This window comes from Anolis sagrei, chromosome 2 (assembly GCF_037176765.1).
Source record: "Anolis sagrei isolate rAnoSag1 chromosome 2, rAnoSag1.mat, whole genome shotgun sequence".
Classification (NCBI taxonomy): domain Eukaryota; kingdom Metazoa; phylum Chordata; class Lepidosauria; order Squamata; family Dactyloidae; genus Anolis; species Anolis sagrei.
In genome coordinates this window covers 178550525-178763743 of record NC_090022.1, presented here as the reverse complement: position 1 = coordinate 178763743, position 213219 = coordinate 178550525, and the positions used below count along the sequence as shown (strand labels likewise).

At 42.6% G+C, this 213219-nt stretch overlaps 2 protein-coding genes across 3 annotated transcripts; both read left to right on the top strand.

The window, feature by feature from the left end:
• The first annotated feature begins 15284 nt into the window (after nt 1-15284).
• KCND1 (potassium voltage-gated channel subfamily D member 1) lies at nt 15285-125207 on the top strand. Its single transcript, XM_060763133.2, has 7 exons — nt 15285-15493; nt 19021-20806; nt 97109-97271; nt 97403-97486; nt 101188-101283; nt 110408-110655; nt 123654-125207. Exons 2-7 carry the CDS (start codon nt 19692-19694, stop codon nt 123871-123873), a joined length of 1926 nt encoding a protein of 641 aa, XP_060619116.1. The 5' UTR covers nt 15285-15493; nt 19021-19691; the 3' UTR covers nt 123874-125207.
• A 15488-nt stretch (nt 125208-140695) lies between these two features.
• Nucleotides 140696-197446, top strand: OTUD5 (OTU deubiquitinase 5). Of its 2 annotated transcripts, none has more exons than XM_060763135.2 (9): nt 140696-141886; nt 158332-158422; nt 188894-188958; nt 189428-189584; nt 189711-189859; nt 191581-191766; nt 191941-192151; nt 193595-193708; nt 195259-197446. In XM_060763135.2, the coding sequence occupies exons 1-9, from the start codon at nt 141290-141292 to the stop codon at nt 195378-195380; spliced, it is 1692 nt and encodes a 563-aa protein (XP_060619118.2). In that variant the 5' UTR covers nt 140696-141289; the 3' UTR covers nt 195381-197446. The 2 variants fall into 2 exon arrangements, with proteins under 2 accessions (XP_060619118.2, XP_060619117.2); XM_060763134.2 differs by having other exon boundaries at nt 140697-141886; nt 158329-158422.
• The last annotated feature ends 15773 nt before the right edge of the window (nt 197447-213219 follow it).

Here is a 213219-nt window from a genome sequence, read left to right as displayed (position 1 = left end):
TTTTACTCTATTGTTATTATTTTTATTACATTTAATTTTTATTCTATTATTATTGGAAGGATACATAAGCACATTTACATTGAAGAAGGTTAGAATAATGGTTTAATGAGAGCTGGACAGTTTTATCTTAAATTAGTTTCCTGTAAATATTCAGAAACATTGAACCTACTGATGCCTCAATTAATGTAATTTTATTGGTATCTATTTTTATTATGAAACTAGCTGTACCCGCCATGCTTTGCTGTGGCCAACCTTCCCTCTTTCTCTTGTCCTTTCCCTCCTTCCTTCACTCCCTCTTTCCTTCCTTCCCGTCTTTCCTTGTCGTCTTTACTTTCTTCTCTATCTCTTTCCTTCCTTCCCCCTTTTTCTTTCTCTTCTGCTACCTTCTTTCCTTCTCTCCCTCTTTCTCTACATCTTCCCCCCTTCCTTCGCTCCCTCTTTCCTTCCTTCTTTCCCATTTTTCTTTCCTTCTCTCCTTCCTTCCTTCTCTTTTTTTTTGTAATTATCTTTATTGAAAGACAGATTTTTTTCCATTTTGTGCAGAGAAACAATAGTGCAAATAGTGATGCAAAAAAGAAAAGAAAAGAAAGGAGATGATAGATGAAAGGCAAGTAATCAGGTACAAAAAGAAAAACAAATAGTGATAATAATAATAAAATAATAATAATAATAATAATAATAATAATAATAATAATAAATAGTGCTAAAAAAACCCACAAAAAACAAAAACAAAAACAAAAACACAGATTAGGAGCAGATTGTTATAGCTCCTTTGTTGACTTCCTGAGTATCTTTCTGGTGGTTTTTCCTCTTCTTTCTTTCTTTTCTCCTTATTCAGTCTTGTTTTCTCTTCCCTTCATGTTATTGTGTGTCCATTTCTCTGTGTTAGGTAGTTTGTTACCTTTGTCCAGTTGGTCTCTTTTATTGGGGTCCCTTTACTTTTTGCGATTAAATATGTTAATCTGTCCATGTTTTTGATATCTATCACTTTTTCTAACCAATCACTAATTTCCGGTATGTCTTCTTTTTTCCATAGTTTCGCGTAACAAATTCTAGCTGCTGTATTTAATAGAAAGAGGATTTTATCAGTATTCTTCTCTATTTCTTGGTCTATTATTCCTAATAGGAATATTTCTGGGTCAAATGGGATTCTTATACTTAGTATTTCCTGTAGTGTCTTCTGTATTTTTCTCCAGTATATCTTGGCCTTGGTACACGACCACCACATATGACCTTCCTTCCTTCTCTAACTTTCCTTCCTTCCCCCTTTTTCTTTCCCTCCCTCTTTCTCTCCTTTCTTCCTTCTCTATCTTCTGCCTTCCTTCCTTCCTTCCTTCCTTCCTTCTCCATTTCCTTCTTTCTTTCCCTTCCTCCCTCTTTCTTTTCTTTCTTTCTTTCTTTCTTTCTTTCTTTTCTCCTCTTCCCTCCCTCTTTCTTCCCTTTTTTCTGTATTGTCATTTAGCTTTTCATCATTTAGCTTTTGGGGGCTTTTAAAGTCCCTTCTGTTGTGTTTTTCAGTGTTTTTATGAGTGAAGGACATACATTGGGTTGTTAGGTGTCTTGTGTCCAAATTTGGTGTCAATTCCCCTAGTGGCTCTTGAGTTCTGTTAATCCCACAAATGAAAATTACATTTTATTTATATAGATTTACCAGTAGCTGCTGCATTTCACACCCTCGGCTTATACTCAAGTCAAACCGTTTTCCCAGGTTTTTTGTGGTAAAATTAGGTTTCTCGGCTTATATTTGGGTCGGCGTATACTTGAGTATATATGGTACTAAATCTGGATTGCTTTTTGTGTGACTTGCGCTGTTGTAGCTCACACATCCTTTTTGAGCCATGCAGTGCCTTTCTGGATGCATGGCTTCTCTCTGTTGCACTTCCACACAGGATATTTGCTAAACTGAGTGGAGCAGTGGGGAATTGGTGTCCCTAACAATGTTGTTGGTTTCTAATGATCACTAGACTCAGTGTGCATGGCCAGGGATTATGGAAGTTGAAGTCTAGCAACATGTGGAGATCTTGAGGTGTCCATGTTTCCTCAGACCAAGAGATCTAGGGGGAAAGGGGCACAATATTTGCACTAGAAACTGAAATTTTGGAGTATAAGGAGCTAGTCTTGCCTGGGACACAAAATAGCCTGTCACCAGCAGGAGATAGATGTAGTTATTCCAGACCATATATGGTTCCATATCTAAAGAGCTGGGCATGTTTAGCCTGCAGAAGAGAAGGCTGAGAGGAGACATAATGAGGGCCATGTATAAATACGGGAGGGGAAGTCATAGGGAGGAGGGATCAAGCTTGTTTTCTGCTGCCCTTGACACTACAATGTGGAACATGTCAGAAATATTAAAAATTAACTGCGTATTTTTTATTACAAAAGTGTGAATCAAGCACTGAAAGAGTTAGTAGGCTGAAGCCTGTTAAGAGTTGGTGAGCAAAAGCTGGCATCGCCCTGAGGAGAGTGAGTAGGCCAAAGCCTGTTAGTGTTATTTTACCTCAGTGAGGGAACACCTCAGTCAGTGTGAGGTAAATCTCTGTATGAGAGAAGCCTCATGTGTAAAGCTCCAATGTATAAAGACTGCTGTGTGTATAAAGCTACTATGTATTTCTTCATTTGTGTTATAGAAACATTGTTATTGTAAATTAATTAGTTTTTAATTAGTTTTTTCTTTTAGTCATTACATGTAGCCCGCCCATTGTCACTGTGATTGTGTTTATTGTAATTTTATATTGCTATGCATTTACATGTGTTATGTAATTATGATGTTGTTTATTGTCTGCGTTTTCGGTTTTATTTGCTGTAATTTGTTATTTGGGCTTGGCTCCAGCTGGAGGTCAGCTGTGACCAGCAGTGCTGTGGAGTTTGAAGAGGCACGAATGGAGGGCGAAAGAGAGAAACGTGCCAAGAGGAAGGCGCATCAAGCCAATCCTGACTGGGACTGCCTTTCACTTGGAAACCAATGCCCTGACTGTGGGAGAAGATCCAGATCAAGAATTGGGCTCCACAGTCACCTGCGGACCCACCGACAGAACACCGACCTTGAAGGACCATCATCCTTGGACTACGAGGAATCGCCTAAGCAAGTAAGTAAGTTGTTATTATTATTATTAAATAGTGCAACTATATTGTTTTACTACAAAGAAAGTGATGTATAACTATTAATATGTATAAATATATGAGGGGAAGTCATAGGGAGGAGGGAACAAGCTTGTTTTCTGCTGCCCTGGAGACTAGCAATGGCTTCAAACAACAGGAAAGGAGATTCCACCTGAACATTAGGGAGAACTTCCTAATAGTGAGAACTGTTCAGTAGTGGAACTCTCTGTCCTGGAATGTGGTGGAGACTCTTTTTTTGGAGGCTTTTAAGCAGAGGTTGGATGGCCATCTGTCAGGGGTGCTTTGAATGTGATTTCCCTGCTTCTTGGCAGGGAGTTGGACTGAATGGCCCATGAGGTCTCTTCCAACTCTATGATTCTGTGATTCTATAATTCTGTATCCTCCTTCTAAACCCCAGACCTGAGAAATTCAGCGACAGGAACTCCCTAATGACCCTCAATTCTCTCTGTTCCAGCATGGGGGAAATCACACAGTCCTACCTATCAAGATTAGTTCAAGCCAGAATCGTGGAGAGTGTGAGAGCATTTGAATATTTAGTGGGTTAAAAACTGGCATGTTAATTGGCGTTGTTACTATTTATTAACATTCTTTCTAAAGTATACCATCTGTGCCTTGGATCCTGCTGGCAATCTAAAGCCTTTGAAACCATATCTCCTAACTTAGGAGTTTGGCAATGTTGTTTTTCATCCTTTCCTCTCTCTCCCTCTCTTTTCCTTTGGATCTATCTGTCCAGCATAATCCAATGTCATTCCCCTTCTTCCCTTGTGCCAAGATTTCACCTCTCTTCTTGAAATGCTACAGGTACAAACAGGCCATTAGCCTTTCCTAATGGACTTTGACCATTGGGGCTCAACAGACATTTCCACAGGAAATAGATTTGCCCAGTTTCCTTACACTCAGGTTGGCTGTTATGTGGGGTGACAAGGAAATAATAATATAATATACGTTATTTATATTCAGCTCTATCAGCCTCAGGGTATTCAGAGCGGATTACAGAATACATATATGGCAAACATTCAATGCCGTTATACAATTAACAACAGAGACAGACAGTACATAGAGGCAAAGGCTTCCCTCTTTTTCATCTCCGGCATCTGGAGACTGTGCTGAACTCCGGACATGGGGAGGTGCTATTGTTCCATTTTCCACGCCGAGAAGCCTTCCTGATCGAATTGCTGGCATGTCTTCATGGGCCAAAGCATTACCTAGTGGTCTACTCACATTACTGTTTACGAACTGCGAGGTAGACAGAAGCTAAGGCTGACAGCGGGAGCTCACCCCGACCCCTGGCTTTGAACTGCCAACCTTCTGGTCAGCAAGATTTTCTGCAGCTGGTGGTTTGACCCACTGTGCTGCCATGGCCCTGAGGTATGTTATGTGCACAGAGGCGGCCCTAGGTAATTTTCAATGGTAAGCAAAGAGTATTTTGGCACTCCCCCCCCCCCCCCAACCAAGCACTGATTATATTTTCTGTTCATCATGGGAGTTCTGTGTGCCATATTTGGTTCAATTCCATCATTGGTGGAGTTCAGAATGCTCTTTGATTGTAGGTGAACTATACATCCCAGTAACTACAACTTGCATATGTCAAGGTCTATTTTCCCACAAGAGCGCCTCAAGAGCGCCCCTGGGCAAAATCAACTATACTGCAAGTGCTTACTTTGCGTAATGGGTTGAGTCGCCCCTATATGTGCGGCAACAAGGAAATGCATGTGAAGGAGCCATATGTACAGCAAAACAGGTGCAACATCCCCTATGTGAGCTTCCTTCCTTCCTTCCTTCCTTCCTTCCTTCCTTCCTTCCTTCCTTCCTTCCTTTCTTTCTTTCTTTCTTGGCATTAAGGCTGATGCTCATCCTTTGTTCCATTCCATATTTGCACAAAAATGCAAAACACAGGTAAGCTAGAGGAATAAATACAGAAGTCTTGAGTCTTTGCACCCCCAAAAACATTTTTCAAATCCTCCATGTTGCATCTTCTATATAAATAAGAATGTAATGTTCGTTTGTGGGATTAACAGAACTCAAAAACAACTGGGAGAATTGACACCAAATTTGGCCACAAGACACCTACTAACCCAAGGAGTGACCATCACTCAAAAAAATTGATTTTGTCATTTGGGAGTTGTAGTTGCTGGGATTTATAGTTCATCTTTTATTATTATTATTGTATTGTCCGTGTTTTATTTTTAATTGCTTGTATTGTTGTTATTACTGTTTGTATTGTTGTATTTGGACTCGGCCTCATGTAAGCCGCAACGAGTCCTTTGGGGAGATGGTAGAGGGGTACAAATAAAGTGTTGTTGTTATTATTATTATTATTATTATTATTATCTACAATCAAAGAGCATTCTGAACTCCACCAACAATGGAATTGAACTAAATGTGGCACACAGGACTCCCATGACCAACAGAGAACACTAGAAGGTTTTGGTGGGCATTGACCTTGACTTTGGGAGTTGTAGTTCACCTACATCCAGAAAGCACTGTGGACTCAAACAATGACGGATCTGGACCAAACTTGGCAAGAATACTCAGTATGCCCAAATATGAACACGGATGGAGTTTGGGGGGAATAAACATTGACATTTGGGAGTTGTAGTTACTAGGATTTACAGTTCACCTACAATCAAAGAACCCCACAAACTGTTTACCCACAAGCATAGAGAAATTACATATATTAGAAATGCTTTCTCATTACTTTATTTTCCAGGTCGCCAAACTGGGTCACAGCAACATGTGGCAGGGGATGGCTAGTTGTATAATAATCCCTTCAAAACTGTCCCCTCCAAGATAATTTAAAAAAAGTCTTGCCACTTCTTTGAAGTCAACTTTGAAAAATCACACATGGATAAATGATGGCAGAAGATTGTAATTATACTTAAAGAAAATATATTCTGTACCTAAAAGAAACGTTGGTGAAATTACACTGTAACAAAAATTGGAAAAAAAATTCTGGTCATGGCTTAAAAGCATTATTCCTGTTTAATTGTGTGTTGCTTACGTTGAAAGTAGTCGTTATACTCCAGAAACTTTGTTTTTGTGGCTGCCACAAACTATGTTGAAGTGTTTGAGACTCAATGAGATATTCATTGAAAAACTATAGCAAAATGTGCTGCAGGTTGTCTGGTAAAAACAAAGTTTTGACAGTTTAATTAACCTTTTCCATGTTTTTAAGACAGAACTAATTATAAAATGATATTGATAACCCAGGAACAAAAATCATGTTACATCGTGTTATATACCCTCCCAACCAACTGGGAATAAGGAATCAACTTCAGCCTCATTCCTTGGCCCCTATCTCCTTTTCAATTATTTAGATTGGAATATGGACAGATAAAACATAGAAGAATAAGGACATTTGAGCAGCTTATCTGACAAGAACACATCACTGTGTTCAATTAAATGTGTCCCTTCAAAACCTCACCATTTGCAAAGGGATGTTCCAGTGTTAGTTTAAAAGGAAATACTGGTGACCAGGTAGAATCAAAGTGTTCTGGATGTCCTAGTCCCTCTCCTTGGCCCATGTCTTGAAATGCAACTTTTATTTACATGGACAGGGAGTGAAAAGGGAACAATTTTCCTGCCAAACTTTTTAATTTTATGTAGCTGCTTTGCATCTGTCAAAGGCATCAAGGTTGTTGTTGTTGACTTTAAAAGCAGCATTTCTTCATGCTTGTAAGTTTCACCGTGATGCCGAAATTTTAGTCTATGTTGTCGGCGAGTTCAGAAAACCTGATTGCAGCAGGAATAACACTTTCAAGCCGGGGACAGGGGCTCCATCCTCTCTTTTTTGGGCAACTGTCGTCCTGCAATGTGTGATGTTCATTGGTGGTGATACGTATTGATTGGTTTTGTTTGCAGAGAGCTATTTCTGTCAGAAGGCCCTCAGAGAAACATGCATCAAATCAAAAACATCAGGCCAGTAAAGCAGCACTTTAAACTCACACCCAAAAAAATCCCCCAAAACCCACCACATTTCGATGAGCATGAAATGGTCAGAGTGACACAAATAATTGTAATTGCTCCTTGCTATCCAATGCTAATTCATACTGTCTGTTCTGGTCGTAATGACTCTGGGACAAGGATGCATATTTGGTAGCTTTATTGATCGTGCCAGTTCAAACTGGGGGCAAAGAAGCAGCAGGTTTAAATCTTCAGAGAAAGACAGAGTGAGCAAGAGAGTGAGTGAGTGAGAGAGAGAAGAGGGGAGAGCCAGCATGGTGCAGTGGTTTGAATTTTGGACTATGGCCCCCTCTAAACTGCCATATAATCCAGATTATCACATCAGATAATCCACATTATCTGCTTTGAACTAGATTATATGAGTCTACACTCATATAATCCAGTTCAAAGCAGGTTGTTAACTGGGGCTCCTTACAGGGAGCGGTCAACCCTCCTGTTCAAGGAACTCCACTGGCTGCCATTCATCTACCGGACCGTGCAGGTTCTTACCTTCAAAGCCCTGAATGGTTTAGGACCCGCCTACCTGCGTGACCGCATCTCTGTGTACGAACCCACACAATCTCTTCGTTCATCTGGAGAGGCCCTGCTCTCGATCCCACCAGCATCGCAGGCGGTGGGGACGAGAGAGAGGGCCTTTTTGGTGGTGGCCCCTCAACTCTGGAACTCACTCCCTAAGGACATCAGGCAGGCTCCAACCCTGGCAGTCTTTAATAGGAGCTTGAAGACGTGGTTGTTCCAGTGTGCCTTCCCGGAATAATGATCCCATAGCACTTTGTCCCTCCAAAGCACTTTATATTTTTCGGTCTGCTTGTATGTCTTCCACAAACGCCACTATCACCTTTTCGTCCATACCTCAGCACTATTTCCAATTTTAATTGTGTACATTTGGCCTTCCCATAGTTTTTAATTGTATGTTGTCTTATTGATAATGTTATATGTTTATCATCTATGTTTTATTTTAATTGCTTGTATTGTTGTGATTATTGCTTGTATTGTTGTGTTTGGGCTCAGCCTAATGTAAGCCGCACCAAGTCCCTTGGGGAGATGGTAGCGGGGTACAAATAAAGTATTATTATTATTATTATTATTATTATTATTAGTAGTAGTAGTAGTACACTGCCATATAATCCAGTTCAATGCCAATAATCTGGATTTTATATGGCAGTGTAGAAGGGGCCTGAGTCTACACTGCTATATAATCTAGTTCAAAGAAGATAATCTAGATTTTATATGGCAGTGTAGATGGAGCCAAGGGTCTGGATTCCCACTTGGTCATGGAAATCCACTGGGTAAGTCACATTCTCTCAACCTCAGAGGGAGGCAATAGCAAACTTCTTCTAAACAAGGAAATCCTGTGACGGGCTTGCCTTAGGCTTGCCATAGGTTGAAAACAACTTGAAGGCACAAAAGAATGGCCTTCAAGTCATGTTCAACTTCTTACAGAATGAGAGAGAGAGAGAGAGAGAAAAGAAGAAGAGAGAGGGAGGAAGGGAGAGAGGAGAACTGGCATGGCGCTGTGGTTTGAATCTTGGACAGGTAGCACTCTCTCAGTTTCAGAAGAAAGAAGTGGCAAGCCTTTTATGAACAAATCTTCCCAAGAAAACCCTGTAAAATGTTTGCCTTTAGAGTCGCCGTGGGTTGAAAATGGCCTGAAAACACAAAACAATAACTAGATATTATTATTATTATCCAGCTTTTTTTCTCCATGAGACGTGTAGATAGATAGATAGAGAGATAGATAGATAGACTCTCTTACACACAGAGAGAAAATAAGAGAGAAGGAAGGAGAGAGGAAAGTGGTTTGAATCTTGGACTATGGCCCCTTCTACACTCCCACATAAAATCCAGATGATCTGCTTTGAACTAGATTATATGGCAGTGTGGATTCATATAATCCAGTTCAAAGAAGATAATGTGAATTACAAGGCAGTGTAGAAGAGGCCTAAGGCTCTGGAGACCAGGGTTTGAATTCCAACTTGGGCTGGATCTACATTGCTTTATATTCCAGGATCTGATCTCAGATTATCTGCTTTGAAATGGATTTTATGAGTCGATACTGCCAGATAATCAAAGATAAGAAGATAGTCTGGGGTTAGATCCTGGGTTTTAGGGTAATATAGATCCAGTCCTGGTCTCTCAGCCTCAAGCCCCTTCTACACTGCCATATAATCTAGATTATCAAAGCAGATAATCCACATTATCTGTTTTGAACTGGTTTATATGACTCTACACTGCCATTTAATACTGTTCAAAGCAGATAGTCTGGATTTTATATGGCAATGTGAAAGGCGCCTCAGAGGAAGGCAATGGCAATCCATTTAGGAACAAATCTTGTGATAGTCTTTGCCTTAGGGTCACCAAAGATGGGAAAGAACGAGGGGCATAACTGCAAGTAGATAGATGTACACAAGATAGAGGGGTCCCCAAACTAAAGCCCGTGGGCTGGATACGGCCCTCTAATGTCATTTATCTGGCCCCTGCCCTAAACTTTAGACTTAGGTTTGACCTAAGTCTGAAATTACTTGAAGGCACACATCAACAATCCTAATTAACTTGACTATTTAACTTGACTTGACTATTTCATCATCCAAAAGTAGGCCCACACTTCCCATTGAAAGATAAGTTTATGTTGGTGAAAATCTGAAAAATTGTTCTTCATTTTAAATACGGTTTTGTCTTTCATTTATTTATTTTTTTGCGTTATAAATAAGATATGTATAGAATCAGTTAATTTTTTACCCAAACTATAGTTCGGTCCCCCAACAGTCTGAAGAACCATGAACTGGCCCTCCATTTAAAAGTTTAAAGATCTCTGAGATAGACACTTGGTCATGAGAATCCCTTGGGTGATGTTGGGCAAGTCACACTTTCAGAGGAAAGCAAAGGCAAATCTCTTCTGATCAAGCCTTGCTAAGGAAATCTTGTGATTGGCACGAATTGGATTGCCATGGGTCTGAAAAGACTTGAAAGCGCAAAACAAAAACTAGGTATGTGTAGAGTGATAGACAATTAAGAGATATGCAGACACACAAATGCACATGCTCTTACACAGACACATGCATGCATACAGCTCTCCTGACCCCTTAGGGCAGTGACCCCTTATGGAGCCCCCAGTGGCACAGTGGGTTAAACTCCTGTGCCAGCAGGACTGAAGACCGACAGGTTGCAGTATCGAATCCGGGGAGACTGTGGATGAGCTTCCTCTGTCAGCTCCAGCTCCTCATGCAGGGACATGAGAGAAGCATCCCACAAGGATGATAAAACATCAAAACATCTGGGTGTCCCCTGGGCAACGTCCTTGCAGACGGCCAATTCTCTCACACCAGAAGCGACTTGCAGTTTCTCAAGTCACTCCAGACATGACAAAAAAAGCGGGGGGGGGGGCAGTGACGTCCCAACTTTTTAAGCCTTTGGCCAGTTCACGGTTCTTCAGCCTGTTGGGGGGCCAGACTGTAGTTTGAAAAAACATGAATGCATTCCTATTTGTAGTGCAAAACCCCCACAAAAGAACAATATAATATATAAAATGAACATTTTTAACCAACATAAACGTGCCAGTCTTTCAGTGGGAAGTGTGGGCCTAGTTTTGGCTGCTGAAAGAGTCAAGTTAATTAGGACTGTTGTTGTGTGACTTCCAAGTCGTTTCAGACAGCGGCATATGCTGCCTGTGTCTGGTGGAGTCTCCTTCTCTGGAGGGTTTTCAACAGAGGTGGCATGGCCATCTGTCAGGAGGGCCTTGATTGTGACAGGAGGGCTTATACAGTAATTGCTGCTTGGGTCTCACCTTTATTTCCCAAGGGAGGAACTGGGCAATTGGGGAACCTTCCTTTTGCAAAAAATTAAAGAAAACATTGTAGGGGAAGAGAGAGCGAGAGAGAAGGGGACACTGGGACTGGGTGCTCAAGGCCGGAGTCACCCAAGGAAAAGGTGACACTTATAGTCTGGACCCCCAACAGGCTGAGGGATCATGAACTGGCCCTCAGCTTAAAAAGTTTGGACACCCCTGCTCTAAGGTGTCAGGAGAACTGTATGCATGCATGTGTGTTTGTGTGTCTGCATATCTCTTATTTGTTTTTCACTCTACACATACCTAGTTGTCATTTTCTGCCTTCAAGTCATTTCCAACCCATGGCAACCCTAAGGTGAACCAATAAGTCACCCTCTATCTTTCTCTCCTTCTGATGAGCCTGCCATTTTTGGGGCGCTAATCCCCAAAAAGGAACGAACTAACAAAGAGAGGAAAGAAGTCAAGAAAGGTAGGGAGGGAGGATGGAAGGAAGAGAGTCAAGGAGGAGAAGAAAGAAGGAAAGAAGCAAGCGAGGGAAGCAAGAAGGCCTAGAGAGAGAGGGCTGATGGAAATCTGAACCGGGGGCTACAATTGGCCCCTGGGCCGGACTAACAACAACAACAACAACAACAACAACAACAGGATTTATTTGCATTCCGCCCTATCTCCCCAGGGGACTCAGGGCAGATTCCAGCATATATAGATGGCCATCCAGCATCTGTTTGGAAGCTTTTAAGCAGAGGCTGGATGGCCATCTGTCAGGAGTGATTTGAATGCAATATTCCTGCTTCTTGGCAGGGGGTTGGACTGGATGGCCCATGAGGTCTCTTCCAACTCTTTGATTCTATGATTCTAGACACAAGCCAGGCCTGTAGCCCGGGGGGGGGGGGGGGGGTAGGGGTTCAACCCCCCCCCCCAATTTTTTTCAGATTAAAAAAACTAATTTTTTGGCTATTTTTGGCCTTACTACGCTCCATGCAGTCATGCCGGCCACATGACCTTGGAGGTGTCTACGGACAATGCTGGCTCTTCGGCTTAGAAATGGAGATGAGCACCACACCCCAGAGTCAGACATGACTGGACTTAATGTTAGGGGACTACCTTTACCTTTACCTTTAACCTTGCATACCTTATATCTTATACATTTTATGGAGCAATAAGGGTCTTTGGACTGTATTAAAAATGTTGTTGTGTTATCGAACTACTCTTCAAGATTTGCTAAAAAATGTTTCAACCCACCCCGATTTTTTTTTCTGGTTACGGCCCTGAAACATTCAGTGCCTCAAAACAATGAAACACAGACATACAGTTAAAGTTAAAGGCTTCCCCTTTCATCTTCGGTTCTGGGGGGTGGTGCTCATCTCCATTTCTAAGCCAAAGAGCAGGTGTTGTCTCTAGACACCTCCTACCTCATGTGGCCGGCATGACTGCATGGAGTATCCTTTACCTTCCCGCCAAGTCAGTGCTTATTGATCTACACCAGTGGTTCTCAACCTGGGGGTCGGGACCCCTGGAGGGGTCACGAGGGAATGTCAGAGGGGTCACTAAAGACCACCAGAAAACACAGTATTTTCTGTTGGTCATGGGATTTCTATGTGGGAAGTTTGGCCCAATTCTGTCGTTGGTGGGGTTCAGAATGCTCTTTGATTGTAAGTGAACTACAAATCCCAGCAACTACAACTCCCAAAATGTCAAGGACTATTTTCCCCAAACTCCACCAGTGTTCACATTTGGACATGTTGAGTATTCGTGCCAAGTTTGGTCCAGATCCATCATCGTTTGAGTCTACAGTGCTCTCTGGATGTAGGTGAACTACAACTCCAAAACTCAAGGTCAATGCCCACCAAACCTTTCCAATATTTTCCGTTTGCCATGGGAGTTCTGTGTGCCAAGTTTGGTTCAATTCCATTGTTGGAAGAGTTCAGAATGCTCTTTGATTGCAGGTGAACTACAAATCCCAGCAACCACAACTCCCAAATTACTAAATCAACCTCCATCCCACTAGTATTCAAATTTGGACGTATCAGGTATTTGTGCCAAATTTGGTCTAGTGAATGAAAATACATCCTGCGTATCAGATATTTACATTACGATTGATAACAGCAGCAAAATGACAGTTATGAAGTAGGAAGGAAAATAATTTTATGGTTGGGGGTCACCACAACATAAGGAATTGTATTAAGGGGTCGTAGCATGAAAAAGGTTGAGAACCCCTGATCTACACACATTTGCATGTTTTTGAACGGCTAGGTTGTCAGGAGCTGGGGCTAACAAGCGGAGCTCACCCTGTCCCATGGATTCAAACTGCCAACCTTCCAATCAGCAAGCTCAGCAGCTCAGCGGTTTAACCTGTTGTGCCACCATGGCCCTATTTGGATGTCAAGAAGACTGAGAAAAACCATCCTAGGTGCTTTCTATGCTATCCTTCTATCCCAGCATCCGATCCCAGACTATCTGTTTATCCCAGATTGTATGGCAGTGAGGACTCATATGATCCAGTTCCAATCTGGAATCAGATCCTGGGATAGAAGGACAGAGTAGCAGGGGCCCTAGCGTCTTTTCTAGAGAGGCAGGCAGTGGGATTAAACCAAACTTGGCAGAGGCAGCTCTGGAAAAGGAGAGAGAGCTGGAGAAGGAAGGAAGGAAGGAAGGAAGGAAGGAAGGAAGGAAGGAAGGAAGGCTGCAGGCGTGGGAGGGGGGCGTAGGGAGAGCAAGAGGCTCAGGGCCCTGTCACCCAGCCATAGAACCCAGAATAGCAAGGCAGAATATCTGCTTTGAACTGAGTCCACACTGCCATATAGTCCAGTTCAATGTGGATTTTATGCAACTGTGTACAAGGGGCCCAGAATTGCCCCTCTTCCTTCCTAATCCAGAGTGGAACCTGATGAGCCTTTCCTTCATTGCACATTACACATTCTACCTGAGCAGAAAAACTGATGACAAAAAAGGGAAAGAAACCATAACTCAAGAAAAAAATAAAAGAAACCAAGGTTAAGTGGTGGGAAGCCTCTTTCCTGGTCGGGAAAAGACCTCGGCATTGCCAAGCTCAATGGTGGTGCCTTTCTCTTTTTTCTCCATCCACACGCCCCTCTGACCTCTTCCTGTGCTTTCTCCTTCTCTTTCCCCTTCTCTTCTTCTCCTCATTCTCTTCCTTCTCTTTCTCCCCCTTAGAATCATAGAATCATAGAATCACAGAGTTGGAAGAGACCTCATGGGCCATCCAGTCCAACCCCCTGCCAAGAAGCAGGAATATTGCATTCAAATCACCCCTGACAGATGGCCATCCAGCCTCTGCTTAAAAGCTTCCAAAGAAGGAGCCTCCACCACACTCCGGGGCAGAGAGTTCCACTGCTGAACGGCTCTCACAGTCAGGAAGTTCTTCCTCGTGTTCAGATGGAATCTCCTCTCTTGTAGTTTGAAGCCATTGTTCCGCCTCCTAGTCTCCAAGGAAGCAGAAAACAAGCTTGCTCCCTCCTCTCTGTGGCTTCCTCTCACATATTCTCTTTCTCTTCCTTCTCCTCCTTCTCCTTCTTTACCTTCTCCTCCTTCTCTTCCCTTTTCTTCTCCTTCTACTTCTCTTCCTTCTCCTCCTCTTCCTTCTCCTCCTCCTCCTTTTCCATTTCCTTCTTTACCTTCTCATCCTTTTTCTTCTCCTTCTACTTCTCTTCCTTCTCCTCTTCCTCCTCCTCCTTCTCCTTTTCCATTTCCTTCTTTACCTTCTCTGCCTTCTCTTCCTTTTTCTTCTCCTTCTACTTCTCTTCCTCCTACCTCTTCTCTTCTTCTCCTTCTTTCCCTTCTCTTCCTTCTCCTTCTCTTCCTCCTCCTTCTCTTCCTCCTCCTTCTTTCCCTTCTCTTACCCTTCTTCTCCTTGTACTTCTCTTCCTTCTCCTCCTTCTGCTTCTTCCCCTTCTCTACCTCCTCCTCCTTTTTCTTTTCCTTCTCCTCTTTCTTCCCCTTCTCTTCCCTCTTCCCCTTCTCCTCTTCCTTCTCCTTCTTCTCCTTCTCTTCCTTCTCCTTTCCTTTCCCTGCCCCTTCCTTCTTCTTCTCATTCTCTTCCTTCTCCTTCTTCTTGGAGGTGCTTTGCAACCTTTTGAACCAGCAATCCGTCGTCGTCCTCCTCCTCGTGCCAATCCGCCCTTTCCCTGCAGCTCTCCTCGCTCCCGTCTCCCTTCTTTCCTTCCTCCCTTCCATCCTCCCTTCCTGGGCTCTCCTGTTGAACGGCTCCTTCTCGCCTTCGGTCTCTGCGATGCAGCCTCTGCCGGCTGCCAACTCCTCTCCGGGAGCCCTCCTCCCTCCCTCCCTCCCTCCCTCCCTCCCGAATGCAGTTTGCACGCGCGACACAGGCAAAGAGAGAGAGAGAGGCGCACACACACACACACGGGAGGGAGGAGGGAGGGAGGGAGGGCGAGCCTGGCAGCGCGGCAGAGGGGCGAGCCGGAGGGAGCCATGAGGAGCATCATCGCCGTCGCTGCTGCTGCTCCCGCCGCCGCTGGGGTCCACGGGTGTCACAGCAGCAACAGCAGCAGCTGCCGCCCCTCCGCCGTCCCACCCGGAGCCCCGCCACGCCGAGCCCTCCTGCCCCTCCGCGGCTCTTCCCCGCACCGATCCCCCTGCATCCCGCGGGTAAGAGCACCGCCATCCGCTTTCCCTGCCACAAACCACATTGCACCCCCCGCCATCCCTTCCTCCGCCTCCTCCTCCTCCTTTCCCCTTCCCTTCCTTTACCTGGTGGAGCTCACGCCTTCCAATCCCTGACTGAGTCCCCGTGGGGCATCCTTTCCCCATAGACGTGCCCTTTCCACCTATTAACTTCCTTCTTTCTTTTGAAAACACCCTTTCCTTCTCTGCCTTCCTCTTGCTTCTTTCCATCCCTGGCTTGGGGTAGGTGGGTGTTGGGTTGCTGTGAGTTTTTCATGGTCCCGTAGCATTGTCTCCTGACATTTCGCCCACATCGATGGCAGGCATCCTCTGAGTTTGTGAGGTCTGTTGGAAACTAGGCAAGTGAGAATGTATTGTTGAAGGTTTTCATGGCCGGAATCACTGGGTTTTTGTAGGTTTTTGGGGCTGTATGGCCATGGTCCCATAGCATTCTCTCCTGACATTTCGCCCACATCGATGGCAGGCATCCCCTGCGTTTGTGAGGTCTGTTGGAAACTAGGCAAGTGAGAATGTATTGTCAAAAGGTTTTCATGGCCGGAATCACTGGGTTGTTGTAGGTTTTCTGGGCTGAATGTCCATGGTCCTGTAGCATTCTCTCCTGACGTTTTGCCTGCATCTATGGCAGGCAACCTTTGGGGATGCCTGCCATAGATGTAGGTGAAACGTCAGGAGAGAATGCTTCGGGAACATGGTCATAACAACAACCTAGACAAGTGAGGTTTATATATTTGTGGAAAGGTGTCCAGGGTGGGAGAAAGAACTCTTGTTTGTTTGACGCAAATGCAAATGTTGCAATTGGCCACCTTGGTTAGCATTGAATGGCCTTGCAGCTTCAAAGCCTGGCTGCTTCTTCATTCCACAGACATGTAAACCCCACTTGCCTAGTTTCCAATGGTCCTCACAACCTCTGGGGATGCCTGCCATAGATGCAGGTGAAACGTCAGGAGAAAATGCTTCTAGAACATGGCCATACAGCCCTAAAAACCTACAACAACTTAGGCAAGTGAGGTTTATGTATCTGTGGAACGGTGTCCAGGGTGGGAGAAAGAACTCTTGTTTGTTTGAGGCAAGTGCGAATGTTGCAATTGGCCAACTTGATTAGCACTGAATGGCCTTGCAGCTTCAAAGCCTCGCTTCTTTATTCCACAGACATAAAAAACCTCATTTTCCTAGTTTCCAACAGACCTCACAACCTCTGAAGATTGCCATAGATGTGGGTGAAACGTCAGGAGAGAATGCTTTGGGAACATGGCCACACAGCCTGAAAAACTCACAACAACCCACAACCTCAGAGGATGCCTGCCATAGATGCGGGCAAAACGTCAGGAGAGAATGCTTCTGGAATATGGTCATACAGCCCAGAAAAATCACAACAACCCATTGATTCCGGCCATGAAAGCCTTCAACAATACATAGATGGGTGTTGCTTTGTTATTGTTGTTGTTGTTAAAACCCCATTGTTTCTGCCCCGCCAGTGTCTGGAGGTGCATTTCTCTCCCCTCCCCCTCCCACTTCATCTGAAGGTTTTCCCAATCTTGGGGAGGAGGAAGGGTGAATGGGAAAGTTTCTGGCTCCTTGGCAAGAGATCTGTCTCCCTTTCCCCCCACTACTTCCTTTCTTTTGGGGCTTTTCTTGCAGGAGGGGGAAAGCTCCCTCTTTCCAGGCGCCCTTAAAACAACAAGCTTTGCCCAATTTAGGACTTTCCGCCCCTTGCAGGTGGAAATGGATCACTGCCATCTCTTCCATCGACCCATGGCAATCCTATCCCTGGCTTCTCTTGGCAAGATTGATTCGGAACACGTTTGCCGAGGCTGAGAGAGTGCGACCTCATCTCTTATCCCCCCACCTTTACATGTTCCTTATGGCTCCTTCCTATATAAAGCAAGTCCTTTTTGCTTTTCCAGCAGTCTGCAGCTCCATAAAGCCTAGCCAGAGCAAACCTTTATTGAGAGACTGGGTTGCTGTGTGTTTTCCAGGCTGTATGGCCATGTTGTAATTTTAATCAATATGTATTTTAACTCGTTATTATATGATGTTTTTAGATGGTATTATTAGCATTGAATCCTTGCTGTAAGCCGGTCTGAGTCCCTCTACAGAGGTTGAGAAGATCGGGATATAAAAGTTTTAAATAAATAAATAAATGTTCCAGAAGCATTCTCTCCTGATGTTTCACCCACATCTAAGGCAGGCATCCCCACAACCTCTGAGGATACTTGACATAGATGTGGGCAAAACGTCAGGGGAGAATGCTTCTGGAACATAGCCTGGAAAACTCACAGTAAGCCAATGATGTTTCACCCACATCTATAACAGGCATCCTCAAAGGTTGGAGGTCTGTTGGAAACTAGGCAAATGGGGTTTATATATCTGTGGAATGTCCAGGGTGAGAGAAAGGACTCTGGCCTGCTTGGGGCAAGTGTGAATGTTGCAATCGACCACCTTGTTTAGCATTTAATTGCCTTGTAGCTTCAAAGCCTGGCTGATTGCTGCTGGGGAATACTTTGTTGGAAGGTGTTAGCTGGCCCTGATAGATTCTGGTCCGGAATTCCCCTGCTTTTTTAGTGTTTTTTATTTACTGTCCTGATTTTAGAGGGTTAAAAAAAAAAAACACCTCTAACAACTACCATATCAGACTACACAGAGAAGCCATTGAAACACTTTAAGCAGAAAGGAAGAAACCATGAAAATGAACAAAATCTGGCTACCAGTATTTAAAAACTTTAAAATCAGGACAGTAAATAATGAGAAACACTTAAAGGGGGGGGGGGGGAGGGAATTCCAGACAAGAATCAATCAGGCCCAGTTAACACCTCCCAACAAAGGATTCCTCCCACCCTGGACATTCTATGGATAGAAGCCCCACTTGCCTAGTTTCCAACAGACCTCACAACCTCTGAGGATGCTTGCCATAGATGTGGGCAAAACGTCAGGGGAGAATGCTTCTGGAACATAGCCATACAGCCTGGAAAACCCACAGTAACCCAATGATTCTGGCCATAAAAGCCTTCGGTGACTTAATTAAGAGAGTGGATTCCCAGTTGCCCTTCCGAACCCTGGTTCATCTTTGCAGAAATCTTGGGTCCCACTATTCTTTAGCTGAATAAAATCCCACATTTTCTGCTTTGAACTGGATTATCTGGCAGTGTAGACTCAGATAACCCAGTTCAGATATTGTGGAATATTTTGCCTTGATATTCTGGGTTATATGGCTGTGTGGAAGGGCCCTTGGTCTCTGTTTCCTTCCAGAAATGGGACAAGGGACTCCTTGTGTCCCGAAGCGGTGTTCCTTGACTGTAATGCTTCTCTGATGATGTTGTTGTTTTGAATACTGTTTCTAATGTTCCGCTGTAAAAACCTGGCTAGTTTATAACTTCGGAACTGACGCATTTCTTCTGACAATTGCAGCCTTTTTGCACACTGTTGTCTCGTCTCTCATCGTGTTGCCTTTCTCTTTTCTGTCTCTCCCTCCCTTCTCCCTTCCATCGCTACAGCAATGTGTGATCCTCCCCTGTCAAAGTGACCAGATTGACTGAGTCCTCTTTCTTCCCTTGCCCCATTGCATCTTCCCACCCATGTTCTCTCTCCTTCTCTCTCTCCCACTGGGAAGGACGGATCTGAGGAAAAAGAACAGCCAAGGAATACAACAGGAGATTGCTGAAGATCTCCAGAGAGGACCTTCGACTCCTTTTCATGTTACACAGATCTACCTGAACTAATTCGCCTGGCAATGAAGTGTGGTGTGCTACTTGCATCTGCTTTATCTTCTTTTGATCTCTGCCCACAACCTCTGGTATTTTCAGAGCAAAATCTTAATGAACTTGAATAAAGATGTGGATGTTTTTCGGCTGGGAATCCTCTAGCTACATCTGAGCTGGCTAACCTTCCCTTGAAAAGAGTGTGGATATTATTGTATGGGAAGTGATCAAAGCAGCACCCTTCTTTGTTGGGATAACACTCTCATATGCCTGCAGCAAAACTAGCTTGTATAGCCATGCCTTTGCTAGGGCCCTCCGATCCGCTGATTCTTGGCCGCAACTGAGCAAAGTCGCAACTTGCCGATAGTCTTCCAAAGCATCCTTCTTTGGACAGTCCCTGTGCCAGTTGGGTTTTGATGGTGACGACCTCTTTGTGAAAGTTTTCTTCTCTCCTAGCTCTGTGCAAGATGGCTGCAGGAGTGGCAGCATGGCTGCCGTTTGCTCGAGCAGCGGCCGTGGGCTGGCTCCCACTGGCCAAGAAGCCCATGCCCAAGCCTCCTCCCGACAAGAAACGCCGTACCGATGAAATTTTGGTGGTCAATGTCAGTGGGAAGCGCTTCCAGACTTGGAAGAATACTTTGGACCGTTACCCCGATACCTTGCTAGGCAGCTCGGAGAAGGAATTCTTCTACGATGAAGACAGCACAGAGTACTTCTTCGATCGCGACCCAGAGATGTTCCGCCACATCCTCAACTTTTACCGCACGGGCCGGCTCCACTACCCCCGCCATGAGTGCATCCAGGCCTTCGATGAAGAGCTATCCTTCTACGGCATCATTCCAGAGCTCATTGGTGACTGCTGCTTGGAGGAGTACCGGGACCGCAAAAAAGAGAATGCGGAACGTCTTGCGGAGGATGAAGAGGCCGAGATTGCCACCGACACAGGTTTGCCGCCAGACAGCACTTTCCGCCAACGGCTCTGGAGAGCATTCGAGAACCCCCACACCAGCACCATGGCTCTGGTCTTCTATTATGTGACTGGATTCTTCATTGCTGTGTCGGTCATTGCCAACGTGGTGGAGACCATCCCATGCCGGCCGCCTCCTGGGAAGAAGAGGAACCAGCCTTGTGGAGAACGTTTCCCCAATGCTTTCTTCTGCATGGACACCGCCTGTGTCCTCATCTTTACCTTCGAGTATCTCATGCGGCTCTTTGCAGCCCCGAGCCGATTCAAGTTCATGAAGAGTGTGATGAGCATCATTGATGTGGTGGCCATCATGCCATACTACATTGGGCTTGTGATGCCGGAAAATGAAAACGTTAGCGGGGCCTTTGTGACACTGAGGGTCTTCCGGGTCTTCCGTATCTTCAAGTTCTCCCGGCATTCGCAAGGACTGAGGATCCTGGGCTACACCCTCAAGAGCTGTGCCTCGGAGTTGGGCTTCCTCCTCTTCTCGCTCACCATGGCCATCATCATCTTTGCCACTGTAATGTTCTATGCTGAGAAGGGCACTGCAGAGACCAACTTCACCAGCATCCCCGCTGCCTTCTGGTACACAATTGTCACCATGACCACGCTTGGGTGAGTTGTGCACATTCACAACATGCTCCTATGAGGTTGGGCCTCTTCTCCTAATATTATCACTTGAGTCTCCTTTGCGCTACTCCCTAGATAACTTTCCCTTAAAGAAAATGAATTCCATATTTTCTGATTTAACATAATATTTTCCCCACCCCACTGGCACCTTTGTTTCATCCATATTGAAAGTACACTGTGGCTGACATGCCCCATATAATGGTTAATGAGGGTATAAGAGTTTCTATAGCGGTGTAAGGTAGGGATGGGGACTCTGCGACCCTTTAGATCAGTGGTTCTCAACCTAGGGTCCCAAGATGTTTTTGGCCTACAATTCCCAGAAATCCCAGCCAGTTTATCAGCTGTTAGGATTTTTGGGAGTTGAAGGCCAAAACATCTGGGGACCCCAGGTTGAGAACCACTGCTTTAGATATTTGGGGTTTCAACAACCAGAAGGCCTACCCAGATGCAATGGATTGTGGTAGTTGTAGTCCACAAAACATCTAGGGAGGCATCCAGGGAACACTTACTTAGGCGAGCCCTCGTTGGCCGAGTAGGATAGTCTTCCAGGATCAATGTTCTGGTGTGTCCGTAGGTGACTGTGAAGCCCTTCTTGATCTGCATCTTCTCCCGCAGTGAGAGCATTGGTTTCCAGGTGGAAGGCGGTCTCGGTCGGGGTTGGCTTGAAGTTTCTTCCTCTTGGCATGTTTCTCTCTTTTGCCCTCCATTCATGCTTTTTCAAATTCTGCAGCATTGCTGGTCACAGCTGACCTCCAGCTGGAGCACTCAAGGCCAGGGCTTCCCAGTTCTCACTAGGGAACACACTGTTCATGTGTTACATTAGACACTGATTTTCTCTTCTTTGCAACTGAAATCACATGGAGATGGATTGTGATTGTGGGCAAGCCTTGAAACCATACATAGGAAAGTAGGATCATGCTCAACTGGATCTCTCTTCTACTTAGGTTGACTTTAAAGGCAGGTCTCTGGAAAAGTAGCCCTGTTTACTTTATCCCCAGACTCCAAACTTCCATGAAGTGTGGGCAGCAGAATGGCACCACAAAAGTAAAATCCCACAAATCAGGATTTTTCTGAAAGTTTTTTGTAGGATCTTGAAGGAAGGAGGGCAAAACATATGGTGAGCCTTGGGGCGAAGCGGAAAGGCATCACAAAGGAAGGCAGTGAAGATTGGAGTGGGCCATGTTAGTGGCAAGGGAGCAGGAGTTGCAATTACGAAGGGGGAGGTGGAGTCAAAAAGACAGAGTTTTTTGGGAAAGATTAATGGGAAGGAATTGAATGTTTTCCTAGGAAAGGGAAATTGCCTTTTGTCTCTAGTGTGAGTGAGAACTTTACTCTGCACTTCCCAGAGCAACATTTCCACCAGTGCGCTGTTCAAATCTTGTTTTTGGAAAGCATTCTGACATGCTTAGACAGCAAGCATATACTGCGTAATTTTGAAGCACTATGTTCAGCTTTTTGCTCTGGAATGCTGAATTCAAAAATAGTAATTGTGGGATTGTATCATCCTAATACAAACCAAACTTTATGTGTGCATGGATGTACACATATACACATGTCTTATTTTCAGAAATTGTGTTGTCGAAGGCTTTAATGGCCAGAATCACTGTCTTGTTGTAGGTTGTAAGTTTTTCAAGCTGTATGGCCATGTTCTAGAAGCATTCTCTCCTGACGTTTCGCCTGCATCTATGGCAGGCATCCTCACAACCTCTGGGGATGCCTGCCATAGATGCAGGCGAAACGTCAGGAGAGAATGCTTCTAGGACATGGCCATACAGCCCGGAAAACCTACAACAACCTAGGCAAGTGAGGTTTATATGTCTGTGGAATGGTGTCCAGGGTGGGAGAAAGTTTGTTTGAAGCAAATGTGAATGTTGCAATTGGCCATCTTGATTAGCATTGAATGGCCTTGCAGCTTGATTAGCATTGAATGGCCAAAATCACTGGATTGCTGTGAGTTTTCTGGGCTGTATGGCCAGGTTCCAGAAGCATTCTCTTTTTTCACCCACATCTATGGCAGGCATCCTGAGAGATTGTGAGGTTTGTTGGAGACTAGGCAAGTGGGTTTATATATATGCAGAATGCCCAGGGTGGGAGAAAGAACAAAGGATTCCCCCAGGCAGGAAGCAGCCAAGCTTTGAAGCTGCAAGGCTATTCGATGCTAATCAAGGTAATCAATTGCAACATTCTCACTTGCCTCAAACAGACAAGAGTTCTTTCAGCAACTTCAGAAATTGGTTTGTTTTAGAAGATCAAAGGATGGCCTCTCCTTTTGTTTGGATTCTGCTGATGCCATTCATGGCACTGGATTAAGAGTAGAAAAAATGGTATCTCGTCAGATTTCTGCATGATATTTTAGTTAACAGAATATTGTAGGGTTACCCTGGGACTGTCCCCCGCCCATTATTTACTGTGTGATGTTGTTGATAGCACCATCAATTATATTCATTGATTTAATTTGATTTATGTCCTAGAGTCCTCCCTTGAATGTGGACCTTAGGTGTCTCACCACTGATTTAAAATGGCTAGAAATAAAAATACAATCAATTGCATCCTTAAAATAAAATTAAACCACCCAAATCAGTAAAACACAGGGTTAAAACTACTTTAGAAACACAATCTTTAGAAAATACAAAAAAATTGAAAGTATTGCACCCTGCTCTCGAAAGCTTGGCATAAGATAAGTCCTTGTTCCAAAATATTTACATTACTGTATACATGTAGATAGCAGAAAGAAGGGAGTAAAGGGCAAAATAAACAAGTGATTGACACAGGACTGGAAGGATGCGGTGGAAGGCATAGTGTTCCAAGCTTGCAGTCAGTTGTTGTTTCTGTTGTTTTTGAAAGGATCTGTTGGAAGTTTTAGGTCGTGCTACTTGGGATTGTTAGCAACGTTGTGTTTCTCACCTTTTAATAACAACCATTTGTGTCCATCATTTCCACAAGGTCTGAAATATGGATTCCCAGCTGAATCCGGATGTTTTATTGCCAGGGTGTTGTGGAGCTCCGTACTGTGTCAAAAGTTGGCGTGAATTACAATCTATTGGCTCCCATCTGGGAAAGGTCCTTAAAGTGTCCCAAGAGCATGGAAGGCTTTGAGTTCTATTTGTTTCTTACTCTTTCTTCTGGGGATGGTGTGCATGATGGTTTCTCAATTTTAATTCTTCAACAACTCTAGGCAATGCCTAGTCGGATTGAGCACAGCTGGTTCCTCAAAAAGTTCTTCACATTCAAAGGCTCAAAATGTATTATTACAGCTTTTGAAGCTGATGGTTTTCTTCAACAGGCAAAAATGATGATCAAGTTGGCCCAAAATGATCTTTACTGGACACACACAGAGTTTCAGGCTCGGGTTTGGGATGTAAGACCAACCAGCTTGGCTTGGAAGAAACTCAAAACAATCAGATGTGGAAGATGTGTGACAAAAAAGTGAAGGCGTATATAGCACAATTTAGTGTGTCTCGTAATATCTGTAGATGAGAAAGAGATGGAGTCTAAATTCTATAAAGGAAAGTCTGGGGTTGGCATCCTGTCCATCAGGCGCCACAGCACACCACATGGTGGAAAATTTTATTGTCCAGTTTGCTAAGTACCACCAGGTATTGATTTACCAGCCATACCCTCTTGGCTACCATGTTCCTGTATCTGGGTCTGGAGAGCCGACAACTATCCTTCCCCTTTTTCATCCCTTAGCATTGCTCTAACCCAGTGGTTCTCAACCTGAGGTCCCCAGATGTTTTTGACCTACAATTCCCAGAAATCCTAACAGCTGGTAAACTGGCTGGGTTTTCTGGGAGTTGTAGGCCAAAAACATCTGGGGACCCCAAGTTGAGAACCACTGCAGCCAGCTATAACTCGAAAGGGTCCTTGTGCTTTTGTCTCCTCCCTCCACCTTTTCTTCAGCCCAGACCCTCCCTGAATAACAGAAGAATACACCTGGACATAGTGTTGAACCTCCTTGTACAAGTAGGCTTGGTACCAATTTATTTATTTATGTATTTATTTATTTACAGTATTTTTATTCTGCCCTTCTCACCCCGCAGGGGACTCAGGGCGGATTACAATGTACATATACTTGGCAAACATTCAATGCCATAGACACACAACATGTATAGACAGGCACAGAGGCAATTTAACTTTTTTTCCCACGAGGGTATTCTGGCCACCAGGGGAGCTGTTGCTTCACCGTCCATTTGTGACAATGATAAAATACTTCCTCATTCTTTGCAGGCTTGCTTGAGATTTTTATGGCATCATAAATTAGTTAAATTAGCTTCCTCACATAAGCGGTACCTACATTTCCTACTTGACTGATGCGACTGTCTTTCGGGCTGCAAAGGTCGACAGCAAGCTACACAAATTGGTCGGACACTCACTCCAACTTGGGCTGGCTTTGAACTCATGACCTTTCGGTCAGTAGTGATCTTAATGCAGCTGACTCCCAGCCAGCTGCGCCACAGACCCAAAGGCTTCAGGACTGCAGGTTGGGAATCCCAGTAGTGACACAATGTAGTTTGCATGCATTTTGGTAGAAGGTTTAACGGAAAACCTGGGGTCTTGTGCAAATTCCCACTTTGGCTGGTTCTGACTCTACATACTGATGGATGGCTATTCACCTTGCTTGCCCCTCTTCATACTTTTTCCCTGCAATCAATTGCCTAGCAAGTCCTTGTCTTGTTCAATAGCATCTAACCTTGTTTGGACAGCATAGCAGAAGTAGGCCGATTTAAGTAGACTGAGGATCCCATTCCTCACCACAATGGCTAAAGAGGAGACATGATGGGAACTGCAATCTAGTTGATATCCAGAGGGCCACAATTGCTCACCCCTGTTGCATAGTATCAAGCCTGCTCAGACATTTCTCCCTACATGGAATAAAGCCCTGTTTCTTTTATTTATTTATTTTATTTACACCATTTCTACCCCGCCCTTCTCACCCCCGAGGGGGGACTCAGGGCGGCTAACGCAGGCAGCAATTCGATGCCACAATATCAGTAACACAATGTAAAATAATAATACATAGCTGATTAAAAACAGTAACATTAATTATAATCACATAGTCATAAAGTCACATAGCCGTTTCCAATTGTCGTAACAGTCCTGTGGTCCAGGTTCAGTGTCTCATGTGCTGCTGTGCCCACTAGCCAAAGGCCTGGCTCCAAAACCACGATTTTAGTTTTTTCCTAAAAGAAAGGAGGAAAGACGCCGATCTGATCTCATTGGGGTGCAAAATCCACAAGCGGGGGGCCACCAATGAGAAGGTCCATCCACACCTGCATCTTTCAGTCCTCCATAACAGGGTAGGATCATGAGACTCTCCAAATATTGTATGACTGCAACTCCCAAGAGCCCTTGCCGACAGAACCGATGTGGAGGGATGTTGCGAATTGCTGTCCAACAATGAGAAGCACATATAATACTACGATTTTATAATACAAAGTTCTTTGATCTGCCTCCTGCTGTTTTTCAGCATCAGCAGAGCAAATACTCAACCACCCTCTTTGCCTGACCCCATGATTTGGGGTGGAGGCACACAGAACTGTTGGGAAGAAGAGATTTATGGTAGTTGGAATCCAAAACAAACATCAAGGAATGAGAATTGGATTGCAGATACTAGTATTGGCTTCAGAAATCTGGGTTGCTTGCACTAGCCCCATGACGAGATATACTGTTAATTTCTAAGAAAAGAAGTCTAGGGTGCAGCCAGGGCTAGTCCTACCTCAGGCCACAGGGCAGTAGGTTTCCAGAAGCCACTGCTTCTCATATAGTTTATAATCCTAGATACCCAGGTTGGTTGTAGTATTCAGAAGCAAGGGAATTTCACTTTGCACATGCTCGAGTCACCCCTCAAATTATTTTAATGGGAATGAATCCCACTCTTCCAAAGAAGCACTGGGACTGAGCTTTGGCAAGTGCTGAGAATTCATCCCTGCAAGGGAGAAGGCAAGATTTTAGCTGAGTACCAACTGGCCTTGGTGTATGTTCCCTAGCCTGTCTTTGGCCAGGGAATGAATGATCAATTTCGCAGATCGCTGGCGAAATGGGGAAAGCGGGGTGTTATTTATTATCTTACCACTTGGAACTACCAGATCCTGCTTGAGGCGTAGAGGCTGGATGACGGATGAGCTGACAGAGTCGCTGGAGCTAGCTTCCGATCTTCCATGCCCCAGAGGTTCGGCGAAGTCACGGGACAGCCAGAAGTGCTGTGGGTCTATAGGGACATAGGGGGTGTATGTGGAAAGAAGGGGCATGGCGGCGGATGCTTTCCCCCCTTCCCATCAGATGAGTTGGCATTGCTCTGCAGCTGTGTTATCTGCAGACATATTGGTGCCTCTGGAGCGGAGACAAATATCAGGACGGATTGGGGATGCATTTTGGAAAAAAAGGGGTATGGAGGAGATTGGGTCTGCAAATCAGGATTATCAAGAGCTTGTGGAAGAGGAAATTGGGGAGAGGGGGGTGCAGAAAAAACAGGTGGTGTCTGGTTGGGATAGAGAGAAAAGTCATCTTTCTTTTACACATGGCCCTGTCCGCATTTAATGAGGATCCACTGGTTGCTGTAACATTTCCCTAGTGTCAGCAGCTGAGCTAGCAAGAACTCCTCCGAGCATCCTTCCTCATCCTTTCTCTCTCTCTCTGCCTTGGCTCCTGCCAGGGCCACTGCTAGCACTCCAATCCTTGGTATATCCAATCTTTTAATACCCAATTCCTTTTCTCATTTTCTACCAGGCTTAAAAGCTGGGGCATTGGACCCAGGATTCGACTTCTCCTTTCCCCTCCTAAAGCCTAGCAGTTCCCGTTATTGGGAAGCTTAATTACCCGCCTAGTTCCCATCCGCTCAATTAAGTTTTAATAACTTGCCTGTGCGTGTGCCAAGGAGACACCCATTGTCGACAACTGCCTGCCTCCCCCCTTTCCCAGCACTGATGAGCTGCCCATGTAAATACACCCTGAAGCACATTAACAAATGCCAGGCAGTTCTTCTCTCTGTGGATATTTCCTTTCCATGCAAAGGGGTAGAAAGGTGTCTTAGCCAATTTCTCCTCATGGAACGGAGCTGGGAAACTGGGGGTCCTGGGAGTACTATTCTGTAACTACCCCTCTGCACCCAGAATAAAGACTCTTTTATTCCTCACCACAACCTCTATTGGCTGTTCTCCAACTGCCCTCATGCAGTTCTTCCTTTGCTTTCATGCCGGGTGACTCTGGACTGGCCTTTAGCAGTTGGGGGCCTTTTAAGCATCAGACTATTTAAACTGGCTCACTATCACCGCAGCAAACACAGACCTGGCCTAGCAACGTTATATCCTGTCTCTTTGCCTGTTTGAAGCAGCTGCCTCACATCTCTTCCTGTGCCCTTAAGCTTTCCAATGAGACCCGAACTCATATCTTCCAACTATTCCTGATTTCATAGGGACTGTTCCAATTAATCCTATTTCATTCCACTTTTTCCAGCTGCTTTTAAAATGTCTCTCTTGCCTCCTCCCACTTTCTCCCCTTGTTCTCACTTGACTTCTGTTGCAGCAAACTGAGGCTGGATATATACTGTCATATAATGCAGTTTTGGAATGCAGTTTAACTGCATTGAATGGGATTATATGGCAGTGTAGACTCATATAATTCAGCTCAAACTGCCATATTTGGCAGTGTAGATCCAGCCGCAGTTCCAAATGCAAAAATAGCATTCGCTTAATCAACCCAACAGAGAAAATTGCGTGGACTTTTGTCCTTCCCTTTAGATCCAGGCAAAAGCAAACAGCTAGTTTCTTCTTCCTGAAAGTTACCAACAAAAGATTGGCACAAAAGATAAATGCAGATTTCTTTTTAAATCCCAATAATGTATTTTGAGTATTGGAACTGCCAGCCCTTCCATCAAAAATCCTGATGGATCTCTAATTGGGTTGATGTGAGTTTTCCAGACTGTATGGCCATGTTTCAGGAGCATTCTCTCCTGACGTTTCACCCACATCTATGGCAGGCATCCTTAGAGGTTGTGAAACTAGGCAAGTGGGGCTTATATTTGTGGAATGTCCAGGGAGGGGGAATCCTTTGTTGGGAGGTGTTAACTGGGCCTGATTGATTCTTGTCTGGAATTCCACCTTTTTTTAGTGTTGCTCTTTATTTACTGTCCTGATTTTAGAGTTTTTTTTAATACAGGTAGCCAGATTTTGTTCATTTTCATTGTTTCCTCCTTTCTGCTGAAAGTAGCTTCTCTGTATAGTCTGATATGGTAGTTGTTAGAGTGTTATTTTTTTTAAAGAAAACTGAAATCAGGACGGTAAATAAAGAACAACACTAAAAAAAGGGGGGGAAATCCAGATAAGAATCTATCAGGGCCAGCTAACACCTCCCAACAAAGGATCCCCAGCAGCAACCAGCCAGGGTTTGAAGCTACAAGGCAATTAAATGCTAAACAAGGTGGCCAATTGCAACATTCACACTTGCCCCAAGAAGGCCAGAGTTCTTTCTCTCACCCTGGACATTCCACAGATATATAAACCCCATTTGCCTAGTTTCCAACAGACCCCTAACCTTTGAGGATGCCTGCCATAGATGTGGGTGAAACATCAGGAGGGAATGCTTCTGGAACATGGCTAGACAGCCTGGAAAACTCACAGCAGTCCAGTGATTTCGGCCGTGAAAGCCTTTGACAACACATTGATCTCAAATTATCAACAGTCGAGTTGTAGGAGCCTGATAGGGAGTCATTTTGTAGTTGCTATCGTTATACAACTTGGGATCAAAAGTTGCTTCTGATCTACTACTAATCACCCAGAGATGGAATAGTAGATCCAGCTATGTATTCTTCCCATCTCTTTTTTAACGTATAGTCACTGCACTGGCTAAGTCATTATATCATTGTTTTGACTTGCTGCTTGTGAAAGGCAAATAGTGCTGAAAAACTTCACAAGATGAATGTTAACGTTGGATACAATAAATAACTTAAAGCACTTACAAGTGCTACCTGCAGCCAAACAATTGATTGGTTAATTTGAATCAATACATGACACTTATCTACTGTCTGTAGACCTGGCCTTACTTGCTTGCTTGCCAAGCCACTTTGCAGTCAAGTTTTCTTTCTCCCTGATTTTGCCTTGATTCATCTCCACTCATGCCGTGGTATTATATAGAATATGAGGATCACCCAGGACAGTATATGCTGTTCTGTGCTTTAGCTCAGACTTTAAATTTGGTCCTCTGGGAGTTTTGGACTTCAGCTCCTGAAGCCTTCGCTTGGGAATTCTAGAAGCTGAACATCCATAGGACCAGAATTTGGGAAGAAGTGCATTTTGGGATATAGGTCTCAACTATTTAGATGTGTGTATGTGCTTCAAGTCGTCTATCAACTTAGGACATCCCTATGAATATCAGAATTTTCTTAAGCAAGAAATACTATTTTGCTAGTTTATTTCCTCTGAAACCTACCGCGCTCAGTATTCCTTTGTGGTTTCCCATCCAAGTATACTAACCATGGCCAACTATGCTCAGCTTCCAATTTGGATAGGATTTCCATTGTGTTTAGCTGCCAATCCATTCAGCATCTTGGACCCCGTCTCTGGAGAGAGGCAGGGTATATATCTAATAAATACTGTATATACTCGAGTATAAGCCTAATTTTCAGCCCCCTTTTTAGGCTGAAAAAGTCCCCCTTGGTTTATACTCAAGTCAAGGTTATTTATTATTTTCCTCTGTTATTAATTTTATTACATTTAAAATTTCATTCTATTATTATTATTATTATTATTATTATTATTACATTTATTATTTTACTGTATTTATTATTGTTATTACATGTATTATTTTATGATATTATTACTGGTATTATTACATTTCCATTATTATTATTATTATTATTATTATCATTATTATTATTACATTTATTATTTTACTCTCTTTATTATTATTGGAAGGATACGTAAGCACATTTACATTGAAAAAGGTTAGAATATTGGTTTAATCAGAGCTGGCCAGTCTTATGTTAAATTACAGTTTTATGTAAATATTTAATCTGATGCTTCAGTTAATGTAATATTATTGGTATCTATTTTTATTTTGAAATTTACCAGTAGATGCTGCATTTCCTATCCTCGGCTTATACTCAAGTCTATACGTTTTCCCAGTTTTTGTGATAAAATTAGGTGCCTCGGCTTATATTCAGGTCAGCTTATACTCGAGTATATATGGTAAATATCAAATTCAGGTGCCATCTTGCCTTTGGCCTCAAGCAATAAAATACCTTGTACTGTCCCCTTCACCACCATAGGCAGTTTCATTGGGCATCTGCTTTTCAGTTGAGCCCACTGCCTTCTCTGCTAACTATCTTGAACCTTGCATAGTCTTCCGTTGGGCCCATCCAGAGAGTACCTTTACCCCAGTAGTTTTTGTGGTAAATAGGAGGGTAGCCAGATGTTGTTCCCTATGAACCTGGAAGCAATAGCTACAAACGGCAAAAAACTCGGATTTCCAGGTGCAGGAATATCAGCCGAATATCCAGATCTTCGCATGTCTGTATGTCCCTGCAATTGGAAATCATGGGATTTTTTATTTGGCTTTGTTCCCAGGTTTTAAATACTTGTTCCTGATTGGTCGGTCCCTAAAAAGAAGAAGAAACTTGGGTAGAAGGCAAAAACTTTGTTTGTGTGCCAGAAACTTCATGAAATGTGTAGAGGGCACATTTTCTCTGGCCAGGACAAAGTTGTGGTCCCCCTAGTCAATGTTGTACATCTTTTCACAAGAAGAGCAATGAGGAACAACCATGTATGACCCAGGGACAGCAAGCTGGTTTTTTGATGCCACAAGTACACAGCCAAATCTGTCTGGACAGATAGCCAAGCAGCCAGGCTCTAAAATGTGTCAATAATGACAAATTTCTGTTCCTGGCTTTAAAGTGTGTGTTCCTGTTTCATTGTGTAGTGCTAACTTGGACAGAAGTAGTCCTACCCCTTTAACTTTGTTTGTGTGCCAGAAACTTTATGAAACGTGTGGAGGTCACACATAGTATGGAACTTTTGCAGTGATCCACATAACCGAATCTCCGCGTATCTGCATATCTGCATCTTGTGGGTTTTAAGAAACTGCTGGTTTCTGGTGGAAGTCCCATGGCGGCCATCTTGGGAGACTCTAAATCTCAGAACAAAGCATCAAGTTTGGATAACAGAGGTAGAAATCCCAAGATCAAAAGGTCTGTATGTGGACCTCTCCTGAAGTCCCAGGATTTTTTGCTCTTCACAAAAACCCGTGATTTAGTGCTGTCTGGAACCGCCTTAAGTTGTTCAGAACCTCTAGCTCCCAAGTCCTATCAATAATATAAAGCCCAAGGACGGGCTGTATCTTGTGGGACTGCAGCTCCTATCAGCACCAGCCATCAGAGCCATTGATGAGGCTGCAGTCTAGCAATATGTAGATAGAAGGATGTATGGTTCCTTTGCTGTCTTAGAAAGTATGTTTCCAATCACACACACCCATTCATTGACCACCTTTCTTGTCTAGAATCATAGAATCATAGAATCAAAAAGTTGGAAGAGACCTCATGAGCCATCCAGTCCAACCCCCTGCCAAGAAGCAGGAATATTGCATTCAAATCAGCTCTGACAGATGGCCATCCAGCCTCTGTTTAAAAGCTTCCAAAGAAGGAGCCTCCACCACACTCCGGGGCAGAGAGTTCCACTGCTGAACGGCTCTCACAGTCAGGAAGTTCTTCCTCATGTTCAGATGGAATCTCCTCTCTTGTAGTTTGAAGCCATTGTTCCGCGTCCTAGTCTCCAGGGAAGCAGAAAACAAGCTTGCTCCCTCCTCCCGGTGGCTTCCTCTCACATATTTATACATGGCTATCATATCCCCTCTCAGCCTTCTCTTCTCCAGGCTAAACATGCCCAGCTCCTTAAACCACTCCTCATAGGGGTTGTTCTCCAGACCCTTTATCATTTTAGTCGCTCTCCTCTGGACACATTGCAGCTTGTCAATATCTCTCTTGAATTGTGGTGCCCAGAATTGGACACAATATTCCAGGTGTGGTCTAACCAAAGCAGAATAGAGGCGTAGCATTACTTCCCTGGACCTAGACACTATGCTCCTATTGATGCAAACCAAAATCCCATTGGCTTTTTTTGCTGCCACATCACATTGTTGGCTCATGTTTAACTTGTTGTCCACGAGGACTCCAAGATCTTTTTCACACGTACTGCTCTCAAGCCAGGCATTGTCCCCCATTTTGTATCTTTGCATTTTGTTTTTCCTGCCAAAGGGAAGTCTACTTACCTTGCTTTCAGCCCTCTACACACTTTTTCTATCAGCGTCTTAGTTTTTGGGCTTCATGAACCCTACTTCATGTTACATTCATCTTTCTAGTCCTCAGTCTTCTCCCTTGCTCAGCTAGTCTGTGCCAAGGACAAAACCCCTTCATGCGTAGCAATATAAATCAAAGACCGCACCGGGGAGCAGCAGCTTTCTGTATAAATGGGTTTCTTGTCTCAGCGCTAGCAACATCAGCAGAAGCTGGCAGTGGGGAGGCCTTCATTATTGTGCAACTCACTGTTCCTATTCCCCAGCCCTGCCCCATAGCCCTACACCTGAGCCCCAAGACACCCCCCACACCTTGTAATCTGAGGCTTCTTTGAGGAAATGTTTACCTGCTGGGCCATGTTTGTTAACAGTGATTCCAATGCTGGGCTTCCCCCAGTTCAGATGCAGGGGGGTCAGCAATTCTGAGCTTTTATTCTTGTTGCTGAGTAATTTCTCTTTACGGCTTAAGTCACTTAACGTGTAACCAAAGGGAGAGGAACGAAATAAATAAATTTCCAGGCAGTAAAGGAGCGTCCGTAGGAATTGAATTATTTATGGCAGGGCCAGGGAGTGTGGAGAGAAATGACTGCCACTAAAATGGCATTTTGATCAAACACTTACAACGTAAAGGGCTGTCCAAAAGTGAGGAGTCGGTTGGGAACAGGCCAGAATGGGTGGAATGGGATTGAAATACGTGGGTAAAATGGGCGCCCAAGAGTGGAACCAAAGTGGAACATCTGCGGCGAAGCCCAAGGGAGTTAATCGTGATGTAAACTCAAGCATTATACAAATGAAAGCTGGGAAACCTATAGACAGAATGTGATGGCAAACATTATTAAGGAGGAAATAAGGATTGGTAACAGTTTGCTTTTTTGGGAAGGGCAAAATTTCATCCCCTCTTCTCCCCAGTGCTAAGTTAATGGAATGCAAACTATGTTTACAGTTTGAACTTTTTAAATATAATAATAATAATAATTTTAAAAAAACCATTATTTATACCCCGCCACCATCTCCCCAAAGGACTCGGAGCGGCTTACATGAGGCCAAGCCCAACAACACATCAATAAAACAAGAAAGCAATAAATAAAAACAATACAATTAATATAAATCACATATAAACATTAACACACAAGGATTTAAAAACCTATGGCCGGGCCAAATGTAATAGTTGAAAATTAAAAAATTAACCCTTGTCATGAACAAGGTAGGATATATCTGGTAGGAGGGTTTTAAAAGAAGTGAGGGGAGCGCACTAACGAATAGTTAAAGTGCATTCTGAAGACATTTTGCTGGGAATTGTTTCCTTATTCCGGGAAGGCACACTGGAACAGCCACGTTTTCAGGCTCCTCCTAAAGACTGCCAATGTTGGGGCATGCCTGATATCCGTGGGAAGTGAGTTCCAGAGTCAGGGGGCCACCACTGAGAAGGCCCTCTCCCTCGTCCCCACAAATTGCGCCTGCGAGGGAGGCGGGAGCGAGAGCAGGGCCTCTCCAGATGAACGAAGAGATCGTGTGGGTTTGTACGCGAAAATGTGGTCACGCAAGTAGGCGGGTCCCAAATCGTTCAGGGCTTTGTAGGTAAGAACCTGCACCTTGAATTTTTCCGTGTCAGGAGTGACTTAAGAAACTGCAAGTCACTTCTGGTGTGAGATAATTGCCATGGGGATGCTCAAATGTTTCAAGTTTTCCCATTCTCATGGGAGGCTTCTCTCATGTCCTCACATGGGGAGCTGGAGCTGACAGTGGGAGCTCAACCTGCTCTCCCTGAATTTGAACCACTGACCTATTGATCAGCAGTCCTGCTAGCAGAAGGGTTTAACCCATTGTGCCACCAAGGGCTCCACAGTTTGAACTTAGTGTGCAGCTAATGAAGTAAGTTAGGGTCAAACGGAGACATTTTAAAAGCAGTTGAAAAAAAGTGGGATGGCAGATGATTAATGTAGAAAGTCCCCATCAAATTGGGACAAATGGGAAGTATGCAACATCCTTCAAATGTTGTTGGGGTGCAACTCCCATCAGACCTCACCAGTAGGCCTATGGTAAGTGTTCATGCATTTGTAGAGCATATAGTTTACTAGCCCTTGTTAAATCCTTTTCATAGAGACTATTGGTATTAAGGTCTTTAAAAGTCAGACACTAAAGATTTAGCCAATTTAATCTTTTCATCAATCGATTGAGAGCCTGACTTGTCTCTGTTTGGGTTCTTCAGTTTCTTCCATCAGTTCCTCCTGTCAAGCTTTGACCATCATTGGCTCTGCTTATTCCTGAGCTTATTGAGCCAACATTTTTTAAATTCAAAAGCTGGCCATCCAATATTGGCAGAAGCCTACTTTTCCAGCATTTAAAGGCCTGTAGGCTTGAGATGATATATCAAAACTGGAAATTACAGCATCTAAAATCATTTGGAAATAATCAGCTATCCTGCCCTAGAACTAACTGTAGCAATATCAACTGGCACCCTCCCATCTCATCTTCTACCAGGACAAACATAATGGAAGTGTCCAACTTTGGTTTGGAGTCATCCCTAGAACTTGTTATTAGTGCGAGGGCATGCATGAATAATAAAGGATGATAGATATATTAAGTGCATTCTCCTTCGCACTTCTGTCTTCAGCCATGACAGTAACATTTACCTGGTGGAGAAGACTTCCTGATAAACAAATCTAACTGTGCATATCTTACACTTGTTTAATGCAAGTTCTGAATCAAAAGTAATTCAAAATGCCAAGACTGTGTGAGCTTCTGGGTGCTAGAGGCTGCCCCACTTTCCCTCACTGGATGACATTAACCCTGAACCACCTATTTTGTGCAGCATATATTGCACCTTCAAGTCATAGAGGAATGAGGGCTCATAGAGTACTGACTCCTCCATATTTTCTCAGTCTACCCATTTGGTTTTAGTAGAGTTGCCAGAGCAAAAACTGGAGATGATTCCCATGACTTCAACGATTGTGCAGAAGCAAGAGTAATAAGCCAAGTGTTCTAAAATTCTTCTACACAACCATTAAAGGTATAACAGAAACCACCTCAAGTTCTCAATCTGGCAATCCTATTTCAAAGACAGATCAAACATTGACCACTCACTTTGTTGCTCTACGGCAGTGGTTCTCAACCTTCCACATGCCGCGAACCCTTAATACAATTCCTCATGTTGTGGTTGTCAGAGTTTGGCACAGTAGAATCCATCTTGGAAATACATAGAAGCACATTTAAAACACACACATAACTAAATTAATCCTGACAACGGTGACCCCCAACCATAACATTATTTTCGTTGCTACTTCGTAACTGTAATTTTGCTACTGTTATGAATCGTCATGTAAATATCTGATATGCAGGATATATTTTCATTCACTGGACCAAATTAGGCTCAAATACTCAATACGCCCAAATTTGAATACTGGTGAGGTTGGGAAGGGGGATTGATTTTGTCATTTGGGAGTTGTAATTGCTGGGATTTATATTTCAGCTACAATCAAAGAGCATTCTGAACTCCACCAATGATGGGATTGAACCGAACTTGGCACATACAACTCCCATGACCAAGAGAAAATATTGGAAGGGTTTGGCGGGCATTGACCTTGAGTTTTGGAGTTGTAGTTCAACCACATCCAGAGAGCACTGTGGACTCAAACAATGATGGAACTGGACAAACTTGTCATAGATACTCAATAGGTTCAAATGTGAATACTGGTGGGGTTGGGAAGGGGGATTGGTTTTGTCATTTGGGACTTGTAGTTGTTGGGATTTACAGTTCACCTACAATCAAAGAGCATTCTGAACTCCACCAATGATGGGATTGAACCAAACTTGGCACATATAACTCCCATGACCAAGAGAAAATACTGGAAGGGTTTGGCGGGCATTGACCTTGAGTTTTGGAGTTGTAGCTCAACCACATCCAGAGAGCACTGTGGACTCAAACAATGATGGAACTGGACCAAACTTGGCACAGATACTCAATAGGTCCAAATGTGAATACTGGTGGGGTTGGGAAGGGGGACTGATTTTGTCATTTGGGAGTTGTAGTTGCTGGGATTTATATTTCACCTACAAAGAGCATTCTGAAGTCCACCAATGATGGGATTGAACCAAACTTGACACAGATACTCAGTAGGCCCAAATGTGAACACTAGTGGAGTTTGGGAAAAACAGACCTTGATATTAGGGAGTTGTAGTTGCTGGGATTTATAGTTCACCTACAATCAAAGAGCATTCTGAATCCCACCAATGATAGAATTGGGCCAAACATCCCACACAAAACCCCTATGACTAACAGATAATACTGTGTTTTCTTATGGTTTTTGGAGACCCCTCTGATAATCCCTCATGACCCCTCCAGGGGTCCTGACCCCCGGGTTGAGAAACGCTGCTCTAAGTCTAGAAAAAATTATCACCAAGGCTGACATTCATAAGGAGCAGTAGTAAAAGTTCACAACAACATTTTGTGGGTCTTCTGCAAACTTGTGAAATCAAGGCACAAACACAAGTCTGACTTTAGGGACAGATTTGAGTGGTGGCACTATTCTGTTTAGAAATTAATCTCTGACAGAATTTTGTAATTGTGGTGCTGCTGTTGGGAATGAGTGCCCTTGACTTATGATGCCAGCTATTAAGGTCAAGATGAAGAGAGTGCTCTTAGCCGATTGTGAAGGAGCAGGATGGTGGAGGGGGGAATTTGTAATCTCTGAGTGAGCAGGCGTTGTAGGGCTTGTGGTTTGAGAGTGAGGTGAAGGGCAATGGGAGCAGCAGTCCTGGAAGAAAGAGCTGACTTCCTTTTAACTTGGCCTTTGGCTTTCCTGGGGCCTGACCGTATTTGCTGAATCACTGACCCTGTCATCCTTTCAGTGCTGTGTTAGCTGCCAAGTTGTGGAGGTGCCGAGCAGGACTCCGAAGTCCCTCCTAAGCAGACGCCTCCGCTGTGAGACAAACCAATTGTTCATTATGATCCAGTACCCCCGAGGTCTCAAACTGTCTCCCTTGGAGACTTTTCAAGCAGAAATGTTTCCTGATGGTGCCAGGGTAACCTCTGTCCCTTAACATGGTATGGGGCATGTAATTTATCACTGAGCTAGGGTTGTAAAGAGCACGGGATGATGTTCATGCTTGCAGGTATGTGCACACCATTGCCAGTCCTACGTTAGGCAAAATGAGGCAAAATGAGGTGTCTGTCTCAGGCAGAAGATTTGAATTTTCATGAAAGGGCAGCAAATGGTACATTTCCTGCAAGTTGAGTATCCCGTATCCAAAATGCTTGGGACTAGAAGTGTTCCATATTTCAGATTTTGAAATCCGTGTGTATACATAGTGACCTATCTTAGAACCAAGCCCAATTACATTTTACCTTTCATGTATCGCCTTTTATACATAGCTTGAAGGAATCCTGCACACAATATTTCTAATAGTTATGTGCACGAGACAAAATCTGTATACCTTGAACCATCAGAAAACAAAGGTGTCACTGTCTCACCTGCTAATGTGGATAATTTTGGATTTTGAACATATAGGATTTCAAAATTTCAAACACAGGATACTCGTATTATTATGTTCTTATTGTCTGGACATGTTGCGAGCTGCTTGTGAAATTTTCTACTTCACATTTTCTACTTTTGACATTCTGTGTTCCTTGATTTGGGGATCTAGAGCAGGCATTATTTGCCCTTTGGAAAAGTGTTTTGCCTTAGCCTAATACATAGGGCCTAGTCTATAATGAACTAGTTTTAAATAGGATCATCCACATAGAATTCCTCTTATCCTAATGCTGCTATATTAATATAACTATGTTACAGAGACAATCTATGACAGTATTTCTCAACCTGGGGGTCAGGACCCCTGTGGGGATTGCGAGGGGGTGTCAGAGGGGTCGCCAAAGACCATCAGAAAACATAGTATTTTCTGTTGGTCATGGGGGTTCTGTGTGGAAAGTTTGGTCCAATTCTATCATTGGTGGGGCTCAGAATGCTATTTCATTGTGGGTGAACTATAAATCCCAAAAACTACAACTCCCAAATGGCAAGGTCTATTTTCTCCAAACTCTACCAGTGTTCACATTTGGGCATATTGAGTATTTGTGCCAAGTTTGATCTAGATCCATCATTGCTTGAGTCCACAGACTGGATATAGGTGAACTACAACTCCAAAAACTCAAGGTCAATGTCCACCAGACCTTCCCAATATTTTCTCTTGGTCCCGGGAATTCTGTGTGCCATGTTTGATTCAATTCCATCATTGATGGAGTCCAGAAGGCTCTTTGATTTAAGATGAACTATAAATCCCAGCAACTCCAGCATTACCAAATGACAAAATCAATCACCCCCAACCCCACTAGTATTCACATTTTGGGCATATCGGGTATTTGTGCCAAATTTGGTCCAGTGACTGAAAATACATCCTGCATATCAGATATTTACATTACAATTCACAACAGTAGCAAAATTACAGTTATGAAGTAGCAATGAAAATAACATTATGGTTGGGGGTCACTAGAACATGAGGACCTGTACTAAGGGGTCGTGGCATTAGGAAGGTTGAGAACCACTGATCTAAGACATTTAGGTGGGAAAATATGGGCAAGAAATACTCTAAGGTGGTTTTGTCAGTCCCTTCTTCTGAATTATATGGCTGACAGCAACTGATCTTCATTGGTGGCCTCCCTTCCAAGTACTAACCAGGGCTGACCCTGCTAGAGTGAAGCAAAACTCAGGCAAAGTGCTGCTACCTTAAGCACTAAAATAAACATATTTTCACTCCACAGTTGAGCAATTGGTATAGTTGGATTGTGCCAGATATTGAGGCTAGTCAGTGCGGTTTAATTTGGTCAAACCTCATCCTAAACTTATTCCAAAGTTCATGAGGACTTATGCTTACATTAATGGGCACAGGACCTACAGACAGATAATCAGACAAGGATCTAGAAAGGTTGCTTCAGAAACATGTTGGCAAGAGGAAAGAAAACTGATCAGGGAGATTTGACATCAGCTAAAGGCAACAGATTGGTCTTTTTGTGTTATCTGACTCATCAGTGCCTAGTTCTGACATGGGCAAGCTTTCTTACTTGGGGCTTCATGGAGGGCCTGAGCAGGGTGGATGGGCCGGAAAGTGGGGTCTCCCCAAGCCCCCTCTCTGCCCTTTCCTCCCCTTCTTCTTCTCTTTCAGAGGCAGAAATTGAAGGAAAGACAGGAAATGTTTCAATCCCAAAAAGGGTTAGCCTTGTTCAGGATGAGAGGGTGGATAGGAGAGAAAAAGAGTAGCCATTAGACACATGTATTGCCTACTCCTGATATAGAATCCTAGAGAGGGAAGAGACTCCCCAAAGGCCATCCAGTCTAATCCACTGCCATGCAAGAAGGCACAATCAAAGTACTTCCAATAGACAGCATCTGTGGAAAAGCCTTCAGACTCCACCACACTCCCAGGGAGCCTATGCCACTCTCCAACAGCTCTTGCTTTCAGGAAGTTCTTCTCAATCTTTTCAGTTGAATCTCTTTCCCTGCCATTTGAACCCATTGCTCCTTGGTCTCTAGAGCACCAGAAACCCAGTTTCCCCCCTCTTTCCTCCTCAATGGGACACCCTTATAAATCTTGAAACATGGTTTTCATGTTCCCTCTCAACTGGTCTCATCCCCCAGGAAGAAGGAAAAAGAGAAAGAGAGAGGGAAGGAGGGAGGGAGGAAAGAGAGAGGGAAGAAAAGACAAAAGGAAAGGAAGGAGAAAGAGGGAGAGAGGGAAGGAGGGAAGAAAGGAAGGAAGGTCAAAAGGGTGGGAGGGAAGGAGGGAGGGAGAAAGAGGGAGGTGAGGAAGGAGGGAGGAATGAGAGAAGGAAGAAAGGACACAATGGTGAGAGAAAGGAGGGCTGTAGAAAGGAGCCCAAGGGGCCGCATCCAGCCCCTGTGCCTGGGTTTCCCCATACTTGACCTAGTGTCACCTGAGTCTCTCGATGGAAAGCAATGCAAGCTGACCTCAAAGGGGCATTTGAACTTTAGGGAAAGAGAAGTTTAGCCGACACACATTGTCCTCCTTCAAAGCGTGCTACATGCCCTATGAGGAGTGGCTTAAGGACATGGGTATATCTAACTTGGAGAAAAGAAGTTTAAGAGATGACATGATAGCCAGGAAGGAGCAATCTTGTTTTCTGCTACATGGAGCTTTTAAAACAGAGGTTGGTTAGTCATCTGTCAGGGGTGTTTTGATTGTGTATTTCTGACTGGCAAGAGATTGTATTGGATGGCCAATGCAGTCATTTCCATCCCAATGAATTTCTTTTATTCATTATTCGCAGCTATCGTCAGCTTGCTTTCTGTGTACAACTAGACTCACGTGCATAAGTCGAGTGGAAGGACTTGCTCTGTTGGTACCTCTCAGTAGAAAAAATCTCATGAACTGAAGTTTATTGTCTGAAGTTTAATTTCACAACATGACATAAAAAAGCTGAGCTTGCTGAAGGGCTTCTAAGGAGCTGCCTTTGACAAATATGATTTTCCTTGAAAAAGATATTTTTACACCAAAATACCGTGGGATAGTGAATAGTTGATTGCTTTAATAAATATTTTGGGCGCATTCTCGAATTTTATGTTTCAACTGAGCTCGGTGCTGTTGCTCTCCATCATAGACTATTTGTAGTTCATCTGCTCTCTTCTTGGTTGTCTGTGTTCTTGGACTTCCTCTGTGATTATGGTGATCCTATAAAGCAGTGGACTGGCCGAGAAGAACTTGAGGAGAAGTAGGTGATGGGCAAAGAAGGCTGTGAACATTGGCAAGGGAGAAAAGGAGCTGAAGTAAGACATAGGAGGAACTCTGAAAGAACTGGGAATAGTTGCATGCTTTGGAGTGGAGGCATGGAGATAGGAGTACAGTTGGCCCTCCACATTCATTGGGGTTAAGAGTACAGGACCCTCACAAAAGTGGAAAAATTGGGATGAAAAACTTGCTATTACTTACCGAAAAGTAAGTAATAGCAAGTAAGTAATAGCAAGTAAGCAGATCACAGGAGCTGTCTTCATAGACCTGTCAGCAGCTTATGATACTGTAAACCACTGCCTCCTCCTGAGAAAAATGTATAATATCACAAAGGACTACCACCTCACCCACCTCATAGGAAACCTGCTACAAAACAGGAGCTTTTTTGTTGAGCTCAAGGGCCAGAGAAGCAGATGGCGGAAACAGAAGAATGGGGAGCGTGCTTGCTCCATCAATGTTCAACATCTACACAAATGACCAGCCACTGCCAGAAGGGACAGAGAGCTTCATCTATGTTGATGATCGTGCCATTACTGCTCAAGCAGGGAGCTTTGAGATGGTTGAACAGAAGCTCTCTGAAGCTCTAGGTGCTCTTACTGCCTATTACAGGGAAAACTAGCTGATCCCTAATCCATCTAAAACACAGACATGTGCTTTTCATCTCAAGAACAGACAAGCATCCCAAGCTCTGAGGATCACCTGGGAAGGAATCCCACTGGATCATTGCAGCGCACCCAAATACCTGGGAGTCACTCTGGACCGTGCTCTTACCTACAAGAAGCACTGCCTGAAAATCAAGCAAAAAGTGGGTGCTAGAAACAATATCATACAAAAGCTGACTGGCACAACCTGGGGATCACAACCAGACACAGTGAAGACATCTGCCCTTGTGCTATGCTACTCTGCTGCTGAGTATGCATGCCCAGTATGGAACACATCTCACCACGCTAAAACAGTGGATGTGGCCCTTAATGAGACATGCCGCATTATCATGGGGTGTCTGCGCCCTACACCACTGGAGAAACTACACTGCTTAGCCGGTATTGCACCACCTGACATCCGCTGGGAAGTAGCAGCCAATAGTGAAAGGACCAAGGCAGAGACATCTCCAGCTCATATATATATATAGCAGGGTTGGCCAAAGAAATGTGCTGCCTGAGACAAAGTACAAGATGGCATCCCTTTCTATCCCATTAACAACTGGAGTGGTAATTGAATCTCTTGTCAACCCTGGCAATTAGATAATGTTCTCCACCACACCCGATGTAGCCAGTTAATTTGACAGGGTCAGAACTGCTGATACAACATTCACAGCATTCTCCTTGAATAATAATAATAATAATAATAATAATAATAATAATAATGAAGAAAACCAGTTGTGGGGACCAGAATGTATTGACACTATTCTGTTATAACATTTTAATGGCACATTCTTCCTGTAGATTCCTAGATTTATGCTTCAATAAGGTTCTTAGGCCAGAAAGCTGAGGGTCCCGACCCCCAGTAGGATTCCTTTTGCTCAATGTTGGAATCACAAACGTTTTAGCAACAATAAAAGGTTTCTGAATGCCGTCCATTTATGCCAACCTGTAAGCAACAACATGCAGTTTTTACAGCGGACTCTGCAGAATATGATGCAGCTGTACTCCACAAAAAGAAAAACCATCCTGTATAGCAAGCCCTGCAAATGCTGATTTGTTATCAGTAAATTTTGGATTTGTGTATCTATTTTGTATATCTATATAGCTGGGGATACAAAGAAATTTCTCAGCTGGGAAATGGTCACAAGTGGAAAACGTTTCAGAAGCAACATAGGTCCCTTCTACACTACCATATAAAATCCAGATTATCTGCTTTGAACTGGATTATATGGCAGTGCAGACTCATATAATCCAGTTTAAAGATTATTCATATAATCTGAATTACCCGCTTTGATAATCAGGATAATATGGCAGTGTAGAAGGGACCAGAGCCTATAGTTCTTTGGAGCAGAACATTCAAACTGCTGTAACTGTGTGATGTGGATCCCACCCCTGTAGCAACAGTCAGGCGAGTGCCACTGCTGCAACACAGCATTTGTTGCCTTACTTTGCCTAATATAGAGCAAGACCTATACCAAGCACTTCTTAATTTACACAATGCAGAATCAAAATTGCCCCCGATTAAACAAGAAGGCCTTGAGTGTCGGACTTATTTGTTAAAATTGGCCTCTGCTGGCTACACAATTCATTGGCTTTAGAGGATTACTCTGCAGACTTTAAGCCCATTAAGGCCCGCAGCCCTTCCTACTTGCCAAGGCAGGATGGCATGAAAGTGCCTTGCCACTCCACCACTGACTGCGTTCTGGGCAGCCTCTGTGTATCTGACTCATCTTCCTCTCCTTCAACAAAGATGAGGGAAGATGGACTCTTTCCGTGATCCATGTGAAGCAGTGCCTCCACCACAAGGGAGATACACACTGACAAACCAAATCATCTCTCGACATATACACACGCTCACACCCGCCGCCCCAAATCTTAGTTCCTGGTGGCAGATGCTGCCACTACCAATCCAGCAGGGGCTCCACTGAATTCGGCAGCCCCAGCTGAACCACGGGCCCCGACAGCATTGCGTGCGTGCCAGCAACGCTTGTCCAAAGCCGCTCGTTCATGAGCCTTGCCCCCACCCCACCCGATTGGAGGCCCACGGATCCTGTCAATCGAGAACCCTTGGCCCAGCTACCCATTACGCTTTCGCCCCCTGCGCCGTGGCAATCTGCAACACAAGGTTACTGCATCCTCTTTCCACTGGAGCGGAAATGCTGTGAGCTGGTACCTGGGGATTATATGAATATTTCATACCATCCGTATTTATAATCTGTGCCAGCAAAATATATCCCTCTCCAATGCGGAGAGGAGGGATCCGTGGTGTTTATTTTACTGCCCTGGTGTCACTCCCGCTTCCTCTCACCCTTGCAAATGTCTTCTCCTTGACGTCTGCAGAGGCGGAAGGGATCAAGTTAGGTAATGAGTTTCTAATTGCCAATTTGCCTTTGCTTTGATTTTTCCTCCTCGGCCATCCAGAGAGGGAGAGACGAAAGACTGAACAGTATGAAGTTGAAGACTTCTGTCATTCTCAAGGATGGGGCTCGCCTCTGTGTATTGGGTTGCACTGAATCTATCCCAAAACCTTTTCCTCTGCCCAAACTTATAGTGTAAGTAAGCGGTCCAAACAAGAGAAGTGTGCCTTACTCTAGTGTTATTTATGGCATTACAAAAGATCTTGGGATGCAACTCTTGGAACACAAACTGTTCACCGAAATCTTCCCATATGTACTCTTTTGGCTTGTTTGTTCAATCAAAAGCTTCCATTTTCTCAAAATGGAGCAATGTACCAGAACTGCTCCCACATTTTAAGCTTTCCTGTCAGGATTGTTGGCAGGTACCATGTTGCTGCTAGAAGGGCTTCATACTAGAGATCCCAAGGGCTAACGAAGGCTTCCTGGTAAGACTTTTGTCTTGGACCAGGGGTGAGGCAACCTATGGCGCTCCAGATGATGTTTGACTCCAACTCCCATCAGCTCCTGGAACACTCTTTGTGGTGCAGACAGATAATAGAGATTGTAGTCCAACTACACCTCAGGGCTATAGGTTTCCCACCCTTATTGAAGGCTTTCATGGCCGGAGTCACTGGGTTGTTGTAGGTTTTTTTGGGCTATATGGCCATGTTCTAGAGGCATTGTCTCCTGATGTTTCACCTGCATCTATGGCCAGCATCCTCAGAGGTAGTGAGACCTCACTACCTCTGAGGATGCTGGCCATAGATGCAGGCGAAATGTCAGGAAAGAATGCCTCTAGAACAGGGGTCCTCAAACTAAGGCCTGGGGGCCAGATACGGCCCTCCAAGGTCATTTACCTGGCCCTCGCTCAGGGTCAACCTAAATCTGAAACAACTTGAAAGCACACAACAGCCACAACAATCCTATTTCATCAGCCAAAAGCAGGCCCGCACTTCCCACTGAAATACTCATAAGTTTGTATTTGTTAAAATTGTTCATCATTTTAATTATTGTATTGATTTTAAGTGTTTTTTTTTGCACTACAAATAAGATATGTGCAGTGTGCATAAGAATTAATTCATGTTTTTTTCAAATTATAATCCAGCCCTCCAACAGTTTGAGGGACTCTGACCTGGCCTTCTGTTTAAAGAGTTTGAGGGCCCCTGCTCTAGAACATGCCCATATTTCCCACTCTTGTTATGAAATATCAGCTTGTTTAAAACCCCTGCTTTCTCCATCAATATCACAAATCAGTGCCAAGCTCTAATGGCATTTTCAAGGCAAGGTGTAGGTCACTAAAACAACCTTGCAGTCTATATTCTACCCAACATACCTTTCATTAACATCAAATGATTTGAGACCCACAAGTGAATCATAATATGGTCAGTGCTACATCCAGTCTTGGGAAGGGGATCAGGACTTGGACAAAATTCCTTCATTGTCTCCCTCCATTATCACCGAGTGGACACCCTTCCTCCTTGCCTCTGTTACTACTGCCCATCTGTGTTCTATCTTTTTGGATTCAGTTTGCAAAATTTGGAAAAATTACTTTTGTGTCAGAACCCCTTGAGCTTGTAATCACATTTCCAAATCTTGAAATAAGGTGGAGAGGACAGAGGTTACTGCTTATTGTGCAGACTGACATGCAGCAACTCTGCAAGGTAGACTGTGCCCAGAACGCAGGACCTGTGTTTTAGCAGTGAGCTCTCACAGTGCCTTGGACCTTGGCACCTTTAAAAATAAACAGAAATGGAAACGTAATGGGATACAGAAGGGAAGAGAATGAGGATTTCTGCTGTTGACATGTAATGCTGGTTGTCTCCTCACATTTTCCTCCACCCTACAGCCCCTCCAAATAATCATGCATATATACATGCACACAGGAACTATGATTTCTTGGGCTCCCTTGGGGGAAAGGATGACTGTTCAACTAGTTTGTCTGCAGTGCAGATATGCAATGAGAAAAGCGGAGCGAGGGAGGGAAGGACATATGTGGCTATTATCTATTTCTTTCCATTGTATCCCATTTCAAATTGGGACTTGAAAGTGCGTCCTGATTCCCCAAATTGGACAGTTCCAATAATGTTTCAGTTTCTTTCTTTTATGAACTCCTCTAGGTATTTGATCCTCCTTATCCTATGGTATTGGCAAAATCCTTCCTTCCCTTTCCCTCCCTCTTTCTTCCTGCCCTCCTTGTTCTTTCCTTTCCTCTTTCTGTGTTTTTCAAAAGGCCTTGTGCTGCTGAAAATTCAGGTCATGAGGGGGTGTCAGAGGGGTCACCAAAGACCATCCGAAAACTTAGTATTTTCTGTTAGCCATAGGGGTTCTGTGTGGAAAGTTTGGTCCAATTCTATCGGTGGGGTTCAGAATGCTATTTCATTGTGGGTGAACTATAAATCCCAACTGATTTTCTGGAATATAGAGGTGTAGACGCCATGCAGAATTAGGAACCCAGTTAAGTTGCACCAAATCGGCCTTTGAAGCAGGTTTAAAAAACATTCCCATTGACAATAAATAAAGGATGACTTTGAGTGCAGTGTTGAACTGCGTAAGTTTGGAAGAGTTGCTTTTGGGAGCTTCGCTTGTCAAAATGCCCCGGTCAGCCTGAATCTGAATCCGCAAATTCTACATAGGATTGTGCTTTCATGCATCACTTTGATCACATCCTGGGACTCCCATTTTATCATATGTTGGGCCTCTTGCTTTGCAAACCCGACCTGGTGAGTTCGGCACTCATATGATTCATTTTCTTTGCAGTTCAGGTCCTCTACACTGGAGTGTTTGCTGATGCTGCAGAGGCAGGCCATTTGAGTATTTCTAAAGCTACCCAGTCACGTATGTTTTCTCTCACAGCATCTAGTTTGTGATCGCTTCTGCATGGTTTCTTGAAACTTTTTTTTTTCCTGGAACAGAGAGGCACCTTTCTCAGGGTGCATTAAACCCCAACACAGCCAGGTAATTTGGAGACATGAGGGGGAAAGGCCCACAAAATCCCTGTCCCTTTCCCTGATGTAAAAAATCACAGCAAAATAAGTAACTAAGCATTTATTTTCCCTGTTTAAAGCTATTGCCTGAAGCTATTCTGTCCAGTAGTAGAGCTGGTACTTCTGCTCTAAATTGCTCCCTTTGCTCCATGACAGAATCAGGGACAATGCAGTGATTATGCTCATCTACTTATGGAGCATACGTAAGACACTATTATTTGGTTGTCTTTGGTAGATCCATGTCACTATATCACCAAGCAGGGACATTCAAGAACTGGCTTTTCAAGATATCCTTTTGTTTCTGTAGCCAACTTTATTAATCCACTAGCTTGGGGACCCGGCGCTGCCCGGGTTATTAGAGAAAGTGCGTAACGGCGGTTCTGTATGCCAAGTTTGGTCTTTATTGGTCATTGGCGAGGGTCTCAGTGGTCTCAGGAAGTGAGTGAAATGACTGCAAGTCCCATCATCCATTGTCAAATTCTTCCAAACCGCACCAGGATGTAGAGTGGGTCATGCTGGGTCTCTGTGTAAATTGATCCATCATTGTTGGCAGTTGTAATGGTCTTAGGAAGGGAGTGCAGGTATTGCAAGTCCCATCATCCATGGTGCATCCTCCTTCAAACTGCACCAGGATGTAGAGTGTGTCATGGAGACTCAGTGTGCCAAGTTTGGTCTATCGGTAATTGGATGAGGGTTGCAGTGGTCTCAAGAATTGAGCAAAGGTACTGCAAGTCCCATAATCCATGGTCCATCCCCGGCTAAACCGCACCAGGACATAAGATGGGTCATGAGAGGTCTATGTGCCAAGTTTGGTCCTGGTCAGTCATTAGATGAGGTTAACAGTGGTCTCAGAATGTGAGTGATGGTACTGCAAGTCCCAACATCCATGACTCATGCTCCTCCAAACTGCAGTAGGATGTAGAGTGGGTCATGGGGGCTCTGTGTGCCTAGTCTGGTCTGTATTGGTAATGTTCTGACTCAGCCCCTGGCCTTTTCCTTTCCTCTCTTTGTCATCTCGGAATCTTGGAATTGAGGCTGGCCAATCAGAGACCATATGCAAATTTCCTTCTCATGTCCCGTTTCTGTCATGAACTCTTTTCTCCACCAGGGGCTCCTATTGAAGCTGGCCAATCAGAGACCATATGAAAATAGCACCACAGCGGCAGCCAATCAGAACGCTGGCACATACTCCTCCCGCCGCACTTTTGTCCTCCGCATATAAGTTTTGACTTTTATTATATACATAGATTGTTTATTACTTTTTATCCCAATTATTCCTCAAAAGTAATTAGGATCTTTTCCCCCCCACTTACTTAATTTGACCACAAACCTGTAAGATAGGTGAGGGTGAGCAGTAGGCTCTTCCGCATAATAAATGTATTGCATTATGCTTCCACTGAAACTGCCATGGCTACATCCTACGGACTCCTAAGGTTTATAGTTTGATCAGAGACAAACTATAAGGGAATGAAAAAGAACAAAATGCATGGTAATTATGGTTATGTATAATAAATAATAATAATAATAATAATAATAGACACCAAAGAAACTTTTTGGCTGACAAGTTTAAGTAATAACAACAACAACAACAACAACAACAACAACAACAACTAGCCACCCCCTGCCAGGCTTTACTGTGGCCCAGTCTGGTGATCTGGAAAATAAAGTAATGGTTTCTATAATCTATGTAATTTCTTTATGCTTGTGGGTAAACAGTATTTCTTGTTGTTTCTTTGTCAGTGTTGATGTGGAAAGTTTCTGGTTTGCCTACTCTTGAACATGCAATATAATTGTGCTTCTTTAGGGGTCCCTTTCAAATCTATATTATATCTGTGTGTATGTGAATCATATATATCTATCTATATCTATGGCTGAATGGCTCTTTGTCAGGAGGGCTTTTATTACTTTTTCTTGCCCTGATGAAGGGAGTTAGACTGGATTGCCTTAAGTATTTTCTGTTTGTTGTGGGGGTTCTGTGTGGGAAGTTTGCCCGATTCTGTCATTCGTGGGGTTCAAAATGCTCTTTGATTGGAGGTGAACTATAAATCCCAGTAACTACAAATCTCAAATATCAAGGTCTATTTCCCCCAAACTCCATCTGTGTTCATATTTGGGCATATGGAATACCCGTGCCAAGTTTGGTCCAGATCCATCATTGAGTCCACAGTGCTCTCTGGATGTAGGTAAACTATAACTCCCAAACTCAAGGTCAATGCTCATCAAACCCTTCTACTGTTTTCTGTTTGTCTTGGAAGTCCTGTGTGCCAAGTTTAGTTCAGTTCGATCAATGGTGGGGTTCAGAATGCTCTTTGATTGTAGGTGAACTGTAAATCCCAGCAACTATAACTCCCAAATGACAAAATCAATATTTTAGTGATGGTCACTCGTTGGGTTAGTAGGTGTCTTGTGGCCAAATTTGGTGGCAATTTGTCCAGTGGTTTTTGAGTTATATTAATCCCACAAACGGACATTACATTTTTATTTATATAGATTATTATTATTATTATTATTATTATTATTATTTATACCCCGCCATCATCTCCCCAAAGGGGACTCGGAGCAGCTTACATGAGGCCAAGCCCAGCGATACATTACAGCAAAATAAAATATAAACCCCTTCTCTATACTGCAAATCTATATTGCTATGGCACTTGAATTGCAATCATAGCGCTATAATTATTCAGTGTGAAAGCTTTATCTAAGAAATCTATTGTGTGAATGGGCTTTGAACCCAGCGCTCTTTTTTTCTCAACGGACGCTCATAAGCCAGGCTTCCCCAATAATGTGCCCTTTAGCTGTACTCCAGCCCCTGTGGATGGTTATGAAACCTTTACATCTGAAGAGCATTGGGCTGGAGAAAACTGTTTTGCTCAAATTCTGGAGATTTTGTTGGATTCTAGTTTCTATCAAAGCAAAGCAGCCTGACTCATGGTGTGGTATGGAATATATTATAACCAGGAACATCTGGAAAACTATAGATTCCCCAGCTTTTCCAGGTGTTGCATCTCGCTATAAGTTTGTGTGTGTGTGAGGAGTGACTTGAGAAACTGCAAGTCGCTTCTAGTGTGAGAAAATTGGCCATCTGCAAGGATGTTGCCCAGGGGACGCTCAGATCTATTGTTTTACCATCCTTGTGGGAGGCTTCTCTCATGTCCCCCCATGGGGAGCTGGAGCTGATAGAGGGAGCTCATCCACGGATTCGAACCTCCGACTTGTCGGTCTTCAGTCCTGCCGGCACAAGGGTTTAAACCATTGCACCACTGGGGGCTCCTTTCACTATAAGTGACTGGCAACCGTGACCGGTTTTTGTGCTTCGTTTTTGAAGTCTAGTTGCAATTGTGTTGAGCATCAGGGATGAAGTGTTTTATGGCATCAGCAATGTGCTGCAGGGTCAGATGTGGGAAAGAAAGTTTGCTGAGAGGAAGAAAGAGAGAGAGAGAGAGAGAGAGAACCCAGCACTTAAGAGATGGAGCCAAGTCACCACAGTGTTGCATTGTGGTTTGAAATCCAGGCAATGCAAAAGCCCTTAATTTACAAGAGACTCATTTCTTCACTTGCGTCTTCTGTGAAATGCCTTCTTAATAGTATAAACAAATTAAGGAATGAGGCAGAAGCATATTGAGCACTGGCAAATTTAGCTCGGAAAGTAGGAGAAGGGTTGCTTCCCTCTACTGCTAATGAGACAGTTCTGCCCGGATCCGTTCCAAGAACAAAGGTGCAAGTCGGTTCAAGAAAGAACATTTGAACAGCAAGAATATTGGGTTTTCTAAATTGATAAGTATATGTTCTGGAAAAGAGGAGTATGTGCATATATGTATGTGCCTATGTGTATACACACATGTATGTGTACATTTATGTGTACAGGTAGTCCTTGAATTGCAAACAACTTACAAATGACTCATAGTTTAGAACAGGGGTGAGACAACAGGAAGTGAGAGAAACCTACCCATTGGAAGGGAAATTCACTCCTGAAAGGGTTATTATGGGGAAGAGGTGTCTCCATTGAAATTATTATTATTATTATTATTATTATTATTATTATTATACTTTATTTGTACCCCGCTAGCATCTCCTGAAGGACTCGATGTGGCTTACAAAGGCCAAGGCCTCAACACACAATACAACAATACAAACCTAAAGCAAATTAAAAACAGTTAAGCAAACTAAACAACAAGCAATAAACAATACACTAAGACGCAATAAAACTGGGCCGGGCCAGCATGATGGGTACAAGAATTAAAAAGTGCTGGTGTGACAAGTGGGCTATAAGGCTAATAGGGCAAGTGCAGTGTGCAGTGTGCGGCAATCTTAATTTAATAAAGTGCTTATGGGACTTGGTCTTGGAGGTTTCCTATTCGGGGAAGGCACATCAGAAAAGCCAAGTCTTCAAGTTCTTTCTGAAGACTGCCAATGTAGGGGCCTGTCTAAGCTCTTTGGGGAGGGTATTCCAGAGTCGGGGGGCCACCACGGAAAAGGCCCTGTCTCGTGTCCCCACCAACCGCGCTTGCGACGCAGATGGGATCACGAGCAGGGCCTCACCAGATGAGCGAAGAGAACGCGTGGGTTCGTAGACGGAGATGCGATCACGCAGGTAGGCTGGTCCCAAACTGTTCAGGGCATTGTAGGTAAGCACCTGCACCTTGAATTGGGCTCGGTAAGTAAACGGCAGCCAGTGGAGCTCCTTGAACAGGAGGGTTGACCTCTCTCTGTAAGGAGCCCCAGTTAACATCCTGGCTGCTGCCTGTTGGACCAGTTGGAATTTCTGAGTCGTTTTCAAGGGCAGCCCCACGTAGAGTGCATTACAGTAATCCAACCTAGAGGTGACCAAGGCATGGACCACTCCGGCCAGATCAGCCTTTGCAAAATTTTACCACCAATTCACATTTCCACGGCAAGCCAATAACGAGTTATTAGAGAGACAGACATTGAAGTGAAATCTTCTGAACAGGGGCACAGACAGCAAAACAAACACCACAGGGGTAATAATAATAATAATAATAATAATAATTATTATTATTATTATTATTATTATTTATAACCCACCATATCTCCTTGAGATGACTCAGTATACTATTTCTCCCCCTACTTCTCGTTTAAAACCCTCCTACTAGATACATCCCACCTCTGTTCATGTCCAGCATTTATTTTAAAGTTTTAACTACTACATTTGGCCCGGCCATAGGTTTTTAAATCTCTATGTGTTTTGTCTATATGTGAGTTATATTAATTGTATTGTTTATTTGCTTATTGCTTGTTGTTTTTATTGATGAGTTGTTGGGCTTGGCCTCGTGTAAGCCACTCTGAGTCCCTTGGAGAGATGGTGGCGGGGTATAAATAAAGTTTTATTATTATTTATTATTATTTATAACCCTTCCATATACTATCCAAGGCCAAAATACACATACACCTACAGGCATACACACAGGAGTCCCCGGGGTGGTGCAGTGGTTTAATAATAATAATAATAATAATAATAATAATAATAATAATCCTTTATTTATACCCCGCTACCATCTCCCGCAGGACTCGGTGCGCTTACAAGAGGCCGAGCCCAAAATACATCAAAACAAAAAACATAACCACAACAATACAATACAGCAATAAATAACTCATAGCAAAGCAAAAACAATAACAAAATATCACGACACAATTTAAAAACTTGGCAGGGCCAATGTAAAGATTTTTTTTAAAAAAATGCTGGGCATGACCAGGTGAAAAAGGATGGATATTTTGGGGGGTAAGTGGGTGTGCAGACACTTCTAACTCTCTCGTAAAGTGCATTTGGGACATATTGCTTGGGATTCCTTAATCTGGGAAGGCACACTGGAACATCCATGTTTTCAAGCTCCTTCTGAAGACTGCCAATGTTGGGGCATGTCTGATGTCCTTGGGGAGGGAGTTCCAGAGTTGTAGGACCACCACCGAGAAGGCCCTGTCCCTCGTTCCCACCAATTGCACTTGTGATGCAGGTGGGATCGTGAGCAGGGTCTCTCCAGATGAGCAAAGAGATCGCGTGGGTTCGTATACGGAAATGCGGTCATGCTGATCTGCTGAACTTGCTGACCAAAAGGTCACCAGTTCAAATCGAGGGAGCAGGGTGAGCTCCCACTGTTAGCCCCAGCTTTTGCCAACCTAGCAGTTCGAAAACATGCAAATGTGAGTGGATCAATAGGTACCATTCCAGCAGGAAGGTGACAGCACTCCATGCAGTCATACCAGCCGCATGACCTCGGAAGTGTCTATGGACAATGCCAGCTCTTTGGCTTAGAAATGGAGACGAGCACCAACCTCCAGAGTTGGACACGACTGGACTTTACTTTTACCTACACACACATACATATGGCTGGAGTTACACTTAAAAACGTACCTGTTCTGACTTACAGACAAATTCAACTTAAGAACAAACCTACAGGACCTATCTTGTTTGTAACTTGGGGACTGGCAGTATTCCTGGATATAGTTTTGACAGAATGGGATGTTAGCTTTTTCTCTGAATTACAATCTTTCCAAAAGAGAGAGAGAGAGAGATGAAAACTTTTAAGGTGCCCAGTCTTGCTGTGTTGGGCACCTTAAAGGCTAGACAGTTTTCCTTTGGCATCACCTTTTATGGAGCTCTGCCCACTTTCTGAGAAGGGAAAAGTGAGCCATTGCCAAAAGGAGGAGCCTTGTTAGTCTCCCAAGCAGGAGCAAGAAGTGGTCCTGTAGCACTTGAAAGGACAACCAAAGACTTTATAGCAAGGAACAATATCCACAGAGGCTTGTGCCACAATCAAATTGATCTGTCTTTAAAGTATCACCACTCTTCCTTGTTTTTGCTGCAATGGGCCAACACTGCTTTCTCTCTGGAAGTTATTGACATATTGCGCTCAATATAATTTTCTTTTTAGATTGATTTATTAGGATATGTCTTGGTTGTGCTCCAGGTTTCCTAATGGCAGTGTGTTAGTACAGGAAGGAATTTTCCTGAGGGAGGATAAATGAATCCTCCTTCATCTGTTCCCTCATTATATAGTTTGGCTCACTTCTTCAAACCATGCAGCATCGTGGAGCTTGAGAGTTTTCCTTCAGGGAGCTGATTCTTTGGTTATGGCAGTGGCAGTTTGGAATTGTGCAGACCCATTATGTTTTTAGTATTCTGGTGAGATAAAAGTTGTACTCAGTGACCTTCGGTATTTTAATATTCTAAAATTATATGATTCTATAATTAGGATGATACTTTATTTCTTCCAGATGTTGCACACACCTAAATTTTATGCCCCACCACCTTTTTACTGTAGTTGAAAGTGAGCCTGATGAAAAATGGTGATCCAGAGAGTAAAAGTTGGTGCAAAATGGAGGCTAATAGAGCAAAGTATGGTGAACATACTGAAATAATAAACGTATGAGTGTACATTTATTAATTTATTTATTTATTTATTTATTTATTTATTTACTGCACTTGTAGACCGCCGTTCTCAGCCCTAGGGCGACTCACGGCGGTGTACAACATATAAAATCAGGTACAATTTACAACATAAGCAATATCGCAACAACAATAAACAACATCACTATCAATAATACAGTTACACTAAATCATTCGCGACATCTCATCATCGAATCACAATCCAAATCTCGTTATCCATGTTCCGTTCCAATCGTCATTGCCAATTGTTGCAGCACTTACTCAAACGCCTTCTCAAACAACCACGTCTTTAGTCTCTTGCGGAATGTCATAAGGGAGGGTGCCAGTCTGGTGTCCACAGGGAGGGTGTTCCACAGCCGGGGGGCCACCACCGAGAAGGCCCTGTCCCTAGTCCCCGCCAGGCGTGCCTGTGAGGCAGGCGGGATCGAGAGAAGGGCCTCCCCGGACGATCTCAAAGTCCTCGTGGGCTCATAGGCCGAGATGCGGTCAGACAGGTATTTTGGGCCGGAACCATTTAGGGCTTTGTAGGCCAACACCAGCACCTTGAATTGGGCCCGGTAGCAGATCGGCAGCCAGTGGAGCTGGTACAACAAGGGCGTTGTATGCTCCCTGCGTCCCGCTCCTGTTAGTAACATGGCTGCCGCGCGCTGGACTAGCTGGAACTTCCGGGCCATCTTCAAGGGCAGCCCCACGTAGAGAGCGTTGCAGTAGTCAAGGCGGGATGTGACCAGAGCGTGTACTACCATGGCCATAAAGCGTTAATAGCAATGAAGATGTTTAGCCTAAACCTCTGCGGCTTGCTAGGACAGCAACACAATGACAATTTTAAAACTAGAGGTGGAAGACATATAGACTTTCATAGGTAGTTGGATTTCAACTCATGCTGGCATTATCATGATCACAGATGATGGGAGCTGTATCTCAACATCTGGAGGATGCCAGCTTCTGTCTATCAGGCTCAGTTGTAGTTTCTCAACCTTACAGCCTCTGTAAAGGTGCTTCAGGGTCCATAGGACACTATGAAGGTGGTGGTTGTAAGGTGGTTGTTATTATTGTTATTATTATATTTACTAGCCGTCCCCTGCCATGCGTTGCTGTGGCCCAGTCTGGTGATCTGGAAAATAAAGTAATGAGAAAGTGTTTGTTTCTAATATATGTAATTTCTTTATGCTTGTGGGTAAACAGTATTTCTTGTTTCTTTGTTAATGTTGATGTGGAGAGTGTCTGGTTTGCCTACTCTGGAATATGCAACATATCATAGTCTTTCTTTAGGGGTCCCTTTCCAATCAATGATATTATATCTGTGTGTGTGTGTATCATATCTATCTATATCTATGGCAGGATAGCTCTTTGTCAGGAGAACTCATTACGTTCAAATTGTTCTTCATTTAATTATTCTATTGTTTTTAAGTGTTTTTGTACTACAAATAAGATGTGTGCAGTGTTTGTGGACCCCTGGTCTACTATCTAAATAATACATATAAAGATACCATAGACTCTTACTTTACATCCACTTCCTTCTTGTCTACAGTCTTATAGGATCCTCTATATAAATTTTGAGTTTAATTTTACGTTAAGATGTTGAAATTCATTAACAAAGTTATCTAATAGTTCTCCTCTTAATAATACAGTTATCTTGTCCATTATCAGCATATCTGTAATATATTTTTCCCATTCTTCTAAAGGAGGTATCTCTGGGGCAGAGGCGGCCCTAGATAATTTTCAACAGTAAGCAAACAGTATTTTGGCGCCCCCCCCCCCCAAGCAATCATTGATATATATATTTTTTCTGTTTGTCGTGGGAGTTCTGTGTGCCATATTTGGTTCAATTCCATCATTGGTGGAGTTCAGAATGCTCTTTGATTGTAGGTGAAATATACATCCCAGTAACTATACTTGCCGCACTTGCTCCCTTGCCTGGCCCACTTTGGGTCCAGAGGCGTGCCTGAAGACCCCGGCGTGTGCACCAAAAGTCACCTCTTCTCCTGACTTTCTCCTCAGCCATTGGGACCAAGAGAAAGAGAGAGAGAGAGAGGTGGAGATGCCCACCTTTCCTGAAGGTAGGCGCAAAAACAAAGGAGGGAGCGGAGGTGGGAGATACCTCCAGCTGGGGGGGCTCTCTCTCTCTCTCTTTCTCTTGGTCCCAATGACTGAAGAGAAAGTCAGAAGAAGAGGCGACTTTTGGTGCGCACACCGGGGTCTTCAGACATGCCTCCGGACCCAAAGCGGGCCAGGCGCAGTGGCTCCGCCCCTTGGCCCACCCGCGGATTGGGGAGAGGAGAGCGCTGGTGGATCAGGAAAGGGAGCCGGTCATGGGGAAGGGATTGAACGCAGAGAACGATTGAGCGCCGGCTCTGCTCACGCACCCGGTGGCCAGGTGGAGCAGGAACGAGAGGGACTAGGCAAGGCTCAAGGGCCCGGCCCCTTTGAGAAGAGGATCGCCCGGCAGCAAGGCAAGAAAGCCGAGGCTCCCCCCGGACTGCTAGGGCTGTTGTGAGCTGAGGGGGCGCTCCTCAAGTGGCGGTTGAGGGGCATTTACAGAGGCGCCTCTGCGCCCCTGGCAAAAAAAGTGTTCTGCGACCACTTACTTCGCGTAATGGACGAGCCGCCCCTGCTCTGGGGTTTTCCAATATCTGACTTATAGAAGTCACATGTTGCAAATTGACTTCCAAAATGGAGTCTCAGTGTGAATAGTCCCAGATCTGGTCACATGGTCTGCAGGCCATCCCATAACCTGAAACAACATAGAGTTAAGGGAAAACTGCATACCAATACACAACATAGTAAGCTATCACAAATATATATATCAAATAACTAGTATAGGAGGCTTATAGAAGGTTGCTATTTCCAACAAAAGTACAGCATAATTGTGGGTACAATTAGATCGCCATATTCACTGATTCTGTATTCATGCATTCAATAATTTATGATTTGAAAATATTCCCCCATCAATTCCAAAAAAAGCAAAACATTTGGAGATTCTATGTAAGGGATATTGTTTCACTATACCACTGAATATCAGGGGGATTGGGCATTCACAGATTTTGGTACCCACAGGAGGGAAGCTTTGTTCCTGGAGGCAGACATCAGTACAAAGCACCCACTGTATTGACACGTCAATACAATGTTCCTAATAGAGGAGGGTGTCCAGAATGGTAAACGGTCTGGAAGCCTTGCCCTCTGAGCAGCGGCTGAAGAAGCTTGGTATGCTTAGCCTAAGGAAGAGAAGGTGAAAAGGTGACATGAAAGCCATGTTTAAATATTTGAAAGGATATCATTATGAAGATGGAACAAACTTGTCTTTAGCTACTCTGGGGACTGGAACATGGAGCAATTGATTCAGACTGCAGGAAAAGAGATGCCACGTGATGTGGCATCTCTTTATCTGATGTTTTAATTGGTTAAAGTGTTTTACATGTGTGTTTTAATTGTTATCTTGGGCGTGTCCCTTGTAAGCCGCCCCAAGTCCCCTAGGGGAGATGGTTGGCGGGGTAAAAAAATAAAGTTTTTGTTGTTGTTATTATTATTATTATTTTAAACATTAGGAGGAACTTCCTGATTGTAAGAGCTGTTTGTCAATGGAATATGCTGCCTTTTTGGGAAGTTTTTAAATGGAGACTAGATGACATTCTGTCAGGAGTGCTTTGGATGTATGTTATTGATATTGTTATTGCTTATTGCTTATTGTGTATTTTCTATTCTTGAGTTTATTTTAAGTGTTTTGTATTGACTATTTGTTATCACCTTTGTTTATTGATGTGCTGTGGGCTTGGCCTCATGTAAGCCCGAGTCCCTTGGGGAGATGGTAGCGGGGTACAAATAAAGTTGATTGTTATTATTATTATTATTATTATTATTATTATTTCCTACATGTCAGAATGTGGTCTCTTCCAGCTTTGTGATTTTTTCTTCTTTGAACCAAAGTTAATGTAGCTGTGATGACAACTGGGGTGGAGCTAAATGTTAAAGTGCAAAGGCTCATTGCGACAGCCATTTTTTTTTTCGTTTCAGGAGTGACTTGAGAAACTGCAAGTCGCTTCTGGTGTGAGAGAATTGGCCGTCTGCAAGGACGTTGCCCAGGGGACACCTGGATGTTTTACCATCCTGTGGGAGGCTTCTCTCATGTCCCTGCATGAGAAGCTGGAGCTGACAGCTGGGAGCCCACCCCACTCCTTGCATTCAAACTGCCGACTTTTCAGTCAGCAGTCCTGCCGGCACAAGAGTACTAACAGTTTTCATCACCAACACTTTTTTTTAAGAGCCAATGGGTTTGAGTTGCTCATTCAGGATCAAGCCACCTTGAAGTACTTTAAATAATAAGAGGATTGAAGCTGACAACAATATATCAGTGCTGAGGAAATTAATTCCACCCACCTCCCCTTTCCCCAGCAGCTGTGACGAATGCATCCAAACTTAGAGGAAACAGGAAATCTTTCCTTAATCCCCTTTACTTAACCTTAACCTGCAAGCCCTAGTACTTCACCTCTGTGTGCCCAGGATCATCCGTGTGTCATTGTTTGCCAGAAGAAAACCTGCCTGGGCTGCTCTTCTGCTTTCAGAGGCAGCTCAGCATACGAGGATTAGCCAAGGAAGATTTGGGGCTGAAGAGCATGGAGGTGAACAGAGACCGCATTGAAAAAGTTGGCTGGCCTTCTTCCTGAAGAAGTTTGGAATATCCTTAATTAAAGCTGGGCTCACCCTTGCTGGGTCTCTTTCCCTTTGCTCAAATGGCATTGCCGGTTCCCTTTCTCTCACGAGCGTTTGATTTATCCCCGCTCCCATTAAATTAGTAATGTCATTTCTGAGCGTATTTTATTACATAATAGCAGATCACTTTAGTCAGATTAATGATGTTGCTATATAAGCTATTTAGCTTTCTGCAATCTTCCAGCACCAGTTACTGTCCCAAGAGAAGGGGGCCTGCTGCCTCACCAAAGAGCAAAAAGCAATTGTTGAACCTTGGCCAGATCACGCCTCCTTTCAGAAAAAAGTTTTGTATCTGAGACGGAGTGAGATATAACAGTGGCCGGCTTTGGGCCTTTGAGCGTGGCTCTGGTCAAGCAGTTATAGGGTTGAGGATTAAAGAACAGGTAGGGAGTCAGGCTATTTCTCTTGGGAACTGGACAAATCTTACTCCTGTATGGCCATATTCCAGAAGAATTCTCTCCTAACGTTTCACCCACATCTATGGCAGGCATGCTCAAAGGTTGTGAGGTCTGTTGGAAACTAGGCAAGTGGGGTTTATATATCTGAGAAATGTCCAGGGTGGGAGAAAGAACTCTTGTCTGATTGAGGCAAGTGTGAATGTTGCCTTTGACCAGCTTGATTAGGATTGAATGGCTTTGCAGTTTCAAAGCCTGGCTGCTTCCTGCCTGGGGGAATCCTTTTTTGAGAGTTATTAGCTGGCCCTGATTGTTTCCTGTCTGGAATTCCCCTGTTTTCTGAGTGTACCTCTTTATTGACTGTCCTGATTTTAGAGTTTTTTTTAAATACTGGTAGCCAGATTTTGTTCATTCTCATGGTTTCCTCCTTTCTGTTGAAATTGTCCACGTGCTTGTGGATTTCAGTAGCTTCTCTGTGTAGTCCGATGTAGTGGTTGTTAGAGTAGTCCAGCATTACTGTGTTGTCAAATAATATGCTGTGTCCAGGTTGGTTCATCAGGTGCTCTGCTATGGCTGACTTCTCTGGTTGACGTAGTCTGCAGTGCCTTTCATGTTCCTTGATTCGTGTTTGGGCGCTGCTGCGTTTGGTGGTCCCTATGTAGACTTGTGCTCAGTTGTATGGTATTTGGTAGACTCCTGCAAAAACAGGGGCATTCCAGACAGGAAACAATCACGGCCACCTTACACCTCCCAACAAATGATCCCCCAGACAGGAAGCAGCCAGGCTTTAAAGCTGCAAGGCCATTCAACTGCTTTGAGTCCCCCCAGGGGTGAGAAAGGCAGTATATAAATACTGTAAATACATAAATACATAAATAATCAAGGTGGTCAGTTGCAACATTCACACTTGCCTCGATCAGACAAGAGTTCTTTCTCCCACCCTGGATATAAACCCTACTTCCCTAGTTTCCAACAGACCTCACAACCTCTGAGGATGCAGGTGAAATGTCAGGATAGAGTGCTTTTGGAAAATGGCCATACAGTCCAGAAAACTCACAGCAACCCAGGAGTATGAACTAAGATGGACCCAACTGGGCTAAACTCAACATTAGTCTTAGATCCATTGATGTAAATGGGACTTGTTAGTCACAACTAGATCACCTTGAATTCGACTTTACTCTAGATAACATTAATGTTGGAGGCAGTAATGGTGGTGATGGTGATGACAAAAATATTCCAGTTTACTTTCAATGAGCTCAAGAAAGCATCCATATATCTCTTTCTGCATTATCTTCATAACAACCTTGTGAAATCAGTCAACATGAGGATGAATGACTAGCCCTAGATCATTTGGAAAGTTTCATAGCTCAGTTAGGCCTTCAACCTGGATGTGATTTGCGTGTTTGGGCAGAATTTTCAGAAAGGATCTGAAATGCAACTTGTCTCTCATTTGGATCAGTTAAATTCAACAAGTGTGACTTTACCTAACATGGGAATGACTTGTGTTGCTATGGAGGTTTTAAGGAACAGAAGAATCTGAAAAGAAAGACGTGGCAACCTTTATTTAGCTTGACATAGTGGAATACGAAGGTAGTACAGGCAAGAGTACAGGCAAAACTTTGACTCTGAAGGAGCTGGGGTAGGTGACGGCTGACAGGGAGTTCTGGCGTGGGCTGGTCCATGAGGTCACGAAGAGTCGGAAATGACTGAACGAATAAACAACAACAAACAGGCAAAACTGTAGATTTTGGCTTCTCTGTGTTGCCAATGTTTACATCTCAAGTTCTTTCTGTTTCAGATATAGAGGAGGGAAAGATCAGTTTTGGTAAAATGTTATCAAAAATGAACTGAAACTTTTCGCACTTCCTTAATGGGACGACCTCTCTTTCCCTCCGTCTGAAACATAGCGAAATGTACTGCTCTTTCTGCTACAGAAATAGAGGGAACTCTCCCAGGTCCTGAAATAGCTGCCTGTGCTATTTGGAATTATCCAGATAGACTCAGAGCTCATTCAGAGTGGGCCTATATTTGGTGGACGTGGTTTTTGCTTGTGTAATTACCGCTTCTGTTTCCGCGATTGAGATGATGCATTGGCAATTCCAGGATGTTTCAGGCTTTCCTCCCCTCCTCTCCAGAGTCTTTTTGTTCCTATCAGCAGGGTGTGCATGTGTTGCCTAAAAGATACTTTCTGGTCTGCCAGTCTCTTCTTTTCATCCTTTTTTTTACCTCTCTTCTGCATGTTTCAGATTGGATCTGCAGTGCTCTGTGTATAGTTCCTATACACACTCACAAGGAGCAAAGGAAAATGGATGCGGGAAGAGATGCCCCAATCCTCACTATTTGATAAAATTGCTGTAGTGGTGACGGTGGAGGGGGAGGTCATGGAAAGAAGAAAAGGGGTAGGGAAAAGAAATCATCAGGATCCCCTGCTTAGTTGAAAGCTCTAAAGTGTTGTGTGGGCTGTGTGATATTCCACGGCACAGTAATTAATAAGGAAAAGAAGCTTATGCATTTTCACCCTTAAAGAGTTTTTTAAAGGGTGTGTAGATGTAGAAGATGTATCTTGAAAGAGGATGCTGTCAAGGTGATGCATGCCATATGCCAGCAAATATGGAAAACACAAGAATGGCCATCAGACTGGAAAAAAATCCACTTATATCCCCATACCAAAAAAGGGAAATGCGAAAGACTGCTCAAACTTCCATACAGTGGTCCTTATTTCTCATGCCAATAAGGTAATGCTCAAGATCCTGCAAGGAAGACTCCAGCAAGACATGGAGCGAGAGTGGCCAGATGTACAAGCTGGGTTTAGAAAAGGCAGAGGAACAAGAGACCAAATTGCCAATATCCGCTGGATAATGGAGAAAGGCAGGGATTTTCAGAAAAAAAAACATCTATTTCTGTTTTATTGACTATTCTAAAGCCTTTGACTGTGTGGATCATTATTTTGTTGTTGTTGTTGTTCATTTGTTCAATCATGGAGCCCCCAGTGGCGCAGTGGGTTAAAACCCTGTGCCAGCAGGACTGGTCACAGGGGAGAGGCGGATGAGCTCCCTCTATCAGCTCCAGCTCTTCATGTGGGAACATGAGAGAAGCCTCCTACAAGGATGATAAAAACATCAAAAATCATCCAGGCGTCCTCTGGGCAACGTTCTTGCAGACGGCCAATTCTCTCACACCAGAAGTTTCTCAGGTTGCTCCTGATACCACCAAAAAAAAAAAATTCGTTCAGTCGTTTCCGACTCTTTGTGACTTCATGGAACAGTCCACGCCAGAGCTCCCTGTCGGCCGTCACTATCCCCAACTCCTTCAAAGTCAATCCAGTCACTTCAAGGATACCATCCATCCGTCTTGCCCTTGGTCGGCCCCTCTTCCTTTTTCCTTCCATTTTCCCCAGCATAATTATCTTCTCTAAGCTTTCATTTCTTCTCATGATGTGGCCAAAGTACTTCAGCTTTGTCTCTAGTATCCTTCCCTCCAATGAGCAGTCGGGCTTTATTTCTTAAAGTATGGACTGGTTGGATCTTCTCACAGTCCAAATCACTCTCAGAACTTTCCTCCAGCATCACAGTTCAAAAGTATCTATCTTCCTTCGCTCAGCCTTCCCTATGGTCCAGGTCTCACATCCGTAGGTGTCTATAAGGAATACTATTGCTTTGACTATGTGGATCTTTGTTGCCAATGTGATGACTCTACTCTTCACTATTTTATTGAGATTGGCCATTGCTCTCCTCCCAAGAAGTAAGCGTCTCCTGATTTCCTGGCTGCAGTCTGCGTCTGCAGTAATCTTTGCATCTAGAAATACAAAGCCTGTCACTTCCTCCATGTTTTCTCCCTCTATTTCCCAGTTGTCAATCATTCTTGTTGCCATAATCTTGTTTTTTTTTATGTTTAACTGCAACCCAGCTTTTGCACTTTCTTCTTTCACCTTGATTAGAAGGCTCCTCAGCTCCTCCTTGCTTTTGGCGATCAAAGTGGTGTCATCTGCATATCTGAGGTTGTTAATGTTTCTTCCAACAATTTTTACCCCAGATTTGCATTCGTCGAGCCCTGCATATCACATGATGTGTTCTGCATACAAGTTGAATAGGTTGGGTGAGAGTAGTGGCAAGTTCTTGGCATACAAAATCACCTTGTCTGTCTCCTGAGGAATCTGTATAAGGACCAAGTAGCAACAGTAAGAACTGGCCATGGAACAACAGACTGGTTCAAGATTGGGAAAGGTGTATGGCAGGGTTGTATCCTCTCCCCCAACCTATTCAACTTGTATGCAGAACACATCATGCAATGTGCGGGGCTTGACACTGACAAAGAAACAGCAAGAAATAGTGTTACCCACAAGCATAAAAATATATTAGAAACCAACACTTTCTAATTACTTTATTTTCTAGATCACCAGACTGGGCCACAGCAACACGTGGCAGGGGATGGCTAGTCTATATATATATAAATGTAATGTTTGTTTGTGGGATTATCATAACTCAAAACCACTGGACAAATTGACACCAAATTTGGACACAATGCACCTATCAGGCCAACAAGAGACCATCACTCATAAAAAACACTGAAATGCACAGCAGAAGGTACTTAAAGAGCAAAAAAGCAAAAAGATACTCCAGCAAACAAAACACACAATTCTTTTCCAGACTACAGCTCCCAGCATCCTCTAGAGCAGGCCCTTTAGGAGAGGAAGATGATCCAAATGCACTGCTTCCAAGATGAAAGCTTTCTTCTCCTTGGTTCTCTTTGAGAGCATCCCAATTCCTGCATATTTCCAATTTCCTATTCCTGGACTGCAACTCCCAGCAATCCTCCAGATAGATAGATTAGATAGAGATAGGTAGGTAGATAGATTGATCAGGAGGACTTCTAGGAGTTGCGGTCCAAGAATAGGTAGAGAAGGAAGAACGGGGAGAAAGAGGAAGGGGAAGAAGGAGGGGGGGGGGAGGAAGGGAAGAGGAAGAGAAGGAAAGAGAGAATGAAAGAAAAAAAGGGAAGTAAGGAAGGAAAGAGAGAAGGAAGGAGAGAAAGAAAAGAGGAGAGAAAGTGGGAGGGAGTTTGGGCACAACAATGTGTGGTAGGTACAGCTAGTATCTATATAAATAAAAATGTAATGTTCGTTTGTGGGATTAACATAACTCAAAACCCACTGACGCCAAATTTGGACACAAGTCACCTATCAGGCCAACAAGAGACTATTACTGATAAAAACACTGAAAAACACAGCAGAAGAGACTTAAAAAGCCAAAAAACAAAAATTACATCACAATGCATGCGCAACCTCCCCCCCCCCCCACATATATATATATATATATCGCAAACACACATATAAACATACACACATATACACACAATGTCTACACAGACTGGAGCACAGCAACGCATGGCAGGAGATGGTTAGTTTTACATAAATCTGGGTACAGGTTGAACTTGGAAATATTACTTTTTCTTCCTGGTCTAGCACTCTCAAAATACCCTCCAGCTATCTCAGTAAGCATGTTGTGAGAAAAGAGAGATGCAGAGAGACTATTCTTCCTCTGTCATGACATTGGAATCGGAGATCACGCTATGAAACTGGAGGGTGACAGATTCAGGACAATACTTCTGCCCACAATTTGGATGCTCTAAGCCATTGCCTATCAATGCGGAGGTCCTTGGACCAACGCCAGTTCCTGAGCCATCTGCTGCCCATCCCTGGAGAATTTCCAAAGAAGAACAATTCTAGCCAATGGGCATAAATACGGTATTCGTCTTTGGTGATATGGGGAGGGGAGGATTGCTGGTTCCCCACATGCGATACCTTAGGAAGCACTGTTCTATCCCACCCACTGTCATCTCCCTTGCTGAGGGACATGCATTACAAGCGTGTTGGCTTCACACTCCTCTTTTCCATCCACATTGCACTGCATGAGTTGAGGGGGTGTTGTAAAATTGGAAGTACTGAATGTGATATAGATTTCAATTCCTCCAAGGATTCAGATTGCTGGGTTGCTGTGAGTTTTCCACGCTGAATAGCCATGTTCCAGAAGCATTCTCTCCCGACGTTTCACCCACATCTATGGCAGGCATCCTCAGAGGTTGAGGGGGCTGTTGGAAACTAGGCAAGTGAGGTATATATATCTGTGAAATGTCCAGGGTGGAAGAAAGAACTCTTGTCTGCTTGAGGCAGCCATGAATGTTGCAACTGGCCACCTTGATTAGCATTGAATGGCCTTGCAGCTTCAAAGCCTGGCTGCATTTGGAAGATGCACTTGGAAGGTGAAGAAGATGACAGGGGAGAGGGTGAAGTTGTAACATCCTTCTCTTCCCTCTCTCCTTCCTTTGCTCTCTCTTTCATACAGTTCTAATTGTGAGGAGAAATAGTATGTTTGAATGGGCCTACTATCATAACTCCATGATGAAAACTATGGCCTTGAATCTCAGAAGACATAGTGACAGCCATCAATTTCCTTGGCTTTAACAGAGCAGTAAACACATTTGTGGTGGAGGACACTATCATCACTTACCTCATCATCATCATCATCATCATCATCTTAATGACCTTTATTTCTGTTCCACATTCCTCCCCATAGAGACTCAAGACGGCTAACGATAACATGAAAAACCCAATTAAATTTTAAAACAAGGAAGATACAAATATTAAAAAGAAAACAATTTAAAGGGTTGCTGTGAATTTTCCAGGCTGTATGGCCATGTTTTTTGGGCTATATGGCCATGGTCTAGAGGCATTCTCTCCTGACGTTTCGCCTGCATCTATGGCAAGCATCCTCAGAGTTAGTGAGGTCTGTTGGAACTAGGAAAAAAGGGTTTATATATCTGTGGAATGACCAGGGTGGACAAAGGACTCTTGTCTGCTGGAACTAGGTGTGAATGTTTCAAATGACCACCTTGATTAGCATATAATGGCCTGACAGTGCCTGGAGCAAACTTTTGTTGAGAGAAATTTTCATATTTCATTTCCCTGCTGCTGTGTGTTAAATCCAGGACCATAGGCAGAGGCAAAGTGTTTCCTGCTAGCTGCGGGAAACATGTGTGAACACAATGCCCTTGTATGAATACAGAATGTCACAGAGGTGGGTCTGTGGCCTGATCCAACCAAACAAAAGGAGACCCGTGGAGGGCATCTTGTGGAATAGAGTTGGGAGGGTGCAGGTGGGTGCTAGATCCAGAGGAAACTCAGCTCCAGCGCACACTTTGAATAATTCAGAAAAGGAAGAACAAATGTTTTAGCCGAGATGTGTTTTGAACACAAAGCATTACTGCAGTTATTTGAATCCATAATGTGTCTCTGAAATGCAAAACACTTTAGTGCAATAATATCTTTTGCTGTAATGGCATAATTTGAATTGCTCATTAGGTGTAGATTTTCTCAATGTGCTGCCAAACCAAGAGCAAGACAAACAAAAAGCAAACAAGGTAATGTCTGGGATTGGCCATCGTGTTAGTGTGATTGCTTGTTGCGATCCAGTCCCCAAGTCACACATAGCTTGTGAGATATGGTAGTCATTTCCCTGAAATTCACTGATGATCACTTCTCAGTAAAACGGTTTGCCAATGAGGAAAAGGTTATTGATATTCCTCAAATGGCTCTTGTAGCACTTTGAGTCGAACTGAGAAAAAGAAGTTGGCAGCATGGGTTTTCATAGACCAATTTAATCAGGTGCAGATGATCCTGCTGTTGTTTGCCATCGAGTCCAGTTTGACTTACGGCAGTGCTCTGAAGGAGAGTCCGCCAAGAGCCTGGGTCAGCAACAGCTCTGCTCAGGTCTTGCAGACTTATTGCTCTGGCTTCCTTAACTGAGCCAATCCACTTATAGTGTGACCTTCCTCTTTCCTTATTGCCTTCTTTCAGCCTTATTATGCAGAGGCAGTAGGATCATATTTTCCAGTGAGTCATGTTGTCTCATGATAAGTCCTAATGCTGTAGCCTCAGCTTAGGCAAGTTTTCTTCTTGTGAGAGTTCAGGCTTGAGTTCTTTGCTCTAGGACCCATATATTGATCATTTGAGGGCTCCTCCACACAACCCTATATCCCAGAATATTAAGGCAGGAAATCCCACAATATCTGCTTTAAACTGGGTTATCTGATGAGTCCACACTCAGATAATGTGGGATTTCCTGCTTTGATATTCCGGGATATAGGGCTGTGTGGAAGGGCCCTAGGTTATCTGAGTCCACACTCAGATAATGTGGAATTTCTAGCCTTGATATTCTGTGATAAAAGGCTGTGTGGAAGGGTGTTAGGTTATCTGAGTCCACACTCGAATAATGTGGGATTTCCTGCCTTGATATTCCGGGATAAAGGGCTGTGTGGAAGGGCCCTAGGTTATCTGAGTCCACACTCAAATAATGTAGGATATCCTGCCTTGATATTCCGGGATATAGGGCTGTGTGGAAGGACTCTAGGTTATCTGAGTCCACACTCAGATAATGTGGGATTGCCTGTCTTGATATTCTGGGATATAGGGCTGTGTGGAAGGGCCCTAGGTTATCTGAGTCCACACTCAAATAATGTGGGATATCCTGCCTTGATATTCTGGGATAAAGGTCTGTGTGGAAGGGCCCTAGGTTATCTGAGTCCACACTCAGATAATGTGGGATTTCCTGCCTTGATATTCTGGGATAGAGGGCTGTGTGGAAGGGCCTTAAGCTGTCCTCCATAACCACCATGCTCCAGGCACCAAACTTCAGATAAAGTGGTCCTCTTTTTGTCAGATTTTTTCACTGCCCAACTTTCACAGACATAGATGGAAATTGGAAATAGTATGATATGAGTGATTCTGAGTTTGATATGTAATTGCATATCTTTACACCACAGACTTCTGTCTAGTTCCTTCAGAGATGCCTTTCCAAATGTTATCTATCGTCTCATCTATTGATGTCATTCATTTTGATTAACAACTATCCCAAGACACAGAAAAATGTCATTTCATTACTATGTTATTATTAATTATTTTATTTGATGTTATTGTTTTATTTATATGTACTTTTGCTCTATTTTAATTTGTTTGGGCTTGGCCTCATGTTAGCCGCCCCGAGTCCCTTCAGGGAGATAATGGCAGGGTATAAATAAAGATGATGATGATGATGATGATTATTATTATTAGAAACACAACAAGGTGAGTCCACAGCAAACAAGATCACTCTGCTGGCTGTTGTATTGAATCACACGTCGGACACTTCCCAAGTGTCTAGGACTGTGTGATGTATCGGCAAATAATGCATGAAGATTCCAGTAGGGTGGTCTTTTGCAGCTGGCAGATGGTAAATCTTGTCGGTGCTGATTGTGTTTAAGTGCAGGCCAAGGTCTTTAGGCACTGCACCCAGTGTGCCGATCACCACTGGGACCACCTTTACTGGTTTGTGCCAGAGTCTTTGCAGTTCAATCTTTAAATCCTGATATTATGTCAGCTTTTCCAGTTGTTTCTCTTCAATCCTGCTTCGCCTGGGATTGCAACATCAACAATCCACAATCTGTTTTTTAACATGATCGTGATGTCAGGAGTATTGTGCTCCAAAACTCTGTCAGTCTGAATTCGGAAATCCCAGAGTAGTTTGACGTGTTCATTTTCTGTAACTTTCCAGCTTGTGATCCCACCAGTTCTTTGTCACAGGCAGATGGTATTTGTGGCACAAGTTCCAATTAATAATCTGAGCAACGGTATTATGCCTCTGCTTATAGTCTGTCTGCGCGATCTTCTTGCAGCAGCTGAGGATATGATCTATTGTTTCATCTGCTTCCTTGCAGAGTACTATTATTATTATCTGCTTATAGTCTGTCTGTGTGATCTTCTTGCAGCAGCTGAGGATATGATCTATTGTTTCATATGCTTCCTTGCAGATTATTATTATTATTATTATTATTATTATTATTATCATCATCCTATTTCAGTGTCTTCAACTGCAGTTATTATGTTTGTTTTCCTAATATCCAGTTGTAGCTCTGCTTTTGCACTGTCTTCCTTACCTTTTCATCAGTAGTCTTTCCACATCTTTGCTGTTTTCTGCTAATAATAAGGAGTCATCTTATCTTAAATAACAGTTAAAGATTTAAGGTTCCTCTGTATATGTTAGTAAGAGTGAAAATATCCAAGACTGACTAGAGGGTAGTTTTAAATACAAATGGATTTACCGTCTCAGTTTTCTGTGATAGTTGGTTTTCCTTTTATCTTTGACAAGGAAGGGTGGTCCATTGGGATGGTTTTAAAATGAGCTTAATCAGGCTCTCTTAACACTAATTAAGATATAGTTTAAGGGTGGAGAAGTGGATTGGTCTGGGAGGCTATGCATTGCTCTCTGGGACCAAGATAATGGCATATGGAATGCCCTCCCAAGCTCTGTACCTTATTGACATCACCAGTTCATAAAATCATAGAGTTGGAAGAGACCACATAGACCATCTAGATTCTAGTCCAACCGCCTGCCATGCAGGAAAAGCACAATCAGTACCTCTGACAGTTTCTTCCCGACTAGGTGTCGTTTCCTCCTGTGGTCTCCTTTTGCATTGAAAATGCTCCTATTGACTACAATATCATAGATAACATGAACTGCCCTCCCAGCTGAGAACACAATAGGGCATCCTGCTATTGTCACCAATCTGAGATGCATCGTCACAGTAAAGTTCCCCCTACTCACAGTGCTGGCACACCTTCTTCTTGATACGTTTCTCCCTTTCACTCTCCATTCATGCCTCTTCAAATTCTGCAGCACTGCTGGTCACAGCAGACCTCCAGTTAGAGCACTCGAGGGCCAGGGCGTCCCAGTTCTGTGTCTATGGCACAGTTTTTATGGTTGGCTTTAAGCCCATCTATAAATCTCTTTTCCTGTCCACCAACATTAAGTTTCTCGTTCTTGAGTTCGGAGTATAGTAACTGCTTTGGGAGACGGTGATCGGGCATTCAGACAGCATGGAGTTGATGTTGTAGGAGCATTGCTTCAATGCTGGTGGTCTTTGCTATCTCGAGCACTCTGACATTTGTTGTATTTTAAGGCATTGAATGTTTGCCTTTTATGTTGTGAACCACCCTGAGCCTCTATGGAGAGGTAGAGCAGGATAGAAATAAAGTTTTACTTGTCATAGGCTTTCGTGGCTGGAATTACTGGGTTGTTGTAAGTAAGTAAAACTTTGGCTTGTTGTAGGTTTTTCAGGCTATATGGCCATGTTCAGATGGAATCTCCTTTCTTTTAGTTTGAAGACATTGTTCCATATCCTAGTGTCCAGGGAAGCAGAAAACAAGCTTGCTCTCTCCTCCCTGTGACTTTCTCTCACATATTTATACATGGCTATCATATCTCCTCTCAGCCTAAACATGCTCAGCTCTTTAAGCCGCTCTTCATAGGGCATCCTCTCCTGATGTTTCACCTGCATCTATGGCAAGCACTACCTCTGAGGATGCTTGCCATAGATGCAGGTGAAACGTCAGGAGAGAATTCTTCTAGAACATGGCCATATTGCCTGAAAAACCTACAACAACAACAACAACAACAATAACACTTTATTTGTACCCCGCTACCATCTCCCCAAGGGACTCAGTGTGGCTTACATGAGGCCGAGCCCAAACACAACAATACAGGCAATAATCACAACAATACAAGCAATTAAAATAGAACATAAATGATAAACATATAACATTATCAATAAGACAACATACAGTTAAAACTGTGGGAAGGCCAAATGTAAAAATTAAAATTGGAATAGTGCTGAGGCATGGACGAACAGGTGATAGTGGCATTTGTGGGAGACATACGAGCAGACCTAAAAGTATAAAGTGCTTTGGAGGGACAATGTGCTATGGGATCATTATTCCAGGAAGGCACACTGGAACAACCATGTCTTCAAGTTCCTCCTGAAGACTGCCAAAGTTGGGGCCTGCCTGATGTCCTTAGGGAGTGAGTTCCAGAGTCGAGGGGCCACCACCAAAAAGGCCCTCTCTCTCGTCCCCACCAATCGCACCTGCGATGCTGGTGGGATCGAGAGCAGGGCCTCTCCAGATGAACGAAGAGATCGTGTGGGTTCATATACAGAGATGCGGTCACACAGGTAGGCGGGTCCCAAACCGTTCAGGGCTTTGAAGGTAAGAACCTGCACCTTGAATTGGGTCCGGTAAATGAATGGCAGCCAGTGGAGCTCCTTGAACAGGAGGGATGACCGCTCCCTGTAAGGAGCCCCAGTTAACAACCTGGCTGCCACCCATTGGATAATCTGAAATTTCCGTGCCGTCTTCAAGGGCAGCCCCATGTAGAGTGCATTGCAGTAATCCAGTCTAGAGGTGACTAAGGCGTGGACCACCCTGGCCAGATCCGCCTTCCCGAGGTATGGTCGCAGTTGGCACACAAGCCAAAGTTTTACTTCCTTGCTGAATAAGAAAATTGCCTAAGCCGCCCTGAGTTGCCTTCAGGCTGAGAAAGACGGTATATAAATATGGTTAATAAATAATAAATAAATAACTCAGTCTTCTTTGCAAAAAGACCAAGCAGTGGCCATACTGTCTGGGTATCTTGGGAGTCTTTATCCTTTTTTTCAAGCTCTGATGTGCTTTCTGAAGACTCTGTGAGGAATTCGCACCTCCAAAGTAAACAAAGAAAGAGGAAACCCAAAGTGATCTGTGTAGGGGTTCATCATGGTCTGTTGCTCGCTGTTCAGCATTTTGTGTGAAGGACTCGGATGAAGGAGCAGGGAAGAGCCTTATCAAATGCAGAGCCATGGCAAAGCTGGCATTGATTGCCTTACATTGGAGGGGTCAGGATTAGAATCCAGAATGAGTTTGGGGTGGATTGACGAGACAGCCTTGTCATCAAGACGATGAAATTCAGGGCGAGATTAATGTAAAGTGCTGTGAGGAAAGCAAAGCCAAAAGACACGCCGGAGGGTGTGGGGGCGGGAAAAAAGGAGAGACACAGTTGGAAAAGGAAATCAGGCCCAGGGCTCAGAGCTGCCAAAGGAGGGAACTCTTTGACACAGAAGGCCTAACTTTCAATCCCAGAAAGGTGGTATAGAGTTTAAGGTTAAATGTGAATTGATCTGGGTTCAAATCCTCACTGGTGCATGAAGTGACCCTAGGCCAGTAAATATCTCTCAATCTAATCCAGCTCCAAGAGTTATTGTAAGCATAATAAAAATAGGACATAATTGTTTACATTTTCCTTTTAAAGTCTCTCGTCTTCCCTGAGATCATTTAGCCCGACCCTTTGTCTCCCACGCAAATACTAACCAAGTACTGACTCAGATCTCATGCCTTTAACAATCCTTGCAAAATCTCAGATGAAAATTACAGTACACAGGAAATACCTCAATAGTCAATGATACAAATGTTGCATATGTTCCAAATCCAAGATGCAGAATTAGAACCGCGATCAAAGCAAAATAATTTGCACACAAGACCATACAGCCATGGCACCTATGGATGAGGGAGCATCACCGAGGCTTCACTGAATGGAGACCAGGGTTAAACTGCCTGGTTTGCGTGCCTGCGAAGGCAAGTTATGTGGGGAGGGGAGGGGCAGAGATTTTATAAACTCTGTGTCACGATGCCAGGGCTCTGCTGCTACAGAGGCAGAGATGAACTAAACAAACACCCTATGGATGAGGGAGCATCACTGAGGCTTCACTGAATGGAGACCAGGGTTAAACTGCCGGGTTTGTGTGTCTGCGGAGGCAGGTTATGTAGGGAGGGCAGGGCCAGAGATTTTATAAGCTCTGTGTCATGATGCCAGTGCTCTGCCATTACAGAGGCAGAGATGAACTAAATAAACACCCTATGGATGATGCAGTATCACTGAGGCGTCACTGAATGGAGACCAGGGTTAAACTGCCTGGTTTGTGTGTCTGCGGAGGCAGGTTATGTGGGGAGGGCAGGGCCAGAGATTTTATAAGCTCTGTGTCACAATGCCGGGGCTCTGCCGTTACAAAGGCAGAGATGAACTAAACAAACACCCAGTTTGTATAAAACAGTTCAATTAAAACAGCGCTTACTTTCTGGCTGTTTTAATAGTCCAAAATATAAAACATAAAGATAGTACTCAGCCACGGAATACAAAACAAAAATTGATAGCAAATGCTACACTGTAGTCAAAGGGTCCAGTCCAGTGGTTAAATGCCAAAGGTTCAGTGAGCAAAGTCCAGGGATCAAGAGTCTATACCAGGGGTCCTCAAACAGAGGGCCAGGTCAAAGTCCCGCAAACTGTTGGAGGACCGGATTATAATTTGAAAAAAGCATGAATGAATTCTTATGCACACTACACATACCTTATTTGTAGTGCAAAAAACACTTTAAAACAATAAAATGAAGAACAATTTTAACAAATATAATTAGCATTTCAGTGGGAAGTGTGGGCCTGCTTTTGGCTGATGAGATAGGATTGCTGTTGCTGCTGTTGTTGTTGTTGTTGTGTGCTTTCAAGTCGTTTCAGACAGGTTGACCCTGAGCGAGGGCCGGGTAAAGGACCCTGGAGGGTCATATTCGGCCCTTGGGTCTTAGTTTGAGGACCCCTGGTCTATACCATAGTCAAAAGCCAGTCCAAAGATTCAAGGTTCCAGGATTCCAATGGTTCAGGAGACAGGTCAGGACACTGAAAATCTAAAAACCTGAGGGTAAACCAGCAGCATCTACCACCAAGATAAAACAAATACTTTTATCCCAAAGATCAGTCCCAAAGCTAGCTCCCTTATAGTCAAAAACACCCTTATTTGCTTTCACCCATGAACTCTTTTACAGATTGCTCAACCCTTTAGAACTAAGACTTACATTAATCCTACCATCACCAACAACCATCAACTGCAGAACATGATACATGACACTCTGGCTGTCCTCCTCTGGACCTCTTTTCACTCTTTTTGAGGCTGGATCAGTAAGATGCTGCTTTGCTCCACAGGATCCCTGGTTGTGATTTGTATGGATCCTTTTTGCCTGGTGTGTTGTGATTTCAGGGTTGGCACGGGGATAAAGGGGGGACTCATGAATTGGCAGCATTGCAGGAGGTGGGAGGGTTCGAATTATTATGCCTTTGTCTCTCAGGCATTTACCTTACAATTTGAGGTGTTTTTGCCTAAGGTGATTTTGGCATGAATTTCCCAGCAAGACATAACGCAAGGGTAGGGAATGTCTGGCCTGCTGGCTATATAAGGCACAAATCTGGCCCAGAGAAGGAGATGACACCTGCCCCAGTCCTCCCACTTAACCCGCCTCCTGTTTCTCTTTTGACGGCCAGGTGCCACTTACTATTCAGACCCGAGCCTCACATTCTGCTTCTTCTGTTCTTGTTTTTACTGAGCTGACTTTGGAAGTTTTATTTGATTTTAATATATATAATTTATTATATTATATTATTATTTTATAATTATATAATTATATTATATTTTAATTTATAATAAATGGATAAAATACATTGGCCCACAAATGATGTTATTCTACATATCCAAATGGCCCTGGCAGACTAAAGGTTCCCCACTCCTACTCAAAGACATATTCCTTTATAGAACTGCTCTTTCCATCAGGAAGTCTCTTTTCCTGTAGTTTGTACCTGGTGTTCCATGTCCTTGTCTCTGAAGCAGCAAAAAAACAAGCTTGCTCCATCTTCAATATGACATCCTTTCAAATATTTAAACATGATTATCATGTCACCTCTTCACCTTCTCTTCCCTAGACGAAATATACCAAGCTTCCTAAGCTGTTCCCCATATGGCATGGCTTACAGATCTTTTACCATTTCTATCACCCTTCCCTGGACACATTCCAGCTTGTCAATATCTTTTTTGAATCGCAATGCCCCAGACTTGAGATAATATTCCAGGTGAAGCCTAACCAAAGCAGATTAGAACAGTTCCATTACTTTCCTTAGACATTATACTTCTATTGATGCAGCCTAGAATCACATTGGCTTTTTAACTGCAGCGTCACACTGTTGACTCATCTCTCCCTTCCCTGGCCATGCCCTTCAACTGGGAGGAGACACAAAATGACCTGCGCACCAAGCTCCTTTGGAGTTCTACACAGAACCTCATAATCCCTTCTGATGTCCTGAAGGCTCTCTTCTGCAGTGTCACTGATTCCCACATGGACTGAAAGGAGAAAGTAACAGTCAGTAGGTTTGACACGTCTTGTCAGCCTCTCTGTTGCATCACATATTTTCCCCTCAGAGAAATAGCATACCTCTCAAGAAATCCCGTCATGCCCGCAAACCAGTTCTTCTGTTCACTCAGCAGGGAGTTTCCTACCACCACCCCTGTCTCCTCTGGGGACTGGCAGAAGCCATTCCACATGCAGAATCTTCCAAAGTCATCTGCACATTTTCCTGTTACTTGTCGTCTGATAACAGAGAGAGCTATGAATCGCTACCATCTACTTCTATGTGTCATGTTCCTCCAAAGTCTATATCCTGCATTTGGGAAGTGACCTCCCGCTCATCCCCCCACCTTCTCCTGTGTGTTCCTCATCCAGAACAGTCCATTACACCCAGTTCAAGAAAACCTCATGCTAACATGCTGAAGAGTAGGTACATGGATCTCAAGCTATAGAGAGAACCACTGCCTACAAGCTTCTCCCCAACCAAGTCTCTTGACTGCCTTCCTCTTAGAATATGCCCCATAACCTGAGATCATGCGCTCAAGAAGAAGTACTGGGTCTACACCAGGCCTGCACAACATATGGCCCATGGGCTGAATGCAGCCCACAAAGGGCTTCTGTGCAGCCCATGAACGAGTGCATTTCCCCTTCATTGGTTGACCCTTCCCCTTCCTGCCTTCCTACCTGGCAGGGAAAGAACCAACCCACAAAGGCAGCGTTTCTCAACCTGGGGGTCGGGACCCCTGGGAGGGTCACGAGCGGGTGTCAGAGGGGTCGCCAAAGACCATCAGAAAACACAGTATTTTCATTGGCCATGGGGGTTCTGTGTGAGAAGTTTGGCCCAATTATATCATTGGTGGGGTTCAGAATGCTCTTTGAGTGTAGGTGAACTATAAATCCCAGCAACTACAACTCCCAAATGTCAAGATCTATTTCCCCCAAACTCCACCAGTGTTCACGTTTGGGCATATTGAGTATCCGTGCCAAATGTGGTCCAGACTCATCATTTATTTGAGTCCACAGTGCTCTCTGGATGTAGGTGAACTACAATTCCAAAACTCAAGGTCAATGCCCACCAAACCCTTCCAGTATTTTCTGCTGGTCATGGAACTTGTGTGTGCCAAATTTGGTTCAATTCCATCATTGATGGAGTTCGGAATGCTCTTTGATTGTAGGTGAACTACAAATCCCAGTGACTACAACTCCCAAATGACAAAATCAATCCCCTCCAACCTCCTCCCCCCCCCCCCCCCGTACTAAAATTTGGGTGTATTGGGTATTTGTGCTAAATTTGGTCTAATGAATGGAAATACATCTTGCATATCAGATATTTACAGTATAATTCATAATAATAGCCAAATTACAGTTGTGAAGTGGCAGTGAAATTAATTTTATGATTGGGGGTCACCAAAACATGAGGAACTGTACTAAGGGGTCACGGCATTAGGAAAGTTGAGAACCACTGCACAAAGGGGAAACCCAGCCCCTATTCTAGGCTTGTACCATTCTCATGGGAACAATGTGTCCATTTTGAACCCACACAGGCCCCATCTAGACTATCTCCTTTGAACTGGATTATATGGCAGTTTAGACTCATATAATCCAGTTCAAAGCAGATAATCTGGAATCAGATCCTGGGATATAGGGCAGTGTAGAAGGGGCCATAGACTCTTCATGCTGAAGTGCTCATAATTTATCCTTTAACTCTAACCTGAACCTTAACCCTGAGTCGGACACAATCCACGGGCCAGTCATTATCTAACAACCTAATCTATCCAACATGGTGGTTGTGAGAACAAAATGCTAAAGAGATCATTCCTTTATGCTTCATCCCTATCCTCCTGTGCAGGAGGCAGTTAGGATATTACTGTAAAAAAAATTATATCGTAAGTAAGATCACACGAAAGAAATACATGCCTGAACATCTGCGGAATATATTTTCCTTGACACAATGCTCTAGTACTTTTCAAAGTTTCTTAGTGCTTAATGTTCTAATACTTTTCAAAGATTAGCACATCTAATCCCCGACCCCGGAGAGTCTTCTGAGAGAGTTTGTTAGGTTAAGGCTGTTGTGTCTGTTAGGCTAAGGCTGTTTGTCTGTATAAGCTGAGTGGAAGCTCGTTTGTGTGCTTCTTACTATTCTATTGTTCTTTTGTGTATAGACCTGACCTGCACAACTTTGGTATAGTACGGGGCTGAAATTAAATAGGCTAAACCTCTTGGGGATACAAATACGTTATTAACACCTCACTTTCCAGGTAAGGTATAATTAATAATTAATTGGGATTGTTGTTATTGTGTGCCTTCAAATCGTTTTAGACATAGAACAACCTGATTGCAGAGCTTTCTTGTCAAGGTTTATTCAAAGGGAATTTGCTCTTATCTTCCTCTGAGGCTAAGAAGGTGTGACTTTCCTAAAGTCACCCAGTGGGTTCAGAGCCATAGTTGAAGGTTTAAACTACTATACCACACTTTCTGAATTCTGAATTCTTACCTTCGCTTTTTCCTACCTCCCTTTCTACCTTTTATCCCTCTCTCCTTCCTTCCCTCTCTTTTTCCTACCCACCAAGTTTCTTTCCCTCTGTTCATGTCATCCTCACTCCTTCCTTCCTTTCCTTTCTTCCTTCCTTCCAATTACTCCCTCCTGCTCTCCTTCCATTTTATTATCCTCTCTCCTTCCCTCTTTCTTTCTTTCTTTCCTTCCTTCCTTCCTTCCTTCCTTCCTTCCTTCCTTCCTTCCTTCCTCCCTCCCTCCCTCCCTCCCTCCTTCCCTCCTTTCTTTCTTTCTTTCTTTCTTTCTTTCTTTCTTTCTTTCTTTCTCTACAACCCTCCCTCTGTGATGAGGTCCTTGATTGATACAAAGCAGCTTCCTATAAACCTGGGATGGTTCTGCTGCTTTCCAAATGTTGTTGGAATGTAATTTCCAGCTTTTCCAGAGCAGCTGGGAACAGCGCTGTTGGGATTTATAGTGCCACAATATATAGATGGCCATAGGAGGCCATCAGTACCTTAAGACTTGTTAGAATTCTTTAGTCAGCACAACGTTTCTCCCCAAGAGGTTGGGTTGCTCTACCTAAAATTTGTGAAAATAGTGCCGAACGTACAACATTGTCATTGGGAGAATTCTACAGGCGATGCCAAGCACATGGCATATTAACCTAAGTGTTGAACAGCAGTATCTGACCTTCAAAGCTTTTGGAGTGCAACTCTCATAGTCCCTCACCAATAGGCAGGCTGGGCAGAGCTGGGTAAAGAGTTGTGCCCACAAGATCAGTAGGGCCGAAGATTCCCCATACCTGGTCAGATAGAACATAATTTAAAGAGAGTTTTAAATGAACTAGAGATCAGAGAAAAATTGCTTTAGAAAGCAGCACTCATGGGGAAAGGATGAAAGACGAGTTCTTGTTTAGTAATCACATTCAGGAGCAAAAAGGGGAAGCAGCTAGCTGTTTTCTGATACACAAAACAGATATGAAGAGTAAAAATCTATGACTGCTCATCCAAATCTATGACTCTGGGCAATACATTGTGAGGATAGGAGGTAGGGAAAAAAGGATAGACAATTAGGTGCTCCCAAATATAAGGTGTATTGGAAGTCAGAACCTAAAATGTGTTTTAATGTCAGCACTCAAAACATGGAAAAAATACAGTAATTATGAAGTAGAGAATGATCCTGAACTGTACAATATCTGTGTCTTGCTTCAAGCTGAACAAAAGATGGAAATTATTCGGGACGGTTTCAATTTGGCAGCCTCGTTGTAATGGTTGTTAATGACTGGGTCCCATAAACCCTGTTCCCCTATGACATGGAGTGTGGGCTTCTGGTCACTTCTGGCCACAAAGTGGACTCTACAACATGTGAGTGTGGAGAAGAGCAAACCACAGACCACCTATTACAATGCAGCCTCAGTCCTGCCACATGCACAATGGAGGACCTTCTTGCAGCAATAATAGAGGCACTACAGGTGGCTAGCTACTGATCAAATGACATTTAATATAATGCCAAGTTTTTAAACTCTGTAAAAACGGTACCCTCAGTTCGTTTCTGATACGATAAATAAATAAATGGAGTATGGGATGCAGAGAGCTGTAGTTTAGTAGCAGAGTGCATGCTTTGAATCTCCAAATCCCCACATTCAATCCCAGAGGCCTCTGAGTATGGCTGGTTAAGTTTCCTGAAACTTCGACATGCCACTGCCAGTGTAGACTATTGTTGGGGGATGTATGGCTCTCCAGATGTTGAATTAAAACTGCCCCATCACGCTAGTTGATGAGATCTGAAGCTCAACAACACTTGGAAGACCACGTATTCCCTCACCCCACATATGAACCAAATAGATTAATGCTTTGATTCAGGATAAGGCAGCTGCTGATGTTTCTATAGTTCGTGGCCAAAACTATAAGGAAGAATGCAAAAACTCATTGCAATGTCTTTGATCAAAAGTTGGCTATTTAGATATTTTGTACTTGTGCAGAAAACAGCGTATTTACAAGATTCAAAACCACAATCTGTGGGATCTTTGAGGGACATCAAATGCTATTTATTTATTTATTTATTTATTTACTGTATTTATATTCCACCCTTCTCACCCTGAAGGGGATTCAGAGTGGATCACAGAACATATACATGGCAGACATTCAATGTTGTTATATACTGTCAAGACAGACAACTGTACATAGATTTTTTTGTCATGTCAGGAGCGACTTGAGAAACTGCAAGTCACTTCTGGTGTGAGAGAATTGGCCGTCTACAAGGACGTTGCCCAGGGGACGCCCGGATGATTTGATGTTTTTATCATCCTTGTGGGAGGCTTCTCTCATGTCCCCGCATGAGGAGCTGGAGTTGATAGAGGGAGCTCATCCGCCTCTCCCTGGATTCGAACCAGGACCTTCAGTCCTGCCGGCACAGGGGTTTAACCCACTGCGCCACTGGGGGCTCCATACTGTACATAGATAGAGGTATATATAGGCTTTCCCATGTTTGGCATCTTGGAGGCTGTGTTCTGTTCTGGCTGGGGGGGGGGGTGTTGTCGCTCCACTTCTCCTGCCAAAAAGCTTTGTTTGTAAATTTCCTCCTTGATCAAATTGCCAGCATTTTTCTGGCATTTCCTTATGGGTGCCTTAAATACCTCCTGCTAAAGCAGTACCTATTTATCTACTCACATTTCTGTTTTCAAAACTGCTAGGTAGGCAGAAGCTGGGCTAAAGGGTAGGAGCTCACCGTGACCTGGGCTTAAACTGTCAGCCTTTCAGTAGGCATGATTTGCTGCAGCTGGTGTGCTAAAGTTCCTCTTGAAAATGCTTATTAATGTTAACCAGAAAAATATTGTGTCTGTCCCCCACCCTCCCTGATATACATTTTGAAGAGAAAGGTGCATGGGGCGGCTTTTACAAATTCCTAGGGGGAAGAGAAATACGTAGTAGATCTTTACATCTTCATTGGTGGTGATAGAGTGCCAAAAGGTACCTTCATATCCAAAGGTTGCCTAATTCTGTGTATCAATACTGGGGAAAAGGCGGAAACTGACTGGGTGAATCATTGACAGCTTTGATGAGATCCACCAGGTCAATATGTATGTATGAAATGATATAAGGAGCCTGCATATCCTGCATAAAGTGTATGTATTCTGTACTTTATGCTTGACGGAATTGGCCCAGAACTCTTGAATGCCAAAGACAAAAATGCAGATTCCAAGAACAGAGGCCAGCTGGAGTGGGAGTTTTTACTTCAGTTATAATAATGCAATTATAATAATGGGATCAGCATCCTTCGCCACATCTTAGGCCAGCAGACGGTTTAAGGGTTACCTGATAGACTGTGTGGCACTGTCCTCTAAGAGGAGGAAAAGGCAGGGGGCTCAGGAGGAACATCTAGGGGGCTGTTGCCATTGACCCTCAGCACACTCCTGACATGTATTCTGAACTGTTTTTAAGATGGGGGTTTCAGCATTGATAGGCATGTTGTTACCAATGTTACCAATGTGTGACCGCATTTCTGTGTACGAACCCACGCAATCTCTTCGATCATCTGGAGAGGCCCTGCTCTCGCTCCCACCCCCTTTGCAGGTGCGATTGAGGGGGACGAGGGAGAGGGCCATCTCTATGGTGGCCCCCGACTCTGGAACTCACTTCCTAAGGATATTAGGCAAGTCCCCACATTGGCAGTCTTTAGGACGAGCCTCAAAACGTGGCTGTTCCAGTGTGCCTTCCCTGAATAAGGAAATAATTCCCAGCAAAATATCCTCAGAAGCACTTTAACTACTTGTTGGATTTCTCTCCCTTCATTTCTCTTAAAACCCTCCTACTAGATACATCCTACCTCTGTTCATGCCCAGCGTTTATTTTTTAAATTTTAAACTATTACATTTGGCCTGGCCATAGGTTTTTAAATCCTTGTGTGTTATTGTTTATATGTGAGTTATATTAATTGTATTGTTTTTTACTTACTGCTTTTTTGTTTTATTGACGTGTTGTTGGGCTTGGCCTCATGTAAGCCGCTCCGAGTCCCTTGGGGAGATGGTGGCGGGGTATAAATAGAGTTGTTGTTGTTATTGTTATTATTATTATTATTATTATTATTATTATTTTCTGCTTGGAGATATAGCATCCATTATCACCGAAACATCCTCAGATAGGAAGAATGTTACAAACACTGTGTGTACTTAGATGTGCCATCACTTTTTTTTTACGCCCCATCCCTTTTTTTTCACCCATGTCCAGCATTATTTTTAAATTACATTTGGCCTACCCATAGATTTTAAAGTGTGTTGTCCTTTTGTTAATGCTTATGTTATTGTTTTATTGTCTTGTTTGATTTTAATTGCTTGTATTGTTGTTGTTACTGCTTGTATTGTTGTATTCTGGGCTCGGCCTCATGTAAACCGCACCGAGTCCCCTGGGGAGATGGTAGAGGTAAGGTAAAGGTAGTCCCCTGACATTAAGTCCAGTCATGTCTGACTCTGGGGTGTGGTGCTCATCTCCATTTCTAAGCCGAAGAGCCAGCGTTGTCCGTAGACACCTCCAAGGTCATGTGGCCAGCATGACTGCATGGAGCGCCGTTACCTTCCCGCCGGAGTGGTACCTATTGATCTACTCACATTTGCATGTTTTCGAACTGCTAAGTTGGCAGAAGCTAGGGCTGACAGCGGAAGCTCACGCCGCTCCCCGGAATTGAACCTGCGACCTTTCGGTCAACAAGCTCAGCAGCTCAGTGCTTTAACCCACTGTGCCACCGGGGGCTCGGGGTATAAAGAAAGATTATTATTATTATTATTATTATTATTATTATTATTATTATTATGTGCCCTCAGTGTGTTCAGTGTAGCTTACTCCCAAGTACGGGTGTTGATCGCTTGAAGGCAGCCCTTATTTTTCTTAGGATGGCTCAGTGACAATCACTGTTTTAACTGTCCTTTATTAGTGCTTAGTGATTGATCATAATGAGCCCCCGGAGATGCAATGGGTTAAACCCTTGTGCCGGCAGGACTGAAGACTGACAAGTCAGAGGTTCAAATGTGGGGAGAGCGTGGATGAGCTCCCTCTGTTAGCTCTAGCTCCCCATGCAGGAACATGAGAGAAGCCTCCTACAAGAATGGTAAAACATCAAAACATCTGGGTGTTGTCTGAGCAACATCCTTGCAGATGGCCGATTCTCTCACACCAGAAGCAACTTGCAGTTTCTCAAGTAGCTCCTGATATGAAAAAAAATACTAGATGTTTGATTATTCCTAGGAAGACTCAACTATATAAACTCTTGTTGGGCCATTTCATGGTGATGGTTATAGTTCAGATCTCTATTCTAATTTTGTGGAGGGGTGAAGTCTGCTTTGTACCTCCGTTCCAGGAGTGATGGCTTCTGCCATGTCAGATCTTTACCTCTCTCTGCTACTGATAGGGCTGGCCAAGGCGCTCCCATATGATGTATCTTATGAGAAAAAGGCTTGGAAGGGTTTCAGAACCATAAAATGTTCATGTGTACCTTTTCTATCCCTCTTTCTCCCTCTTTCCCTATCAGACAGCATGTGTGTGGGCAAAGTGCTGAAATAACCCGAGGAACTATAACGGATTGGATGAAATCTCCAGCCTTTCATTCATTTCTTTGTTCATTCATTCATTCCAGTCCCTGCTGTGTCTTAATATTCAATTACCTGCTCCCCCTATTCCCTTGCCCAGCATTGCTTCCATTAATGATCTCCCAAAGGCCCGTCCATCAGAGAGAACCAAGGAGTTATTAAGGCCATAATTCTTGGAACCTGCTGTTCCCCGACACGAGCCGTAGAGGCTCAGCCCATAAGTCTACTTACTTGTTGCACACGGCTTGTTTCCGCGCAGGCTCAGAATGACAACAGGAAAGTTGTCACAGAGAAGGAGACTCAATTGGGTAAGGAGAAGAGCTTGGGAAAAGTTTATTGTATTGTCGAAGGCTTTCATGGCTGGAATCACTAGGTTCTTGTGGGTTTTTTCGGGCTATAGATCCATGTTCTAGAGGCATTTCTCCTGACGTTTCGCCTGCATCTATGGCAAGCATCCTCAGAAGACCTTCTCAACCTCTGAGGATGCTTGCCATAGATGCAGGCGAAACGTCAGGAGAAATGCCTCTAGAACATGGCTCTATAGCCCGAAAAAACCCACAAGAACCTAAAGTTTATTGTGTCGATCATAGTTCCTGGAATTCCCCACCTGAATGATTCTAATTGGTGTAGTTCAAAAGGTGATTTTTTTTCTTCAAGGTTTGAACTGGGAAGAGGAGAAGATGATTAAGCTTGCATGATCATGGGTTCCTTGAAGATCTTAGCCTCTATTGAGGCCACATACTGGCAAAATGCTCTTCTGCAGATTTAACTACATAATGTCCCACTATCAGGATCTCGAACAGGGGTCCTAAAACCTTTTAAGCTGATGGCCAGTTCCTGGTTCCCCATACTAGTTTGAAAAAAAAACACGAAGAAATTTCTAATAATAAGAAATTTCTAATAATAATAATAATAATAATAATAATAAAACAATATTTATTTATATATTTATTTGCTCTATTTATATACTGCTTTTCTCAGCCCCCGGACAACTCAAACACATATTGTATTTAGAGTGCAAAAAAAAAAAACACCCTTAAAAGAACAATACAATATTTAAAATGAAGAACAATTTTAATTAATTTATTTATTTATTTATTTACAGTTCTTCTATTCCGCCCTTCTCACCCCGCAGGGGACTCAGGGCGGATTACAGTAAACACATATATGGCAAACATTCAATGCCAGTTTGACAAACAACATTTAACAGACAAAGGCTATTTAACTTTTTTTTTCTGGCCGCCAGGGGAGCTGCTGCTTTTCATCGTCCATCAACGACACCGATGAAGTTCTTCTGCATTCCACATTCCCCGGAGTCTTCTTTCTTTATGGCCTCATAAATTAGTTAAATTTAGCCTCCCACACAAGGTGGTGCCTTATTTTCCTACTTGACAGATGCAACTGTCTTTCGGGTTGCAAAGGTCGACAACGGGCTACACAATGGCTGGACACCCACTCCAGCCCGGGCTGGCTTCGAACTCATGACCTTTTGGTCAGAGTGATCTTAATGCAGCTGACACTCAGCCAGCTGCGCCACAATCCCGGTACATAAATGTACCAGTATCTCAATGAGAAGCGTGTGCCTGCTTTGGGCTCATGAGATTGTTGTTGTTGTGTCCCTTTATTTATTTAGTTATTTATTTGGAGTGCTTCTACCCCGCCCTTCTCAACCCCCTAGCGGGGACTCAGGGCAACTTACAAAAGACACAATTCGATGCCCAACAATTTACAAAATACAATATACAATTTACAATATAACGACGACAGTTATAACTAATTAAAAGAGTCAAATTAAAACAACAGCGGGAGCTCACTCCAGTCCACGGCATCGAACTGCCAACCTTTAGGTCTGCAAATTCAACAGTACAACGGTTTTACCCTATTGTGTCACCACGGCTCCTAATAACGTTTAGTGTGGGAGGGGGGCAATAAATGACCTTGGAGGGCCACATCCGGCCCAGGAGCCTTCGTCTAGAATTTGGAATGTCTTTTAAAAAATATTAATCATTGCTGTGGCCATAGCTTGTTACCAAGTTAAGAAAGCTTCTGAGAGTAAAGCTTTTTTACAGTCTTGTTATGTTTTGCCCATCTCTCACCCCCTTTTCTTCTTTGTCCTCTTTTTTTTAAATGTACCTTGAAGATGAACCTATTACAGTGTCCATAAGCCTCATTTCCACCTGTCACATCAGCACTTTTAACCCTTGTACCCTTACTCTGGCCCGGCCCAGTTTTATTGTGTCTTAGTGGATTGTTCATTGCTTGTTGTTTTAGATTGCTTTAATTGTTTTAATTTGCCTAGGTTGTATTGTTGTATTGTTGTTGAGGCCTTGGCCTTTGTAAGCCGCATCGAGTCCTGCGGGAGATACTAGCGGGGTACAAATAAAGTTTAATAATAATAATAATAATAATAATAATAATTTTCTTGGCAAGGTTTGTTCAGAAGAGATTTGCCATTGCTTTTCCCTGAGATTGAGAGAGTGGGTGAGCAGGGATGCCAATAGGAAACACTCTTTCCCAGGTTGACTATAGTGAGTTCTGAAATTTATGGCAGACAGGCTGCTGCAACCTGACACCAGGTTGTGTTTCTCCAGTCCTCTTTCATTACTCCCTCAATGCCAATGAAGCTAACACCCAGAGCCCGCTTGATGTAGTGGTTCATGTGTTTGATTCTGGAGACCAAGAAAATCTTCTCAAAAGTCAGGGGGTCTTATATGCGGGGGTCGTCTTATATGCGGGAGTAGTCTTATACACAGGAGTCGTCTTATACGCTGGAGTAGCCTTATGCGTGTGAGTCGTCTTATATGCGGGAGTAGTCTTATACGCTGGGAGTCATCTTATAGAGCGAGTAATGAAACTTCCAATCTGGATTGAAGAATTGGTGGTTGCTGCATATTGTGGGGGGGGGGGGGGTGTTCAAAAATGGCAGTGGCCACGCCTCACCGGGAAGGTGTAAGTGAAGGGCGGAGCAAGCTGCAGGCATCCAGGGCGCCCGGGGTATGGAAAAAAGAGATAGAGTGGCTCTGGGCCCAGAAAAACACACCTCTTTTACTTGTCTGGCCTGCCCTTGTATCCTATTACTTTACCTCCTCCTCTGCCTCTCAGATCTCGCTCTTGAAGACTGCAGTGAAGTGGTGCAGGTGCGCATGTGCGAGATCTGAGAGGCAAAGAAGGAGGTTCAATAATAGGAAAATTACCATATTGAAATCAAATCTGATGCTTTTAAAAAAAATTATTTGGTGTGTGTTGGAAGAGGGGTAGTCTTATACGGTGAGTATATCCCAAACTCTATATTTTAACTGGAAAAGTTGGGGGTCGTCTTATACTCCCAGTCGTCTTATATGCCGGAATATACGGTATTTTGTTGTTATGTGCTTTCAATCTGTTTGTGACCTATGGCAACCCTAAATTGAAATTATTCTGAAGTTTTCTTAGCAAGATTGATTCATAGAGAGTTTGCCTCTGACTTCTTCTAAGGGCGAGAGAGTGTGACTTACCCAAGGTCACCTAATGGGTTTCCATGGCTGAGTAAGGATTCAAACTCTGGTCTCCAGAGCTGTAACTCAGCCATGAAAAAACTGCACTGTATGCTGACTTCCTCTTAGGACATATTCACAGGGCTGCATAATTTTAGAAGGTTTTTACTTTAGAGAGAGACTTGGGCCCCTTCTACACTACCATAGAAAATCCAGATTATCTTCTTTAGTATGCTGATGACAATGTCGTCTGTGCGCGTTCAGAAGATCTACAAGCCACTCTAAACACCTTCACAAAAGCATACGAGAAGCTCGGCCTGTCAATGAACATTGAGAAAACCAAAGTGCTGTTCCAGCAGTCACCAGCCAACCCCTTTCCAATGCCAGAGATACAGCTTCATGGTGTAATATTAGAAAATGTTGACCATTTCCGCTACCTTGGCAGCCACTTCTCTATCAAAATCAACATCGCCACCGAAATACAACACCGTCTCAGCTCTGCGAGCGCAGCATTTTTTCGAATGAAGCAGAAAGTGTTTGAGGACCGGGACATCTGTAGGGATACCAAGGTGCTTGTTTATAAAGCTATTGTCCTCCCAACCCTGCTATATGCCTGCGAAACATGGACTGTCTACAGACATCACATGCAACTCCTGGAACGATTCCATCAGCGCTGCCTCCGGAAAATCCTGCAAATCTCTTGGGAAGACAAGCGGACAAATGTCAGCGTGCTGGAAGAAGCAAAGACCACCAGCATTGAAGCGATCGTCTTCCGCCACCAACTCCGCTGGACCGGCCACGTTGTCTGGATGCCCGACCACCGTCTCCCAAAACAGTTGCTCTGCTCCAAACTCAAGAATGGAAAACGGAATGTTGGTGGGCAGGAAAAGAGATTGAAAGATGGGCTCAAAGCCAACCTTAAAAACTCCGTCATAGACACTGAGAACTGGGAAGCCCTGGCCCTTGAGTGCTTCAGTTGGGGGTCAGCTGTGACCAGCAGTGCTGCAGAATTTGAAGAGGCACGAATGGAGGGTGAAAGAGAGAAACGTGCCAAGAGGAAGGCGCATCAAGCCAACCCTGACTGAGACCGCCTTCCACCTGGAAACCAATGCCCTTGCTGCGGAAGAAGATGCAGATCAAGAATAGGGCTCCACAGCCACCTATGGATCCACAAGAGTACAGATCATGGAAGACTATCCTACTCAGCCAACGAGGGATTGCCTAAGTAAGTAAGTAAGTATAACAGTGTAGACGAGGCCTTGAGGAGCATGGGAATGCTCACCAGGACTGATTGAAAGAGACTACTTCAGTATTTAAAATCATACAATTATAGAGTTGGAAAAGATCCCCAAGGGTCATCCAGCCCAACCCCCTTCTGCAAGAACACACAATCAGAGCCCTCCTGACAGATGACCTTCCACTCTCTGGTTTAAAACCTCCAGAGAAGGAGACCCCATCACACTCTGGGGCAGAATATTACATTATCAAACAGCTTTGCGCCACATGAGAAGTAATTGCTTCGTTCTGCCTAGTGGTAGGGCTGGTCCTGAACCTTTAATAAAGCTTTCAGATTCAGAATTAAAAGAAAGGGAAGTGCCTAAACTCTGTGGGGGACGTGGAAAAAAGGAGAGTGTGAAGTCCTTGGCTGGCAACTTGAAAAGTGCAATTATTATTGGAAAATTGTTTGACCCCTTTCAAAGAAGTCCTTCATTTGGGATCAACTGCTTTAGCTGATAGACCAAGGAATGTACCTCCAGAGTGAACTGTTTAAATTAGCATGCCAGACCTATATATATATATATATATATATATATGCAAAGGCCCTTTGTCCTTGGGGAAAATAGCTTTCAAAATGAGTTGGGCTATCTTCAAATAAAAATGTAATTGCTATTTTCGAGTCCCAGACCCAGACGTTGATTACTATTTTTGTTCCTTTTGGGGCAGGACGAACTGTGGCAAAAAGATGAATAGAGTTCGTATCATAATGTCCTTATTTAGGACTAGTCAGCGTTCCCAATGTAATATGTAATTTCTGGAGGGAATGGAAGATTGCCTAGAACTCCGCCTTGGGTTGGTTATAAAGAAAACGTAATTCCGAGTTCCACAGATTGCACTTCTAATACAACTTTTGGCCCTTTTGGAGATATTATTTGACGAACTGTCTGAATTTTATTCTTACGAACTAACATGGTTGCTTGATTTTGTGTTTTGCAGAGAACATTGTCTCTAATTGCAAGATCTAACAATACCTATGCTAGATATTGCATCAGGCTCATTCGGGAAAATAAGCAGCATATAATGGCATCCTGCTGTCATTTCAGAATACACATTTTCTACCAAAAACGAGGGTAAAGAGACTTCATCTATGAAAGAGGCTGAGATTGCAATGTTATCTTCCTGGAATGTTAGGCTCTTCCTCATACAGATCTAGGAGTATCTGTACATACATTGCATTTTCAAGCAAAAACCAAAATCCTGTGCCAAAGTGATGCCCGTTTCCTAGTAAAAACCCTAAACTTCTGCAACCTGAATTAATTAGAATTATTATTTCAAAAATATTTCAACCATTCTTCCCTATTCTCATATAACCGGGTGGTGATCGGAGCCATGGAGAATACTTGAAATTCCAGCCTTGGCATCGGCCCTGTCTTTAGGCAGAGTAAGGTTCTCCCACTTTCTGGGTTCTGTGAGATTAGGATTAAATATTGCAAATACAACTATAATTTGAATCCCAGTATATTGGTAGCAACAATCCAATTAATCAGTTGGTTGTTGTGAATTTTCCGGGCTGTACAGACATGTTCCAGAAGCATTCCCTCCTGATGTTTCACCCACATCTTTGGCAAGCATCCTCAGAGGTTGTGAGGTCTTTGTAGTCATAATACTGATGCTTTTAATTTTGTAGTTGTAATACTGATGTTTTTCGTCTTGTCAAAGGTTAAACTCTAAAATCAGGACAGTAAATAAAGAGCAACACTTTTTAAAAAAGGAAACCCAGACAATCAGGGCCAACTAACACCTCCCAACAAAGGATTCCCCCAGGCAGGAAGCAGTCAGGCTTTGAAACTGCAAGCTATTCAGAGCTAATCAAGGTGGCCAGTTGCAACATTCACACTTGCCTCAAGCAGACAGGAGTTCTTTCTCCCACTGTAGACATTAATCCACAAATGTATAAACCCACTTGTCTAGTTTCCAACAGTCCTCACAAACTCTGAGGAGGTCTGTTGGGAACTAGACAACTGAGATTTATATATCTGTGGAATGTCCAGGGTGGGAAAAAGAACTCTTGTCTGTTTGAGGCAAGTATGAATGCTGCAATTGGCTACCTTAGCACTGAATGGCCTTGCAGTTTCAAAGTCTGGCTGCTTTCTGCCTAGGGGAATCCTTTGTTGAGAGATTTTAGCTGGCCCTAATTGATTATTACCTGGAATTCCCCAGGGTTTTTTTTTTAGTGTTTCTCTTTATTTACTGTCCTGATTTTTGAAGGTTTTTTAAATACTGTTAGCCAGATTTTGTTCATTTTCATGGTTTCCTCCTTTCTGTATAAGTTGCCCACATACTTGTGGATTTCAGCATCTTCTCTGTGTAATCTGACATGGTGGTTGTTAGAGTGGTCCAGCATTTCTGTGTCCTCAAATAAGGTTGGTTCATCAGGTGCTCTGCTATGTCTCACTTCTCAGGTTGAGTTAGTCTGCAGTGCCTTTCATGTTCCTTGCTTTGTTGTTGTAGGTTTTTTGGGGCTATATGGCCATGTTCTAGAGGCATTCTCTCCTGATGTTTCACCTGCATCTATGGCAAGCATAGGAAACAATCAGGGACATCTAATCACCTCTCAACAAAAGATTGCCCCAGACACTGCCAGGCCATCAAATGCTAATCAAGGTGGTCAGTTGAAACATTCACACCTAGCTCAACAGAAAGGAGTTCTTTGTCCCACCCTGGTCATTCCACAGATATATAAACCCATTTTCCTAGTTCCAATAGATCTCACTACCTCTGAGGATGCTTGCCATAGATGCAGGCGAAATGTCAGGAGAGAATGCCTCTAGAACATGGCCATATAGTCCGAAAAAACCTACAACAACCCAGTGATTCCGGCCATGAAAGCCTTCGACAATACATTCCTTGCTTTGTCTTTGGGCAATGTTGTGTTTGGTGAACCCTACGTAGACTTGTCCAGAGCTGCATGGTATTCAATAGGCTCCCGCAGAGGTGAGAAGATCCCTCTTGTCCTTTGCTGAATGTAGCATTTGTTGGATTTTTTTAATGGGTCTGTAGATAGTTTGTATGAAACGCCAGGAGAGAATGCTTGTGGAACATGGCCACACAGCCCAGAAAACTCACAGTAACCCAGTGATTCTGGTCATGAAAGCCTTTGACAATATAAATCCAATAATCCTTTATCATCCCACCTTTTTAGATACTTTTAAAATGCCGTGGCTTTTCTCTCCTCCCCTAACTATCACCTTTCGTCTTTTACTTACTTTAGTTGCTGCAAACAAAGTTTAAGGTGCGGTACTAGTTTGCATTCAGTTAACTTTGCAGAGGGGAGACGAGAATACTACCAAGAAGTCTCAGGCAAAAGCAAACTGCTGTACTTCTCTGTTCTTCCTCATGAATAGTATTTCCCAATCTGAAAATACTTTCAAGTCGCTAGGCTACATAAATCTGGGTTTTTTGTTTGTGAATATTGGAAGATATGGCAGCTTAGGAAAGAACCTGGATGTTGTGCCATTCAGCTGCTATTGTTAGTATTTATTTTTCCCTATTTGTCTTCATTTCTGTCATCATCTCTATTGTTGTCTCTTTCCGCTTTTCATCATTTTTTGTTTGTCAATGTCTCCTATCATCATGTTCCTGGAGGCTTATGGACTGTTATTTTTTGCCTTTGAGTCATTTCCAGGTTTTGGCAACTCTGAGGCATTTTCTGGAGCTGCCAGTGGTGCAGCGGGTTAAACGGCTAAGCTGCTGAACTTGCCCACCAAAAGGTCAGCAGTTTGAATCTGAGGAGTGGGGTGAGCTCCCGCTGTTATCCCCACCTTCTGCCACTCCATCGGGAACGTAACGGCGCTCCATGAAGTCATACTGGACTCATGACCTTGAAGGCATCTACGGACAATGCTGGCTCTTCAAGCTTAGAAATGGAGATAAGCACCACCCCCCAGAGTCGGACATGATTAGACTTAATGTCAAGGGGAAACCTTTACCTTTACCTTTTGGAGGCATTTTCTGGGGCCGAGAGAGTGTGACTTGCCCAAGGTCACTTAGTGGGTTTCCTTGGCTGAGCAAGGAACTGAACCAGGTCTCCTGAGTCATAGTTCGATGCTCACACCACTACTCCACACAAAGCCATGTATCAAGAGGCACTTGACTTATACCAGAAGGAATTTGGTAACCAACAGCATTTCAATTGCTCAAGAAAGTCCCACATTGTTAGAAAATGTATACATTGCCAAAGATTTGACAGGCAGGGTCTTCAAAATCCAGCAGCACATCTCAAGCCATTGCCTAAGATGATGCTATTAGAGTGCTCCATACTCCAAGAAAGGTCTCCAGAGATCAAAAAAATATGATTTGTTTGTTGTTTTCTCCAGTTGATAGATAAAAGAAAGCACTTGTGGCTGGGAAACAAATGCCTGAGATGTCAAAATAACTATGGCATTGCAAAGTGGGTCCTGACTCCAAATAGGGTTTTTTAAGCTCAATGTTGGTGTTGTGAAAAAATGGTATAAAACGTTTCTTGATGCCACCCATTTATGCAAATCTCTTAGCCACAACGTGCGCTGTTTATAGTAGACTCTGCAGAAAATGCTTCAGCTGTACTCTGTACAGAAATCATCTGGGGAGGCCCTGTTCTCGATCTCACCTACGTCACAAATACGTTTGGCGGGGATGAGAGACAGGGCCTTCTCAGTGGTGGCCCCTTGGGTATGGAACGCCCTTCCTAGAGACATTAGATCAGCCCCTTCCTTGTTAGCATTTTAGAGGAAAGTTAAGACCTGGTTGTTTGAGCAGACATTTGAAAAGGCAGTGTAACAAACATAGGAATATGGAACGAGTGGATCCAATCAAGATTGGATCTTGATTTTAACTAAGAGATGCTAATGAGTTATGTTTTATTGGCTTTGTAATGATTGTATATTTGTGCCATTGTTTTTAATTATTTTAATTGTTTTATGATATTTTGAGCATTGAATTTTGCTACTGTAAACCGCTTTGAATAGTCCATGGGCTGAGAAAAGCGGGATATAAATATAGTAAATAAATAAATATATATATTGTCAAAGGCTTTCATGGCTGGAATCACTGGGTTGTTGTAGGTTTTTTCGGGCTATATGGCCATGTTCTAGAGGCATTCTCTCCTGACGTTTTGCCTGCACCTATGGCAAGCATCCTCAGAGGTAGTGAGGTCTGTTGGAACTAGGAAAAAGGGGTTTATATATCTGTGGAAAGACCAGGGTTGGGCAAAAGATTCTTGTCTGCTGGAGCTAGGTGTGAATGTTTCAGCTGACCACCTTGATTAGCATTTGATGGCCTGGCAGTGCCTGGGGCAATCTTTTGTTGAGAGGTGATTAGGTGTCCCTGATGGTTTCCTGTCTATTGTTTTGCTGTTGTAATTTTAGAGTTTTTTAATACTGGTAGCCAGATTTTGTTCATTTTAAATAAATAAATAAATAAATTTTAAATAAATACTCCACAAAAAGGAAACTCAGCCTGTTTAGCAAGCCTTGGAAATGCTGGTCTATTTATCAGCAAAAGTTTGGTGTTTATACCTTTTTCATATACCTATATACCTGAGGTTAAGTAAACATGTCTGAGGCAGAAAGGGATCCTGAGTGGAAAAGATTTAAGAAGACCTCATACTATGAACCTTGCCTTGGGTGAGTATGGAATTTCATTTCTGCTGGACTAAAATGTCTGGGACACCCCGAAACAGTGAAAGCCTTGGTTGTCCCTACATTGGTTCAAGCAATGCCTGATGGGAGGAAACAATGTGATGTTTCCCCCCATCAGGCATTGCTTGCAGGTTTCAAGCTGGTCTGTGGACTAATAGAGGACAGATGGCAAAAGCAAAGGAGAGAAAGGGGATGAAGAAAGTTCACTTATATGCTAAATGTGAAATCCCATGCTTATGTAATCCTTATGCAACTCCTGAAAGACATACTATCTGTTAGGGTTGCTGTGACTTATTCTTGGTTGTCCTCCGGTGTCTTTGATAGCAACCTGCCATGCAGGTTAAGATTTTCACAGCTTGAAGGCTAAAGAGATCAGGAAATCCTTGCTTGCTTTGGTGTGGCGCTGCAGTTCCCACTGCGTGAGGAGAAAAAGTGGAAACTCTGACATCCCATCCAACATTTCACACACATCCCCACCCTCCTCCTTTGTCACGACCACAGCCTTCTAATTTTGTAATATGCTAAATGCTGAGAAAAGTTGAGAAGATGCCCCGTTCCAGCGGAAAGGGTGTGAACGGAGGTTTGGGATCTTGTAAAAGAGCCGCCAATGGTTACTTTTTTTACTTCGTTCCTCTCTTTTTTTTACCACCTGGGATGAGAAGACATGCTAATGGGATTTCTTGACTCCACTGACACAATAACTCACCTACACATTGTTTTGGTGGATATTTTGGTTCATTGGGAGATGGGTGCCTTTTCAGACTCTCCAGCTGTCATGACTTGGCAGAGATTGCCCCAAGTGCTCTGGTCATCCTGCTATTTCAGTTGCTTTTCATAGAATCATAGAGTTAGAAGAGATCTCGTGGGCCTTCCAGTCCAACCCCCTGGCAAGAAGCAGGAAAATCGCATTCAAATCACCCCCAACAGATGGCCATCTAGCCATTTGTCTCAGTTTTTCTCAGTTGCCCTAGTTTTTCTCTCCTTTGCTCATTTTCCTCCTTATTCTCCACCTACCGTATATTCTGGCATATAAGACTGCTTTTTAACCAAAGAAAATCTTCTCAAAAGTCAGGGGTTGTCTTATACGCAGGAGTAGCCTTATGCATGGGAGTAGTCATATATATATAGTCTTATATGCGGGGGTAGTCTTATATGCCGGGAGCCGTCTTATAGAGCGGGTGCTGAAACTTCCAGTCCGGATTGGAGAGTCTGTGGTTGCTGCATATTGTGGGGGGAGCTCAAAAGTGGCAGTGGCCATGTCCCTGCCGTATGCAGCGACTTTATGAAAGCATTAAGGGCGACGCTGCACAAGTATGGTAGAAGAAAATCCATTCATCAGGATTCGTGAACTTAATGCGATCCCGATGGTGAGGTGAAGGGGCGCCTCACCGGGAAGGTGTAAGTGAAGGGCGGAGTAAGCTGCAGGCATCTGGGGTGCCCGGAGTATGGAAAAAAGAGATAGAGTGGCTCTGGGCCCAGAAATACACAATTCTTTTACCTGTCTGGCCCGCCCTTGTATTCGGTTACTGTACCTCCTCCTTTGCCTCTCTGACCTTGCTCTTGAAGACTGCAGTGAAGCGGTGCAGATGCGCATGTGTGAGATCTGAGAGGCAGAGAAGGAGGTACAGTTATAGGAAACTTACCATATTGAAATCAAATCTGATGCTTTTAAAAAAATTATTTGATGTGAAGAGGGGTAGTGTTATACGGTGAGTATATCCCAAACTCTATATTTTAACTGGAAAAGTTGGGGGTCGTCTTATATGCCCAGTCGTCTTATATTTCGGAATATATGGGTACTTCATCTGTTGTAAACTTATTTCAGATTCCAAAAGCAGTCTGAACTGAGTTTACTCAGTGGGAGGGAAAGTGTGTTAAACGGTGCTCAGACAAAAGCAAACTGCTGCAGCCTCTTCTAACCTTTGTCTTCTTTATAGCTTTTGCCGTCCTAAGTCTACTCTGATATTATGTGGCCACATAGGTCCAAGCTCCAAGAAAGGTTGGAGACTATAAACATTTCTTCTCTGGACTATTTTTCCCAAACAGCATAGCTCCAGGCATTTTCTGACTAGATTGACTAAAAGGGTTAAAAAGTGATTTTACCAAGCTCTGGCTCTAGGAAAGTGTTCAGTCCTTTAGTACTATGAGACAGAAGGGATTTCTTTGTGTACATGAACCATTGTCAGTTGGAGAAAAGTAAGGGAATAATACACCAAGAGCTATAGTAACTGCTGTATCCCTTCCAGCTACGGTGACATGGTCCCAAGCACCATCGCAGGGAAGATCTTTGGCTCCATCTGCTCCCTTAGCGGGGTGCTGGTCATCGCCCTCCCTGTTCCTGTCATCGTTTCCAACTTCAGCCGGATCTACCACCAGAACCAGCGGGCAGATAAGCGACGAGCGCAGCAGGTAACTGAGAAAAAGCAAGAAGTGGATAAAAGGCAAAGGGAGGGGGGAGGCAGAGTGTACAGGGGAAGGATCCTTCGTTGACTCTCTTTTCATACATTTCTTTCTCTCTTTCTCTTCTTTGCCCCTTGCAGAAAGTTCGTCTGACCCGGATCCGTCTGGCCAAAAGTGGTACAACTAATGCTTTCCTTCAGTATAAACAGAATGGAGGCCTTGAGGTATGGTTGCAAATTGCAGGTTCGCTTTCCTGTACACTTGACCCCTTTGGAATTACTATATTTTTTCGTTAGCTCAGGAGCTCATAACCTGTGGTCCCCTAAGGTTTCATCGATAGGCTTAAGACAGTGGTTCTCAACCTGTGGGTCCCCAGATGTTTTGGCCTTCAACTCTCAGAAATCCTAACAGCTGGTAAACTGGCTGGGATTTCTGGGAGTTGTAGGCCAAAACACTTGGGGACGCACAGGTTGAGAACCACTGGCTTAAGGGGTTCACAAACGGGAAAGAATAGCAAAGAAATAATCTTCTCTTCAATTTCATTCCTGTTACAGGCATTCCCTGAGTTACAACCATCTGACTTTAAAACAACTCATAGTTAAGAACAGGGGTGAGACTACAGGAAGTGAGAGAAATCTACCCCTCGGGATGGAAATTTGCTCCTGAAAGAGTTATCATTGGGGAAAGGGGTCTCCACTGAAGCTTGATTGCCATTCCTTGTTTCCCAACAAGCCAATTTTTTCTAAACCTAATTGTCACAAAGGACAGAAAGTGGGGTGAAATCTTCTAAACAGGGGCACAGACAGCAAAACAAATACCACAAGTGTGTTAACCCTTGCCTATGCTATCCAAAGCTTAGATAGATAGATAGATAGATAGATAGATAGATAGATAGATAGATAGATAGATAGATGATAGATAGTGTGTGTGTGTGTGTGTGTGTGTGTGTGTGTGTGTGTGTGTGTGAAAGAGAGGCAGAAACAGAGAGAGGATGGAGTTACAAACCTACAGAACCTATCTTGTTCATAACTTGAGGGGGGACAGATGTTGTGACTATAGTTTTAATCACATTCTCAGTGGTTCCAGGACTCTGGCAAATCTTAGTTGCCTGGGGTTTACTTTGGAAAATTAAATCAAGAGTATGAATATAAAATTAACATTCCCTCCCCTCCTTTCCTCCCACTACTTGCCCGCAACTCCTGTTGGAGCTGTCCAGAGTAGCAGGTCTCCTAGCCTTTATCTTCTTAAGAGATTCCAGTAAGGATTTGGGAGTCTTTTCTCATACTGGGTTGTATATTCCTTTGCCCTATGGGTAATCTCTCAGAGACTGTACCCCAAGGAGAGGCAATGATGGGCAGACCAAGATCCTAGAGTGATTGGGGGCCCATCTTCTTTTCTTTTCCACTATCTGCCAGCACTGCCTTCTCTTCCATTTCCCTGCCCTTTTAGTGTGCTGTGAACTCACCGAGGGTCTAAACTTACAGAGTTTTCAAAATGATTACAAGTGCCACATGATTTTCATAGTATAGACCAGGGGTCCGCAAACTTTTAAAACAGAGGGCCAGGTCACAGTCCCTCAAACTGTTGGAGGGCCAGATTATAATTTGAAAAAAAAATGAGTGAATTCATATGCACACTGCACACATATTATTTGTAATGCAAAAAAACATTTAAAAGCAATACAGTAATTAAAATAAAGAACAATTTTAAAAATATGAACTTATTAGTATTTCAATGGGAAGTGTGGACCTGCTTTTGGCTGATGAGATAGGATTGTTGTTATTGTGTGCTTTCAAGTCGTTTCAGACTTAGATTGATCCTGAGCGAGGGCCGGGTAAATGACCTTGGAGGGCCGTATTCGGCCCCTGGGCCTTAGTTTGAGGACTCCTGGTATAGACCTAGAATGTCCACCCTTCACGCCCTATCATTGTTTATATCTCATTATTCTCCCAAGATTGGGACTCAAGACAGCTTACTTTTGAAAAAAAGAAGAACAATACAGCTAAAAATATGCCAGAAGTGAACATTACAATGAGATTAAACTATTCATAATATTAAAACCATTTAAGCTGACGCTTAGAAAGATAAGATGTAATTGAAAATATAAAAAGCAATTTAAAACAATACAGCAGCCTCAACCAATTTGTTAAAAATGTTCTGTAATGAAAGCCTGTCTGAATAAAAAGAAGGGAGTTCTAGAGCAGGGGTTCTCAACCTTCCTCATGCTGCGACCCCTTAATACAATTCCACATGTTGTGGTGACCCCCCCCCCCACCATAAAATTATTTTCCTTCCTACTTCATAACTGTCATTTTGTTACTGTTATCAATCGTAATGTAAATATATGATAAGCAGGATGTATTTTCATTCACTAGACCAAATTTGGCACAAATACCAGATACGCCCAAATTTGAATACTGGTAGGGTTGGAGTGGGTTGATTTTGTCATTTGGGAGTTGTGGTTCCTGAGATTTGTAGTTCACCTGCAATCAAAGAGCATTCTGAACTCTACCAACAATGGAATTGAACCAAACTTGGCACACAGAACTCCCATGGCAAACACAAAACACTATGGACTCAAACAAAGAAGGATCTAGACCAGTGTTTCTCAACCTTCCTAGTGCTCTCTAGATGTAGGTGAACTACAACTCCAAAAGGTCAATCCCCACCAAACCCTTCTGGTGTTTTCTGTTGGTCATGGGAGTCCTGTGTGCCAAGTTTGGTTCAATTCCATCGTTGGTGGAGTTCAGAATGCTCTTTGAATGTGAGCTATAAATCCCAGCAACTACAACTCCCAAATGACAAAATCACTCCTTGGGTTAGTAGGCATCTTGTGGCCAAATTTGGCGGTAATTCATCTAGTGGTTTTTGAATTATGTTAATCCCACAAACTGACATTACATTTTTATTTATATAGATGTCCCAGTTCTAATACTTTCCTAGCTTTCTGCTTAACACTGAATGCGGAGCATTATATGTTGTAATTAGGCCTGGGCAACCACAGAAAAATTTGTTTCTAAAATTGATTCGTTTTTTGGGGTTTTTTGCATTTCGATATTTAAAAGAATTCCGAAATTTTTCTTTTAAAAAGTTCGATATTTACGAAATTTCGTAAATGTTAAAAAAAATTACGAAACATTAACGAAACAAATACGAAACAATAACGAATCGATTCGTTAATGGCAGACACAACCGCGCAATACGCTAAAAAACCTCCAAATGGGACAGGGGGAACTTCTGAAGCTTCCCTCTCCCTCTGTTGTTGACTGTTGGTGTGATATTATAATTTTTTTCACTAATTAAACAAAAAACAACTATAAAACTTGCCCCAGACATGCGGAAATAATAACGAAACGACCTCAAACCGATAACGAAACGAATACATAACGAATCCGAAGCATTTACGAAACGAATTTAAAAATTCATTTCGTTTTTAAGTTCCTCCTGAATGGTTCGTTATCGCTTTGTTATCAAAAAATAACGAATTTTAACGAATTACGAATTAACGAAACAAAACTGCCCAGCCCTATTTGTAATACAACCCTTCGCTCCACCCCAAGTAATAAAATAACATTAAAAAGTAGACAGAAGTATAGATCTAGCCAAGCCATCGCATGTTTTACTTTTCGGTATGCAGGGAATTTCTTTTCAGTGGAAAAAGCATTCCGACCTGCTGTTACCCATTTGCAGCCAGACATAACATGATCCTGTGCCGCTTGCTTTCAAGCTGGCCTACATACAGTAGCACTCTATTTGCTCACATGTGCTCCCACGCCCACAGACTATCCTGATGCACAGGCACATTGGCATTCAAGGCAGACCTTCCAATTTAGAAGTAAACGTGTGTGTGTGTGTGTGTGTTTGTCAGTGTTATGTGTGCACGCATCCTGTCTAATTCGGCACTCATCTCCTTTCTCTCCCACAGGACAGAGATCCAGATACACATGCCTTGGCTGTGCGCAACCGCTCAGCCTTTGAGCAGCAGCACCATCACTTGTTGCACTGCCTTGAGAAAACTACTGTGAGTAACAATATATATGGGGAAAACAAACAAAGGAGGGATGGGGGCAAAACAGGCAGAGGATGGATTGAGCTTGGTGATTTCAAGGGGCTTTTGAGATAGGCAATGGTATCTGCTTGCTTTCATCTTATACAGACTTGAGTAGCTTTAAAAAGTGAAGTTGTCCCTTCTGGTATTCTGGAAAGCAAGGAGTAAACCATATGCCTAACTCACTTTCTTGCTCTGGACATCTAATACCTTCATCAACAACAACAAGGCCGGGCCGGGCTAGTGTGATTTTAGAAGGCCCAGGAAATTAGGTAGAGTCTATGTCTGTACATTTCCAGGGCCTAATAGAAGAAAGTGACCTGGGTAATTGGTAGAAGAAGATATGGCCAATTTCTACAGTATCTGGGGCAGAGCTAGAACTAGTCGTTCTCAAAGGTTTGTTTAAACCACCAGGTCTTCAGGCTCTTATGAAAAGAGGGAAGGGATGGGCCTGTCTTATTTCTCCAGGAAGGGCATTCCAGAGGTGGGGGGCCAGCACCGAGAAGGCTCTCTCTCTCGTCCCCACCAACCTTGCTTGCGACGGTGGTGGGAGCGAAAGGAGGGCCTCCCCGGAAGATCTTAAAGTTCGCGCTGGTCCATAGAGAGAGATGCGATCGCGAAGATGGGCGGCGCCCGAACCGTTCATCAACTAAATTGAAGTTCAGTAGCAAACAATTCCTTCATTAAAGTTTCAGTCTGATGCATACACTTCTAATACCAAGCATTGCTGAACAGAGGGAGGCTTGCTGTGTGCCTTTAAGTACTTTCTGATGTATGGCACCCCTAAAGCAAAACCTACCCTGGCATTTTCTTGGCAAAAATGATTCTAGGGAGGCTTGCCATTGCCTTCCCCTGAGACTGAGAGCATATAACTGGCCTGAGGTCACACTCAGCTTGTCAATATCTCTCTTCAACTGTGGTGCCCAGATTTGGACACAATATTCCAGGTGTGGTCTAACCAAGGCAGAACAGAATAGAGTAAACGCACTGTATTCTGTTCTGCCTTGGTTAGACCACACCTGGAATATTGTGTCCAATTCTGGGCACCACAATTCAAGAGAGATATTGACAAGCTGGAATGTGTCCAGAGGAGGGCGACTAAAATGATCAAGGGTCTGGAGAACAAGCCCGATGAGGAGTGGCTTAAAGAACTGGGCATGTTTAGCCTGAAGAAGAAAAGGCTGAGAAGAGACATGATAGCCATGTATAAATATGTGAGAAGAAGTCATAGGGAGGAGGGAGCAAGCTTGTTTTCTGCTGCTCTGGAGACTAGGATGCGGAACAATGGCTTCAAACTACAAGAAAGGAGATTCCATCTAAACATTATGAAGAACTTCCTGACTGTAAGAGCTGTTCAGCAGTAACTCTCTGCTCCGGACTGTGGTGGAGGCTCCTTCTTTGGAGGCTTTTAAACAGAGGCTGGATGGTCATCTGTCAGGGGTGCTTTGAATGCAATTTTCCTGCTTCTTGGCAGGGGGTTGAATGGGATGGCCCACAAGGTCTCTTCCAACTCTATGATTCTATGATTTCCTTGGGTTTCGAACCCTGGTCTCCCAGCATTCTTGTGCAGAACTTGAACTAGTATATTTATTTATTTACCACATTTATGCCCTGCCCTTCTCACTCTGAAGGGGACTCAGGACAGCTGTCCTCATGTGACATGACATGACATACCATGCTGGCTGTCCTCAATCAGACTTAACTTGCAAAAAATTGCATATATCCGCTGCATCCCTCTTGACCTTCCGGAAACAAGTAAAATCCTGGCTATATCAGGCATTTGGAGAATAGGCTGACCTACTGATGTATTGACTTATTTAGAAATGATAGACTGTCCTTGGATAATGATTTAAATCGGTGACCACTGACTATTTGTTGTCAGTTTTTATATCGTTTTTATATTGTTTATATGGTTTTATACTGTTTATACTGTTTTATATTGTTGTTATTATTATATTGCTGTTACTTGTATATTACTTGTATATTACTCCTGGAATAATGATCCCATAGCACTTTGTCCTCCAAAGCACTTTACATTTCTTTAGGTCTGCTCGTATGCCCTTCCACAAACACCACTATCACCTTTTCGTCCATGTCCCAGCATTACTTCCAATTTTAATTTTACATTTGGCCTTCCCACTGTTTTTAATTGTGTGTTGTCTTATTGATAATGTTGTATATTTTATTGTCTATGTTTTTCATTTTAATTGCTTGTATTGTTGTTTTATTGCTTGTATTGTTGTATTTGGGCTCCGCCTCATGTAAGCCGCATCGAGTCCCTTGGGGAGATGGTAGCGGGGTACAAATAAAGTGTTGTTGTTGTTGTTATTATTATTATTATTATTATTATTATTATTATTATTATTTATGTTTTGATGTGGGCGCCATGGGGTGCCACTTTGTAAGCCATCCTGAGTCCCTCTGCGGAGGTTGAGAAAGGACAAGATATAAAAGCCCCAAATAAATAAATAAATAAACCATAGAATCATAGAGTTGGAAGAGACCATCCAGTCCAACCGCCTGCCAAGAAGCAGGAATTTTGCATTCAAATCACCCTTGACAGATGGCCATCCAGCCTCTGTTTAAAAGCTTCCAAAGAAGGAGCCTCCACCACACTCCGGGGCAGCGAGTTCCACTGCTGAACGGCTCTCACAGTCAGGAAGTTCTTCCTCATGTTCAGATGGAATCTCCTTTCTTGTAGTTTGAAGCCATTGTTTCACGTCTTAGTCTCCAGGGAAGCAGAAAACAAGCTTGCTCCCTCCTCCCTGTGGCTTCCTCTCACATATTTATACATGGCTATCATATCTCCTCTCAGCCTTCTCTTCTTCAGGCTAAACATGCCTAGCTCCTTAAGCCGCTCCTCAAGGGCTTGTTCTCCAGACCCTTGATCATTTTAGTCGCCCTCCTCTGGACACATTCCAGCTTGTCAATATCTCTCTTGAATTGTGGTGCCCAGAATTGGACACAATATTCCAGGTGTGGTCTAACCAAAGCGGAATAGAGGGGTAGCATTACTTCCCTAGATCTAGACACTATGCTCCTATTGATGCAGGCCAAAATCCCATTGGCTTTTTTTGCTGCCACATAACATTGTTGGCTCATGTTTAACCTGTTGTCCACGAGGTATACATTTAATATAGTAATACTAAGCACAGTGTTAGTGTAGTAGACAGTCAGTGCTTCCACTAAGAACAGAGAGGCTGTACAGCCATCTGTTAGGAGTGCTTTGATTGTGTGTTCACTAGATGGTCATTGTGTTCTCTTCCAAATCTAGGATTTGATGAATTTATGTTTCTGTCTAACAATTTAGTTATTTATTTTAATTTGGGCATTTCTAGATCACCTTTCTCCAAGGACTCGAGATAAACAATAGATAAAATATAACAGTGTAAATAACCCATTAAAATAATCCTGTCAGATCTGAAAAACCCAGTCAGCTCTGCCAAGGATGGTTGTAATTCTAGTGGAGGATAAGTTAATCACACACTACAAGTCTTGTTAGCCTCTAGGAAAACTTAATGAGACATGTAATGGTCCCTTTGACCAACCGGATCTTCCAGAAACCCTACCTAAGGGACTATGGGAGTTGTAATTCAAAACACACAGGGCACAAAAGGTCCTCAACCCAGCTCTGGAGAAAGCTTGAGACAACAGTGGTTGCTTGGCACTGTCCAAGGTGCTGTTTTCAGCTGTCTGCTTGGGCTTTTGCCTTGACTTTGAGTGCATCCAAACTGTAATTATAGAATCATGCTATGGAATAATGGGGATTGTAGTTTTATAATATCTTTAGCATTTTCCGCTAAAGAATGCAGGTGCTCCTCTAAACTACAACTCCCATGATTCCACAGCACTGAGCCATTGCAGTTAAAGTGGTGTCAAACTACATTCATTCTATAGTGTAGATACTTCTGGAGTTAACGGGATTTAATCTTGTCTGCATAGGCAACAGGATGGTGCTGCACTGTGAGTGTTAGACAACAGTTCTGCAGATCAATATTCAAATCCCCACTCGGCCATGGAACCAACTGGGTGGCCCTTTGGCAATTTACATACTCTCACCCCACAATATCCTATGATAGATTTGCCTTAGAGTCACAGTGAGTTGGAAATGCTTTGATGTTGCATAGCTACTATTACTACAACAACAAGAAATTCAAGTGCTATACCTAAATAACCAGATCCCATTTGATCTTGGAAACTAAGGGCCCTTCCAGGCAAGGCCCTATATCCCAGGATCTGATCCCAGGTTTTCTGCTTTAACCTGGATTATATGAGTCCTCCAAAAATCGGGTGCCCTAACAAATTTGTGAACATCCTGCGGCTTCTCCATGATGACATGATGGCAACAGTCTTGAAGAGCAATGGCTCCAAAGTGACCCATTTAAGGTGGAATCAGGTGTCAAACAGGGATGTGTTATTGCCCCAACTTTATTTTCCATCTTCATTGCTATGATACTTCAACTTGTGAATGGGAAGCTTCCCACCGGAGTGGAAATTATCTATTGGACAGATGGCAAGCTATTTAACCTCAGCATACTGAAAGCCAGAACCAAGGTTACAACAACATCTGTTATAGAACTCCAGTATGCTGATGACAACGTTTTCTGTGCACATTCAGAAGACGATCTATAAGCCACTGTAAACACCTTCGCAGCATATGAGAAGCTTGGCCTGTCATTGAACATTGAGAAAACCAAAGTGCTATTCTAGCAGTCACCAGCCAATCTCTTTCCAATGCCAGAGATATAGATTAATTATGTAACATTAGAAAACGTTGACTATTTCTGCTACCTTGGCAGCCACCTCTTTACCAAAGCCAACATCGACACCGAAATAAAATATCGCCTGAGCTCTGCGAGTGCAGCATTTTTCCAAATGAAGCAGAGAGTGTTTGGGGACCGGGACATCCGTAGGGATACCAAGGTGCTTGTTTATAAAGCTATTGTCCTCCCAACACTGCTATACGCCTGAGAAACGTGGACAGTCTCCAGACGTCACATGTAACTCCTGGAACGATTCCATCAGCGCTGCCTCCGGAAAATCCTGAAAATCTCTTGGGAAGACAGGCGGACAAACGTCAGCGTGCTGGAAGAAGCAAAGACCACCAACATTGAAGCGATGGTCCTCTGCCATCAGCTCCGTTGGACCAGCCACGTTGTCCGGATGCCCGACCACCGTCTCCCAAAGCAGTTGCTCTACTCTGAACTCAAGAAGGGAAAATGGGATGTTGGTGGGCAAGAAAAGAGATTTAAAGATGGGCTCAAAGCCAACCTTTAAAACTCTGGCATAGATACTGAGAACTGGGAAGCCCTGGCCCTTGAACGCTCCAGCTGGAGGTCAGCTGTAACCAGCAGTGCTGCAGAATTTGAAGAGGCATGAATGGAAGGTGAAAGAGAGGAGTGTGCCAAGACAAAGGCGCATCAAGCCAACCCCAACCGAGACCGCCTTCTACCTGGAAACCCTCACTGCGGGAAAGGATGCAGATCAAGAATAGGGCTCCACAGCCACCTACGGACCCACCAGAACACTGACCCTGGAAGCCTATCCTACTTGGCCAATGAGGGATCACCTAAAGAAAAAAAGATGAGTTCCTACTGCCAGATAATCTGGAATAAACAGAAAATTTTGCATCAGATCCTGAAATATATAGGGCCTGCCTGGAAGGCCCTAAGCAGAACCAGACCTAAGTAGTACATTAATTTCAAAAGCTATGAGGTATATGTCAGTGGAAAGCAATGGCACCCTCTCCAGAGTTTGTTGCCTAAGAAAAACCTCTGAAATTATTGAGTTGGCCATAAGTCAACAGGCAGCAGTGCTCATACAGAGTCAGAGATAACGGTCTAAGCTGGTAGTGGCAGAACTAGCATTGGTAGGGAAGGCTTGTGATGGATAGTTGGATGAAAATCCCTCTGGTTTATCAGATCTCTCTGGGTGCTACCTTTATAAATCCAAACATATCTGTAGTCACAGAGATTAAAAATGTTGGTGTTTACAGCAAATGAAGAATCCAAGCTGATTTTCTTGGGGCATTAAATTCTGCAACAAATTCAACCTTCCTCGTTGGCCATTATGACCATATACGTGCATCAGATGCACAATAGTAGCCTCAAATTATATAATGTGATTCAAAAGTTTCTGTTGTTGCTCCACTTGTAAGCTCTCAAAAGGAAACACAGTTTGTCTTGAAAACCTTAAAACAAATACAAATGAAAGTACAAAGAAACAAGTTCAAATATATCTTTAAAAGTATTGTTAAAATGCAGTTAAATTCTCATCAGAATAGAATCCATTTAAAAACAATCTGTCCAAAAGGAAAAAAGACAAAAATCAATAAAACAGCATATCCTCCAAGAGCCAAAACGATTAATTGTCTTTCTTGCAGGAAAGAGTAGAGAGTGGGCGGAGTTTGAAAAATAGTAGTTAGGAATCAGAAGTAGAAGTGTGGTAATATGAATAAAAGGGGAGTAGGATTTAATATCATGCACACCATCTATAAGAAAGTTGGAAGTCAACTATTAATGCATTTTTTTGTATTTTATTTTGGTATTTTATTCTTACTGTGTATGCATTTGTTTTAGCTATAGTTTTTGTAATTTGTACCTTATGAATTAACTATAGTTCAGAGCTTTCCAAATTGTATTTCAGGACACATTAGTATGTTGTCTGTAGTCCCTAGGTGTGTTGCATGAGAAAAGTAATTTGTGAGTCACCCCCCACAAGAAAAGGTCGGTGATGTTCAAGTGTAGGTACTCTTATAATTTTTATAATTTGCAAGTTTTGTTGAATGAGTTGCAATAAATACCACTAAAATGGCTAAGTTTCTAATTCAGAAAAGAAAATATGTTTGTGATGAAGCACATGGAGCAGCTATAGAGGAAAATACACAAGAATCAACTCTAGTACATTTTGTGTGTGTCAGAAGCGACTTGAGAAACTTCAAGCTGCTTCTGGTATGAGAGAATTGGCCGTCTGCAAGGACGTTGCCCAAGAGATGCCTGGATGTTTTACTATCCTGTGAGACGCTTCTCTCATGTCCTCGCATGAGGAGCTGGAGCTGACAGATGGGAGCTCACCCTGCTTCCTGGATTTAAACCGCTGACCTTTTGGTCAGCAGTCCTGGCGGCACAAGGGTTTAACCCATTGCGCCACTGGGAGCTCCTCACTGTAGCACATAAGAAGTGTAAAGGGAAAATTCCAAACCTTGTTTATACAGTAAACAGTATAGGAAACTTACATATTATACATTATTTAATACATATTATATATTATATGAAACGTCAGGAGCCCCCGGTGGCGCAGTGAGTTAAACCCCTGTACCAGCAGGACTGAAGACTGACAGGTTGCAGGTTTGAATCCGGGGAGAGCATGGATGAGCTCCGTCTGTCAGCTCCAGCTCCTCATGTGGGGACATGAAAGAAGCCTCCCACAAGGATAATAAAACATCAAAACATCCAGGCGTCCCCTGGGCAATGTCCTTGCAGACGGCCAATTCTCTCACACCAGAAGCGACTTGCAGTTTCTCATGTCACTCCTGACACGACAAATATATATATATATATGAAACTCTTATATAGGGCTGATTTATTGTATTCATATGTTTTTATGTAATTAGGTTGCTGTTGCTTGTTGCTTATGTTTTTGGTTTTATTTTGCTATAATATGTTATCTGGGCTTGGCCTCATGCAAGCCGCCCCGAGTTCCCGTTGGGGAGGTGGTGGCGGGGTATAAATAAAGATTATTATTATTATTGACACAAAAGCACAGTATGTCACAGCAAATGAGATCTATATGCTGGATTTCGTATCACAAAATCACAAGTCGAACGCTTCTCAAGCGTCTAGGACTGTGTGATGTATTTTCGGATGATGCGTGCAGATCCAAGTAAGGTGGCCTTTTGCAGTTGACAGATCGTGATTTTGTTGATGTTTATTGTTTCCAAATACTGGCTGAGGTCTTTTGGCATGGCAGCCAGTGTGCCAATGACCACTGGGACCACCTGTACTGGTTTATGCCAGAGCCTTTGCAGTTCGATTTTGAGGTCTTGATGGCGGCTGAGTTTTTCCTGTTGTTTTTCCTCAATCCGACTGTCATCCGGTATGATGACATCAATAATCCACAATCGTGATGTCTGGTGTATTGTGTTCCAAAACTTTGTCAGTCTGGATTCAAAAGTCCCACAGTATTTTTGCATGTTCATTTTCCACGACCTTTGCAAGTTTATGACATCACCAATTATTTACTGCTGGCAGGTGGCACTTGTAACATAAGTTCCAGTGAATCATCTCGGCCACAGAGTTGTGTCTTTGTTTGTATTATTATTATTATTATTATTATTATTATTATTAGTTAACCTCTGGTTTGCCAGTGACTAAATTACCGTGTCACAAAAGGATGCATGTCTAAAAAGCATGCACCAACACTGCCCCGGTGGCGCAGTGGGTTGAACCTCTGTGCTGGCAGGACTGAAGACCGACAGATCACAGGTTCGAATCTGGGGAAAGGCGGATGAGCTCCTTCTATCAGCTCCAGCTCCCCATGTGGGGACATGACAGAAGCCTCCCACAAGGATGATAAAAACATCAAATCATCCGGGCGTCCCCTGGGCAATGTCCTTGCAGAGGGCCAATTCTCTCACACCAGAAGCGACTTGCAGTTTCTCAAGTCGCTCCTGACATGACCAAAAAAAACCCAATATGAAAACTTGGTGTTATTTTGTATATGCATAATATTGTATGCATTACTTTCTTTTTTAATGCATTTAGATTTTCATAAGAATCATTGAGTTGGAAGAGACGCCAAGGGCCATGCAGAAACACACCATCAAAGCACTCCTTGCAGTTGGCCAACCATCTTCTGTTTTAAAATCATTCAGAGAAAGAGATTCCACCACATTCCCAGGCAGCAGTTGCTCTTACCGTCAGGATGTTTTCCCTAATGTTTAGGTGGAATCTCAATTCCTGCAGTTTGAATCCTATAATACAATAATGAAAGAGCCAGAATGTGTACGGCATGGGGGCAGCGTATACGAAAGGGGGCACTTATACAAATATTAATTTCTGCTTACCTCTCTTCCTGCCAAATTTCTCACCACCTGCAGAGTCATGAGTTTACTGACGAACACTCCTACAGCGAGTTCTGCCTGACTGAGCCCCTGGGCTACCGCACAAGCCGCAGCACCTCTCTCTCCTCCCAGCAAGGCAGCAAAGGGGGGCTCAGCTCCTCCTGTTGCCCCCGACGCACCAAACGCCGCACCACCCGCCTGACCAACTCCACCATGACAATGAGCCGTGCCAGTGCTCAGGAGCTGGATACGATAAACAGCCAAAAAAGTGCTGCCCCCCAGAGGTGAGGGCTATCTTTCCATATCTCTTCCTGTCCTGCTCTTGGTGTATGCATTTCCGATTGGGTCACTTCTGTGGAAGCATTTGCCTGTGCCTGTTCTATGATCATACAAAAGTGGGAGGGAAGGAAGAAATAAGACAGAAGACTACAAAGTGTGACCTTACAAACTGAGCTTTAGTAAATTTAAGTAACATATAAATTGAGTATCTCTTATCCCAAGTGTTTTGGATTTTAGAATACCTGTATTTGCATGTATGTACATCTTGGAGATGGGATCTAGGTCTAAACATTATATGTAATCCTGGAGGTAATTTTGTGCAATATTTTAAATAACTTTTTATTTATTTATTTACAGCATTTATATACCGCTTTTCTCACAATACATCAACAGCATTAAAACAATTAACAGTCTTGCCAGTCATATTGCCATTCCAGTCTATGACTCTCTAAACCTCTACATACATCTGTTGTCTGAAGGCCTGGTCCCAATACCATGATTTTAATTTCTTTCTAAAATCCAGGAGGGAGGGAGAAGATCTTACCTCATTTGGCAGTATGCTGCAAAGGTGAGGGGCCACCGCCGAAAAGGCCCTGTCTCTCATCCCCACCAGACGCATCTTCACTGTTGACAGGAGGGAGAGCAGGGCCTCCCTGGATGATCTTAGATTACGAGATGGGATGTAGGGATGGATGCGTTCGGACAAGTAAGCTGGGAGAGAACCGTATAGAGCTTTATAGGTCAAAACCAGCACTTTGAATTGGGCTTGGAGATGGACCAGCAGCCAGTGGAGCTGGCATAGCAGTGGGGTAGTATGCTCCTGTATGTCACCCCAGTTAGTAATCTGGCTGCCGCCCGTTGGACTAGCTTAAGTTTCCGAACCGTCTTCAAAGGCAGCCCCACGTAGAGCGTGTTGCAGTAATCTATTTGGGATGCACTTTGTGCATGAAACAATTGTTGTGTACCTTGAACCATCAAAAAGTAAAGGTATTGTTATCTAAGCTACCCATATGAACAATTCTGGAGTGTTTTGGATTTCAAAATTCTGGACAAGGTATGCTCAATCTGTAGTAAGTACTCAAGAACACTTGTGTATGCAAGATACTATTTAGCATTTGTATAGCTATTTATGAGATCCAGTGTGGTTTGAGTATTTAACTGTGACTCTGGAAACAGCCTCGATCCATGCTTGGCCATGGATGGCCTTGAACAAGCCAAATTATCTTAGCCTCAGAGGGAAACAAAGGGAAAACTTCTTCTGAACAAATGGGTTACTATAAGTTGCAAACCTTCTGCCAACCTAGCAGTTCAAAAATATACAAATGTGAGTAGATCAATAGGTACCGCTTCTGCAGGAAGGTAATGGTGCTCCATGCGGTTATGCTGGCTACATGACCTTGGAGTTGTCTACGGACAACACTGGTTCTTGAGTTTAGAAATGGAGATGAGCACCATTCCCAGAGTCGGACACGGCTAGGTTTAAATGTCAGGGAAAACTTTTATCTTTACTTTACATCTTGGAGATGGGATCCAAGTCAAAATGTGACTATACCTACTCTAGGTAATTTTGTGCAATATTTTAATAACTTTGTCCATGAAACAAATGTTGTGTACCTTGAGCCATCAAAAAGTAAAGATATCTTTATCTCAGCCTCGCATATGAATAATTTTGGAGTGTTTTGGATTTCAAAATTCTGGACAAGGGATGCTCAATCTGTAGTAAGTATTCAAGAACACTTGTGTATGCCAAAATACTATTTAGCATTTGTATAGCTATTTATGAGATCCAACATGGTTTGAGTATTTAACTGTGACTCTGGAAACCAGGCCTCGATCCATGCTTGCCCATGGAAACCCACTGGGTGGCGTTGAACAAGCTGAATTCTCTTAGCTTCAGAGGGAAACTCCTTCTGAACAAATTAATTACTATAAGTTGAAAACAGCTTGAAGACACACAACAAATTACAATAGGCATTGATGCAAGCATATTCTTATGATAGGTTGCACCATTGCACAAGCAATTGCAGCTCATAAATGTCTAGCTTTGCGCCTCTGCCTTTGAATTTCTCTGAGGATTAGGGACATGCCTCCATTAGGGTTCTCACTCATGCACCTTAGGAAATATACAACTCCCAACAAATATTTACACAAACAGTAGGTCAGGGGTTCTCAACCTTCCTCATGCTGCAACCCCTTAATACAACTCCTCATGTTGTGGTGACCCCCAACCATAAAATTATTTTCCTTCCTACTTCATCACTGTCATTTTGCTACTGTTATCAATCATAATGTAAATATCTGATACGCAGGATGTATTTTCATTCACTAGACCAAATTTGGCACAAATATCCGATACACCCAAATTTGAATACTGGTGGGGTTTGGGGGAGTGGGTTGATTTTGTAATTTGGGAGTTGTGGTTGCTGGGATTTGTAGTTTACCTGCAATCAAAGAGCATTCTGAACTCTACCAACAATGGAATTGAACCAAACTTGGCACACAGAACTCCCATGGCAAACAGAAAATATTGGAAGGGTTTGGAGGGCATTGACCTTGAGTTTTGGAGTTGTAGTTCGCCTACATCCAGAGAACACTGTGGACTCAAACGATGATGGATCTGGACCAAACTTGGCACGAATACTCAACATGCCCAAATGTGAACACTGGTGGAGTTTGGGGAAAATAGTCCTTGACATTTTGGGAGTTGTAATTGCTGGGATTTGTAGTTCACCTACAATCAAAGAGCATTCTGAACCCCACCAACGACAGAATTGGGCCAAACTTCCCACATAGAACCCCCATGACCAACAGAAAATACTGTGTTTTCTGGTGGTCTTTAGTGACCCCTGTGACATTCCCTTGTGACCCCTCCCGGGGTCCCAACTCCCAGGTTTAGAACCACTGCAGTAGGGCATTTGCACAAACATGTTCTGGAGTACTCCCATTTTCTGGTGCTGTAAGGGGAGTTGTAAGAATATGGGTATGCAACAGATTTTAGCCTTCGTATTCATTATCTCTGCCCCTCTGTAATACTTTTAGGGGTATAATCTGAGTCTTTTGATTTTTGAGACCTGAGATGTTTGCTGATAGTGCTTTCCATTATCAGCAAACAATTAATCCACTTTGGGTCCACACTTTAATGAGTTTTCTAAAAAGGTGAACCCTTTGCCCAGAAAGAAATTTTCCTTAAAGTTCAGACTAAAAACTGGATTTGCCACGGAATTATTAGTTATTATGTTGGTAAGAGTCATTTTTAGCTCCAAACTATATTTGGAATCCCACTTCTATAAACACATGCAAACACGCGAATATTTGTCTGATAGTAGTGCTGCTAAGCAGTGTTTCCTGGCTCACCATCACCCCCTAAAGACCAGTCGAGGCAGAGCTGCTCATCCCAAGGTGGTGAACAAAATTTCATAGGGACACCATAAACGTCAGGTCATCATAACATATCATCAAGCTGAAACTGCATTACAGCCCATTAAAACTGAGCAACGGCCATAAAAATCATCTGTGGGCATCAAATGCCACATTGCTTTGTTTTTTCTTTCCTCTCCCGTAACTGCTAATCCATCCACTAAATGCTATTGGATTTGTTTCATTGCCGAGAGGAACTATTTGGACGTAGGGCGCAGCTAAGCTGTAAGGACAGCCAGATCTGTTGTGTCATTAACAATTCTTAGGATTAATTTTTAAAAGGAGACATACAGTTTAGTAACAAAAACTGTCTTCGTTTTACAGACTGGCGGTGATATGGAGTCACAGGAAGCGAAGAGCTTTCTGCAAGATGTACGGGTGTTGATGGGAAGCTCAGGCAGTGATCCCTGGCATGGGAATAGGGAGGTTATGTAACTGCATAAGAAATGTCCTGATTTTCATCTTTGAACTCACAGTGAGCATAGACTTGGTTGGATGAGGATGTGAGAGAGTGGTTGACCCTGAAATTGGGTCTTCACAGATGATCTTCATGCTCTGGAGGCCTCTAATGACTTCAATGGCTTTGATGCAGTAATGTCAGTTTTCACAGTGGATGCGATAAATGGGAAAGCACTTCACTTTACATAGTAACCTTAGCTAAATTGGGGTTTTAACAAACTAAATCTACTACCTCCTGCCTGAAGATGCCATTGGTTTTCCAAGCACACACGTTCAGGTTTTGAAAGGCCGTGTCGCTGCCCAAGTCCAGGGGCTGACAGTTCAAGAACAGAGCTTCCATTTTGAACACTTACGACCCCAGTTTCAGTCCTTGGTATCTCCATATAAAACAAGTATAGGATTCATGTGGCCACACCCAAATGTTACTGAATTGCCATTGCCCATGGGAGTTGCATTCCAATAATAGATGGAGGTTCATGTGATTCCCATCCCTGGTTTCAAAGGAAGAGGCCAGTGGTGATTGCACAGGCTTTTGCTGATGCTTGGGAGTCCAGCTACCAATCAAAGGAAACAATACTGGGCAACATCTGTTGTACAACTCCAATATGCTGATGACAACGTCATCTGTGCGCATTCAGAAGAAGACCTACAAACCACTCTAAACACCTTTGCAGAAGCATACAAGAAGCTAGGCCTGTCATCAAACATCGAGAAAACCAAAGTGCTCTTCCAGCAGTCACCAGCCAATCCCTCTCCAATGCCAGAAATACAGCTTAATGTTGTAACCATTTCCGCTACCTTGGCAGCCACCTCTCCACAAAAGACAACATTGACACTGAAATACAACACCGCCTGAACTCTGTGAGTGCAGCATTTTTCCAAATAAAGCACAGATGTTTGAGGACCAGGACATCCGTAGGGATACCAAGGTGCTTGTTTATAAAGCTATTGTCCTCCCAACTCTGCTATATGCCTGCGAAACGTGGACTATCTACTGACGTCACATGCAACTCCTGGAACGGTTCCATCAGCGCTGCCTCTGAAAATCTGCAAATCTCTTGGGAAGACAAGCGGACAAACATCAACGTGCTGGAAGAAACAAAGACCACCAGCATTGAAGTGATGGTCCTCTTCCATCAACTCCGCTGGACCGGCCACATTGTCCGGATGCCCTCCCAGCGTCTCCCAAAACAGTTGCTCTACTCCGAACTCAAGAATGGAAAATGGAATGTTGGTGGACAGGAAAAGAGATTTAAAGATGGGCTCAAAGCCAACCTTAAAAACTCTGGCATAGACACCGACCCTGACCAGGATCGCCTTTCACCTGGAAGCCAATGCCCTCACTGCAGGAGAACATGTGGGTCAAGAATAGGGTTCCACAATCACCTACGTACCCACCACCAGTACATCGATTTTGGAAGACAATCCTACTTGGACAATGAGGAATTGCCTAAGGCAGTGGTTCTCAATCTGAGATCCCCAGATGTTTTTGACCTACAACTCCCAGAAATCCTAACAGCTGGTAAGCTAGCTGGGATTTCTGGGAGTTGTAGGCCAAAACATCTCGGGACTCCAGGTTGAGAACTACTGGCCTAAGGCATTGAGGATGGGAGGGAGAGTCCCATGGATGCCCCTAGACCAGTGGTTCCCAACCTGGTTTTGACCAGAGACCACTTTGACCAAGGATTAGTACCAACTTGAGTACCAACATTAGTACCAAAAGGGTTACGAATCAGTTTTTGGTCAACTTTAGATTTGGTTTGGTTATTTGGGGCTGCTGATTCAGAAAATTGCATTGAATAAACCCCGTCAGCTCTAATTTCCGATACAGAACATATGCCACCCAGTAGTCGCCATCTGCTTGTTCACAGAAAGCCATATTTAATAATCTAGAGCTGATGTGGTCTATCCAAGGGGATGGGGTTGGTCAGTGACAGGAAAGGAGTGGAAATTAAAAAAATAAAGAAGAGGAAGGAGGCTCGTGGACAGATTTTCGTCCTCATGGCCCACTGGTGGTCCGCGGCACACAGGTTAAGAACCACCACCCTAGACTCTATATCACTTGATTTAACTGTTTGATGTGAAGCAGTCTAATGAAGTAGACTGTTTTCTGGGCAAAATGTTATTTTGGATTTGTTTTTCAAGTCCCAAAGAACAATAAAGCACTAAAAAATCTCAGCCAGCAGGTAGAGGATTTGAAAAATAACTTTCTTGCATGCGAGAATAAAATTAGCAAACGTTTAGATCCACCACAGTCACAACAAATACCATCACATGCAGTTTGGTGCCTTTATCCCAAACTATTCCTGTGATTGATCTATGGGGGCCGTTTTCCTGCCTAGAACAGCATGTGAGGAAGAAGAGAAAGTCGGAAATATTGGTAGACATCCCTAGCACACTAATTACTGCTCTTTGGGGAGTCCCACCTCTAGTTTCGAGGACCACAGATCTCCAGCTAATTCTGACCTGGGATCGAAATGAGTCAGCAATGAGATGCGATTGCAGCAGAAGGAGAAAAAGGCCAATGCTATTTTGAAGTGGGTTGCCGAAAGCCGGATGGTTTGCTTCCCTGAGGGTGGGGGCGGTGATGATAAGCACCCCTGGAGTGCGGATTGAGATTTGCGGTCCATGTTTCAAGAATGATTCAGAAGAGAAGCGAGCTGGCAGAGGGTTTTGAATGAATGATGTATGAGGAAAAGCTGAAGGAGCTGGACATGACCAGCTCCGAGGAAAGAAGATTAAGGTGGTGGCGGTGGGAGGGCTGAAATCATAAAAGCCATTTTGGATGTCTGAAAAAGATGTCACACGGAGGGAGAATGACAGGCTGCTTAACTGTATCCCTCTGGGAAGGATGAGACAAACCAGTTGCAGCAAAGCAGGCATAGCGTAGGCCTCTGGAAGTACTTCCTAGCTGCAAGAATGGATGAGCAATGGAGCAAGCCGGAGAATTAAGATAAGCAAGTGCTGGGGAGAATTATTTCTTAAGGCTGAGGAGTTTTGTGGTTTGGATTGGATGACCTCTGAGTCCATTACAGCTCTTTAACAGGGAAAAGCTAAAACATTTTATTGCCTGATACAGCGTGTTAAGTGTCTCCTCCACCAGTCAGGGTGAAGAGCTCTAAAAGCCAGCTAAGTTATTTTGGCACACAAAGTAGAAATCCCATAGGCGGCTCTCCCCCATTCCAGCTGGGTTTGGAAATAACTAGTTAGAAATCACTAGTTATGTGTAATCAATTCCTTTCCCCCACAAATTAATAATAATAATAATAATAATAATAATAATAATAATAATAATAAACAACATGGATGTGGCTCACAAATGGAACTTTGAAAAAGGAGACACGGAGGGCCTGATTCTGGCAGTCCAAGAACAAGCCATTAGACCAAATGCCATCAAAGCAGAATTGAAAAGTCGTCGACAGATCCCAAATGTAGACTCTGCAAGGAAGCAGATGAAACAATAGATCACATCCTCAGCTGCTGCAAGAAGAGACTGACTACAAGCAGAGGCATAACACCGTTGCTCAGATGAGTCATTGGAACTTGTGCCACAAATACCATCTGCCTGTGACAAAGAACTGTTGGGATCACAAGCTGGAAAAAGTTACAGAAAATGAACATGTCAAACTCCTCTGGGACTTCCAAATTTAGACAGACTGAGTTTTGGAGCACAATACTCCTGACCTCATGATTGCGTTAAAAAACAAAGTATGGATTGTTGATGTTGCAATTCCAAGAGCCAGCAGGACTGAAGAGAAACAATGGGAAAAGCTGACACAATATGAGGATTTAAAGATCGAACTGCAAAGACTCTGGCACATGCCAGTCAAGGTGGTCCCAATGGTGATTGGCACACTGGGTGCAGTGCCCAAAGACCTTGGCCTACACTTAAACACAGGTACCGCTGACAAAATTACCATCTGCCAGCTCCAAAAGGCCACCTTACTGGGATCTGCACACATTATTCGCCGATACATCACACAGTCCTAGACACTTGGGAAGTGTCCGGCGTGTGATCCAATACAACAGCCAGCAGAGTGACCTTGTTTGCTGTGGACTCATCCTGTTGCATTTCAAATAATAATAATAATAATAATAATCATCATCATCATCTTTATTTATATCCTATCACCACTGAGAAGGCCCTCTCTCTCATCCCCACCAACCGCACTTGAGACAGTAGTGGGACTGAGAGGAGGGCCTCCCTGGAAGATCATGACCATATAGCCCGAAAAAAATCACAACAACCAAATAAGAATGGAATTTCAAGTATTAAGCATGTTACGAACAAGATTCCAATTTTAGGGTTCCAGTTTTGCCAAATTCAGCTGTTTCTCTGCATCGGTTATCAATCACTCCTCCAGGGTTTGTTATTTTTTAAAGTGGAAGAATGGAACTGCTGCCCTTGCTGACATCATGGATATAATGTCACACACACAGTATCCCGAGCCAAATATTTTTGGAGCAACTGTGCATTGACTTCATAGGATGAAAAGTAGAGATGGGTAGCCAATTAGCCTTTGGCCTTGGCGGTCAGAGCCTGAATTCTTTAGGAGCAAAGTTACACTGGCAGCAAAGTTAAGCTGACAACCAAATCATGGTTGCTGGCTTCGATCCTCAAGGGTACCAATTATATTATATATATATATATATATTTTAAAAAACAGTTGGGATTTAGCCAACTGGTATAAACTGCATTCTGTGATCAAACCGCATTGAGTCGCCTGTCTGGGCTGAAATATGCGGTATAGAAATAAAGCAAATAAATAAATAAATAAGAAGCTGTTTTATGTGGTGTCTAGTTGTAATAGAATCAATGTAATTTGTGAAAAAAGTTCTTGAGCATAGACAAAGGCCAAGAAAAATACCTCCCCCCCCCCCCCTGATATTGTTGTTGTTCATTCGTTCAGTCGTTTCTGACTCTTCGTGACCTCATGGACCAGCCCACGCCAGAGCTCCCTGTCAGTCGTCACCTCCCCCAGCTCCTTCAGAGTCAAGCCAGTCACTTCAAGGATGCCATCCATCCACCTTGCCCTTGGTCGGCCCCTCTTCCTTTTTCCTTCCATTTTCCCCAGCATCATTGTCTTCTCTAAGCTTTCCTGTCTCCTCATGATGTGGCCAAAGTACCCCCCCCGATGTAAAACCTATATTTACTCAAGTCTAATGTGCCATTAAATCTAATGTGCACCGCAATTTTCAAAACCCTGAAATCAAAAAAAGTATTTGCTGACAAATGCACTCTTTGTAATGTGCCCACTTCAGTTGCTGCTTCTTAGAATTCCTTCCTTAAAATAATTATGTTGGAACACCCAAGCTTCCAGTAATGGAAAAGAAACCTTGGGGTGCATCAATGCTATAGAATGAATCTCTTTTTACTGACTTGGCTCAATGCTATGAAATCACGGGGGCTGTATTTCCCTATTACACAAGTGTAATGCACACCCTAATTTTGGCAAGGTAATTTAGCCAAAAAAGATAAGTGTTAGATTTTAGTAAATACATACATAATCTCCTATCCTATTTCTGGAAATCTTCAAGTACTCTTTGAGCCCTGAAAACCCACACTTTGCACCATTAATACTGTTCAGACTGGAACGCCATTCCATGAGTAGGTCCAGGAATCCAAGAAAAACTAGTTAAAGCAGGCATTCTCAAACTGCAGACTCCAGCTGTTTGGGCTTCCAACTCCCAGAAGCCCTAACAAGCTTGTTCAGTTGTCAGGAATTCTGGGAGTTGAAGGCCCAAACGGTTGGAGGGCCACAGTTTGAGGATGCCCGAGTTAAAGGAATAGAGATTCAGAGTAGCAGTTTCAGATTTCAGTATAGTGGATGAGTGAGTAGAGATAGCCATGCCCCCCCCCCCCTCCCCAAGCACATTTGCACCATGGCTGTTTTTGAAAGAAGGGATTAAAAGGGGGAGGAAAGATATTGTCTTATTGTTGTGATTGTATGCCTTCAAATTATTTGTTTGTCTTATGGGGACCCTAAGGGAACCCTCTCATAGGGTTTTCTTGACAAGATTTGATCCCCCTGAGACTGAGTGGGACTCTCCTAAGATGATTTCCATAGGTGAGCAGGAATTCAGACTTTGGTCTTCAGTGTCGTAGTCCAGTGCTCAAACCAGTACAGTACTCATTGTAGTCAAAGGTAAAGGTTTCCCCTTTACATGAAGTCTAGTCGTGTCCAAGTCTGGGGGTGGTGCTCATCTCCATCTCTAATTTGAAGAGCCAGTGTTGTCCGTAGACTCCTCCAAGGTCATGTGGCCGGCATGACTGCATGGAGTGCCATTACCTTCCTGCTGAAGTGGTACCTATTGATCTACTCACATTTGCATGTTTTCAAATTGCTAGGTTGGCAGAAGCTGGGCCTAACAGTGGGAGCTCATCCCACTCCCTGGATTCGAACCGCCAACCTTTTGGTCAAGTTCAACATCTCAGTGGTTTAACCTGCTTGCACAATCAGGGGCCCCTACTCACTGTGGGCTCTCTATTTACTTGGATCATTTCAGCCTAAGCTTTCCTGTATGCTTAACCTGCTTCTTCATAAGAAGAGATGGACTACAGGAATCAAACTGTCAGAGCTGTTCAGCGGTGGAACTCTCTGCCCCAGAGTGTGGTGGAGGCTCCTTCTTTGGAGGCTTTTAAACAGAGGCTGGATGACCATCTGTTGGGGGTGCTTTGAATGCAATTTTCCTGCTTCTTGGCAGGGGGTTGGACAGGATTGCCCATGAGGTCTCTTCCAACTCTATGATTCTATGATTTCCTTGGGATTCGAAACCTGGTCTCCCAGCATTCTTGTTCAGAACTTGAACTAGTATATTTATTTATTTATTTACCACATTTATGCCCCGCCCTTCTCACTCTGAAGGGGACTCAGGGCAGCTGTCCTCATGTGACATGACATGACATACCATGCTGGCTGTCCTCAATGAGACTTAACTTGCAAAAATTGCATATATATCAAGGTATACATTTAATATAGTAATACTAAGTACAGTGTTAGTGTAGTAGACAGTCAGTGCTTCCACTAAGAACAGAGAGGCTGCATAGCCATCTGTTAGGAGTGCTTTGAAACCGCTTTGAGTCCCCCCAGGAGTGAGAAAGGTGGTATATAAATACTGTAAATAAATAAATAATAATAAACTTGATTGTGTATTCACTAGAGTTGTTCAGCGGTGGAACTCTCTGCCCCAGAGTGTGATGAAGGCTCCTTCTTTGGAGGCTTTTAACCAGAGGCTGGATGGCCATCTGTTGGGGGTGCTTTGAACATGATTGTTCTGCTTCTTGGCAGGGGGTTGGACCGGATGGTCCATGAGGTCTCTTCCAACTCTGTGATTGTATGAGAGGAAGAAATGCCTCACCATCTTACTACAGCTCTCCCTTCCTTCCTACAACACCAGTATGACATGAAAACTATCAGGAGCTGTAATATTTATCTGGAGAAGCCAGCCCCCAATATATAAAAAGATAAGAATAGGACAATTTTCAGAGCAAATGCCAGTGGGAGCATTGCCTTCCCAAATAGGAATGATACCCCCAGCTGTTCAGAACTGCAGAGAGTGTGATGATGAAAATTGTTCAGCCGTAGAACTGTTACTTTTGCTGTATTCACATTCCCTTGGTCACTTTGCCTGCCTGTCTTCTGTGGAGGCTTAAATCCTGTTTCTGAATGCTTAACTAAAGGATTGCAAAGCTATACATGTTTAGTCCTGAAGGGAAATTCCACTTGGAGGCAGACTTCTCTGTGGAGGTAGTGCCAGCGTTTTGCTCTCTCTGTGGCTACATCCCTAAGGCCAACAGCCCTGGGCAGTGCAAGATCAGGCAAAGGCTGTTTCACAGTGTTGTTTAGAAAAATCTATTTCCTTTCTGCTTAATATGGGGAATTCAGCTGAATCCAGAGGGAATAAGGAAATCCAAGGGGTGGCAGGAAGGACAGGTTATGTCATAGTCTGCTCATCAAAAGAAAATCCCAGAGCTTCAAGCCTCTGGGTCTTTGGCTCCACTGGGGAATTATTTTTCCACTAGAAGTTATCAAGGAGCTGAATCTGGCCTTCAGATGTTTAGTATAACTATGTTCTCCAAGGACATAATTTATCTTGACATCAGAAAAATGGCCTGTGAAACACATTTGAACTTTAATGGTCTATAGAAGAAATTTGAACTAGAACTGCTTGACTGCTCCACTATGTCCATGAAATACAGTGCAAAGCATGCTACGTATTTACCAATAGATATGTACCTGTAAATACACTGCCAAATGTTTGGGGATGGGCACCGTGTCATGCAGATGGGACAGAGAGCATCCATGGAGGGTCCCTTGGCTGTTCCCGACATAGGAAGACTTATGAAGGGTTTGTGGTTCAAAGTATGCGATTTCCTGGGAGGGCTGAAACTCTGTGGGGTTTTTTTGGATTTTGAAATGAATTTCAGTATTAAAGAAGGCTGTGAGTTTCAGCTCTTCTCCTGGGAAATCATACGTCTGCTGACCGAAGAAAATCCTTGACTATTTCATCCTTGCATGCAATGAAAAATAATTATGATAGATTTCTCCATCTAGCAAGAGAAAATGAATATTCCTTCACTGTATTTTCCATGTATTGCAGTGAAACTGTTCTGTAAAGGGGTTTTATATGTGTGTGTGTGTACAAAAATCCTTGCTCTTGTGTAAAATAAATTCCTTCAAGCAGAAAGGAGGAGGAAATTGCACAGGAAAGCTATTTTCTGTGGATGAAACAGGAGAGGCTGTGCCAAAAATACCTCTTTTTCTATGCTGATTAATTCCTTTGCAGAACTTCAGAACATTTGAATACTAGGTGAAATTGCACAAGATTCTCGTTGGTCTCTTATTCTTCTTCTCAATGGGGTTTCCCAACACCTTTTTAACCACAGCATAAAAAAATAATATTCTTCCCAGTCTTACTTTGACCTATCTATCATTTGTGGGGAATGGCTGTGCACATGCTCCAGAGCACTACTTTGTAAAGTATGTCAGGTATCCCAGGATTACTACTATAGCCTGTTAAACTGGGGGTCATGACTGAGGATGCCTGGTAGAGGGAGGAACAAAGGCTTGATGTCCAACCTACTTTCATTACCTCTCTTGTCTTTTTTTATCTGTCTTCTTCCCAGTCGCTCCAGCCTGAACGCCAAGACCCACGACAACTTGAAGCTAAACTGTGACGCCCCAGACTTCACCGCAGCCATCATCTGCATTCCCACTCCACCTGCCAACACGCCTGACGAGAGCCGGCCCCCTTCGCCTGGAGGAGGCTCCGGTGGACCCCTGCGCAATTCCAGCCTCTCCACCCCATACATCCTCCACGAGACTGTCAAGATCTCCTCCTTGTAAGAGGAGACTGGGGTGGGGTGGGCCGCTTCCTCCGTCCTTCCTCTCCCCAAAGTCACTGCTGGCCCTCAGGGGTCCCGATCAGGAGCTTCTCTCTGCACAGGCCTCCCACCCTGCCCTTGAGCTGCAGCCTGGGGGGAGCTCCATTGGGGTGCCACACCGTTTTTGTTTTGTTTTGAGGCAATGTTGGTGGCCACCAATGAGGAGAGCTGGGGCCCCAGAGCTTCCAACACCCGCCTGATCCCCCTCCCTCACTCCTGCAATCAAAGCCATATATGAGAGGGGAGGTGGGTGCCAGATGCTATGCAACCACAGAGGCAGGCGGATACGGGTGCCCCATTAAGGGAGTCTGTCCCAAACACTTGGGGAAAGACAGAACATGAAAAACAATTTCATTCCTTCAGTTGTCCCCTGCATTGGAAAACAGAGCAAGGGCTTAGGAGTGAGCTGAGATTCCTGTGCGGGTTTCCTCATCTTCTAACTTTATAAAAGAAACAGGGTTTGGGACCTGAAGAGTGGCCGGGATAGAAAACGCCTTTGGCTTTGGAAGAGAGCAGAAGCCTAATAATGGGACTGGAAATTTCTTGCGTAAGCATGTTCTTCTGCCATGGTCAACGTTTACTGAGAAAACGTGGGCTCTTTCTAAGGACAGAGGCTCTCTTGGGTCATGTCCCACAGCACCATTGGGGAAGTTGTGCTGTGGGATGAAAAGTAGGGACTGTGGAGTTTATTCCAGCTGAGGATGAGGTATCGTATGGGAAAAGAAGGGAGAAAAACACAAACTGAATCCACTAAGCTTCCAACCATTTTCTTCCTCATCTTCAGTCTCTTCTGACTGAGACAAAGACGTTACTGGGTTGAATGCCACCCTATATGCCTCTTTCTCTTCTTCCCTCTCAGCCTTCCTGTCCCTCCCAGTCCCCATTCTGTCTCTAGGAAACTGCACTTTAAAAACAACAAACAACAAAGACAGTCTATTGCACCAAAACGCAACACCTCATGGGAATCTCATACATCACACTTTCCCGCCCAGACCACACAAACACACAGACACACCTGCAGCCCCCTCACCATGTTGCATCAAGACTGTGCATGTGTACAATACCTCCTCCGAGAGCAGGAAATCCAGAGTCCACAGCTACAGAACATCACAAGCATGCATAGCCGGCCTCCCTGTTCTCAATCAACCCATCCCAGACTGAAGATAATGCTGTGAAGAACCTGGAGGGGAAGCCCCTGAAGAGCAAGGAAGTGGCTTGTGCCACCACCATCTTCTTCCTCTTTCAGATATCCCTCTTTCCAAAACTCCAGTTATTATAAATAGTGAGCAAGCAAGACTGTTTTCTTGAGAACTATTCTTACACCTTTCATTGTCACTGAAGAAAGAATGTGGGTACGGCACAAAGCAGGAGAAGAACTTTGGCGCAATGACAGCAGGTACCGTTCTAGGTATCAGGCGAGTCACTTGTCCCATAGCATGCCTCAAACTGCCCAGCTCTCAGCATCCTGGACAAGGTGCTTCTCTCCACAGGAATGGCCTTTTGGTTTTGATCTGCTCTCCCTCTTGGTCTTCTCTTCTTTTGCAAAGTATCTTGGATTTAAGCATGGCCTATTTCTTACATTTTTTTAAAGAACGGGCAGCTGAGAATTACTGATTGAATAAGTGATAGCTTACAGAAAAGATGGGAAAGCTATTCCCTTCCCAAAGCTGTGTTTGGTCTTCCAATTCTCGCCAGTGTAGTCAGTGGCCATCAGGCATGATGCAAGTTATAGTTCAACAATATCAGACCAGTCACAAGTTCTCTGTCTCAGATCCAGTGGAGGAGTATGCACTATGTGAGCTTGGATTACAATTCCCATAATGATTGATTACTATTTGCCTTGTGGGCTGGGGCTAATTCAAGTTCTAGTTGAAAATATTCTGGAAAACACAAGGTTGCAAAGCATTTAAAGCAGTGGTTCTCAACCTGGGGTCCCCAGATGTTCTTGGCCTACAATTCCCAGAAATCCCAGCCAGTTTACCAGGTGTTAGGATTTCTGGGAGTTGAAGGTCAAAAACATCTGGGGACTCCAGGTTGAAAACCACTGATTTAAAGGGTTAAATTGGTAGGAAAAAAATAACAGCATATGATGTGGTTCCTCAGGAACCAAATGTCTATGTTTGAGACTCTAGTTCTGGCAAAGAAGTGGCAATTGAGATCTAAGTAGGTACTGAAGTCTATCTTGGACAGTTGCATATTGGCTACCAAAGCTTTAATTTCATTCCAACAATTAAGTGAAGCAATAGCGACACTTGCTGGGTGGTTAAAGAAATGCCCATGAGTTACTTTATCCTTTTTGGCTGATTATTGAACTATAATACACTTTAGGCAAAACCATGGCGGATGCATAAGTAACAGTAGAGGAGGTGAAAATATCTCCTAAGTGGGCCGGAGAGGAAACGAGCCAAAAGAACATTCTTTTAAGTGGAAGAAAACATTCCATTGTGAATTTCTGTACCATAGAATGGGGGAAATAACATTATATCCTAGCATCTCTTCTGATTAGTGTTATGGACACTTAGACAGAAACAAAGCCCACTGAGCCATAGAGAATGTGTTTCAAAGTAAATTTGTGAAAGATTGAAACTGCCATCAGTCTAGTTGGCTTCCAGTCTCAGACTGGGAAACAAATAGCAGCTCCAAGCAAATCTGAGAAAGTTAAGGAAGCATTCCTTTAGACTCTTTTACATCTTGCTCTATCCTATCCTCAAAGTAGTAACACTCATTCTTTGATATCTTTCCCAATAGTCTGATAGTCCTGTTCCTGAAGGATCAATGCATCATTTATTTATACCGCCTATGCGGAACTGCACTGAAAAAGAATATAAACCTTTCCGAACACAACTCTGTTTTCTAGCTTCACACCCCAAAGTTCCTGAAAAATTAACTGGATTTTCCCAGATGCCTGAAACTAATAGCAATATCCCCAAGTTTCAATATATGCAAAGGGCAAATACAGCCCTCCTTCTGTGTTAGATGAGTCTAGCTAAAGTTTGATTTCTGTAGTGGAGAAAGGGGTCCTCTACCTTTCCAATTGCAATCTCAATTGCTTTATAAAAAAAATGGGCATCCAGACTACTCAATAGATTGGTCTTGGTTAGGCAAAAGTTCAGTCACCTTTGGCAAGTAGAGACCGAATAAGTGAATTTCCATGCCAGCACCATCACTGGGAAGGCTGTCATTTTGGGGAACATTGGGCCTGGTTGATTTTTGCACATTATGTATATTCTATGCTGGTCAGCCCACTTTCTGTTAGAAGAAAACCAGTGTGTATGCAGTGTAGTCCTTAAGCTTTTTCCATTACTAGGAGCCGTGCAATATTTGCAAATCCCTGCTGCCTCACTGTTTACAGTGAGGATCCCCATATTAGTCCAAGAAAGGAATGGGGACACAATGCCCTTGCCGATGTAATTAGATTGCAACTCTTGGCATTCTTTCACTTTGGCAATGACTACATAATGCTGATAAGATCTTCCATCCAGCAAGAACTGTAAGAATGCAACTGTTTTACAAAATTTGGGCATATGTTCTTATTTGGGAAGTGTCTGCAGTTGTTTACATCATATGCTTTCTTCAGGTTTGGACAGGCCAGGGGATAGAATCCCCTTTGAGCTGTTGTTTGCTGGGCACAAAAATGGGGCTGTTTGTGGCTTGGCATCTAGAGCAATGCTATCCAGAGCACCAAGGCAATCAGAGAAGGGAGAGGGGAAAGAGACGGCAGTTCTTGCTTCTCCCTCTTCAGCCACTTCATCCATCTGCATATCAATCCTTTTAGGTGCCACACAACAAACAGTGCCATTTTTGTACGTGGTTGACACTGCAACAGCAGATTGATGGGGGCAAGATAAGGATTGTGGGTGACCAGTGCTGAATTGGTTCTGGCATCACTCAGATACCGGGTTGCTTTGGTGATGGATAGTGTAGCCTCTGGCCAGCCCGTGAACTTGTTTGGGGACATGGAGTGTTGTCTCCAGACTGGGTTGAAAGAGATGATCTCTCCTGTATTCTAAGCCAATTCATAACGGCTGCTGAATATGATTGTCAAAAGGATAGCAAGCAAAGTTTATTGATTAGTCCACCGACCGTATCAACATTAAAAACAAAAACAGAAACGTACACAAATAGACAATAATCACTATCCTAGGACTCCCATAATAGTGAACTAACATACATTCAAACTTGATTTAGTTAAAAGATATTTTAAAATATCATCATTAAAATACCAAGGTAAAATTTCAAACCACAAAAATTAAAAACGAAGGTTAAAACAAAGGTTAAAATAGACAAGCTATTACACAATCCCAAGCCACTTCAGATATATGCGTCACCCCTACAGTTTACCCCAGGGGTCCTCAAACTAAGGCCCAGGGGCCAGATGTGGCCCTCCAAGGTCATTTACCCAGCCCTTGCTCAGTGTCAACCTAAGTCTGAAATGACTTGAAAGCACACAACAACAGCAACAACAACAACAACAACAATCCTATTTCATCAGCCAAAAGCAGGCTCACACTTTCCATTGAAATACTAATAAGTTTATATTTGTTTAAATTGTTCTTCATTTTAATTATTTACTGTTTTTATGTGTTTTTTGCACTACAAATAAGATATGTGCAGTTTGCACAGGAATTCATTCATGTTTTTTCAAATTATAATCCAGCCCTCCAACAGTTTGAGGGACTGTGACCTGGCCCTCTGTTTAAAAAGTTTGAGGACCCCTGGTTTACCCCAATCTCCTCCAGATATGCAGTTCTCAGCTGTGTTCTCAGCTGTGTTGCTTTATGAAGGAAAAGGGCTGTTTGATGTGTTATCTTAGCATTCTGGCCAGCCATTAAGAATGTAGTTTTGATATGGGGATCCCAGTGAGTCTTCTGTATAATGAATGGTCTGAGGTATTGATTTCTCTCTTTGTTGTACAAAATACAACTAAACAGAACATGTGTCAAAAGGATAGCATTCCCAACTCCCAGTGCGTAGCCTAGAGCAGTGTTTCTCAATCTGTGCTCTTCCATGTGTTTTGGACTTCAGCTCCCAGAAATCCCAGCCAGCTTACCAGCTGTTAGGACTTGTGGGAGCTGAAGTCCAAAACATCTGAAGGTTGTACCCTCTGGCCTAGAGGGTACAAGGCAGGACAGACAGCATATTGCCTGGCTTGTTTCCTGCCACTTGGCACCTGCTGCCACTGAAGGTAGCAGGTTCCACTATACCTAATAATTGGGCCAGTCCTGCTGCACATTATGCTACAAGATGTTGGGGATAGAGTTAAACTGTCTAAAGTGAAGGGTTCTGAAGTCCCAGAGGAGGCATCAGTGAAGCCAGATAAACCCTGTCAACAAACTGCCCACAGAAGCTGCTTGGATGAGCAATATTGACTACTGAGGTGAGGAATGTAAGAACAACACTGCAGCAAATGCTTCTTTCCTTTCCCTTGCTGTTTTAGAATGATCTGCCACCATCTTCCATGGGTTCTCTGAGGAGAGAAAGAGGTTAGGGGAGTTCTGTCTGCACTCGAATGGAGATGATTCATCCCACATATATACATAGCCTCTGCAGTCAGAAAACCAAAAAGTGCATAGTAGTGTTGGAAGAGTGAAAACCTGGGACAGCTTCTTTCTCTTGACTGGCTGTGCAAAAATGTTTTAGTAGGGATTGCTTTTCACACAAACAGGTTAACAAATACCATAACAAAACCACTAAAGGGACAGGGGAGATCTCCTGCCTTTGATCTCTTCTGAGTACATAACAGGATTCCTTCATCTTTTGATGCCTAGCTTTCCCATTATTTCTTCTTTTCTGCAGATCTAAAGTATTGCCATGCACTGCACTTTCAACCCCTAGTTTTGCACTTTTGCTCATCTGCTCCCCACCACCTTAATCTACTAAGCACACTGCATTTTTCCATATTTACTCAGTCTTTTTTTCCCCCGTCAACTTGGCACCACCGAGTGGTCAGTCTTGCATTTACAAGCAAGAAAAGAGTAGGTTCTGCTTTTCAAATATTTTTCCAAGTTTTGACAGTGCCTATCTCTGACTTGTCGAATATGTGGGACAGGCCTGTGCAAGTATTTTCTGTGAAGCTCCTGCAGCCATTTAGATGATGGGATGCAACTACTAGCATCTTCCTCACCAGCATAAGCAATGGTGAGGAATTCTGGGAGTTGTAGTCCTACAACTGGAGGACTAGGCTTCACCTCTCTGTTGTGAAATATTAGAAGGAAAAGAGGCTTTTGTGTTCGTGGCTGCTGTGTAGAAACCAAGTGAAGATTTCTCATGACAACAGAACGTGGGTTTTCCTATGTCAAAAAGACAATGTCCTGACATTTTTATTTTTATTAATTATTTGTCTAGTGAGATGCAAACCCCTGTGCATTCACTGGAACAGGAAAGATGGGAAGGATTGTAACCTACTCCAACCCCTTAATAATCACTTTGGCTTGAGGAGCAATGCTATGATAGCATTATTGTTTCTATTACTTTTAATTTTCACTCAAATGCACTCAATCTCTTTTCCATGCTCTGAGTCATAAACCTCCTAACAGTTGTACACATCCTTGATATATAGTGCTGAAACATCTCCCCTCCTGTGTTGCTTTGCTCTTTGGAATAAGTTACCCATTCATCACTGTTTTAATCATGACTCATCCCACTTGCCTTCCTGCATTAAGAATTCATGTTCATCTTATTTATTTCCCATGCTTTGTGCAATAGTGTAGAGATATCTAAAATTGAAAGATGAAAATGTTGGAATAGCTTATTTCTCCTAAAATTGCTGCAGCACTGGACTTTAGAACAGTTGGGCTTTTTAGACTATAACTCCCAAACTTCCAAGAGTATTGAGAGCTTCATTCCCTAAGTATTATTTGGTTTTCTGCACTTTGTGCATCATATAATGCCTTATTAACTTATGGAATTCCCCAACATAAGGAGTGAAAATAGTGTTTACACAGAATTTTAGAATTAAACGAATTCCAAGAAAATTTCAATAGAAACTTTCTGGGGAAGCAATATTGTATCGATGTATACCAAAAATGACTGACTTTATGATTCAGTAGTGAGATTCAACAGGCATCTGGTTATTTCTTTGTAGAAATAGAATACTGGATCAGCTCAACTGGCGCAGAATAACTATAGAACCTCCACGTGATTTGGACTTTTACAATTAGACTACAAGTGATTTGGACTTTTACAAGTAGACTGGCAGTGCTGTCTGAGGCTAGATCCACTCTGCCAAGTAATGCAGTTCAGTGTAGATCCAGCCTGAATTGTCTTGGAGCTAAACATCAGGAGAACTAAAGTTTCCCAACTCTTGAACAAGCCTCTTGTTCTTTTCCAGTAAGGCTCTCCTGGATATTCATGCTCATCCTCTTTGTAGCTCAGCAGACTTGCACAGGGATTTCTCAGTGGGTTGTGTCTCATATTAATTTGCAGGTAACGGTAACTATTTTATTTTTAGCCTTAGATGCCAATTCACACTGACATAGGCTGGAAATCATTGAACATCATTACTTAGACTCCTTAATGAAAAAAATTGTTAAACTCCCCACATTGCCTTTCTTAAATTAATTTATGTCCTGTCGCACTCTACTTTATCTCTTGCTCTTTCCTGGATTGAATGACACCTAGACAAATACCGTCCCGGTTTTCAGGAGGTTCAAAGGGCTGATTCACACAAGTGAGATGGCACAATCAGTACAGACGTGCTATGTGGTGAGTTAGAAACCTCTCCCAGTGATAAATTAGGAAAATATTAGGAGGGATTTGGTCAACAAACATATGGTTAACATTTGGGGTTCCTGCCAGACTAATTTACTACACCAGTTGTTCTCAGCCTGTGGATCCCCAGATGTTTTGGCCTTCAACTCCCAGAAATCCTAACAGCTGGTAAACTGGCTGGGATTTCTGGGAGTTGTAGGCCAAAACACCTGGGGATTCACAAGTTGAGAACCACTGTACTACACCCTGCATCCACTGTTCTCTTTCAGCTCTAACAGTTTTAAATGAGAAAAGAGACATAAAGTAGCCTATACATTGGGGAACCATGTTTCAGAATTTGTGCATAACTGGCAACAAAGCACCAGAATCGAGTGTATTGATTCTGTAAAGTAAGAAAAAAATACACTTGATTCAATGCAACAGAATCAAGTGTACTGAATCAAGTGTATTTTTATCTGTCCTGTATTATTTTGTGCTGAGGCCTCTTGATTATATTGGCACATGTGAAAATGCTCCTCTCCGTATGTGGTGAGGAAACATCCCCCTGAATGTAGAAATGTTGCATGACAGGGAAAAGACTTGGCTGAATCTCTTGCAATGACTGATCGTTTTGCATGAAGGAAGCTTTTTATTTTTTGAATTTTTAGAAGAGCATTTATACAGGGTGAGGCAACGTAACTTCCTTTTTTCAAAACTTAATAAAACCCATTGTATGAATCAGAAATTATTTTTTTATAATGTAGGCGTATACCTAAAGTTTTGTTTTACATAGTTTTGAAGATCTAATTAGGTAGGTGATGTCCCCCATTCTCCATACACTGAGTAAACCAATTTCTGGCGTTTGTCATTACTCTTGCCAGCATAGCAGGTGTTATGTTGGCAATTTCTTCCTGGATGTTGGTCTTCAAATCTTGTAGGGTCCTTGGACGGTTCACAGAAACACGGGATTTCAAAAAAAAAAAAAACCATAGAAAAAAATCACAAGGGGCCAAATCTGGAGAGCAGACTGGCCACTCCAAATCTGCTCGAAAAGTAGGCCTCGACGGCAAAAGCACGCTCCTCACTGTTCCAACGCATGATGCCGACTGAACTGTGTCAGGACAAAACCTTATACTCCCGCCTCTCGAACGAGACCACTAGCGCTCTGCTACATCTTCAACCGACTGAATGGTGCGCATTTTTAAAAAGGAAGTTATGCTGCCTCACGCTATATAAACAAACAAATCAAACCCATTTGCAATATGAAGTGGTACATTCCAAGAAATCACACACACACCATTCAATTTTGCAAAGTGAAAACATTAGCTTGGTCTTGACTCTTACCACAATCAAACTGGAGCGTTGGCTAGACAGTGATAAAGAAAGCTGAGAGGGCTGGGGATGAAGCAGCTTAGGTTCCCCATGCCATCTGCAAATGTGCTCTGTGTGTGACTTTGGTCAAGTCACTTCAACTCAGGTTCCTGTTTGTGAACAAATAGGGAGAATAACACTGACCCAAAGTGAGATGTATTTGAAGAATGTGTCCAAGTTGGCCAAGAAAGAGACGGTGAATGTCAAGGGGGGGGGGGGTTGTGAGGGGTGGTGGCCTTGGGGGAATAGTAATAGAAAAAAAATCTATAATATATACTGATTAAGTAAAGATGTGTGTGAGAGGGAAGCTGCTCAAAGGAGGTGGGACGCTGCTGTAGTTCTGTGCCAATTAAAAAAACGAATGAGAGCTCAAACAAAAGTCGTGTGTCATGTTCTTCATTCTAGTTTCCTAGGATGTGTTTGGGGAGTGGGTAACAGTAATTGGATCTTTTGGGGCTCCTATTTAAAGGTTGCTTTTAAAAAAACTTGTCATGAAAATACTGGCCTAAACATTTCCCAGGCAAGAAAAAGAAACCCAAAAAGTTGTGAAGACATTTGGTTATGAGATTTATGTCTTGTGAGCACAGAAATTGTTAAAAGGGTTTTTTTTTCCTCCCAATTTTATTCTTGACATATTTCTCAGAAGGGCTTATAAGAGAAATAAAAGGGAATTAATTTCTCTATCTATAAATAGAGAAATAATTAGTCTGCCTTTGGGTGCATGAGATGATTTACACCAGACACTGCCAACTTTTTAAATGCTAGGAATTATTCACACACAGGTGTCTGAGCGAGATAGATGTTTGCATCCGTAACACTCTCTCAAGGGTAATACTAGGAACCAATGTGTGTGGTTTGTTTCAAAAAGGTACTAAATCAATGTACAGGAATTAAAAAAACATGCTGAGGATGTGCACTCTTTTGCTATAAATACATTTGGATAGTTCTGATCTGTGCATAATATTCTTCGCCTACCCAACAATGTCCTCTTTTCTCTTTTGGATTTGGTACCTTTTGGGAAACAAACTCCACATTTTTGGTGTGTATTTAATTTAATATTTTTATTACATATTTTCATAGTCAATTAGCACTATTTATGTGTGTGTGTATATACACTTTTTACTCTCTGCCATATATGCATGCAAATTCTCTCTCTCTCTCTCTCTCTCTATATATATATACACACACACAAGGGTTTTTTTTAAAGTAAGGTCCGTTTGAACATAAGTACACAACGAAAGTTTATTTCAAAAAAGTAAATTTATTTTCAGAAAGTACATACTTCACTCTATTTTTCGACATAGTTGCCAAGTTTGTTCAAACACTTATCATACCTCTGAACCAATTTTAAAATACCCTCTTCATAAAAACTTGCCGCCTGCTCCGATAACCAAGAGTTCACTGTAATCAAAGAAGGGCGACCGGAGCGGTCCTCATCATGGACATTGTCACGGTCATCTTTGAATTGTCGTACCCACTTACGCACTTTGCTTTCACTCATAACAGTATCACCGTACACTTCACAAATCTGTCGATGAATTTCTGTAGCAGGCAGGTTCCTTGCTGACAAAAACCGTATCACTGAGCGAACCTCACATGCGGCGGGTAAGTTGATAGTCTTAAACATTTTTAAAGCACAGAACAGAACCATACAGGTTAGCTACAGAGCAGAAACTGAGCAGAGTTGTTCCCAACGCACGTGCTCGTTGCGATATGCGCACGAACTACTAGTGTCTACAACAAAACAGACCTTACTTAAAAAATACCCCTTGTATATACACACACATATGAATGTGGCAAGAAAACAAAGATACACATATATGGTATACAGTATATACACACATACATTTATATAACTAGTTCCTAATATTAATAAAGTGAGTGCGAGTTGCAGACACATTTTCTCTCACACATAAATACATGTACGTCTCTGTGTGTAGACACACATAATCTCTTCTAACCTGCCCTGTATCCCAGGATCTGATCCCATATTATATGGTAATGAAGACTCATATAATCCATTTCAATGCAGATAATCCGGGATCAGATCCTGGGATTTTGGGCTGTGTTGATTCAGCCATACAGTCAAACACATACACACACCGTAGACTTTTAGTTTAATGGAATTCAAGCAACTGGAACTCCGAAGCAATTGACAAAAGCTTATTGACTGCCATTTGACTAAAACAGCATACTGCATTTACATGGCTATTTTTACAATACAGTAAAACTGTGTTGTGTTACGTTAGGTTTGTTTTCTGTGTGTCTCTGTGTGTGTGTTAATTTGCTTTTAATTACTGTATTCCAATATTAATATCAAGTTAATACAGAGTTTATGGTACAGTACAACGTGGGGTATGGTATTAGGCAACTAGAAACAACATTTACCCAACATCTGCCAATCCCTGGTTAACTGAGTTTGTGAAGTTGTGTGTACACATGCACCACCAACAGAATTAATTAATAGGATTGATAATATGGTGAGATAGTTAGACATAAATTCACACATACAATCAGATATATATAATTCTCTTTTTCCTAGTATTCTTAATATTTATGCATTGGGAGTTAGATACACACATTTTTTCTCTGATATATGTGTGCGCAAATACACACACACACCTATCTATACAAGTCAAAATATGTTGGCTTGTTTGTACCACAAAGGTTCCTGCGTGGCTTGGAACATATACCCTTCATTGTCCATCTTAAAATAATGGAGTGTTTTGAATTAAAAACCCTTCATTTTGGGCTCAGACCAGAGGGAAGGAAAAAGATCATGGTGGATTGGCTGCTGCTAGGTCATGTGTGTATGAGGGAATGGAATGGAGGAAGGAAGGAAAGATAAAAAAAGAGAGAAAGGAAGGAAGAAGAAGAAAAAAAGGAGGGACAGAAGGTAAGAGAAAGGAGAAAAGAAAGAATGAAGGGGGAGGGAAGGAAGGAAAAGAAGGGAAGAGGAAAGAAGGAAGAAAAGAAAGAGAAAGTGTATGAGGGAAAGTAAAGAAAAAGAGGGAAGGAGAAGGTTATGAAGAAAAGAGAGGAAGAAATAATCACAAACTGCAAATCCAGAGAACACTAGATATATACGGTACAGAAATAGTAAGGCCCTTTCCACTCAGCTGCATAAAATCCACATGGAACTGGATTATATTGCAGTATGGACTCAGATAAACCAGTTCAAAGCTGATATTGTGTATGCCTTGATATTCTGGGTTATACGGCTGTGTGGAAGGGCCCTCAGGGAGACAAATATATTTATTACTAGTTTCTAGTTTGGATACAACATGTGTGAGAGTTACGTGTACACAGTAGATACATACACACTTGGAGACTGACAGACAAATATAGAAAGCAGAGCAAAGACCTACAGATTGAGGCCTAAGTCCCTCAAGGTTCCCCAAGGAGCCACTCTGACCAGAGGGATTGTTCACATTATAAATATCTCAACGTCACCTTAGAACAAACACCAACATTTAGGAAACACTGTATGAACACCAAACACAAAGCAGCTGCGGAAACATAACAGGTAGTGCATGGGATGCAGACCCAAAATTGATAAGAACATGAGCCCTGGCATTGTCTTACTCAACTCTCGAGTATGCCTGCCCCGTCTGGGATAAGTGTGTCCATACAAAGCAGGTGAATATAGCAGTGAATATAGCATGTAGATCAGTGGTTCTCAAAGACAGAAGTGGAAAGAGATCTTGAATGGATTTATGTATGGGAGGCCTTGATGAGTTGTTCTGAACCTGTGGGTTCCCAGGTGTTTTGGCCTACAACTCCCAGAAATCCCAGCCAATTTACCAGCTGTTAGGATTTTTGGGAGTTGAAGGCCAAAAACATCTGGGGACCCACAGGTTGAGAACCACTGATGTAGAATAATCACAGGATGTCTCAAATCTACACCTGTTGAAAGACTTTATAAGCTAGCTGGCATTGCCCCCCACCCCCAAAGCCCCAGAATGGAAGTTGCTGCCAATTGCAAAAGAAATAACAAAATATGGTTATCAGCCTTTTCCCAGTAGGGTCAAATCAAGTGCCACAACATCCCACTTAAAGGCTATGCAAATCCATAAAGAGGACACTACAGCTTTTCAAAAGTCGAAAGACTTTGTTATCTGGTGGAAATTTAGATCATCCCAGGCCTAGCCTAAGACAGTTTGCTGCTTGGGACAGACACAACAGCAAATGTCTTCTCCTCAAGGCCAAGGAAAAGTTTCACAAGAAACACCACTCCTCTAAATGTTTCCCCAGCAACAGCAAGAGTATCCTTGTGGGCAGCCAAACCAGGAAATCCCAGGATCTTCGTCCAAGGGCAAAATAAGAACAGGCAACTTGGAAGTCCCTGGACAGACTCAGAAGTGGCGTGGACAGATCAAAAGATAACCTGGCAAAATGGAACTACAGTATTCCCTCGCTACTTTGCGGTTCGCTTTTAGCAGACTCGCTGTTTTGTGGGTTTTTGAAAATATTAATATTAAATATTAACTTCCAGTGGAGGCCAGGGACCCCTGAAGTGCGTTGGCCTGAGGCACAGCGGGAAAGGCCTGCCTCCCTGGCCTGCTGCTGCCTGCATGGCTCTGGTGGCTCTGCAGAGACCGGGGAGGCAGGTAGGTGCACTTGGTCAATGTAACTGGCTCCTTTGGGATAGATTGAAACAAAGAATCATGACGTGGAGGAAAAAGGAAGGCCCAGAAACAGATTTTGATCAAATGTTAAAGTGGAAACTAGAAAAGGAGAAAAGCCTGATGGGGTTCATATACAAGAGATTAGTTGGAATTCGATATAATTTGAAACAAGAAATAGAAATATGGAAAGAGGATTTAAATAACAATGATTCAGACATTGAACACTGGATCAATTCATCTATATTCCTTCACTCAGCCCTCCCTATGGTCTCACATCCATAGGTGACTATGGGGAATGCCATTGCTTTAACTATGCGGATCTTGGTTGCCAGTGTGATGTCTCTACTCTTCACTATTTTATCAAGATTGGCCATTGCTCTCCTCACAAGAAGTAAGCGTCTCCTGATTTCCTGGCTGCAGTCTGCATCTGCAGTAATCTTTGCACCTAGAAATACAAAGTCTGCCACTGCCTCCACGTTTTCTCCCTCTATTTTCCAGTTGTCAATCATTCTCGTTGCCATAATCTTGATTTTTTTGATGTTTAACTGCAACTCAGCTTTTATGCTTTCTTCTTTCACCTTGATTAGAAGGTTCCTCAGCGCCTCCTTGCTTTTGGCCATCAAAGTGGTATCATCTGCATATATAAGGTTAATGTTTCTTCCAGCAATTTTCACCCCAGCCTTGCATTCGTCAAGCCCCGCACATTGCATGATGTGTTCTGCATACAAGTTGAATAGGTTGGGGGTTTTTTTGTCGTGTCAGGAACGACCTGAGAAACTGCAAGTCGCTTCTGGTGTGAGAGAATTGGCTGTCTGCAAGGACGTTGCCCAGGGGACGCCTGGATGATTTGATGTTTTTATCATCCTTTTGGGAGGCTTCTCTCATGTCCCCGCATGAGGGGCTGGAGCTGATAGAGGGAGCTCATCCGCCTCTCCCTCTTCGCCTCTTCGAACCGCCTCTTCGAACCTGCGACCTGTTGGTCTTTAGTCCTGCCGGCACAGGGGTTTAACCCACTTCGCCACCGGGGGCTCCACATCAATTTGTAATAATTTTCTTTAACATGTATCGATAAATTCTTTAAATATCTTTGATCCCATAATTGTACCCAATCCACTTCGTTTATTCTAATCCCTAGGTCTTCCTCCCATATCTCTCTTAATGTTGCATCCTTTATTTTTTCCCCCCCTTAATATCAATTATTATCTTATACAATTTGCTGGTTATTCCTTTCAACTTGTGGTATCTTCCCGTAGCTCTTCCGTTTTGTATCATTTGTTCAACTTGCGTGAATTTGCCACCTTCCCCATTATTTTTTATCCAATTCTTGAACCATTGCTCTAACTGTAAGCAATGGAACCATGAGAGTTTAATATCTCTAAATTCTCTCAATATAGTTTCTTTCCTCATGTTTATTTGTCAGATTTATTTGTCGTGTCAGGGCAACCAGTCAATTATATTACATTTCTAACAGAACAAAGCAAACAAACAGACAAAATACAAAATTTGTGAGTTTGGTAGTTGATTAAATGTCCTTTGACCAGTATCTGACCACTTGGAGTGCTTCCGGTGTTGCTGCAAGAAGGTCCTCCATTGTGCATGTGGCAGGGCTCAGGTTGCATTGCAGCAGGTGGTCAGTGGTTTGCTCCTCTCCACACTCGCATGTCGAGGATTCCACTTTGTAGCCCCATCTCTGAAGGTTGGCTCTGCATCTTGTGGTGCCAGAGCGCATTCTGTTCAGCGCCTTCCAAGTCGCCTAGTCCTCTGTGTGCCCAGAGGGGAGTCTCTCATTTGGTATCAGCCATTGGTTGAATCAGCCAATAGTGAAAGGACCAAGGCAGAGACATCTCCAGCTCATCCCCTGTTTGGGTATCAGCCAGCACGTCAATGACTTAAATCAAGACATAGTTTTCTTAGATCTACAGAGACACTCGCTGGAACACCCCAGAATGCGAGAGTCCAAAAGTGGCAGGCCCAAACCCAGCACCTCAATTCATGGGTGATACCAGATGAGAGACTCCCCCCTGGGCACTCAGAAGACTGGGCGACTTGGAAGGCGCTGAACAGACTGCGCTCTGGCACCATGAGATGCAGAGCCAATCTTAAGAAATGGGGCTACAGGGTGGAATCCTCAGCATGCAAGTGTGGAGAAGAGCAAACCACTGACCACCTGCTGCAATGCACCCTGAGCCCTGCCACATGCACAATGGAGGACCTTCTTGCAGCAACACCGGAAGCACTCCAAGTGGCCAGATACTGGTCAAAGGACATTTAATCAACTACCAAATTTGCAAAATCTGTGTTTTTTTCCCCCCTTTTTCTTTTTAATCTGTGTGTTTGTTTTGCTCTGTTAGAATTGTAATACAATGGTTGCCGATGACACGATAAAAAAAAAGCCATTGGTTGAGGTTCTGGGTTTGAGCCTGCCACTTTTGGACTCTTGCTTGCTGAGGTGTTCCAGCGAGTGTCTCTGTAGATCTTAGAAAACTATTTCTAGATATAACATATTAGATAAAAAATATTACATATAACATATTAGCTAAAAAATTAAGAGAGAAGAATATAGATTTTTAAAAGCGGCCTTTTCCTTAATTGGGAGAGGGGGGAAAGGAAAGAGGCTGAGACTGTGAGGAATTGTGGGAATTGGAGTCCAAAACACCTGAAGGCCCCAAATTTGCCCAAGAATCCTTGTGGAGCAGAACAAATCACTCCGCATCTGAATGCTTGCCCTCAAACCAGAGGGAGGCTGTACAGAAGGGAGCCCGAAGAACCTGCCTCTCAGCCTATCAACGCCAGGGATTGCTTTCACCCAATCGGAAACAGCCCTCCGCTATTAGCCAATCATAAACCAGAGAAGCGTCTCTCCTCGAATCCACTTCCCAGGCCCCTTTCGGCATGCTAATCCGCCGCTTGCCTTCAATGGCATCGGGTGGCAGGAGGGAATGTAGAAAAGAGGCGGGGCCTCGCCTGAGTGACAAGCGCCGCTGGCCACTCGGCGAGGGGCTTCCGTCTCCGCTCAGCCACTGAGCGTGGAGTCACGTGCAGCAGCCTTTGAGAGCGGCGCCGTTGCCAGGGCCCTCCCCCGTCGCTAAGGAGGAAGGGGGGCGTGGAAACGGAAGTGGAGTTCGCCGGGGTCAGAGGCCGGCTGTGTTGATGTTGACACTAGGCCGGAGCTGTGGAGTAGTAGGCGCCGCCGCCGCCGGGACGCCGCGCAAGGCCCGAAAAGCTGTCGTGAGGGAAGAACGAGGCGGCGGCGGTGGCGGCGAGAGTTGGCGGAAGCAAGTCCGGCAGGGACAGCGGCGCCTCTTGGGGGCTGACGGGGCCCGCTTCCTCTTTTGACCCGCCTGGCGGGGGGCGCGATGCGGTTGTGATTGGGCCTGCCATCCGGGCATTCCTTCCCTTCCTCAAAGAAGTGGTTCCTCAGCGGGCCCTCCATCCGGGTCCCGGGCCTCTCCATCCGGGTCCCCGCTCTCCATCCCAGCGGAGGGGAGAGGGCCTCTTTCGCCCCTCTCCTCCGGAATCCCCAAACTCCCTTCCATACGGGTACTTCCTTCCTTCCTTCCTTCCTCACCCCCTCCTCCTGCATCCCCAGTGCCTTTGGGTTAACTGTCACTGCTTAGCCTCTCCATCCGGGGACTTGTGCCCCTCACGCGCGGCTCGGGACTCCTCTGCTTGCCCCCTCCCTCGGTTGCCATGACGATCCTGCCCAAGAAGAAGGCCTGCCCGGCCGCCGGCGACGGAGACAGGGACCAGCCGGGCTCCCGAGGGGGCGGCCAGGGCGGTCCTGGGGGACCCGGCGGCGTCGGGGGCCCGGACCCGCGGGGCTGCTCCGGCGCGGACTCCCACCCTCGAGGCCCCAGCGGCGTAGGCGTCGGCGGCGGAGGCGTCGGCGGGCCCGGGGAGCGCGGCGGAGCTAGGCCGCGAGCCTCGCCGCCACCCCCGCCGCCTCGTTGGGGGCTGCCCCCCGCCGCTGGCTCGCCGCCGCCGCCCAACCCCGGCGTGGGGCCCTGTGGTGGAGGCGGCGGGGACGGCTCGGGCCTGTTGGATCCCGGCGTGGCCGAGTCGCGAGGCGGTGGAGGCGGGGGCTGCTGCTCGGGGCCTGGACACAGCAAGAGGCGGCGGCGCGGCGGGCCCGCAGGAGGCCTTGGGGGACCCTCGGGGCCTGGAGGAGGCGGCGGCGGAGGCAACAGCCCCGAGCAGGACGAGGCCGGCGCTGGCTACAACAGCGAGGACGAGTACGAAACGGCCGCCGCTCGCATCGAAAGCATGGACCCGGCCACCGTGGAGCAGGTACCGCCTCAGGAGATGGGGCTCAGTGCCTGCAAAGAGAAGGAGTGGGGCCTTGCGCCCTCCCTGCCCTGTCAAATGAGATTAGTGGCCCCACCAGGCTAAGGGCCCTTCCACACTGCCATATCAAATCCACATTGAACTATTTATTTATTTATTTTCGCTCACTTCTACCCCACCTTTCTCAGCCCCCTAGGGGGGACTCATTGTGGCTTACAACCGGCACAATTCGATGCCAACAATTCAACAGATAAAATACATAGCAACAATAACCACAATAGTTAAAACATTCAATTAATACAATAACAATTATATATTTATCTTACACAGTGGTTCTCAACCTTCCCAATGCCGCGACCCCTTAATTCCTCATGTTGTGGTGACCCCCAGTCATAACCCTAACATTATGAATTGCCATGTAAATAATGATCTGCAGGATGTACTTTCATTCACAGGAGCAAATTTGGCACAAATACCTGGTATGCCCAAATTTGAACCCTGGTGGGGTTGGCGGGGGGATTGATTTTGTCATTTGGGAGATGTAGTTGCTGGGATTTACAGTTAACCTGCGAACAAAGAGCATTCTGAACCTCACCAACAATGGAATTGAACCAAAGTTGGCACACAGAACTCCCATGACAAACAGAAAATACTGGAAGTGTTTGGTGGCCATTGACCTTGAGTTTGGGAGTTGTAGTTCGCCTACATGTAGAGAGCACTGTGGGCTCAAACAGTGATGGATCTGGACCAGACTTGGCACAGATACTCAATATGCCCAAATGTGAAAACTGATGGGGTTTGGGGAAAATAGACTTTGAAATTTGGGAGCTGTGCTTGCTGGGATTTATAATTGACCTACAATCAAGGAGTGTTCTGAACCCCACCAATGATAGAATTGGGCCAAAGTTCTCACACAGAACCCCCATGACTAACAGAAAATACTGTGTTTTTTGATGGTCTTTGGCGACCCCTCTGACACACCTTCGCGATCCCCAGGTTGAGAAACACTGATCTTACATGTAATATTACTAATAATATTACAGTATAATTGATATAGTGCAATATAGCAATATTTAAAACTTATATTGTACTATGTTAATAATATACTGTATGTATATATACCTTGTAAGCCGCTCTGAGTCCCCTTCGGGGTGAGAAGGGCAGCATATAAATGTCGTAAATAAAATAAATAAATAAACAACTAAAAAGCCAATCTAGTGGCCAACGTATCCGTAAGTCCATTCAGCATTACCATAGTCCTTTCCAAATTCTGGTCGTCATTACCTTGTCAGTCTGCCAGATTACCCAAAGGCCTGGTCCCATATCCATGTTTTCAGCTTCCTTCTAAAGGAGAGGAGGGATGTTCATGACCTAATTTCGCCAGGGAGTGAGTTCCACAGGCGAGGGGCCACCACTGAGAAGGCCCTGTCCCTCGTCCCTACCAGCCTCACTTGTGATAGAGGCGAGGCCGAGAGTAGGGCCTCCCCCAAAGATCTTAGACTCCGAGGTGGGACATAGAAGGAGATATGTTTGGACAGGTAAACTGGGCCGGAGCCCTCTAGGGGGATTATATGGCAGTGTGGACTCATAATCCCTGATCAGAGCAGATTTTGTGGGACTTTCTGCTTTAATATTCCGGGTTATATGTCTGTGTGGAAGGACCCTCAGACCCCTTCCACGCTGCCATATAAAATCCACGTTGAACTAGATTATATGGCGGTGTGCACTCATAATCCTGTTCAGAGCGGATTTTGTGGGATTTTCTGCTTTAACCCCTTCCACATTGCCACATAAAATCCACATAATAATAATAATAATAATAATAATAATAATAATGCTTTATTTATACCCCGCTCCATCTCCCCCAGGGAGCCTCGGGGCGGCTTACATGAGGCTTACATTGAACTGGATTATATGACAGTGTGCACTCATAATCCTGTTCAGAGCAGATTTTGTGGGATTTTCTGTGTGGAAGGGCCCTCAGACCCTTTCCACACTGCCATATAAAATCCACATTGAACTGGATTATATGGCAGTGTGTGCACTCAGATCATCCAGTTCAAAGCAGATATTGTGGATTATATTCTTGGATAATCTGGCCTACAATAGAGTTTCACTTATTCAGCCTTCGCTTATCCAATGTTCTGTATTATTATCTGTATTATCCAACGCAGTCCGCCTCCTGCCCGGATCCACAGCTGTTTTAATACACTGTGATGTTTTGGTGCTAAATTTGTAAATACAGTAATAGCGTGTATTGAACTTTTTTTCTGACAATTTGTTGCAAAACATGATGTTTTGGTGCTTAATTTCTAAAATCATAATATAATTTGACATTTAATAGGCATTTTCTTAATGTCTCTTTATTATCAAACATTTTTGCTTGTTCAATGTTTTGCCGGCCCATTTATGTTAGCGAGACTCTACTGTATAGAGCCCTAGATTTGGAAGCCCTAGGCCATAGAGCCCTAGATTTGGAAGAGACCCCAGTGGACATCTAGCCCAATCCCATACCGCCATGCAGGAATACACAAAGCATTTCAGAAAGGTCCCTTCCACACAGTTGTATAAAATCCACTTGAACTGGATTATCTGGCACTGTGGATGTAGGCTCCTTTCAACCAGCTGTATAAAACTCCATATTATCTGCTTTGAACTGGGTTATATGACAGTGTGGACTCAACCCCGTTCAAAGCAGATATTGTGGATAATCTTCCTTGATACTCTGTGTTATATGGCTGTGTAGAAGGGCCTTCAGTTATTCCAGTTCAAAGCAGATATTGTGGATAAGCTGCCTTGATATTCTCGATTATATGGCTGTGTAGAAGGGCCCCACATTTACCCAGCATCTTCCAATCTCTGGCTGAGGGCCCTTCCAGACAGGCCCTATATACGAGGATCTAATCCCAGGTTTTCTGCTTTAAACTGAATTATATGAGTCTGCACTGCCAGATAATATGAGACAAACAAAAGCTTTGATCAGATCCTGGGATATAGGGCCTGTTTAGAAGGGCCCTGAGTTTGTGAAATTATGTACACTCACACTCTTCTTTCTAAACTTTTTTGAACTGGATTAAGTGGCAGTGAAGACTCAGATAATCCAATTTAAAGTAGATAATGTGGATTATCTGATTTGGTAATCTGGATTATATGGCAGTGTAGAAGGGGCCATAGAGTAGTGCAGTGTAATACAGATTATGTGCAATGACTATGGAATCGGCCTTGGACCACGATCCTTGGATGACATGATTTAAATACTGAATGTAATTTTAAAATGTTTAACTTCTATTAATTTTAACTCAATTGATGTAATGTCTGTATGTTTTGCAAGCCATTGAATAATTGTAATATGTAAGCCGCCTTGAGTCCCCTTTGGGGCAGAGAAAGATGGGTTATAAATAGGATAAATAATGAATAAATAGAGCCTTAGATTTGGAAGAGCCCAGTGGACATCCAGCTCAACCCCATTCTGCCATGCAGAAATACACAAAGCATTTCAGACAGCTATGTAAAATCCAATCCACTGGATTGTCTGGCAATGTAGACTTAGATATTCTAATTCAAAGTAGATATTGTGCATTATCTGCTTTCATATTCTGGGTTATGTGGCTGTGTGGAAGGCCCCTGGATGACCATCCGACTCTGTTTCAAAACCTCCAGCAAAGGAGACTCTGCCACATTCCCAGGCAGCTTATTCCACTGCCAAGCTGCTCTTACCATCAGGAAGCTCTTCCTCATGTTTAGGTGGAACCTCACTTCTCCTAGTTTGAATACAATCAAAGCACTCCTAACAGATGGTCATCCATCCTTTGCTTAAAAATTTCCAGAAAAGGAGACAACATTACACTCATGCAGCATATTCCATTACTGAAACAGCTCTAATAGTCAGGAAGCTTGTTCTAATGTTTAGGTGGAATCTCTCTTCTAATTTAAATACAGTTAAAGCACTCCTAACAGATGAACATCCATCCTCTGTTTTAAAACCTCCAGAAAAAGGGACAACACCACACTCCGAGACAGCATATTCCACTGCAGAACACCGCAAATCCTCAGGAAGTTTGTCCTAATGTTTAGGTGGCATCTCTCTTCTCCTAGTTTGAATATAATAAAAAACCCTAACAGAAGGCCACACAGCCTCTGCTTGAGTACCTTTCTCTTTCATATATTAGTTTAAGATAAGAAATTAGAATTACCGGAGAGACTCTCCTCGGGTATACACTTCCTGTTGCTTTGTCACAGCATCCAGGCCAGTGGAGATGCATTTGCCCTGGGAACACAGAATAATATTGTATACACGAATAGGCCCTATGGCATGTGATCTCCAAAAGTGGATCTATGTCAGTGATCCCCAAACTTTATTCCTCTAGGTATTTTGGATTTTAGCTCCCAGAATCTCTTGCCATTGGCCAGAGAGGTTGAGGCTGCTGGGACTTGGTCCAATAAACTTAGAATACCAGAATTTGGAGGTTATTAGTGTATGTGATGCCTTCATTGGGGCAAAATTCCTGTCACTGAAGGTTTGGTTAGTTGGCTTGTTTATTAGAAATAAATGTGGCATAGGTGTGAGGACATGACTGGAGGAGCTTCTCTCCTTTAAAGAACTGGACTGGCTTTGCAATAATTTTTCAGTTTTACCAGAGGAAATAATATATAGGAGCAACAAGAGTCTTGCAGCCAAAGCACTGTCATTATATTTGACTTTTTGTGGCGCCCTTGGAAAACAGAAAATGGATCAGGCTTATTGTGGTGGCAGAAAATTGGATAGAAAGGCTTGCATAATTGTCAAGCTTCTGTATAATAGAGAAATTAAAGGCACCTATTGGAAATCTTGTTTCAGTCCAATGAAAACTCTGGGAGGGTTGGCATAAATCAGTGCCACTGTAACAACTTAGGGAAAACACTACAGGAAGTAGGCGTGAAGGACAAGATTCTTTGTTGGTTTGTCTAACTGGCTAATGAAGGTAATGTTGGATGACCTCATTCTGAAGAAAAATACATCCTGCATAGAACGTGAAGTTGACTTGTATGACCAGAAAAGAGTTGGACACCTGTCGTATTGAGAGAAGGGCAATGGAAATAATTATATTCAGAGCAACGGGGGTGTAGTAGTGTGTCACCTTATGGTGAAAGGGTGAGTGAAAATCCCTATAGATTAAATATCAGGTCTGGATTTGGCATACAGTGTAACAGGACGCACCCCACCATCTAGGAGTAGACAATGGTGGGCCCTGTTTTGGACTGCAGCTTCTATAAACCATGCTGTTTGGCTGTGTAAACAGGGCTTGCATAGTAGTCCAAACCATGTGTATTTACCAGGTTGGCTGTCCTGCTGTGAATGAGCATATGAGACTGGATTGCTATCCTGTCCAGCCTGGAATTCTTCTGAGTGGCAGCTTATATATGAAGCAAATACTTTTGGACCTTTGTAGCTTCCTGAACTCCTTTAATTGGGAATATTGGAGGCTGAATCTAGTATTGTGCAGTATTAGTAAAATGGAGAGACCTTCCCAATACAGAGTTAGATAAATATTTATCTCATGCAGAATAGTAATAAATCCCCCTATTACAGCAAATTTAGAAAAGTAAAATGAAATCAGTGGTAAAATAAATCATCTTAGAAGTAGTGCTAGAATCTCCTTTTCCCCTCATCTTCTTTTTGACCTTATCAGATAATTTCTCTTTAGACTTTATTGTTCTCTATATAGCAAGGTTGCATCATTTTTTCAGAGTCATGATATTTCCATATGTTCAAGGACATACTTTCTATTTTGTTTCTGGATAGCCCTATTTCACTGAATTACTTGAGATCACCTTAGTCCACTCAATGGAAGTCCTATAGTCCTCTCAATGGAAATCCTATAGTAGGTTTTTAAAGGTGAAAATACTGCTGTGTGAAAAGAGTTATGATTTTCACCTTGCAAGAAGCAAGAGATGGATTGGAAATATTTCGGATGAATCAGAAAACATTTGAGCAGGGAGATCCTCTGTTATGTTCATGAAGCTAACATATGTTTCAAAGGTTGCTTCAGAGTGGTACTATCAGGGTGGTTCCACAACATAACCATTCATGTTTTCTGCTCAGGAAACATTTCCCAGATCTACACACCTGTCATAGAAATCCTCTGCGTTGTAGAAGTTTTAGGAACATATTTTAGGTTACAAACTCAGTACAGTAGAATGCATTTTCATTAAAATCTTCCAGTCATTTATTTCCTCTAACCTAACCTAGTAACAGAAGTTTGTCTCATTCTGATATTAGTGTGATGAGTAAGGGTAACCAGAGCTGGAACAGCTAACACTACCATCTAGGCTCTTTTTGGAAGTTATGTGATATCCAGATGTTATATGGTTGAAAAAAAATTATGCCAGATGCAGAACCATCAGAAAAAATGGTTTTGATTGCCACTAAGAGAGAAAAGACAAGGCAGCCATTTTTAATTGCTACACTGTGGATTTAGCCTTATTAAATACAGTGGATAGAACATGACTTAAATGTAGAGATTGGACAAAAAAGCAAACAGCTTAGAAGAGCTGCAGAATTTGTATTTCTAAGGAGAAAACAATACACATTTATGTTTTTAAGTGCTTATATTGCCCTTGGAGGGGATAAGTTGTTTATAACGGCATAGAAAGTGTCAAAGGAAAAGGCATTATCAATGTTCACTTAACAGGGAGTTGAAGCTGTAGTGTAATTCAGTTAACTTATTAGCTGGACCATCTTGGCACCTTTTCCCCACCCACGTGGTGATTGTTTACATGCTGGATTCTAGTTGCCATGATGCCTTATCAGGCATGTGGCTGAAATGTTGACAACCACTATGAGCCATGGAAAGATGTGCAACAACATGTGTGCGTGTGTGTCGGAGAGGGAGAGAGAGAGGCTGAGATTCTCTGGCCTTGGTTCAGAGCCATCCCCAGGCTAACATGTGATGTTAGTATTTTATAGCTAATCTCATAGTTATGGGGCCTTGTTTGGAAATTGATTTCTTTTCAGAAGCTTCAATATCTCACTTCTCTAGCATTTGATAATGGTTTCACCCTTGCAAGCCGCTACAGTATCTCCAAGCAAATTGACACATTTGGCACTAAAAGGCTTTGACTCTCATTAACCTCTGTAGTTAAAGCCATTTCAAGAAGCACTGCATATAGTTAGACTGAGATGGATAACCACCTTGTGTCCATTCTCAAGTATTTGCTATAGGCTAATGTCCTTCCAAAAATAACAGGACTTTTTAAAATCAAAATTGCGAGTGACCAGAATTTTGTTGGTTTTTTTTTCTTTTTTGTAGTGGGGGGAGAAAGGCTTTCTCCCATACACACACCAAAGCAATATCCTGTGCCTTACTTTATAGTACAGTTACTGTTTCTTATAGTACAGTTACTGTTTCTTATAGTTTCCTTTTCAACTGATTTGGTTTTCTGGTATGAAAAGCCTAAGGAGTGCAGAAATAGACAAAAAGCTTTACGGGGCCATATGGTACCCACCCTTGGACTACTTATTGTTGCAAATAAATATTTAGTTAACAAAGTTGGAATAGAACATACAAAAGCTGGTGACCATGGGGGTGGTAATCACAAATTGAATCCATAGGAAAAAGTGGTTGGTTTATTGTTTATTTATGTTTATTTTGTTATTTTTATTTATTTTTATGCTTATTTTTTTTTTGTTTCACAATAAACAGATTCTAAACCATCACCAAGCACTTGGACACGTACCTCCCCCTTTTGCCATGGCTGTTTATAATAAGACACTAAAGCTTAGTTTGTCCATGAGGTTGAGAAATTCTGGCCTCTTTTAAACTACCAAACAGTGGTTTGAGAACAGTGCTGGATCTCAGAAATGTTTGTGCAAAATGACCAGCTTGGCAAAGAGGCTTTCAGCTGTCATTAGCCCAAGAAAATGTTTTGTTCGTCCCTAGAATGACATACAGTGGGCTCTTGCTATCCACCTGGGTTTGATTTTATGACCCTCTGTGGAAACAAAATCCGTGAACACTCACGTTTCTATTACATACAATGGTGTATTAAAATAGTTTCCCTTCTATGAAATATCAGACTCAGATTCCATAAAGAGCCTTAGGATATGTGAAATGGAAAGTGGCTACCTCAAGTTTTGCCCACACATCAATGTAGTGCACAGCACATGGAAAAATCATGATTTGCTCTTTGAAATTTTATTTTATATTTTCAAGTAGTCATTGGTTGCCTCCATGAATGAGAACCCATGGGTACAGAATACTGAATATATCACTTTTTATATTTATATGCTGTTTGTTTATTTATAGATGCTCAAGTGATTGCATATTTTCTGACCTCTATAGAACTCAGTCAGGCTCTGTCTTGAGGGCAGGCAGCACTTTGTAGAAAATTTTTCCATTTCCACCAGCTACGATAAACTCATCTCCACCCATCTTCTGAGAGTCCTAATCATCTAGCTTAACTCTTTGGAATTATGTGCACCCAGATGTCTTGTCCCTCAGTCACTGTGGTCATTGGTTGAGCTGGGTGAGGATTGTGGAAATTTGCCTGGCCAAAAGATGAGTGTATACCAAAATATATGCATGTACTGTGGTCTAAGGTCATCATTAATAACTTGATGATGATGATGATGATAACAACAACAACAACAACTTTACTCTTGTCCCCCACCTCCGTCTCCCCGAAGGGGCTCGGAGTGGCTTACATATGGCACAAAGTGCCTAAAACAGAGCCTAAAATAAACACACAGTACAATACAATAAAGTAAAACATATAGCATATAAAACAACAATTTAAAACTCAGAACAGTGCCCAGTCACTTATGGTGACAACTATCATGAGACATGGCCAGACTGTAAACAAGACAAGGGAATGGGATAATGCAAATTGTAGTTAAGAAATAAGGGTATAGGATGAAAGTGCAGTGCTGTGTCATTGATTTCGGACCATTGAGGTTAGACATTCGCACTAGCACACCAGGCTGTTAAAATTGAACGGAATAGATATTTTTGTACAATCTGAGAATTGCACAGGATTTTTTGGAGTGTTTCTAGCCAAGGCCATACCAGCCCAAGGAAGTATGTAGTTGCAAATAAAATGCCACTTAAGCAGAGAGTCCACCTCTGCTTATAAGGTGATTGACATATAGCTAGCAAGCACTAAAGTGTTTGGATCAGTAGCTGTATGGTGAGCCATCCCACAATGGGCTGTGATGTCATTTAATTAAAAACAAATGAAAACTTTTTACTCTCCCTGTCCTTCCATTCTATTAAGGATAAGGAAAATGTTTTCTTTTTGGGTTGTTGTAGGTTTTTCCGGGCTATATGGCCGTGTTCTGGAGGCAATTTTTCTCCTGACGTTTTGCCTGCATCTATGGCAAGCATCCTCAGAGGTAATGAGGTCTGAGGTCTGTTTTCTTTTTCTTATTTTTTGCCAATAAATGTTGAATTTCAGTGTAAATCGTATTTAATTTTTGAATATGAAATATAGTGGGCCTGCAGTATGCGCTGTGGTTTGGTTCTAAGACCTCCCCATGGATATTAAAATCCACGGATGCTCAAATCCCATTATATATAATAGTATAGTAAAATGACATCCCTTTTATAAAATGGCAGGCATCTGAAATGAGTGCCACAAAAAGCCCGAAAATCTGTGAAGTGGTGGAAGCTACAGCAATGTATGGCTTACACATTAGCCTAGTGCTTTACACACAATAAAATCAAGGTTTGCTTTTGCCATGTTTCCCATAGATATTTTCAAGCTATGGTTGGTTGAATTCATGTATGGAGAATTTGTCAATTTGTAGGGCCAGCTATTATTAGTGTAATGTGTTATAGATCCCCTGCAGTGATGGAAAATTGGTCTTTTCCCCTTCTCCTAAGAGTCAAATGCGCTTGTGGTTTGTGAGCTGCACAATAGAGGTGGCCTTGTTGTCTACTGTCATTAAATATGACTAGGACTGATGCCCCATGATGCCTGATGCTTCTGTTTCTCCTATTGTACGCAACACATGCTCTTCGCCACATCTCATTTCAGTAGGTAGGGAAATTAGCATTTAGACCTCTCTTCCGCATAATCCCCATGCAGACTAGGTTGCTACTACTTTAAGGGAGCTTTCAGTACATGAAATAAGTAGCACATGAAGTAGCCCTTCTTTTTCTTCTTTTTTCCTATAGTTAATCCAGTGAGATACAGGCTTTATTTTCCCTGAGATTACGTTATTGAAGTGAGCATTTCTTGGATTCTGCCAAAATACCCCATGGAGGGGATAGCAGCCATATCTCAAAAATGGAGTACATCCATTCCTGGGCTCCATAGCTGGGCGTACATGGACTCCGAAATTGATGGGATTGCTGCTCTGGATTATTAATGCTGTTACTAATTGAAGGAAGTGATTAACATACTGACCTACAAGAAAGTAATTGGAGTGAATCATCTGTACAGGAAGGTCATAACCCCGGGAGTCTATAATCCTGTAGGCATTTGTCCTTAAATAGTCCCAGTTTAAAATTGAACTGCTGCATCTTTTTGTTTATGAAGATACAGCCAAAATTTGTGGGTGTGGACGAGGTAGGTAAGGTACAGTTGTGAAAGTTATTTGGTTAGAAGATTGTGTTCTTCTCCGAGAAAAGTTCTACAATAAACATGGAGGAATTCTTCTTCCCTCCTTGGCTGTGTTGTGTTAGTCTTTCTCCAAAGGTCAGGAATAATATGGACTTACTTATTAAAGCGGTCTGGAGTTGATTTGGTGAACGAGTGGGGTCTTTCAAAGGTTGTGAGTGCCCTGGGGGTAAATATATATATATGTGTGTGTGTGTGTGTGTGTGTAAGAGATTGAGAGAGCACGAGTAAGCAGAAGCTGTTAAGAAAGCCAGGGGAAAGGCATCTGAACAGTGCCTCCATCCTCACAAAGTGAAGTGTCAGTAGGCACTGACTTAGTCAGACTGTATATCCATATATCTGTACATGTATATTTTAAAGGCTTTGGGGTTATGTCTCTTTCGGGGTATCACTGTCTTTGTTTTTCAGTGATAACCTGGTAGCCATAGGCAAGACAGAATTCCAATTCCAGGTTAGTGGGCAAGGGATAGAGTCCTCCAGTCCTCCTGTGTTTTCAACACAGAAAACAATGGATCTCGGGCAGTAGCCTTGTAAGCTCTTTGTCTTCCAGCCTGCAGCAACCAGTAACTTTTCTGAACTTATTTACAAAGCTGGGGTGGCTCTTCCTACATCTTGAGATAATTGCATTTTCTTCGTAAGTCTGAGCCATCACCATTTCTTCTGCACATCCTTATTTTGCTAGGCCTCCTAGACAAGGTTTAAACCACCAGAGAGAATACCAGGGCCATGGTGTTCCTGCCTTGTCCATTTTATGTAGACTATAAACATTGATGCCTGAAGACTTCTTATCTCAGTACAGGGCCTAATACAAGATGCTACTTTCTAAATCTCCAGGACAATGCAGTCTTCTGCATTTTTGTGAAGCCACAGCACAGCAGTTGTCTCCTGCAAGAGTTGTCATCTTCTGCAAAAGTTTTACAATGTCTAATTATGCTTTAGATGGCAGGGAAGAGTGGAAAATATATTTTCTAATATAATTCTCAGAAATAGACTTTTCATTCTCATAATTGTGAGGAAAGAGGAACTTGGTTTCTTTACAGTTAGGCTCATTTTTACTTTTAAAAAGCACATTTCAGTCTGGTGGCCAAACTTGCTTAACTTAGCATTAGAGAGGGTAGTGGGGAAAGTGGGATAGCAACACATAACTGCAACCTGTTGGGTTGCATCTTTCAGTATCTTTCTGTACTTTTCTCTCTGGAACCAAATGAGTAGCCACATTCTTCTGTAAGACCAACACAGCTGTTGTGAAATTGCTTACGCCAATTTGTCAGATCTCCAAACTTGTGCATATGACCTGCTCATTCCATTGAACAGAAACATATGACATGAGTGTCATATGAGTGTCATGCTGAAAGCTGAGCCAAAGGGGAAAGGGCCCCACAAATGAAACAAAGATTGTGCTCTTGGTACAGGATTACTCAGAACCTGCTTACTTGTTTCTACAAAACGTGTGCTCAGTTATAGCTTGCCTGCTATAGTTTGAAGAGTGTGTGTGGCCTTTTCTGCTATTGTAGTAGTTAACATACTGAGCTGTGAGTTTTTAAGTGGTCAGGTATAAAACCATTAAGTCGCCTTGTTCTGTCGCGCGCTGGGCCTGTAACAGCTGTACTTTTCTATAGGATGTATACTTTAAGCCCAGCGGGAAGCCAGGGGTGCCCCAAAGAGAGGTTCTCAGGGATTTTTCTGAAGTGATGGTCTTTAGAGTCTTTAATGATACAACAAAGTCTTTATTATGGAACAAACAACAAATCTTCAATGGTTCAAACAACACTTCAAGGCTTTCTTAGTCTAGTCCTCAATGGGCTGGTACCTGACTTTGATTAACTGAACTTTCTCTGTAGGAAAAACCCTTTTTAACCTCTCCCAGGCTGTTTACTATTTATGCCTCATCGGTGTGGGTCCTACTACCGATTCCAAATGCGTCTGGGTATTGAGTAGACCAACCAGCCGAGGCTTGAAGATATTTCAGCTGGAGTTCCGTGAATCTGTAATGCTGTCCTCCCTCAGAGAATTCTTTGAAGCTTCAGGGCTGTTTTCCCTCTGATTGCTGTGAGGCTGAGAGGTTGTGAGCTCTCAACCAGAGCCTTGGGACCTTTTCCCTGGAATTTCTGTTTCTGTTTCCCTGGATGGTCTTGAGAAAAGAAGCTTTTCTATGGGACGAGCTGGTCTACGTCCTATAGTTTAGCTTCCTTATGAGAGACTGTCCAAAAAATGGCTCCTTTCCCTCCCAGAGCCCTGAACAAGGGGCGGAACCAAAGCTTAATTATGATGGACAGGAGGCCTGCCCTATGACTGCAAACAGATAACAGAAAGAAAATAAAGTTGGAGCTCCTGGTACAGCCGTACCATCACAGGCCTTGAAGAAGTCACTGCTCCCAATCACAATCTGTATTTATAATTATTAATGGCTTCATATTATCTTGGACATTGTTGGAGCAAGCATGACTGTGAAGCTCCTACAAAAAGTACTGTGTTTCTCTAAGACCAGGCATCCTCAAACTGCGGCCCTCCAGCTGTTTGGGCCTTCATCTCCCAGAATTTATGACAATTGAACAAGCTTATTAGGTCTTCTGGGAGTTGGAGGCCCAAACAGCTGGAGGGCCGCAGTTTGAGGACGCCTGCTCCTTTGTCTTTGTTTTTGAGATGTTGTTAAGTGATCCTAACATCCAAGATTCTGTTGTTACATGGGAGTTGCAAGCTAGAAATATCTGGAATGGAGTCCTCCTGCTGGTGTCACACCACAGCTCTCATCAGCCAATGGCAAAGAATGATGAGAGTTGCAATCCCACACCTGGGAGGCTATATATCCCGTTTCTTGCTTTACAACATAGTTGATAGAATTGGGGTTGGGGGAGAAAAAGAGATTATGTATGTTCCTTTTCTGTGTCCTTAAGTGTGCATAGTTATGTTTCTCTTCATTACAGCTCTTCAAGTTAAGTGTAGGACTTGCGATGTGAGGACAGTGAAGGGTAAAAACTATTTAGGCAATCCATAAACTTGAGGAAACCATGGTAACCTACAAAGCTGTGTTCTCTCTGCTGCCCAGAAGATGGCAGCACAAATACTTCAGACTTAATCAAAAGAGCAGGGTTTTCTTCTGAAGTTTTGTCAAGTTCTGAGCTCATCTAAAAACAGCTGGAAGGAATCCACTGGGATATCATCTTCTGGATACATTGATTGGAATGGAACTTCTACCAAAATTGGTATTTATTTATTTTTATTTTATTTTATTTACGACATTTATATGCCACCCTTCTCACCCCGAAGGGGACTCAGAGCGGCTTACAAGTAAAAAGTAAATACAATATATTATATTATTATCATAGCACACTATTAATATTATATATTACATTGTACTATAACATTATACTGTAATATTATTAGTAATATTACATTTAATATAATTAATATTACATTAGATTGGTTTTATTGATTGTGATGTATAATTGATTGTTTTAATTGTTTTATAATTGCTGTTGATATATGTTTTTAATTTATTGTTTGTGTTGGCATCGAATTGTGCCTTTTGTATGCCGCCCTGAGTTCCCCCTCGGGGATTGAGAAGGGCAAGGTAGAAATGCGCGAAATAAATAAATAATAAATAAAATAAATAAATATAAAATATATAATTATAATAGCATTTTATTAGTAGTAGTATATTGTATTACATTATAATATTATCAATATTATATGTATATACAATATATTATATTATATTATAAGCACAATGCTTATAATAAAATGAAACTTTTTATGGAACTTCTACCCCTAAGAAGGCCCATGATGTGTTTTTTTTTTTACCCTCCCCATTTTGTATTCAATCTGTACCTAAATAACTTTGAGTCTGATGGGATGGGGAGGGGGAGCAGAGAGGGTATAAAAAGAAGGGCTGAAATGCTATGGAGAGAGAGTTGGGGGAGAAGAGAAGGAGTCTACATTGTTAATTGCAGCAATAATATGTTTCACACTTAGGTCTATGCTTGATGTTTTTATAGTTTTAATGGTTATTTTCTACAGTTATGTGTTATTGATTTGGTTATGTGATATTTTTGTATATATGTGAGGCATTGAATTTGTCATATAATATGTTGTAAACCGCTTTTGAGTCCTCCTAGGGGTGAGAAAAGTGGTATAGAAATGCAGTTAATAAATAAATAATAAATAATAGTATTTTAAAAAATAATTTTATTTATCGTATCAGAAGCGAGTTGAGGGTATAGTTAAGATGCATTTAGAAACACAAAGTTTAAAAAAGAAGTTGGCATCGTGCTAAATGTTCTTTGACCAGAAGCTGGCCATTTGGAGTGCCTCTGGTGTCGCTGTGAGAAAGTCCTCCATTGTGCATGTGGCAGTGCTCAGGTTGCATTGTAGTAGGTGGTCTGTGGTTTGCTCTTCTCCGCATTCGCATGTCGTGTACTCCACTGTATAGCTCCATTTCTTAAGGTTAGCTCTGCATCTTGTGGTGTCAGAGCACAGCTTGTTCAGTGCCTTCCAAGTCGTCCACTCTTCGGTGTGCCCGCCCAGGAGGAAGTTTCTCATGTGGTCTCAGCCACTGATTGAGGTGCTGGGTTTTAGCCTGCCACTTTTGGACTCTCGCTTGCTAAGGTGTTCCTGCGAGTATCTCTGTAGATCTTAGGAAGCTGTTTTTAAAATGGAATATACTGGAATAAAAGAAAAAAGAAATATTATAAAACAAATAAAGTAGAAAGCATAAGATATCAACATGCACTAGACATACACATTATATAAACAAACTATAAGTTCGTTTGAACTATATGTTCGAAATAAATGTTTTCATACATAACTAAAGCACTAAGGGTTTCCGACTATTAAATAATGGGCATTAAATGTTTACTTCTCTATACCCACTGAAGTGTTTTTGAAGTAGGATGTTGTAGTAATGGTTTCTAGACTTGACCTCATGGGTGACTAAATGATACTTGTGGCACAAACTGATTGAGTTTAATGCCAAAGAAGGCATTAAAACCCTGTCATTGAACCCTGCCAATTTTTGCAAATTTGAGTAAGATTTTGTGCACATTTTCATTTAGTTTGAAAAAGTAACCATAGTCCTCAGTTTTGAGGTGGCATCTTACACAAAAATGAAATAATAGTTTTATAGGCTGATTGGTTAGTAGGAAATGGAAGAGGAATGATTTTTAAAGCATTACAATTTGAATGGATGGTGGTTATAATGCTAAATATATATTTCTAATAATGAGGGATGGAGACATGCTTTGTGTTATGTGACTTCCTTGGTCAGTCAAGTTTGTTTTTATCTGCAATATTATCTGTGAAGAGTTAGTTATACAGAGCCATAGAGCTTCCTATAAGTTGTGCTGTGAATGTAACAGTGAAGCGCACACTATTGTTGCCATCTCATACAACATCTTGCCATAGTACAATAGCTGTCAGGACTTACCTTTCACTCTATTCTCCACTAATCAGCACAGAATCTGTGATGAATGTTATTTTTCAAGTTTTAGCCTTGCTAAATAAAGCAGGCGGATTTCCCTTTTTTAAAAAATACAGTTGAAGCATTTGCTGCACACCATTGCTAAGAGTTTTATGTAAATATCTAAAACAGTTGCCCATTTTTTTCATGATCCCCACATTCGGTTAGGGGACCCCAAATGGGGAGGTGACCCACAGTTTAATAAGCTTTTCTCTGTAGGAACTATGAAGGGGGAAATCCCATTCTTCTCTGGTGTAGATTTTCAAGGAGGTGCCCCTTTATTTGGGTATGTGTGTCTAGAGAGACGATACGATATATCCTATCCCCTACCCCCAGTTTATGGGTTGGAGATGCTGTCTAACTTGCTGACATCTGCCCCTCCTGTCACCAGCAGGAACACAGGTTCGAGAAAGCTCTGAGGGAGAAGAAAGGGTTCATCATAAAACAGATGAAGGAAGATGGAGCCTGCTTGTTCCGGGCTGTGGGTAAGTCCTGCCTGCTGGTGGATCATCCTTTTAGAGATTGGACAGCAGATGGCACTAGAAGTGAAACAAACTTCTGTTCTATGTTTCTCTTTGAAGTCCTGCAAAAATTAAGATCCAATATATGTAAGATATTTGGTGAAGTATTTATGTGTGATACTAGATCTTAGTATTATAGATTTTTATCACTAACTTGATGATCAGTAGATAGTTCTTGATAACTGTGCTTTGAATGATCCTAACAAGAGTACAAGGATCTTAGTGCTTGATAGGTATATGAAACGGGGAGTTGGTGACCAGCACATTAGAAAACACCCTCTTCTCCTGAGAATGCTGCTGTTTATATATCTTGAATCTTCCCTTTTTGGTCACCCTTTCTCTTTTCTTTAATCACATGACTAATGGTATCAAAGAAGAAGAAAGGCTGATGAGGGTGAAGGCTGAGTCTTGGGGTTGGCAGCTTCTCAACACATCTGTGTGACCCCCGAACCTTCTCCTTTACACCTTATTTAGAAGGCAGTGGTTGCCAAATTTTATCCCTTTGGTGGTGAGGATTTTTTTCTTCCCATAAGCCCAACTGGTGCATCTGGTTGTTACAGATTCTAAGAGGTGAGGTTGAACAACATCTTGGGACACAGGTTTGGAACCTGCAGTATAAAAACCTTTGATTTACACTATCATTGTGGTATGTATGAGTCTCTAGTTATTGTCGAACTCACAGTTCTCATCAGATTTAGATTATATAAGATATGTTCAAAGGAAAGTCAAATATTCCCAGGCCTAATTTTAATCTTTAGTTATCACCCCCTTAGGTAATGAAGTCTTAAGTATTCATATAAGTTTTTCCTCACCAGTTTTACCTCTTTTTCTCTGTTTCCATAACTCATCTTTATTAACAGTCCAACCTTCATGTTTTGGACTAGGTGACATTTCTGGACCATTTTCAAAGGCAGCCTTGTGAATGGTATTGCATTTTAACAAGTTAAATTGAGTGTTTAAAACAGGGGTCCTCAAACTAAGGTCCTCCAAGGTCATTTACCTGGCCCTTACTCAGGCTCAACCTAAGTTGGAAATGACTTGAAAGCACACAACAACAATCCTATCTCATCAGCCAAAAGCAGGCCCACACTTCCCATTGAAATACTAATGTTTATATTTGCTAAAATTGTTCATTTTAATTATTGTATTGTTTTTGTATTGTTTTGCACCACAAATAAGATATGTGCAGTGTGCATAGGAATTAATTTCTTTTTTTCCAAATTATAATCCGGCCCTCCAACAGTTTGAGGGACTGTGACCTGGCCCTCTGTTTAAAAAGTTTGAGGACCCCTGGTTTAAAAGATCAGAAATAACTGTCAAACATCTATGAATGTTGTCGTGATTGTTGAGTTTATGTTTACCTGGTAGAAAATGCATCCAATGACTGAGAGCTGTGATTCTAGTAGCTCTGGATTTATGGATTCCCATAAATGCAGAGTGGGCAAAATGTGCTCCGTGGGCTTATTTATTCAAAGTGACCCCTGATCCCTGCGCCCTCTAGAAATCATAAAGATCAGGTTTGTCTTCCCACCTGTTTCCTTGTAAGTGTGGCTAATGGTAGGGGACTGTGAGAGTTGCTGTTCAAAATAAATTGCTGACCAGTAATTCTTTAATCTTTAGATTATGGACTGATTACCTTTTTGAAATGGTTATTGAAAAAACCCTCTTACGATGCACACAGCTCTGTAATTTTTGTAGAAATTGCTGGTTGTAAACTCCCAAGCTCCCCCGCCTCTTTTTTTGGAGAGGAAATGGTCTTTTCCACCTATCACTCCTTTCCCATATCAGAAATGCACTTACTGGAAAGGACAGGAACCTAGTCACTCTTACGAGAAGTAGGCTGTAGTCAAAGCCTGCGAGAAGTAGGCTGTAGTTACAGGTAGCAGTGGTGAAGATGCTGACCACTGTTTTACTCATCGTCTGTTTTTCTAAGTGAAACCTCATTTGTACCTAGAAAAGATCAGGTCTGTATTACACTCTAACATAGCAAGGGTAAATGTGTCAGATTTGCACCATCTATTGTGGTTAAGCATTTCGATTTCAATATATGTAGTAGAGATCAGTCTGACCGCAGTACATGTGAATCAGGAGTACAGCACCAAATGAATGAAGTAAATAAAAAGCCTCTGCTTTGACTAGATATTTGTTGAGTTGATAAAATGGTAAATGTTGATTGAGATTGCAACAGGCCTTTTCCTGTCAGGGGTTTGGGCATGTTTATTTGTCTGTTAACATTTGTTCCCCAAGAGCTTCAGTTCCCTTGGTTTTTGGATTTATTGTCTTCAGCAAAAAGAATCCTGATTTAATAAAGCATACAATATATGCACTTATTCCTTCTTTTCTCCAGCAGGCCTTGTAAGCCATTGTATTCAAAATTTGTGACTTTTGTCAAATATTGCTCAAAAAGTCAGGATTTCTAAACTAATCAAAACTCTTGTTTCAAACTTGACTTGTGATCATGGTTTGTTTGGATACAAGTAACCAAAAATCCAGGTTTGAACAACACACTGGTAATTTCCTTGCTTATTCATTTTTTAAGAGAAAGTCTTCTATATGGCCCGTTTATGTTTTTTTGAACTGAACTGTTCACTACATCTCCATCTTGGAAACTGTGGGAGGCATATTTCAGTGTTTCCTTAGAAGCTATGGAGGGGTTTTTTTTTTAAATGAAAGCTGCTGCAAAAATTCCATTCCGCCTTATAGGTTTTGGTGAATAATTGTTTTAAAATCTGTTGACAATTATTATGCATATGTATTTATTCCTTTTACCTTCCTAACCCTTTTTACTTTAAGCAGACTGAGCCATTGACAAGTGTGTATAGCAAGTGAACTGGAGAGCACTCACTAAAGATACTTATTTCCATGCCAAACTGTCTATAGGCCTGCTAATTCCATTACTGGTCTTAAATAAAAGCAGCCAGACCTTGTATGTTAGTAATAAATAGAAATATCTTTGGGTGTCCCTTAAATTTTACAGTAGAAGTGTGAAACCCACAAAGTCAGTTAGGTGGAACCAATCACCCATTGCTACATAATGACTGCCTGACCAGGATTGCATCTCCCTCTATGAACCGGCACAGACACTAAGATCCACTGGGGAGACCCTCCTCTCGCTCCCACCACCGTCTCAAGCCTGGTTGGTGGGGATAAGGGAGAAGGACCTTCTCGGTGGTGGCCCCCTGCCTCTGGAATGCCCTCCCCAAGGAGATAAGGCTGGCCCCATCCCTCACCTCCTTCCGTAAGAACCTGTGGACTTGGTGGTTTCATCAGGCCTTCGATAATGACTAGTCTCAAGCCTTTGGTCCAACAGTTAGGACTTGGCAGAACTGGTTTTAAATTGATTTTAATGTATATGTTGTGTTAATAGTTTATGCCTATGTTTTAGTTTTATATTGTATGTTTTTGTATTATTTTACATATGTGGAAACCGTTCCCTAGGGAAGATAGGGCGGTATATAAATAAAGTTTATTATTTATAGGAAGGCACAGTTAGGTAATAAGGACATCTGTGATTGGCTCTCTCCTCCTATGCAAAAGTGGGTTTTTGTATTTAATCAATCTATGGATAAAGTCCTGAGAGCAGCTGCAGTAAAGAGAATCTGAGCCATGTCAAACTAATTTTGTACAAGTCGAACTCTGCAACAAAATCTTGTGTGCAAGTGCTTCTTTTTAAGGTTCCAATAATTCCCATCCATACTCCCTCACTCGAGGGTTTTTTTTTTTATCTGTGTCACTCAGTATTCTCTGCCACTGAGTTTGCTCGGCCCCTGTTTGTCTGCTTTGATAAGTTCCTCTTTCCCTTCTATTTGTATGTTTTATTTTTGTTTTCATTCAAGATTTGGGTTTGTTTGGCTCTGCACACACTTGTGCACTAAAAGAACCAGATCCTGGCTGAGTTTAGATCCAAACAGGGCCAGCTCTGGTTAATCTTAGCTCAGCTCTGGTTAATCTCATATTTCATAAGAAGGAACTGGGAAAATAACCTGTGAATTTCCTGCCTAATTCATGGAGATACGTACATATAGAGAGAGTTGTTAAAGCACCCATGAATATACATGGTTCTTGACATATTGCTAGATTTTTAAGAAATCAGGGTATTTCATAATTTGTTGATGGAATGAGGGAGTTTACTACATTTTGACTCACCATCTAACAATTGATTGAATGGGTCTACTCTTGTTTGGAGTAGCCAACAGGATGCCAGTCACCGGATTTAACTGAATTGTTGTTAGACTGCTGTTTGCATTATGGACTCAATCTCCTCTATCGATATTACTTTTTATTATCATATTTGAATTTGATTTTTTTTGCTGTTTTCATGTCATGCATCCCCCCCTCCCCTAATATTCTTGCACTATTTTCTTCCTGAGTGAGTAGTCATTCGTTATTGTGCTCAGCAGAGGGCAGTGTAAGGTTTACACCTCAACTTTCTGCTGTATTCAGCTGTAGTTCAAAGATAAGGCACTCCATAGAACTTTTTATGGCACACCCTGCTTTTACTGACTCAGCATGCGACAGTTCTTGGAGAAAACATGACATTGCAAATTGTCTTGTGATACTGCTCTTTTGAGAGAAATGGGACTAGGCCAAGGATCAAGAGCAGATGTTTTTATGCTATCCAACCCCTTGTCAGTTTTGTGTGGGTAGTGGGTGATTATGTAGAAAAGCCTTGAGGCTACTGCAAATAAAACAAACCTTGTATATGTTACATATATAGGCACCAGGCATGTGAAAGTGTTTCAGACAAATATAAATAATTTCATTTTTGCTTTAATGCATGTAATGTCCATTCCTAGGGTGGGAATGATGGAGCCACCAGCATGGCTACTGGTGAGGTATAGTGGAAGGACTACACATTCTTCATTCCTGAGTTACCATGTTTAATCTTACTACACCAGAGCTTTGAAAAATTACTTGTTCACACTGTACTGACAGAATCCTCCAGCCAGTATGTTCAGTATCCCATGGTACTATCTTAGCCAGTGGACACTACCATATATTATGGAAATAAATTTCATAAATTACCGTGTATTCTGGGGTATTAGATGACTTTTTAGGCATGTAAAACCTTATAAAATTTTGGGGGTCGTCTAGTATACCGGGTATAAAATTAAAATAATAATAAAATTACTTAATATGGCTGCCTTGGCCTCGGGCTCCCCTCCTCCTCCTCAGCCTTGGCTCATGGCGGCCTCCCGGGCAGGCTCCCCGTCCTTCCTCCCTTCCTGGCTGCCTTCCTTGCACAGGCCCAGGCCTCTCCTTTGTTGGTGGCCGGGCCCCTGGGCTGCTTCCCATGCTGCTCAGGCCGTTCTCCTTCTTCTTGTCCATGCCTTGCGAGAAGTGCCTCTTCTCCCGCAAGACGTCTCGCGGGAGAAGAGGCACTTCGCGTGAGGCCTGGATAGGAAGAAGGAGAGTGGCCTGAGAAGCGCCTGGTTTGGGGAGTCATCTTAAATGGCGAGTATATTCCCAACTCTCTATTTTGTTTGCTAAAATTGGGGAGTCATCTTATAGCCCCAGTCGTTTTGTACCCCGGAATATATGGTAACTGCTTACTGTACTCTCTTCCTCTCTGTATTACCAGGCTGTTTTGTTGGATGAACATGAATGTTAATCTCTCAAGAGAATGATTTTCCTCTAGTCATGCTTCACATTCACCAAATACTTATTCATCTTTCATCTGTAAACGAGAAAAAGGCTACTTCTTACACCTTTCTTCCAAGGAAAGATGTGACATCAAGTCTCTCCCTTTCATTTTAGTTGCTGTTTTTCACTATTTTCTATGAACATCTTTGTGTAGATGGGCTAATTGGTGGACTACACTGTACTAGTGTTTCCCGTTAATTCCAAAATTGAATTTCCTGTTCTTATCACAATAATATACATTGCTAAAATTTTCAGTGAGCACTCCACAGTGATTGCATCTCATTCAGAGGAATTATCTTGTAACATTTGTGTTGAAAGAATAGGTGCTGTTATCAATAGAGTGCCATATATAAGCTGTGTTTAGATGCATCTTGAACAAGGAGATGCCTTGCTTGAGCATTTTCAGCTACCTTATCATCATCACAGTCTTAAGAATGACAGAGATCCTGTAATATCAGTGTTTATCTTTTGTTTTCAGTTGGCGCCTCTTCAGACAAATTTACACTTAGAGCCTATTTCTTCTTGCACTTTACCCTACTAAATGTTGTTTCCTTTACTCCAGTGCCTGAGGTCATCTTGTTCATTCTACATAATCCTCCTCTGAATCAACAATGCTTCCCAGTTTACTTCTCTTCCCTTACCAAGGCCACCAGCAAATACTGAATAAAGAACGAGCCTCTGGAATAATCCTTGAGGAATTCCACTGTATTTATTCTTCAGAGTGCAAGTCTGCCTTTTTAGTACACCCTTAGCAATTAATGACAGGCTACTCTTTTTGAATGGTTGACCCCCTGGTCAGTCTAGTATGATTCAAGATGGCAACTTGTATCTTCATAGAAGATTTATATTTATTTAACAATTCTGTCCATATGAGAGATGCAAATGCTGTTGAGTACTGTACTTGGCTGGAGAATTCAGCTTGCAAAGGAAAATGCCTTTTTTTCCATTTTCTTCTAAGGGCAGCTTTTAATGTAGTGTTTGGGTGTCTACTCTTCCAGATGTTGATGGGTTGAAAGGAAGAATAGTTTAACAGCATCTGAAGGTTCATCCTTGTCTTAGTCTGCAGGAGTTTTTGAGATGAGCTGCAAAATATGTGGACAGTTACTAAATAAGTCACAAAAATACCTCCTTGTTCCTCCATGTGAACACCTCAGGCATAGGGAGCAAATATGTGCCATATTTCTTAGATTCAAAGATGCTATCAATTGTAATGTGCACACTAATTTCAGTACCACTATCGGAAACAGAGCTTTATTTCCATGTATGTAAAAAAGCACCCATGAGTGTAAGATGCATCCAATTTTTAGAGATATTTATATGGGAGAAATGTGTGTCTTGGAATTGAAGAAATACATTATATTAAATTTGCTTACAGTAAAGAAACTGAAGATACATTGATGCAGAAGTAAAATATTCAGTCCACTTGCCTTCTTTCTCATTGACAATTATCTGGCCCTGCAGTTCCTACCACACACCCTTTTACCTTCAAGATCATTTGCTGAATCTGATGCTCAGGCCTCAGTGGTTGCTATTTTTTGGCGATTAGTGGATGCACTGTAACAATGTGTCACCAGTTATCCCATTCACTTCAGATACATCTGTGGAATAATAAAACCATTAAAGACTTATTATATAACAACCATGAACTCTGTCCACGTTGCCAGCTCCCGAAACACTCTTCAGATTTTATCCATTTCCTAATCTCTAGCTGCCCTATTTCGTCCTGTTCCTATCTGACTCTTGAACATGCCAGCCTCATGTTTTTACCCTTTTTCTACATAGGGTCACGTCCACAGCATTCCATGATCTGTGATTAGCTGGCTCTAAGCCACACTTGCCCAGATCATCACTTCACACTATATTTCTTATATACTACCTTGCAGATCAAGTGTTGGGTTTCCCAGCTGAAGCTTGCCCTGTGTGGCATGAAGGGGGAAGCCCCAAAGTTCATTGGAACTTGTAAACTTACCAGACAAGTTAAATTGAGGGCCCAGAATCTGAAGATTCAGGCTGATCTTGAAATCGGAATACATTTGCTATAAAAGCTGATCCCTGGGTAGCTTGTATCTGAAGAGTCTGAAAATAACCTCAAGGGTTTTGCTCTCTCATAATAGCACATCAGTAGTACCAAGGCGGATGAGCTTAATTTACATAAGCATGTTTTGTTTATTAACTGATGCTTGAGGTTTCTTATCATTTGGAGCCTATAGTAGTTTGTAGCAGAAAGAGACAGGTGTAAGTGTGCATAAATGTATTTGTACGCTGGATACTTACTTCAGATAGGGGTTATTTGGAGCCAGTCCCCCAAATCAGAATTTCCATCTGACTGAATAGAAAAACATGAATTTGAAAGGTGATAGGGATGGGTTTTATTATGTCAGAATTGTCTTAAAATCTTCCAAGGACTAGCACAAGCAGACACTACCCTTTACAAACTTGTTCAGTGCTCTGGTTCAAGACTTCCTAGCTCAAAAATCAGCCATATAAAATCATGATGTTTTGGTCCCCCATGCAGTTGTGGCCCCTACAAGCTTCAGGATTCTAGGAAGCCCATAGGCCTATTTTGATTTCTCTCTTTTTGCAATAACCACTAATCTGTTCTCTTTCCAAACCCAAGATCTCACTTCCAGTATCCCTAAACTTTGCTCCACTCTCTTTCCTGTCCTATCCCATCCTTCCATCCTATATCTATTTCCTTGGCAAAGTAATTGAAGAACAGGGTATGGTGACTGCAAACTGTGTCACATGGCCTGATTTCAAAAGCCATCCATAAGCCATCAATTCAGACTTTTAGCAAGAATTATTTGTCCCACCACCTGTATCCCTGTGAGCAGGGAGAAAGGTGGTGGCATAGTTAGGGAAAGGAATTTTAGGCAGAAAGAGGCAACAACCTGCCTATTATAACCATGTGCCTTTGACAAAAAAAAGGTTCTCACTCTTGTGATAGCAAATAACTTTACCCTAGGTCAAGATCTTTTGTTAATATCCTATGACATTTTGTTTTCATTCTTTACATACCCACATTAATATTATTCTTGTTCATGGCCACTAGGCATTACATGGAGCACTCATAGAAGACAGTTGCCCCCTCTGCACCGAGCAGTGAATTTCTGGAAAGGAGAAGTGGCAACTGAAGGCGTGTGCTCTTTCAAACTGTTCAGTGGCAAATATTCTCCCCCCCCCCCCCTTTACTCTTGATTTCCCAGTGTTAGTGCCACATTTAAGATATAATAAGGATTCATTAAGTTAAAACAGTTTTGAGTTCACAATATCCGTCTCTTAGATTTCTGAGGTCAGCTCTTCCTGTTAGTCTTGGGCTCTCAATGTGCCCTAAGCTGCCCTGTGGCCCCATCCTAATTCTGTTAGTCCAACAAATGCAGGATCTTTGTTTGTTTTGGGGAGGGGTCCATTTTTACATTCAGCTGTTCAAATATTTATATCCAATCTGCTTTTCTAATATCTTTGTTTAATTTATTTGTGAGATGGTACTGAAAATGATGCCTCAGACTGGCATATTTATTTCAACATTCAACAACTCTTGAATTGTACAGTTGACAAACAAGCTAGCAGTAAGCAGATACATCACATTGAAAGTTTCTCCTTGGCCTTCTGGTCCAGACCTTGACTCTGAAATGGTAGTGCCTGCAACAGTGCTATGCCACCCATCAGGATGCTAGTAAAATATACTGACTAGCACTCCCTGTCTCACCTAGCCCAGTAATAGCTTGTGGCTTTGCAGGATACCAGCCCATGCCTTGGAAAACACCATTTTGGGGAGGAGGACACAGATTCTAACCATCATGATTTGTAGTGCTAAGCTTTAAAAAGCCAGTGCTTTTACCTCTAAAAAGAAAATTGAATGGGTTTCAGGTGAGTAGAAAAGGAGCCTTTATAATATATGAGGGCTTCTTCTTGTTCTACACAAGTCCTAGTTTCTGTTCCAGACTATGCTCTCATCCCTCCTTATTTTTTACTCATCATTTTTTTCAACATAGTAAGTACAGCATTAACCTACGAATGTGAGAGCTGGACCATAGGGAGGGATGAGTGAAGGAAGATAGATGCTTTTGAACTGTGGTGCTGGAGGAAAGTTCTGAGAGTGCCCTGGAAAGCAAGAAGATCCAACCAGTCCATACTTCAAGAAATAAAGCCTGACTGCTCACTAAAGGGAAGAATAGTAGAGGCCAAGATGAAGTACTTTGGCCGCATCATGAGAAGAAAGGAAAGCTTAAGAGAAGACAATGATGCTGGGGGAAATGGAAGGGAAAAGGAAGAAGGGCCGACCAAAGGCAAGATGGATGGATGGTATCCTTGAAGTGACTGGATTGATCTTGAAGGAGCTGGGGGTGGTGACAACCGACAGGGAGCTGGTCCATGAAGTCACGAAGAGTCGGAAACGACTGAACGAATGAACAACAAAAGTACAGCATTTTTCACTCAAAGGTTTTAGAAGCAGTCATGTGCCCTGTTTAGTGATATTAGTATTCTCTTATTCTCCACATGAGGGCTGGGCAGCTGTGTCTCCAATATTTTTTGAACTGCACTTCCTATTCTTCTTCTTCATGGATTAGGTTTCTGAGGATTGGTGGTCCAAGAATCTCTCAAGGGCCCACTTCACGTCTACACTGATCAGTGGCTGTTAACATTTCCCATAGAAAGCTTTCCCAACCCTGCTTGATAGTGCAGTTTTACACAAATAGTGTAATTGTATTTTAAATGAGACCCAAGAAGCATATAGAAAGTTAGGGAAATCTTTGATCTTCAGGGGTTCGTACTGCAGCCCCTGTATTCCCTTTCTAGTGTCCATACTGGCTAGAGTTTTGGGGAGTTGTCAAGCATGCCAAAGGAACTGTACTCTTGATGAACATAGTATACTTTTTCACAGTGCTTTCATGAGTACATTCATGCATATTTACATTCTTAATGTTGTTTTATTCCTTTTCTTCCCTCCTCAACCTCATGGAAAATGAAATAGAAGCAAAGATGAAACCATAGTAATGGTTTAATTCTTGTGTTATTTGGTTATACATATCTTGTATGTATAGGACTCAGTATTTGATTTTCTTCCAGGGATACTTTTGTTGTCTTCTTGCCGCTTAGCTCAGTGGAAGCAACCCCAGTTCTTTGGGGTTTTCTTATAAGACTAGTGGATGCAATCCTCTCCGGAAAGAGGAAAGAAACCTTTTTTAGTTGCTTTTTCTGAGGGGATTATAACCAAAACATAGTCTTGAAGAATCCAAAAAGTTTCCTTATTGAGAAAACCTCATGAAAGTACCTATTGCTGTTGACTCACATTTCTGCGGGTGCAGCTGAGCTTGTACCTGGATGTTGAAAGGGGGTATCTTGCAGAACCTTTTTCTAAAACCTTGACTGAGCAACTTGAGACAGTGTCCTAACTCGCTGCATCCCCTTCTCTTTCTTTATCTATCCTCTCTGGTCTGGGGCCGTTTATTCCCCACATGTGATAGGCTGTTTGTGTTCAGTGTATCAGCAGCATGCGCTAGCAAGGATTCTAGATTCTGACACAGCAGTTGGCTTTCTGAGAATTGGCTTTATTTTCAGAGGCACACTTTGTCCTTAGGCTTTCGGGGAAATTTCAAATACAATTGACGAAGTCTGCTGAACAAGTCTTTGCAGACCAAGTGAGCTCTCCTTACTTAATAGATGTCTTTGTTTTCTAGGGACATGTTACATTTTAAAATTCTCTTTTAAGTAGCCTTGGGCATCCTCTGATATGAAAAGTAAGATCAAACACAAGAATAAACTAGACCCTCTTCTACACTGCATATAATCCAGATTATCAAATCGGATTATCCGGATTATCTGATTTGAACTGTATTAGCCTACACTGCCACATAATCTAGTTCCAAGCAGATAATCTGGATTGTATATGGCAGTGTAGAAGGGGCCTAGGTTATATTATATGTATGTCCCAAATCCCAAATTAAGACATGGCAGTGCAGATGCACCTTGTACAAGGAAAGTGGGATTGGCTGCAGACCTGCATTGAATGTATCCTTGGATTTGCCTCAGTGTAATGGGACAAAGGCCTTCAAGATAAGCTCCCTGAACCTTGTGCTCCCTGTCATTCTTCCACTTTTAGTCTTTGTTATTCTTGAATAAAATAAATAGCATCCTGTTTTTCCTTTGCTCTAACAAGAAAGTTTTAAAGTAGCTCACAGCAAAACAAGAGAAACAAAACAAAGTCCAGTAAGATAAAGAAAATCCATGCAAGATAAAATTACTCAGCATCCAGGCTGCAAGAGAAAGATAACTATTAAATCTAGATTACAAGCTAGACTAAATGTATTTGAAAATCTTAGCTGTTCACCTAAAACCTGAACAGGAAGCCAATCAACTAAACCTCTCTAAAGAGGCAATTCCACAATCTGGACACTCATAATAGAAGAGATGTTAGTAATGTAAGAATAATGTAACGAAGAGGGTTCCTGTCATTTTCAGCAAAAACTCTTTCCAGGAACATAAATTGATCATATATGGGGTGGCTTGGTTAGCCTTGCAGAAGTTCATAACAATCAAAATGTCATTCAAAATATGCATTGGTTTATGATCTACTTCTCAGAGCTTAATAGTAACAGAATTGGGAAAATACTTGGAAAATGACCATGGGGGGATAACTTAAAGCATGTGTGGTCTGCAGGCCACAAATAACCCATGCATCCCTGAAGCCTCCCACCATCCCAGTTCTTTAAAATGTTTGGCTATGTATTTGTTTATTTGTTGCCTTCAAAACCCACACGAAAAGGGCCCAAGCTGCTTCCAAAATTGTGGTTTACCCTCACAAGCCCCCAACATATCCAAAATCCTTTAAAAAGAAAGAAAGATCCAAAATTGAGTCTCAGGCTAAAAAGTCAGCTCACCAGATAAGGCAAAAATCCCTCCATACTTACTCGGACTGATCTAAAACATAAAGGGACTGAGGAATTCCATTTCATAAATTTGGTTGGGGAACATAACATGTAACCCTGACCTGAGGCTGACCCAAGTTTTCTTCCTAAGTCTGTGTGTTTTCAGTGCTGCAGAATGGGTGGAGGGGTATCTCTTGGAACTATTGGCAGTTTTACAGTTTTGTGTAAAAGCTTCTCACACAGAGGTTTGGCTTCAAGGCACTCATGGGTCCTGGCTATGTGTGTTGCATTCAGGCCGCTCTGCCTTTGGCACCTTAAAATCCTTTGCATTGGCAATTCTCCAATTCAAGATCAGTGCAGTGCTCTTTGCTGGCAATGGGGATTCATGTTTACTATCTGCAGCAAGGAATAGATGGGGTTTCATCCCCCCAGGCTTATTTTTGTCTCCATATTTTCCTGTAGTAGAAAACGTTTCCATTTCATGTGGCTGTTCCATTGACAATTTTGGCTTCTGCCATCATTTCCACTTTGGCTTTGCATTGTTTTGTGTTTTTTTTCCCCTTCTCTCCCCAGTCTAAATGGGAAACTTCCTTAGTGGGAAGAGCCTTCACAAGAAGGCTGTGGTTTTTCTCGCTCTTTCTTTGGTAATGAGATTAAATAAAAAGAGGAAGTTGACATGCTGCCATAATGCATGGGAGATTCTGGATGGCGAGAGCTTGTTTTGAAAAGCCTTTAATTCATTTTCTGCCCAGATTGTGAATTTAGTGCAAAATTTATTGTGAATTTATCCCAGCTACCTCCAGTGTAGTACCATGGAAGGAGAAAATGAATTTCTAGTGAATGGGATATTAGTGGTTGTCTGTCATGTAGAAGCATCATGCTGCACCAGAAGTGACTTGCAGTTTCCCAAGTTGTTCCTGAAACGGAAAAAAAATCATGCTGCTACCATGTTCAGAATCAGCATGATTCCCTTTATCAATCAGCCATTGTAGTTCAAAGATAACTGTTTCTATCATGCCCTTCTTGTGTGCTTCCCAGAAGTGTAGTCACAATGGAAAAATTGAAGATCTTCCTTTGGTGTTATCCGGCAGGACACCTTTTATGTTTTTAACCTATTATGTCACAGAGGAAAATTTGTCTCTGTCTGGATGTTGTCATGTTACAAAATTAACCAGGCTGAGGGGGAATTAGAATCCAGCAACATTCAGGGAGACAATTTCCTGCAATATGGATGTTGAACAAATTTGCATAATGTCTCCTACTTGGTTGCCATGTGTGGATCAAATGATTTCTGCTAATAACCGTTATCTGTCCTGCCATTGCCACTCTCTCTCCTAGTACTATGCGTCTATTCTGACAAGCCCCTCTTGCCTTTGTTCCAGTGTGTGTGTGCTTTTGAAGTTGTATTATATTTATTTATTATTTCCAACATTTGTACCCTGTCCTTCTCAGCCCCCAAGGGGGGGACTCAGGGTGGCTTACAACAGGCAGCAATTCGATGCTGCAACATACAAATATAACAACAATTTAAAACAATAGATAAAACATTAAGTTAAAAACAAATAAAACATTATTATCATCAAAACATCTAGCCATTTCCAGTTCGATTCAACATCCAAAGTGCTGTTATGCCTGTTGTCCAAAAGCCTGGTCCCAAAACCATGATTTAAGTTTCTTCCTAAAAGAAAGGAGGGATGAAGCTGACCTAACCTTGCTGGGGAGCAAGTTCCACAAGCGGGGAACTACCACCAAGAAGGCCCTGTGCCTCGTCCCCGCCAAACGTATTTGCAAAGCTGGCGGGACCAGGAGCAGGGCCTCCCCAGATGATCTACATTTGTACCTTGGGTTCATTTGGCATGCTTGTATTTTTCCAGTTTGATAAGATGCTGTAGATTGCTTGGTTTTTCTTGAGACTTTATAAAGCATATTGCAGAACAAACTCACATACCAGTAAGAGTAACACAATTGCCCTGAAAATATAGTGGTCTCTGCAGATATAAAAGGATATGTCCAGAGCAGAGTAGTATAATTTCTTTAAATTAAAGAAAGTGCGGTGTGCCAGATATTGGGCAGCTTCCATTTCTGTCATCCCCATCAGCATACACTGATGATGAGAGTCACAGTTCCAATTCTTGAGAGGCACCCATTCCCACCCTAATCCTGTTCCTGCTTTGGAGTCATCCTGTTGCAAAAAGGGGCAAAGGGGAAATGTGTATCCTTGGATATCCATGGCATATATCCTTGTTTGTGTTGGGCATTTGCAGACTTAACTATAAAAGTGGTTGTTTGAAATGTTGCATTAGGGAAATAAGGAACATGGAAACAGATAATGCTGACCAAAGCAATCTGCAGCTACATTGTAATAGCTTGCAGCACCAATAATAAGTAAGACATATTCAGGGTTAGCTGTTCCCAGCAGTTTCTTCCAAAATAGGCCCCTCTTCCTAACCAGCTGCTTATCCAAATAGCTATCCTTGGAGTGGTTTCAGCTAGGACCGTGGATAGAGAGATCCGTGCCTGGTGAGCCGTTGCTAAACCAGATCAGCCAGGACAGAGTACAGACGTTCTGGGTTGAAGGCTACAGAGGTTTATTACAATTTGGCCAAATAGGAACCAAGTACAAGCACAAATTCATAGATAAATACATGTTCTTACAGATCTTACAGCTATTCAGACTTCCCAATCCCTTCCCTGATTGACTGAGAAGAGAGGTAGGCTAGGATCCAAGCTGGGATTGGCTTAGTGTCCCCTTGACTTCACAGCCTGCAGGAGGAGATTCCTGTGGCGGAAAGAAAAACAGCTGGTAGTTGGTCAGCCCATTCAGAAGGTTAACAAATTCATGTTTGCTGAGCTCTCTCTTCTGCAGGAGTGACATAATCTCAGCCTCAATTTGAATGGACAAACATCCTGATAACAAACAGGTTCATCTGTATGCATACATACACAAAAGTTTTGATACTGGAGTGACCCAGTTATTTCCTAAGGCATTATGCAGATTTAGGACATGGAAAGTTAGCTGCTTTCAAGATATATTTTGATACATACATATTATACAGTTCATACATTTAAGAATTGACATAATATTGATCATATATTGTGTTTGGAGTCTCTTTATGGCTGATAGATCTTTGGGGAGAGAGTTGCCATAGCTCAGCAACATCCTGACTAGTGATAATGGGATTTACTCCATTATATCTGTGGATCGGTGCACTGGAGATGGATGTTGTCACTGATAGGATTATGCTGACCACAGTGTGTGAGTGTGAGGGGTGGGGGGAATCCACAGTGGAGGACAATTAGTTTTAACTTAGTTGCTGCTGCCCACCTTAGGGAACTTAGCTCTCACCCAGTCCCTCACTCACTCTCCACCAAGTTTTGTGCTGATTTCCTGCTGCATGTGGGAAGCAACACTGGGGATTCCATTTTGCAGTGCATGACTGTGAAGGTTGCCTGTGACCAACACTTTCAGTTTCCATCAAAATATGCTGAGGTTTTTCCCCTGCTGTTCTTCACTCTTCCCTTGAGCTTTCAAATCCCCTCCTTTTTTCCCCTCACTCCTACACTCTTTTTGCTAATCAATTGCTCAGCTCCTTTCTTCCTTTTGCATGAGAAGTCCCTCTCAAGGAGAGTGTGCCTGCAATGAATCAGTTATCAGAAGCAAATTGATGACTGACTTTTATCAAATGAGTTGAAGGGTGGATACTAGAGGGGAGAACACCCCTCTCCCATGGGCTCATGCATATTGCAATTTTATTGAAGGCCTCCACAGAACACATTTTGATTTTAAAATTATGGTCCGGTACTTTCTTTCAAATGATGTGTTGATTAGAAAACAATAACAAGAAGAATATGTATTTGGAAGGCAAGACTAGCTACTCAGTTGCTAAAGGATATAAAACTCAATTTTCAGAATTCTTGACTTTTCCTTCAGGGAAAGAGTTGGCTACTGAAAAGTGGACTGGTCACCTAGAAGTGTGGGATGTTTTCTGATTTTGTTCTAGCCCCACAAAAAACCATTATGAAATCTTCTTGACCATAGACCAAATATCATATATTGAGGCTCCCCAGTCTTCTTTTGATTCTTCTTGTTTCTCTTCAAGCAAGGCAGAGATATTAACCTGGAATTTGTCCTTCATTATATTTCTTCCTGCCTATTGCAAGAAAGAAATAATCCAGTATACCTGACATTGGATGACATGGTAAACAAATCTCAAACAAAAACCAACGGTTTGTTCTCTGTTTAAATTATGAACAGACATAGATATTTGGAACCAGCATGGCAGCTGAGACAAAATTGTGACATTTGACTATTTTTGTTGGGTGTTTTTTTAGAGATAGTCATTTTTAATAATTATTCTGTGTAAAGAATGATAGTAAATACCATATGTTGAAGGTTTATTCAAATGTTCAGATGTTATTTGAACATTTGTATGTTATTTGAACATTTGTGTCTGTTTTATGAGCTGCCCCTTTCTGGGTGACAAGGACGGGATATAAATGCAGTAAATAAATAAATAACTCTTCCAAAGTCTTGTTCCCAAAACAACTTACTATCCTTCTCATCATTCAGTTTCGTTTCCATACTCCAGCCTTTCCCTCCTGCTGCAGAATGCATTTCAAAATACACACTCATGCAACAATGCACCACTCTGGAACCACAAAAAGACATGGGTGGAGCCAAGCAGATGGAAAAGATGATTAATGTCCTTTAAAAAAAAAAGAAACAAACAAACAATGGAATTGTGCTTAAAAACAGGAACCTATAAACAGAATCACACAGGGGTGTGGAATCAGGCATTTTAAGTAATGCCACCATAGATTTCCCATTAAGAATATAGTTTGAGAAACCTGATTGGAGTATGGGGCGGCAACGTGTGTTGTATAAACATAAGAATTTTGATTTCTGTACAGCTCGCCCAACACTTGCATAAAATGTAAGATGTGTCAGCTCTTGGTGGATACTAATTACTATTGTAGGAGATGTGTGGAATTTGGATGCTTTGTGTTTGTCTAGTTTGGGGATTTTGTAACTGTCAGTTATAGTTGTGAGCATTTTAAGGAATGGGCCAGAATGGTTTTGCGTTTCTTCCAAAGCAGCAGCCACTATCCCCCCAAAGCCACATAGCAAAGCAACTGTTGAAAAAGATGACATAGGTCTACAAAAGCAAGTTGTAGATTGCATGGCAGTTAATTGATCAATAAGAAAAAAAGATTTTAAAGTGAAATGGTGCAACTGTGCATGTGCTATGAATGGTGCATTTTTAAAGCAATTTAATAACTTGAAAATATTTTTATCATAATTAAATACATTTGTTATACATCCTTTGTTATACAGCAGACACATAATATTCAATACAATCTACAATGCATTAAAATGTTTTGTATCTACTGTTATTTTCACACTTATACGTATTTTCTATCCTTCACCACCGTTTTCCCCTCCTCCAGGAGCCACTTCTTTTATATATCATCTGTCCGAATTTTCTTTTCCTCTTGTGGAGGTAAATTTGAGGGAAGACACCTGACCACCTTACTACTCGATGTAGCAAGTTCACTCATCATTTTGCAGATAAAGTTGCTCGGATACGCTCAGACTTAGATGCCAGCTTTGATGCAGTTCCAGTGAAGGCAACCGGGACAACTGTTTGCCCAGTGTTGTGGGATTCGTTTCAGTTTGTTCAGCCTGATGACGTGGACAAGATCCTGGGAGTGGTGAGATCAACCATGTCCGCTCTAGACCCTTGCCCTTCCTGGCTCCTAAAATCAGCCAGCACAGACTTGACCAAATGGTTTGTGATGTCACATGTCATCCTGCCTTAAACATGCTATAGTGAGACCTGTCCTGAAGAAGGCTTCTCTTGACTCATCAGTTTTGAACAACTACTGGCCAATCTTGGGCAAGGTTCTGGAGCTGGTGGTTGCTACTCAGTCCCAGAGATTCTTGGACAATACCTATTATCTTGACCCATCACAGGCAGGTTTCAGGCCTGGCTATGGTCCCAAGACGGCTTTGTTTGCCTTTGTGGATGACCTCCACAGAGAACTTGACAGGGGGAGTGTGTTCTTGTTGGTTCTCTTGGACATCTCAGCAGCTTTCGATACCATCGACCGTGGTATCCTTCTGGTTCAACGTTTGGGTCAACTTTCAGGGGCACTGCTCTGCAGTGGCTCCGTTCCTTCCTGGAGGGCCATACCCAGTCGGTGAACCTGGGGATGCCTGCTTGGATCCCTGGCTGTTGACCTGTGGGGTCCCACAAGGTTCCATTCTTTCCCCTGTTCTCTTCTATATCTACATGAAACTGCTGGGTGAGGGCATCCGGAGATTTAGAGTTTGGTGACATCTCTATGCGGATGATACTCTTCTCCACTACTCTTTTCCACCCGATTCCAAGGAAGCCCCTCGGATCCTTGACCAGTGTCTGGCAGCTGTGATGGGCTGGATAAGGGTAACAAACTGAAGCTTAATCCTGACAAAACAGAGGTCCTCCTGGCCAGTCATGGGATTGATCAGAGTATAGGGTGGCTACCTGTGCTCGATTGGGGACGCGGGTCTGCAGTCTGGGGGTCCTTCTGGACTCTGCTTTAAAACTTGATGCTCAGGTGTTGGCGGTAGCTGGGATGGCCTTTGTACAGTTAAAGCTTCTGTGCCAGCTGCACCCGTACCTTGTGAAGTCTGACTTGGCCATGGTAGTCCAAGCCCTAGTTACCTCCAGGTTGGATTACAGCAATGCACTCTACATGGGGCTGTCTTTGAAGATGGCACAGAAATTACAGTTGGTCCAAAGATCTGGATCCAGGCTGCTAATGTGACCTAGTTACAGGGAGCAGTCAACCCCCCTGTTTAAACAGTTCCACTGGCTTCCAGTAAGTTTCCGGTTCCAATTCAAGGTGCAGGTGATCACCTACAAAGCCCTAAACATTTCGGGACCTTACTATCTTTGCGATCACTTGGTTTTTTAAAATGTTATCCCCAACTAATGCAGATCCATTCAATCAGTCAGATTTATCTATGTGTTGACTTGTCATCCAGCGGGCCTGTCTCAATTGGAATTACATAATGGAATTTAGGTCAAGGGTAGCAACGAATGCAAGGTAGAATGTTGTCATTTGTTCCTCCTAGGCTCCAGAGGCCATGTGTTCTTCCTAAATGATGAGTACGCCTAGAAGAAAGCAAATTTCACTTGTAGGCTGATAGTGCTGTCTGTCTAGCATTATTGACCTTGGTATGCTTCTGCAGAAGTTCAAACTTCCTAGGAACACAATTGTGAAAACCAATGCATGAGGCAACCTTGCAAAATCCACTGAACTGGCTGCTGAAGAAGTTTTACACAATTTGCCAGTTTGAATGATCAATGGGAGATACATGCTAAGGATGAAAGAAAAAGTGACTGTGTGAAAAATGTGGTTAAATTGTGTTTCGGAAATTCACTTTGAGATAAGAGTTTGAGTTAAGCTCTGTCATGAAATGAATCCAACTCTTAAGTCAAGGTATCACTGTATGTAGGTACCACCAGGTAGCTCAGTCAAGACCCATGGAGCCTTTGCCGTTGTATTGTTCCTTTCTTGGTATTATCTATATTGGGTGTTCCTCACTGACTACTACTTTATACAAAGTTTGATCCTCAAGCCCAGCCTTCGTGTATTGAAAGAGACCTCAGCTGCCTGAAACTCTTTTGGCATGAGAGATCAAAAATTGGATTTTGGTTTTCTGTATGCAAATCTACCTCAGAGCTCTGGTCTTTGCCTTTATGAGGAGTGGACATGATCTATCAAAACCAAAAAGAAGACTCTAGAATGTATTTGTTGGAACCAACTACACCTTCTGGAAAAATGTGTCTAACAACAATGTGGCTTGATCCCACTTGGATAATTTGTTTCTGAGTGTTGATTCTAGTCAACAGATTTGCAGCATGACCTGTATAACTTGGCTCATTTATTGATTTCCGTACTTGTTTATAAAGCTCTTGTCTTCCCAACCCTGTTATACACCTGCAAAACATGGACCATCTACAGCCATCATGCTCAACTTCTGGAACGATTCTGTCAGCATTGTCTCTGAAAAATCCTACAAATGTCATGGGAAGACAGGTGGGCAAATGTCAGCATTCTGGAAGAAGCAATGACCACCAGCATTGAAGCGATAATCCTCCGCCATCAACTCAGCTGGACTAGCCACTTTGTCCAAATGCCCAATCACTGTCTCTCAAAGCAGTTGCTATACTCTCAACTCAAGAATGGAAAATGGAATTCTAGTGGTCAGGAAAAGAGATTTATTTATTTTATTTATCGTGTCATCAGCAACCAGACATTTGTATTACATTTTTAACAAAAACAAACAAACAGACAAAACACAGAATTTACAAGCTTGGTAGTTGATTAAATGTCCTTTGACCAGTAGCTGGCCACTTGGAGTGCCTCTGGTGTTGCCGCAAGGAGGTCCTCCATTGTGCATGTAGCAGGGCTCAGGTTGCATTGCAGCAGGTGCTCTGTAGTTTGCTCTTCTCCACACTCGCATGTCGTGGATTCCAAAGAGATTTAAAGATGTGCTTAACACTAACCTTAAAAACTGTAGCATAGACACTGAGAACTGGGAAGCCCTGGCCCTCCAGCGTTCTAATTGGAGGTCAACTGTTACCAACAGTAATGTAAAATTTGAAGAGGCACAATGGAGGGCGAAAGGGAGAAACATGTCAAGAGAAAGACGCATCAAGCCAACTCTTATTCGGGACCACCTTCCATATGGAATTCGATATCCTCACTATGAAAGAGCATGCAGATCAAGAATAGGTTTCTACAGTCACCTATTGACCCATTACCAAAACCCTACACTTGGAAGGCAATCATACTCATCCACGAGTGATAGCTGATGATGATGATGATGATGATGATGATGATTATTATTATTATTATTAGTTGATTTCCAGAACAATTTATTGGAATAGAAGGATAACTTATTAGGCTAGCTTTGATTGCAATCTTCTTTAGTCACCTGCCCTAGATTTGCTCCTTTGACTCTATTCTTCGTTGTTCCTTCATATTGATTTTGAAATACAGTGACCATGTCCTAGTGTTTTCTTGGCAAAATCCTGTGTTAGGAGAAACATATAAAATATTTGGAGGGGGCTTGCCTGGGGCTAAAAGAATAAGATTTGACCAATTTCACCCAGTGGGTCAAACCACTACACCACACTGATTGTCATATAGTGCTGCTGAACCATTTAATGTGACACCTTTACAGTTGATTTTCCAATTTTGGTTAGCTTCTGCAGTCTCCTTCACTTTCATGACAACTTCTCATTTTGTTTTATGTGGTTGAGTTAACCATACTTTATGTTTTGTTTTCCCATTTCACTGACTGCTCCAGCCCAGTTCTTCTTTTTTCATTCTAATCAGGAGTTCCCCAAGTAATTTGGTCATGGATTTTTCAATGGAGTCTTGACCACCACGTTTCTAAATAATGCATTGTAGTTCTCCTTCTGTTTCAGTCATTTATGGCAACTTCCCTTCTTCTAATATAGACCAACTCCTGTAATAAAAGCTTCCTAATTTTCTAACAGAAGGTATAGGAGTGCTGACAGTCATGTCTTTCCCTTCTGGATATACAGTACTATCTCTCTTCTGCTAACAAGTTTCAGGCTCCCATCAATCAGCAGTCTTGGGCTCCCATCGTTGAAATTTTTGGGGCGTTCCAACAGGATTAAGAAATTTGCATCCCTCACACTGATTACAACTCCTATACATTCAAACTTTGATTCTTTCAACTAAATGGCAAATGTGTATTAATCCATTATAACAAATATGCTGTTGTAGAATGGTAGCATAAAGCATTTTATCACCACCATGTTAATTATCAGGCTACTTAGATTGATAGATTTGTTGTATTTCTTCAATTTTGAGACTCACTTTTTTCCTAGATAAATTTTTCTAAAAAAATAGTGTGTGTCTTGGAACCACAGGTATATTTACGGTATTTATTTATTTGCAGTATTTATATACTGTCCTTTTCAATAGTATATAAATTTGCGGTATTTATATACCGTCTTGGAACCACAGGTATAATTACGGTATTTATTTATTTGTGGTATTTATATACCGTCCTTTTCAATAGTATATAAATTTGCGGTATTTATATACTGTCTTGGAACCACAGGTATATTTACGGTATTTATTTATTTGTGGTATTTATATACCGTCCTTCTCAACAGTATATAAATTTGCGGTATTTATATACCATCTTGGAACCACAGGTATATTTACGGCATTTATTTATTTGCGGTATTTATATACCATCTTTCTCAATCCCAAAGGGGACTCAGGACGGTTCACAGTGTTGGCAACAATTCAATGCCATTGATAAAAAAAAGTATAAAACATCACAATTGACCCTCCCCTGATAAAACATTAAAATTATTAAATACATCACATAGAATAACTTATGAACTTTTGTTTGCGGTAGTTGCACTGAAATTAAGATCCATTTTACAATCTTACAATCAATGGCAACTTGCAATTGAAAAAATATACTATTTGATTAAGATTTATGGACATGAGACATTTCCTGAATTTCCGTGAAAGTAAATATGCAGAAAGTTAGACTCTTAATGATTTTCAAACAATAAAACGTAAATATAAAATGATATTATCAACCATGAATAGTTTTAGATAGCTATGATAGTGACATCTTTGTTTTCTGATGTTGTATACCCAAACTTTGTTTCATGCACAACATGATATTAAAATACTGTATAAAATTACCTTCAGGCTATGTGTATAAGAAATATAAATGAATTTTGTGTTTAGACTCAGGTATTCCAAAATGGGGGTGGGGATTGTTAAAAGATCTAAAATACTTGTAATCCCAAGCATTTCAGTGAAAAGATACCTGGGTTCTTATTTGGAGTTGGTTTGTTGTTCATTCATTCCATCGTCTCTGACTCTTTGTGATTTCATGGACTAGCCCACGCCAGAGCTCCCTGTCGGCCGTCACCACCCCCAGCTCCTTCAAGGTCAATCCAGTCACTTCAAGGATGCCATCCATCCATCTTGCCCTTGGTCAGCCCCTCTTCCTTTTTCCTTCCATTTTCCCCAGCATAATTGTCTTCTCTAAGCTTTCCCGTCTTTTCATGATATGGACAAAGTACTTCATCTTTGCCTCTACTATCCTTCCCTCCAATGAGCAGTCGAGCTTTATTTCCTGAAGTATGGACTGGTTGGATCTTCTGGCGGTCCAAGGCATTCTCAATTGGAGTTGGTACATTTCAGATAACTCTTGACTCCACAGCTTTGGTTCCCACCACTAGCACTTACAATTTTTTTTCTCCCCAGAAGTTTTTTTCTTAGTTGGACATTGATGATGCAGCTAAGGACTTATAACTGAGAATTGCATTCACCACCAAACACCAGACATTAGAAGAGTGACCGTAACAGTGTCTCTCCTGCAGAGGCTAACTGTTTCTGAAGACTGGCTCTGCTGAAGTGAGCCATCCTTTAAAATCTCTTGACCTAGCTACTCAGTTCCCCTGATTGATGGAGTGCAATTACCTAGATCTCTTGGGCTCATTGTGACGTTGCTGGGCCATGGCATCGCATTCATCAGCAGATGGCAGTTAGGTGACTACGCATTGATTAGCAAAATACCAACATGGGATACAGAAAAGCCAGTGGCTGGCCATGTTTAACCATCTAATGAAGATTAGTTGGCTTTATGAAGCTCTGACTTTGTTTGACATGGCAAGGAAAAAAGCAGCGGGTAGGCTGTGTGCACCATAGGATTTGGAGCTTTTTGGAAGAGCCACAGGGTTTTGAACTCTGAACAGAAAGGTTTAAAGAACATTGCTAATATTTCTCTGCCAGCTATTAATCATACTGGTGGGGCGATTCCTCTGTAATTCTATGAATTTCAGCAGTTTTGAAATGAAAGATAAATGAAAGGAAGTCATTCTGTTGTGGTTTTTTTCTGGAACATGTTTAACTCCTTTAAAAAAAACTGGATTAGGGGGCTACCTTGGTTGCCCACAGTTATTGTTCCATCACCTTACACTGCTGAATATTGCTGGTTTCAGACAGTGTGTGGTAGGGTTAATTCTGTAATGCTACCAAATACACAAGCTTATGTCAAAACATGAATGACCTCCATTGGTATTCTTAGAAATCATGAGCTGCAAAATAACATGAATCTGGGGTGCTTCGAAGCTCTGTCTTCATCTGTTTCTATTCTCAGAACTGTTGGTTGGCCTAGAATATAGTGGAGGTTGTAGCACTCAACTCTCCCTCTAACCTCTCATCTATAACTCCTTCTCTTAATCCACAGCCCATAAACATTTTTGGGGGGAGGAGGAGCGGCTATGGTTTCTATTTGTGTGGTTTCCATTTGTGTGTCTGTTCACACTTGCGTGCACACACACAAATTATCAACATAATCCGGGGTTTGGACTGGTGACCACAACACACAAGTTTCGGAGAAAAGCCCAGGCATCATGTGACTTGCTGGAACTATTGCCTTTACTTCCCCTCAGCGGAAACCACATCCTTGTTTACATGGATGTTAGAGATGAGTCACCTGCTCCCGTGATGCACTGCACAAGCCCGCCAAAAAAGCTGTTGACCCGCGTCAGTCTCGGCCTTGCTTCACAGCTGCTGCTTTAGGGTGTAAGAGAAGACATTGACTATAGGACACATTGAGATCATGTGTCTCATCACTAAAATGTGGGACTGTTGATAGGGAAGGGGGATTAATCATTCATACTTTTTTTATCACTACCCCATCCGTTGTTTTAGTAAGGTCATATTACTGGCATAACACTCTTTGGAAAACAATCTCTCTAAATTTGATTTATGACCCTGGGGATCCCCATGCTTCTTCCTCTTCCTCTGTGCCACTCTTACTGTTCTTTTTCTTTCTTACTTCTGCATGCCATGATTGCCCCAGGCTACTATTTTTGTAATTCATATTGGGATTTTCTCCACCCTCATATTTGGGTTCTCCCCACCCTCCCTGGGAAAATTGGATCCTGCCATTTGCAGATCACAACTGAATGGAAATGGAATTTGTGTGCCAAAAGGTGCTGGTGGGAAGATATCTTCTCCTGACTGCAGGCTTCTGAATGTGTCGTACTTCCATTTTTTAAAAAATCAGGAATTATTTGAGAAAGAGTATGTAAAACAAGGATTTTTGCTTTACGATCACCTGGCTGAATTATTTGATAGTTAAGTGTTACTTAAACTAAGTGAAGCGAGGGACCAGTAGTATTGTTTTCTAGAGTTCCAGACTCCAGTTGTTTCTTGCTTTCCTGGAAACTCTCCTGGACTGTGTGCTGGTTTGTAGACCAGTAGACTGGTATCCATGGATTGACATAGTTCATGTTGTTATGGCTCACTAGCCACATGTCTTTGCTTTGGGAGATTTTATATTCTGATGCATCTCCCTACTTGTGAACTCTCTGTTCATGGTTTTTGTGACTCTTTCAAAGTTTGCTTGTAGGAGAGATGATGTAAACACTTCTGGCTCCTTAAGACAAAGCTGAACTGCCACCCATAGCCAATCAAGACTGGAGGAAGAAAGAAATTAATGCCTTGTCTTCCTAGATCTTCCATTTCCACTGCTGGAGAAAATTCCTTTTTGAACAATAACATCTGCCTCTGTGCTGGATATGGGGATTAAAAGAGCTGATGAGAAAAGGAACTGTGTTGTTGAAGAGTTTCATGGCCGGAATCACTGGGTTGCTGTGAGTTTTTGGGCTGTATGACTATGTTCCAGTAGCTTTCTCTCCTGATGTTTTGCCTGCATCTGTGGCCAGCATCTTCAGAGACAAGGAACTTGTTCAAGCTCTATCTCCAAGCTTCTGGTGCCCAGACCTCCTGTAAGAGCTACAGGGTTCTTTCCCCTCCTTAGTTTATTTGATGCCCGCTGCCTCACTTATGTTCTGCTCACACCATGTCTCTTGAATTAGTTTGGTGGTTTAGTGTGACTGTTTTTGTGTGTCTGTCACAGGCCTCTTCTTCTTCTTTCCTGCCTGGCATCACCTTTATACACACTTGTATTCTTTCTCTCCCTCCCTTGGGACTCATTTCCCATTAGTTCTACAGTATAGAATGAATATCATTGCTTAAAATGCAGTAACTGCAGACTGGTGTGCTAGCCTCCTTTCTTCTCTTCATCCCATTCCCCAGTGTCCTTGTTGATTGAACACAGTCACCTATATTCTTGGCAAGTTCTTGGGAAATGTAGGTTAATACTGTTTACAGTGGTGACCTGTGGCTTAGTGCTGATCCACAAACCATCATTTGCTTCCTGTGGTAAATTTCCAGAAAAGAAGACAACAGGCACAAATATTACACCAGCCTTTGGCATGTTAGAAAAACACTTGTGTGTTCCCTGCAGGGTACAATCCTGTGACACATGTGGCTCAAATGTTTTGTCTGTTACAACAGGCTGTGCTTTTATTTAATTTTAGTTTGTTAAGTTATAATTCATATTTATATGTTGGGTTATATAAATTTTGTTAGTATGGATATATTGTTGTTGTATTCGGGCATTGAATATTTGCCTTTTATGTTTGGAATCCACCCTGAGTCCCTTTGGGGAGATACAGCGGAATACAAATAAAGATTATTATTATTATTATTATTATTATTATTATTATTAATTCAACTATGTTGATCACCGTGCTCTTCATACTCTGTTCCATTGGAATCCCCAAGACATGACTGTGGAAACTGTCTTTGTTATTAAGTGTGTAATGTGTTTCCTGCCATGTTTATTATTACTGTATAAGTCTAGACATTTTAGTAAAGAAACCAACCCCCAAAACCTGGGTTGATTTATCAGAAGGTTTGTGTAATGTACTGTACTTTAACTTTTATCAAAAAGGAGCCATGTCCTTCTATTAAGTAGAGTTGCAAAAAGCAAGAGCTTATCTGTCCTGGGAGAACCAGAATTAAGTATTGACATCCCCTCTCTGCTTTCTCCACCACAATGCCACTTCTGTCCCTTTTAATATTTGGGAGGGGAAATTGCAGTGGGGACCAGGAGTGAGTACTCCCCTGAGATGGTACTAGCCTTTCCAATCTCTGTGGAATGCATCTCAGGTTATCAATAATACTCAGCTTATGATATCAAATAATTTTGACCCCAAACCTGCCTATCTGGTTTCTTAATCTTATGCCAGGCATCCCCAAAGTGCGGCCCTCCAGCTGTTTGGGCCTCCCAACTCTCAGAAGCCCAAGGCAGCTTTTTCAACGATCAGGAATTATGGGAGCTGGAGGTGCAAACAACTTGGAGGGCTTCAGTTTGAGGATGCCTTCCTTAAGTCATTCCAAATCTTTCCAAGTAGAGGTTTTTCAACCACTCTGGCCTTGGGTCCCTTGACAGTATTTGACCTCACACATCTATTGGATGGTTTGGTTTACTCTTTTTCTCCTTTATTATAATTCTGTTCCTTTCTCTCACCCTGAGTTTTTAAATCATTTTATGTACATGCGGCCCGCTCACTGTCATTATGTTTGGTTTACTGCTTTTTTTGTTTATTGTAGTTATATGCTCTGTATTTTTCTGCAATGTTGTGTATTTTATTGTAACTTGTATCTTATTTTATTGTAATTTGTTGTATGGGCTTGGCCTCATGTAAGCCGCCCCGAGTCCCCGTTGGGGAGATGGTGGCGGGGTATAAATAAAGTTTATTATTATTATTTGATTCGACTACCTTTGTATCATATATTCTGTACAGTTAAACCTAGACCAAGCAAAATTTGATGTTTCAGTTCGTTTAGGCCAGCCAGGTGCAGTCGTTTTTTCATTTGTTACAACTGGAGATCAGTGTTTGAATCTGCTCTGCCATGGAAACCACTGAGCAACCTTGGATATGTCATACTCTTTCAGCAAATCCTTTCTGAATGAATCCTTCCAAGGTTTGCCTTATGATCAAATTTGGTTGGAAATGATTTGAAGGAACACAGCCAACAAAAAGTTTTCCTTTAGAGCAACCCCCACAATAGAAATGGACTTATTGACAATTTTGATTTTGAGAGCAGTGTGATCCAGTGCAGTTCACATAGAGAGAGTGGCCTCCAGATGTGTGGAACTTATCAACTCTTAGTTTACACCTTACTGCAGTGGTTCCCAACCTTTGGTCTTCCAAATGTTTTGGACTTCAGCTCCCACAATTCCTAACAACCGGGACTTCAGGGAGCTGAAGTCTAAAACACCTGGAGGACCAAAAGTTGAGAATCATTGGCCTTACAATGAATACATTTTTGGGTCTCAGTTCAAAGTTTGTGATTGTGAGTTCTGTGGTAGTGTATATTCTTGATTGGGTTACAACATCATTTACACATACGAGCATGTGAGTAAGTCAAAAGAACCTGGGATTTTTCTCTGTCAGACTTTATCAATTGACTGGGCTCACTCTTGTGCCAGCATGCCTTCCAGGTAGCCAGCTTCCTAACAGTTTGCTTCTGCTCTGTCATTCTGTGGCTCTTCCACAGTTTGCCTTTTGCCTCGCTTGCCCCTGGACAAAGTTGCACATCTGCAAATACTTTCTTGGATAGTGAGAAGCCTGTCAGATCTTTCATTTCAGCACATCTGTCAGTTTCAGTGCAGGCTCTGATCAGTTTCGCTTGTGCCTTGTTGTGGCTGAGTTGACACATAATGAAATCAGGGCTATATATTTTAAATGTTAGATTACTCAACAAATGTTTGTATGAACCAACCTGTGAACTGTAAGCAGAAAGCAGCAATGGGGAGGGGTATTGCAGGTGGTAGCCCCAGATACACCCTGAAAGTGCAAGGGAAACTCTAGAAAAGTCTTGATTTTTCTAAAAGTTTCACAGCCTTCCCAGCTGCAAACCAGCTCCTTGGATGAACTAAACTTAAAGATTTTTTTTCTTTTGAAATGGATGACTTGTGTGGCCAGAGAGCTGATCCTCATGGTTCAAGAATGAGTGAGCTACAGGTAGCGTGAAGATGTATTACAGACAGGGCTTACAGGATAAAAGTGGATGCTATAAGGATATGATTCTTGCCCCTTACTGCTGACCAATTTATCCTGCTAGGAAAACAGTCATTTCTAATTTCAAATACATGATTACTCTCATCCCCCAGATGCCAGGTGGAATCAGTGTACTCACAGCCAAGTTGAGTATTTGAGTCATGGAAGCCAAGCGTTACTTGCTATCTTAGGTTTAGGGCTAATGGAAAAGGCTTCATTATCGATTTAGCAAAAGAATTTCCTGACATGGCATGCTGTATATATGCTCAACTACAATACCTGGTGTTGTGAGTGATGGTACTTACAATTAAATACACCACCAAATTCTGTCGTATCTTCCGAGTGGTGTCCACTTGATTTTTTTGGTCTGTGCAAGGAAATAACCCAAAGCATGGCTTGTATAGCATTCTATGGAGTTTAATAGTAGAGTTTGGATGGAATTTCCCTCCTAGTGTTGTTTAGATAAGAATGTGGCTTTTTTTAAAAAAAGGAAATCTATCTAGATTGAGCTGTGATATGGCTGCAAATTCCTGTGTGTCTTCAGCTATGAAATATATTTGTTGGAAGGGTTTCATCCTACTCTCTTAGTAGGAAGCCTCAAATATGACTTATATGTGATTAATAAAAACAAAATATCCTTTGGCCACTGCTTGTAATCTTAAAGTTATAATACAAAATAAAAAAGGAATGAAGAGGAAAAAGCAAACTTCAGCAGTAGTTCTTAAAATGGTATTTCTTACAGTGAATTGCAGTAAAAAATACTTCAGTGATGAGAACATTGGTATTTCCATGGAGCCAATGAAATGGCCCTGTTGCACGTGTAATTTGCTAGAATGGACCACTTATAGGTGCAAAGTAGGTGTATGAGAAATGAGAATAATTTGGGACAAACAATCATTGTATGAGGTCAATGATAATCTTCCACTTTCTTGTTGCAGCTGACCAAGTATACGGTGACCAGGACATGCATGAAGTGGTCCGGAAGCATTGTATGGATTATTTGGTGAGTGCAAGGGGAAGGCTGTCTTCAAGATGATTCTTCTATTACACCCTCTAAATCTGGTGTCCAGAACTAGGATTTAATGTTCTGTGAACATTGCCAGTTAATGAAGAGTTACTTATCTAGAGGTTCCTTCTAAACTAAAAGCACCCCTGTCCTGTCCTAAAGTCATCCTGTGTCCTACTCATTTGGAGCTCTGCAAGTCTTTTTAGCCCTCAAACTGCAAAAAAAGGTTTAGAGGAGGCCAGAGCAAATCTCCATGCTAAACTATCTCTTTTTAAAAAAAAATCAGCTTATAGAACACTTGGGGAATTGTTCTGAAAGGAGTTTGGTTAGTCATAGCCTTTTGAGATCATGTAGCCCCAGAGTGAACCTGTCCCATTGTCCTAGCTACAGAGCAGCCCTTTCCTCTTCTTGTTGCTCCATGTTGAAGCCTTTCTCCACCTGATCTTGAAGTCCTTCCATGTTATAGATGAAGAATGCCGATTACTTCTCCAATTATGTGACCGAAGATTTCACCACGTACATCAATCGGAAGCGGAAAAACAACTGCCATGGCAACCATATTGAGATGCAGGCTATGGCGGAGATGTACAATCGACCTGTGGAGGTTTACCAGTATGGCACAGGTACACTCAAGCTCCAGTTTTGCTTTCCTCTTATCTACCTCTCTCTGATTGTATCAAGAGCACTTAATAAACCAGCTTCTCTGTGACCCACCTCTCTTTCACCTGGCTTTTTTTTCTCTTTTCCAGAGCCCATTAACACTTTCCACGGCATTCATCAGAACGAGGATGAACCCATCCGAGTGAGCTACCACCGCAACATCCATTACAACTCGGTGGTGAACCCCAACAAAGCTACCATTGGCGTGGGGCTGGGATTGCCCTCCTTCAAGCCAGGGGTGAGCCTTTTGTGGGAAGAATGTGTGAAATGGGACAAGATACTTTTTTTAGTCTGAGCAAGACTAAAACTAACAAAATGAAGTTCAACAGGGACAAATGCAAGATACTCCACCTAGGCAGAAAAAACGAAATGCTAAGATACACAATGGGGGACACCTGGCTTGAGAGCAGTACGTGTGAAAAAGATCTTGGCGTCCTCGTGGACAACAAGTTAAACATTACCAACAATGTGATGTGGAGGCAAAAAAAGCCAATGGGATTTTGGCCTGCATCAATAGGAGCATAGTGTCTAGATCTAGGGAAGTAATGCTACCCCTCTATTCCGCTTTGGTTAGATCACACCTGGAATATTGTGTCCAATTCTGGGCACCACAATTAAAAGAGATATTGACAAGCTGGAATGTGTCAAGAGGAGGGCGACTAAAATGATCAAGGGTCTGGAGAACAAGCCCTATGAGGAGCGGCTTAAGGAACTGGGCATGTTTAGCCTGAAGAAGAGAAGGCTGAGAGGGGATATGATAGCCATGTATAAATATGTGAGAGGAAGCCACAGGAAGGAGGGAGCAAGCTTGTTTTCTGCTTCCTTGGAGACTAGGACGTGGAACAGTGGCTTCAAACTACAAGAGAAGAGATTCCATTAGGAAGAACTTCCTGACTGTGAGAGCCGTTCAGCAGTGGAACTCTCTGCCCTGGAGTGTGGTGGAGGCTCCTTCTTTGGAAGCTTTTAAACAGAGGCTGGATGGCCATCTGTCAGGGGTGATTTGAATGCAATATTCCTGCTTCTTGGCAGGGGGTTGGACTGGATGGCCCATGAGGTCTCTTCCAACTCTTTGATTCTATGATTCTATTATTCTAAGAGACTGGGGGTATCAATATTTCCCTCTCCCATCCCCAGCTCGTGGTAGCTGTCCTGACAGGATAAAAGTTGTTTGGAGAGATGAAAGATGGCAAGAGGAATTTTGATAGAAGAGGGGCAGGGAGAAGCTAGATTTGCTGAAAGATATGCACCAAAATGCAGTCTACTATGCATTCCCTAGAATAGTTGCTTGTGGGTAGTAATATTTTTTTAAATAAAACATTTACATCTTACAATTCTTCAGAAATATCCCCTTCTTTCCAGCATGGTCTTGAGGAATGGCCTAGGAATTAACCAACCTGCCTGTTAGTTAGAACAGGGGTGAGCCACTGTGTCTCTTCATGTGGTTTTTGAACTGCAGCCCCCACAATTCACCATCAGCAATACTGAGCTGATAGGATTAGGGTAGTTCAGAACCATACAGAAGAGGTTCCCTGTGGTGGAGACAGGAGAATATGGCCAGAGTGGTGAATAATTGTCTGCCAGTCATATGGTGCCACCCTCTATTCCAGATGTGATTATCCAGCTTAACTTCTCTAGCTGCCCTTTGTGCAGTGGTGATACCACAACACATTTACAGTAAATGAATCCTGCTCCTTCCATTCTCTCAAAGGAGAAAGAGAATACATGTGTGTTGTTTAGATAGCCACAGTGCAGGCATTGCTCCTTCTCCAACTTACACATTAGCATTATGTTGTACTCATGGCTGACAGGGCCAGCCCCTCTCTCTCTCTCTTTCTCTCTATCCTCATTTGGAGAAAGGGAGCTAATCTTTTAAAAATGAGTCTTGGCTAGTGAGTTGAGGGCTTGAGTAGTGGGTGAGAGGCTTCCATGTGTGTGTTGAATCTCCCCTGTTTCTTACAGTATGCAGAGCAGTCCTTGATGAAGAATGCAATCAAGACGTCAGAAGAGTCGTGGATTGAGCAGCAGATGCTGGAAGATAAGAAACGGGCAACGGACTGGGAAGCAACCAACGAAGCCATTGAAGAACAGGTTGCCAGGGAGTCCTATTTACAGTGGCTACGCGACCAGGAAAAGCAGGCCAGACAGGTTTGGCTGGAACCCTCAGACAGAAGGGGAATGAGGGCAATATCTTAGGGATCAGTAGAGGCTGAGTGTCTCTTCTGTCCACTAGGAACTGGCTCACATGCCAGACCGATTCAGGGAGGGTGAAGTAGCCCCTCTGTAGCCCTGAGTGGCATCCCCATTTTCTTCTCCCCACAGCCCCGAAAAGCCAGTGCTACTTGTAGCTCTGCCACGGCGGCCGCAGCCAGCGGTTTGGAAGAATGGAGTGGCCGCTCTCCGCGTCAGCGCAGTTCAGCATCTTCCCCAGAGCACCCCGACCTGCACAATGAGCTGAATGCTGCCAAACCGCCTTCCCCTGGAAGCACAGCAGCTCTTGCACTTACCAAACCCCCCTCGCCATGTGCTCCTGGTGAGTGCCATGTGGGTCAGGGCAGGGAGCACCAGGTTTCCTCTTTGGGGAATGGCCTCCACCGTGCCAAGGGATTCGGGGGTACTGTGCCACAGGGAAAGAGCTAGAAGATGGATTGGATTCAAGCCATGCCATACCCATTTCCAAGCATCAGCACACAGTACACTTGTAAACCATCATGGGTGTGTTGATGCCTATTCTGGTGGCCCACATTGTCAGGAAACAGCCATGCAGTTTGTCAGTTTCCTATCTAGAGAACAAGGAGATTCTCTATCTGAATTTGTATGCCTGTGCAGCAGGAATACAGAAATTGTGTTCTGTTTTGGCCCAGTGATAATTCTATGAAGGTTGAGCCTTTCTTTTTGTTGTTGGAAGATATAGTAGAAGCGCTATAGGTGCCATTACTATTATGCAGCATTGCAGGCTTTCTTAAGGGTTGCATCTTTGTAGTCATTTTCAATAGCCAATAAGGAACTACAGGCTGGAGAATATAATCTAGTATCTGACAGGGAGCAGGTACAAGAAACTGAGTCTTACCTTTACAGGTGTCTCAACCACCTTTCCTGTTGTGATGGAATGGTTTACCTGAAGTGTTACAAACAAACAAAAGAAAATTTTAATTCAGGACTTGAGAATGTAACAGAAGATGATAAAGTAACAGTACATTATAACTCTGCGCAAAAGCTAGAAATAAAGCCCCTTTCAAACAAGGGATCTAGCTGTAAAGTACACTTTGCCTCAAAGCTTTAAATAAACCCTGTATACTTGTATGCTCAAAATGCTTGTATGCAAAAAAACAAAAAATTTCAGAGTTTGAGGAAAAGTTAAAATCAGAAGGGATTTTTTTTTCAGACAGGCTTTCCTATGAAGGCTGTTTTCCTGCTTGAGCACCTCCACATATTTTACTGCCTGAAAAAAAATGAAGAGAAGGCGTGGTCTGTGTTGCTCTTCAGATAATTCTTGACTCCAGTGCTCAACATCCCTTGCCATTGACTACACTGACCTGATCTGAAGGGAACTGCAGTCCAAAAGCATCTGAAGAGCCACATGTTGCCCAGTCCTGTTTCCTAGCACATGCACTACAGAGAATAAGCCAAGCAAGCAGAAACCATTTCCATAATGCATACTCACAGTGCTGGTTTAAAAATCTCCTTGCTGCAAATATGAATTTGAATCTTCATGTAGATCTCACCTCCATCCTCAATAACCCAATATTTTGACTGTTTCATATTGTAATCATTTGAAAGGTATTATCTGCCTTTGTTGCAGCTAAAAGGCATCCTGATTTTTGTCCTTGAAGATCTCCTGGGGTCCCTTTAAAAAACAAAAGAGAACCCAGTTATAACACTGTTGGTGGCCTCTGATGAGGAGTAGAATGTAAATTAACCAGCACTTACTCTGGCATAGCTGAATATTCCACCCTGTCTTCCCTCACCTGCACAGGAACAAGCAGCCAGCTTTCTGCAGGCAGTGGCCGAGCAACCCCTCCCTTAGTGTCGTTGTATCCAGCCCTGGAATGCCGGGCAATAATGCAACAGATGTCACCCACAGCGTTCGGTAAGTACCCTCCTGATAGGCAGTCAGGACATCACAGGGAACTGGTTCTATCCTTTCAGCTGTTAAAAAAATGATAACCCAGATTATAACCAGAGGATTTCCATGTTTTTCTCTTACAGAATCTTACATTTAGTAGTTAAGTTCAAAGTGAGCTAACATTTACATACTTTTTCCCTTCCATCATGTGGACTAGAAACTTGTCTTTGCTGTTACAATTTTGGATAAATAATTGAATTCCATTGTTGGTAGCACACTGCAATACGGCGTGATTGCGAATTTCTCTGTCCTTTGTGTTGAATTCGTAGGAATAAATTGACTTTCATACGTGGAGGTAACTTCCAACAACAGTTTTGGAGGAAGATGAATGCTATAGCTTCTTATGAGATGTCATACTTTTCCTAATTTGCTTCTGGCTGCAGGTAATGGATGGATGTTATGGCACAGTGTAAAAGAAAATAAAGCATTACAAAATGTAGAAATTGTGGGTCGTAGTGCTTTGAGCCCTAAAGTTATTTCTACTAATTATGTATTACGTTATGTAAAATTAAACATTCTCAAGTAGGGGAAGATAAACTTTTTCTATATGTTCTGGAACTGGAAAATTAGGAGCTTTGGATTTAGTCTGTCTAAAGCCGAGTCAAAACTTGTTTTGATTTATTGGTACATTTTGAGATCTTGGTGTAAATGCTGAGGTAACTTATGTGAATGGAGCTGTATTATTGAGTCTAATGCACACATTTTTGTGTTAAATTCCATTGTCAAAATTGAGATTTGATAGCACTGCTTCAATGCTTCTGAAAGTGAAGGCCTGAGGAAGGGCTGCCTTATTGCCTAGGCTGGACAATCTAGAAAGTGTTGTCCCAGGGCACATGAAGTGGCTGTGAGGCAAGATATCTTGCCTGGGGCTGGAGGAAAGAGAGTGGCCACAAAAAGGCTGGTGGGAAGATACGCCCCTCCAAATGTAATGTGAACTGGCAGGTGCTGTGAAAAGGCTGGCAAACTTGTATTTCATTGTGTATTTGAATTTGCCAACCTTGACCTGATGAAAAGTCATTGTTGCTTCATACTATATTTGGAGGTCATGGCTTCCCACCAGCTTTTTGCAGCCGCAACTGCCTTGCATTACATTCAAAAGCAAATCCTTTTTTTGTTGTTGTAATGCACACTTTTTAAAATTGAGGTGCACATCAGTAGCAAATTATCCTTGAGTAAATACAGTAGAAAGGGCTTTGGGGCAGATAGCTCTGTGTTGATACAGCCTAGCAGAACATGGAACTAAGGCAGTAGACTGGGCATGATGAGGTGCCAGCATGTAAAGGGAGCATAGGAGGGATGAGGATAGAGAAGGGTTGACATTATAGACCAGAGATGGGGATAACTGTGCCTTTCCAGAATGAATGGACTCTAGCCTCTATAGTTCTTCCCTATTTTCTGTACTTGTGAGGTCTGATGCAAGCTGGAATCTCATAACTTTTGGATGGCTCCCTCTTTCCCGCATTCCTGCTCTGTAGCCCCATCCTCAAGCATTTCCATTATTTCTCTTTTGGCAGGCTTGAGCGACTGGGATGATGATGAAATCTTGGCTTCTGTGCTGGCCGTGTCACAACAGGAGTACTTGGAAAGCATGAAGAAGAGCACCCTGCACAGAGACAGTGGCTCCGACAAGAGTTGATAACTCGCTGGCGACTCCTGTGTTCGCCTGACACCCTTAGGTGCATGTTTTTTGGCCGGAAGGATGACAACGTTATCTGGGACCCCTCCCCTCCTCTCCCTCCTCCTCTTCCTCCTCCTCCGCTGCTGCTGATCAGTGCTCCTTGGGCTGCCCCTTTTGCTCCTCCTCCACTTTAGACTCTCTGCATCCAATCCCCCGCTCCCCTTGGTTTGTCGGGGGAGACCGCAAGAGAGGGACAGGACCTCCTCGCAAAGGAGCTGGAACACGCACAAGCTGGGGCATGCTGGGCTTCCCCTTCATCAGCCATTCTGTCATTATTAAAAAAAAGGAATCTTGTCCTAAGTAAGCCCTCCCCACCTTGGGATGTGTGTCCACGGGGAGGGAGAAATGTTGTAATTTGCTTATGGAGGATGAGGGAAAGTGGACTGAAGTTGAATTGAGGGCAATGAGGCATAGCTGCTTTTGGTTCCCTCTTCCCCTAATACACTGTGAGAAGGTGGGATCTAGCATTTTAGACAACGAGAGAGGGGTTGACAGTGTGGGCGATTGTTTTCTGCCTTTCCGTTGGAGAGGGCTCTTCAACATGTAACCAATTGAACCGATCCGCCATCACCTCTGAAGAACAACTCTGCCTCATATGTGCAGGGGGGCCACCTGAACGGCTGCCTCTTCATTCTCCCTGCAGTTATATGCCTCTTCTTTTTTGCTTCCCATCTGTGTGTAATTTCCCATGTGTTCACTCACTGCTCCTGACCACCCTGATAGGGGCCACAATTTCCATGGTTGCAGTGGCTTGTCCAGCACCGTGGTCCCTCTGGTGCTGCTGATGTTCTTGGCCTTCCTTTGTCTCTCCTGCTGCTGCCTCTTTGATTCTTCCTGTGCCTAGCAGCAGGGGAGGGGCCACCCGGTGTCCCTACTTGCCCGGGTGCAGGCCAGGTCTTAGTAGTGGAAGGCTGTGGAGGTGTTGGTCACCAAATGAACTCAGAAAGTCAAAAGATGGAAGTTGCAAGGGCAGCAGTGGGGAAGGTGCCAGGCTTTCTCACAGCAAGGGCAGGTTGAAACAGGGCCATACATATATCTTCCTGTGTCCTGGACTAAAGGTCAGTACGCCCTAGAAAGAAAGAATATCTGGCAACTTTCCTTCCCCCAGGTGCTTGTCTTCCTCACTACAGCTGTAGTTATAACCCACATACAGTGGCAATGTTTGCTCTCCAAGCCTCGCGCTGAACACGTTTCTGACTTCCACTTTCATGTAATGGCAGACCATGCTCAATCACTCCTCCATCTTCACCCTGAGTCCCAAATCCATGGGGTGAATGGGATTTTCTGGAGTTCCTGCCTCCTTTTGTTGCTTTCTGAGGCTTCAAAGAGGCAACTTAAAAAGGCGGAAGGGAGATAGACTGCTGCTTTAGATAAATTGGATCCATGGACGACTGGATAAAAAAGTTAAATTTGGTGCCTGATAATAAAGTATAGGAGAGTTGACCTCCTGCTTTCACTTCTTTCTCTCTGTTCCTCCCTTCCCTTTTCATGTGTGAGATGGGTGATTGACTCCTGTGAACAAAAGGAAAAATACCAAGCTAAAACAATGGGGATGCACTTTTAGTCCATCTAAGCACATTTCTTTACAGGTAACGTCGATGGTGCTTTCTAGTTTTCAAAAAACTATACCGCTAGTAGCTGGACTTCAATAGTTTTTTTCCTTGCTTCCACATAAGCGCCTTGGTCCTTCAGATACTTGGGGCATGAACTCTCAAGATGATTGGCCTGCTAACTGGGTCTTCTAGAAGTTAAAATCATATACATCTGGATGGCCAAAGGATCATGGACCTTGATCATCCAAGAGAATGAAAGTTGACCTTCTGGTATTCATCTGTTCATAACCGAATGCTTTATGGGATCCTCTGCCCTTGATGTCATCCAGGTGCTGGTTTACGGTCAGTTAGTCAGATTCCTGCAAGGATGGTATAAGGAGAGTAAATCATGTAAATACAACTTTGTTTTGATCTAGTAAAGCAATCAAATTGACTTTGAGATGCATTAAATGGAAGGATATGCACACTCAGCATCACTGGTAACTGTTCCTTTGGCTGTATCTCAAGGAATTACAAAAGGAGGTTGAAATGAATTAGGAATGTACTAATGGGTTTGTAAAAAATACAGGGTACTGAGGAATGTTGGGGGGGGGGGGATGGCCACCAGATCCCTGGTTCATTCTCCTGGCCTTTTTGGATTTCTGCTGCCTTGTGTCCTGTCAGTTTGTTTAAAGCAAAAAAACCTGAGGTGCTCATGGATTGTGTGCTTGAAGGTAGATTTGGAAAACCCATGTCCTTGCACACAGGACTTCATGTATTTAGAGTAAGCTAAACAAATACCCACTATCTAGTTGATCTGTCCTTTGATCTGAACCTCATTCTTCACTTGCTGTCTTGTCACCTTATCTCCACTTTCTTCTTGGGATGGCTTCAAAGGTTACTGTGACCCACCATTAGAATTTCTACCCTTCGATCTCTAAGAAAACTGGTTTTGAAATCACCATGTGGCAGTCTGGAGTTGGCATCTAACTCCCATTTACGATAGATTGAACCAATGCATATTTTTGTGACGAGTTAATAGGCATCTTAAACTTCTAAGCTGCCTATTTTTTTTTATGGAAAATGCAAAATGTACTGCCAGTCTTAGGGCCAGTCCATCATACAATCAGAGCAGACCACTACTTTGTAATGTGGAACAACGGACAATATGATACCGCTTTCGTTCCATGTATATCAGTCAGATGTATCATAGCTGAACCATACTTTAGCACTGAATGAACACATCAAGGTACCAGCCTGTATAGAGAGCTCAGAATAGGGTCTGAGGTACAGGTCACCCTGCTATCTAACTGAGCAGAAGATGGGTTTAAGAAGGAATGGAGCTTCCCATGCAGGACCTGCCACATGAGGCAATTGCCTCACTGCCTACCAGTAGAATTTGACCATAATTGCAATCAGCTGGATGTCGGAAAGATTTCATAGTAATCAAGCCACAGGCTCAAGTAATTTCTCATGCTATTTACTCCATTGTCCCCAAATTTGCCTTGCAAATGCCAGTTCTATGAGTGGGGCAAGATCTGGTGCATTATATTGTAGAATTGATGCAATTTGACATCACTCTGCTATGGAATTCTGGAAGTTATATACTTTTATAAGGTTTTAGGCCTTCCCAAACTATAATTCCCAGGATTCCATAGCATTGAGTCATGGTAGTTAAACTGGAATCAAACTGCATTAATTCTACAGTGCAAATGCACCCCCAAGACAAAGATCCAGGTCTTTACTGTAAAGATGTGCTCCCCAAGCCTAGCCAGGACTGACATACTGCTTTTCAAAATAATGTAATCCATATTATTATCTTCATGAGTATATCCCAAAAAAGCTTTATATTTCTGGATTTCCTAGTCTGCAATGGCACCACTGCCTAGGTCAGCAGAAAAGGAGCATGTACCAATCCATTGCTACCTTGACTCTTCTAGTCTGTTCCCACTTGTAAGTAACATTAACATGTTATAAAGTCATTGAAACTGTTGGCCAACAAATTACTTTTTAAGTAACATTTCCAGACTGCTAGACAGCCATAGGATTCATCCTCTTGCTTTAGACAAGATGAATAAGACAAGAATCCTGTTCATCTTTATTAATGACTTAGATGAAGGGTTGGAAGGCATTGATCATCAAGTTTGCAGGTGACACCAAATTGGGAGGGATAGCCAATACTCTTTGAGGACAGGAGCAGTATTCAAAACAATCTTAACAGATTTGAGAGATGGGCCAAAACTAACAAAATGAAGTTCAACAGGGACAAATGCAAGATACTCCACTTAGGCAGAAAAAATAAAATGCAAAGATACAGAATGGGGGACACGTGGCTTGGGGTTCTCATGGACAAGAAGTTAAACATGAGCCAACAATGTGATGCAGCAGCAAAAAAGGATTTTGGCCTGCATCAATAGGAGTATAGTGTCTAGATCAGTGGTTCTCAACCTGTGGGTCCCCAGGTGTTTTGGCCTACAACTCCCAGAAATCCCAGCCAGCTTACCAGCTGTTAGGATTTCTGGGAGTTGAAGGCCAAAACATCTGGGGCCCACAGGTTGAGAACCACTGGTCTAGATCCAGGGAAGTCATGCTACCCCTCTATTCTGCCTTGGTTAGACCACATCTGGAATATTGTGTCCAATTCTGGGCACCACAATTTAAGAGAGATATTGACAAGTTGGAATTTGTCCAGAGAAGGGCAACTAATATGATCAGGGATCTGGAGAACAAGCCCTATGAGGAGAGGCTTGTTTAGCTTGAAGACGAGAGGCTGAGAGGAGACAGCCATGTATAAATATGTGAGAAGAAGTCATAGGGAGAAGGGACCAAGCTTGTTTTCTGTTGCCCTGGTGACTAGAGCGCAGAACAATGGCTTCAAACTGCAAGAAAGGAGGTTCCATCTGAACATTAGGAAGAACTGCCTGTGAGAGCCATTCAGCAGTGGAACCCTCTGCCCCTGTGTGTGGTGGAGGCTCCTTATTTGGAGGCTTTTAAATAGAGGCTGGGTGGCCATCTGTTGGGGGTGCTTTGAATGCAATTTTCCTGCTTCTTGGAAGGCGGTTGGACTGGATGGCCCATGAGGTCTCTTCTATGACTCTATGAACCCCCAGAGCCTTCTTTACTATCATATAATCACAGCATCATAGAATAACAGTTGGAAGAGACCACGTGGACCATGTAGTCTAATCCACTGCCATCAGGGCCTTTTTTCTAGGCAGGTGCATTTTTTTCCACTCTAAACAGTAAAATGTGCCCTAGCTTCCTTTAACCCATTTATGAGTAGAGATAGTGCCCTCATTTCTATCCTGCCTAGTTCTGATGCCAGTATTTCAAAGAAGAAGGAATACTGGGGATCTCTCACAGAGTCATATCTCAGGGTTGAGAAGAAACAGCAACTTGCTATTACAAGCCTTGAGACCATTTCTAATTTATAATAACATCAAGGTGACCATATCACAAGTTTTTCCTGACAATTTTTGTTCAAAGGGATTTGCTGTTGCCTTTCTTGAAGTTATATGATTTGCCAAGATCACACACTGGGTTCCCAACACTGAATAGGAATTTGAACCCTAGTCCCTTGGAGGTTCTAGTCCAATGTTCAAAGCACCACACCGGCTCTCAGAAGGTGGGGCAGAAAAGACAAAATCCCCATGACCCAGATCTTTGCAAAACCTTGGGTCCTGTCTGAACATTAAACAATACATTACAAACCAAACTGCAGGTTCTCAAGAGCCGAGAGTAACTATAATATATGTTGTTCCATCTAAGCATGCCAATCGTCCATAACTATTCCCGTTTATTAATTTTATTCAGACATGCCGAAGTGTAACAGAGATTCTGAGAAAACCTAGTAGTAGTAGCAGCAGTGACACTTAGTTTGTAGGGAGAATTAGGAAAGATGCCACATCATGTTATCTTTTCCTGGGCCCACTGCCAGATTTCAGTAGCCATTCCTATAATTTCTTCTGAATGGTGGAACTGGAGGCTTTGCTAGATCTGGCCTTGAATCACTTCTTACAGGTATGATGTAAATATGGGTACATGCTGTTTGAACGTTGGACTTGAGTGCTGAGTCACAGGGAGTTCAAATTGTCATAGAAGCCCACTGGGAGAGCTTTGACAAGTTTCGGATTCTCTCTGCCTTCTCTTTTCCATCTTTGACCTCTGTTTATTTCAATTGCTGCAAAAAGCAAAAGTAGCTTGCATTAAGTTAATGGGAAGGGAGGGTAGGACAAACAAGGAAGGAGCAGAGTTTTGCCTTTCCCTATAGACTTGCAAATGTAAACCACTGTGCCCTCTCCTATCTTGTACTTTCTTAATTTAACAACCTCTACCATTTTGATCACACTTAGATTTCACTTTAACATATATGTGTTTTCCGGTTTTTATTTGCAAAATGTTCCTCAGCATATGTTGGGTAAAATTTTTACACCTGTTGTTTTGGCTCAGGATTCAGATTCACTCCCATTTCCTGTGTGTCATCCCCCGGCTGGCTTCCTGTACCTCAATCATTAACTCAGCCATTGACAGAAGCGGATGAATTTGATGATAGAGGTAGTGATCAGAATTCTGACTTTCTTCCAAAATTGGACTCAAGACAGTCTCGAAAAGAAATCAAACAGATCAAAATGCATATAGATGAAAACATACAAATAATACGATTCAAATATAATTAAATTATAGCATTACGAACAGCTTAAGCCATATCCTTTCAAAAACCTGGAAATAAAGATATTAAAGCTCTAATTCCTGCCCCAGTGGGTTAAACCGCTGAGCTGCTAAATTTGTGGACTGAAAGGTCGCAGATTCTAATCCGGGGAGCGGCATGAGCTTCTGCTGTCAGCCCCAGCTTCTGCCAACCTAGCAGTTCGAAAACATGCAAATGTGAGTAGATCAATAGGTACTGTTCTGGTGGGAAGGTAACCGCTCCATGCAGTCATGCTGGCCACATGATCTTGGAGGTGTCTACGGACAACGCTGGCTCTTTGGCTTAGAAATGGAGATGAGCACCAACCCCCAGAGTCGGACATGACTGGACTTAATGTCAGGGGAAAACCTTTACCTTTACTTAATTCCTGCAAGTCTATTGGAAGAGAACTGCTTGACTACTATAGAAGGACAGCAAGGAGGGGATCATTTTGACAAACTCAGGAAAAGATAAGGGGCAACCACCATAAAGGCCTTATCTCATATCCATACCTAAGAGGCTGGTGGAAACAACAAGGAGCTCTCCTGAGGATCTTGAGATACAGACTATCAGAGAGCCTGACCAACCAAATAAGTCTATACATCATAACAAGGATTTTGAATCGAAACTAGAATCAAACCACTACAAATTGATGATGTTTAAGAAGGGGATGTATTCTACCCATAAAAGCTATCCTTCACAGTGGCAGTCTAAGGCTGGGACAGTGGTGTCTTGGGAAGCTCTCAAGCTGTACTGGGATCCTTCACTACTTGGGGCAGCAAACAGGAAGGCCCTTGCTCACATTCTCAGCAGCTATTCCTATGATGGTGGTGGACCTAAGAGGTTTATTTGGGAGAATATGGAGTATTAGAAGGCCTGGAGCTGAACACTGAGTTCTTTCTCATAACATGACATCTCCACCCCAGTGGGATAGTAATAGCCAGTGTCAGAATTATGGGTTCCTGAATAGTAGTGGATTAGACTAAATGACCCTTGTCCAGTTCTATATTTCTACAATAGAGGAGCTCTTCCTCTGTGACATTTGTGGTGAAGAAACGCTCCATGCTACATACCAAAAAGAAGAAAGGCAAAAGGGAGAGCAGATTCAGGAAAAGGACCTTTCTGGAAGTAAACTAGGAATATCACCTGCAGTAACCACCAATATAATTTAAGTGTTGAAAGTAGGACTTTGAGAAACCAGGTTTTGAATCCCTGCCCAGCCTTGGAAACCTACTTGGTGACCTTGGGTTATGTTCATCTTCAAAGGTGGAAATGACCCTGAGGAAATCTTACCACAACCCCAAAATCCATGTTAGCATCAAAAGTAGCTTGAAGACAACAGCAAAGGCCCCGTCATGTTTCAGCTGCAGTAATCTACTATTGTCCTATTTTTCTAATTGTATACCGTGATGGTTAAAGCAAGGGTCTGTTGGCTTTGAACAGTCTAATTTTATTGACCTTTACTATTAAGATCAGCCCAAAACAGAGCAATAAATTACACCCTACCGTTGTCAATGTAACAAAGTTTACCAGCCAAGTTATTTTTATACTTGAGACAAAATAAATGCTACAAGGAGTTCCCCTTGGCATTGGCAGTAAAAAGACAGTGACAGCAACTCAATAAATATAATAATCTTGCTGCCTTTTGTGATGCCCAAAATATATTGGCTGAGGTTGCTGCCTCTCTCCCCTAATGGCAAGAGCCGATTTTGCCAGCAGTGAATGTTGAATTCAGGAATTATGCATTTGGAGAAAGGTGGATATAAAGCACTTAGAACAATTGTTCTTGGCTGTATAGACAGATATCTGACTTATTAAATTATGTCCTTATTTCTCTTTATAGTTTTCAAACATGGGAAGACTTTTCAACATGTATTTAGCTGTCCCAATTTGGCAGAACAAGTTAATCCTATGCATCCCACTTTATCATTGGCTTTTAAAATGTCCCAGTTTCTCCTTCTCTCATTTTTGTCTAACTTCAATTGCTGCAAGCAGATGTAATGAGCAGAGTCATGTCCCTTCCTAAACTCAGTACATAAATTTCGGGATTTATCTGCTTTTCCTAGTAATTTGGTGTGTTTTTCCTTCTTAATAACTGTTGCATCTTTGTTATCACACCCCCTTGACCATACAATGGACCCTTGGTATGAATATCAAAGTCAGTGGATGCTCAAGTCCCATCAAATACAATGACATAGTAAAATGGGTCCTTACATAAAATGTCCAAATCAAAATTTGCCTTTTCAGATTTTTTAAAAAGCCACAGATGGTGGAATCTCTGAATGCAGAATCCCTGGGTATGGAGAGCCGTATGTGCTTTCACGTAGCTCAGGCATATAGGTGTTGGCCCTAATCCATGAAAAGTTGGAGGGCATTGGCCCAGTCTCCACAGGACACCTGCAGGTTGCACAGGACTCTAGGGCAAGTTCTCACTATGTATGGCCTACCCACGCCCCATTCCAGCGAAAGAAGGGCTAGGTCTCTTCTCTTCCCATCAAAGGAGTTGGCACAGAAGACTGAAGCAAATACTCCCCTCCAGCTATGTGTTGCAAGGGGAGTGGTAGCAATGAGCAAGGTGCTTTACTACGAGTTAGCATGTCCATTGTTGTGTTTTTGCACTCTTTCATTTTCACACAGAGGATTCCCAGATAACAGTTCCAACACATTCATGGCTTTGCCAAAACCCATGAGCCTTATGATACTAGGCAGCTCAAAACAACTTGGAACCCAAGGCAGAAACTCCAAAACGCAGCAGCTTCTATGGGAACAAGCAGAGAGAAAAATCAGCTCATTTAATTGGCATTGGTCCTTCCACATTCACTGGTGTTAGGGGACCAAAATTCCCATTAAAGTAGAAAACCCACAATAAAAAAACCACTTTTAAAAAACCTGAGATAACAGCTCTCTGGGAGTCTCTAAAATCTCCAGCATAACTCTATTGTTAACATTTGCGGGAAGTTGATCCTAGACCTGTGCTGGAGGATCTAGAAAATCTCAGGGAGAACGTAGTAATCTCCCAACCATAAATGTGAAGGGCTGGCTATGTATTCGTTGTTCTTTAATAGACATAATATGCACAATTGGCTTTCCCATTGTGTGAAAACAAGCAGCGGATATTGACTGTAGCCTAACTATGTAGCAATTTTGGGGCCCTTCCACATTGCTGCTATATCCCAGGATCTGATCCCAGATTAAGTTTATTCCAGGTTATCTGGCAGTGGGGACTTATATATTCCAGTTTAAAGCAGATAATCTGGGATCTGATTCTGGGATAAAGGGCAGTCTGGAAGGGCCCTAAGTTATTTAATCATGGTTGTATTATTTTTAATTACACGAAGGAAAGTCTGCAGGATTCTACTGCCTTGATTGTTAGATTGTTACACCACATACCTTGGTTTTGAGAGTCAACAGATGCCATTGGCTGTCCAGAGTCAGACAACCCCATGTTTTGGACCAGTGCTGAAGTCTTGCATCCTGGGCAAGCAAAGCACCACATGCCTCATCTCAGCCTGTATCTGATACATATTGATGTCACCATCCCAAGATACGTTGCTAATATTGTGTCACCCTGGCCTAGATATTTTTGGACTGCATGCTCACACTGATGGGAGTTGCAGTCCAGAAACACCTAGAGAGGCACATTCCTCTACCTTGCTTTGACAGCTTCTCATCTGTGTGCCATTTATTTCCATAATGTATTAATATATGTCTAACCAACACTCCATCATAAGATCTCATTAAAACAATAGAAACAAATTAGAACACTTCATTATTAGATCTCATTAAAACAATGTAAACAATTTAAAACTGCTTAAATAGGATGAGAGCACATTGAAAGGCTTGCGAAGTTAAAACAACAAAAGACTAGAACCGTTAAAACTTCATACCTATATATCTTTAAAAAGACAGAGATCAGGACTCAATGGCTTTAACAACAGGTTACAAACTCCCAAGTTGTCTTATTGAGGAATTGGAATGAACTTCATGTTGAAGTTCTGGCATGTCTGAGCTATATCGAATTCTGCACACCTCTATTGTCCTACTGGGCATCTTCTCACCAGGGAAATTGGTTTCGTAAACAAAAGCACAATCTTAGAGACCATGACTTCTGAATGTTGATTTTGTTGACAAACCGCCATGCCATAGCCTCCAACATTTCACAGAGGAAAACCAGGACATGTGTGGTTAAGAAACATCAGAAGGTGGTCAAGATGGCAAATGTTCTCAATGAGGAGGGAAAGACAACTAGGAGAGACTTCAGCAGTTTGGTTTCGCATGGGAAGGACAAGATTCTGCTTCCTCTTCTGTGCTGAGCTGATTGGGTCCAAACTACTACTGCATTTCCAACTTAGTTTACAGCAACTGGAATAAGCTGAGGACAAAGAGGGAACGTGTGGGAAGGAAAGTGAAATGGGGACATTTTAAAAGCAGAAGAAAAAATGTGATGACAGAATAATAAAATAATAGAGTTGGAAGAGACCACAAGGGCCATTCAATCTAACCCCATTCTGCCATGCAGGAAAAGTACAATCAAAGCACCCACAACAGATTACCATCCAGACTTCTTAATGCAACCAAAAACCCATTGACTTTTTGAGCTGCTGCATCACATTGTTGGCTCATGTTCAATCTGTGGTTTACTAATCAGTTGTTTTTTTTTGTGAAATTGGGACAGTTGCTGAGTATGCCTGGCTTGGAAATCAAAAAACATGTTTTACAGGATTAACAAAACAACAAAATATGTGACTGTGAAGCCAGACAGTGAGTGTGGTTGCACTATGAAGAGACTTTAGATGCAATAGGAGAGAATCCCAGTCATGAAAAAATGAAGTGTGATAAGAAAAGTCTTAACTCCAACCCGCAGAATCTCAACCGTCAATATAAAATCTTTCGACAATTCCAGAAAGGGCAGTGGAACAACATCTTATCTTCCCAACTGACGTTGGTTCTTCATTTTGACATTTTCTAGGCAAATTATTTGGATAGCAGCAAATCCTAGAGGTTAATTATGTCCTGCCCCAACTTCCTCCTTCCAGGGAGTGAGGATGGGTGGCATGAGGAAAAGCCATGGAAAGGAATCCAGCACTTCTTTGCATGGTTCCCAATGCCTAATCCAGTCCGACTGGATCCTTTGGGCCTGAGTCACTCACTTAAGCAGCTGGGACATGCCGGTGGCTAAACCAGAAGGACATGTTCCAGTTGCACTGCCAACCAGAATGCTTCACCCAGCTCTTCGTTCTCTTTCTGAAGTGTGATGCAGCCATGTCCTTCAAGGGAATATTTTCCTTCCAAGAAACCCCACTATTTCTTCACCATGGAGGGCCCCACTGGCCTCTGAGGCTTACTCTGAGCAGGAAATGCTCTTTAACCTGTCAGCAGTTTGGTTCCCCTTCTAACATACCCTTATAATTGTTGTGTCCCTTCAAGTCATGTCTGATCTATAGGGACTCTAAGGCAAACCATCACAGGGTTTTCTTGGGAAGATTTGTTCAGAAGAGGTTTGCCGTTGCCTTCCTCTGAGGGCCCTTCCACACAGCTCTATATTCCAGAATATCAAAGCAGAAAATCCCACATTATCTGAGTGTTGACTCAGATAACCCAGTTCAAAGCAGATACTGTGGAATTTTCTGCCTTGATATTCTGGAATATAGGGCTGTGTGGAAGGGCCCTCAGATGAAAACTGACGTGTGACAAAACAAAGTCCATATGGCTGAAATGCAAATAAAGGAGGAAGAACGGACAGTCTAGAAGAGGCTGAAGTAGTGGAATATGTGTGGCCAAGCAAATTTACAGTTTGGTCAAGATGGTAAGTTTTAATAAGGAAAAGCAGAAGTTAGAAGAGGCTGCAACCGTTTTCTTTTGCCTCAGCCTCCTAGGAAGGACACTATTAAAGGCAATGGAAAAAGTAGTATGGCAGAGGAGTAGCTGTGACTATCCCAGCCAATTTGAAAAGCTTAAACTCATGGTGACTATGAATGAGACACCTCCAAGAAACCCTATAATCAACAGTCCAGCTCAGGTGCTGGAAACCCAAATCCTGCCTTCCTAGATTGAGTCTATCCACCTGTAATATAGTCTTCCTGTTTGTCAACTGTCTCCGCTTTACCATGCATTGTTATTTTTCCCAATGTGTCATGTTGTCTTGTGATTATGACCAAAGCATGATATTCCCAGTTCGGTCATTTTGACCTCCAGGGACAATCGCCAGGTCCCATTTAATAGTCCATGGCATCCATAGAACTTTGTTTCAACACATTTTATATGAATTGATTTTCTTCCTGTCTCTCTATCTAGATTTTATAATAGTAGAAATTGGAGGTAAGGTGGCATGAACAATTCTGACTTTTATCCAATCCGATATATTTACACTTCAGGCAATAGATGCTCCAAGACTTTGTGATCTTCTGCTACTAATTTGGTATCATCTGTGTATCTCAGATTGTTGATGTTCCTTCTTCTAGTTTCGACACCGCCTTCCTCTGAGCCTAATCCTACTTTCCATATGACATGTTCAGCACATAAATTAAACAGATAGCATGGTAACATGAAGCCAATTAAAAACCCCTCAATTTCTTCATCTTGTCCTGACAGTGGCCTCTTGTCCTGAGTATAGGTCATGCACCAGGACAATAAAGGGTTATGGCACACCCATTTCTTTTAAAGCAATCCATAGCTTTAGTGTTTTGCATAATGAAAGGTGTTGCTATAATTTATAGGTATGGACTGATTTTTTCCTGAAATTATTTGGTGTGGTCCATTATGCAAATATGCTTACAATAAGACAAATGACACCTGCTGAACTCCATCTCATCAATGTATTAAAGATAGAAGGCCCCTTTCCTTTTATGCATTCAGTTAGTGGAACTTAATTCTGGGTAAATATTATGCTGAAAGTGTGATTTGCACAACATAATTTTTTTGTGAATAGGATCATAGAATTGGAAGAGACCACAAGGGCTATCCAGTTCAACCCTCTTCTGCCATGTAGGAAAAAACAATCCAAGCACTCCTGACAGATACAGCCATCCATTTAAAAGTTTCCAGATGAGACTCCACCACATATTCCAATGTTAAACAGCTCTTACTGTCAGGAAGTTCTTCTTAACGTTTAAGGGGAATTTTTTTTCTTGCAAATTGAATCTATTGCTTCATTGTGTCCTAGTCTCCAGAGCATCAGAACACACCCTCCCCCTTCAATGTGACATCCTTTCACATATTTAAACATGGCTATGATGTCCCCTCACAGCCTTCTTTTCTTCAAGCGAAACACACCCAGCTCCCTAAGTCGATCCTCATAGAGCTCGGTTTCCAAAGATTTGATCATTTTTGGTCGCCCTTCTCTGGACACTTTCCATCTAATAATAATAATAATAATAATAATAATAATAATAATAAACCTTTATTTATACCTCGCTACCATCTCCCGCAGGACTCGGTGCGGCTTACAAGAGGCTGAGCCCAATTACATCATAAAACATAACACCAACCATACAACAATAAATAACTCATAACAAAGCTAAACAATACAATAATGACACGACGCATTTAAAAACCTGTGGCAGGGCCAAATGTAAGGATTAAAAATTTAAAATGTTGGGCATGTCCAAGGGAAATAGGATGGATATTTTAGGGATAGGTGGGTGTGCAGACAGTTCTAAATCTCTCATAAAGTGCATTTGGGACATATTGCTTGGGATCCCTTATTCTGGGAAGGCACACTTATCCATATGCTTCTTGAATTGTGGGGCCCCGAACTGGACGCAGGATTATTCCAAGTGAGGTCTGACCAAAGGAGAATAGAGGGATACTATTACTGCCTTCAATCTAGACTGGTGGTTCTCAACCTGTGGGTCTCCAGGTGTTTTGGCTACAACTCCCAGAAATCCCAGTCAGTTTACCAGCTGTTAGGGTTTCAGAGAGTTGAAGGTCAAAATACTTGGAGATCCACAGGTCAAGAATTGGATATTATACTCATACTGATGCAGCATAGAATTGCATTGGCTTTTTTAGCATCTTGCATCACATTATTGACTCATGTTTAACTTGTGGTCTACTAAGGCTCTTAGACCTCTTTCACATGGACTGTTTCCAAGTCAAGTGTGACCCATCCTATATATCTGTGCATTTCATTTTTTATTGCCAAAGAGTGGAGCCATCTATTTCTCCTTGTTTTGGCCCAGTTCTCTAATCTGTGAGGTCGTTTTGAAATCTGATCCTGTCTTCTGGAGTATTAGCTGTCCCTCCCAATTTGGTGTAATCTGAAAACTCAATAAGCCCACGTTTTAGTCCATCATCCAAGTTATTTATAGAGATGCTAAGTAGCCTTGGGCCCAGGACAGATCTCTGGGGCACCCCACTAGTCTCTTCCCTCCTGGATGAAGAGGAGCCATTGGTAATTTGAATAATTTTCAAATCATGCAGGCAGCCTGATTCTGTGTACACTAACTCAAATGTAAATGCCAAGGAATTAAATTGGGCTTTGTGTCTGAATGGGTGGAGGACAACCCAACCTCACATCATTTTCCTTGGAATGAATTCCCAATGGGTTGATTAAAACTTCCTTTCAAGCAGACCTTATGAACTTATTTTATTATAACTCAGTTTGGGCCTAGGTAATTAGAAAGACTAGAATATGTTTGCCTTTATGAGTTCCTTAGATGTTTACCATCATCTGGAGCAGTGGTTCCCAACCTTTGGTCCGTGGACCACCAGTGGTCTGCAAGAACAAAAATATGGCCTGCAGCCTCACCATTACTACATCTGTGCTTCGAAACCACATGGCAACAAGAGCAACTGCTCTTGCAAAACCATATTATAGTGCCAAGGCAATGGGAATGTCGGGAGAGGAAAGGCTGACTACCCACAAAAGATTACCACATGAGCTCTAGATTAATAAATATGGTTTTCTATGGGCAAGCAGATGGCAACTACTTGATGGCATATGTTCTATTACAGAAACTAGAGTTGTTGTGGTATATCCAATGTAATTTTCTGAATCAGCACCCCAAATCATAGAATCACAAGAATCATAGAGTTGGAAGAGACCAACCCCCTGCCAAGAAGCAGGAATATTTCATTCAAAGCACACCCAACACATGGCCATCCAGCCTCTGTTTAAAAGCCTCCAAAGAAGGAGCCTCCACCGTATCTAAAGTTGACCAAAAACTGATACATAACTCTTTTGGTACTAATATTGGAGAATGATTTCTCTCTTTTTTTTAAAAGGTTGGAAACCACTGACCTGGATACTCTTCTCTCTGTCCACTACCTTCCCAGTATCCTTTGATGGGTAAAAGGGAGAGGGCCATATTTGAGAACCCCTTCCTAGTGAGGCCAGGATGACCCCATTCATGCTCTACTTTTCTTCAGCCATTTATTTTTTTTAATGCTTTCAGGGCTGGGGCTGGGATTGGGATGGTTTTTTTAATGCTGGGCAGTGCTGTTTTAGATTTTGCTTTGGCTTTTTAATGAATTTTAACTTAATTAAGTGCTTAATTGCTTTTTAAATACAGTAATTCTTACATTCACACCTTTATTAATTACTTTGCATGCCTATATTTGCAGGGAATGCATTCCAAAGTTTTGCATGGATACCTAAAACTATAGTGAACTCTATTGAATGGATGACTTCTAGTAGAGACATACCATAGTCTTGTGCTGGAAGACCTAGGAAATGCTTACAGAGGATACCTCTCTAGGCATTGCTGTCCTCCAACGCAACTCAATGATTAACTTTTCATGGATGTATACCATATACAAACCGTCCCCAAGTTACAAGCATCCGACTTACAAACTATTCATAGTTAAGAACAGGGCTGAGACAACAGGAAGTGAGAGAAATCGTGGAAGGGAAATTCACTCCTGAAAGTTTTCATGGGGAAAAGGTGTCTCCACTGAAGTTTTCTCACCAATCCTTGTTTCCACAGTACCTGTTCTGACTTACATACACATTCAACTTAAAAACAAACCTATAAACCTATTTTGTTTGTAACTTCGGAACTACCTCTAATGGAAAGGAGGAGCCGTTATGGACCTCAAAATCAAACTGCAAAGGCTCTGGTATAAACCTGTTTAGGTGGTCCCAGTGGTAACTGGCACCCTGGGTGCCGTGCCAAAAGATCTCAGCCGGTATTTGGAAACAATAAACATTGACAAAATCACAATCTGTCAACTGCAAAAGGCCACCTTACTTGGATCTGTGCGCATCATTAAAAAATACATCACACAGTCCTAGACGCTTGGGAAGTGTTTGACTTGTGATTTTGTGATACGAAATCCAACATATAGATCTTATTTGCTGTGGCCTACTGTGGTTTGTGTCAGTAAAATGATAAATTGAGAGGAATAGCCAATACTCCAGAAGACAGGAGCAGAATTCAAAACGATCTTAAGAGAGATGGCCAGAACTAACAAAATGAAGTTCAACAGGGACAAATGCAAGATACTCCACTTAGGCAGAAAAAAATGAAATGCAAAGATACAGAATGGGGGACGCTTGTCTCGAGAGCAGTACGTGTGAAAAAGATATTGCAGTCCTCATGGATAACAAGTAAACCATGAGCCAACAATGTGATGCGGCGACAAAAAAAGCCAACGGGATTTTGGCCTGCATCAATAGGAGCATAGTGTCTAGACCAGGGGTCCTCAAACTAAGGCCCAAGGGCCAGATACGGCCCTCCAAGGTCATTTATTTGGCCCTTGCTCAGGGTCATTCTAAGTCTGAAACGACTTGAAAGCACACAACAACAACAATCCTATCTCATCAGCCAAAGGCAGGCCCACACTTCCCATTGAAATACTAATAAGTTTATATTTGTTAAAATTGTTCTTCATTTTAATTATTGTATTGCTTTTAAGTGTTTTTTTTTTTTTTGCACTACAAATAAGATATGTGCAGTGTGCATAGGAATTCATTCATAGATTTTTTTTGTCAAATTATAATCCGGCCCTTCAACAGTTTGAGAGATTGTGACCTGGCCCTCTGTTTAAAAAGTTTGGGGACCCCTGGTCTAGATCCAGGGAAGTCATGCTACCCATGCTCTATTCTGCTTTGGTTAGACCACACCTGGAATATTGTGTCCAATTCTGGGCACCACAATTCAAGAGAGATATTGACAAGCTGGAATGTGTCCAGAGGAGGGCGACTAAAATGAGCAAGGGCCTGGAGAACAATTCCTATGAGGAGTGGCTTAAGGAGCTGGGCATGTTTAGCCTGAAGAAGAGAAGGCCGCTCTGAGTCCCCTTTGTGGGGAGAAGGGCGGGATATAAATATATGAAATAAATAATTAAATAAATAAGGCTGAGAGGAGATATAGCCATGTATAAATAGTGAGTTGTAGGTTTTTCCGGGTTATATGGCCATGAACTAGGGCAGGGGTCCACAAACTTTTTAAACAGAGGGCCAGATCACAGTCCCTCAAACTGTTGGAGGGCCGGATTATAATTTGAAAAAAACACAGGAATGAATTCCTATGCACACTGCACATATCTTATTTGTAGTGCAAAAAACACTTTAAAACAATACAATAATTTAAATGAAGAACAATTTTAACAAATACAAAGGTGTTAGTATTTCAAA

Coding starts and splice junctions, on each gene's coding strand:
- KCND1 (XM_060763133.2), top strand. CDS start 19,692: ATGGCTGCAGGAGTGGCAGCATGGCTGCCGTTTGCTCGAGCAGCGGCC. Junction 20,807..97,108: donor GTCACCATGACCACGCTTGG/GTGAGTTGTGCA, acceptor TATCCCTTCCAG/CTACGGTGACATGGTCCCAA. Junction 97,487..101,187: donor AACAGAATGGAGGCCTTGAG/GTATGGTTGCAA, acceptor TCTCTCCCACAG/GACAGAGATCCAGATACACA.
- OTUD5 (XM_060763134.2), top strand. CDS start 141,290: ATGACGATCCTGCCCAAGAAGAAGGCCTGCCCGGCCGCCGGCGACGGA. Junction 189,860..191,580: donor TGCCCTCCTTCAAGCCAGGG/GTGAGCCTTTTG, acceptor TGTTTCTTACAG/TATGCAGAGCAGTCCTTGAT. Junction 191,767..191,940: donor AGGAAAAGCAGGCCAGACAG/GTTTGGCTGGAA, acceptor TTCTCCCCACAG/CCCCGAAAAGCCAGTGCTAC.